The sequence below is a fragment of the Furipterus horrens genome, unplaced genomic scaffold (assembly GCF_987537825.1).
Source record: "Furipterus horrens unplaced genomic scaffold, mFurHor1.1.pri manual_scaffold_17, whole genome shotgun sequence".
NCBI classification, from domain to species: domain Eukaryota; kingdom Metazoa; phylum Chordata; class Mammalia; order Chiroptera; family Furipteridae; genus Furipterus; species Furipterus horrens.
Genome location: NW_028327187.1, coordinates 48,973,441 through 49,261,798, shown reverse-complemented (window position 1 = coordinate 49,261,798; position 288,358 = coordinate 48,973,441). Strand labels below are relative to the sequence as shown.

The following is a 288,358-nucleotide window of genomic DNA, read 5'->3' as shown; positions in this document are numbered from 1 at the left end:
ATGCAAAAAATGAGAACTCAATATCCAAAAAAAGCCCCTCCTAAAGGCATAGACTTTGGAACCATAAATGTGGACTTCTAATTGTCAATGAAAATTACCAAATATTTATAACTGATAGATAACAGTACTACATATAAGAAGTATGGCATGAGCTTATTAGTGGTAGGATAGAGCTGATTTATAACAGTTCCCAAAAACTGGTTTTAAATATTCTGGAATTCTTCCAGCCAGTTATTAAACAGCTTGAAATCAGCCATGGTAGAAATTTATATACTGTGAAAATCAGTAAGTGCTATAAGGCAGGGCTTCTTTTAAATATTTCTTTTTGTTCTTTTCCCAAGATTGTATCAGCACATCACTGGCTAAAGTGATAATTTGAAGGAAGTATAAAGGTATATAGGCATTTCTTACAAAACAATAAACACTGAAAATTAATAAGCAAATGGTTCAATTCAAGAAGACAGGAGAATAAGAGAATGAAGCAGCAGTGCACTGGTTAATATTTAAGAGCCAGATCTTTGAGTATATATAATTTCATAATAAACATTGGTTGATATTTTTGTGTCAATGAATAAGATGAAAGTGAAAAAAAACGAAGATTTATGTAGGAACTTCATTCATCAATGATATCAGTGACTTATTTGCTGACTCAGATAATAATTTTCCAATATTGGAAGAATGTTTCCTCAATCTTTTGTGCTATTAAAAAATTAAATACCTAGAGATACAGCAGAGTTTTACGTTCGATCCGCATTAATGTTTTTTCATCACTTTCTTGAGTCTACACAATCAAGAAAATAATAAATCAAGCCCTGATTTATAGCATGTACAGATATCTGTTGTTTAAATACTCTAACCAGGTCAATTTCAAGCTGCTAACATGACATCACAGGGAAAAGAGGCACAGTAGCACACCATGTTATAACATTTCCTCCACTGACATACAATAAAGGTTGATAACCTCAAGAGCATATATGGTAGTAAATTGCAGTTAACTAATTAAGGAGTGATATGTTTTGAATATTTATTAATTTTGTGTTTTAAATTATTTAATTGTAATTTTACATAATTTCATTTTTAATAATGGCTGTTTTAAACAACCAATGGAAATTTCCAGAAAATGTGATAATTGGCTCTCATTAGCAGATATTAGCTAACTTCAGCACACTACTGGTAAACCAAAAAATGTAGAAGTAAAGGAATAATAAAGGTGACAGCAAAAATTAATAAAATATAAAATAAATAAAATATAGAAATGATTAACAAAACCAAAAGCTGGTTTTTTAAAAATATTACCACAATAGTCAAATATATGGCAAGACCAATGAATTAAAAAAAAAAAAGCAATATTAGAAATATAAGGGGGGGAAGATGGCGGAGGAGTGAGGAGAGGCTGCGGTTTCAGGCTCCGGAGACCCGTCTGCAGCTTGGGATAATTGCAGACAGAACATCTCAGTGAGCAGCTGGACACTGACAGGAGTCGAGCCAAGGCACTGCTGGATTAGAGAAAATCCATCTGGGAACAACCTATTTAGTGAGGATAGCGGAGGAAAAGGAAATGAAATGGAATTCCTGACTGGGGCGGCTGCCCGAGCTGCGGCTGGAAGTACACAAAGGCTTTTTGGCGACCACAGGCTACCCGGGAGAGGAGTCGGGAGGAGAGCGGATCTCTGCCCTCTGGCAGAGATGGGACTCGACCAAGTGGCATTGGCGCTGAAGGACAGGAGACAGCGTGCTGCCGGGCAAGTGAGAACATAATTCTCCTTTATATTTTTCTCTAGTGGACGGTGGAGAGGGGAGGAAAATTTGGGGGTGGTAGGCCATTCTTGAGGAGCGCAGGCGCAGTGGTGCACTCATCCACTCCCCAACCCTACCCTTGGGTCGCCGGGGCGCACATAGGGAACTGCTCTCACTCACTGACGCAGGTGCGCAGGGCCCTGAGTCCAGGCGTCCCTCAGACACTCCCCAATGGACATAAGATCAGTGCCCCAACGGGCACAGGGAGGGCCCACTGAACATGCAGAGAACCGTGCGCAGATACCCCTAGCCAGCTCCCGTGGGCGCCGGTCCTCAGGCCGGAAAGCAGACCACTAGCGCAGGCTCTTTCGTGACCGCCAAGACGGATGAGGGAAGGCAGTTGGCTGCGGCGCCGGAACAGCGGGCCGCAGTGACTCACAGAGGCTCACTTCCACTGGGCACAAATGTCCGCGGCCCCGCCCTAAGAGGCCAGAGACCAACTCCTGGAGCTCAGCTCAGCGGGACTAAGGGCACAGACACGTGAACACGAAAACACCTCAGCCCGGGGACAATAGTCGCCAATCGCGGGGCAAGCTCTCGGGCCGCACCACCCCGTGCAGGGGCTCGCTCACAAGGACACCTCAACTGGCTCCTCCGGGCAGCAAGGGAGCGTGCCATGCCGGCAACGGCGGGCACGCACCATGGCGGCAACCGGGGGCGCACACCATTGCTGCAAGAAACAAGAACCTCTGAACCGCCACACTAGACCAGCTGTGGACGCAGAAAAAGAAGGCGACACACCAAGGCTAAAACGGACATCTCCACAAAAGAATTCGAGATAAAGTGGATAGAGTGACTCTCAACCAACAACCCAGAAGGAAGATCCTAACAAAAAAGAAATCTGAAATATAACCAGACAGCATAAACAAATGATATAAAAGATACCCCAAGAACATCAGGCTCAGAAGATCAAAGAGACTGCACCACTGACACCCCAAGATATACCATAAAAAATCTCATACCACAAAGGTGGGAAGGCAAAGCAGACAAATCCAAATAACAAAAACAAACAAGAAGAATCCAACATGGTAAGACGCAGAAACAACCTCTCAATGAAAAGAAAAGAGGAATCCCCAGAAAGAGAGGTAGATGGAATAGACATAGCCCAAATGTCAGACATGGAATTCAAAACTATGGTGGTGAAGAAGCTCAATATGATTGAAAGCCTCAAAAACAACTATGAAAACCTCCAAGGAAGTTACCAACAGCTCCAAGAAAATTACAGGGAACTTGCAGAGAACTACACCAGCATAAAAAAAGATATAGAAATTATCAACAAGAACCAGGAAGAAATGAAGAATGCAATCTCTGAACTGAAAAACACAGTAGAATCAGTCAAAAGCAGACTAAACGAAGCAGAGGATCGGATTAGTGAGTTAGAGGATAATGTAGGTAATAATTCTCAAATGATACAGCAAAATGAAAAAAGATTAAAAAATATGAACAAGATGTAAGGGAATTACAGGATAGCATTAAAAAAATAATATCAGGATCATAGGAATAAGAGAGTGAGAAGAAAAGGAGCATGGAATTGGAAAACTGATAGGAGAAATAGTGACAGAAAATTTTCCGAACCTGATGAGAGAAAAAGCTATGCAACTCCAAGAAGCACTGAGAGTTCCAATAAAGAGGAACCCCCAAAACCCACTCCAAGGCACATCATAGTTAAAATGGCAACATTCCAAGACAAAGAGAGCATCCTAAAAGCAGCAAGAGAAAAACAGCAAATAACTTACAAGGGAGCTCCAATAAGGCTATCGACCGATTTCTCAACAGAAACATTACAAGCCAGAAGGGAATGGTCAAAAATATTTCAAACAATGAAAAACAAAGGCCTACAACAAAGAATACACTACCCAGCAAGGCTCTCATTCAAAATAGAAGGTTAAATAAGGAGTTTCTCAGACAAAGGAAGACAAAAGAATACATCTCCACAAAACCAGCATTGCAAGAGATGCTAAAGGGAATATTCTAAGAAAGAGGAAGAGAAAAAACTAAAAAAGAGGAGAGTAACACAGATACAGAAGGAAAATGAATAAATACATGTCAATAATAGCATTAAATGTAAATGGATTAAATACTCCAATTAAAAGACATAAGGTAACGGAATGGATAAGAAAACAGGACCCACATATTTGCTGTCTACAAGAAACACACCTCAAAACAAAAGATTTACATAGACTGAAAGTAAAGGGATATAAAAAAATATTTCAAGCAAATGGACCTGAAAAAAAAGCTGGGGTAGCAGTCCTCATATCAGAGAAAACGGATTTCAAAGCAAGGGCAATAAAAAGAGACAAAGAAGGACATTTCATAATACTTAAAGGAACAATCCATCAAGAAGATATAGCCCTGATAAACATATATGCACCCAACATAGAAGCACCCAAATACATAAAGCAAATACTAGAAGACCACAAGAAGGATATTAACAACAACACACTCATAGTAGGGGACTTCAACACTCCATTATCAACAATAGACAGATCATCCAAGCAAAGAAACACCAAAGATATACAGGCATTGAACACACTAAACCAGATGGACTTAACTGATATATATAGACCTTTTCACCCCAAAGAAGCAAAATATACATTCTTTTCAAAGGCACATGGGACATTTTCAAAGAGAGACCACATAATAGGACACAAAACAAGCCTCAACAAATTCAAGAAAATTGAAATTATATCAAGCATCTTTTCAGACCACAATGCCTTGAAACTAAAAATCAACCACAGGGAAAAAAACCAAAGACACCCAAACTCATGGAGAATGAATAACACGCTCTTAAATAATGAAAGGGTTAACAATGACATCAAAGAGGAAATCAAGAAATTTCTAGAAACTAATGACAATGAACACACAACAGCCCAAAACCTATGGGACACAGCAAAAGCAGTCTTAAGATGGAAGTTCATAGCAATACAGGCATATCTTAAAAGACTAGAAGAATCTCAAATAAAAAACCTAACCATAAATCTACAACAACAACAACAAACAAACAAAGCCTAGGGCAAGAAGAAGGAAGGAAATCATCAAGATAAAAAGAGAATTAAACGACATAGAAATGAAACGAACAATCCAAAAAATCAACAAAACTAGGAGCTGGTTCTTTGAAAAAATGAACAAAATTGACAAGCCTCTAGCCAGGCTAATTAAGAAAAAAAGAGAGAAGACCCAAATAAATAAAATTAGAAACGAAAGAGGAGAAATCACAACTGATACAACAGAAATACAAAGGATTATAAGAAATTATTACGAACAACTGTATGGCAAGAAATTTGACAACCTAGAGGAAAAGGACAAATTCCTGGAAAACTATAGTCTTCCCAACCTGAATCAAGAAGAAGCAGAAAGTCTGAATAGACCAATAATAGCTAGTGAAATTGAAGCAGTAATCAAAAAACTCCCAGCACACAAAAGCCCTGGACCGGATGGCTTCACAAGTGAATTCTACAAAACATTTAGGAAAGAACTAACTCCTATCCTCCTCAGACTATTCCAAAAGATACAAGAAGAGGGAAGACTCCCAAACTCGTTCTATGAAGCCAGTATAACCCTAATTCCAAAACCAGGTCAAGACACAATAAAGAAAGAAAACTACAGGCCAATATCACTGATGAACATAGATGCTAAAATCCTCAACAAAATATTGGCAAACCGGATCCAGCAACACATTAGAAAGATCATACACCACGATCAAGTAGGATTCATCCCAGGGATGCAAGGATGGTTTAATATTCGCAAATCAATAAACATAATACACCACATAAACAAAATGAAAGACAAAAACCACATGATCATATCAATAGATATGCATTTGATAAAGTACAACACCCATTTATGATAACAACTCTCAGCAAAATGGGAATAGAGGGAGCATACCTCAACATAATAAAGGCCATATACGAGAAACCTGAAGCGAACATCATACTCAATGGGCAAAAACTGAGAGCATTCCCCCTGAGATCAGGAACAAGACAAGGATGTCCGCTCTCTCCACTCCTATTCAACATAGTCTTGGAAGTTCTAGCCACAGCAATCAGACAAGAAAGAGAAATAAAAGGCATCCGGAAAAGAGGAAGTAAAACTGTCATTATTTGCAGATGACATGATAGTGTACATAGAAAATCCTTTAGACTCCACAAAAAAGCTACTCAAACTAATAAATGAATTTGGCAAAATAGCAGGATACAAAGTCAATATTAAGAAATCGAAGGCATTTTTATACACCAACAATAAAAACTCAGAGATAGAAACTGAAAGAAAAATCCCATTTACCATAGCAACAAGAAAAATAAAATACCTAGGAATAAACTTAGCCAAGGAGGTAAAAGACCTTTACACAGAAAACTACATAACACTTAAGAAAGAATTTAAAAAAGATACAAATAAATGGAAGCACATACCATGCTCATGGATGGGAGGAATCAACATCATTAAAATGTCCATACTACCCAAAGCAATTTATAGATTCAATGCAATCCCTATTAAAATACCAGCAACATATTTCACAGACCTAGAAAAATACTTCAAAAATTTATATGGAACCAAAAAAGAGCCTGAATAGCCACAGCAATTTTGAGGAAGAACACAGTAGGAGGAATCACAATACCTAACATCAAACTATACTACAAGGCCACGGTAATCAAAACAGTGTGGTACTGGCATAAAAACAGGCATATAGATCAATGGAACAGAATAGAGAGCCCAGAAATAAACCTAGGTTCATATGGTCAACTAATATTTGACAAAGGGGGAAAGAACATCAAATGGAATGAAAAGAGCCTCTTCAAAAAATGGTGTTGGAAGAACTGGACAGGGACATGTAAAAAAATGAAACTAGACCACCAACTCACACCATACAACAGAATAAACTCAAAATGGATCAAAAACTTAAATGTAAGCCGTGATACCATAAAAATCCTAGAGGAAAAAACAGGCAGGAAAATTTCAGATATCCCACGTAGCAACATTTTCACTGATATATCTCCTAAGGCAAGGGAAATAAAGGAAAGAATAAACAAATGGGACTACATCAAACAAAAAAGTTTCTGCTCAGCTAAAGAAAACATCAGGAAGATGAAAAGGAAACCAACCATATGGGAAAATATATTCCACAATGACATCTCAGAAAAGGGATTGATCTCCAAAATACATAAAGAACTCATACGACTCAACACCAAGAAGACAGACAACCCAATTAAAAAATGGGCAAAGGACCTGAACAAACACTTCTCCAAAGAAGACATACAGAGGGCCCATAGACATATGAAAGTATGCTCAATATCACTAGCCATCAGAGAGATGCAAATAAAAACCACAATGAGATACCACCTCACACCAGTCAGAATGGCCATCATCAACAAATCAACAAACAACTTGTGCTGGAGAGGATGCTGAGAAACGGGAACCCTGGTGCATTGCTGGTTGGAATGCAGACTGGTGCAGCCACTGTGGAAAACAGTTTGGAATTTCCTAAAAAAACTAAAAATGAAACTGCCTTTTGAAACAGCAATTCCATTGCTAGGATTATATCCCAAAAATCCTGAAACACCTATTGAAAAGAACCTATGCTCTCCAATGTTCATAGCAGCACTATTTACAATAGCCAAGTGCTAGAAACAACCTAAATGCCATTCTGTAGATGAGTGGATCAAAAAACTGTGGTACATTTACACAATGGAGTTCTATGTAGCAGAAAGAAAGAAGGAACTTCTACCATTTGCAACAACATGGATGAAACTAGAGAAAATTATGCTTAGTGAAATAAGCCAGGCAACAAAAGAAAAATACCTTATGCTGTCACCTATTACAGGAAACTAATGAACAACACAAACAAATGAGCAAAATTGAACCAGACGTATGTAAACAAGAAGTAGACTAACAGTAACAAGGGGGGAGGGGGGAGGAAGAGAAGGGTGTAAGAAGGGGAAGGGTCAAGTAAAACAAACAAAAAAACAAAAAAAAACATGTATGAATGAGCCACGGACATGGGCAACTGAGTGGAGACTGAATGTGGGGGAAGGGAGGGGCAGGTGCAGGGAAGCAAGAGGGGTAAAAAAGTGAGACAACTGTAATGGAAAACCAAATAAAAAAGTTTTTTTTAGTGGGGGAAAAATGAAAATATGAAGAATGGAAATGCCAGTTCAGTGATTATTAGGACAAAGATTTTCCTTCACGTTGTATATTTTTCTCCCTATTTGATTCCTCCAGAGTTTGGCATTCTAAACAAGTAAGTAATGACATAAGTTCCTTTGCATAGAACTAATAAGACCAGTTGTTAATAGAGGTTCCTTTTTTTTTTTTTTTTTTTTTTGACTAAGTCTTTGACTGGAATGTCAACCTAAAGGAAACATACTTGGGCTCAGGTTGTTACCAAAAAGCCCTGAGGAACTGGGAATGACTTTCAAAGGTAATAAAAGCCCATGAGGTAAAAGGCCTGGTACCATGGTGGGTTGTGCCGTCCACAGCAATCTTTCCAGGAAAGGAACGAAGGTTGTTTTCCTGAAAGACGGCTAGAAGGGACCTTAAGGCACAAGGAAAAACCAGAAAGACCTGGAAGAAACAAGTGTGTACAGGCAAGGATGAATGCCGGATATGTGGCTCAGCTTCTGTGCCCTGAAGAACAGACTAAGGGTCACCCCAAATATTCCTTGGGTAAGTTCCAGCAAAGCAGAACTAAAGATCATAAGTGATCATTTGCTGCTCTTGTTATGTTTATGCAAATGAACAGGATAAATTAAAAATGGACTTAAAGTAGTCCCTTTCAAGAAAAGGAGGGTAACCTTAGGGAGAAAAATCATTATTCAAGGAAAATCACAATGATCAGTAGTAGAGTATAAAATAGGGCAACTAACCGTCTTAAAAGTTTCTTCTCATTTAAAATATGGTTTCACTTGAAAATTAAACCATGTCTATGATATCATCAAAGATATTCAAGTTGGAGGCAAATAGAATTTCAAGTGCCTTGCAACTGTATGTCTTCCCAATAAGACAGTCTTACAGATTTAGATACTTGTTTGTGGGTTATGTTACATAAATTAACACGTGTTTTCTGTTTTCAAAGGACATAAGCCTATGATCGCATTACCTGAGTGATTGTCTGTACGTATAAGCCTCACTTAATCCTCTCTGCAGCGCTGCCTCCTGAGACTCAATGGTTTGGCTGAACTAAATGGCTGAGTTGGTGAAGAATGGGGTGTTCTGTGGGCTTCACTTTAAAACTGGTTTCTCTTTTCTATCCTAATGGCTTGGACAGAAAAGGCCCAGAGGTCTGAGAGGGGGAAAACCTAAACTATTTCCCTCAGCCCAAACTAAGTATAATGGGCAAAAGAGTTTTGGACTGGTGAGATGTGCCTAGCACACCTTCCTCCAAAGAAGCCCCCCCTTCTTTTTTCTCTTTTCCTTTTTTTTTTTCCTTTTCCTTTTTTTTTCTTTCTCCTAATATGGAACATTGAAAAATTAATCCCTGCCTTTTGTCATCTAGTAGTTATGGATTGAATGATGTCTTTTAACCCTTTTGCCAAATCTGTTACCCCCAGAATACAACAAGGATGCCAGCCTGTTAAACCAAGCACGCCGTTGACCGGAGACAGCCAACTGACCTGGAGTGTGCACGATTCTTCCCCATGTGTGAAGGCCACCCTCCCCTCCACACCCCCACTCTTATTAGGGTTTTCTGGACCCAAGGGTAGGTAGGACGACGACCAAGTCCAGTTCGAAGCAGCTAGAGGAGCTTGAGACCTTCGCCCATTGTCCTTTACAAAATTACAAAGGGTCCTAATATTTGAGAGGGGGGGATAGTTATTTTTTACGAACCAGGGGTATGGATTTGGGGGCGGATTGCTGGGGGAGGGAGAGGCTGGATGGAGGGGAGCAAAGGGGAGAAAATTGGAACTGTTGTAACAATATAATCAATAAAAAACATTAAAAAAAAAAGAAAAAAGTGAGAAGATCCAAATAAACAAAATCAGAAATGAAAGAGGAGAAATCACGACTGATACCTCAGAAATAAAAACAATTATAAGAAATTGCTATAAACAACTACATGGCAAGAAATTTGACAACCTAGTAGAAATGGACAGATTTCTAGAAACATATAACCTTCCAAAACTGAATCAAGAAGAAGTAGAAAGTCTCAACAGACCAATAAAAAAAAGAAAAATGAAACAGTAATCAAAAATCTCCCTGCACACAAAAGCCCTGGACCGGATGTCTTCACAGGCGAATTTTACAAACATTTAGTGAAGAACTAACTCCTACCCTCCTCAAACTATTCCAAAAAATCCAAGAAGACGGAAAAATCCCAAACTCTTTCAATGAAGCCAGTATTTCCCTAATTGCAAAACCAGGTCAGGACACAACAAAGAAAGAAAACTACAGGCCAATATCACTGATGACCATAGATGCTAAAATCCTCAATAAAATATTGGCAAACAGGATCCAGCAATACATCAAAAAGATCATACACCGCGATCAAGTGGGATTCATCCAAGGGTTGCAAGGATGGTTTAATATTCGCAAATCAATAAATATAATACATCGCCTAAACAAAATGAAAGACAAAAATCACATGATCATATCAATAGATGTAGAAAAAGCATTTGATAAAGTACAACACCCATTTATGATGAAAACACTCAGCAAAATGGGAATAGGGGGAGCATACCTTAACATAATTAAGGCTATATATGAGAAACCTGAAGCCAACATCATACTCAATGGACAAAAACTGAAAGCATTTCCCCTGAAATCAGGAACTAGACAAGGCTGTCAACTCTCTCCACTCCTATTCAACATAGTGTTGGAAGTCCTAGTCACAGCAATCAGACAAGAAAAAGAAATAAAAGGCATCGAAATTGGCAAGAAGAAATAAAACTATCATTATATGCAGATGGCATAATAGTATACATAGGAAACCCTATAAACTCCACTAAAAGACTACTCAATATAATAAGAGAATTTGGCAAAATAGTAGGGTACAAAATAAATATACAGAAATCTAAGGCATTTCTGTACACCAACAATAAAATATCAGAGACAGAGACAAAAAAGAAAATAACATTTACTATAGCAACAAGAAAAATAAAGTACCTAAGAATAAACTTAACCAAAGAGATAAAAGACCTGTACTCTGAAAATTACGTAACACTGAAGAAAGAAATTAAGGAAGATACAAATAAATGGAAGCAAATACCATGTTCTTGGATGGGATAATCAACATCATTAAAATGGCCATACTACCCAAAGCAATTTACAGATTCAATGCAATTCGTATTAAAATACAAATGACATATATCACAGACCTAGAACAAATACTCAAAAAATTCATATGGAACCAAAAAGGCCCCGAATAGCCAAAGCAATCCTGAGACAGAAGAACACAGCAGGGGGAATCACAATACCAGACTTCAAATAATACCAGAAAGCCACGGTGATCAAAACAGTCTGTACTGGCACAAGAACACACATATAGATAAGTGGAACAGAATAGAGAACGTAGAAATAAATCCAGGTATCTTATAGTCAACTAATATTTGATAAAGGAGGGAGGAACATAAAATGGAGTGAGAAGAGCCTCTTTAACAAATGGTGCTGGGAGAATTGGACAGGGACGTGCAAAAAAAATGAAACTAGACCACCAACTTACACCACACACAAGAATAAACTCAAGATGGATCAAAGACTTAAACGACACCATAAAAGTCCTAGAGGGAAACATAGGCAGGAAAATTTCAGATATCTCACATAACAATATTTTCACAGATACATCTCTTAAGGCAAGAGAAATAAAGGAAAAAATAAACAATTGGGACTACATCAAAAAAAGAGCTTCTGCTCAGCAAAAGAAAACATCAGGAAGATGAAAAGGAAACCAACTATATGGGAAAACATATTTGCCAATGATATCACAGACAGAGGACTGATCTCCAAAATATATAAAGAGCTTATATGACTCAACATCAAGAATACAGACAACCCAATTAAAAAATGGGCAAAAGATCTGAACAAACACTTCTCCAAATAGGACATACAGACTATCCATAGACACATGAAAAAATGCTCAACATCACTAGCCATCAGAGAGATGCAAATAAAAACCACAGTGAGATACCACCTTACACCTGTCTAAATGGCGATCATCAACAAATCAACAAACAGCAAATGCTGGTGAGGATGTGGAGAAACGGGAACCCTACTGCACTGTTGGTGGGAATGTAGACTGGTGCAGCCACTATGGAAAACAGTATGGAATTACCTCAAAAAACTAAAAATGGAACTGCCATTTGAACCAGCGATTCCACTGCTCAGATTACACCCCAAAAGTCCTAAAACCCGAATTCAAAAGAACGTATGCACCCCTATGTTCATAGCAGTACTGTTTACAATAGCTAAGTGCTGGAAACAGCCTAAGTGCCCATCTGTAGATGAGTGGATGAAAAAACGGTGGTACATGTACACAATGTAATACTATGAAGCAGAGAGAAAGAAGGAACTCCTGCCATTTGCAACTACATGGTTGGAACTAGAGAGAATTATGCTTAGTGAAATAAGTCAGGCAAAGAAAGAAAAATACCATATGATATCACCTAATACAGGAAACTAAAGAACAACAGAAAACAAACAAACTAAATATAACAAATAGCAGAATAGCAGTCAATAGGGAGGAGCGGGGAGGGAGAGAAGAGGGATAAGTAAGGGAAGGATTTAGTCAAGGAACGTGTATGGAGGACTCATGGACATAGAAAATGGGGAGGGATATCATTGTGCGCGAAGGGGTGGCCTGGGTGGGGGGGAGCAATGGGGAAAATATGGGACAACTTTAATTGAAAAATCAAAGGATAAAATTAAAAAAAAACATTTTTTTTCATTATAGTTGTTCCATTATTTTTCCCTCTTGCTTCCCCGCACCCTGCCCAACCCTGCTGTCACAGTCAGTCCCCATCCACTTGTCCATGTCCATTAGTCATTTATACATGTTCTTTGACTAGACCCTTCCTCTTCTTACCCCATTCTTTTGCTCCCCCCTCCCGTCTTGTTACTTTTAGTTTATTCCTTGTTTATATACCTCTGGTTCAACTTTGCTCACCTGTTTGTGTTGTTTCATTAGTCTCCTATAATAGGTGATAGCATAAGGTACCCTTCTTTCATTGCCTGGATTATTTCACTAAGCTTAACTCTCTCCAGTTCCATCCACGTTGTTGCAAATGGCAGAAGTTCTCTTTCCTTCTGCTACATAGAACTCCATTGTGTCAATGTACCATAGTTTTTTGATCCACTCATCCACAGATGGGCATCTAGGTTTTCTCAAGCACTTGGCCATTGTAAATAGCACTGCTATGAACATAGAGGTGCACAGGTTCCTTTTGAATTGGTGTTTCAGGATTTATCAGATACAATCCTAGCAATGGAATTGCTGGTTCAAAAGGCAGCTCCATTTTTATTTTTCCAAGAAAATTCCAAACTGTTCTTCACAGTGGCTGCACCAGTTTGCACTCCCACTAGCAGTGCATCAGGGTTTCCCCCTCTCCACATCCCCTCCAGCACAAGTTGTCCATTGATTTTTTGATGACGGCCACTCCGACCGGTGCGAGGTGGCATATCATCGTGGTTCCTACTTACATCTCTCTGATGGCTAGTGATGTTGAGATGTTGAGCATTCTTTCATATGTCTATGGACCCTCTGTATGTCCTCTTTGGAGAAGTGTTTATTCAGGTCCTTTGCCCATTTTTTATTTGGGTTTTCTGTCTTCTTGGTGTTCAGTCATATAAGTTCTTTATATATTTTGGAGATCAATCCCCTGTCTGAGGGATCATTGGCAAGCATAGTTTCCCATATGATTGGTTCCCTTTCCATCTTGTTGATGCTTTCTTTTGCAGAGCAGAAACTCTTTAGTTTGATGTAGTCCCATGTGTTTATTCTTTCCTTTGTTTCCCTTGCCTTAGGAGATATATCAGTGAAAACGTTGCTACATGGGATATCTGAAATTTTCCTGCTTATCTTTTCCTCTAGGACTTTTATGGTGCCAGGGCTCACATTTGAGTCTTTGATCCATCTTGAGTTTATTCTGGTGTATCATGTAAGTTCCTGGTCTAGTTTCATTTTTTTGCACGTTCCTGTCCAGTTCTCCCAACACCATTTGTTGAAAAGGCTCTTCTCACTCCATTTTATATTGCTTCCTCCTTTGTCAAATATTAGTTGACCATATAGACCTAGTTTTATTTCTGGGCTCTTGATTCTGTTCCATTGATCTATATGTCTGTTTTTATGCCAGTACCAGGCTTTTTTGATTACCTTGGTCTTGTATTATAGTTTTATATCAACTACTGTGATTCCTCTTACTGTGTTCATCTTTCTCAAGATTGCTGTGGATGTTCGAGCTCTTTTTTGCTTCCATATAAACTTTTGAAGTATTTTTTCTAGATCTATGAAATATGTCATTGGTATTTTAATGGGGATTGCATTGAATTTATAAATTACTTTGAGTAGTATGGACATTTTAATGATGTTGATTGTTCGCATACATGAACATGGTATATGCTTCCATTTATTTGTATCTTCCTCAATTTCTTTTTTCAGTGTATATAGTTTTCTGAGTATAGGTATGTTACCTCGTTGGTTAAGTTTATTTCTAGGTACGTTATTTTTCTTGTTTCTATGGTAAATGGAATTTTTCTTTTAGATTCCATCACTGATATTTTATTGTTGGTGTACAGAAATGCCTTCAATTTCTGAATATTGACTTTGTACCCTGCTGTTTTGCTGAATTCACTTATTAGGTCGAGTAGTTTTTTTGAGGAATCTATAGAATTTTCTGTGTACCCTATCATATCGACTGCAAATAATGACAGTTTTACTTCCTGTTTTCAAATTTGGATGCCTTTTATTTCTTTCTGTTGTCTGATTGCTTTGGCTAGAACTTCCAAGTCTATGTTGAACAGGAGTGGATAGAATGGACATCCTTGTCTGGTTCCTGACCTAAGGCGGAATGCTCTCAGTTTTTGACCATTGAATATGATGTTGGCTTCAGGCTTCTTGTATATGGCCTTTATTATATTGAGGTATGATCTCTTTTTTCCCATTTTGCTGAGAGTTTTCATCATAAATGGGTGTTGTACTTTATCAAATGCTTTTTCTGCATCTATTGATATGATCATGTGGTTTTTGTCTTTCATTTTGTTTATGTGGTCTATGATGTTTATTTATTTGTGAATATTAAACCATCCTTGCATTTCTGGGATGAATCCCAGTTGATCGTGGTGTATAATCTTTCTAATGTGTTGATGGATCTGGTTGGCCAGTATTTTGTTGATTATTTTAGCACCTATGTTCATCAGCGATATTGGCCTGTAGTTTTCTTTCTTTGTTGTGTCTTGACCTGATTTTGGAATTAGGGTAATACTAGCTTCATACCACAAGTTTGGCCGTCTTCCTTCTTCTTGGATTTTTTGGAATAGTCTGAGGAAGATAGGAATTAATTCTTTCCTAAGTGTTTTGTAAAATTTACACCTGTGAAGCCATCTGGTCCAGGGCTTTTGTGTGCTGGGAGTTTTTTTATTAGTGCTTCAATTTCACTAGTTGTTATTGGTCTGTTCAGGCTTTCTGCTTCCTCTTGATTCAGTTTTGGAAGTTTATGTTTCCAGAAATTTGTTTATTTCAACTAGATTGTCAAATTTTTGTGATACAGTTGTTCGTAATAATTTCTTACAGTCCTTTGTATTTCTGTGGTATTGGTTGTGACTTCTCCTCTTTCATTTCTGATTTTGCTTATTTGGGTCCTTCTTTTTTTCTTGATGAGTCTGGTTAAAGGCTTGTCAATTTTGTTTATCTTTTCAAAGAACCAGGTCCTACTTTTGTTGATCTTTTGAATTGTTTGTTTAATTTCTGTGTCATTTAATTCTGCTGTGATCTTCATGATTTCCTTTTTTCTACTCACTTTGGGCTTTGATTTTTATTGTTCCTCTAGTTCTTGTAGCTGTAGGGTTATATTTTTTATAGATATTCTTCTATCATTTTTACGTAAGCCTTTATTGCTATGAACTTTCCTTTCAGGACTCCTTTTGCTATGTCCCATAGGTTTTGGTTGTTGCGTGTTCATTATCATTTGTTTCCAAAACCTTTTTGGTTTCTCCCTGATGTCATTGTTAACCCATTCATTATTTAATAGCATGCTATTCATTCTCCATGAGTTTGAATATTTTTGTGTTTTTCTTCTTGAGTTTGATTTCCAATTTTAAGCCATTGTGAAATGAGAAGATGCTTGATATAATATCAATTTTCTTGAATTTGTTGAGGGTTTTTTTGTGTCCTACCATGTGGTCTATCTTTGAAAATGTTCCATGTGCACTTGATAAGAATGTATATTTTTCTTCTTTGGGGTGAAAAGTTCTATATATATCAACTAAGTCCATTTCATCTAGAGTGTTGTTCAAACTCTCAATATTTTTGGTGTTTCTTTGCTTTGAAGATCTGTCCATTGTTGACAATGGGGTGTTAAAGTCCCCTACTATGAGTGTGTTGCTGTTTATATCTTTCCTGAAGTCTTCCAAAATTTTCCTTACATATTTGGATGCTCCTATGTTGGGTGCATATATGTTTACAGGGGTTATATCTTCTTAATGGGTTTTTCCCCTAAGTGTTATTAAGTGTGCTTCTTTTTCTCTTTTTATGGCTTTTGCTGTGAAATCTGTCCTGTCTGATGTAAATATTGCTACCCCAGTTTTTTTTTATGTCCATTTTCTTGAAATACTTTTAGACAGCATATATGTGGGTCATGCTTTCTAATCCATTCAGCCACCCTATGTCTTTTGATTTGTGCATTTAATTCACTTACATTTAAGGTTATTATTGACAGGAACTTATTTATTGTCATTTTCCCCCTTTATAACTATGTTTCTCTCTGTCTCTCTGTTTCTTCATCATCTTAAAGCAGACCCTTTAGTATCTCTTGCAATGCTGATTACGTGGAGATGTATTGTTTTAGCCTTTTTTTGTCTTTGAAACTTCTTATTCCAACTTCCGTTTTGAATGAGAACCTTGCTGGGTAGAGTATTCTTGGTTGTAGGCCTTTATTTTTCATTGCTTGGAATATTTTTTGCCATTCTGTTCTGTGTTGTAGTATTTCTGCTGAGAAATCTCATGATAGCCTTATTGGAGCTCTCTGTATGTTATAAGCTGCTTCTCTCTTGCTGCTTTTAGGATTCCCTCTTTGTCTTCTTTTTTTTAAATTTGTTTATTTATTTTATTTTTAGAGAGAAGGAAAAGGAGAAATAGAGGGAGAGAAACATCACTTTATGCTTGCCTCTCACTTGCTCCCCCCAATTGGGAACCTGACGTGCAACCTAGTAATGTGCCCTGACTGGGATTCAAACCAGCGACACTCTTTGTCTTTGAAAGTTGCCATTTTAATTACGATGTGTCTTGTAGTGGGCCTGTTGGCGTTCATCTTCATTGGGACTGTCTATACTTCCTGGATTTGTATGACTCTTACTCTCATCAAGTTAGGGAAGTTTTCTGTCATTAGTTTTTCAAACAGGTTTTCTATCCCTTGCGCCTCTTTTTCTTCTTCTGGAATTCCTATAATACAGATATTATTATGTTTTATGTTGTCCTGCAGCTGTCTTAGAACCTCTTCATTCTTGTTTGGTCTTTTTTCATTTTGTTGCACTGTCTGGGAATTTTTTTCTACATGTGCTTCAGCTCACGGATCTGATCTTCTGCTTCCTCTAGCCTGCTTTTAATTCCTTCTACTGTGTTCTTCATCTCAGAAATTGTATTCTTCATTTCCTCCTGGGTCTTATTGATAGCTTCTATGTCCTTTTTCATGCTGGTGGAATCCTCAGTAAGTTCTTTGTACTTTCCCTGGAGTTCCTTGTAGTTTCTCTGGAGTTCTTTGTAGTTTTCTTTGAGCTCGCTGATGTCATTGAACTTCCCTATAATCCATCTTTTGAATTCCATATCTGATAGTTTGCTTTCCTCTATTTCATTTATCACTCTTTCTGGGGATTCTGTTTTTCTGCCTCGCCATTTTTGTGACTCTTCTTGTTTGTTGCTGCTTTTTAGATTGATCTGCACTTCCTGGATCTGCCGCCGTTGGTGTCAGATCATGTACCAGTCTGGGTCTCGGCAGCCTGTTGGAGACTTCCATGGATCTACTGCCTTTGTCTGTCTTTTTTCGTTCTTAATCTATTCAACCTGTGATCAACTGTCAGGTTTAAGGACCGAGGGTGGGGCAGTTTAATTCCTGTAGGCGGGGCTTTTTCTTCCCCTCAGGCTGACGCCACTTGGAGGGGAATGGTCTGCCTGCAGTATGGGGAATGAGTCAGCACTGGTACCTGCTTGGCTGCTCCTCCAGTTCTCCCCTCAAAGCCACCACCCCAAATTCTCCCCAACTGTCTCTAGGCCTTCTGCCTTCCCTCTGCTTGAGCCCAGAGTAAGTGGGTGTCAAAATATTTTTGTACATGATCTGCTTAAGAGCTTTTTTTCTCCTGCTGTTTCTCTCAGGCTAGCAAGAAACCCTGTGACTTTCACTTTTCACAGCTAGATACTGTTTTACTTTCAACTCTGTTGCTGTAGTCTGTGAAGCCCAGCTGGGTGTTTAGACCCTGCTCTTCTCAGGGGGAACTCTTGGCTGATGAGTTGTTTCTCAGTCTCTTCAGCTGCCACCCATAGGAGCCCAGCCAGCCCTTTCATGTCCCTGCACTTTCTACAGGTCATGTGATGAAGCTGCCTTTTCTGTCTCTATGTGGTTATAAGACTTTCCAGCTAGCGTTCAATTGGTTATTCCAGATCATTCCTGCACAATGAAGTTGTAAGTCCAGACTGATCCTGTGAGGAGGTTCGTGTAGCTTCCACTTACTACTCCGCCATCTTTTATCTCTAGTTTTTTTGGTTTTTAAGGACAGTGGCATTAGTTATTTTTTAAATAAGTGTTGTAATGAATAGAGGTGAAAAAATAGAAAGTATCTCCATTATAACTTGATTTAAACAATAATATCCACTGATGCTTCAAAACTACCTTTTTTTTCTTTTTTGGGGGGAGCAGACCCTGACAACAGTCTCCAGAGGCAGCTCTATAAATAGGCAAATGTGAACACATGGAGGAACAGAAAATATTTAGGAAGTATTCTAAGGGAAAAAAAAGCAGTCTACATTAACGTCCAAACTGTTGACTTTCTCACTGACTTATAGCATGAGTCCTCCTTAGTTGAAACTCATAAACATCAGATGCTCTTTTGTCAAGCTCCGTGGCATAGCAACAGCAGGAGACTCATGGAGTTTGTCTGCTATTTTACTTTCTTTGCTCTGCTAGAGATATCCTAGATTTTACTCAACCATCTCAAAATTTCCTGTCACATATGATACTTGGTGGAGTGACATTCCAACCTGAATCTTATTGACTCTTTAAATCTTCCATCACCAATACATGTGAATTAATTGGGTCACGCAAAAAGAGCCTGTGGTTAGACAGAAATATTTTGTTTTGACTGTGAACATGTAGAACTGAGAATGAAGATTAAAGGTTATCTAGACCTTGTCATTTCAGCTTCTCCTGGCTTGATCATTTTAGTTTATGTCAAAACTATTTGCTCAACCACAATGAGAAAAAAAGAATTCTGAAGTCATTTGAGTATTTTGGTTACTAGGTCCATCAGAGAGTGGGATTCCATGAACATTGTTTGAGGAGTTCACCAAAATAGAAATATTTGATGTCTCACATATGGTGTCGGGAGACTAAACTAAAATGTTCATTGTAGCATTATTTGAAATTGTGTAAAATTGAAATCAGCCTAAGAAATCATTGATGGGTGAATGAATAAGTGTGGTATATTCTTACAATGGAAGAATATAAAATAGTGTAAATGAATGAATATGAAATACATCTATCAATTATGGCTTCTATATGCAAAGTAATACTATATATTGCTTAGGTATAATTCATATATATATATATTTATATGTAGTAAAAGTATAAAAATAGATACAATAATCTTCAATATAGAGGTTTCTTCTTGGAATAAAGGGAGGAAAATGAGATCAGGGTTGAGTACATAAAGGACTTCAACTGTATATATATTTTATTTATTAAGATGGTGCTGAGTATATAGGGTGGTATTTACATTTTTATCTCCGCCATTTTGGATCCTCCCTCTATATATTTTTAATATATATAATATTTTTTTAAGTAAAAAGCATTATTCAAATATGCTCATTGCAACAGCCCATCTGACAGTGGTCCACCAAGTTCCAATTATCACTCATGTGAGCTAAAATGTTCTACACACTTATAGCTGGATAATTGTAACAAAAAACTTGTGCTGATGCAGAAAAGACAGACCATTTAGTGCCAAATTCTCAAAAGTAGGCTCTGAATTGCAAAATGTCTGGGAAGGAAGAGCCATTAATAATTTATAACAGGATTAGGCAGTCATCTGGCAGCGTCCTGCAGAGGATAGGACTTGGGATGAGTTGGTTGGCTTGGAGAGAATAGAGACAGTTCTAGAGAAGTGGCCAGTAATTTTTAAAAACGAGGGCCATTTCAGAAAAAAAATGGTTATAAGTCACCTTTATTTCACCTTCTTTTAAATAGTTTTATTTAGTTCCAACTTCGATTATTCATTTTATAGAGTAAATGGATGCCAGTGAGACCACTGGTCCTACACTTAAATATTAATATGTAGCCATATTTGAGGAATGGTTACCCAGAGATGCCTTTCTAATACTATATCACCTTAAAATTAGGTTATACATATTTTACAAGGTTGGCCGGTCATGAAACCTGTGTTTCTGTAGGTAGCTCACCAGAGTTCTAGAGCAGAAGATGGAAAACAACACCCCATGAGCCAAATAAGATCATGGTCTATTTTGAAAATAGAGTTTTATTGGAAAACAGCCATGCTCATTTATTTATGTATTGTGTATGACTACTTTTTAAAATATTACAGTGGCAGAGTTAAGTAGCTGCAACAGAGACCAACTGGCACACAAAAACTAAGATATTTATTACCCAACACTTTACAGAATGTTTATCAACCCTTAGACTAGACATGAGGTACTGAGCAAGCAGGATAGAATGGAATGGGGCAGTGGGCACTGAGTCCAATGCAAAAGGGAGATGCAGAGGAAAGAAAGCTCAGGTCTAACTGGGTCCATTTCCTCAAATCACCATCAACCAGCTCTGTCTACAGCTATATTAAAGTTGTTCCAATTCATTTTTCTCCGTGACCCATCCAGTGCAGCCATCAGCTGCTACCTTTTTTTTTCTGAGTTCCTGAAGACCTGGGCAAATCCAAATCCCTTAATTGCCAAATTCTGATGTCCTCCCACCTCTCAAATTTACTTCTCTACTTCTCTTCCCCATCTTGGTTGCTGGAAATTTGATCCTTTAAATTGCTTAGGCCTAAAGCCTTGCAGTCATTCTTTTTTAGAAAATTTAAAATAGATATATTTATTTATGAGAGAGAAAGAGAGAGACAGAGAGAGACACAGAGAGAGAGACAGAGACAGAGAGATAGAGAGAGAAGAGAGAGAAGAGAGAGAGATTGGTTGCCTCCTGCATATGACCAGGAATTGGACCCATGACCTTTTGGTGCTTGGGGCGATGCTTCAACCAAGCGACACTGGTTGAACCTTGCAGTCATTTTTAACTTCTAACTTTCCTTCTTTACACACCCACATCCAATCCATCAGAAAACTCAGTCAGGTTGCTTTCCAAATATATCATAATTTGACCACCTCTCATCTTTCCACCACTACCTCTTTGGCCCAAATCATCATACTATCTTGCCTAGATTATTATAATTCCCTCCTAATGATTTTCCCATTTCCACCCTTTCTTTCCTATAGGCTACTCCAAGTAGCAGCCAGAAAGACTGTTTTAAAACCTAAATAAGATAATGTTACTCCTTTACTGAAAACTTTCCAAATGCTTCCCATCTCACTCATGATAAAATTCAAATTCTTAGTTAATAATGCACTTCCAACATTTGGCTCCTGTTACCTCTTCAACCTCAACTCCTACCACTCTACTCCTTTACATAATCTCAAATGCACTAGCTTATGTACTGTTCTTCAACTATACCAGACCTTAGCACAGGATCTTCTTCATGCATGAAAAAATCTTCTCACAGGTATTCACATGACACTTCCCCCCACTTTCTTGAAGTCTCTGCTCAGATATACCCTTCTCCATGAGATCTTCCCTGGCCAATCTGAAATCATGAACCCCCATTGCCAAGCCTGGTACGTCCCATACTTCCCAACTCTGCTTTTCTTTTCTTTATAGTGTTCATCATCATTTGGCATAGTATTTATTTAATAAAATATCTTGTTTATGATCTATCAGCTCCCCATTACAGTATAATCTCCATGAAGGTAGATATATTTGGCATGTTCACTAATATTCAACTGGTCTAAGACAATTTCTCACATATAGTAGGCATTGAAAAAATTGTTGAATGAATTATTGGAAACTAGTTTCTAGTGGGGACCCATGGCCTTAAAATCTCTGGAATTCAGTGACATAATTAAATTTTTTCCAAGGTCACTGCTTGTCCTACACACCTTTAAAAGGTAACATGCCAGGACAAAGGCCCAGGACTCTAGGTTTCTGGGTCTAAGGCAAGGTGGTCCTCTGATATTATATACCTCAGGTGAATGGTAAATCTTTGCTTTTCTTTGCTTCTGAGTGACCAATCAACCTCTTCAGGGATCCTGTCTTCCTTAATATTTAGTTACCTTCTGTCCAAGCAGGGAAGTTAGCATTCAGTAATCTTACTTGGTACCATTTTGCCCTATTCAGAGTAAGCAGGGAAATTGCTTTCTTTTTTATTTCATGTGAGCATGCCCCATGTAGTTAGTTGCGTGAGAACAGGAACAGGATATGAGCATCTGTGGTGGCAATGGCAGTGACAGCAGCACCACAGGAAGCTCATTAGGTCCAATAAACCCTTTCTCATGTAACTCCATATTTCAGCCTCAGGCCCTCCTCCCTCTAAAAGAGCAGTCTCTCCTTTATTCCACCCAAGACACAGTTTCCGGGGGATAAAAGAATCTGTGGCAGCTTGAAGTTGAGGCCAGTATTAAGCATGAAACAGGCTTAAAATAGCTGTATGAGGCCATAAACTCTTAATGATTCAACCTTTTAGCAACCCTGAGACACTGGAGTAAATACAGCACTAAGGCCTCACTTGTTGGTTGCCAACCGTACCAACAGTGGTCCCTTTGTTCCTCTTATCAACCTGAATAATTATGCTGTGGCAAATGCACCCTTTCACTATATCCTTCCTTTAAAATGCTCCACAGATGGGCACAAAGGGTCCACTGACTCTTTTCTACCTCACAGCTGGCCTTGCCCTTCATGAATGATTGATTTCAAATGTTACAGATTGTGATAAGAGGTGCTCCAGAGGCACTGAGTCCCTCTAGCTGAAGGTTTTTTTTTGTTTTGTTTTGTTTTTAGCCCCAAGCTTATCGCCACCACTTGTCTAAGGGGTCGGTTAAAGACACTAATATCTTTGAACCCTGGGGATCAGAGAAAACATCAAGATGGCATTCTGACCATTCTCCTGCTTCTAGATTAGGGTAAGATAGATGGGCAAGAATTTATTCCATTTAGTAAGGTAATTAAAAAAATCTTTTTGACATTGTGATATTTCAGCCTGCTCTTACCTTGTGTTGAGAATAAAAATGGTGCTTCCCTGCAGAACAAAAATTTCAATCCCCTTAAGGTTGGCAACTACACTTTCTGGAGACTTCCGGCCAAGTGGAGGCTTAAACAGACACACCACATCTCCCTCCACAACTAAGAAGGGCTACAACTACCTCAAAACTAGCGACAACCAGAAGTTCCAGAAATTTGAGCTGCATGGAAGACCAGCAAACAAAGATATAAAGAAGAAATACTCCTCCAGACAGGTAGGAGGAGTAGAGCCAGGGCAGAGAGGACCCGGTGTGGTGGTGGCAGCAGATGAGACAGTGGCAGGCTAGTGAAAAGACCAGTCACTCATTTTAAAAAGTCGGGAGGGACAACTGAGGAGTGCTCCCAGAACCAGACAGGACTGCAAAGCTCACAGTCCCAGCACCAGGGAAAATAAAGCCTCATTGCTTCTGACTGTGCAAACCAGTGAGGGTTGGGGCTTAGGAAGAAACTAATAGTCTCTCAGTAGAGTCCATTTGTTTAAAGGGCCCCTGCAGTCCTAGAACATCTGCAGACACACCCACTCTGGGAATGATGTCCAGGGCAACAGCTAGAGGTGCCAGTTCCATACAGAAGTGGGAAAAGTGCCTGGAAAAGGGGAAAGTGCTGAGCAAGCACTATTTTTCTCTCTCAGACCCCTCCCCCAAATATAGCACCACAAGATGGTGAAATGGCTTGCCCGTACTGATGAATGCCTAAGGCTTTGCCCCTTACAATGTAACAGATACTACAGCTCTACCTAAGTCACAGAGGCAAGTAAACAGAGGACCATGTCAAAATGAGGAGACAGAGAGGTATGATCCAAAAGAGGGAATGGATCAAGGTTCCAGAGGTAGAACTAAGTGATGAGGAGATAGCCAACTTAACAGATGAGGAGATAGCCAACCTAACAGATGCAGAGTTCAAAACACTGGTGATGAAGATACTCACAGGCTTGACAGATATGCTTAAGTATGGTAAACGCATACAGGAAGAAGTGAAGGCTATGCTAAATGAAGCAAAGGAAAATCTACACAAAACCAATGGTGAAGGGAAGGAAGCTGGGGTTCAAATCAATAATTTGGAACATAAGGAAGAAAAACACAGTCAACCAGTACAGAATGAGGAAACAAGAATTTAAAAAAATGAGGAGAGACTTAGGAACATGTGGGATAACTTTAAACATACTAACATCCAAATCATAGGGGTGCCAGAAAGAGAAGAGGAAGAAAAAGAAATTGAAAGCTTATGTAAAAAAGTACTGAAGGAAAACCCCCAAAATTTGGCAAAAAAAAAAAAAAATAGACATACAAGTACAGGAAGCATAGAGAGCCCCAAAGAAGCTAGACCCAAATAGGACCACAGCAAGACACATCATATTTAAAATGTTAAAAGTTAAAGATAAAGAGAGAATCTTAAAAGCAGCAATAAAAAAGCAGTTACCTACAAAGGGGAGCCTAAAAGACTGTCACCTGACTTCTCAAAAGAAACTTTGCAGATAAGAAGGGACTCGCAAGAAGTAATCAAAGTGATGAAAAGTAAGGACCTACAAACAAGACTACTCTATCCAGAAAATTTATCATTTAGAATGCAAGGGCAGATACAGTGCTTCCCAGACAAGGTAATGCTAAAGGAGTTCATCATCACCAAGCCATTATTATATGAAATGTCAAAAGGACTTACTTAAGAAAAAGATCAAAATTATGAACATTTAAATGACAACAAATACATCTATCAACAACTGAATCTAAAAAATAAAAACAAAATCCAACTAAGTAAACCAGAATAGGAAAAGGATCATAGGTATGGAGACCATTTGAAGAGTTATGAGCTGGGAGGGGGAAAGGGGAGAGATGGGGAAATGGTGCAGGGATTAAGAAGCATAATTGGTTGATATAAAATAGACAGGGCGGTGTTAAGAATAATATAGAAAAGGGTGAAGCCAAATAACTTATATGCATGACCCATGGACATGAACTAAGGGGGCTGGGTTAGCTCAAAGGAATTGGGGTACTGGCTGGAGGGGAGCAAAGGGAAAAAATAGGGACTACTGTAACAACTTAATCAATAAAATATACTTTAAAAAAACACAAAAGAACCCTTCACTTTCCACTCTTCTCTAACGAAGTCAGTTATGAAATCATTTCCAAGTAAGATTTTTTAAGTGAAATTGAGCATTTATATCTTATTTTACCCAGTTATATTGACATATAACATTACAGAAGTTTAAGATGCACATCTAATAATTTGATATGCAAGGTCTTTCCAGAAGGTATCCAGCCATACAATATGCAAAATAGAGACATTTATTGAAGATACAAAATACAAGAAACATTGTACATAGGGCAGTGACACCTCCGTCCCCATCAAAGTAGGCACCTTGGGACCTCACACAGTTCCCCCAATTGTCATCAGCTGTCCTGTTGTATTTTCCAGAATCTCACTGATGGTCTTAAATCTCTTCCCTTTCAAAGGTGATTTTAGTTTTGGAAAAAAACAGAAGTCGCAGAGCACCAAATTTGTGCTGTAGAGGGGATGAGTCACCTGGGTGATTTGATGTTTTGCTAAAAACTCTGCATGAGATGTGATGCATGAGCAGGCGCATTGTCATGATGAAGTTGACAATCACCAGTTGCCCATAGCTGTGGCCTTCTGAATCATCCAAATAATTTCCATAGAAGAATGTTGAAGCTTAACATAAAATTCGATGCAGATTCATTGCTCTACTTGCTCCATTATTTTGAATGCGATGGCCACAGTACACATACTCACTCAACAGCGTCTACTGCCTGCCACTGACCAGTACAGTGAACTCATCATTGTTCACGCATGCACATTCCAACCCACTCTCCTTGCTGCCAGGTCACATCAATGTCACGCAAACTGATCTCAGTATGTTAACAATGACTGGACTTTTTCTGGACAGAATTTGTATGTATACATTGCAAAATGATTACCATAATAAGTTTAATTAATGTCCATCACCTTATATAATTATAACATTTTTCTGATGATGACTTTAAAAATCTGTTCTTAGCAGCTTTCAAATATGCAATACAGTATTAATTATAGTCATCATGCTGTACATTACATTCTCACAACTTATTTATTTTATAACTGAAAGTTTGTATCCATCCCCTCCTTCACCTGATGCGTCTGGGAAACAGCAATCTGTTCTCTGCTACTAAGATTTTAGTTTCTTTAGATTTTGCATATAAAGGAGATCATACAGTACTTGTTTTCCTCTTTCAGACTTACTTCACTTAGCATAATGTCTTCAAGATTCATCCATGTTGTCACAAATGGAAACATTTCTTTTTATGGTTAAAAAATTCTGTATATATATATATATATATATATATATATATATATATATATATATATATAATGTTTTTAATCCATTCATCCATAAATGGACACTTAAGTTGTTTCCATGTCTTGCCTATTGTGAATAATGTTGCAATGAACATGAGGGTGAAGATATCACTTCAAGATAGTGATTTCATTTTCTTTGGCTAGAAACTCAGAAGTCAAATTGTTAGATAATATAGTAGTTTTATTTTTAATTTTTGAGAAAACTTCATACTGTTTTTCATAATGGCTATACTAATTTACATTCCCACCAACAGTGCACAAAGGTTCCCTTTTCTCCACATACCCACCAGCACTTGTTTTCTCTTATCTTTTTTTTTAAGTATATTTTATTGATTATATTGTTACAATAGTTCCAATTTTTTCCCCTTTGTTCCCCTCCGCCCAGCACACCCTTTCCCCGACAATCCCCTCCCTAAGTCTATGCCCATGGCTCACCCTTTCATATATTCTTCTTATTTTTTTTAAAATAATTAATTAATTAGTTAAATATTTTAACAATAAAAAATAACAATCCCTCCCTCTCAGACTTAAGACCCTTTACAATCTTATAAAGGACAATGGACGAAGGTCTCGAGCTCCTCTAGCTGCTTCAAGCTGGACATGGTCGTTGTCCTACCTACCCTTGGGTCAAGAAATCCCTAATAAGAGTGGGGATGTGGAGGGGAGGGTGGCCTTCCTACAAGGGGAAGGATCGTGCAGACTCCAGGTTAGTTGGCTGTCTCTGGACAACGGCATGCTTGGTTTAACAGGCTGGCATCCTTGTTGTATTCTGGGGGCAACAGGGTTAAAGGACATCATTCAGTCCGTAACCACTAGATGACAAAAGACAGGTATTAATTTTTCAATGTCCCACATTAGGGAAAAGAAGGGCTTCTTTGGAGGAACGTATGCCAGGTACATCTCACCTGTCCAAAACCCTTTTGCCCATTATACTTAGTTTGGACTGAGGGAAATATTTTAGGTTTCCCCCCTCTCAGGCCTCTGGGCTCTTTCTGTCCAATCCATTAGGATAGAAAAGAGAAACCAGTTTTAAAGTGAAGCCCACAGACCACCCCGTTCTTCACCAACCCAGCCACTTAGTTCAGCCAAACCAGTGAGTCTCAGGAGGCAGCAATGCAGACAGGATTAAGTGAAGTCTATACGTACAGACAATCACTCAGGTAATGAGATCGTAGCTTATGCCCTTTGAAAACAGAAAACACATGTTAATTTATGTAACATAACCCACACACAAGTTTATAGATCTGTAGGACTGGCTTATAGGAAAGACATCCAGTTGCAAGGCATTTGACATTCTTCTTGCCTGTAAATTAAACATCTTTGATAATGCCACAGACATAGTTTAACTTTCAAATGAAAACAAATTTTAAATGAAAAGAAACTTTAAAGACGGTTAGCTGCACTACTTTATAGTCTACCACTGGGCATTGTGATCTTCCTTTAATCTTGATTTTTCTCCCTAAGATTACCCTCCTTGTCATTAAAGGGACTGCATTAAGTTCATTTTTAATTTATCCTGTTCATTTGCATAAACACAACAAGAGCAGCAAATGATCACTTATGATCTTTAGTTCTGCTTTGCTGGAACTTACCCAAGGAACATTTAGGGTGACCTTCAGTCTGCCCTTCAGGGCACAGAAGCAGATCCACATACCTGGCATTCAGCCTTGCCTGTAAACACCTGTCTTTTCCAGGTCCTCCTGGTTTTCCATTGTGTCTTAAGGTTCCTTCTAGCCATCTTTCAGGAAAACAACCTTCGCTCCTTCCCTGGAAAGATTGCTATGGACCGCTCATCCATCCAAGGTACCAGGCCTTTTATCTCGTGGACTTTTATTACCTTTGAAAGTCAGTCCCAGTTGCTCAGGGCTTTTTGGTAACAACCAAAGCCCAAGCATGTCTCCTTTAGGCATGACATTCCAGTCAAAGTCTTAGTCAAAAAAATCGTTATTAACAACTGGTCTTATTAGTTTTATGCAAAGAAACTTAGGTCATTACTTACTTCTTTAGAATGCCAAATTCTGGAGGGATCAGATAGGGAGAAAATATATACAGTGTGAAGGAAAAACCTTGTCCTTCTAATATTCACTGAACTTGCATTTCTATTCTTTATATTTTTATTTTTTCCCCCCACTAAAAATTTTTCTGTTTGTTTGTTTTTCCATTACAGTTGTCTCACCTTTTTCCCCCTCTTGGTTCTCTGCACCTGTCCCTCCCTTCTCCCACATTCAGTCCCCACCCAGTTGTCCATGTCCATGGGTCATTTATACATGCTCTTTGACTAGACCCTTCCCCTTCTTACCACTTCTCTCCCTCCCATCTCCCCCTTTGTTACTGTTAGTTTATTCCTCGTTTACATACCTCTCGTTCAATTTTGCTCATTTGTTTGTGTTGTTCATTAGTTTCCTGTAACAGGTGATAGCATAAGGTAATTTTCTTTTGTTGCCTGGCTTATTTCACTAAGCATAATTCTCTCTAGTTCCAGTCATGTTGTTGCAAATGGTAGAAGTTCCTTCTTTCTTTCAGTACTTATTCATTGTCATTTTCCCCCTTTGTACTCGTGTTCCTCTCTGTCTCTCTCTATTTCTTCATCTTCTTAAAGCAGACCCTTTAGCATCTCTTGCAATACTGGTTTGGTGGAGATGTATTCTTTTAACCTTCTTTTGTCTTGGAAACTCCTTATTTCACCTTCCATTTTGAATGAGAGCCTTGCTGGGTAGAGTATTCTTGGTTGTAGGCCTTTGTTTTTCATTACTTGGAATATATTTTGCCATTCCCTTCTGGCTTGTAGTGTTTCTGCTGAGAAATCTGATGATAGCCTTATTGGAGCTCCCTTGTATGTTATTAGTTGTTTCTCTCTTGCTGCTTTTAGGATTCTCTCTTTGTCTTTGAATGTTGGCATTTTAATTATGATGTGTCTTGAAGTGGGCCTGTTGGGGTTCATCTTCATTGGGACTCTCTTGTCTTTTTAATAGTAGTCATTTTAACAAGTCTGAGGAGATATCTCATTGTGGTTTTTGATTGCATTTCCCTGATGGTTAGTGATGTTGCGCACCCTTTCATGTGCCTGTTGGTCCTTTGAATATCTTCTCTGGAAAAATGTCTGTACAAGTTCTTTCCCCATTTTTAAATTGGATTGTTTGTTTTTGTGCTATTGAGTTGTATGTGTTCCTTATACATTTTGGGTATTAACCCCTTATCAGATATGTGATTCACAAATATTTACTCCTATTCTGTAGGTTGCCTTTTCATTTTGTTGATTGGCTTCTTTGCTGTGGAGAAATCTTTAGTTTGATGTAGTCCTACTTGTTTCTTTTTACTTATCTTGTCTGTGCTTTAGTGTCATATCCAAAAAATTCATTACTAAGAAAAATGTCAAGGAGCTTTCCCCCATGTTTTCTTCTAGAAGTTTTATGGTTTTGGCTTACAATTACAGTAGTCCCTCTCTGTATCGTGATTCACTTATCACAGCCTCACTGTATCACGGGATTTTTAAAAATATTATATTTAATTATTTATTGTGGATTTTTCACTATATTGCAGAATTTTGCAGTACTGTATATGTATGTTGTTAAAGTTATGTAGGTTTAAGAACATAAGTAGTGTTTATAAAAGTGTGGAAAAGGTTAATAAGAGAGTGGGAAAGGTTAATAAGGGGCTGGGAATGGTTTATAAGTGTGTAGGAAGGGTTTATAAAGCCTTAAAAATATATAAATACTAAAATAAATGTAAGGTTCCTACTTCGTGGATTTTCACCTATCATGGGTGTGTGTCTAGAACGTAATACCCATGATAAGTGAGGGAATACTGTAAGTCTTTAATCAATTTCAAGTTGATTTTGTGAGTAATGTAAGATAGAGCTCCAGTTTCATTCTTTTGCATGTGAATGTCAATTTTCCCAATACCATTTATTAAGTAGAGATTTATTAAGAAAAGATTGTCTTTTTTCCATTGAGTATTCTCAGCTTCATCGGCAAGTATTAGCTGACTGTAAATGCAAGAGTTTATTTCTGGGCTCTTGGTTCTAGTTCATTGGTCTATGTGTAAACATCTTAACTAAAGGCCTGCTGGATGACAACTCTATAACAAAGTGAGTTTGAAAGCAGATTCTTCCCCAGTTGAGCCTTGAGGTGACAGCAATCCTTACTAGCACCTTGATTACAGTTTCAGTAGAGACACTGAACGAGGTCAGGTAGGCTCCTCCTAGATTCCTGACCCCCAGAAATTGTGAGGTAATTAACGTTTGCTGTTTGTAGCTACTTGACACAGCAGTTGTACAGGTAAGGACTTATAGGTAATAATAAGAAATTCTTTAGAGGTAAGGTTGTAGTAGTGCCTGATAGTGGGATGGGAGTATCAGCTGCCTTCTGGTTCCACTCAATTTTAGGATGGTGCTATAAATGTTCATAGGAAGTAATATGGTGACAAGAAGATAGCTTGTCCAGGCATGAGAAGTTTGGAATTGGTGAGTTCAGTTTTTGAGGCAGCATGTTGTTTCAAAGTTCTTCTCAATCTTCTAAACTATTTCTTCTGGATATTCCTCAAGACTTTATAGGTGGTTTCATTAGATAAGGCAGACATATCATTAGCTCAATAAACATATGGCCCCTTTATTTTCTTTGGTTTTAATTAAATAGAGTGATTCATTACCATGATTATGAGCCATAAGGTTTTCTATGAAGTCTCTTTGTATAGCCCTAAATATTTACATCTAATATCAAAATTCTTGATGGTGTTTAGGCCATTTTGAGGCAACTCAGAGGTCTTTTTATTTTTTCATTTTTCTTTGAATATTTTATTTTTAAAGTATATTTTATTGATTATATTGTTATGGTAGCCCCAATTTTTTTACCTTTGCTCCCCTCCACCAGTACCCCACTTTCCACCAGCAACCCCACCCCCCTTAGTTCATGTCCATGGGCCATGCATATAAGTTCTTTGGTTTCACCCTTTCCTATATTATTCTTAACTTCCCCCTGTCTATTTTGTACCAATCAATTATGCTTCTTAATCCCTGCACCATTTCTTCATTTCTCCCCCTTCTCCCTCACAGTGTATAACCCTCCAAATGATCCCCATACCTATGATTCTATTCCTATTCCTCTTCTATTCTAGTTCACTTAGTTGGATTTTGTTTTTATTTTTTAGATTCAGTTGTTGATAGTTGTGAGTTTGTTTTCATTTTAATGATCATAGTGTTGATCTTTTTTTTCTTAAATGAGTCCCTTTAACATTTCATATAATAATGGCTTGGTGATTATGAACTCCTTTAGCTTTACCTTGTCTGGGAAGCACTGTATCTGCCCTTCTATTCTAAATGATAGCTTTGCTGGATTGAGTAATCTTGGTTGTAGGTCCTTGCTTTTCATCACATTGAATACTTCTTGCCAGTCCCTTCTTGCCTGGAAAGTTTCTTTTGAGAAATCAGCTGACAGTCTTATGGGAACTCCTTTATAGATAACTCTCTGCTTTTCTCTTGCTGCTTCTAAGATTCTCTATTTATCTTTAGCCTTTGGCATTTTAATTATGATGTGTCTTGTTGTAGTCCTACTTGGGTCTAGCTTGTTTGGGACTCTTTGTGCTTCCTGGACTTGTATGTCTATTTCTTTACCAAATTTGGGAATTTTTCCTTCATTATTTTTTCACATAAGCTTCCAATTTCTTTTTCTTCCTCTTCTCTTTCTGGCACCCCTATGATTTCGATGTTGGCATGTTTAAAGTTATCACAGATGTTTCTAAGCCTCTACTCATTTTTTTTCAATTCTTGTTTCCTCATTCTGTACTGGCTGACTGTGTTTTTCTTCCTTATGTTCCAAATAATTGATCTGAACCCCGGTTTCCTACCCTTCACCATTAGTTTTGTGTGGATTTTCCTTCATTTCATTTAGCATAGCCTTCATTTCTTCCTGTATGTGTTTACCATACTTAAGCATATCTGTCAAGGCCTGTGAGCAAGTTTATCACCAGTGTTTTGAACCCTTCATCTGTTAAGTTGGCTATCTCCTTGTCACTTAGTTCTCCCACTGAAATCTTGATCAGTTCCCCCCTTTGGGCCATACTTTTCTGTCTCCTTATCTTGACAGGCTTCTGTGTTTGTTTGCCTCTGTGTCTTAGGTAGAGCTGTTGCACCTGTTATGTTGTAAGGGGTGAAACCTTAGGTGTTCATCAGTACAGGGTGACCTGTTTCACCATGTTGTGGCACTGTATGTGAGGGAGGGGTCTCAAAGGAAACAATGCTGCTTGCTCAGTACTGGCTTCTGTTCCAGGCACTTCTCCCACTTCATATGGGACTGGTGCCTCTCTAGCTGTTGCCCTAGCTGTCATTCCCAGAGTGGGTGGGTCTGTGGACGTTCTGGGACTGTTGGGTCCCTTTAAACAAGAAGATTCTGCTGAGAGAATGGCAATTTCTTCTTCTCCCTCAACCCCCACTGGTTTGCACAATCAAAAACAATGAAGCTTTATTTTCCCTGGTGCGGGAACCCTGAGCTGTGTGGTCTGGTCTGGTGCTGGGAGCACTCCCCAGGTGTCCCTCCCTATTTTTTAAAATGTGTGACTGCTCTTTCTGCTGGTCTGCCACTGCCACCTCTGTTGTCACTGCTGCCACCACGATACTGTGTCCTCTCCTTCCCAGCTGCGCCCCTCCTACCTGTCTGGATGAGTATTTCTTTATATATTTGTTTGCTGGACTTCCATGCAGCTCGATTTTCTGGAACTTCTGGTTGTCTCTAGGTTTGAGGTTTTATATTCCTTCTTAGTCGTGGAGGGAGATTCAGTGTGTCTGTCTAGGCCTCCATCTTGGCTGGAAGTCCCTGCATATTTTATTGATTATGCTGTTATAATCATCCCAAATTCTTTTCCCTTTACTCCCCTCTGCCCAGCACCCCACTCCCTCCAAGAATCCCACCCTCTTTAGTTCATGTTCATGGGTCATGCATATAAGTTCTTTTACTTCACCCTTTCCTGTACTATTCTTAACATCTCCCTGTCTATTCTGTACCCTCCTATTATGCTTCTTAATCCCTGCACCATTTTCCCCTATTCCCCCTTGTCCCTCCCAGCGGACACCCCTCCACATGCTTCCCATACCTATGATTCTGTTCCCATTCTGGTTGTCTGCTCAGTTTGTTTTTATTTTTATTTTTCTTTAGGTTCTGTTCTTGATAGTTGTGAGTTTGCTGTGATTTAAATGTTCATAGTTTTGGTCTTCTTTTTCTTCAATAAATCCCGTTAACATTTGATATAATAATGGCTTGGTGATGATGTACTCTTTTAGTTTTACCTTGTCTGGGAGGCACTGTGTCAGCCCTTCTATTCTAAATTATAACTTTGCTGGATAAAGTAGTCTTGGTTTTAGGTCCTTGCTTTTCATCACTCTGAATACTTTTGCTAGCCCCTTCTTGCCTGCAGTTTGTTTTGAGAAATCAGCTGACAGTCTTATAGGCATCTCTTTGTAAGTAACTCTCTGCTTTTCTCTTGCTGCTTTTAAGATTATCTCCTTATCTTCAGCTTTTGGCATTTTGATTATGATGTGTCTTGTTGTGGTCCTCTTTGGGTCTAGCTTGTTTGGGAACCTCTGTTCTTCCTGGACTTGTATGTGCATTTCTTTCACAAAATTAAGGATGTTTTTTATTTTTTCACATAATTTTTCTATTTCTTACTCTTCTTCTCCTTATGGTACTTTTATGATTTGGATGTTGGCATATTGAAAGTTATCCCAGAGGTTCCTAAGCCTCTCCTTCTTTTTTTTTCAATTCTTATTTCCTCCTTCTGTACTGGTTGACTGCTTATTTTTTTCTTATGTTTCAATTTGTTGATTTGAACCCTGGTTTTTTTTCCTTCACCACTTGTTTTGTTTGGATTTTCCTTTGTTTCACTTAGTATAACCTTCATTTCTTCTCTATAATACTTAATTTTGTCTGTCCAGTCTGTGAACATTTTTATCACCAGTGTTTTGAACTGTACATCTGTTAGGTTGGCTACCTCCTCATTGCTCAGTTCTTGTAGGGAACTACTCTGTCTCATTTTGAGAACTGTAGCCCAAGCCATGCGCTAGGCCCCTATGCCTGTAAGACTTGACTGGAAAACCTGGAAGGTCAGATGCAGACATGACTCAAGGGCCACTCAGAAGGTCTCCATGGAAATTTGATTTAAAGAATGCATATTATGCTTTGAAGCTTGCTCAGCTTTTCTTGTCTCTTAGTTAGCTATAAACAGTGTGTAGCAAAAAATGTGTAAAGCCTTGCACCTGATGTCATTATGGCACCCGGGTGTTTAACGGACCCTGACACAGAGTGAGCACTGTGTTCTTTACGTTGATATCTTTAATCCGTAACTGTCAACTGTAACCCAAGCATCTAAAGTTAATTAATGATTCATGAGTCTTGACCTTGTATCTCCTGAATCCTCTCCTCAATAAAAGGGACTAGGAGGGAGCATGCAACACTCTTCTCCACTAGAGATATTTGCCACCTCTCCTCCTCCCAGACAAAAGACAGTGTCTGGGTAATTTTGTTCTCTCTTATCCATGATCCTGAAACTTCTGCTGGACTTGGAATTTCCACCAAGCTGGGGCATTGGAGGCAGCTTGCCTCATCCCATGGTAAGGGAGAGTGGCACCAGGTTCTTTCTGGTCAGGCCGCAGGTGTGACTGAGTTCAAGGAGGGAAGCTCTTTCTTCTTTTCCCTGTGCTCTGCAGCAGGGGTTTCTGTTCGCTTTCATCTCCTCTTGCCTACTAAAAGACCATTTTGACTTCTCATTCAGCAATTGCCACAATCTGTGGACATGGGTCAAGCACTTAAAAGCCGATAGGGCGGTTGCTGCTGAAACTCTCCCGTGAAAGGTTAAGCTGGTTCATGGGCAAGATTAGAGCACTAGGCTCCCAGCAGTTGTAAGTCAAAGTTCGTATGATGACGGGAACATAGTTACAAAGACTAACTATCCAACCCTTGTAACATCTCCCCCCAAATAGAATATTGTGAGAACGAGAGAAGTTTTAAGCTAGAAGAGGATTTGTATGAGGGCTCCAACTGAGCACTGAAGATGAGGCACTTCCTCCCTCTTTCCCAAATTCTCAGATTCCCTATGTGTGTTGGAACCTAGCAGAGATGTCTGGGGTCAATCCCCGAGATGTGCAGGGGCCTCATAAGGAACTCCACTATATAAGAGTTACTGGTCTGCTTTCGAAAGGTAGAGGGGAAGGGCAAAATAGAAACCCCTGCTGCAGAGCACGGCGGAAAGAAGAAAGATCCTCCCTTCTTGAACTTAGACACATCGGTGGCCTAACGAGAAAGAGCCTGGTGCTCTCCCTTACTGTGGGATGAGGCGTGCCGAAATTCCCTTCCGTTTTGGTATTGCTGTCCATGAGCATGGCTTGTAGCTCCACAGCTGATGCAGGTGTCACTTTTCCTGAGTGTCCTTGTTCGGGTGCCAGATGAAGTGGGCTGCCTCCAGTGCCACAGCTTGGTGGAAATTCCCAGTCCAGCAGAGGTTTCAGGATCATGGATGAGAGGGAACAAAATTATCCAGACACTGTCTTTTGTCTGGGAGGAGGAAAGGTGGCAAATATCTCTAGTGGAGAAGAGTGTTGCATGCTCCCTCCTAGTCCCTTTTATTGAGGAGAGGATTCAGGAGATACAAGGTCAAGACTCATGAATCATTAATTAACTTTAGGTGCTTGGGTTACAGTTGACAGTTACTGATTATAGATATCAACGTAAAGAACACAGTGACCACTCTGTGTCAGGGTCTGTTAAACACCTGGGCACCATACTGACATCAGGTGTAAGGCTTTACATATTTTTTGCTACACACTCTTTATAGTTAACTAAGAGATAAGAAAAGCTGAACAAGCTTCAAAGCATAATATGCATTTTTTAAATCTAATTTCCATGGGAGCCCTCTGAGTGGCCTTTGAGTCATGTCTGCCTCTGACCTTCCTGGTTTTCTGGTCAATTCTTACAGGTCTAGCAGCGTGGCTTGTGACTTGGGCTACAGTTTTCAAAACCATACAGAGTGGTCCCCTACAAGTTCTCCCACTGGAACCTTGATCTGTCTCCTCTTTTGGGCCATACTTCTCTGTCTCCTCCTCTTTATAGTTTTCTGTGTTTGCCTCTGTGTCTTAGGTAGAGCTGTAGCACCTGTTACATTATAAGGGGCAGGACTTTAGGTATTCATCAGTGCTGGTGACCTGTTTTACCACATTGTGGCTGTGTATGTTGGTGAGGGGTCTGAGAGGCAACAACGCCACTTGCCGCACACTTGCCACATTCCTAGGCACTTCTCCCACTTTCAGTACTAAACTAGCTGGTTCTGTTGAAAGTCCAGCAGTTTCTTCCTCTGTCCCAACCCCCTCTTTTTTTTGCAGTCAGAAGTAATGTGGCTCTATTTTCCTTGGCACTGGAACTATGAGCTGTGTGATCTGATCTGGGGCTGGGATCACTTCCCAGGTTTAAAATGTATGATTGTGCTTTTTACCACAGCTATAGCCCCTGTGCCACCGCTGCTGCTTCCACCCCCACCTCCACCAGCCATGCCGCCACTTGCCACCGCCAACTGCTGCCATTGCCTGCGCAGCTGCCACACTGCACCATGCTATCTTCTCCATGGCTACACCCTTCCTACCTATCTGGCTGAATATTTCTTCTTTATTTCTTTGTTTGTTGAACTTCCATGTAGTTTGATTTTCTGGATCTTCTGTTTTATTTTTTTTAATTTTTGAATTGGTTGTAAATTCTTTCTTAGTTGTGTGAGAGATGCGGAATGTCTACCTATGCCTTAATCTTGACTGGAAGTCTCCTCAAAGGTCTTTTGAGTCATAGAGCAGATGCAAACCAAAGTTCAGCACAATACACATGACTTGCAAAAGGACACAGTCTGCATCTATAACCATATTGCAGAGCCCAAGACCTCTGACTTTCAATCCAGAATATTGTAATTCAGATTTTTATCATTATATCTTTGCCTATTTTAAATTCTTTACTCCAGAGTGTGTATGCTTCATACAAGCACATAAAACACAGGGGTTAAACAATATAGAATTACCTGTGAAAATGATTTTTAAAAAATACTTTCTCCTAAAGCAGTCTATAGATTCAACATAATTCCAGCAATATTGTTTTGCAGAAATATAAAACTCCATGCTAAAATTCATATGAAGTTTCATGAGATCCCAAATAGTCAAAATAATCTTGAAAAGAAAGAACAAATTTGGATGTCTCATTCTTCCTGATTTCAAAACTCACTACAAAGCTATAGTAATCAAAACATTGCTGCAACTAGCACAAAGACAGACCTATAGACCAATGGCATATAATAGAAAACCCAGAAATAAACCCTAATATACATGGTTAAATAATTTTTGATAAAGGTGCAAAGACCATTTAATGGAATAAGGACAGCCTCTTCAACTAATAGTGCTGGGAAAACTGGATACCCACATGCAAAGGAATGAAGATAGAGTCTTACTTAAATGGATTAAAGATCTAAACATAAGAGTTAGAACTATAAAACTCTTGGAAAAAAAACAGAAAAGAAAAGCTTCATGACATTGGATTTGGCAATTATTATTTTTTGGTATAACTACAAAAGCCCAGGTAACAACAACAACAAAAAGAACAAATAGATAAATTGGACTCCATCAAAATTTTAAATTTTGTGTTATGAAAAACACCAGCAAAAGACTGAAAATTCAAACCATGAAATAAAGAGAAAGTATTTGGTAATCATATGTTTTATAAGGGGCTAGCATCCAGAATATATATAAAAAAATATTCCACAACTTAATAACAAAAAGTGAATAATCTGATTCAAAAATAGGGAAAGAACTTCAATAGTTATTGCTCTGAAGAAGTTAAAACAATGGCCAATGAGCATATGGAAAAATGCTCATCACCAATCATTAGAGTAATGCAAACTAAATCAGAATGAGAGTCCACTTCACACCCATTAGGTTGGTTATTAAAAAAAAAAACAGAAAATGACAAATGTTGACAAATGATGTGTGGAAATTGAAACCATTGTCCATTGCTAGTGTAAAGTGGTGCAGCCATTTTGTAAATAGTATAATGGCTTCTCAAAAAAAAAAAATTAAACATAGAAATACCATCTGATTCAGCAATTCCACTTCTAAGTATATCTCAAAATAATTGAAAGGAGGAACTCAAACAAACATTTGTACATCAATATTCATAGCAGCATTATGCATAATAGCCAAAAAGTGGATGCCATCCAGTATTAATGGATGAATAGATAAATAAAATGTGAAATATTCATAAATGGAATATTATTCAGCCTTTTAAAAGAATGAAGGTTTGGCCATAGTTGGGTGGCTCAGTTGGTTGAAGTGTTGTCCCATACACTAAAAGGTTGCGGTTTGATTCCTGGTCAGGGCTCATAGATAGAAATACCTATGTTACAGGTTCAATACTTGTTTGTGGTGCACAGCCTATTGATGTTTCTCTTCATATTAATCTCTCTCTCTCTTTATCCCTCTTTCCTTCCATCATTCATTTATTCTCTCTCTTGAATGAATTTTAATAATATCCTAGAGTAAGAATAAAAAAAAGAGAAAGGTATGATAAGACTACAACATGTGATAACTTTGAAGACATTATGCTAAGTGAAATAAGCCAAACACAAAAAACAAATATTATATGATTCCACTTAAGTTAAATACATAGAATAGTCAAAGCTATAGAGACAAAAAGTAGAATAGTGGCTGCCAGCGGTTGGAGGGAGGGGCAGTGGGGTTATTGTTTAATTGATAATAATTTAGGATGATGAAAAGGTTCTGCAGATGGATATTGGTAATGAATATTAGAGATAGCTATTGGTTGCACAGCAATGGGAATGTACTTAGTGTCATTGACCTGTATACTTAAAATGCTTAAAATGGTATGTCGTATCACAATAAAAAGCAAATTAAAAGATGTTTTCTGTCTGCAGAAAAATGTTTCCCAGACTGTCACATTTACATTGGCCCCATTCCAATTTCCCACTACTCAGGATTAGGTAGAATTTCTCAAAAAAAACCCAACCATGGCCCAAATCAGTTAAATCTCTATGACACCAAGCCACTGGAAATGGTTTCTTTGTAGATACAATTTTCCCAGAGACTTTAATGTCCCTGGTGATGACACCATGAATCAGACAGAGCTCTGTGGTTTCTCTACAGACCAAACGATTCTTAAGTATCCTTTGGAAAATCTTTCTTCTCTACCTCCATTTTGTTCCCCATGAAAATATTCATAATTACCATTTAAATAGCACTTTAGAATTAACATAGCACCTTCTCACATGAAATCTTACATTTGATAAAAACCAAAAATGTGATGAAGCTGAATATTTTGTTATGTCAATTTACAGGTGAGGAAACTAAGGATCAGTGTGGTTGATGTGCCCAAGTTCCCGTAGGTACATAGTGGAAGAACTGGGACTTCTTGAATCCAGACCTCTCTTCTGAGATTCCTGCCTGCTTTTATTGTCTCACAGACAAATGGCTATTAAAATGTTTCTCCTCTTGTGTTCCTCATCTTAGTGAATGGCACTGACATTTTGGCCAAGGCAGAAACCTGGGAGCTATTATTGATACCTTCCTCTCCTTCACCACCCCCCCCCGACCAGCCAATCTGCCACCAATTTTGTAAATTGTATCTCCTAAATAATTTTTTTAAATAAATTCACTCTCTCTACACCCACCACAAATTTATCATCTTTTCTCACTTGGACCCCTACAGTAGCTCCCTAAGAGATATCTTTGCCTTCAGTCTTGCTTCTTTACAATCCATTCTCTAAAGAGTACCCAGAGCAAGCTTTCTAAAATTAAGTTTGATAATGGCTCATCTGGGGTTTTTGTTCATTTTTGTGTTGGCAGTGAAACCTGTGCTTTAAAAAAAATGACATTTAAATAAACCCTAATATGTACATATAATATGGATAAAAGCAGAAGTGTTTTATTGAAATCAGAATCAGAGACCTGCATATCTGAGTATTGTGTGTCTCCTACCTTCCCTGAGGCAGCACCAAGAGTTCTTCTTATCCTACAGGGTAAAGCTTCTTAGCATAGGCTAAGAAGAACTTCAACATTATTAGACTTTTGTTTACTTCTCTACCTCCACTCCTCATTCCTGCTACTCTTTCCTTCTGTATTATTTAGGATGGACTAGGTTACTCAGCAGTAACAAACAAACACACACACTCTAAATCTTATTGGTTTAAAAAATAAAAATTTATTTCTCAATCATGCTACTTGTCTGTTCCAAGTCAGCAGGGACACTGCTCCACTCCACTTCATTCTGGAACAAAGGCTCATGGAACCTGTGTCACTTGGAGCATTACCTGTTCACCATGAAAGAAGGAAGACAGCTTAGGGGCTCTTACTCTGGCAATTAAATGCTCAACATGAAAATTATGGGCTTTACTTCAACTCACAATTCATTGGCTTTCACTGGACACAAGGTGAAGCGGGGAAGGAAGTGTACTTACAGTGTACTCAGAAAAATAGGGTGAGGGAGAAATGGAAAATTTGGCAGAAAACATCTATTTAAACCAGACTGAGCTATCTATGTTTTTAGAATGTGCATATGCTATTCTTTTTTACCCTCTCCCCCAATCCTTTTGGTAAGTTTCTACTTGATCTTCTAGCCTCAGTACAAGCAATATGTCTCTGAGGAAACTTCTTATGTCTCGTCTACCCCCATTTCTCCATTATCAGACCAGGTCAAGTGCCACTCCATTGTACTCACCAACACTCCATGCCTCCTTCCAGCAAAAATCTCATCTCAGTCTCTGAAAGCAATTGCTTATACATTGTGCTTCCAGCACAATAATGGTGTTATGAATGAATTTTTAGAGCTTCATCTCCTTGGTCCTAAACCTTTGCCCATTTGACACACTAAGCTGCCTAGACCAGAGGAGATGAAGCTGAAACCTGCTTTCCCCTGTGAGTGAGAGGATCTGGAACAGGCCTAGCAAAGGAGGGTATGGCATTTGAAACTTGAGCTTCGCTTATGAGCTAAGTCCTAGTACACATACTTCCTTCAGTGTTTTAACTGGGGTTAATGAGGAAAAATGTCTATTCAGACAGTTTTTATAATCAAAGAGTGCCATGGACTTCAGAATCTTCCACAGGCTCTATTAAGTAGTTTTTAGCAGCCAAAAGATACATGACTTGGGAAGTAGAATCAAAACCAATATTGTGAACTCTTGTTGTTTCGGTTTTAGAGTTTTCTTTGCAAATTGGACATTAGATATCCTGCCTGTGCTTGCTCTTAGCTAGGGATATGAATGTGCACAGGACATTTGATTGCGAATATCTACTGAAACTTGGTTTGCCTCTTTAGTAACAAGAGCTTACCTCCAAGGGCAGCACTTAAATAAAATGAGATCTGTAAAGAAGCACCCAAACTCATTAGTAATTAGAAAAATATAACTTTAACTAAGCAGCTCCTAGACTGGCAAAAATTAAACACTGATCATGTGCTGATAAGGATATGTGGATATAAGAACCCTTATATTCTGCATAATATAGACTGGTTTAGCTAGTCTGGAGAACAATTTGGCACTATTCCAGTCACTCAAAGCATGTGTGTTGAACACTAACCATATCCTTTTTTGTATGTTTTATTGATTATGCTGTTATAGTTGTCCCAATTTCTTTTCCCTTTGCTCCCCTTCCCCCAGCACTCCCTCCCTCCAGTAGTCCCCCCCACCTTAGTCCATGTCCATGGGTCATGCATAAAACTCTTCTCAACATCCCCCATCCATTCTGCACCCTTCTACTATGCTTCTTAATCCCTGCATCATTTTCCTCCCTCTCCCTCTACCCCCTCCTAGGTTACCTCCCCCCACAAGCTTCCCATACCTATGATTCTGTTCCCACTCTGGTTGTCTGCTTAGTTTGCCTTTGTTTCCATTCCCTAACTTCTGTTTTTGATAGCTGTAATACTGCTTTCACTTTAATGTTCATATTTTGATCTTCTTTTTCTTAAATAAGTTCCTTTAACCTTTCATATAATAATGATTTGGTGATGATGAACTCCTTCAGCTTTACCTTGTCTGGGAAGCACTTTCTCTGCCCTTCCATTCTGAATGATAGCTTTGCTGGATAGAGTAATCTTGGTTGTAGGTCCTTGCTTTTCATCACTTTGAATATTTTCTGCCAGTCCCTTCTTGCCTGCCAAGTTTTTTTGAGAAATCAGCTAACAGTCTTATAAGTATCCTTTTGTAGGTAATTCTCTTCTCTTTTACTGCTTATAAGATTCTATCTTTTTTTTTAAGTATTGTCGGCGTCGGCAGCCGTCCGTCTCGAGAGACGATGGTGTAGCTTCTTAAGAGTCTATCTGCACCGCCGAGAATGGCTGTGCAGTCCGACTCGGGAGTGACACGGTATCTGTCTCCTCCCGTGTTGAATCGACATCTTGCGATGACGCTGGAGTGTCCTCTCCAGTGAAGCTGAAGCTACAGAGCCTGGGCAGGGTGATATGGAGGGTCTGCTGTTGCCCATGCAGCAGATCCCCCCTCTCTTCGCAGCTGAAGGGTCCAAGGGAAAGACGGAGTCAATACAGCTTGGCTTCAGGTGTGCCGCAGGAGTTGCCGGTGTTGACTACAACGTCAAACCGCCTTAGGGACTCCGGCTCCGGATTTTCTGTCGGGGTTTACTCCCTTAGCCTTTCCCCTGAAGAGGTATGCCGCAAGGCAGCGGAGGTTTTTTGGAGTCAGAGTTTTCCTTCTCTGATGTGCCCTGACTGGAAGATCGAACCAGCGACACTTAGCTCGCAGGCTGACGCTCAATCCACGGAGCCAAACCAGCCAGGGGCTAAAGTAAATAAATAAAATCTTTAAAAAAGAGAGAGGTTGGAATTTTAGATTGGTCATTCTGGTGGTCAATGGGGAGAATAAACTGGAAAGGGGAGAGACCAGAGGCAGGGCAGCCAGTTAGAAAATTATTCCAAGAGGCTAAGCTAGAGATGATTAGGTCCTGAATTGTCACAATACTAGTAGAGTTTAGAGCAAGAGCAGATATAAGAAATAAAGACCAACCGAAAGCAATCTATAGATTCAGTGCAACCTCTATCAAAATATCAATGGTATTAGCACAGAACTAGAACAAATAATCCGAAAACTTATATGGAATCATATAATAGTTCCAATTTTTTCCCCTTTGCTCCCCTCCGCCCAGCACCCCCCTTCCCCTACAATCCCCTCCCCAAGTCCATGCCCATGGCTCACCCTTTCATATATTCTTCTTCTTTTTTTAAAATAATTAATTAATTAGTTAAATATTTTAACAATAAAAAAAAAACAATCCCTCCCTCTCAGACTTAAGACCCTTTACAATCTTATAAAGGACAATGGACGAAGGTCTCGAGCTCCTCTAGCTGCTTCAAGCTGGACATGGTCGTCGTCCTACCTATCCTTGGGTCAAGAAATCCCTAATAAGAGTGGGGGTGTGAAGGGGAGGGTTGCCTTCCCACAAGGGGAAGGATCGTGCAGACTCCAGGTTGGTTGGCTGTCTCTGGACAACGGCATGCTTGGTTTAACAGGTTGGCATCCTTGTTGTATTCTGGGGGCAACAGGGTTAAAGGACATCATTCAATCCGTAACCACTAGATGACAAAAGACAGGTATTAATTTTTCAATGTCCCACATTAGGGAAAAGAAGGGTTTCTTTGGAGGAAGGTATGCCAGGTACATCTCACCTGTCCAAAACCCTTTTGCCCATTATACTTAGTTTGGACTGAGGGAAATATTTTAGGTTTCCCCCCTCTCAGGCCTCTGGGCTCTTTCTTTGCAAGCCATTAGGAAAGAAAAGAAAAACCAGTTTTAAAGTGAAGCCCACAGACCACCCCATTCTTCACCAACCCAGCCACTTAGTTCAGCCAAACCATTGAGTCTCAGGAGGCAGCAATGCAGACAGGATTAAGTGAGGCCTATACATACAGATAATCACTCAGGTAATGAGATCGTAGGCTTATGCCCTTTGAAAACAGAAAACACATGTTAATTTATGTAACATAACCCACACACAAGTTTATAGATCTGTAGGACTGGCTTATAGGAAAGACATCCAGTTGCAAGGCATTTGACATTCTTCTTGCCTGTAAATTAAACATCTTTGATAATGCCACAGACATAGTTTAACTTTCAAATGAAAACAAATTTTAAATGAAAAGAAACTTTAAAGACGGTTAGCTGCACTACTTTATAGTCTACCACTGGGCATTGTGATCTTCCTTTAATCTTGATTTTTCTCCCTAAGATTACCCTCCTTGTCATTAAAGGGACTGCATTAAGTCCATTTTTAATTTATCCTGTTCATTTGCATAAACACAACAAGAGCAGCAAATGATCACTTATGATCTTTAGTTCTGCTTTGCTGGAACTTACGCAAGGAACATTTAGGGTGACCTTCAGTCTGCCCTTCAGGGCACAGAAGCAGATCCACATACCTGGCATTCAGCCTTGCCTGTAAACACCTGTCTTTTCCAGGTCCTTCTGGTTTTCCATTGTGCCTTAAAGGTCCCTTCTAGCCATCTTTCAGGAAAACAACCTTTGTTCCTTCCCTGGAAAGATTGCCATGGACCGCTCATCCATCCAAGGTACCAGGCCTTTTATCTTATGGACTTTTATTACCTTTGAAAGTCAGTCCCAGTTGCTCAGGGCTTTTTGGTAACAACCAAAGCCCAAGCATGTCTCCTTTAGGCATGACATTCCAGTCAAAGTCTTAGTCAAAAAAAATCGTTATTAACAACTGGTCTTATTAGTTTTATGCAAAGAAACTTAGGTCATTACTTACTTCTTTAGAATGCCAAATTCTGGAGGGATCAGATAGGGAGAAAATATATACAGTGTGAAGGAAAATCCTTGTCCTTCTAATATTCACTGAACTTGCATTTCTATTCTTTTTATTTTTTCCCCCCACTAAAAATTTTTCTGTTTGTTTGTTTTTCCATTACAGTTGTCTCACTTTTTCCCCCTCTTGCTTCTCTGCACCCTGTCCCTCCCTTCTCCCACATTCAGTCCCCACCCAGTTGTCCATGTCCATGGGTCATTTATACATGTTCTTTGACTAGACCCTTCCTCTTCTTACCACTTCTCTCCCTCCCATTTCCCCCTTTGTTACTGTTAGTTTATTCCTCGTTTACATACCTCTGGTTCTATTTTGCTTATTTGTTTGTGTTGTTCATTAGTTTCCTTTAACAGGTGATATCATAAGGTAATTTTCTTTTGTTGCCTTGGCTTATTTCGCTAAGCATAATTCTCTCTAGTTCCAATCATGTTGTTGCAAATGGTAGAAGTTCCTTCTTTCTTTCAGTACTTATTCATTATCATTTTCCCCCTTTGTACTCATGTTCCTCTCTGTCTATCTCTGTTTCTTCATCTTCTTAAAGCAGACCCTTTAGCATCTCTTGCAATACTGGTTTGGTGGAGATGTATTCTTTTAACCTTCTTTTGTCTTGGAAACTCCTTATTTCACCTTCCATTTTGAATGAGAGTCTTGCTGGGTAGAGTATTTTTGGTTGTAGGCTTTTGTTTTTCATTACTTGGAATATATTTTGCCATTCCCTTCTGGCTTGTAGTGTTTCTGCTGAGAAATCTGATGATAGCCTTATTGGAGCTCCCCTGTATGTTGTTAGTTGTTTCTCTCGTGCTGCTTTTAGGATTCTCTCTTTGTCTTTGAATGTTGCCATTTTAATTATGATGTGTCTTGAAGTGGGCCTGTTGGGGTTCATCTTCATTGGGACCCTCTGTGCTTCCTGGACTTGCATGATTCTTTCTCTCTTCATGTTAGCGAAGTTTTCTGTCATTAGTTTTCCAAAGAGGTTTTCTATTCCTTGCTCTTCTTCTTCTCCTTCTGGAATTCCTATGATATGGATATTATTACGTTTCATGTTGTCCTGCAGCTGTCTTAGAGCCTCTTCAGTCTTGTTCAGCCTTTTTTCATTTTGTTGCACTGTCTGTGAGTTTTTGTCTACATTGTCCTCCAGCTCGCTGATCTGATTTTCTGCTTCCTCTAGCCTGTTTTTAATTCCTTCTACTGTGTTCTTCAATTCAGAGATCGTATTCTTCATTTCCTCCTGGCTGTTATTGATAGCTTCCATGTCCTTTTTGATGCTGGTATAATTCTCAGTAAGTTCCTTATAGTTCTTCTGGAGTTCACTGTAGTTTTTCTGGAGTTCTTTGTAGTTTCCGCTGAGCTCATTGAGCTTCTCCATAAAACATGCTTTCAATTCCATATCTGATAGTTGGCTCCTCTCTATTTCATTTAGCATTCTTTCTGGGGACTCTACCTTTCCTTTCGATGGGGGGTTGTTTCTCTGTCTCCCCATTTTTGTGACTCCTATTGTTTGTTGGTACTTCTTAGAATGATCTGCACTTCCTGGGTCTGCCCCTGGTGGCGTCAGATCCTGTACCAATCTGGGCCTAGGCAGCCTGTTGGAGACTTTCAGGGATCTATTGCCTTTGTCTGGCTTCTTGTTAATCTATTCAATCTGTGATTAGCTGTCAGGTTTAAGGACTGTGGGTGTGGCAGCTTAATTCCTGTAGGCAGGGCCTTTGCTTCCCCTCAGGCTGACGCCACTTGGCCGGGAATGGTCTGCCTGCAGTGTGGGGATGAGTCAGCACTGGGACCCAGCCGGCCGCTTCCCCAGCTCTCCCCTCAAAGCCACCACACCAAACTCTCCCCAAGCATCTCCAGTCCTCTCTGTCTTCCCTCTGCTTGTGCCCTGGGTAAGTGGGGGCCAAAATATTTTTGTATGTGATCCGCTTAAGAGCTCTTTTTCTCCAGCTGTTTCTCTCCGGCTAGCAAGAAACCCTGTGGCTTTTCGCTTTTCTCAGCTGGATACTATTTTACTTTCCACTTTGTTGCTGTAGGCTGGGGAGCCCAACTGGGGGTTTAGACCTTGCCCTTCTCAGGGGGAATCCCCAGCTGCTGAGCTGTTTCTCAGCCCCTTCAGCTGCCACCCGTGTGAGCCCAGCCAGCCCTTCCGCGTCTCCGCACTCCCTACCGGTCACGTTGTGATGTAGCGGCCTTTTCTGTCTCTCCGTGGTTATAAGACTTCTCTCCAGCTGGTGTTCGGTTAGTTATTCCAGATGATTTCTCCAAAATTACGTTGTAAATCCAGACTAGTTCTGGGAGGAAGTTAGTGTAGCTTCCACTTAGTCCTCCGCCATCTTGTTTCTCCAAGATTCTATCTTTATCCTTAACCTTTGGCATTTTGATTATGATGTGTCTTGGTGTGGTCTTCCCTGGGTCTAGTTTGCTTGGGAGTCTGTGCTTCCCGGACCCGTATGTCCATTTCCTTCTCCAAATTAGGGAAGTTTTCCTTCATTGTTTTTTCACATAATTTTTCAATTTCTTGCTCTCCCTCTTCACCTTCTAGCAACCCTATGATTCAGATGTTGGCACGTTTATAGCTGTCCCAGAGGTTTCTAAGCCTCTCCTCATTTAAAAAAAAATCTTGTTTCCTCCTTCTGTACTAGTTGACTGCTGATTTCTTCCTTATGTTCCAATTAATTGATTTGAACCTGGTTTCCTTTTCTTCACCACTTGTTTCATTTGGATTTTCCTTTATTTTAGCCAGGATAGCCTTCATTTTCCCCCTGTCTTGTTTAACCCTTTCTGTCAAGTCTGTGAACATTTTAATCACCAATGTCTTAAATTGTACATCTGTTAAGCTTGCTATCTCCTCATCCATTAGGTGTGCTATCTGTCCATTGCTTAATTGTTTCACTGGAACCTTGATCTGCACCACCTTCTGAGCTGTACTTCTCTGTCTCCTCATCATGACAGCTTTCTGTGTTTGCCTCTGTAATTTGGGTGGTGCTGTTGCACCTCTTACATTATAGGGGTGGAACCTTAGGTACTTGTTAGTGCTAGCAACCGTTTCACTGTGTTTTGGCACTGTATGTGGGGGAGGAGTTTGAGAGGGAAAAGTGCCAGTTGCTGCTGCTTTTCTAGGTACTTCTCCTCCTTCCTGTACTGAGCAAGCTGTCTCCTTTTTAAGACTAGTAGCTTCTTCCTCTGCCCAAGCCCCCACTGGTTTTCACTGTCAGAAGCAATGAGGCTCTATTTTACCTGGCACTGGAACCATGAGATAGATAGTCTGGTTTGGGGCTGGGATCCCTTCTTAGGTTTAAATTGTATGACTGTGTTTTTTGTCACTGCTACTGCTAGCCCCACCTGCCACACTCCCACCAGCCATGCCTGCCAGCTGCCAAGCACCGCCCCTACAGCCACTGCTCCATTCCTCTCTCTGTCCCGGCTCTGCCCCTCCTGTCTTTCTGGCTGATCATTTCTTCTTTATTTCTTTGCTGAATTTCCCTGTAGTTTCAGTTTTCTGGGTTTTATTTATTTTTATTTTTTATTTTTGAAGTGGTTGTAAATTCCTTCTTAGTTGTAAGGAGATGCAGCATGTGTATTTACACCTCCATCTTGGCCAGAAGTCCACTATCCATATCTTAAGTGCTGTTTTTGTTGCTTAGAATATGAGCAGCAAACAAAGCAAATAAAAATCTGTTAAATTCTTATTGTAATAATAAAGATAATATCAATATATCAATTATTCAATTTATTAGATAGTTATAAGTGCTAAGCAAACAAATTAAAGCAGGAAAGGGAGAAATGAAGCTTAACAGTGGGTTTAAATAAAAGAACTAGTGACCGAGGAAGGCCTGACTGGCCTAAGGGTCATATGGTTAACTTAGTCACATTAAATATACACATATCCTATGACTCAACACATCTTCTTCTAAGTAGATGTATCTAGGAAAATCCCCACACAAACCTTTTGGAGAGCAAGTATAAAGATGTTTGTTATAGTGTTATTTCTGGTGGTGGTAGATTAGCAGAATCTCTGTGAGAACCCTTGACTGAGAAAGTGGGTAGGTAAAATATGGTGGATGCATGCTGTGGAGTATTATGCAATAGTTGAAGTACCAGATTAAATATACACACAGAAACATGGAATGACCTAAAAACATAATGCTTAATGAAAAAAGTAAAAAACAGAATGAGTTATATAACATAGTACTGCTTATAGATTAAGTATACAAGACATGAAACACTACACAATTTGAAAGAACATATTCAAATACAAAAGCTACATGTGAAACATATTGGAATGGCTGTGAGAATGGGGAGAAAGAGAGGAATGGGAATGGGTTATTGGTTAAAAACATAAGATAAGATGAACACAATTCAATATATGGATTTGGTGTTTAGGTGATCCTGATTTCTTCAGACGGTAAGTCAAATGTAGCCTTAACCAATTCACTCGACTCATCTGAGCTTCAGTTTTCATCAGTTATATGGGAATATTTCCAGTCTTAGCTAACTTTCAGGGTTGTTATAAGGCTCTAATGTGCTAATGGACAGGAAAGGACTTAAACATGTTTAAAGTGAAAATACTTATCTAATATAAGCAACAATTATATTAGATATAATTGTTGCATAGAGTGGGCTTTGGTTGTTTGCCTTCCCACCAGGCATTTCCACTTTGTCCTTTCTCAACAATTCTGATTCCCATCTGAAGATACATGTGGTTCTGAGACAGTTGATTCTATTCCAGGTCAAACACATGGCTTAGGATAAGCCATTCATTCATTTCATCCCCTTGTCATACTGATTGGTTTGGGAGAGGCACATGATCTGAGCTGTTTAAATCAGATGTTAGCTGGGAATACTGGGGGAAGAGAGGCTTCTTTTTTTTTATTTTTTTACATGAATGGGGTAGGATGTAGCCCTGGAAGTAACAGCCAAGTCCATTTTTAGATGAAGAAGGAAGAATCTATCTGAAAATTGAACCCTCACCAAGGAAATGGAGATGAAAAATATAGAGAGAAAGAGGGCAAGAGACTTAGTGAGCAGAATAAACTTGCTGGAAGCTGGGTCTACCTTTGAGCGATACAGTTACATTGGCCAATAAGTTATTTTTCAAGGTGTCATGATTTAAATTGGGTTTTCAGCAGCTTGTAAAAAAAAAAAAGAATACTATCCTAACTAATGTATTGTTGCTTATGTTTTCTTGGTTTCTTACAAACAGACATAACCCTCTTAAAATACAGCAAAGTAGTAAGCAAAATGAGTGGATCCTGAGGTTGGATTGGTGCACATCTCTACACCAGATGGAAATGTTCTCAATAAAGTGCCCTGAAATGGATTGTTCAAGGTTTTCAGCAGTTCCATACTGCAAATGATGTCAGCTGCTCCTACTTTGAATGAAGAAAAAAGAGATATCCTTTTTCATACATTTGTTTCCTAATCTTTAGTTGACAAGAGAAAGAATCCTGGAAATAAAATTGTTGCAGGTGCCTGATGATTTCAATCCTTTAGCCACATGTGATGAAATGGAGACTTCAGTTTGTAAAGAATACCCCTCTAGAGAATCGTGGGCTTCAAAATTGAATGTCTCAAGGAAGCACTAGGAGACTCAGCTCGCAGTGTCCTCTGCTCAGCACAGCTTCTTAGCTTCCCAAGAGCAAATCTGTGGAGCAAATATTTTTGAAATGATATAGCAGTCAAAATGCTAACAAAGAGAGTTTCATTCATCATTCAATTGCTACTTCCCTTCAGTGGCCTTGCCTTCTAGACAGAATGTTTCAATATCGTCAAGCATTTTTTGTACAGTTAGTTTCCTTGGTTTGGAGTAACCAGAGAGGAGGGGAGAAGAATAAGCCTCCAGGATGGCAGCTCTTTCTTGTCACGAACATCATCAGACTTGTCGAGGACTCCTTGCATACTTACTGGACATGATGAAGAATAGAGAAGTTTAAGACTTGGGTCATGCCCTCATTCAACAGAGTGTTTAATTAGGAAGACAGGAAATACAGAGTCACTCATCATACTCCTTCCAAAGACATAGTTTTGCCTAATTTAATCCTACTTACCTTCAGTTCAAATACTACTTCCTCAGAGATACTGTCCTTGGTCAAATTCCCACAATACAAACTCTCATAGCTCCATGCAAATCTTCTTTGTAACTGTGACCACACTTGCATTTTATATTTATTTGTGTGCTTTTTAAATCAAAGTCAGTCTCTCCCACTAGACTCTTAAGTTTCTTATGGGCAGGGATGGCCCAACTTTTTTTGCTTTAACAAACACTCATATAACTTTTACTATATGTCAGACAATTTTCTCAGCAGTTTATGAATATTAACTCACTTAATTCTCATAGCAACTCTATTAGGCATTATTATTGCCATATCTATGGAGGAAACAGGCCTAGAAATACAGAGTAGCTTGCCCAAGCTCACAAAATTAATAAATGACAGAGCCTGGACTCAAACCCAGGAAGCTAGATCCAGATTTTGTGTTCTAAACCATTATGGTATGCTGTTTTGCTCACCATTATATCCCCAGTACCTAGTACAATCCCTGGCACTTACATGCTCAATAAACATTTGTTGGATAAATGAATGGATCTTATCTGAAACACACTAATGAACAGACAGATGATCAGATTGCATAAAAACACAAGACTCAATTGTGGTGGTTAGTTTTGTGTCACCATGACTGGTCATGGTGTACAAAGATCATACATTATTTCTAGGTATGTTTATGAGTTTAGAGTTTGAATGAGATTAGCATTTTAATTGGTGGACTCTGTGAATAAATTGTCCTCCCCAAAGTAGGTGGGAATTATCCAATGCAGTGAGGACAAAAGGTGGGAAAAGTTAAAATGTGCCCCCTTTTTCCTGCCTCACTGTGTGAGGTGAGGCATCTTACCTTCTCTGGCCCTCAGACTGGGACATACACCACTGGCTGCGATGGTTCTCAGGCCTTTGGACTCAGAATGAATTACGCTACCAGCTTTCCTGGGTCTGCAGCTTGGAAATGGCAAATTATGGGACTTTCAGTCTCCAGAATTGCATAAGTCCATTCCCCATAATAAATAAATAAATGACTTCTAGAAGAGATATATCTATAGCTATATATCTATATCTATATATCTATACCTATATCACACTTGTTCTGTTTTTCTGTATAACCCTGACTACTACAGAATTTAGCATTGAGAATGATTCTAGAGAAACAGAATCATAAAAATGAGTTTTTAAAATTTAATTTGATTTATTTTATTGAGGTATAATTGACATATAACATATGTTTCATCTATACAATATAATGATTAGATATTTTTATATATTGTGAAATGATCACCAAAATAAGTCTAGTTAATACTCATCATCATACATAACTACAAAATTTTTTTGTATGTGATGAGCACTTTTAAAATCTATTCTCTTAGGACTTCCAGTCAAAATGGAGTGGTAGGTAAGCACAGCTTGCCTCCTCACACAACCACAACAAAAATTACAACTAGAATGCAAAACAAATATCACTCAGAACTATCAGAAAATTGAGCTCTATGGAAGTCTGACAACCAAGGAATTAAAGAAGTCATATTCATTAAGGTGGGTAGAAGGGGTGGAGATGCAGAGACTTGTGGAGAGGCACAGAGAGACACAAGGATGTGGAACAGGTAGTCCCACACCCATGTGTGGTGGATAAAAATTGTAAAGAACACCTTGGGAGTGAGGGGTCCCAGCCCCAGACCAGATCACCCAGCCCAGGGTTCCAGCACCAGGAAGATAAGTCCCCATAATTTCTAGCTGTTAAAAACCAGTGTGGGTTGGGGCAGCAGAATAAACTGCAAGATTCTCAGGAGTCTCCTCTTAAAGGGCCCACAACAGACTTAGGACTTATGCAGACTCACTCCCTATGGGCTTCAGCACCAGGGCAACAGTTGGAAGGGCACCAGTGGCATGTGGGGAGAAATTCAAGTGACTGGCATCAGGGTGAGTGTTGGGAGACACCTTCCTCCTGGACAAAACTCCAGGATGGGTTACACAGCCCTGGTGATTACCTATGGCTCTGCCCCATCAAACTTACAGGTGTGCTTTTCTACAATAGACCACACTACTGAAATAGGAAGTCAAAGCAGCTCTACCTAATACAGAAACACAGGGAGGTGGCAAAAATTAAGAGGCAAAGAAATATAGCTCAAATAAAAGAACAGAACAAAACTCCAGAATAAGAACTAAAAAAATGGAGATAAGCAATCTATCAGGTGCAGAGTTTAAAACACTGGGTATTAGGATGCTTAAGGAACTCATCTGGTACTTCAGCATAAAAAAGACCCAGGCAGAAATGAAGCTTACACTAAATGAAATAAAGAAAACTTTACAGGCAACCAACTATGGGGTGGATGAATCTGAGGCTCTAATCAATGATTTGGAGCATAAGGAAGAAACAAACATTCAACCAGAATAGCAAGAAGGAAAAAGGATACAAAGATCTTGGGAGAACTTCAAATGTATCAGCATCTGAATCATAGGGATTCCAGAAAGAGAAGAGAAATTGAAAACTTATTTGAAAAAATAATGAGAGAAAACTTCCTTAATTTGGTAAAAGAAATGGACATACAAGTCCAGGAAGTAGAGTCCCAAACAAGATGGATGCAAAGAGGACCACAGCAAGACACATCGTAATTAAAATGCCAAAGGTTAAAGATAAAGAATCTTTTTTTTCTTCAGTATATTTTATCGATTATGTTGTTACAGTTGTTCCGATTTCTTTTCCCTTTGCTTCCCTCTACCCAGTAACCCCCTTCCCTCTAACAATCCCACCCCTCTATGTCTTGTTCATGGGTTTCACATAACGTGCTTTAGCTTCACCCTTCCCTACATTATTAACTTCCCCCTATTTTGTATCAACCAATCATGCTTCTTAATCCCTGAACCATTTCCCCATTTCTTCCACTTCCCCCTCCCAGCTGATAATCCTCCAAATGATCCCCATACCTATGATTCTGTTCCTATTCTTGTTTGCTTAGTTGGATTTTGTTTTTATTTTTTAGATCCAGTTGTTGATGGTCGTGTTTATTGTCATTTTAATGTTCATAATTTTGATCTCTTTCTCAAATAAGTCCTTTTAGCATTTCATATAATAATGGCTTGGTGATAATGAACTCCTTTAGCTTTACCTTGTCTGGGAAGCACTTCTTCTGCCCTTCCATTTTAAATGATAGCTTGGCTGGATAGAGTAATCTTGGTTGTAGGTCTTTGCTTTTCATTGCTTTGAATACTGCCTGCCAGTCCCTTCTTGCCTGCAGTCTTTTGAGAAATCAGCTGATAGTCTTAAAGGCACCCCTGTGTAGGTAACTCTCTGCTTTTTTCTTGCTGCTTTTAAGATTCTCTATTTATCTTTAGCCTTTGGCATTTTAATTATGATGTATCTTAGTATGGTCCTCTTTGGGTCTAGCTTCTTTGGTGCTCTCTGTGCTTACTGGACTTGTATGTCTATTTCCTTTGACAAATTTGGGGAGTTTTCCTTCATTATTTTTTCACGTAAGCTTTCAATTTCTTTTTCTTCCTCTTCTTCTTCTGACACCCCATATGATATGGATGTTGGTATGTTTAAAGTTGTCCCACAGGTTCCTAGGCCTTTCCTCATTTTTTTCAATTCGTGTTTCCTTATACTGTACTGGTTGACTTTTTTTCTTCCTTATGTTCCAAATCATTGATTTGAACCCCAGTTTTCTTCCATTCACCATTGGTTTTGTGTGGATTTTCCTTTGTTTCTTTTAGCATAGCCTTCACTTCTTCTCTTACATGTCTGCCATACTTAAGCATATCTGTCAAGTCTGTGGTCATCTTTAACACCAGTGTTTTGAACTGCACATCAGTTAGGTTGCCTATCTCCTCGTCACTTAGTTCTATCACTGAAACCTTGATCCATTCCCTCTTTTGTGCCATACTCCTCTGTCTCCTCATCTTGACAGGCTCCCTTGTTTGTTTGCCTATGTGTCTTAGGTAGAGCTGTCGCACCTCTTACATCGTAAGGGGTGGAGCCTTAGCTATTCATCAGTACTGGAAATCCATTTAACATGTGTGGCACTGTATGTGGGGAAGGGGTCTGAGAGGGAACAATGCCACTTGCTCAGCATTAACTCCTTTTCCAGGCACTTCTTCCACTTCTGTATGAGACTGGCACCCCTCTAGCTGTTGACTTGGCTGTCGTTCCCAGATTGGGTGGGTTTGCGAACATTCTAGGACAACGACAGCCCTTTAAATAAACAGAGTCTGCTGAAATACTGTCAGTTTCTTCCTCCACCCCAATCTGCACTGTTTTTCACAGTCAGAAGCAATGAGGCTTTATTTTCCCTGGTGATGGAACCATGAGCTGTGCAGTCTGGTCTTGTGCTGGGAGGGCTCCCCAGGTGTCCCTCCCTACTTTTTAAAATGTGTGACTGCACTTACCACTGACCTACCACTGCTACCACTGCTGCCACCATCACATCACTTCCTCTCCACCCTGGCTCCACCCCTCCTACCTCTTAGGCTGAGTAGTTCTTCTTTATATCTTTGTTTGTTGGACTTTCATGCAGCTTGATTTTCTGGAACTTCTGGTTGTCTCTAGTTTCCAGATAGTTGTATTCCTTCTAATTGTGGAGGGAGATGCTGCATGTCTATCTAGGCCTCCATCTTGGTGGGAAGTCTAAAGAGAGAATCTTAAAAGCAGCAAGAGAGAAGCAGAGTTATCTACAAAGAAGTCCCCATAAATTTATCAGCTTATTTCTCAAAAAAAAACTTTGCAGACAAGAAGGGACTGGCAAGAATTATTCAAAGTGATGAAAAGCAAGGACCTACAACCTAGATTACTCTATCCAGCATAGCTATCAGTTGGAATGGAAGGGCAGATACAGTGCTTCCCACAAAAGGAAAACCTTAAGGAGTTCATCATTACCAAGCCATTATTACATGAAATTTAAAGGAACTTATGTAAGAAAAAGAAGATCAAAACTATGAACATTAAAATGGCAATAAATTCACAACTGCCAATATTGAATCTAAAAAACAAAGCAAAAATAGAACAGAAACAAACTCATAGATATGGAGATCATTTGGGGGGTTATCAGTTGGGTGGATTAAGGGGGTGAATGGGGGAACAGGTACAGGGTTTAAGAAGTACAAATTTGTAGGTACAAAATAGAAGGGGGATGTTAAGGATGGTTATAAGAAATAGAGTAACCAAAGAACTTATATGCATGACCCATGGACATGAACTAAGGGGTATTGCTGGAGGTTATAGGGGGCACCAGATGGAGGTGGCAAAGGGGGGAAAACTGGAACAACTGTAATAGCATAATCAATAAAATATTTTAAAAATAAGTAAAATGTAGATGAGATGGACAATTTTCTAGGGAAAAACACCTAAACTAATACAAAGAAAAATGAAATCAAGGAATGTATATAACTGTGAAAAATAGTCTGTAAAAAATAATTCTACATTTAAAAACTTTTTTATAAGTAAAAAATATAAAATCTATTCTCAGCAACAGTCAAATATGTAATACAGTATTATTAACTATAGCCATCATGCTGTATATTACATCCTCATGATTAGTTATTTTTATAAGTGGAAGCTAATACACTTTAATCCAGTTCATTCATTTCACCCACCCACCTATCTCTGCCTCTGACAGCCAGCAATCTATTCTTTGTATCTATGAGCTTGGTTTTTGTTTTTATTTTTGTTTTCAAATTTCACATGTAAGTGAAATCATATGGTATTTTTCTTTTTCTGACTTGTTTTATGTAGCATAATGCCCCCAAATTTTACCCATGTTAACACAAGTGGCAAGATTTCATTCTTTTTTATTGCACAATACACAGGATGGGGCTAAAATAAGTTTACAGTTGTGAGTACACAAAACACAGTTTATTCTTTATTCACAGTATTATTATTAATTATTTAGCCCTGGCTGGTTTAGCTCAGTGGATTGAGCGTCGGCCTGCGAGCTAAGTGTCGCTGGTTCGATCTTCCAGTCAGGGTACATCAGAGAAAGAAAACTCTGACTCCAAAAAACCTCCGCTGCCTTGCGGCATACCTCTTCAGGGGAAAGGCTAAGGGAGTAAACCCCGACAGAAAATCCGGAGCCGGAGTCCCTAAGGCGGTTTGACGTTGTAGTCAACACCGGCAACTCCTGCGGCGCACCTGAAGCCAAGCTGTATTGACTCCGTCTTTCCCTTGGACCCTTCAGCTGCGAAGAGAGGGGGGGTCTGCTGCATGGGCAACAGCAGACCCTCCATATTACCCTGCCCAGGCTCTGTAGCTTCAGCGTCATCGCAAGATGTCGATTCAACACGGGAGGAGACAGATACCATGTCACTCCCGAGTCGGACTGCACAGCCATTCTCGGCGGTGCAGATAGACTCTTAAGAAGCTACACCATCGTCTCTCGAGACGGACGGCTGCCAACAACATTATTAATTATTGTATTATTTTCCATCCAAACTACTATAAACCTACTTTTGCTCCCTTGTTGTATATATATTTCTATGATCAAATTTCTGTATATCACATACTCCTTTTTCATCTATAGAATAACACTTAAGGTTGTTTCCATATCTTGACTATTGAAATAGTGCTGCAATGAACACAGGGGTGCATATATCTTTTCAAATTAGTGTTTTTGTTGGTAACTATCCCAAACTGGAATTGCTAGATCATATGGTAGTTCTATTTTTAGTTTTTTGAGGAACCTCCATATTTTGAGGAACCTCCATAATTTTTTCCATAGTAGTTAAATCAACTTACATTCCCAATAGTGCACAAGTCTTCCTTCTCTCCACATCCTCGCCACAACTTGTTATTTCTTGTATTTTTGATAATACCTGTTCTAAGAGGTGTGACGTGCTTTCTCATTGTGGTTTTGATTTACATTTCCCTAATTATGAGTAACTTGAACATCTTTTAATACACTCATTGACCATCTGTATGTCTTTGGAAAAATGTCTATTCTGAGCCTCCACCCATTTTTTAATTGGAGTGTTTGCTATTTTTTTTTTGTCATTGTGTTTTGTGAGTTCTTTATATATTTTAGATATTAATCCCTTATTAGATATTTGATTTCCAAGTATTTTATCTGATTCAGTAGGTTGATATTTTTATTTTGTTGATGATTTTCTTTGCTGTGCAGAAACAATTTAGTTTAATTTGCTTTTGTTGCCTTTTCTTTTAGAATCAGATCCAAAATCTCACCCCCAACACCAATGTCAAAAAGCTTACCACCTATGTTTTCTTCTAGGACTTTTATGGTTTCAGTGTTTTCACTCAAGTGTTTAATCCATTTTGAGTTTATTTTTGGTATGGTATAAGATAGCAGTATAGTTCATTTTTTGCACGTGTCTCTTGAGTTTCCCTGACACCATTTATTCAAGACACTCTCCTTTCTCCATTATATTTTTCTGACTTCTTCCTAAATTAATTGACCATATATGTGTGGGTTTATCTTTGGACTCTCTATTCTGTTCCATTGATCTGTCTGTTTTTATGTTGTACCATACTGTTTTGATTACTTTAGCTTTGTAATATAGTTTAAAATCAGGGGACATGATGCTGCTGCCAGCTTTGCTCTTCTTTCTCAAGGTTGCTTTGGCAATTTGGGGTCTTTTGTGGTTCCATACAAATTTTATGATTCTTTTTTCTATTTCTGTGAACAAGGCCATCAGAATTTTGATAAAAATTTAATTGAATCTGTAGATTGCTTTGGGTAGTACGGAAATTTAAAAATATTAATTCTTTCAATTCATAAGTATGAAATATCTTTCTATTTATTTTTGTCTTCCTTGATTTCCTTCATCAATATCTTATATTCTTCAGTGTACAGGTCTTTCACCTCTCTGATTAAATTTAAGTATAAATTTTCTGAATTAGCTCTAAGGTTCCCAAAATTCAACCTTTAATGATTACACAAGGGAATAATTTTTAACATATTTCCTGTTGAGTTCGATTTTTCAGCTCTTTTAGACTTAAAAGGAATGCTGATTTCAAAACTGCAGTTAATTTTCTTCTATCACGTCGTTTTTCTCTACAGCTTATCTTAATACAACCACTCTAGGCTGGATCAAACCTGGATAGAGGGAACACTAGTGCTCTCCTACTGGCTGAGAGCAAACTTCCCTCAAGTGGGGAAGGGTAGGGGATGATCTTGGAGACCAGCAACAGGTCCATACTTGTCTAGGCTATTTAGTTACACATGAGGCAGTGTGGTGAGAGGTTGTATGCCGCTCTATATAGTGAATAATATTTCAAAGTGTCATCCGAATTCTTGTCTGTATTCAAGGAATTAGCAGAATTTATTATTTTATTTCCATACGTACTTATTTCCTTTCCTTCAGATCATGTCTGCCTCTGCTGTTTCTCATCGTAAGTGCCTAAACAACTCTGTTTCATTTTGTTTTATCTGTGGCAGTTTCACCATTCTCAAAGGACAAACATCAATGCATTTGTCAGGCAAGACTATTTTTCATATTTTAAAGTAAAACTTGGTGATCAAGGTAAGTCTTGGGCCCCTCTCAAGATGTGTAAGCAGTGTATTGAGAGTTTATGGGTGTGGACAGAGGGAACACGTGATAAATTGCCATTTGGTATACCTATGGTTTGGTGAGAGCCCAGAGATCATTAAAGTGACTGTTAACTTTTGTATAGTAAAAACGTCAGGATATAACAAGAAAAACAAATGTGAAATATAATATCCTAGTCTAGCATCAGCTATATGCCCAGGGCCTCATTCAGCTGAAATCTCAGTGCCAGTTTTCACTGAACTACACTCTTTCGAAAAACAGGAATATGGTGAAGAACTAAGTGACAGCAACGATGAAAATTTTGAAATTGAAGATGACTCAGTTCATAAGAGATTTGATCAGCATGAGTTGAATGATTTGGCACAAGATTTGGGACTATTCAAAGAGGCTTCAGAACTCCTAGCATCAAGACTGCATGAGAAAAGCTTGCTTGTAAAAGGAGCGCAGATATCCTACTTTTGATCAAGAGAAAGTGCATTTCTGCAGTACTTTTGAAATGGTGGTGGCTTTGTGTATTGCCATAACATACATAGTTTAATGGAGGAATTGGGAATTCCAATCTAGAACACAACTGAATGTCTACTGTTCATCGATAGCTCAAAGTGGAGCTTTAAGTGTGTTCTCTTCCACAATGGCAATTTATTTGGTGTAGTCTCAATTGGCCATTCAGTTTGTTTTCATGCAGAATATGAAGACATAAAAAGTCATTGATCTGTTGCAATATCACAAGCACAATTGGATCATCTGTGTTGATCTTATAGTGGTCTGCTTCCTTCTTGGTCAGCAATGCGGATACACCAAGTATCCCTGTTTTCTGCATATGTGGGACAGCAGAGCTCATGAGAAGCATTGGGTAGAGTCAAATTGTCCTTCAAGATCTGACCTCAAACCTGTTCGATCCAAACATTCTACATGAGCCACTTGTTGACAGAAAGAACATTATATTCTCAGCTCTGCACATAAAACTGGGTCTCATAAATCAATTTGTTAAAGCTTTGCCAACTGAAGGAGACTGTTTCAAGCATCTCATTTTGGCATTTCCTAGCCTGTCATTTGAAAAGATAAAATATCTTAATATGTATGTTTTGTAGCAGAACTTTACTACTTGTACACAATTTTACTTACAGCAACAATATATAACCTTTATATGAATAAAATAACTCTAAATAAACAGTCTATTCAGGTAATTTTTATTTATTTTCCTTTGTATGTACATTTTGTATGATTTTTTGGACAAAGGATGGGTATCCTGTACCTTAGAAAGTTGACATGATAGAGAAAACCTGGGGTCATTTTTGGATTCATATACCAAAAGTTAGTCTCAAACAAGTGTCGGATCTAACTCAATGAAAATTGTGTTCCCTGGTGTTAGACTTAAAGATGCTAAAGGCCCTATCTCTACTAGTAAAGAGAGCACTAATAGTCCATGGTATGACCTGTTTATCAGATATACAAAATATATGCCTGGGTTATTGATCTTATGAATTAGAATGGGGACATGTGGAAAGACCCTGATGAAGAAGCTGGAGATCTTGAAATCCTAAATTCTAATTATTCTTCTTTACTTACGAAAAAGTCTTTCTACCCCAACTGAAAGTGACCACTCTTTCCATTTCTATCTGAGGAGATGAACCCTGCATTGCCTGAGGAAACTTTGCTGACCTCTCTTGAGCCAGTTGCCATGCAGGACAATGCTGATTCTACTCAGGACCTACCCCAACCACCCTTCTTTGCTTCTAGACCTATAACTGGACTCAAGTCCTAGCAGGCCCCTATATGTGAGATACAATTTGTGATGTCCCGTGAAGAGATGCATTACACTCCAAAAAAAAAAAAAAACTTATATTTTCTAATTTATATAAACAAATCTGAGTACCATGTGTAGGAATAAATACTATAAATGTGGAGTAATAGTGGAAAATACATAAGGTTGAATTAGGCTGAATTTATTGATATGGTATTACTAAGGAGAGAGAGATTCTGCATTTAATGTTGCAGGTCAGAAAGTTAGAAAGGGCTCTATCAAGTTGGCTCAAACATGCGCTAAAAGGTGGCCCACAGTAAGTGTGTTAGAAATGCTGGGTCTATCTTGGTTTAATGTGAACATGTCCTTAGGATTTTGAAGCAAAGCCCTACCATTCTGCAGATAACTATTTCTCTTGAGAAACAGTTCTTGGCCTGCTACTGGGCATTAGTAGAGACTGAACACTTAACCATGCATCACCAAGTTAACATGTGACCTGAGTTGCCCGTTATACACTGAGTGTTGTCGAACCCACAAGCCATAAAGCTGGGTGTGCAAAGCAGCACTTAAAATGTAACTTACTTGTGTTCTAAAGGCACAAGTAACTTACATGAAAAAGTGCCCCAAATGCTGCTACTCTGCCTTCTTTCTTCCAGTCTGCACCTATTATCTCATGGGAAGTTCTCTATGATCAGGAAATAGAGGAAGAAAGGTGGGCTTGGTTTACAGATGTTTCTGTATATTGTGTAGGTACAACCCAAAAGTAAATAGCTATACCACTACAGCTTTTCTCTGGGATATCCATGAAGGACAGTAGTTAAAGGAAATCCTCTCAGTGAGCAGAACTTCCAGCATAGCATCTGGTTGTTCACTTTTTTTTTTTTTGAAGGATAAATAGCCAGATGTGTGATTATATAGTAATTCATGGGCTGTAGCCAGTGGTTTGGTTGGGTGCTCAGGGACTTAGAAGGGCCATGATCAGAAAATTAAAGAGATAGAAATTTGGGGAAGAGGTATATGGATAGATCACTTTAAGTGGGTTAAAAATGTGAAGATGTGAGAGGACACCCCCCAAAACCAGAATTTATTTATAAAAAAGTGTGAATTTATTTTTACATGTTTAAACTTCAGTTAGCTTCAAAGTACTCTCCATTTGATACAATAAACTTATCAAAACATTTTTTCTACAACTCAAAACAGTTTTTGAATTTGTCAATTTTGATTCTTTTTAGTATTTCTCCTGTTTTTCTGTTTCACCTTTTCCACATTGGCAAAATGTTTCCCTTTGTGGACTTTTTTTTTCATTCAGGGAAACAAACAAACAAAAAAGTCACTTGTGGTAAGATTGAGTGAATAGGAAGGGTAGGATATGAAGGTCATGACATTTTGGGTGAAAAACTGCTGAACACTCAGTGTAGTGTGGGCAGGTGCACTTGTAAATGACCCATCATGAAATGGTCAAATGCTTTGAGTCTTCAAAAAATTTTCGCTGAGACCAAATGCAGCCTCTCACAACAACACCAGCTCGTACACTGATACTGATGGGTTCCTAGAACATTCACTTAGCAGGGGAAGCCTGTACTACAAGTGGCCTGCCCTCTGGAAGATAATTCCATTATTTGGGGTGCCCCCTGTATTTATGTCCCATGTGAATGCTCACCAATGGGATTTTAATAATCAAGTGAATTGGATGACCTGTTCTGTGGACACCAGTCAGCCCCTTTTCCCAGACACTTCTGTCATCTCCCATGGAGCTCATGTACAAAGTGGCCATGGTAGCTGGGCAGAAATTATGCATGGACTCAGCAGTATGAACTTTTGCTCAACAAGGCAAATCTGGCTATAACTACCACCAAGTCCTCAAACTGTCAACAGCAAAGATCAACACTGAGTGCTCAATATGGCACCATTCTCTGGAGTAATGGGCCAGTTACCTGGTGGCAGGTTGATTACATTGGATCACTTCTATTATGGAAGGAACCAAGTTTTGCTCTTACTGGAATAGACATTTACTTCAAATACAAATTTTCCTTCCCCACATGCAATGTTTCCACCAAAACTACCATCCATGGACTTATAGACTGCCTTATGTACCACCATGATATTCCACACAGCATTGCTTCTGATCAAGAAAATCACTTCACAGCAAAAGAAGTGCAGCAAGGGGCCTATGCTCATGAAAGTCACCGGTCTTACCATGTTCCACTCCATCCTGAAGCTGCTGGAATGATAGGACAGTGGAACAGTCTTATTTAGACTCAATTACAGCACCAGCTAAGTGGAAATATCTTGCAGGGCTGGGGCAAGATTCTTCATAAGCGCTTTATGCTCGGAATCAGTGTCCAACATATGGTGCTCTTTCTCCAATAGCCAGGACTCACAGGTCTAGGAATCAAGAGATAGAAATGGGAATGGCATTGCTTACTATTATCTCTAGTGATCCAATAGCGAAATGTTTGCTTCTTGTTCCCACAACTTTAGGTTCTGCTGGCCTAGAGGACTTAATTTCAGAGGGAGGAATGCTTTCACTAAATGACACAACAATGATTCCATTGAACTGAAAGTTAAGACTGCTGCCCTGACACTAGGCTTTGTGCCTCTGAATCAACAAGAAAAGAAGAGAGATATGGCATCGGTTGAGGTGACTGACCCTGACTACCAAGGGCAAGGAATATCAGAAATACTAAAGACATTTTATTATTATATAGGAGTCAATTCTCCCTGAACATATAACACTTTAACATATGTATGTATGTGACAACAGAGCTTCAATCTTTGAGGAAAAAAGTGATATGAATAAGGAGAAATAGATAAATCCACAGTCATTGTTGGAGACTTCAGCACTTCTCTCTCAGCAACTGATAGAACAAGCATATAGAAAATTAGTAAGAACACAGCAGACCAGAATAACTCTATCTACAACTTGAACAAATTTCTGTTTATAAAACACTTCACTCATCAACACTCCCTAAATTTGCATGCACAAAGTATAAGAATCCACTACGGCTTTTACCCAGTACTCCATAGGATAACAAGAGTGACATGATACTGAATGAGTCCTGTGCTCAGCCATTAGTTTAAGAGAATTACTGACTGCATGGTACTAACTAGAGTATTTGTGCTTTATCTTGCATAAAGATGTGCTCAGGGCACTTCAAAGGACAGAGATCTGGATCTTTATCAAGCTTATGGAACAGGTTTTATGATGTGTTGTCCCTACTTTGCTAATAAATAATCTCTATATGAGGCAGAATTTTGTCTAAACTCTTCTTTTCATTATAATCTGGTAATGAGAGCATAGAGTAGCTGGACCTCACCACTTCAAATCTGTTTGCCAGCTAACATTATTTACCAAGTAATAGTTGTGCATTCGGTCGGCAGCCGTCTGTCTCGAGAGACGATGGTGTAGCTTCTTAAGAGTCTATCTGCACCGCCGAGAATGGCTGTGCAGTCCGACTCGGGAGTGACACGGTATCTGTCTCCTCCCGTGTTGAATCGACATCTTGCGATGATGCTGGAGTGTCCTCTCCAGTGAAGCTGAAGCTACAGAGCCTGGACAAGGTGATATGGAGGGTCTGCTGTTGCCCATGCAGCAGACCCCCCCTCTCTTCGCAGCTGAAGGGTCCAAGGGAAAGACGGAGTCAATACAGCTTGGCTTCAGGTGTGCCGCAGGAGTTGCCGGTGTTGACTACAACGTCAAACCGCCTTAGGGACTCCGGCTCCAGATTTTCTGTCGGGGTTTACTCCCTTAGCCTTTCCCCTGAAGAGGTATGCCGCAAGGCAGCGGAGGTTTTTTGGAGTCAGAGTTTTCCTTCTCTGATGTGCCCTGACTGGAAGATCGAACCAGCGACACTTAGCTCGCAGGCCGACGCTCAATCCACTGAGCCAAACCAGCCAGGGTCATAGTTGTGCATTACTAAGTGGCTTAGATCAGTTTGCATCAGCTAGGCATTATGCTAAGCATGTTGTGTTCATCGACTCATTTATTTCTCAAAGCAATTTCAAGAGACAGGAGCAAGTAACAAAATAAAAAAGTAAGAACAGGCTCATAGAGGTGATATGATTTACCCAAGGTCAAACAGTAAAGCCAGGGGCCCAGTCAGTCTGATTCCATTATCAGTGTTTTAACCCTCCACTCCACTTCACTGCTTGATGTTTTTCCTCATGATCTCCTCAGAATATATAAAGTGAAATAGATGACATCAATGGGAGTCATTATTCTGTAGAGCTGAGGACAGCCTAAATTCATAGGCCCTGGAAGTATAAGGAGCTGATTGTAGGGATGTTAATATGACAACTGTGTTGACTTCAATACTCCTGATCAAAGTCATGGTTAAGTTTTTTTTTTTTTTTTTTTTTTAAGTTTAAAGTTTTTCTGTTTATTTTTTGTTAAATATCAAAATATAAAATATACTAAAAAAAAGGTCGTTTGGACTTTTGACTTTATTTTTTTATTGTTATTCTATTATAGTTGTCCCAAGTTTTCCCCTTGTCCTCTTCCACCCATCCCACCCCCTGTTCCCACAGTCAATTCTCACACTGTTGTCCATGTCCATGCATCATTTGTACATGTTCTTTATCTAGTTATTTCTCCTCCTTTCCACTTTTATCTCCTTCCCATCTTCCCTCCGGTCGCTGTCAATCTGTTCCATGTTTCCATGCCTCTGATTCTCTTTTGTTCGTTAGTTAATTTTGTTCATTAGTTTCCTCTTATAGATAGATCATATGGAATTTGTCTTGCAGTGCCTGGCTTATTTCACTAAGCTTAATACCCTCCAGTTCCATCCATGCTGTCGCAAAAGTAGGAGTCCCTTCTTTCTTTCTGCTGTGTAGTATTTTATTGTGTAAATGTACCACAGTTTTTTGTTTTGTTTTTTTGATCCACTCATCTACAGATGGGCACTTAGGTTGTTTCCAGCACTTGGCTATTGAAAATAGCACTGCTATGAACATAGGGGTGCATAGGTTCTTTTGAATTGGTGATTCAGGATTCTTAGGGTATAATCCTAGCAATGGAATCACTGGATCAAAAGGCAGTCCCATTTTTAGTTTTTTGAGGAAATTCTATACTTTTTCCCACAGTGCCTGTACCCATGTGCCCCCACCAACAGTGCACTAAGGTTCCCTTTTCTACACTTCTTCGCCAACACTTTTTGTTTGTTGATTTATTAATGATGGCTATTCTGACTAGTGTGAGGTGGTATCTCACTGTGGTTTTCATTTGCATCTCTCTGGTGGCTAGTGATGTTGAACATTCTTTCATATGTCTATGGAACTTCTGTATGTCCTTCTTGGAAAAGTGTCTATTCAGGTCCTTTGTCCATTTTTTAATTGGATCATTTATCTTCTTGGTGTTGAGTTGTATGAGTTCTTTATATATTTTGGAGATCAAACCCTTGTCCAACGTATCATTGGCAAATATATTCTCTCATACAGTCAGTTCCCTTTTCATTTTGATGATAGTTTCATTTGATGTAGTCCCAATTTTTTCCCTTTATTTCTCTTTCCATAGGAGCTATATTGGCAAAAATATTGCTGCATGGGATATCTGAGATTTTCCTATGTTTCCTCTAAGACCTCTATTGTGTCATGATTTATATTTAAGTCTTTTATCCATTTTGAGTTTATTCTGGTGTATGGTGTAAATTGGTGGTCTAGTTTCCTTTTTTTTTTTGGCATATACCAGTCCAGTTCTCCCAACACCATTTATTGTATAGGATATTTTTACCCCATTGTATGCTCATGCTTCCTTTGTCAAATATTAGTTGACCATAGAGACTTGTGTTTATTTCTGGGTTCTCTATTCTGTCCCATTGATTTTTGTGTCTGTTCTGATGCCAGTACTAGACTATTTTGATTACAGTGGCCTTGTAGTATAGCTTGATATAGGGTATTGTGATCTCTCCAACTTCGTTCAATATTTAAAAAATACCTTTATTGAGATATAATTCACATAACATAAAATTCACCCTTTTAGAGTGTACTGTTAAATGGTTTGTAGTATATTCAGAGTTGTGCAACTCTTCTGTATTAGCTTTGTTTGAGGAAATGTATTGTTTTGTATTTGTAACAGTAGTCAAAGTATGATCAATGGTCTATTGTCTGGCCATCTCTGTTCCCAAACATCTAACCCTGAATGTTCCTTCCACCAGCTTCCTCCAGTGATGGTTTTTGTAGAAGTCATTCAAATAGCATTTAGGATGGCTCTCTAAAACATGAGGTTTTTTTTCTTTTTTTTTTTTTTTTTTCATTTTTCTTTTGTCAGCTATTAACTAGCCCTGTCCAAACCTCCTATGGAAATTACATTTGTGAGGTACATGGGTGAGGTTCCACCTTATCCTGCTGGCACAAAAGTATGTTTAGTATGAAACTTTTAAAAAGATTAAACCTCCTGTTTCAATCATTTCAGTGGTTCTCAGTCTGAGGTCACAATCCTCAGGTTAACCAGGAGGTTGTTGTGAAGGACCTGTAAACCTGCCTGTGAGTGAGGTATTTTCTTCATTTTGAATTAATATATCCTACACATATTTACTACAATTTCTAAAACATTGATGGCTGCTGTTATAATTAATAAAACATAGAATCTTCTAAACATGTGCTGAATTCTTAAACACTGTTATCATTATATACTTTCTTAATCAGCAGATATGATTACAGCTACTATCATGGGTTAATCAGATAAACTTTTGATTAATGAAAGAAGCCACATAAACTCAAAAAGGCTGAGGAACCACTGATGGTTCCCAAAGTGTGCCTGACCACACTTTGGTGGATTACCATTTGGTTGGTACCACTCCAAAGAGCCAAACCCCAAATGTTCTTCAGTTTCTTCCCATGTTGGAAGACACTCAAGGGGAAATAAGAGGGTAACGAGTATGAGAGGTGGAGACTAAAATATAGAAAAGCTGCCAAACATGTGACCAAAATCAAATATGCCTACTTCTTTGTTGGGAGGGCAAGGATATAGTCATCTCCACCCCAAAACTTTAGCAGACTACTTTAATCTTCCTTTCTTTTTGAATGTTTTCCTTTGCTTTTTTCCCCTCCTAGAACCTTCTTCTCCTATATTTGCTTACAAATTTTCCCCATTCCATCAAACCCAGAGTCCCACTTCCTATCCAAAGCTATTAAATCAGTTCAAATTGTCTAGTGTTTTTCTGGAGAGGTTCCTTTTCTATACTTGCCAGAATGTGTCAGTATTCTTGGAGCTTGTCCTCAGTTTCCAAAACTTCAGGGCATCCCACAGGGCGCCCCACAGGTCACGGCTTTGACTTCAAATGCACAATGACCTTTTCCTTTCAACCAAACACACTCCTCCTTCCCCATTCATTGCATTGCACCAGAACCTCTCAATCCCATTCTTTTGCTCCAGGCATCCCCCTGACTAAGGCTTGGGGTTAATATCTGGTTCTTTCCAATTCCACCCCATATGATTGTGTCTTTGTTTCAGATCCAGGAGAGTAATTATACTCAGACTGGGTCTCCACTAACCAAAGCAAAATAGACATTTGAGGTAAAAACCTGCCCGTCCCTGCAGAAGGGGTTTTTGGGTTGCCTGACAACCAACTGATTGTCTCAGTTCTCTCTGCCTGACCTGACCTCAGGGCCCTAAGTGGCTACTTTCCTTGGCATTAACAAGGCAAATGTTCAATGACTTCATTTGTTTGAGAAAAGGCCATATCTCAAGAGGTATTCCAGAAAGCTGAACTTGGTTGAAAACTTTTGTGCCTTTCTCCAACGTCTGTCTGACTGACACCTAGTGGCATGCTATGTGTGTGTGGGGGGCGGCATTGGGTAGGTGAGAGTGGTGTACTGGGTGTAGTCAATAAATAGATGCATTGTCTGCAGATAATTTAAAAACTATAATAGAACCAACTAAAATTTGATGAGATATTTATTGTTTTTATGTTCTTGCATTTCTAAACAATGTCAGCATTAAAATACACTTTGGTGTGCCACTACCCCTACTCCAGCACCTAAGTGGTTCTATCATCCCCTTTAGAGAGTCATACTTGAGGCTAACTTTTCAGAAAATACTTCAGATTCATATCTCTTCCCTCCATCAAAACTTCCTTGTTATGCATTCCATAGCCTTAGGATTCTGCTCTCTACTTTCCTTAGTGGAATTTTGTTACATGGAAGGACTTTGAGTGGGTACCCTGCTTTCCCTACCAGAAGTGCCTACATTGTAATAGGAGTCACCTGAAGAATCAATGTTTCAGGCCAACAGTTGTTCAAACTCTTTTAAAGCATTGAAACAGTTTTTTTTTTAATTAATAAATTTATTGATCTTAGAGAGAGAGAAGAGAGAAAAAGAGAGAGAGAGAGTAACATTAATGTGAAAGAGAAACATTGACTGGTTGCCTCCCATACACGCCCTGACCAGGGACCAAACCTGCAACCTAGGTATGTGCCCTGACTGGGAATCAACCCACAACGTTTTAGTGTATGAGACAATACTCTAACCAACTGAGCCACACAAGCCAGGGCTGAAACTCTGTTTTCAAACAAAATATGTGTGGAACCCTAACTTCTAAGTCTTTTTTAAGTCTTATCTTCAATGTCATTTTCTCCTGTCATGAAGAGCACAAATTCTTATGGCCTACATTCTGATAACACTTTGGACTTGCTCTTTAATACCACCTATCACAGTTGAAATTACTTTGTTGAATGTCTATATTCCCTGGTAGACTATAACCTCTATGTAGGCTGATACCACATCTATCTTGTTTACCATTGGAACTCCAGGACCAAGTATACGTAGTACCTGGTCCTGTGTAGGTGTTCTATAAATGAATAAATGAATGAATGAATGAATGAATGAACAAAAGCCTTCCTGTTACTACAGCCTATAAGTAAATGAACATTGGAAATAGCCCTGACACATGTCACACTGTAGGCTTTTATTGAAATTATGCTACAACACTAATTGTTTTCCCGAACAAAAATGTGTTTGTTCAACAGGTTTTCCTATGTTTTAGCGATGTAATTACATTTTAAAACTAGATATAGCAGCCACAACTCCCATTTTATGCTGAGTAGATTTATTTCTATTTTCCTTGACATGAAAGTCTTGCTCTTGCTAAGTCCTGGCTGAAGTCCCGTGGGGATATCCTCTATTTTTTTCCTATACTGAGACCCTGAAAGCTGTCTCCTTTTTAGCTATCTCAAGTTGTCGCTTCCTTCAAAACCAGGCTTGAGTTCCGTTTTGTGCCTGAAATAACCCAAGCATCAACTACCTTCCTTTTACTTTGAATTGCTAAAGTTCGAGAACAATGGTTCACCTAATTTTGAAAATGAAATTTACTGTGTACTTGTTATGTACCAGTGACTATCATGGCCACTTTACATTATCTCATTTAAGTCTTACTGGACCCTGTGAGTTAGGGACTCTATTTATCCCCATTTTACAGGCAAGGAAACTGAGATTAAGAGATGTAGAAAACGGAGAAAGAGAAAGAAATGTGAATTGTTTATAACTATTAATTCCTTGTCTTCTCCTGGTTTCCTGATGGGAGTGGTCTTCTCACTAGCTTTCACTGCAAATTTATCAATTTTGGTGATAAGTTCGGCTAAAACCCTTCTCCAGTTTCTTTTCCCCACCATTACTTCCTGATGAAGCCATCTCTCTACACAGATACATTCCTGAGTTTCTGAATTTCTTTCTGAGTACCCCCTCTTAGGGCTGGCACATGGCTAAGGCCAAGTGAGTGCTGACCAACAGCATGGACAGCTCAGACAGCCACACAGACAACTCTCAACAATGCTAGTAAACAAGTAGCACCCCTTTGCACCATGGTCTCTGCTGCCATGGGAGCTGCTAGTTACCACTATAAACAAACCCAAACCTGGGCATTTTAGAGCAGTACCAGGTTCAGAAGTGAAAGAAGGAGAAAGCTGCAAAAGCAGGAGAGGATTAGCACTGGCTATTTACAAGTGGAGGTAGGGACTGCAGATACCCAGGGAGGAAAGGTAGGAGTGGCTTGCTTACTTGGTGCCACATACTTCCTTCATCACCACAAATATCAAGCTCCACTTGTACCCCCAACATACAGGCACAGTTCCATTCCCCAGAAGGTTTTCACTCACTCTAGCCCTCTGCCTGTAATTCTCTAACTAGGGAACTCATTTTGAGGGTAATAAAGAGTAATAAAATCTTTAAATGTGAAAAGACATCTGAGGGTTAAGCTCGTATCATTTACTTCACTAATCTTGCTTCTTTCTAAGCTCCAGACACATCCCCTGAAGGGATTCAGTTTCTGATTGTTGAGGTCATTAATGGCAGAGCCTGAGGTTCTTTGTGAAGCAAGGCAGGCCTGGGGTCTGCAATGGCTGGATGGAAAGGGTGGAATGATAGTGCTGAAATAGAGAGGAAACTGTCAAGTTCAAACTTGTTCTTTGACATTTTGCCTAGAGCTTGCTCCTTATCCTCTCCCACCCATTCCATCCAGAAAAGTGAAACTCCTTGTTCACTCCTCTCTCCTCACACCCTGCCCCCAGGTCTGAGCTTAAGCAGGTACTGATTAGCACTATATATAACTTGGCTCTGTTCAGGGTTCAAGAGGCTTGTGTGGCCTAATCTGGGAATCTGAGCATCAAACAGAATGATATTTCTATAAGAAAATACATGCTAGATTCTAACTATTTGGTCAATACTTCATTTTTAGATCAGGGACTGCTTATACCTGGAAGCAACTCATAACTTCCCTCATCTACATTACCTTGAATCCAGGCCTCGAGTCTCTTGAATTGTCCATTTTGTGAAGAGGTCATACACACCATGTGGGAGTCTAATTCTTTACACATACACATGGATAGTATTATAATATGTATTATAACTATTCAAATATCATATTACAATATAGATAGTATATGTAGAAATATAGATACTACTTATGCACAATATTGAGGTCTTAGCAGGAATTCTTCATAGTTATGAGGCCTATGCCACAAATGCAGGGACTTCTTGACTTAAGGACTAAAAAAAGGCCAATATTTATCAGTTATTTTAAAGATTTTATTTATTTATTTTTAGAGATAGGAAAGAAAGGGGAAAGAGAGGGAAAGAAACATCCACGTGTCATTGCCTCTCGCACATCCCCAACTGGGGACCTGGCCCACAACCCAAGTTGGGAATCAAACCGGTGACCCTCTGGTTCGCAGCCCAGGGCTCAATCCACTGAGCCATGCCAGCCAGGGCTATTAGTTATTTTAAATTATATTATTTTGCAATGAAAACACTTTTTCATTTGGATTTATTAATCCAGATTTTATTAGTTTTCCTTTGAGTGAGGCACAGAGAAAACATCCTGAAAGACTGCCTGGTCCTGGGTATTTAAGTAACCTCCAGATTGCTTTCTTCCACAACTGGGGAAATAATCTTATCAGATTGACTACTCACTTAGCAAATATTTGTTGAATGTCTGAAAGTGCAGACAATGAGTCCCTGCCCTCTTGGAGCTCTCCAATCTAATCAGAGAGCTAATACTTCATATTTTTACATATAATGACAAGTAAAGGTGAATACTCTCAAGGTCCTCATCTCTAAAATAGGTTCAATAATGGAATCCATCATACAGAGCTGTGGTGAGGATTAACTGAGAAAATATGTATGTCTAAGCATGCCTGAAAGAAGTGGATGAGATCTTAGATTTAAAAAATGAGGTGCTCATGAGGTAGAGATATCCCAGGCAAAGGGAGCTGTGTACAAAGGCACAGAAGTACTAAGGAAATGGCCAGTTCCAGGAGGTTGGAGTTGGCATGGTGAGAGGATACAGTACATAGGAAGAAAGGGAAAATGGTGGCAAACTAGGAGTGGAACAACAAGGCTCCACAGAGGAGACATTTTGACTGGGTTTTAAAGGATAAGCAGGAGTTTGTCAGGCAAAGAAGGAAGGACATTGTGTTGTACAACCCTTGGGCTGCTCCAATTGAAAACAAACCCACGGGCTCTTAAGTTAGGGGCCTGATTGCCCACCGCCAAAATTATAACTCTCAATACCAGAGTTTAGTGAAAAGAAAAAGAATTATTTATTTAACAGTTATATAGATTTCGTTATTTGCGGATTTCTGTTGTTAAGTCTTATATTCTTTAAAACACCCATAAACACATATTCTTGCCTCCCCCCTACCAAACCAGGCTAGCTTTAGAAAAGTTAGAGAAACCGTTTCCCTACTTTCCAAACACAGTTCAGCTTTACCAGCAGCTGCCAATCACTCTTCTGATTGGGGAGGTCCTTTCTGTGCTGTGGTGCCCTCCAGCTCTCAATGCAGAACCACCTGGATTCTCAGCCTTCTTGCAAACTGCCTTCTTCCTGGAAACCGCACGGCGAGAGCCTCTTAAAGCAGCCCGGAGACCCCTTCTCCAAGCCACATGGAGAACTTAGCTTCTTTATTCCGCATGGAGAAGGCCCCTTCACCAAGCCACATGGAGGGGGCGAGAAAGCGAGAGCTAAAATGTCCGCAGCTGCTTATATATCCCTGACTGCATCCTCTGACGCAGTGGGCGTTGCAAACAGTTCTGACCATTCACAGAACCTTATGTAAGCTCTGTGTGCTTTTTCCATACCGTCCCCTGGTTCAAGACTCCTCCCATCTACCTGAGGCTTTGGATGCATTAAAGCCATTTTGCATAAGAAAGACACTAGCCACCAGCCTCAGGCATGTGGAGGCATTCTAAAAGCTGCTTCCTTCTCCCCATCCCCCAGCCGCAAACTCTGGGGATTTTTGGACTCCCCTGTTTCTGTAACAGTTTTACTGGTGAGAAAAGCATATATAAAAACACACATTATAAATATGCATTAAATACAGGGGTGGGCAAAAGTAAGTTTACAATTGTGAGTACACAAAACTGAGTTTATTCTTGTATTATTATTGTATTAATTTCCATACGAGCAAGTAAACCTACCTTTGCCCACCTCTGTATTTCAGAAACTGTATGTTGTGGCTGGACCTCTGTTTTCAAGGACTCATTTTTCCCACTTGGATGTTTCAGAGGTGCTGAGCTTATTTGGAAGACTGGTGGAGTGGGACTCCTGAAGTCACTTTGCTTGAGGGATCTGGTGCGGAATGGAAGCAGTACATGTGCACCAAAGGGGAAAGGTATTAGGAAGACAGTCTTGTTTTTGTCTTGGAGGCTTACACTCAGCACAGTTTCTGCATACTGACAACTGAACTCTGAGAAGAAGGCTGAAAGTGGGACATGGACTTGTTTCCATGAAAGGCCCCAGGAAAGTCTGAGGTACAAGGAGACCCTGCTTTAGTCCACTTAATACACACTCAAGAACTATGTGTTAACTGGTTTAATGTACAGTGGCCAAGTGTAACATTACAGGAGAGGAGGGAGGAGAACATGCTCTCTACTTGTGCAAAAGGATACAGTGCCACTGGGAAACATTGAGGATTCCAGATTACTACGACTATGGTTACACCTCTAGGCCAGCAAAAGGGGCACTCACCATCAATATCATAGAGGGCAGTGGTGGTGAATGTCAGGAGATGTGTGATGATGGAGGCAGTGGGTGGTCATTTTTTCTAGCAGCACCTATCACAGAGGAGGGCCAAACCAAGAAAGGAGTAAAAGGGTGGGTAATGTTGTAGCAGCAGGAATTGCCCTCGAGCCCATATAAGATGATCTTTGGGGGTTCCTGGGAATCACTGGGGTGGGAAAGACTACAGAGAGAAAAAGATCCTGCAAGAGGAGATATGAGCAAAGACCAATAAACATGGGATACATTTTAAAAAGCAATTAAAATTTTTTATTTTTCAATTAGCTTATATTCAATATTATTTTATATTAGTTTCATATGCATAGCACAGTGGTAGATAATCATATACTTACTTTATATAGTGGTCCCTCAATATTTCAATTACGCACCTGGAACCATACATAGTTGTTAACAATATTATTGACTATATTTCCAATGTTGTACTTTACAACTCCTTTACTAGTTTGTGACTAAGGAGGGGTGAACCAGCCTAGATCAGAAATGGAGCAGATCAGACTCTGGTGCTGATCAGTAGGAGAGCAAATTTATAGGAGCTGTTACAATCTGGATGTGAGTGATCAGGGAAAGGGAAGACTACCAAAGGAGTCAAGGTGTCTGGTTTGAGTTGTGTGGCTCCTCCAATGGAGTTGGAGTAATATTGGAATTTATAGTCTTCCATTCCTATAGGCAGTATATTAGATGTTAAAGGAGACCAAGCTAACAGAGTTGAGGGGAACAAGGTTCACCTAATTCACAGTAAGAGGTTGGCAAAGGCCAAAATTCTGTTCAGGTTGTGGGTCAAGAACTGTGACTTTTGAGGGCTCAGCATGAGGGTATGGCTTCACATACACCTCACCAACAGGTTAACCCTCCTTTTCCTATTAATTTCTTTTTCTTTCTATAGAACCACTCCCTTTAGTATCAAACATAGCCAAATAGCTCCCATATTTAAGACAAAAGATTTTCTTTTGACCTTGTATCCTTCTCCAGTTACTTCTTCACCTTATTTCTCCACTTTTTGTAATTAAGATTCTCCAAAGTGTTGTCTCTAACTGCTGTCTCCAATTCCTCGTCTCCCCACTCACTTCTGGCCTCTGCTTCTATCACTCCCCGAGCATTTCACCACAAATGACTCTGTGTTGCTAATGCCGATGCATACGTTACTGTCCTTATGTTATCTGATATTTCAGCTCTATTATATCTTGGCGTCTGTGATAGCACAAATCCAGCTGGTATTAGGAGTTTGGATCAACATATATTACAAAACTGTTACCCTCCTCCCTATACAAATCTACCACTAAAGAGCAGTTCAAAACTGAGGCCCTCTTAAAATCCAAGTCACTAGCATTCTGTCCCCAATCTCTTAACTGTCTTGGCCTCAAGGGAAGCCAGATATCAATGGCCATTTTCAGTGTTACGCCATTCTTGAACATCCATGGTCATCAATGAATGCTCACTGTACAGCACGCACTATTCTAATTGTTACAAAGCGAAAGGGGGTTCTTTCATGTGGCACCTTGGTGTAAATCCCAACAACTAGTGTAGAGGAAAACAGGTCTTTATTTACAATATTCCAACCTGGGGAGGGAAGTGAGCACTTCAGCTCAGAGCCCTGTTCTCCCACAGGACCCAGCACTTCCCTTGTTCCCCAAAAGGCTAGAAGCCAAAAACATGCCCAGAAGTTCCCCATCCCTTATCTATCAGCTATCTCCTTCAGGATCTGGGGTACGATGTCATCAGCCTCCGTATAACAGTCCAGGAAAACATGTGCTTTAACCTTTCAAAGCCACATGGTATTCTCCCTTTCCTTTCCAAGCCACATGGAGTTTTCCTCTTTCCTCCTTGCAAACTGTGTGAATCTCCTCTCTTCTTCCCTCTAAAATGATTGCTACCTTATTTTTAAATGCCTGACTGCGTCCTGTGACACAGTGGGTGTGGTAACCAGTTCTGACCTTTCACAGAACCTTGTGAAGGCTCTGTATGCTCTTTCAGCACTATTCCATGGTCAAAACCCCTCCCATCTCCTTGGGGCCTTGGAAGAACCAAAGTCATTTGCATAACCAAGACACTAGCTACTAGCCATAGTCATGCAAAGGCATCTTAAAAGCTGTTCCTTTTCCCCCCATCCCCCAACCCACAGGCTCTGGGGATTTTTGGAGACCCCCACTCTGTAACATAATCACTTTACATACATTGACAAACACAGCTTGTAAGTGCAAAGCTGAAATTAAAACCCAGGTCTTCCCTACTACAAAGTTCTCTCTCTTAGCAATTATGCTATAGTATGTGTGTGTGGGGGGGTGTAGATATTAACCTGAGTGAGAAACAGCCAGGCCTACTCACCACCTGTTACCCAGTCCAAAATCAGTGTTGTCTAGAGAGTCAATCACTTACACAGCCATTACCACACATGGTTTTGCAAGATTAACTTTTTTATTAATTTAAAAATCCAGAAATACAGTGACTATATAAATAAGTACCATATTTAGATACATGTTCTGTGGGAAGAGTGAAAGGGTAATGCTGTTATGTTACTGTTACTTGCTTACATGAGTTAACTATAAAATGGCTACAACTGCTAAATGGTACTTATGGTTTTTGTTATTCCAAGTGTTTATGATATAAATAAATACACAAGAATAACCACATCCATTCCTCTCTACTAACTATAGATGCTTGGCCTCTTCTTCCTATCTTCTATTTCCTACACAACACCAAACACTGGAGGTTTCTATGTTGGCCCAGCACACTTCCCCCGCTCCTGCTTCACATAGCACTTTGCAAAGGTGTGTCTTATCACCGGGGGGCAGGAGTCTATCTAGGGAAGCTCTCTGGGTGTTCTGAAGATTGAGCTTTCAGAGAACACCTGGGTGGGAAGGCTTTGGGGTGAGTCATCAAGAAGGGGAAATCACCACTTTGCTTTAGAATTGGTTACTTCTTTCCACACTATGGAAATACTGTGGCCTTTCAACCCTGGATGCCTTACCTCCCTTTCCTGAGGAGAATGTGTGGGAGGGGCTGGTGAGAGGCCAATGAAGGCCTGGCACAAAACTCCCATGTCTCTTTCATGAAAATAGACTCCTTAATGCCAACTTGCCATAAAGACTGATTTTTTTTTTTTACATTTTTCCCTATTGGTGTCAAATACTCTAAGAAAAAAATGTTCCTCTCACCTCTGGTCATAGAATGAGAAATCTTGGATTTCTGGGTCCTTAATATTTTTAAGTACTCACTAGAGTTTGTTCATGTCATTCAGAGGAGACAAATCTAAAAGACAAGCTTGACATCCTTGTGGTGGAGAATTTATAGTTTTCCCACAAAAATAATTTCCAAATCCAGGCCTCAGAATGGATTATTTATGCTCTGGTACTGGGCTACAAATAGACATTTTTGGACTAACTTTCTCTAGGATCTATGATTCAAATCCATGCTTTATGTGTGAAATGAGAATGGCAGGAAGGTTTATGATAAAGATTTGTATCAGAAGTCCCATCTTCTCAAATAAGCAATAATCCTAAATGAAGAGCCAACACTCAGAAGCTCATGAAGATTGAACCTCTTTGTAAAATAAAAATCAACTCTTGTAATTGGAGAAGAGAAACTGCTTTTTTAAGGAGCTTCTAGAGTTTAAACATTTCACCTAAATTTTTGGACTAGAGAACCATGGTCTCAAGAAAATTAGTGAGAATTGCACTATTAATTGGTGACTTTTACTGACTTGAAAACAAAAATGGCTTTGTTGACATTTATCAACTCCTTTAGTCAATAATTATTTGTCTAATATGGATTCAGTTTCTAAAAATATTAGCCAATTCTAACATCTTTATGGAAGCCCAGTAGTTTCAGGGAGAAAAGTGGTATCATGAGGAAAAGTTATTTATCACTTCATAGTGAATGCGGCCATAACGTGGTATTCTTACAGTTCACCCTGACACCATAGTTGGTGACTTCAACAATGTCATCACAGGCCCAAAGACAGAGCCTTCTGCTCACAGTTCCTTATTTATGCTCCTGGGTACCAACAACTGCCAAGATCCTTGGGAGTCAGGCCAAGGAAAGAAGGGAAGAGTCTTATGCTGGCCTTGCCTTAGAATGAAGGCTCTAGTTTAGTGTGTGTGTGTGTGTTTGTGAATTTTTTTAAAAAAACACAAGACATTCTAAAATTCAAAGAGTATAATTTCATACAAATATTTTCTCTGTACTACAGGACTCCTACTAAGAAGCAATTCCTTTCTCTTTCTTTCATTGGAATAACTTTCTGGGTAAAAAAAAACAAACCCAGGATCTTGTTTACTCTTTAACCTGTAAAGAAAAGTGATTCTCCTGAAACTACAGCAAAGTTATGGTGTTCCATTACTCTTCTTGTTACAAATAATTCAAGATTCATCTAGTCTCTTTGGAGAAGATGTTTAAGGGATGACACACCACTCCACATAAAGGAGCAAGTTATGCTGTGCATGACGTGAATAATTAGTTACACTTGACTTTGGGTTTTAGAGCACTGTTGACTTAAGCAAAATAAGCCTGCAGTCCAGCTGCAGCTTGAGTTTTCCTACTTTATTCAATACTGTTTGTCTCATCTAACAGTGGCCCTTTTCAGACCTTTCCAGGTATAGAACCCTCACCAAATCTTCAAGCTCTGTTCTGCACACACGACTTGAACACATTTGGCTGATCTGAGCTTCTCCTTCCGTGAATATCTTCCACTGGCCTAAAAGACAAACACAAAATGGCCTGGATACATAGCAGGTGAGCAGAGCCAATTAGGATTATAACCCATATCCACCCATCCTTCCACACTCATGCATTGACACACTGGGGAAACTAGGATACAAATGTCAGATGGTTTCAGCAAAATGGAAAATGGGCCATGGAATTTTCATTTCAACATACAGCATTTGTAAGAATCCAAAGAATAATACATAACTGACTACTCAAGAGTAAATTTAAGTATTATTCTTGGACATTTTACAGTATATTTAACATTTGCAAAATGCTGTTATCAGATTGTTACTGTTCAGGTGGTTCACTTGGCACCAGGTCAAATGAGGCAGTCTGGAAAACACTATCTGTTACATTATTGGGGCTTTGCTTACTTTGGGGGGCCCAAACGTTGATTTGGGTTATTTTATTATTTACTGCTCTTTTCTCTATTTCTGCCACCCTTTGTTAAAAATTGCTCAACTCTGCTTCCTGCTATGTGCACAGGCTGTCCTTACCTCCTCTTTAACACCCCTGAATCCCCTCCAATGGCTTCTTATATAGAGTTCCATTCTATTCCAGGTAAACATGGCTGTATCCCTTCCATTTCCTATTTTCTCCTCTCCCTCTATGGAACTGCCCACACTTCCTAAGTGTCCTTACCATATTCTCTATCCCACATTCTGTCACACTAATTGAGCAAACATTTTTGAGTGCATACTCCATGCTGAGCACTGGAAACTTCTCCATATCTTTGAGCCATTCCTTTTCTTAACTTTCCTGGTCCTTGAGAGTGGCAAGATGTTTTTTCTCCTGCTGTCATCTTGCCCTGTCAAATAACCTACATAACAAACTGCCCATCTCTGATAGCCTCCTCCACCTTCTCTTTATTCCTGTGCTCATGGTGGCACACCTGGAGAGCTCCCAGTCTAAAGTGAGCAAGCTCCTTTTAATTCAGAAGCTATGTTGAACCTCTTTTTTTTTTTTTTTACTAGCCACATAAGAGCATGACCCCCTACTTTACAGACTCAGTTTCTTGGTTCCTATTTCTCTATTTTATCCCCCTCAATGGCAAGGTACAAGAAAAAAGGAGAGAAGGTTTGGGCAAGCAACCAGCTTTGACTGAACCCCTAATGTGTGCCAGGGTCTGAGAGACACATTATATAAACGGGTCAGGATTGTTCTTCTTTGTAACCAGGGTCCCCTCACTACCCACTTCCCTCAGCTGTATAGTTTGAGGCACACACCCATTTTACTTCCATTATTCATCCCAAATCCTGTTACTAACAGGAAGTTTGCTTAAATAATCTTTCAAGTCCCCCAGTGCCTAGCAAACTGCCTTGTTCACAATATGAACAGAAACATGTTCTTTGAAATTAATTGGTAATTTCCAGTCACATAATTGGTCTTAGGATCCTAGACTCCGCCTCCTTTATTTCTTACTCACATGTAAGGACTCCCAACCCCTCTTTTTGAATTCTCCTATATCCTCATTTATTGTCTATCAGTCTCTGCAGAAAAAACAACTAATCTCATCAATGTTATTTCCAGAGGCTTATTGGATACCTCTGCTCAGATGGTTCTTAAGCATATTAAGCTAAAGATGTTCCAAGTGAAACTAATTTTTTTCACCAATACCTGCTTATTCTTCAATTTCCCATTGGTGAATGGTATTACTAATTCACCTAGTCTATAAAGTCATTTCAAACTCATTTCTCTCTTCGATACTGTTCTTGATGATTTAAGCTTAGATATGATCCTCACAGTGATCTCTGCTCCCCTGCCTAACAGATTTAATATAGTATAATCATTTCCTATTTCAGATTATCACCAGCTCTTTCATTAACCATCCAACTTTCACTCCACCAGCAAGTGCTTCTTTCTATAAAACATATCTGAATGCATCCTTTTTTTGCTTAAAAACTTTCACTGAAGTTCTCTGATCTGGGGATCAAGCTCAGCTTCTTAGCATGGCATATTGGGCTCTACAGAATCTGGCCTTATCAAAGTAGGTGCTTAATAAATCCATCTGACAGCCAAGAGACAGCTTTCCAAAACACTATTTTGATATCATTACACTGTTTGTATGCTTAGAGCAACTAACAAATGGTACTTGCCTTCTCAGTGGCTTCTTTCAGGCCCTATGACTACTTCCTACCTCCAACTCTTCTCATCTTTCTGTGCACCCTATGTGGTCTTTGTAATTGTTCTTCACTCATACCCACCTAACCACCCAGCCACCCACACCTACACCCACACCCACACTTCTTGTTTGCTCCTGTCTGAGTCTTCTCTTCGGCTGCATTCTATTCCTGGACTGATTCCCTGACCTGTTGCCCAGTCACACCCTTTGCTTTCAAACCACACCTCCTCCTGAAGCCCTTCCCAACTAAGCCCACCTGGCTCTCATCTCATTGTTCTTTGCAGATTCCCTTGAGCACTTAGGCATTTAACTCCTCAGAAATATACTAATCCACAGTGAAGGCATTTTCATGTTCTGTCTCGCCCATTAGAATTCCCTGTGGCTAGAAATTCTTTTATTCTTTCCGAAGTGCTCCTCACCCCCTAGTGCCTAGCAGTATCTAGTCCCTAGGCTCCATCTAGTGTAGAAAGTGGGAGAGCTACAACTATGCTTGAGTGCCTGAATGCTTTTAAAGAAACATTACCACCCAGGGGCAGTTACAAAGAGCCAAGCAGAGCTTTGATACAATGCAGGAATTGATATACATTCATTTTCTCTGTCTCTCATTCCGGCCACCAGAGGACATATCCTTCCAGATGTGAAGCCTCCATAAATATAACAGATCTGGAATCTTGTGAGCTTTCTCTAACCATCTTGAGAGTCGAGGTTTAGCAATTTCATTAAAGATATTCAGGAAACCATGATCTGAGGTAGCTATTCTCAACCACATCTGGATTTGTAGTCACCAGGTCCAAGCTTTTCAGTTCACATCCAGACACCCCATTCCCTGCTAAGTCACCAGAGGAAACACAGAACATCCTCTAATGTTGATATTGAACATTGATAATGTTCACCGAGAAGACAGAGGGACTTTATTGGGTGCTATGCTCCATTGAAAACTGGATGTATTTTCTACAGAGGAGTAAGGAAAGAGAGGACTGCTTACTCAGGGTTGTCCTGGTCACAAGCTTGAAGTGATGGAGCTCTTCAAACACCCTCTTGGAGATCTTCTCAATATGGAAATGCTGGAGGATGCCTGGGCCGAGCAAAAAGTGGGGCAGGTAGTCAGGCACTCTCCATCTGGAACCACCAGCACCTTTCTCTGCTTGAGCTGAGCATATCATCTCATTACTGGGGATTAGGAGTATTGAGCTGGGCTATATAATGTGCTTAACTGGGAACTTGGATGGCTCAAGTGCTATAATTAACTCCACTTGTTTTCTTGGCTCACTGTCCTCTCCCTGGTTCTTCAGTGGATGGAGATAAAGGGAAATAGTGCTGCTGGCCTTGGGAACCCCTCCTAGGGAAAGTGCATGGAATCAAACATGGGTGCTGATTGGAGCTTCTGCAGCCAGAGGCAGTATTAGAAATTCTGTTCTTGCCCCAAGTCTGGGTAGATGATGTTTCTGCCAAACCACTGGGTTGTCCTCTTGGCTAAGAGTGAGAGCCAGCAGTGGGATTGCAAACAGGTTGTTTGTGTAAAAGGAGAAGCCATTCCTGTTCTTAAACTCATCAAAAAACATATTTCCCTTTGAGGAACATGCACATCTCCTTTAGATTTTCTTATAAAAATGGGGAGAATTAAAATAAGGGGCTCCATAGGCTCAACACTGCCTGAATAGCTTTTATTAAAATAACTTATAAACAACCAAAAATGGCCTTGAGGTTAAAGAGCAACAGGTCATCAGCCCACTTAACTAATTCTCAAGAGGTCTACAGGGAGCAAGGTAAATGAAGCCTGGGTTTTTCTCTGCCCACCATGCAAAGGCCTTGATTACCCAGCACAATGAACAAGGTTATTTAGATGTTACACTAGCAAGTTGAAAAACATCCACACAGCTCTGTGGGGTATGAGACATTGCATGACAAATAGTGGACCTACTGCTAGGGAAGCCCACAGAACAGTGCTTAGTCCTGGGTATCCAGATACAGAGGAGCCAGGGAGCTAGAGACTGAAAATCTACGTTCCTAGGTATAGATCAAAATTAAATGTAGACAAGAAACATGTATATCCTAGCATATTTTTAAGGGGTAGGAAGGAACTCTTTCAAGAATGAAAGGTGGTAAAAAAAAATTGAATGCAAGGTGGTTATACAAAGGGAGAGAAAAAGCCCCACAAATACTAGAGCAGTTATTTCTCCAAGTATTGTCCAAGCGCCATCTGTATTAGAATCAGCTGGCTGTTGGTTAAAATTCAAAAGTTTATAACCTACCCAAGTCTACTGAAGTTGCATTTCATGGATGGGGTCAAGGAGTTGCATTTTAAACCACCTCCTTGCATGATGCTGAAACATACTAAAGTTTGAGTACTCTCAAGCCTTATGCAGGTGCCAGTAGAAGAAAACATGTGCATGATTTTCCAATTGATTTCACCTCTACACTTGGATTCCTAGAAAACTTGACCAGACTGGATCAGCACTCATCTTTTATCTATGGGATGGTTTGAATAGCTGTAGGATTATCATGAGCACAATGTGGCTTGCTATGGTAATGTGAATAATCAAATAAGAAAAGGAATTGGACAGCATAACTGGGATTGCTCCTACAGTAAGACTATAATCTTGAGGGTAGGATTGATGTTTTAAGTTTGTCTTACCCCAGAGTACATAGTATGATTCAGGAGACTACTTCCTACCAAATGAATGGATTTTCATGTTTGTGGAGCTTTGTGTTGAAAAGAATGGTAAACCACAGTTTGATAGTTTGCAACCCTAGCCACACACTAGAATCACCCATGGAGCTTTAAAAAAACTTAAGCCCAGGCTCTACTCCTGACCAATTAGTCAGAATCTCTGGGGTAGTTCCAGGCATTTGGTTTTAAAATAAAACTTCTGCCAAATCATTCTGATATGCAGCCAGGATTGAGAACCACTCCTCTAGTCTTGGTTGTGTAAGAAAGACAACAAACCCCAAGGGTCAACACTTACTTTTTAGCTTAAGCTAAGGTTAAAGTTAAAGGCCATAACAACAACTGTATTAGTCATGTGTTAGTTTCTAAGCAATCAGGACATCTTCTGACCCAAACGGTTGAAGAGATTGAAGAAAAATTAAGGTGAGTTTTACCCTCCTTCCCTGTGTACCCTTTACAGAAAACAAAATATTGTTTTGCTCACCCTTTCGAATGGTCCAAACATGGACCTCGACCTGAGGTTGTCTCTCTATCTCCAGTGCTATTTTTCTGGTAGTCTCCCCATCCTCCATGAACACAGACTCATATATGGGCATTGTTTCTTCTCCACAAAAGTAGCCTTTGCTGTCAAAGCTTTGGCCTGGAAGTTCTTCTAGAATCAGGAAGCAGGTATAGTTTTGTCACTGTTTTCCAAATTTAGAAACACACTTCTGCATTTATGTATCTCATTGTTTGCAACACCACATACTCATTAAAAGTGGACAATCAATAAGTATATTCTTACAGAGATAGAAGTTACACCCATATTTCACTGTGTCAGATTAGGCTGTCCCTATAATAGCCACCAAATCTCAAAGGAGCACATGACCTTTAATTTAAGTCCACATGATGACAGAATCCATAGTTTTGCAAAACACTGGCCCAAAAAGTCAAGTGGACATTTATGAGGAGGAAGAATGTGGCTAGGTACAAATCTCTTAGGTAATTAAGGAAACATAGGATTTTCCATGCTCGGTCAGGATCATTGTCTGTCTAGTTCAGTGTTACCAACAAAGACCCAGGGAATGGTCTGAAAGAGGGCCTTGGTTAACTTCTCTGACATCACTTATACTTAGAAAACATCTATGACACTCATTTATGTGTCTATACTTGCCCAAATAATCTATCCAAATCGGCTTGACATTTCTGAATGCTCTTTGATTTTTTGTAAGGGGAATGATAATACCAAATCAGCACCAGTGCCAAAAACTAGATGTCAGATTAGTTATATGCATGCTATGCCAAATGAATGGTTGGAAGACACAAAAAAATTGGTCAACTCCCTCAACTATGGATATTTAAAGTATAAACTAAACTTGTATTTCAGCCTCCAGATGTAAAGGTACCATGTCCTGATATTCATCATTCCACTCCACCCTTCTCATTCCTCATCCCTCTACCAAGAAAACTTTCTCTTGGTTGATTACTTGTGAGTTAGTTATTTTGCTGGCCCCTCATCACTCTCTTCATCTGTGTATTTAAAATGTATACTCAGACCCAGAACAAAAAAGAGAAGTCATGGACACTCTGACAACTTTGAATAAATGTATAAACCATCTGTAAAAGTATCTAATAAAAGCATTGAATGTTGAGTGCTTTAGATGTGTGACTCTAATTAGGAAGATCACTGTTGGCCAATGAGACATATTTTGCCTAGAGGTCGTAATCAAATTGCTATTGTATGCTTCTTGTTGACCATTATCTTTCCTGCTCCCACCACCATATTGGCATGGTAAGGACAAGATCAAATCTCTTGATGATTCCAGGTTGTATTACTCAATTTGTAGATTATTCTACAATCAAGATTCCTTTCTTCTTTAGACCTTCTTTTTAGTTATTTAAATATTCAGTAGGCCATTCTTAAAAAGGTGATATATTAGGTATTTAAGGAGTGCTCTAGCATTTTCAAATGGTGAAGGGGGAGGAGATCACTAAGTGTACCGGGACTCCTTTGTGAATACTTATCACCATCAGAATGAGAATTAAGTTCATTTCTTAAATTTTTCTCACCAGTTTAGTACTGTCTATGGCTATAATTGCCATATAAAATCCATGATGGCACTGGAAGTATCTACAATATGCTAAAAATTGTCCCAATGTCCTGAAGAGTCATCTATACCAAAACCCCTGCCCCTCCATGAGCTTAATTCACTCACCGGAAGAGATCTACAAGCAACAAAATCCATTAGTGACTCAATGCTGCCTGACACTTGAAAATGTTAAGTGTAAACAGTGTGTCTCTCCAATTACATAGTTGGAAACATTCTCCTCATTACACCTCCACCTCAAGGTGCTTTCTGATCACTCCATGTTCACTTTTATTTCCTTTCAGGGAATCATGCCATGCTTGAAGTCATTTCTGCCATTCCAACTTCCCAGTGGGAATGCTCCTGTTCTGAGCCTTCCAGAACTAAGAAATTAAGAAACCATTTCCTTACGGAAGTGGTGATGACTGATGAAGATAGTTTAGCCCAGCCCAGGAAACTTCTAAGTCTTAACAGGGGCTCTTTATGCTGTAATCCCAAAGGAAGTATAATTATGGGAATTCCTTGTATCATAGTGGTATAGTGGGGTGAGAAGGGAATTGGGGAACCTTCAGGAAGGGGAAATCTGACACAACCCTGTAGGTGGCCACTTATATGCCAGGAAAGGCAGCCTCTACTGAAGCAAATGCAAGAGAGAAAGATGAAACTCACATCCTTTATTCTGGCCCTAGTTTGTATTGAAGGAGCCTGGAATCACTTGTTATAATGAAACTTTTGGCTGTACCATCAGCGAATTTTGTCTTGTTTCCCTTCTCAACATGAATAACTGAATTTACTGTTGTTTTTCCCCCATCAATCATATTCTCTCTTCCATCCTTTGTTCCTTTTCCTCTGTCATGTGTTATTTTCTAAGAAGCTGATGATGTTATGATCTCCCCATTTGTCACTCCTTCACATTATTCAAGACTTCACTCGATATCACTTCTTCAGAGAAGCCTTCCCTGACAACTCTTTTCAAAGTGCCACCACCTCCCCATTCAAAATCACCTGATTCTATTTAATTTTTCTTCACAGTACTCCTCACAACCTAAAATTACCTTATGGTTTGTGTTTATTGTCTTTTTTTTCTCCCACTAGAATGTAAGGAGCATGCTAGCAAGTAGCCTTTTTCTGTCTTGTTCATCTCTCTATTTTCAGTGTCTATAACAGTGTCTTACACACAGTAGGTCCATAATATGTATTTTCAGATTGAATGCATGAACAAGTGCATGCCCCTCGGTGCACTAAAGTTGATGAGTACCTGCAGCTGGTGCCCTGGCCTCTGGGTAATGATGATTGTTAGGCAATTTGACTATCAGGAGTCATTCAACATGCAGACACCAATGTCTGGTTCACTGAGAGACAGTTACACAGAAAGGGACAGACACTATCTTCTATGTTGCTCTATCTCCATATACCTGAGTATAGAGTAGGAAAGGAGCCTTTTCAGAGAAATAGGTTTAGTCAATCAGACTTTTCAATATATTGCCAATTGGGATTTTGGAGGGCAGTTATTAAAATAATATATTTTATTATTTTTCTAATTACAAAAGTAGGGAGATCCAGTCAAGATAGCGGTGTAGGCAGATGTGGCTTGCCTCTTTGAACAATCACATCAAAATTACTACTAAAATATAGAACAACCATCACTCAGAAATGTCAGAATATGATTTGAATGGAAGTTTGACAACTACAGAATTAAAGAAACCACATCCATCAAGATGGGTGCAGACACAAATGGGCTGCTCTCTCACCCACATGTGGTGGATAAAAATTTGAGGAAGATATCTTGGGAGTAATGAATCCCAGTCCCATATCAGATCCCCAGCCCAGGGTTCCAGTGCCATGAAGGTAAGTCCCCACAACTTCTCACTGCAAAAAGCAGCAGGGATTAAGTCAGTGGCAGAAACTACTGGAGCCCCAATCAGTTCCTCCTAAAGAACCCAAAAATTCATATGGAACTAAAAAAGACCCCGAATAGCAAAAGCAATCTTGAGACAGAAGAACACGGCAGGAGGAATCATGATACTAGACATCAAACAATACTACAAAGCCACTGTGATCAAAGCAGTCTGGTACTGGCATAAGAAGAAACATAGATCAGTGGAACAGAATAGAGAGCTCAGAAATAAACCCAGGCCTCTATGGTCAACTAATCTTTGATAAAGGAGGAAGGAACATAAAACGGAGTGAGAAGAGCCTCTTTAACAAATGGTGCTGGGAAAACAGAACAGGAACATGCAAAAAAAATGAAACTAGACCACCAATTTACACCACACACCGGAATAAATTCAAGATGGATCAAAGACTTAAATGTAAGCCATGACACCATAAAAGTTCTAGAGGAAAACATAGGTAGGAAAATTTCAGATATCCCATGAAAGAATATTTTCACAGATACATCTCCTAAGGCAAAAGAAATAAAGAAAAAAAAATAAACAAATGGGACTACATCAAACTAAGAGTTTCTGCTCAGCAAAAGAAAATATCGGCAAGATGAAAAGGAAACCAACCATATGGGAAAACATATTTGCCAATGATATCACAGACAGGGGACTGATCTCCAAAATATATAAAGAGCTTATACAACTCAACATCAAGAAAACAGACAACCCAATTAAAAAATGGGCAAAGGACCTGAATAAACACTTATCTCAAGAGGACATACAGTGGGTCCATAGACACATGAAAAAATGATCAACATCATTAGCCATCAGAGAGATGCAAATAAAAACAACAATGAGATACCACTTTACACCAGTCAGAATGGCCATCATCAACAAATCAACAAACAACAAGTGGTGGTGAGGATGTGGAGAAATGGGAACCCTACTGCACTGTTGGTGGGAATGTAGACTGGTGCAGCCACTATGGAAAACAGTATGGAATTATCTCAAAAAACTAAAAATGGAACTGCCTTTTGAACCAGCGATTCCACTGTTAGGATTATACTCAAAAATTCCTAAAACCCTAATTCAAAAGAACTTATGCACTCCTATGTTCATTGCAGCACTGTGTACAATAGCTAAGTGCTGGAAACAGCCTAAGTGCCCATCTGTAGATGAGTGGATCAAAAAACGGTGGTACATTTACACAATGGAATACTATGTAGCAGAGAGAAAGAAGGAACTTCTGCCATTTGTGACAACATGGATGGAATTAGAGAGAATTATGCTTAGTGAAATAAGCCAGGCAAAGAAAGCAAAATACCATATGATATCACCTAATACAGGAAATTAAAGAACAACATAAACAAATGAACTAAATAGGACAAGGAACAGAATAGCAGTCAATAGGGGGGAGGGAGAGAAAGGGGATAAGTAAGGGAAGGGTTTAATCAAGGAATGTGTATAAATGACTCATGGACATGGACAATGGGGAGGAATATGATTGTGGGAGAGGGGGTGGGTTGTGTGGGGGAGAGCAATGGGGGAAAATGGGACAACTGTAATTGAAAAACAAAAAAATAAAAATAAAATAAGATTAAATAAATAAATAAATAAATAAATAAATAAATAAATAAATAAAACCCAGCAGGGATATGTCAGTGGAAGAAACTACTGGAGCCCCAATCAGTTCCTCTTAAAGAACTCACACATGAACTCCTACTCAGACTCACTCTCCCTGAGATCCAGCACTGGGGTAGCAGCCTGGAAGGCACCAGTGGAATACAGGGAGGAACTGAAGTGTCTGGCATAAAGGCGAGCAGAGGCCATTGTCTCTTTTCTAAACCCTCCCCCTACAGAGCCAGCAAGCTGGTGCCATATGTGAGACTCCATCAACGTGGCTTACACTGTTTGACCCATCTTGGATATGCCCAGAGACTCCGCCCCACCAAGCTAATTTTCCATATGAGTGGCTGGTCTTGGCTCGTGCTTCACAACTTCCTAAATCCTATCAAGCAAGCAACAGCTGGCCTCAGTGAGCTCCAGGCCCAGCACTAGCAGCAGACAGCTTAGATTACCAGTTTGGCTTCACTTGGGAATCTCCAAGCCCATACAAGTCGCAGGCCATCTTAGATTGCTTTATAGCTCAGGCAGGGTGCCCCAGGCAAAACACAGGTGGGGGCTGACCTTGGCCTGCACCACCCAGGAACCCTAGGACCAGTGCACTGAATGGACAGCTACAGACCACGTCAGAGCACCATTACCCTGCCCCTGCATAGCTGATCCTCCACAGAGAGTGGAGGTTCGTGGTTAGTGGTCACAGCCAGTCCTTCCAGCTGACTGGCCTGGATAAATTCCTCCCATTGATATGCCAATAGCAACCAAATCTCAACTACAGGAGAAAGGTGTGCTCAGCCCAAACAAAGGGCACACCTTGAGTACTTAGCTTGGGTGATAGGAGTGGCTGTGCCACTGGACCCTATCGGATACCTACTACATTACGCCATGCTACGAAGATACGGAGTCAAAAAGCTCTACCTAATACACAGAAAAAAAAAAAAAACAAACACAGGGAGGCTGTCAAATTGAGGACTCAAAGAAATATGCTCCAAGTGAAAGAACAGAACAAAAATCCAGAAAAAGAGCTAAATGAAATGGAGATAGCCAACCTATCAGATGCAGAGTTCAAAAACACTGGTGATCAGGCCCTGGCTGATGTGGCTCAGTAGGTCGAGCGCCGGCCTGCAAACTGAAGTGTCATGGGTTTAATTCCCAGTCAGAGCAGAGACCTGGGTTGCGAGCCAGGTCCCCAGTTGGGGACGTGTGAGAGGCAACCACACATTGATGTTTCTCTCCCTCTCTCTAAAAATAAATAAATAAAATTACACATTAAAAAAAAACTAAATAAATTCTAATTTTTTAAAAAAAGGGAAAAAATACTCGTGATCAGGATGCTCAGAGAAATGATTGAGTACCGTCACAAAATAAAGGAAGAAGTAAAGGTTATAAAAGAGAAATAAACAAAAATATACAGGGAATCAACAGTAATGGGAAGGAAGCCAGATTCAAATCAATGATTTGGAACAAAAAGAATAAATAAACATTCACACAAAACAGAAAAAAAAGAAACAAGAATTGAAAAAAATGAGGAGAGGATTAGGAACCTCTGGGACAACTTTAAAGGTGCCAACATCTGAATCATAGGGGTGGCAGGAGAAGAAGAAGAGCAAGAAATTGAAAACTTATTTGAAAAGTTAATGAAAGAAACGTCCCTATTTGGTGAAGGAAATAGGCATAAAAGTCCAGGAAGCACAGAGAGTCCCAAATAAGTTGGACCCAAAGAGGACCACACCAAGACACATCATAATTAAAACGCCAAAGGTTACAGATAAAGAGAGAATCTTAAAAGAAGCAAGAAAAAAGAAGAAAGTTATCTACAAAAAAGTTCCCATAAGACTGTCAGCAGATTTCTCAAAACAAACTTTGCAGGCAAGAAGATACTGACAAGAACTATTCAAAGTGAATAAAAGCAAGGACCTACAAACAAGATTACTCTATCCAGCAAAGCTATCATTCAGAACGGAAGGGCAGATAAAGTGCTTCCCAGACAAAGTAAAGCTAAAGGAGTTCATCATCACCAAGCCATTATTATATGAAGTTTTGAAGGGACTCATTTAAGAAAAAAAAAGAAAATCTAAACTATGAACACTAAAATGACAGCAAACTCAAAACTATCAACAACTGAATCTAAAAAATAAAGACAAAAACAAACTAAGCAAAGAGCTATAACAGGAATAGAATCATAGGTATGGGGATCATTTGGAGGGTTATCAGCTGGGAGGGGGAATAGGGAGAAGAGGAAAATGGTGCAGGGATCAAGAAGCATAATTGGGAGGAACAAAATAGGGGGATGTTAAGAATGGTACCGTAAATGGAGAAGCCAAAGAACTTACATGCAGAACCCATGGACATGAACTAAGTGGGGTAGAAGGGATTGCTGGAAGGAAGGGGAATACTGGGTGGAGGGCTGCAAAGGGAAAAAATGGAACAACCGTAACAGTGTAATTAATAAAATATACTTAAAAATAGTTACAAAATATACATTGAACATTTTGAAAGTATAGATAAACAAAAATAAGGAAATATAATTACCCATGATTCAATCACCTCAATGTAATCACTGTCAACATTCTCCATATATTCTTCCAGTCTTTTTTTTTTTTTTTTGGTCTAAGTGAATTATAAACACTTTCTTTTTTAATACATAAAGTGGGATCATATTGCACATATTGTTTTGTGTTTGCTCACTGTACTTAAATATATTACAAACATCTTTCTGTGTCATTAAATCTGGATCTACAATGATTTTTAATGTCTGTGTACTACGCCATAGTACAGATATACCATAATTTATTTAACCATCCCCATATTGGTAGACGTTCAAATTGTTTATCATTTTTCACTATTGTAAACAGCACTGCACCAGAAATAATTTTTTAATGTGTTTTATTGATTATAATATTACATTTGTGCCAATTTCCCTTCCCTCTGCTCCCCTCCACCCAGTGGCCCCCCTCCCTCCAGTTGTCCCCCCCTTTTAGATCATGTCCATTAGTTGTGCATACAGTTCTTCTCAACCTCTCTCTGTCTATTCCATTCCCTCCTACCATGATCCTTAATTCCTATATCATCTCCCTCCCTCTCCCCATTCCCCCTCCCTGTTGACCTCCCCCCAAAATGTTCCCCGTACCTATAGTTCTTTTTCCACTCTCGTTGCCTGTTTAGTTTTGCCTTTGTTTCAATTCCCTAGCTTCTGTTGTTTCTTGTGATGCAGTTTTCATTTTAGATTTCATTGTCTTGATCCTCCTTTTTCTAAACCAGTCCCTTTAACATCTCATATAACAGTGGTTTGGATCTAATGAACTCTTTCAGTTTTATTTTGTCCTGGAAACACTTTCTCTGTCCTTCTATTCTGAATGACAATTTCGCTGGATAGAGTATTCGTGGTTGTAGGTTTTGGATTTTCATTACTTTGAATATTTCTTGCCAGTCCCTTCTTACCTGCAGGGTCTCCCTTGAGAAGTCAGCTGATAGTCTAATTGGGACCCCTTTGTACATAATTCTTTTCTTCTCTCTTGCTGCTTTTAAGATTCTCTCTTTATCTTTAATTTTTGACATTTTGATTATAATGTGTCTTGGAGTGGTTCTCCCTGGGTCCAGTTTTTTTGGAACTCTCTGTGCTTCCTGGACCTGTAAGTCTATTTCCTTCCCCAAGTCTGGGAAGTTCTCCTTTATTATATTTTCACTCAATTTTTCAAGTTCTAGTTCATCTTCCTCACTCTCTGGCAAACCAATGATTCTTATGTTGGGCCTTTTATAGCTGTCCCAGAGGTTTCTGATCCTCTCATCGTTGCTTCCCATTTCCTCTCTCTGCATTGGTTGACTGCTTGTTCCTTCTCCATATTCCAGTTTGTTGAAATGAACTCTGGATTTTTTTTCCTCACCATCTGTCTCGTATGTGGTTTTGTTCCTTTCGTTATGAGTGTTTTTCGCTTCTTTCTCATCTTTTTCCAGATCTTTTGTGAATTCTGTAAGCCACCTGATAACAATGGCCCAGAACTGAGCATCTGACAGGTTTCTTATCTGTTCATCTGTCAGGTTCTCCATCTGTTGCCTGGTGAGCTGTGCCACCGGGATTTCTATAGTTGTCTGCCTCATTTTGACAGATGTGTTTTGTTTTCTTGGGCCGGCTGTAGGGGGCAGTGCCTGTGTACTCGTAATGACCCAGCGACCGGCGCCGTTCGGCAACCTTTCTTGCTGTGCCGTGGTGCTTTGTCGTCACAATCCAGCGACTGGTGCCTGTCCGCGACCTATTTCGCAGCCCTGTGGCGCTTTCTTTGGGGGCGGGGGTCCAAGATGGATTCACACAGTTATTCCGCTAGGAGACCGGGATCCGTCCTCCCGCCCCCCTGGGCCTCACTGTTCAAGGCGATGTGGTGGCTGCTTTCCCCAGCGTTGGGGTCGCGAGCTGCCGGGGGTTCGACTGCAGCCGGGATTGTTCTCCCCGCCGCTGTCCCAGGTGCGACCGCAAACAGCGCCGCCCCCTTTCGCTCTTACCTGCCCAAAGGGCGCCGCTGGTTTATAACTTCATATGTTGGGCTTCCGTGTAGTTTTATTTTCTGGAATTTCTAGTTATCCTTTGTTTTGAAGTAGTTGTATTCCTCTCTAGTTGTAGAGGGAGACCTAGCGCGTCCGTCTAAGCCTCCATCTTGGCCGGAAGTCCCAGAAATAATTTTTTGTATATCTTTGTATGTCTCATTACTTAAGATTCTTAGGAGTGGCATTGCTTAGCCAAATAGTATGGAAAGTAAGTTTTTAATAAATATTACCGATCTGAGAGGCGAATTATTTAAAGGCAATGCCTATTCTATATCCTGTTCTCACACCTTTTTGATTTATTAACTTCTTATTTAAATCACGTGCATCAATAAAATCCTAAGCACAGAATGAAATGGGATTTGGTTTCAAGGTCTGTGATTCGAATTGGAATATTATACAGTAGGAGGATTTATCTTACTTGGGGCAGTTCAGGTAAGCTATTAGTTTAAACTGAAATTATCATATTGTATTACTTACATGACTGTAGGCATTAGACCCTTGACTGAAGAGAAAATTGTGTTCATGGAATTACTACTGACATTAAAATGTTTGAGGATCCAGTGAGACCACAGACTTGGAAGTCATAATAGGCCATCATGGCTGGATGGCCCTGTGACCATATTGATAACAGAATGTACTCTCTTCCTACCCCTAATGAGCACATTTCTTTACCAATTTCAAGGGCCTAATTCTCTACTCCAGATCAGATAGCTCCTGTCTTTCCTGTCCACACCCCATCACTGTTTACTCAGGAAGATAAAGGTCGTTATATTAAGAAAGATTTTGTTTGTGCCATTAATAAATGTTTTTCAAACTTTAATGTGCAGTGGAATCAACTGAGGAGTATTGTTACAGTACAGATTCTGATGCGGTAGGTCTGGGGTGGAACCTCAGAGTCTGCATTTCTAACTGCCTTCCAGGTGTTGCTGGCCCACAAATCACATTTTGAGTAGCAAGACCATAAATCATCCTGGACCTACCTATGTCAGGGGTTCCCAAACTTGCCTGAAAATTAATAACATCTGGGGATCTTTTAAAAATTTCATAGTGGAGGCCACATCTCATGCCAATTAAATCATGATCTCTAAAGATTGGACACAAATATTTTTAGAAACTCTCAGGGGAATTCCAAAGTGTAGACAAATTTGAAAACCATTGGCCTAAATGAAGATGCTTTTAAAAACATACATTGAGCCCTGACCAGTGTGGTTCTGTTGGTTAGGCATCATCCTGCAAGACTGAGGGTCACTGGTTCAATTCCTGGTCAGGGCACATGCCTGGGTTGCTGGTTTGGTCCTCAGGTGGGCGCATATGAGAGGCAACCAATCGAAGTTTCTCTCTCACATCGATATTTCTCTCCTTATTTTTCTCCTTCCCTTCCCCTCTCTCTATAAATAAATAAAGAAAGAAAATATTTTTTTAAAGAAAAAATATACATTGAAAAAGTCATGGTTGTCTGCTACTCATGAGGATTTGCCTAAATTGAAGGAATAAATAATTTATCTCTCTGTCTACATTTCAAAATGTTTGTTTTCTCAACCATGTTTACAAAAATGCTTTGCATGTAGGCATACGAAATGATAAATTCTTGTCCTTGGAAGTAATTAATTCATTCACTCTTAGAATGTTAGAATGTTGAAGCTAGAGGAACCCTAAGAAATAATTTATTCTAACTCTCTCATTTTGCAGAGAAGAAAACTGAGGCTCAGAGAGGTGGTGTCACACAGGAAACCAGTAGCTGAGTTAGGGCTAAAATACTTGATTACCAATCTCATATTCTGTCAATCCCAATACTACAAACTATATTTTCATCTAGCTCATGTGTTAAAACTGTTACTTAAAGAATCAATTTGCCATTTGTTATCAGTTTATGTTTTCTATTGGCCTGGAAAAGAGAGTGGGCTGTAAGTGACCTGGCTTCTAGGCCTTGGTTTTATTATCTATTTGTGTGACCCTGGGCAAGTCACTACTTATATACCCCAGTTTTCTTATCTTTAACAGAGAAAAAATAATATAATGATAGAATTTTAGTCTTGGAAGGAGGCTTGGAGATCAACTGTTCTAAACTTCTTATTGTACAGATGAGGCTGTTGAGGCCCAGAGCAGACTTGGCACATTTCCAAGGTTGCACAGCAACTTAGGTTAGGACCAGACCCACTCTCCTTCCGATATACCTCACCTGTCTCTCATTCTATCTCAAAAGGTATTGGATGTTATTGTGCTTTGATGAGTTAAATAGTAATATAAGTCAAAGCTGCTACTGTTCTTCCTAATCATCATCATAATCTAATTTCTGTACTAGATATTTTTTTATTTTTTAAATGTATTTAAAAATTAATTAATTACTTTTTTAACAAGGTTACTTTATTTTATTTTATTTTTATTTTTATTTGTCTGTTTTTAGAGAGAGGGGAAAAGAGAAAGAGAGGGAGGGAAACATCAATGTGCAGTTGCCTCTCACGCGCCCCCAACTGGGGACCGGGTGTACAACCTAGTCATGTGCCCTGACTGGGAATTGAACACTTGGTTCACAGGCCGATGCCCAATCCACTGAGCCACAGCAGCCGGGTATTTTTTAAATGTATTTTATCGTATTTTTCCATTACCATTAATCCCCTCTATACCCCTTTCCCCCCAGCAATCACCACACTGTTGTCCATGTCGATGAGTCCTTTTTACTTTTTGCTTAATCTCTCTACCCGCAACATTCCCCCTGGAGCCTTCAACTTGCTATCTATGAGTCTGTTTCTATTTTGCTTGCTACTTCAGTTTGTTCATTAGATTCCACATATGAGTGAAATCATATGGCATTTGTCTTTCTCCGACTGGCTGATTTCACTTAGCATAATATTTTTCAGGTCTATCTATGTGGTCGCATAGGGTAAATATTTCTTCTTTTTTTATGGCTGATTAGTATTTCATTGTGTAAATATCCCATCTGATAAGGCGTTAATATCTAAAATTTATAAAGAACTTAAAAAACTCAAAACCAAAACAAATAAATAAATAAACCAAACCAATTAAACAATGGGCAAAGGACCTGAGTAGACACTTTTCCAAATAGGACATACAGATTGCCAATAGACATATGAAAAGATGCTCAACATCACTAATCATCAGAGAAATGCAAATTAAAACCACAATGAGGTATCACTTCACACAGGTCAGAATGGCCATCATCAATAAATCAGCAAACAAGTGCTGACGAAGATGTGGAAAAAGGGGAATCCTTTTGCACTCTCTACTATTTATGAAACCAAGCCTTAAGTTTGGCATTTAGGGCTACATGGAGTCAAAGGCATAGTTGACAAAAACAAACTCCCAGTCTAATTCTTAGTAGTCCATTTCTTCTAAGCAACCATGTTACCAGTCCTTCAAGAGAGGAAAGTATAGTTCATTATTAGTAGAATTGTTATCATTACAATGATATCGCAGGTTGATTATGTTTCTGATGCTCATGGAACATTGAGAATGACTATGTGGGTATCTCAGTCAACCAAAGGCAGGGCTTCCAACCAACGCACCTTTTGCCTTTTTACCTGGACACACCTTGCAGCACTTCCCGTCTATTTTTTGAGGGTACTTGCAGGGGTATTGGTTGGGGCAGTGAATTTTCTTACACTCTTGTTTGGTGACGTTACAGGTACACAGCACGCACTCCACAATGCCAAATGCCCGGAGGTTAGGGTGCCAAGATTCGCCATGAGAATAGGTCTTTCCATTGGAAACACACACTGAAAGAGAACACAATATTGGAAATTAAATGCTGGGAAGCTAAAATGGGCCCCTGTGCTCAGAACCCAAGCCATGAACTTCGTAAAACATCAAGCATCCTTTGTTCTTTACATGGCCATGGAGATACATTTACAAGGCAGCCTCTTCTAACTAAAAATGCAGCTTGAGACTTTTCTACAACTGGCAACTATTCACTGAGGTTCTTCAGCAGTAGCCTCTGGATGCTCACAAGTGCCTGGCTGTCAATAAATAAATATTTTTTAAAGTGCAGGAATGAATGAAAGCATGAAAGCAAAGTTGTATCTGTCCTGGGTACCTGATAAGGAAGCTCTAGTACAATGTAGTTTTGATAGCTATAGTTCATAGAGAATATGGACCAAGTGGGTGTGCTTCTTGGCCTGAAAATTTCCCAGAGAGATTTACCATCCAGACAGGCTAGATGCAAAACCTACTGCTCTTCCCAAAAGAACATCTTTTTCCAGATCCTGAAGCAAATCCATTCAGAATATCAAATGCTTTGAAAGTCTGATCCACAAACACAGATGGGTATGGAGCCTAATAGTACTGGCCTGGGAAGAAAGGTGCGAAGACAAGATTGAGAAGAAAAGGAACTACATCACCCAGGTAAGTGGTTAAAGGTAGCCTTTTTTTTTTTTTTTTTGCCTCTAATCTTTAGGCAGCATCCTCTGTCCCCCACCATACAGTGGCTGTAGAGATTTGGCTGGAGCGAATCACTGCCTGTCCTAGAGATAACCTTTGGTGGTCTCACATTTTTTGAATGGGAAGTGAAGTCACTGGCTCCATGTTTTCTGAGGAGCCCCACAAGAGCAAGCATCTGGGCTGCAGGCTGAGAGGCCTATGAAGGTAAGGGGTCACAGGAACATCCTTTAATGCAATCCAACCAAAACATACCCAGCTCCTACTATAAGGCACGGAACTAGGAGCTAGGAGCTAGGAGCTCAGAGCTAGGAGCTGGGATCCAGGATGAGAACTGCATAGGGCTGTGAATGGAGGTCTGAGAATGAGTTGTCTCTCATTTTGAAAGTGTTGAGACATTTTAGAGACTTCAAACCATGACTGGGGCGGGGTGTGTTTCTCATTATTACCATCACCTCATCATACCCAGCGAGACCTGTTGGCATCCTAATCAACAACATCTCTAGAGTTGGTTGTATCACTTAAGGTGGGGCTAGGGTGGGAGAAATAGCCCACTTGGGGCGTTTCTGGGCATTAACTGATTTGGCTGCAAGACAGTGGCCTCAGAAGGATGAATCACTGGGCTATTTCTTTCTCATCAAGTCCACTGGGTGACATTAGGAAATATGAATGATGTTGGCTGCCTTTTTCTGTTCTTTGTAAGAACTGCTAGAGTACTAGGCACTCTAACAGGTCAATCCATGTAAAGATTTCCAAGTACCTAAGAATCAAAATCAGAGAAGTTCTGAACCTTACAGCACAATAGAATAGGGACTTGATATCTAAACTGTGAGGCTCAGGGCTGTGGATGGAATCACAAGACAGGAAGGATGTGTTTTTTCCTCTCCTGCCCTGACCTCTTCTCTCTCCTCCCCAGACAGTGAAACTCCCTTCTAGACAATGCAATTAAGTGGGTACATTGTCTGCTTCAAGATTTTTAGACTGGACTCAAGTTCAAAATGGTAGAGTGCTGGTTGCTTCTTCTCTTTGACTCTACCAAGGGATCAAGTATATTGTATCTGAGAGGAGGACACAGTTAACAGAACAGCCAAAAAAAAAAAAAAAAAAAGTGCTGGCAAGGCTCCCAGTGTTATATAGCTAGGATCCCTTTCCCCTAAATGTTTGGACTAAGGAAACAATCTAGACTGGATGAGAGCCTACATTCTGAAGTTCAACAGGGTGAGGTTAATTTTGTGTAGGGAAATGCAGCCTTCTCCCCACCAACAAATTCTCAAGATGATTTTGAATGCATCCATATGGGGCATTGGGAGATGGGGGTGGGGACAAGCGATTATCCAGTGAACTATGGTAGAAAGGTCAGGAAAGAACTGCTGCAACCAAATCAATGGGGGCAATGAATAAATGTGAACCAGCTGGGGCTTTTGTAGGACATGGAGAAAATCAAGGGATGAGCCTCTGCCCTGAAAATGAAGAGGCCTGTAGGAATTACGGGATTTAGAATTTTCAAAGTGCATTTCTCCACACATTTTTCAAGGCTTTGAAATACTTTCAGAGCAAATGGAATCTATTGGAGGCAATTTAGTATTAAAAATCAAACTGCATCTTTACCTAACTCCTCCTCCTCATCATTTTATAACTTCATATTAGAATGCCTTGAAATTTAAAACAAATAAATTTCCAATCAAACCCAGATCCATAGTAAATATTTACAATTCTTACATGTCACCATTTTAATTGAGAGTTTTATTTTGAAGGTTCTTCTTTTAAGCCTATTAGTTTCAGAAGCACTTTAATTTTTTATCTGTAACCTGAAATTTATATCTAACCAGTAACAGATGTGATCAACTAGTTTTGGCTTGACTAGTTTTGTTGATATTTATAGTAGGAGTTCTTTTAAACAGATTGTTTTTCACCCATGTTATTCAATCATTTGGTTTAATAATTTATTACATTTAACCCATTTAGAGAACTGCCTTTGATTTATTTTTCCTTTAAAGGAAACAAAACATGTTTATGGTTTCGTAAAAAGGAACCAGCTGAGGTCTTGCTCTGAAGAGCTGGGTGACACAATGCCTAAAAAAGTCAATTGTTTGATTGAATTTCTCCTCCTCTCTGGCGGTGTGGAGGCTGCAGAACTCTGTGCAGGAAGGAGTGGGCCTTGGTTGTGTGAGGGTGCCTGCTGCAGCCAGCTGGCTAAGTAGCTTGCATGTCGGTGTGAACCTGATCAGTTCTCCTGGTCCTGACCCAGGAGGTTTCTGGATTTTTCTCACTGGATTACTCATTCCTAAAGACAATCTCCTCATATGAAGTAGAATTTCTGAATGTGGGGCTTGGGAACTGTATCTTTTACAAGAGTCCCAGGAGACTCTGAGGTGCACTGAGGTGTGAGACTTGCTATTTCTAAGGTATGGATGGAGCTTCAAAAACATTTGGTACTGAGTGCCTTTTAATATTGGGTCCCTGACGGGAAAATGAACAACCTTTCATTCTGCTAAAGATCCAGTGAACTTTCCCAAATAAAATTTAACCATCAGAGGCAACTGAGATAATTCTGGAGGCTGCATTAGGTGCATTTCTTGCCTTTTGTTCTAAATAAGGGTAGGTACACTTGATATATTAGATATGCTCTTTGGCCTGTATTTAGGGAAATCCTAAGTGTCCATACTCAATTTGTGGACTTGATAGTGAGTGACCCACATGTGAATGTATTACATGCACATGAGAAAGGGTCCTTTCCCAGCTTGAGCCCTCCAAACACCAGGGCTGCTGAAGCCCTGATGTGGATGTGGTACAAAAGGAACACGCCCATTACCTTGTCCATGCTTATGCTTGTTATTGATGACAATCTGTACAATGGTGCCTGAGGCTTGCTGGGAATCCATAAGAGTGCCCCAGTGGCTTCTGGCCCCAGGAAAGCGGGGAAGACCTCCAGTTTGTCGGCTTGGTGGAGGATCATAGTGAGATTGGTGGTAGGAATGTCTCTGTAAAATGATAAGGACAAATTCAGTGCCCCAAACCCAGCAATAAAAAGGCAGAAATGGCCTTACATACATTGGAAGGCATTTAAGGATATTGTACTTATGAGGTCTAATCTAAACTGCACGTCTACCCACACCAGTAAAGAAATAGGGGTATAAAGTAAAGCAGCACTAGCAACATGCTGAGATTTTTCTTTCTTATGGAAGGTTGGACTAGATTCACCTACAAACTTCTGAGGGAGCAAACAACCAAAGAGGGCAAAGTGTCCTTCCTGCTCCCAAGATTCTCACATTTGAGTTTAAGAGTTAAGGATGTGACAGAAGCCACAGGAGAAATATAAAATACTGTGCAGATCAGGACAAGAAAGAGAGCTTCTTTTGGGGGAGCCTTTGTGAGCTGGGCCATGAAGGGTGAATAGACTCGGGGGACAGAGTTGGTGGAGTATTTCAGGCAGAGGTTTCCAAGTTGAGAAGGTGCAGCACAGAACATAGAGATCATAAAAGTTAACAGTTGAAGGGTATCATTCCAAAAGTTGGTTGGCACCATATCATAAAGGATTTTAAATAAAAGGCTAAGTGGTGAAGACTTTACTTGGTACGCAACAGAGGTGAGGATGTGGAAACCTTTGAGGGATATTTTAAAGCAGAGCGATAATCAAAACTTTGTTTCCAAGCATTGAACCCTGAGAATGCAGAGGGTGAACTGGTTAGGAGGAAGAGATGGGAGTAAAGTACATATAGTCCAAATAAATGTACTGAGACTCAACACAGGTAATGGCATGAGATCACAGATCAGTACACAGGGGCTGTAGACATTTAATAGATAAAAGAAGTGACAGTGCATGCCAGTACGAGAATTCAGCTCTGCAGAGGTGAGGTCTTTGTTGTGTTCACTGCTATGTCTCCTGTGCCTAAAATAGTGTCTAGCATCTAGAAGGTGCTTAGAAAGAAACTTATTGAATGAATGAAATCTGTGGTCCCTAATGAAAGCTTAGAGTCTTGAAGCACAAATAATCCAGTCATTGTTCTTTCAGCCAGGGGTAAAGGTACACGATTAGCCCACTATTCTGCTATTGACCCCTGTCCCTGGAGCTGAGGTAGAGTGAGGACAGAGGAGGATGGAATCAAGAATAAAACTTAAGATTTAAATTCAAGTAACATTGTGTTTTAGAGGCAATTATTAAGGGATATAAGAGGGGAGACCCACTTAAAAATTATTTGCAGGCAACTGAAAAAGAAGATCCTTATATTCAGTGATGGCAATGGCAGGAAGCATTGAGAAGACACTTATGGGGTCTGGTAACTCCAACATCCCATAAAATATTTAATATACTTATGTTCCATAGGCACATGTATTACAAATTTAGCTTTGGGGATTATTATTACTCTCTTGGGGTGGGCTCTGGTGGGAGGAGGGGGAGTGAACAGGAGCTAGAGTAAGAGAAAGAGAACATTATTCCCTTGTCTAAGAAGAGCCCACCCTGGTGCATTGCTATAAAAATGCACAAAAATAAAAATTTCCATCCATTTATCATCATGCACACAGACGGGATTCTCAGTGCAAATATTTTTCATATCCACAATAGCTCATATGTCTTTTTCTACCATAATCACTCACATTTCACAAAGACCATTACAGATTGTTCTGTCCTTTTTGGAGTTTGGCAGTTTTGCAAAAGGAACACAGAGAGGTCCATTTGGATTGTGTGTGTCCTACCAATGCTAAAAGGAGGGAGTTTGGCAGGACTAGGATTTGAGAGGGAAGGTTGCTGACCAAGATAAACTGCAAGCACAGGAAGTTCTCTGATTCGTGAGGGAGGACACAAGATGAAAAGTTGTTGTTTGGTACCAGGGACTTAGACCCTCGTCAGCAGCCGTCCGTCTCGAGAGACGATGGTGTAGCTTCTTAAGAGTCTATCTGCACCGCCGAGAATGGTTGTGCAGTCCGACTTGGGAGTGACATGGTATCTGTCTCCTCCCGTGTTGAATTGACATCTTGCGATGACGCTGAAGCTACAGAGCCTGGGCAGGGTAATATGGAGGGTTTGCTGTTGCCCATGCAGCAGAACCCCCCTCTCTTTGCAGCTGAAGGGTCCAAGGGAAAGACGGAGTCGATACAGCTTGGGTTCAGGTGCGCCGCAGGAGTTGCCGGTGTTGACCACAACATCAAACCGCCTTAGGGACTCCGGCTCCGGATTTTCTGTCGGGGGTTTACTCCCTTAGCCTTTCCCCTGAAGAGGTATGCCGCAAGGCAGCGGAGGTTTTTTGGAGTCAGAGTTTTCCTTCTCTGACCCTAGACATATGATAAGGGTAGAAAAATGATTTAAGACAAAAAAAAGGTGATAAAACTCAGAGATTTTGTTCAGAGACCAGTCAGCCCCCCAAAACCTCATCTTATGTAAGTCTTTTGTTTTACAGACAGAGAAACTGAGGAGAGGGATTTTATTCAGGGTGACAATGAAGGTTGAAGTTTCATAGCTGGCAGAAATGAATAAAAGTGAGTAGCTGGGAGTGAGAGAAAGGACAGAGGAAGAAGTACAGGAAGAGGAAGAGGAAGAGGAAGAAGAGGAGGAGAAGGTGCGAGAGATAATGTTTCATCAGGCTCAGTGGTTCACAAGTATTTGTCTAAAAGCTGTCTGAAGAAAAGTTCTTTTCCATACAGAAGTCTGCTACAGTGTTCACAAACACATGGCACTGGTTTCCACTTGGGCTGCACACAGAATCACCTGGGGAGCTGTAAAAATACTGATACCTGAGTCTCACTCCCAGGAAGTCTGATGGAATTGGTCTGGGGTAAGAGCTGGACATCAGGACTTTTATATAACTCCCAGGGGGCTCTGATTTGAGGCCAAGATTGACAATCACTGACATAAAGGATCTTCTGTTTCAGGCTGGGAGTGAGGGTGGTGATGTGTGATTTTGATTTAAGAGTAATGGCTCTTTTAGAGTTGTTGCCCTAAACAAATGAAAGAGACTTACCAGGAGCTATTCTGATCTTGTAACTTACAGCAAAAGAGATGGAAGCATTAATGCCTTGGAGTTGTAAGTGAAATTGGGGCTGCTTGAGAGAGCAGGTCAAAACAGACAAAAACCAAATGACTTCATTCATATGTGGAATATAAAACAAAACAGTAACAAAACAACCAACCAACCTCATACAGGAAACAGAATGGTGGTTACCAGAGGGGAAGTGGGTTGGGGGGAGGACAAAATGAGTAAAGGGGGTCTAATATATGGTAATGGACTAGACTTTTGGTGGTGAGCACACTATAATGCATACAGGTATCAAATTATAATGTTGTACACCTGAAATCTATATAATGTTATTTGCAATGTTACCTCAATAAAAATAAATTAAAGAAAACCATTCAGGTAGAAATGACCATATGCTTTTTAAAAACAATTTTTAATTATTTTTTTTCAATTACATTTTACTTTCAATATTATTTTGTATTGGTTTCAGGTTTGCTATGCTTTGTTTTGTTCTACTCCATTTTTAACTTACTGACTTGAAGGATTGATATATATTTCAAGCTTTTGAGGTGGAAAATCCCCACCAATGTAGCAGTTCCCCAGGAATTTCTTCCATATTGTTTTAAGGCCTAAGATATAGGGTTTTATTGGTGGAGATAGAAAAGTTCTGAGAGTTCAGAAAGGGAAAAATGCCTTTATAATTATGACTCTATACTGGAGTTTTACAAGATGTTACCATTGTGGGAAACTGGGTAAAGGGCACACATAACCTCTTTGCACCATCTCTTATTATTGCAAGTGAATCTAGAGTTATAGCAAAATAAGAAGTTTAATTTTAAAATGCTTTTAGAAAGTGTTCTAATCCACACAGTCATGATAACATTATATCTCTGTCACTAGTAACTAGGACTACCCCTGTCTGGGAGAAACATAGGCTACTTTCCTTCCCAAACCATTGTCTGACAATGTGAATGAGACATGAATTTTATGTGTTTCATATTTTTTCTATCCCAAAGTCTTTCACTTTCCTAAGGTAAACCTATGAATAATCTATTAGGGGCAAATCAGAGTTTGGCTGTTGTCCAAAATAAAATTACGCTTACTTTCATGTTTTCGCTTTTCACCCTGCACCTACCTTCCCCCACTTTCCTTCCCTCCTTCACATTCCCCACAATGGTACTATGACCAGTTCATGTGATATTAAGATCCAGAAATTGAATAGAAACCATTTATGGTTTTTACAAAGGAGTCATAATTGAACCATCTGTTCTTCCTGTATACTTTGTAAAACTTAGTAAGCAGATGGTTTTAAGCCAACTCCGCAAAATTAACCAATCAGCTGTATTTTTGTTGAACTGAAGTTTTGAGGGTTCCCTCTAAATGGGGAGAGTCTAACAAATTGGGAATGTATTGTTAAGGCTGCCCCTTTTTCTCCCATGCAGAAAGTTGGGTTGCAAGGATATTTAGAAAGGCATTCTCCTACCTTCTAATTTTTGACTGATAAAGAACAAACAACAAGTTTGAAGAAGTTCTCTGATTTGGGACAAATTCCTGTGCATTTATATCAATAAAAAGCTTCCCTCTGCCCCAACACACACACATTTCACTCTTTTTCACACCATTCACTTAACAGGTATTTCTTCGATGCCTACTCTGTGCCAGGTACATACTTTTTCCCTCATTACTACAGATGCTCTTTATTACTCAAATCATATCATAGATATGTATATCTTTTAACACAAAGGAAATATTTACTTACAATAAGGTGGAACTATATGGAAATTTTGGTCTATAAGGACCAAGTGTTTGTTTCTAGAGATAGGTCTTGAACTCCTTTGAAAATCAATAACATTTTCAAAGTCCTACATTCTGTACCTGACCTCTTTTGCCACAGGAAGTACTGGATTAAGTCCAAGCTTATCGTCAGCTGTTTAGGAAGAACAATGAGGCTGAAAGACAAGGGATGGTGTTGGGGGAGACACAAGACAAAGTCAAGAAGAAAGGCTAATTAATGGGCTATCAGCAAAATGGATGAGGTGGCCAAAGAACTTAGCACTGGGAGCTAAGGCACCTAGATTAAGGAACACAGCTCAAGGTGATTGAAACCTCAGTTTGGTTTAGAATGTCATCTGGTTGACAGCCACTAATTTATCCACTCTCAACTTCCTACTACAACCACGAATTGGGGCTGAAGAAAAGAGAAATTCACAACACAACACAGAAAATAGTGGCTGAGGTTGTTGGCAAGCTGGGGGAATGCAAATCAGAAGGGGCACATGTGATGACTTGGAAGCTTGGCCTCAGCAGCACTGTTATATTTGTATTGGCCATTTTATTATGTCTCCTACCAACACCTTCCTCACACCCTCACTATAGGTCTGCCCTATAATTCCCTAGACTCTTCCCTTGTATCCAATATGTGTTGAGAACTGATTCTGGGGTTTTAGAAAATCCTTTAAATGTCATTTTAAAAAAAATAAACTAATTTGTCCTGGTCAGTGGATTGAGTACTGGCCTGAGAACAAAAGGGTCGCCGGTTCAATTCCCAGTCAGGGCACATGCCTGGGTTGTGGGCCAGGTCCCCAGTTGGGGGTACATGAGAGGCAATGACATATTGATGTTTCTCTCCCTCTCTTTCTCCACTCCTTCCCCTCTTTCTAAAAACAAATAAATAAAATATTTTTTAAATGAGACTTAAGAAAAGGAAACTAATTTATGCTCATTGCAAAACATTAAATAATGCAAAAGATATAAAGTAAAAAAGTCAAAGTTGACCTGTTCTTGTGCCTAATTCTCCACCCTCTCTGAGATTACCATTCTAACATGTTGGTATATGACCTTCCAGATCTTTTCATATGCATATGCATACACATACACACATGATTTTTACATGAGGATATGATAGTATAAATTGTGTCCTACACCTTGTTTTGTTCCCATAACATATCTTTGACATTCTTCCAATTTACTGTATTTCTATCTACTGCACTTTGTTTAACAGCTGTATAGAGTCTCATAGATTAGGTGTTTCACCATGCCTCTATTGACAGACACTTAGGTTGTCTATTTGTTTTGCTCTTATGAAAGTAATGCTGCATTGAATGCCCCTCTACAGTTTTTTTGTACAAAGGTGTGATGAATACCCACTTATGTGCAATGAATGTCTGTACATATTGTTCACATTTGTAAGTCCTTTAATATCATAAATTCTTTGAACTGGAACAAATCCTTAAAGATTTTAAGAAGTTTGGAGTGTTGCTGTACTTAAACATATATATTTTTAGAGAGAGATTCTGTTTTGTTAATGACTTCAAAATATAAAGAAACAAGAGATACTATAGCTACCATAGAGAGATGCTTACTCGTAAAACTTATTCAGAGATTAACACCAAGAATAAAAATGAGAAGGTGCTGCAAGATGAGTAAGGAGAATCTAGCCTTCTACCTTTCCCCTCTTATAGGCATATGAGTGAGAGTCTAAGGCTAAGAGGAGTGTTTATGTGGACATGTCCAAAGTACCTCTGCCAAAAGGATGGGCAGGCCTACTTGAAAATCCACAGAACAGCTTTGCTGTTGAGGATAGGAGTAGTGACTGGCCTGCCTTACAGAAGACAAACATTTGGCAAGTCATCCGGAAAGGGATGATCTAGATGAAGGGTCCCAAAGGGCTGGGGCTACGGTTTCTTTGTTTTTATGTCCTGTCCTTGGTTACCAATTATACTGTGCATTTAAATGGTTACAGGTTGGTGATAATGCCATTTGAGTTTTTGAGGAAAGGCAAGAAAAATAGTGTTAGAAATAGGCCCTTTTATGTAGGTGCTGGGAGAGTAGCCATGGAGAGAGGAAAGTTTGGCCCAATGCTGTGGAGTGTTGAATTATTTGAGGTATTCACACTTACTGCTTCTCTGTTGGCAGGTTGCCGGAAGATATCACTATCAGAATGTTCCCATGACAATTCTCCATCCCCTGTTTCAAAAAATAAAATAAAATAAAAAAAGAATCATGCATGCATAGAAGGGAAAAATATCACACCTGTGACCCAGTAACATTTTGGTTCTAGGATCCTGAAGTTCTCTAAATGTTTTAGCTATTCTTCAAAAAGCAACACTAGTGTCACCCCAATAAATTCAATAAAAAGGAGAAAAATAAAAAATTAAAAAAACTTTTGTTAAAAAAAGCAACTAAAAGATTTCCCTCTGGATGTGCCTTGTTTGTCAAAACAACTCCAAAGAAAGTTACCCCTTTCTAAAACAGGCCATCAAGCAACATTACACATAATACAGAAAATGAAAGGGAAAATAATCACTTTCCATTTTAATATAATCATCATTATCACTTTTGCTTATCTTATTCCAGTGACAATTAAATATTTTACAGGTCATCTTTTACTTGTGTTTCAACTACCCTTAACAAATTAGAGCCTTGAGTATTTGGTCTGTCATGATTTGTTAAATACACCATTGTATCTCTGTGAAGTTATGAGGTAATCTGAAAATTAAGATAAAATATGCTAAAGTTGGAGTGTTTACATAACCAATTTCTAAGATAGCCTTCTCTTTTTACTTTGCCTGAGACACCTTTCTCTAAGGTTATATAACCACTCTTTGAACAGCGAACCCCTATTGTTACTGTCTTCCAGAGTAACTGCCTTTAGGAGGACCACAGCCTGGAGAGCTGCAAACTTACAGCAGATGGGGCTATTCCTCAGATGATTAAAGATCAAAAACTAAAAGATAATTCCCAAGAATACTACCTTTGTTACCCGTGATCAAGCAAGCAGATCCTTGGTCTTAGAGATGTTTTCGCCACTTTAAGTGAGTACTATTTGTGTGCATGTGTGTGTGTGTAGAAATACAGATAGTGATAAATAGATATAGATTTATCTATCTGTATATCTGAATGAGGATAAAGCCAATATCAATTCAACCATATATTTCATGGGATAACAAGAAATACAAAAGAATATATCATTAAGAATTTTCTATTTTTAGAGATGGGGAAGATGGCGGAGGAGTGAGGGGAGGCTGCACTTTCAGGCTCCTGAGACCCGTCTGTAGTTTGGACTAATTGTAGACAGAACATCTCAGTGAGCAGCTGGACACTGGCAGGAGTCAAGCCTTGGCACTGCTGGATTAGAGTAAAACCATTTGGGAACAAACTGTTTAGTGAGGATAGTGGAGGAAAAAGGGACGAAACGGGATTCCTGACTGGGGTGGCTGCCCTAGCTGCGGCTGGAAATACACAAAGGCTTTTTGGCGACCACAGGCTTCCCCAGAGGGGAGTCAGGAGGGGAGCGAATCTCTGCCCGTGGGCAGAGACAGGACTCGACCAGGCAGCGTTGGCGCTGGAAGATGGGAGACAGCGTGCTGCTGTGCAAGTGACAATGTAATTTTTCCTTTGTATTTTTCTCTTGTGAACTGTGGAGAGAGGGGGAAAGTTTGGGGGTGCTAGGACATTCTTGAGGAGCACACATGCAGAAGTGCATTCACCCACTCCCCAACCCTCCCCTTGGGTCGCGAGGGCGTGGATAGGGAAGTGCCCTCATTCACTGTCCCAGGTACATGGGGCGCACATCGAGGAGCCCCTCGGACACACCCCAACAGACATAAGATCAGCGCCCCAACAGGCGCAGGGAGGGCGCACTGGACATGCAGAAGACTATGCGCAGACACCCCTGACCAGCTCCAGTGGGCCCCAGGCCAGAGCGCAGACCACCTGCTCAGGCTCTGCTGGGGCCTGCCCAGGCAGGTGCGGGAACAACGGGCGGCTGTGGCGCGGGAACAGCTGGTGGCAGCGACTCACAGATGCACACTTCCACAGTGCACAAGTGTCCGGGGCCCTGCCCTAAGAGATGAGAGACCAACTCCCGGAGCGCAGCTCGACAGGACTGAGGATAGCTCTCAGGCCACCTTGCGCTCGCACTGACACGCGAGTGCAAGAGCACCTCGGCCCGGCTTCAATAATCGCCAATCGCTCACTTCCACTGTGCACGAGTGTTCGGGGCCCAGCGCCGGAAGGTGAGAGACCAACTCCCAGAGCGCACCTCGGCAGGCCTGAGGCAGGGTCATGGGCCCCCTTGCGAAGCGCACGAGCGCGCGCACGAGATCATCTCAGCTAACTCCAACAGGTGCCAAAGGAAAGGGCCGTGCTGGGCACCATGGGTGCACACTGCTGCTGCAAGGAATAGGAACCTCTGACCCGCCTCATTAGACCAGCTGTGGATGCAAAAAAAGAAGACTACAAACAAAGGCTGAACTGAGTAAAAAAATTCCTTTTTGCTTTTTTTCCCCCTTTTTCTTTTTCGTCCTTAAAGGGGAGGGGAGGGAAGGAAAAGGGGGGAAAAAAAACTATATCTCTAATTTGTTTCATACAATCTCTCGTTCTCATCCTTCCTCTTTAATTGTTTTTCATTTGGTTGTGGGTCTAGTTTAGCCTCCCTTTCACACTAAATAAATAGAATATAACTACTATATAAATCCAATACTGTACAATCCCACTTTCCTACTATACTCTGCATTCTTCCCTCTTTTTCTTCTATAGTTATTAATATAGAATGTAAATATCACCTACTGTTTTGCACAGTCTCAACTATTATTAATCTATCATCCCCTCTCTCAAAAATCATATTTTTCCTCCCTAAAAACAACTCTTACCTATTATTCCTATAGTATAAAAGCTCTAATCTCTCTACACTTATATTAATACTGGCTCATTGGCTGACGATAGCGGGATAGAGGGTGGAGGACATTTTTGAGGGTGCGGATCTCCTGCCTGGGCTGTGTGTTTATGTCTTTAACAGCATCTCCACAAAAGAACTCAAGACAAAGTGGATAGAGTGACCCTCAATCAACTGGCCAGAAGGAAGATCCTGCCAAAGAGCATCTGAAATATAACCAGACAGCATAAACAAATGACATAAAGGGTACCCCAAGAACATCAGGCTCAGGAGAGCAAGGAGACTGCACCACTGAAACCCCCAGAACTCCTATAAAGAATCTCATACCACAAAGGTGGAAAGTCAAAGCAGACAAACCCAAAAAAACAAATACAAACAAGAACAACCCAACATGGTAAGGTGCAGAAACAACCTCTCAATGAAAAGAAAAGAGGAGTCCCCAGAAAGAGAGGTAGATGGAATAGACATAGCCCAAATGTCAGACACGGAATTCAAAACAATGGTGGTGAAGAAGCTCAATATACTCAACAACCTTAAAAACAACTATGACAACCTCCAAGGAAGTTACCAAGAGCTCCAAGAAAATTACAGGGAACTTGTAGAGAACTACACCAGCATAAAAAAGGACATAGAAACTATTAACAAGAACCAGGAAGAAATTAAGAATTCAATCTCTGAACTGAAAAACACAACAGAATCTGTCAAAAGCAGCCTAAACGAAGCAGAGGATCAGATTAGTGAGCTAGAAGATTATGTAGAAAAAAGTTCCCAGACGATACAGCAAAATGAAAAAAGATTGAAAAAGTACAAAGAAGAGGTAAGGGAATTATAGGATAGCATAAGGAAAATCAATACCAGAGTCATTGGAATCAAAGAGGGGTCAGAAGAACAAGAAACAGATAAACTGATAGGAGAAACAGATAAACTGATAGGCTGTCCTCTCTCTCCACTCCTATTCAACATAGTGTTGGAAGTCCCAGCCACAGCAATAAGAAAAGAAAAAGAAATAAAAGGCATCCAAACTGGGAAAAAAGAAGTAAAGCTATCATGATATGCAGATGACATGATAGTATACCTAGAAAACCCTATAAACTCCACCAAAAGACTACTCGATATAATAAGTGAATTTGGCAAAATAGCAGGGTACAAAATAAATATACAGAAATCTAAGGCATTTCTGTACACCAACAATAAAATATCAGAGACAGAGACAAAAAAGAAAATACCATTTACTATAGCAACAAGAAAAATAAAGTACCTAGGAATAAACTTAACCAAAGAGATAAAAGACCTGTACACTGAAAATTATGCAACATTGAAGAAAGAAATTAAGGAAGATACAAATAAATGGAAGCAAATACCTGATGAGAGAAAAAGTTATGCAAGTCCAGGAAGCACAGAGAGTTCCAATGAAGAGGAACCCCAAAAAACCCACTCCAAGGCACATCATAATTAAAATGGCAACATTCCAAGACAAAGAGAGAATCCTGAAAGCAGCAAGAGAAAAACAGCAAATAACATACAAGGGAGCTCCAATAAGGCTATCGACCGATTTCTCAACAGAAACACTACATGCCAGAAGGGAATGGTAAAAAATATTTCAAGCCATGAAAAACAAAGGCCTACAACCAAGAATACTCTACCCAGCAAGGCACTCATTCAAACTGAAAGTTGAAATAAGGAGTTTTTCAGACAAAGGAAGACTAAAAGAATACATCTCCACAAAACCAGCATTGCAAGAGATGCTAAAGGGAATGTTATAAGAAAAAAGAAGAGAAAAAAAAAAAAAAAAAGAGGAGAGGAACAGAGGTACAAAGGGAAATGAATAAATATATGTCAATAATAACCTTAAATGTAAATGGATAAAATGCTCCAATTAAAAGACATAGGGTAACAGAATGGATGAGAAAACAAGACCCACATATTTGCTGTCTACAAGAAACACACCTCAAAACAAAAGATTTACATAGACTGAAAGTAAAGGGATATAAAAAAATATTCCAAGCAAACAGACCTGAAAAAAAAAGCTGGAGTAGCAGTCCTCATATCAGACAAGACGGATTTCAAAGCAAGGGCGATAAAAAGAGACAAAAAGGTACATTTCATAATACTTAAAGAAACAATCCATTAAGAAGATATAACACGAATAATTATATATGCACCCCACATAGGAGTGCCCAAATACATAAAGAAAATGCTAGAAGACCACAAGAAGGACATTAACAACAACACACTCATGGTAGGGGACTTCAACACTCCATTATCAACAATAGACAGATCATCCAAGCAAAGAAAGACCAAGGATATATAGGCATTGAACAACAGAGTAAACCACATGTACTTAACTGATATATATAGAACTTTTCACCCCAAAGAAGCAAAATATACATTCTTTTCAAAGGCACATGGGACATTTTCAAAGATAGACCACATGATAGGACACAAAATGAGCCTCAAGAAATTCAAGAAAATTGAAATCATATCAAGCATCTTTTAAGATCAGAATGCCTTGAAACTAAAAATCAACCTCAGAGAAAAAAATCAAAGACACCCAAACTCATGGAGAATGAATAATATGCTATTAAATAATGAATGGGTTAACAATGACATCAATGAAGAAATCAAGAAATTTCTAGAAACTAATGACAATGAACACACAACAGCCCAACACCTATGGGACACAGCAAAAGCAGTCTTAAGAGGGAAGTTCATAGCAATACAGGCATATCTGAAAATGACAGAAGAATCTCAAATAAAAAACTAACCCTAAAGCTACAAGAACTAGAACAACAACAACGACCAAAGCCTAGGGCAAGAAGAAGGAAGGAAATCATCAAGATCAGAGCAGAATTAAATGGCATAGAAACTAAACAAACAATCCAAAAAATCAATGAAACTAGGAGCTAGTTCTTTGAAAAAGTAAACAAAATCAACAAGCCTCCAGCCAGTCTAATCAAGAAAAAAAGAGAGAAGACGCAAATAAACAAAATCAGACATAAAAGAGGAGAAATCATGAGTGATACCACAGAAATACAAAGGATTGTAAGAAATCACTACAAACAACTGTATGGCAAGACACTTGACAACCTAGATGAAATGGACAAATTTCTAGAACCATATAACCTTCCAAAACTGAATCAAGAAGAAGTAGAAAGTCTCAACAGACCAATAACAAAGAAGGAAATTGAAACAGTAATCCAAAATCTCCCTGCACACAAAAGCCCTGGACCGGATGGCTTCACAGGCGAATTCTACAAAACATTTAGGGAAGAACTAACTCCTACCCTCCTCAAACTATTCCAGAAAATCCAAGAAGAGGAAAAAATCCCAAACTCTTTCTATGAAGCCAGTATTACCCTCATCCCACAACCAGGTCAACACACAGCAAAGAAAGAAAACTACAGGCCAATATCACTGATGAATATAGATATACCAAAATCCTCAATAAAATTTTGGCAAACAGGGGGGACGAAGATGGCCGCGGAGTAGGAACAGTGTTCTCAGCTCGCTCCTGTGAAGGAGACAATCCAGGAGGAACAAACTCGGGGAGGAATGACTGAGTGAGTGGGAATATCTGATAACGTGAACGGGGAAGAGATCGTGGGAGCAGCGTGGAGGGGGGTGGAGGGGTTTATCACAAACTGCAGGCTGAGTCATTCTGAGACTCTGTGCGTTTGCAGTATCAAGCCGGAGAGCTCACTAGCCGGGAGTGAATTCTTGTAGGGAGTTAGGGAGAGGATTTGGCCGAAAAAGCCAGAGGAGTGAGAAAACAGTGAACAACCAGGACTGGGAGAAACTGTGTGACCTGATACTAGAGAGAAACATCCTCAGCTGCAACCTCCGACGGAAAGCTCGGCATCCCGGGCGCGCCCAGCACTAGCGTTAGGGCCCTACAGAACAAAGGAGCAGTTTTGGGGCTAGGAGACGGGCCGCACAGAAAAGCTGGTTCGGAACTCCGGACCGGGGGAGAACTGTGTTCTTGAAATCAGTGTTTGCTCTTTAGTCGCGCTAGAATCCCACAGAACAAAAGGCAGGTTTGGGGCTAAGAGAGAAATAGGACGCGCAGGGTGTGTAAGTAGGGAAGAGGGCGGAGGTTCTGGAGGGGAGACGGTTTTAGGGCAAGGAGAAGGGCCCGCGGGGAGGGGCTGCTGTGAAGCTCCGGACCGGCAGAGAGCTCCGGGGAAGGAGAGTGCTGCGCGGACCGACCACACTAGAGTCCCACAGAACAAAGGGACGGTGCTGTGGCGGGAAGAAAGATAGAGCGCGCAGGCCGATAGACAGGGAAGCCAGAGGAAGCGGTAGCTCGGAATAGAGAAAGTTTTGGGGCAAGGAGAAGAGCACACGCGGGAAAGCCGCTGCAAAGCTCCAGACTAGGGGAGAGGCCCTGGGCAGGAAAGGGCCACTGGGCCCGGCACTTTGACCGACTGTGCCAGAGTCCTGCAGAATAAAGGGACGGTGTTGGGACAGGGAGAGAGGTAGGGTGCGCAGGCATATAGACAGGAAAGAGAGCAGAAGCTGTAGCCTGGGAATAGAGACAGGACCGGAGGCAGGGCGGGGATTGCTGGCAGGCACAGGCTGGACCAACAGAGGGAAGGAGTAGCTGGACAAGCCTGAGGAGGGCTGAGGGTGCCTAAGGAGGGGACAACTGAACGCAGCTCACAGCAGAGCGGTGGTAGGCCCACGAAAAAAAGACTAGCAACCCCAGAATCAAGCAGAACCCTCCCACAGCCAGCCAACCAACCAGAAAAGATTTGAAACTCATGGAATTTTGAATAGGAGCAGACTCAGGAAGGAAGCAAGGAAAAACCAAAAAGCAAACAAACCGAAAACACCCAGAGACTGTGCATAAAAGTTGAATTGAGTTAAAATCCTCATTCTTTTATCTCTCACTCTCTCTCTAATTACCCCTACCGTCAGTCCCTTCTTACTCTCGCTCCTTTTCTCCCCTGCATCCTATTCTCAGTTAATTTTATAATTTTAAGTTCTCTCCCTTTCTCACCCTCTCCTTTCTCTGCGCTACTCACCTTCAACTTTATTAAATTTCTTTCTTTATTTTGTCCCCCTTCAGTCTACATTCATTTTTCTTTCATCTCTTGTCCTTATTTTCCTTCTCTCCCTATACATAATCTCTCTCTCTCCCTATTACACTTTATATTCTAATCTCTTAATATTCAAATTATAATTCTAATCTATCCCCCTCTCCCTTTACTCTCCTATTCTTACCCCTTCTCTTTTTCTACCCCACCCCCCACTTCTTTCCCTACCTCTTGTATTTCTCTCCTTCATCCTATCTTTTGCCAACTCTTCAATTTCAATCCTCCCCTCCCTAATATCTCCTCTTCCTCCTGATTTCCTTCCCTCCTCTGAGCTCTTTTCCTCCCAAATCCTCTTGCTTTCCTATCTCCTATTCCTCTCTCTCTATATTCACCTTTTCTCTCTAGCTTGAAACTTTACACCATGTTTTAATCTCCTAATATTTTTTATAACATATAATTTAAAAAAGAATTTTAATCCAGTCCCCTCTCTTCTACCTCCCCTTCTTCTTTTGTTCTCTCTCCTACCCTTCTCTTCTCTACTTTCTCTCTCTCTCTTTCCTCTCTCCCTTCCTGTCTTGCTATTTTCTACTTTGTATTTTTATCCTTAAAAAATTCTCTCTCAATCTATTTCCTACATTCTAACCTCCCCAGCCCTCTCTCAATTTCTGGCTGTCTGTCTACCTGGATGTCTGTTGTGTCTACCCTACCTCCCACGCTAATCATATAGTATATACCGATTATATAATCCTAATACTATACACTTCCACTTTCTCTCCCCACACTGTAACCCTCCCCTCCTTTTCAAACAGACAGTGTAAGTGTTAATTGCTCTCTTACATAACCTTGATCCCAATTGCTAATATTAATACTCTATCAACTTCCAGCTCAAAAATTACCCTTCCTTCATTTAAAACAACTCCTTTCTGTTTCTCCTACGAAATAAGAGTCCCAGTATCTCCACAAGTATATTAACACGGGCTCATTTGCAGCCTATAGTGGGATTGTATTTGGGGGAGACATTGGAGGGTGTGGGTTTCTTGCCTGGGTTGTGTAATTATGTTTTAGCAGCACCTTCACAAAAGATCTCAAGACAAGGTGGGCAGAGTGACTCTCAATCAACTAACCAGAGAAAAAGATCCACCAAAAAGTAGCTGAAATACAACCAGACAGATTAAAGAAATATCATCAAGGACAACACAGACGGAGATCCAGGAGGGCGGAGGAGTAAGTGGAAGCTACACTAACCTCCTCCAGGGACCAGCCAGTGCTGACTCAGCCCCAGTACAGCAGACAGACCATCTCCCTCCAAGTGGTGCCATACTAAGGGGAAATAAAAGCCCTGCCTACAGGAATTAAGTTGCCACACCCACGGTCCTTAAGCCTGACGGCTGATCACAGATTGAGTATAGTAACAACTAAAGAAGAGAGACAAAGGCAGTAGATCCCTGGAAGTCTCCAACAGGCTGCCTAGGGCCAGTCTGGTACATGATCTGACGCTACCAGAGGCAGATCCAGGAAGAACTGATCATTCTAAGAAGCACCAACAAACAAAAGGAATCACAAAAATGGGGAGACAGAGAAACAACCCCCCATCAAAAGGAAAGGTAGAATCCCCAGAAAGAGTGCTAAATGAAATAGAGGGGAGCAACATATCAGATACAGAATTTAAAACATGGATTACGGAGAAGCTAAATGAGCTCAGCAGAAACTACAAAGAACTCCAGAAAAACTACAGTGAACTCCAGAAGAACTATAAGGAACTTACTGAGAATTATACCAGCATCAAAAAGGACATGGAAGCTATCAATAAGAGCCAGGAGGAAATGAAGAATACGATCTCTGAATTGAAGAACACAGTAGAAGGAATTAAAAGCAGGCTAGAGGAAGCAGAAGATCGGATCAGTGAGCTGGAGGACAACGTACACAAAAACTCCCAGACAATGCAACAAAATGAAAAAAGACTGAACAAGACTGAAGAGGTTCTAAGACAGCTGCAGGACAACATGAAACGTAACAATATCCGTATCATTGGAATTCCAGAAGGAGAAGAAGAAGAGCAAGGGACAGAAAACCTCTTTGAAAAACTAATGACAGAAAACTTCCCTCACATGAGGAGAGAAAGAGTCACGCAAATCCAGGAGGCACAGAGGGTCCCAATGAAGATGAACCCCAACAGGCCCACCTCAAGACACATCATAATTAAAATGGCAACATCCAAAGACAAAGAGAGAATCCTAAAAGCAGCAAGAGAGAAACAACTAATAACATACAAGGGAGCTCCAATAAGGCTATCCTCAGATTTCTCAGCAGAAACACTACAAGCAAGAAGGGAATGGCAAAAAATATTCCAAGCAATGAAAAACAAAGGCCTACAACCAAGAATACTCTACCCAGCAAGGCTCTCATTCAAAATGGAAGGCGAAATAAGGAGTTTCTCAGACAAAGGAAGACTAAAAGAATACATCTCCACCAAACCAGCAATGCAAGAGATGCTAAAGGGTCTGCTCTAAAAAGATAAAGAAACAGAGAGAAACAGAGAAGAACACGAGTACAAAGGGGGAAAATGACAATGAATAAGTACTTATCAGTAATAACCTTAAACGTAAATGGATTAAACGCTCCAATTAAAAGACATAGGGTAGCTGAATGGATTAGAAAGAATGACCCACATATATGCTGTCTACAAGGGACCCACCTTAGAACAAAAGATCTACACAGACTGAAAGTAAAGGGATGGAAAAATGTATTCCAAGCAAATGGACATGAAAAAAAAGCCGGGGTAGCAATACTTATATCAGACAAAACAGATTTCACAGCAAAGTCCATAAAAAGAGACAAAGAAGGGCATTTCATAATACTTAAGGGAAAAATCCATCAAGAAGATATAACCCTTATAAATATATATGCACCCAACTTAGGAGCACCCAAATATGTAAGGAAAATTTTGAAAGACTCCAAGAAAGATATAGGCAGCAACACACTCATCGTAGGGGACTTTAACACCCCATTGTCAACAATGGACAGATCTTCAAAGCAAAGAAACACCAAAGATATTGAGGCACTGAACAACACTTTAGATCAAATGGACTTAGTCGATATATATAGAAGTTTACACCCCAAAGAAGCAAAATATACATATTTCTCAAGTGCACATGGAACGTTTTCAAAGATAGACCACATGGTAGGACACAAAACAAGCCTCAATAAATTCAAGAAAATTCAAATTATATCAAGCATCTTCTCAGATCACAATGCCTTAAAATTGGAAATCAACCTCAAGGAAAAAACTCAAAAACATTCAAACTCATGGAGAATGAATAACATGCTATTAAATAATGAATGGGTTAACAATGACATCAAGGAAGAAATCAAAAAGTTCCTGGAAACCAATGATAATGAACACACAACAACCCAAAACCTATGGGATACAGCGAAAGCAGTCTTAAGAGGAAAGTTCATAGCAATACAAGCCTACCTAAAAAAGCTAGAAGAATCTCTAATAAAAAATTTAACCCTACAGCTACAAGAACTAGAGGAAGAACAACAAGCAAAACCCAGATCAAGTAGAAGGAAGGAAATCATCAAGATCAGAGCAGAATTAAATGACATAGAGTCTAAAGTAACAATTCAAAAGATCAACAAGAGTAGGAGCTGGTTCTTTGAAAAGATAAACAAAATTGACAAGCCTTTAGCCAGGCTCATCAAGAAAAAAAGAGAGAGAACCCAAATAAATAAAATCAGAAATGAAAGAGGAGAAATCACAACTGATACCACAGAAATACAAAGAATTATAAGAAATTATTACGAACAACTGTATGGCAAGAAATTTGACAACCTAGAGGAAATGGACAGATTCCTGGAAAACTATAGTCTGCCCAAACTGAATCAAGAAGAAGCAGAAAGTCTGAATAGACCAATAACAGCTAGCGAAATTGAAGCAGTAATCAAAAAACTCCCAGCACACAAAAGCCCAGGACCGGATGGCTTCACAAGTGAATTCTACAAAACATTTAGGAAAGAACTAACTCCTATCCTCCTCAGACTATTCCAAAAGATACAAGAAGAGGGAAGACTCCCAAACTCGTTCTATGAAGCCAGTATAACCCTAATTCCAAAACCAGGTCAAGATACAACAAAGAAAACTACAGACCAATATCGCTGATGAACATAGATGCTAAAATCCTCAACAAAATATTGGCAAACCGGATCCAGCAACACATTAGAAAGATCATACACCACGATCAAGTAGGATTCATCCCAGGGATGCAAGGATGGTTTAATATTCGCAAATCAATAAACGTGATACACCACATAAACAAAATGAAAGACAAAAACCACATGATCATATCAATAGATGCGGAAAAAGCATTTGATAAAGTACAACACCCATTTATGATAAAAACTCTCAGCAAAATGGGAATAGAGGGAGCATACCTCAACATAATAAAGGCCATATATGAGAAACCTGAAGCCAACATCATACTCAATGGGCAAAAACTGAGAGCATTCCCCCTGAAATCAGGAACAAGACAAGGATGTCCGCTCTCTCCACTCCTATTCAACATAGTCTTGGAAGTTCTAGCCACAGCAATCAGACAAGAAAGAGAAATAAAAGGCATCCAAATTGGAAAAGAGGAAGTAAAACTGTCATTATTTGCAGATGACATGATAGTGTACATAGAAAATCCTTTAGACTCCACAAAAAAACTACTCAATCTAATAAGTGAATTCGGCAAAATAGCAGGATACAAAGTCAATATTAAGAAATCGAAGGCATTTTTATACACCAACAATAAAACTCAGAGATAGAAACTGAAAGAAAAATCCCATTTACCATAGCAACAAGAAAAATAAAATACCTAGGAATAAACTTAACCAAAGAGGTAAAAGACCTGTACACAGAAAACTACATAACACTGAAGAAAGAAATTAAAGAAGATACAAATAAATGGAAGCGTATACCATGCTCATGGATGGGAAGAATCAACATCATTAAAATGTCCATACTACCCAAAGCAATTTATAGATTCAATGCAATCCCTATTAAAATACCAGCAACATATCTCGCAGACCTAGAACAAATACTTCAAAAATTTATATGGAACCAAAAAAGAGCCCGAATAGCCACAACAATTTTGAGGCAGAACACAGTAGGAGGAATCACAATACCTGATATCAAACTATACTACAAGGCCACGGTAATCAAAACAGTCTGGTACTGGCATAAAAACAGACATATAGATCAATGGAACAGAATAGAGAGCCCAGAAATAAGCCCAGGTTCATATGGTCAACTAATATTTGACAAAGGGGGAAAGAACATCAAATGGAATGAAAAGAGCCTCTTCAACAAATGGTGTTGGGAGAACTGGACAGGGACATGCAAAAAAATGAAACTAGACCACCAGCTCACACCATACACCAGAATAAACTCAAAATGGATCAAAGACTTAAATGTAAGCCGTGACACCATAAAAGTCCTAGAGGAAAAAATAGGCAGGAAAATTTCAGATATCCCACGTAGCAACATTTTCACTGATATATCTCCTAAGGCAAGGGAAATAAAGGAAAGAATAAACAAATGGGACTACATCAAACTAAAAAGTTTCTGCTCATCTAAAGAAAACATCAGAAAGATGCAAAGGAAACCAACCATATGGGAAAATATATTCGCCAATGACATCTCAGACAAAGGATTGATCTCCAAAATATATAAAGAACTCATACGACTCAACACCAAGAAGACAGACAACCCAATTAAAAAATGGGCAAAGGACCTGAACAAACACTTCTCCAAAGAAGACATACAGAGGGCCCATAGACATATGAAAGTATGCTCAACATCACTAGCCATCAGAGAGATGCAAATTAAAACCACAATGAGATACCACCGCACACCAGTCAAAATGGCAATCATCAACAAATCAACAAACAACTTGTGCTGGAGAGGATGCGGAGAAACGGGAACCCTGGTGCATTGCTGGTGGGAATGCAGATTGGTGCAGCCACTGTGGAAAACAGTTTGGAATTTCCTTAAAAAACTAAAAATGGAACCTCCTTTTGAACCAGCAATTCCATTGCTAGGATTATATCCAAAAAATCCCGAAACACCAATTCAAAAGAACCTATGCACTCCAATGTTCATAGCAGCACTATTTACAATAGCCAAGTGCTGGAAACAACCTAAGTGCCCATCTGTAGATGAGTGGATCAAAAAACTGTGGTACATTTACACAATGGAATTCTATGTAGCAGAAAGGAAGAAGGAACTTCTACCATTTGCAACAACATGGATGGAACTAGAGAAAATTATGCTTAGTGAAATAAGCCAGGCAACAAAAGAAAAATACCTTATGCTGTCACCTATTACAGGAAACTAATGAACAACACAAACAAATGAGCAAAATTGAACCAGAGGTATGTAAACAAGAAGTAGACTAACAGTAACAAGGGGGGCGGGGGGGGGGGGAAGAAAGGAGTAAGGGGATGGGTCAAGTCAAAAAATATATATATATATGAATGACCCACAGACAGGTGCAACTGAATGGGGACTAAATGTGGGGGAGGGGAGGGACAGGGTGCAGGGAAACAAGAGGCCTAAAAAAGTGAGACAACTGTAATGGAAAAACAAACCAAAATTTTTTAGTGGGGGAAAAATGAAAATATGAAGAATGGAAATGCCAGTTCAGTGAATATTAGGACAAAGATTTTCCTTCACGTTGTATATTTTTCTCCCTATTTGATCCCTCCAGAGTTTGGCATTCTAAACAAGTAAGTAATGACATAAGTTCCTTTGCATAGAACTAATAAGACCAGTTGTCAACAGAGGTTCTTTTTTTTTTTGACCATCTTTGACTGGAATGTCAAGCCTAAAGGAAACATACTTGGGCTCAGATTGTTACCAGAAAGCCCTGAGGAACTGGGAATGACTTTCAAAGGTAATAAAAGCCCGTGAGATAAAAGGCCTGGTACCATGGTTGGTTGTGCGGTCCACAGCAATCTTTCCAGGGAAGGAACGAAGGTTGTTTTCCTGAAAGATGGCTAGAAGGGACCTGAAGGCACAAGGAAAGACCAGAAAGACTTAGAAAAAACAGGTGTGTACAGGCAAGGATGAATGCCAGATATGTGGCACAGCTTCTGTGCCCTGAAGAACAGACTGAAGGTCACCCCAAATATTCCTTGGGTAAGTTCCAGCAAAGCAGAACTAAAGATCATAAGTGATCACTTGCTGCTCTTGTTATGTTTATGCAAACGAACAGGATAAATTAAAAATGGACTTAATGTAGTCCCTTTAAAGACAAGGAGGGTAACCTTAGGGAGAAAAATTATTATTCAAGGAAAATCACAATGATCAGTAGTAGAGTATAAAACAGGGCAACTAACCGTCTTAAAAGTTTCTTCTCCAGATTTAGAGACTTGTTTGCGGGTTATGTTACATAAATTAACACGTGTTTTTTGTTTTCAAAGGACATAAGCCTATGATCGCATTACCTGAGTGATTATCTGTACGCATAAGCCTCACTTAATCCTCTCTGCAGCGCTGCCTCCTGAGACTCAACGGTTTGGCTGAACTAAATGGCTGGGTTGGGGAAGAATGGGGCGGTCTGTGGGCTTCACTTTAAAACGGGTTTCTCTTTTCTATCCTAATGGCTTGGACAGAAAAGGCCCAGAGGTCTGAGAGGGGGAAAAACCTAAACTATTTACCTCAGCCCAAACTAAGTATAATGGGCAAAAGGGTTTTGGACAGGCGAGATGTGCCTAGCACACCTTCTTACAAAGAAACTTTTTTTTTCCCTAATATGGAACATTGAAAAATTAATCCCTGCCTTTTGTCATCTAGTAGTTATGGATTGAATGATGTCTTTTAACCCTTTTCGCCAAATCTGTTGCCCTCAGAACACAACAAGGACACCAGCCTGTTGAACCAAGCACGCCGTTGACCGGAGGCAGCCAACTGACCTGGAGTCTGCACGATCCATCCCCATGTGGGAAGGCCACCCTCCCCTCCACACCCCCACTCATATTAGGGTTTTCTGGACCCAAGGGTAGGTAGGACGACGACCATGTCCAGCTTGAAGCAGCTAGAGGAGCTTGAGACCTTCGCCCATTGTCCTTTACAAGATTACAAAGGGTCCTAATATTTGAGAGGGGGGGGATAGTTAATTTTTACGAACCAGGGGTATGGACTTGGGGGGGATCGCTGGGGGAGGGGGGTGCTGGGTGGAGGGGAACAAGGGGGAGAAAATTGGAACTGTTGTAACAATATAATCAATAAAAAACATTTAAAAAAAATGAAACAAAACAAATGAAAGTTTGGATAACTCAATAAATGATAGTTTTGCTGAAAAGAGTAAAAAAAAAAAAAAAAAAAAATTTGGCAAACAGAATCCAGTAATACAACAAAAAGATCATAAACCACGATCAAGGTGGGTTCATCCCAGGGATGCAAGGATGGTTTAATATTTGCAAATCAATAAATATAATACATCGCCTAAACAAAGTGAAAGACAAAAATCACATGATCATATCTATAGATGCAGAAAAAGCATTTGATAAAGTACAACACCCATTTATGATGAAAACACTCAGCAAAATGGGAATAGAGGGGGCATACCTTAACATAATTAAGGCTATATATGAGAAGCCTGAAGCCAACATCGTAATCAATGGACAAAAACTGAAAGCATTCCCCCTGAAATCAGGAACTAGACAAGGCTGTCCTCTCTCTCCACTCCTATTCAACATAGTGTTGGAAGACCCAGCCACAGCAATAAGACAAGAAAAAGAAATAAAAGGCATCCAAACTGGGAAAAAAGAAGTAAAGCTATCATGATATGCAGATGACATGATAGTATACCTAGAAAACCCTATAAACTCCACTAAAAGACTACTCGATATAATAAGTGAATTTGGCAAAATAGCAGGGTACAAAATAAATATACAGAAATCTAAGGCATTTCTGTACACCAACAATAAAATATCAGAGACAGAGACAAAAAAGAAAATACCATTTACTATAGCAACAAGAAAAAGAAAGTACCTAGAAATAAACTTAACCAAAGAGATAAAAGACCTGTACACTGAAAATTATGCAACATTGAAGAAAGAAATTAAGGAAGATACAAATAAATGGAAGCAAATACCATGTTCTTGGATGGGAAGAATCAACATCATCAAAATGGCCATACTACCCAAAGCAATTTACAGATTCAATGCAATCCCTATTAAAATACCAACAACATATTTCACGGACTTTGAACAAATCCTCCAAAAATTCATATGGAACCAAAAAAGACCCCGAATAGCAGAAGCAATCTTGAAACAGAAGAACACAGCAGGAGGAATCACGATACCAGACATCAAACCATACTACAAAGCCACTGTGATCAAAACAGTCTGGTACTGAAATAAGAGCAGACGTATAGACCAGTGGAACAGAATAGAGAGCCCAGAAATAAACCCAGGCCTCTATGGTCAACTAATCTTTGATAAAGGAGGAAGGAACATAAAATAGAGTGAGAAGAGCCTCTTTAACAAATCGTGCTGGGAGAACTGGACAGGGACATGGAAAAAAAATGAAACTAGACCACCAACTTACACCACACACGAGAATAAACTCAAGATGGATCAAAGACTTAAATGTAAGCCGTGACACCATAAAAGTCCTAGAGGAAAACATAGGCAGGAAAATTTCAGATGTCCCACGTAACAATATCTTCACGGATACATCTCCTAAGGCAAGAGAAATAAAGGAAAAAGTAAACAAATGGGACTACATCAAACTAAAGAGTTTCTGCTCAGCAAAAGAAAACATCAGCAAGATGAAAAGGAAACCAATCATATGGGAAAACATATTTGCCAATGATATCACAGACAGGGGACTGATCTCCAAAATATATAAAGAGCTTATATGACTCAACATGAAGAAAACAAACAACCCAATTAAAAAATGGGCAAAGGACCTGAATAAACACTTCTCCGAAGAGGACATACAGAAGGTCCATAGACACATGAAAAAACTGCTCAACATCATTGGCCATCAGAGAGATGCAAATAAAAACCACAATGAGATACCACTTTACACCTGTCAGAATGGCCATCATCAACAAATCAACAAACAACAAATGCTGGCGAGGATGTGGAGAAACAGGAACCCTACTGCACTGTTGGTGGGAATGCAGACTCGTGAAGCCACTATGAAAACAGTACGGAATTATCTCAAAAAACTAAAAATGGAACTGCCTTTTGAACCAGCGATTCCACTGCTAGGATTATACCTGAAAAATCTTAAAACCCTAATTCAAAAGAACTTATGCACCCCTATGTCCATAGAAGCCCTGTTTACAATAGCTAAATGCTAGAAACAGCCTAAGTGCCCATCTGTAGATGAGTGGATCAAAAAACTGTGGTACATTTACACAATGGAATACTATGTAGGAGAAAGAAAGAAGGAACTCCTGCCATTTGCGCCAACATGGATGGAACTAGAGAGAATTACGCTCAATGAAATAAGCCAGGCAAAGAAAGCAAAATACCATATGATATCACCTAATACAGGAAACTGAGGAACAACACAAACAAACAAACTAAATAGGACAAAGAGCAGAATAGCAGTCAATGGGGGGAGTGGGAGGGAGAGAAGGGGGATAAGTAATGGAAGGGTTTAATCAAGGAACGTGTATAAATAACTCATAGACATGGACAACAGGGAGGGATATGATTGTGGGAGAGGGGGTGGGCTGGGTGGGGGGGAGCAATGGGGGAAATTTGGACAACTGTAATTGAAAAACCAAAAAATTAAAGATTAAAAAAGAATTAAGAAAATTAAAAAATATAAAAAAAGAAAGAATTTTCTATTTTAATTCATCTCCCAAGCTTTCAAAACCTAAGTCTAAATAGTAATATGTCTCTAGTTCCAGCCTATTGTAAAACTCTTAGGGAAAATTATGTAGTATTATTGGCTTTTAAGCTTGAAAAACACCTCCAAATTATAATATTATAATCAGTCAGTGACATATAACAAATGGCTTTGCATGATTCAGAGATCACCTTATGGAAAAAATTAGGCATTTTGAAGATTTAACTCTGGTTGTTACGTTAACTTTCTTAAAATATCACTTTGACAGTATAATTATAACATTCTCTGATCAAAACCTTTAGTGGGCTCCCACCCAGGATGCTCTATAATTAGCTACAACCTCATCTTTATTGAGCACATACCTCCCACCCAACTACTTCAGCTATGTTACATTGGAAACCCTCTGACCTCCTTGCTCTTTGTTGAACATGTGGCTCCCATTCTTTTGCTCATGTTATTATTCTTCTGAAAATTTTTTTTTACCTCATAAGCTCTACTCTCCCCTATGCCTATGAAAACCATTAAATTTTTCTTCTTCTACAAAGTCTTCTTCAAGCATTCTTACATATTGCCAATTGCCTAAAGGACTTAGCATCATGTAGCCCGAGAGAAGTATAGGAGTTCAAGCATAATTTTGTCCAACTGCTCCCTTTAACAGATGAAAAAACAAAGGCTCAGAGAAGGGGGGTATCAGCCATTCACAGTCACATGAGTTCATGAAAGTAAAGACCAAACTCCCAGATTTCCTGGCTTTCAAACAAATGCATACCTTACATTAGGTCTGGGTTTATTATTTGTGTTATTTATGGCTGTATCACCATCATCTATAACAATGCTTGACACATAGTTTTCACTTAATAAATATTCATCAAATGATGGAATTGGAAGGCATTCTCTGACCACTTATTTAAAATTTCAAACCCCTCTGATATTTCTTATCCCTCTTCTTTGATTTTTCTTCTTAGCATATAAACTATCTTACATTCTATATACTTTATTATTTATAATTTTTAATTTATTTTTTATTGTTGTTCTATTACAATTGTCCTAATTTTTCCCCTGTTGCTCTCCACTACCCCCCCACAGTCAATCCCCCACCCTGTTGTCCATGTCCATGGGTCATTTATACATGTTCCTTGACTAGACCCTTCCCTTTCTTTTCCCCCTTCTCCCCCTTCCCTCTCCCCTTTGGTTACTGTCAGTCTGTTCCTTGTTTCCACGCTTCTGGGTCTATTTTGCTCACTTATTTGTTTTGTTCATTAGGTTCCTGTATTAGGTAAGATCGTATGGTATTTGTCTTTCACCACCTGGCTTATTTCACTTAGCATAATACTCTCCAGTTCCACCCATGCTGTCACAAAAGGAAGGAGTTCCATCTTTCTTTCTGCTGCATAGTATTCCATTGTGTAAATGTACCACAGGTTTTTGATCCACTTATCTACTGATGGAGACTTAGGCTGTTTCCAACAGTTGGCTATTGTAAAGAGTGCTGCTATGAACATATGGGGTGCATAGGTTCTTTTGAATTAGGGTTTCAGGATTCTTCAGGTATAATCCCAGCAGTGGAATCCCTGGATCAAAAGGCAGTCTCATTTTTATTTTTTTGAGGAAATTCCATACTGTTTTCCGCAGTGGCTGCACCAGTCTACATTACCACCAACAGTGTTATATTTTACTGTTTGTTTTCTCTCACTAGAATTACCCTATGAGATTAGGTTTGAAATGAGAAAAATAATTTTTGTCTTTCATGTTCACTGATATAACAGCAGTACTTAGAACAGTGCTGGGCATGTAGTTAGTACTTATTAAATATTTTTTGAATGAATAAATACTAAAACATTGTACAATACTTTCTGCTGTTAAGTGTTTTCTGAGCCTGGCTTGTCTCCCTGAACAGACTATAAATCCCTTGAAACCAGAGACCATGTCTTAGATCCTTCTCTGTACTGCCTAGATCACTAGTTCTCCTAGTGTGGTTTCTGGACAAACAGCACCAGCATTATCTGGGAACTTGTTAGAAATGCAAAATTTTGGACCCACGCCAGACCTACAAAGTAAGAAACTTTGGGATGGGAGTCAGTGATCTGGATTTTGACAAGCCCTCCTGAGGGTTGTGATGCATTCAAGAATTTGAGAATAACGTGGCTGGACACTCAGCATTTTCATAGGTACCCATCAGGTACTCACTACATGTATGGAACTGAACTGCAGTCACAATTACAGAATTAAGTGCTTGGCCAATAGTATGCTTGCCTCTTTCTGGTTATTCCACATCTGAGTAAAGATTGTAGACAAAGACTACATGCAAACTATGTGGAAACCCTGACTGAACCCAGTAACAGCGATGATGATTTCACCTCTGTTTATGTCTAGAAAATAATGCCCCAAAGTCAATACATTAAAAACTTCTTGGGTAGAGAGCCTCATAATAAGGAGGAGGATACAAATCAGACTGGGTTCTTGCCCTCAATATATTTATAACCTGTTTGGAAGTGACAGGAAATCAATATAGGAAACAGCCTAAGACATACACGCAGAATAGCAAGTGGATATACAAATGGAATGTACATGTTTAGGACACATTGAATTGATGAAGTGAGCATTCAGATGCAATCATGAAAAGCTTCCCTAAATATTTTTTAAGTCAGTGATGTGAGCAGAGGTATCTCAACCTAAAGAAAACCACAGCTTTGAAATAGCAAGTCACAGAGTGGGGACAGCAAGCAAGATGTGGCTGGAATAGAAACTTCCCATGTCAAACCAAAGAAATGGGGCTGATGGAAGGAGAAATAGGGAAAGAAAGGGTGAAAGCAAAGGGAGAGAAAGAAGGAGGGAGGAAGAGAGGAAAATGGTTTGTTGAGGTAAATATGAGTGGTCAATAATTGCTGCACGAACTTCAAAAAGAGGCTGAAGAATTCACATTTGATCCTGTTATCAATTTTATTATTTTTATTAAATTTATTGTGGTGACATTGGTTAATAAAGTTATATAGATTTTAGGGGTACATTCTATAATACATCCTTTGTATATTATATTGTGTGTTCACCCCTCCAAGTTGCTTTCTTATACAAAAAACAGACTGACAGCTGTCAGAGGGGAGGGAGGGAATAGGGTGCTTGGTGAAAAAGGTGAAGGGATTAAGAAAAAAAACCTACCTCATTGACAGACAACAGTATAGTGATTACCAGAATGAAAGAGGGTGGGGGAGGATGGAGAATGTAAAGGGGGGATAAGGGGTGATGGAAGGATCCTGTTATTAATTTTTATGTAGAGATTCCAATGGTAAAAATGGTATTTGTAGAAGCATATCCTGGCCATGGAGTCTTGACTAGTTAAGAAGCTATTGGAATCTGGGAGGCCAACCAAGAGGCTGTTGTAGTAATATGTGATAGGCCATGAGAATCTATAAAATAATGGAAAAGAAGGGGTAAATCAGATTAGTATAGTTAAAAAGGAAATAAAATATCCCAATGGAAGATTTGCTAATGGAGAAGGAGAAAACAGTGTAAAATGACTCCAGGGTTGCAAGTCTGGAGAGCTGGGAAATGACACTGCCCTTGCAATGACAGAGTGTGGGTGAACATGGATATACTTGTTCCACTTTAGGTGGCAGTGCTGTCTCTAAGCTATGTTCTGAACAAGATAAAAATATAGGTCCAGAGAGAAGGCTTGAAACCAGAAAATGTTCACAAGTAATTAGTAAAATAATATGTAAAACCTATAGGTTGTGGTTTCAAGCCTAAAGTAAGTATCCAAAGAAGAACGAATTACAAAAGAAAAATGATAAAATAGCTCTCCTCATCAAATGCCCTTATAAAATGTAGATTTAATGATTGATATTGACATGAATTGTTTACTTAACATGGCCTTCTGAGAAATTCAATTTATTCCATTTAGATCCTACAGTCTTAAAGGGGGTTTAAAATAGTCTTTAAATACTTACAGTCCAGTTAGAATCTGAAAGCATTATAGCAGCACATAAACCCTGTTAAATGGGCAGAGAGGTATTATGGCAAAGCAATGAGGCAAGTAGGTATCAAGCATAGGAACCAACTATTAATACCCTGTAACACAAGTTCAGGTGAAGTTCAGATGAAGGTGTCACGATAACCTAAGCATTTGCAGACAGGCATGTGTACCTAAATTTGAACTATTTCACATTTTTAAAAACTACTGATACCATTACTTCTGTACACATATTTTCAACTAGGAACTACTACTACTACTGTTTGTTGTCTTTGAGCTTTCAAAGTAATCAAAATGGCATTCTTTAAGCTAGAATATTCTATATGTAGCAGCTAAAAGTTTCAACAGTTTAGTTGTTCTATTCAATTTGAACCATAAACTGGAATTATCTTTTTAGATGGTCACATTTTGTACAGCTGTAAGCAGTTCTCCAGACCTGAAGCAGGGTCTGACAGACAACTGAAAATATATTTGTCCATTTACAATCTCAGATATTATTCCTTAGATGTTATAACATAGATATGTTTAAGAGACAAAATATATAAAATAGAAAAGTAGGCATTGATGCCCTAAAAAACCCTTTACTTTGTTTTTATTTTCCTGATTCACTGGAAAAATTACCTGGAGTGAAAGAGAACCTCTTTCTTAAGCCAAAGCTTAAAAAAAAAAAAAAAAACAAAACAAAACAATGATTCTAATGGAGACAGATGGATTTTAGTTAATTCCAAGAAGCAATAAGATGTAATTTTAACCAATTTTTAAACCAAAATGAAAAACAACTCCACTGTACTGTATGTCAAACAATATTAATTTAACCTTAAAAGCCACATGTGTTGTTTATTCAAACCTCAATTATACTCTGAGTGGTAGCCTATGGAGCTGGAATGGCTTGGCTTTCTGGTAACGGCAGAATAAGTACTCAAAAATGGTCAAGAGCTAGGCTAAAATTAAGACTGTTTATGACTTCCATTGCTTTCATTAATCTTTGGGTGGCTTAAGCAGGTCACAGAACAATGAGCCCTGGCTGGTGTGGCTCAGTGGATTGAGTGCCGGCCTGTGAACCAAAGGGTCATAGGTTCAATTCCCAGTCAGGGTACATGCCTGGGTTGTGGGCCAGGTCCCCAGTTGGGGGCATACGAGAGGCAACCACACATTGATGGTTCTCTCCCTCTCTTTCTCCTTCCCTTTCATCTCCATAAAAATAAATAAATAAAATATTTTAAAAACAGAACAACGGGATTATGAGATTTTCATGAAGATAATTCTCAGACAGCAAAATACACTGGCATGTGGCCACTCTGAACCACATGCAACATCATAAACAGGGTGCCACTGATCGCAATGTATTTGGGAGAACCCAGTTTTGTGTTTGTTTTTCTGGCAGTCTTAATTTTTAGGAATGACTTTCCCACTTGCAAAAGTGTGTTGGTTTAAATGAAAAATTATATGGTCACTCTAATAATAAATTAAATAGAAACTAAATGAATCCCTGAGACAAGGGGAATTGATCTCTGTGACAAGGGAAAATGGTCTCTGTATTCTTAGAGAAACAAGTTAAAATCAGCAGAATTGGTGCAAATCGTTAAAGGGCTTTTGAGGGAAATCAAGAGAGGGAACAGAGGAAGAAACTGATCACAAAATCTCCACCAGGTTCTGTGGTGGGCCATGTTATAGCCAGTATTCAGTACTCAAGCTGGAGATAAAATAGGAAGTAGAAAGCTCTCTGGGGTCCTCTACCAAACATCTAATTCTACCAATTCTGTTGAGAGGAACCAAGTGTGGTGAAATCTGAGGAAAACTCTAAAAACACTGGTATAAGGATTCTCCATTGGTAGATATTTGAGCTTCCAATATGAGGTATATAGTACTGCAAGAAATACTCCAGTGTCTTGTAAAGTGGACAGTCATTTTTTTGTCAGGCTGTCTTAGTATTTTTGACAAAATATCTGCTTGAGAAATACTAAGACACAAACAAGGGGCATGTTCCTGCCAACAATAGCAAGCCAAATCTAAAGAATACAAAAATATCCAGGAAAATCAGAACTACATACTTGAAAAATGCATTGTGAGTTTATATGTGTTTACAGCAAGAGGTCAGGGGAGAGGGAATAAAGAAACTATTAACTAGATTGTGCTCATGACCCATGCTCTGCTCTTTCAGTGGAGATGTGACTAAATAGATCCATGTTTATGGTTAGAAGTGCGGGATTTTCATCCCAGAATAATCCCAATGAAAAGAGCTGGAAGTGTGCCATATCTGAACCCTGAGAGCAGAGTAGTCACAAACTGTTTTTCCCAGTAGCCTCTAAGTTAACTGAATCCCCAAAGTTTCTTCACACCCCCAAGCTGGGAGGCAGTATAGTACAATGACTAAGAGAATAGCCCAGACCCAGACTGTCTAGGTCCAAATTGTTAATCTTTCCCCTTCTTTTCTGTCACAGTGGACAAGTGAATTAACCTCACTGTGACTCAGTTTCCTTATGCTAAAATGGAGACAATACCAACCCTATAGGGATATGAGTATGAAATTAATTAGCATATGCAAAAAGTTTAGGACAGTACCTGACACACAGTGTCATGTAAGTGTGAACCATTATTTCCTCTCCCTCTTCTTCCCATTCTTTCCCTCCACTTCTTCTTCTTCAAGAGCAGCTTACACATGGGGAAAACCTAATTTAAGGGACTCCCACAAGTGGGCCAGGTATTTAAGAAGGAAAGGATTTGGATTAAACAAACAAAGCCTAGTTGAAAGAGAAAATGTATGCCTGCACATAGGAAGGGAATCACCTCATTTCTAAATCTTCAGAAGCCAGGATCCTGAGGATACAAAACAAGTGTCTGCAGAGATTTCTTCAGCTCAAACTTCTGAACTGCCTTAAATTCTCTCATAATTATGCTAGTCCTCTTCTTATCTTCATCCTTTTAGAAAAGTAGTTTACATTTTAATTAAAATCCTTTTCTCCCTTGGCTTAAAGTGAGACTTAAGAGGACAGATATCTGCTTCATTGGGAGGCAGTACAGTTTACATAGTCATAAAATGAAGTGGTAAAAATCCAAGTACCCAAATAAAGTAAGAATCCTGTGCTACCACATCCATTAACAGTAAAGATCAAGCAGGACAGAGAAGGGAAACTCAATGATCTACTGATGTTTACTGCCTGGCCAACTTGGGAATGAAAAGCAGTCAGTTCAAGGTCCTTTCCAAAAATACCACTTTGGCTTCCTGGCCCTATACAAAGAGGACTGGACTACTTGGTAGGAGTAGCGGACATAGCCCTCATTTTAAGAGCCAAAGGAAAAGTGGATATAGTCATTCCAGCAATCTGACTGAATCAACTGAATAATTCTATCAATTGTCCACTTTTCCTGGGCTATGGAGACCTGGACTTGGAAAGCTCTTACAGTTGTAGTGTAGGTAATATTCAAATATGATTCCTCTACCTGACATCAGTCCACTTTCTCATGTTTCTTTTTCCTCTGTTCATACTATCAGTCAATAAATCAGATTAATTTCTATAACTGTTGGGGTCTACACTCATGAATACTATTCTAATGAGAGTAATGTGCATATCCAGTGGTGTGTTTCTGGGCAGTCACGGCACCCTTTTAAGTAGTTAGAAGGACAGAGCTGGAGGAAGAGTGGCTTTAGTCATCCTTGAAGAAATAATTGCCCTGAAATGCCCCACTGAGAATTTCTTATTTTTATTGTGGAACTAGACTCGTATACACATAAAAAAACCCTCCAACCCCACAATAGGATAGGGAATTATTGACCTTGACAGGATATCTCAGATGTTCAATTAGTAACCATCACTATTAATTTGTTAAGCTCAAATGAAAGTCAAGGCTGTCTCATCCACTGTCTGAAGGGCTCCAAGAAGGAACATGATGACTTTAGAGAGGTGGGAGTACTGGGGCAGTTAGCAAACATGTGAAGATGAATCCTGAGTGAAAGGGATGGAGAGAGAACAGAAACATACTGAACAGGAGAGGTGGGCAAGGATGGAAAACTTCTAAGATGCTCCCATCTTCATGAAAATGAATGATTTACTTTTGAAAACAGATTACCATTGATGGTCAGACTCTTCTGTAGCTATGAAAAGATCACACTGTTTCAATACATTTTGAAGTTTAGGTGAGAGCATACTAAGTCAAAAATTATTAGGGTAAATTTTTAAAGTAATGTTTCTTACTGTTTTCTTTCTATCATTATGACCAGGAGACGGTAGTGTTTCTACAGAAAATGTGGGCAATAATAAAAACAACTCTAGATTGATATGTGAGAACCTATATTTTAAGTTTCTGTTATTTTCCCCAGTTTTCTTTGATTTTGAAAACTTTTAAAAATTTGGTAGATTTTTATGATGTAAAAAAAAAAAAAAAAAAAAAAGAAAACATCTTACTAAGCAGACAACCAGAATGGGAACATAATGATAGGTATGGGGAGCAGGTAGAGGGTGTCAGTTGGGCGGGGAAGGGGGGAGAAGGAGGGAAATGGTGTGGGAATTAAGAAGCATAGTAGGAGGGTGCAGAATAGATGGAGATGTTAAGAATAGTAAAGGACAAGGAACTTATATGCATGACCCATGGACATGAACTAAGTGAGGGGTAGAAATGCTGGAGGAAGGTGGGTGCTGGGTGGAGGGAAGCAAAAGGAAAATAAATTGGGACAATGTAACAGCATAATCAATAAAACATACAAAAAAATGAAACATCTCATGGACCACTTCCCTCAAGATCTCTGGGTCCAATTCAAGATGGCATCTGAGGTGCAAATTTGCTGTTTTGAAAGATAAATCAGAAGTCTTAGGTAAAATGGTAGTCGTCTTAAACACTGTCAAGTTGATTTTGAACAGTTGCTTCTAGTTTTAGTTACCTTGAAGGAGTTATCAAATTATCTCAATTTCATAAAAGAGATTCAATTTTTTCTTTGGGCTCATTAGAAATGTGTTGTATAAATGAGCTTAGGTTGAGTAAGCTGTAAGTTCAGTCGCTTGTCCTGCCTTCTTAACCAGAACTGCACTTGGAGCATTGTCAAGAGCTTTTTCTAACTGTGGCTCTCCTTTTAAATAAGTCCATCACAAAAGATATGCTTAATGCTACAAGGGGAAACAGAAGAAGGTGAAGACAGTCCTTTCCTTATACAACTTCCCAATTGAGGAGCCAAAACCCATGAAACAATGAATAATACAAAAAATATTTTTAAATGCTACTAACCAGACTAAGCACTAAAAGCCGTCAAAGAAAGAGATCAGCAAGGACTGAATTGATCAGGCAAGACTATTTATAAGAAGTGTGATTTCAGTTATGTTCTCGAAAAATGGGTAGGATACTAATTGGTAAAAGAGAGGGGAGAGGCTAGTTCCAGCTTGTGAGGAGTTAAGACAGGCACATAATAGGAGTGAAGGTGAAAGGAACATACAATATTATAGGTCAAAAAGAACAGTCAGCCTAAAGGAGATGTGTATGTTGGTGTGAGAAACCTGGGGATGGGTAGTAGGTGAAGGAAGTATCAGATTGTTTTACAGAGGGCCTTTAGAAACAAGCTAAAAACTTACTTCACTTAGAATAATACCCTCGAGGTCCATCCATCTTATCAGTTTTGAAAACAGTCACAGGGATGTAAAGTGCAGCATAGGAAATATAGTAGTCCCTCTCTATATCATGGTTCACTTATTGTGGCCTCACTGTATCATGAGATTAAAAAAATATATATTTAATTATTCTTTAAAATAATTTGTTTGTTTGTTTGTTTATTTCTAGAGAGAGGGGAAAGGAGAAAGAGAGGGAGAGAAACATCACTGTGTGGTTCCCTCTCACTTGCGCCCCCAACTGGGGACCTGACATGCAACCTAGTCATGTGCCCTGACTAGGAATCGAACCAGCGACACTTGGCTCGCAGGCCAACGCTCAATCCACTGAGGCACAGCAGCCAGGGTTATATTTAATTATTTATCGTGGATTTTTTGCTATATCGTGGATTTTGTGGTACTGTATATGTATGTCGTTAAAGTTATATAGGTTAAAGAGTGTAGAATATGTTTAAGTATGTAAGTAGTGTTTATATTTTCCTGGCTGGTTTGGCTCAGTGGATTGAGCGTCGGCCTGCGAGCTAAGTGTCGCTGGTTCGATCTTCCAGTCAGGGCACATCAGAGAAGGAAAACTCTGACTCCAAAAAACCTCCGCTGCCTTGCGGCATACCTCTTCAGGGGAAAGGCTAAGGGAGTAAACCCCGACAGAAAATCCGGAGCCGGGGTCCCTAAGGCGGTTTGGCATTGTAGTCAACACCGGCAACTCCTGCGGCGCACCTGAAGCCAAGCTGTATTGACTCCGTCTTTCCCTTGGACCCTTCAGCTGCGAAGAGAGGGGGGGTCTGCTGCATGGGCAACAACAGACCCTCCATATCACCCTGCCCAGGCTCTGTAGCTTCAGCTTCACTGGAGAGGACACTCCAGCGTCATCACAAGATGTCGATTCAACATGGGAGGAGACAGATACCGTGTCACTCCCGAGTCGGACTGCACAGCCATTCTCGGCGGTGCAGATAGACTCTTAAGAAGCTACCCCATCGTCTCTCGAGGCTCTGTAGCTTCAGCTTCACTGGAGAGGACACTCCAGCGTCATCACAAGATGTCGATTCAACATGGGAGGAGACAGATACCGTGTCACTCCCGAGTCGGACTGCACAACCATTCTCGGCGGTGCAGATAGACTCTTAAGAAGCTACACCATCGTCTCTCGAGACGGACGGCTGCCGACGAATAAAATTTTTAAAAAGTTTATGGAGGAGGTGGTATTTAGGCTGGCCTTTTAAGGATAAGCAGGGTTTAGGGTGGAAAATTAGGGATAGAGATGGGAAGGCAGAGAAAATAGAAAGGCCTTCCAGCTAGTATTTAGCAATATGTGACCTGAGTACTACTTGTGTTAGAATCTGAGTAGGCTGCACTTGAACTAGGTCATGGAGAGCTGGAAGAATTTTCACAAGCAGGGTGGAGAGAAAGGGAAAAATTCTCCCTCCTCCCAATGCTTACTGTACATGTACAGTTGTTACTTCGGCAGGCCATTTTGTCTCCTTTCCCTCCCAGTTCCTCATCATGAAATAGCTTCCATTCATTTACACCAAATTTGGTTGCCATATGTTTGGAACTAGATGCTCTAAGTAGTCAGAGACTGCCATTGGTTATTTTTCTATTGGCTTACTCAGGTTTCAGACTTCTTTTTCTAAATTATATTTTATTGATTATGCTGTTACAGTTGCCCCAATCTTTCCCCCTTATCCACCCAGCACACCCCATCCACTCAGGCAATCCTTCCACCATTGTTCATGTCCACAGGTAATGCATATAAGTTCTTTGCCTGCTCCATTTCTTACACTGTAGTTTACATCCCCATGGCTGTTCTATAACTGCCTGTTTGTACTTCTTTATTTTTTAAAGTATATTTTATTGATTATATTGTTACAGTAGTTCCAATTTTTTCCCCTTTACTCCCCTCTACCCAATAACCCCCTTTGCTCCAGCAATCCCACTTCTCTTAGTTCATGTCCAAGGGTCATGCATGTAAGGCACCATTTCCCCATTTCTCTCCCTTCCCCCTCCCAGCTGATAACCCTTGAAATGATCCCCATACCTATGATTCTGTCCCTATTCTTATTTGCTTAGCTGGATTTTGTTTTCATTTTTTAGATTCAGTTGTTGATAGTTGTGAGTTTGTTGTCATTGTAGTGTTCATAGTTTTGATCTTCTTTTTCTTAAGTAAGTCCCTTTGACCTTTCATATAATAATGGCTTGGTGATGATGAGCTCCTTTAGCTTCACCTTGTCTGGTAAACACTTCATCTGCCCTTCCATTCCAAATGATAGCTTTGCTAGATAGAGTAATCCTGGTTGCAGGTTGCCTTTCATCACATTGAATACTGCTTGCCAGTTCCTTCCTGCTTGCAAAGTGTCCTCTGAGAAATCAGCTGATAGTTCTATAGGCACCCCCCTGTAGGTAACTCTCTGCCTTTCTCTTGCTGCCCCCAGGACTGTCTTTATCTTTCACCTTTGGCATCTCAGTCATGATCAGTCCTGGTGTGGTTCCCTCTGGGTCCAGCTCGCCCAGGACCCTCCATGCTTCCTGGACCTGTATGTCCATCTCCTTCACAAAATTTGGGAAGTTTTCCTCATTTTTTTCAATTCTTGCTTCTTCATTCTGCATTGGTTGACTGTTTTTTTTTTTCTTCCTTATGTTCCAAATCATTGATTAGAACCCTGGTTTCCTTCCCTTCACCATTGGTCTAGCGTGGATTTTCCTTCGTTTCACTTAGCATAGCCTTCACTTCTCTTATGCGTTTGCCATATTCAAGCATATCTATCAAGCCTGTGAGCATCTTTATCACCAGTGTTTTAAATTCTGCGTCTGTTAGGCTGTCTATCTCCTCATCTGTGAGGTTGGCTATCTCCTCATCACTTAGTTCTCCCAGTGGAACCTTGATCCATTTCACCTTTTGGGCCATACTTCTCTGTCTCCTCATTCTGACAGGTTCCTGTGTTTGTTTGCCTCTGTGTCCCAGGTAGAGCTGTCACTCATGTTATGGGGCGGAGCCTTAGGGACTCATCAGTACAGGGTGACCTGTTTCACCACGTTGTGGTGCTGTATATAGGGGAGGGGTCCAAGAGAGAATAATGGCACCGGCCCAGCACTTGACCCCCCAGGCACCTCCCCCACCTCTGCATCAGACCAACGCCCCTCCAGCCGCTGTCCTGGCTGTCGCTCCGGGAGTGGGTGGGCCTGCAGATGTTCTAGGACCATGGGATCCCTCCAAACAAGCAAACTCTGCTGAGACCGGCAGCCTATGCTTCCACCCCAACCCCCACTGGCCTGCAGTCAGAAGCAATGAGGCTTGATTTTCCCCAGTGCTGGGACCATGAGCTGCGAAGTCTAGTGAGGAACAGGGAATGCTCCCTAGGTGTCCCTCCTGACCCCTCAAAAAGCGGGACTGTGCTTTCTGCCGGCCCGCCACTGCAGCCACCAATGCTGCCACCACACCAAATCCTCTCTGCCCCTCCCACCTGTCTGGATGAGTATTTCGTCTCTACATCTTTGTTTGCTGGACTTCCATGTAGTCTGATCCTCTGGAACCTCTGGTTGTTTCCAGTTTTGGGGCAGCCGCATTCTTTCCTAGTTGTGGAGGGAGATGCAGTGCATCTGTCTACACCTCCATCTTGGTCAGAAGTCCTGTTTGTACTTCTTAAACCCCTCACCTCTTCACTCATTCCCCTACACCACCCTCCCATCTGGAAATGATCAAAATGTTCTCTGTATCCATGATTCTGTCTCTTTTCTTCCTATTTGCTTAGTTTGTCTTTTAGATTCAGTTGTTGATAGGTATGTAGTATTGTTAATTTATTGTTCATAGTTGGTCTTTTTCTAAAATAAGTCCCTTTGACATTTCATATAATAATGGTTTTGAGATAATGAACTCTTTTAGTTTTTTTTTTTTTTTTTTTTTTTTTGTCTGGGAAGCTCTTTATCTGCCCTTCAATTCTAAATGATAGCTTTTCTGGGTATAGCAATCTTGGCTATAGATCCCTGCTTTTCATGACTGAATATTTCTTGCAAATCCCTCTGGCCTGCAAAGTTTCTCTTGAGAAATCATCTGACAGTCTAATGGGAACTCCCCTGTGGGTAACTAACTTCTCTTCTCTCACTGCTTTTAAGATTCTCCCTTTATTTTTAACCTTTGGAATTTTAATTATGATGTATCCTTGTGTGATCCTCTTTGGGCTCATCTTGTTTTGGACTCTGCTTCCTGGACTTGTATGTCTATTTCCTTCACCAAATTAGGGAAGTTTTCTTCCATTATTTTTTCAAATACATTTCCAATTTCTTGCTCTTTCTCTTCTCCTTCTGGCACCTCTATGATGCAAATGTTGAACGTCTTGAAGTTGTCCCAGAAGCTGCTTATACTACCTTTGTAATTTTGGATTCTTTTTTCCTCTTGTTGTTCTGGTTGGTTTCTTTTTTTTTTTTCTTCCTTCCTTATGTTCCAAATCATTGCTCTGATTCTTGGCTTCATTCACTCTACTGCTGCTTCTTTGTAAGTTGTCCTTTATTTCAATTAGCATATCCTTCATTTCTCCCTGGGCCTTTTTTATGCTATTGAGGTCCTCACTAAGTTCCTTAAGCATCTTTATAACAAGCGTTTTGAATTCTGGTTTGGATAGATTGCTTATCTCCATTTTGTTTAGCTCTTTTTCTGGACTTTTGATCTGTTCTTTCATTTGGGCCATGTTTCTTCATCTCCTCATTTTTGCAGCCTCCCTGTGTTTGCTTCTATATATTAGGTAGAGCTGCTTTGACTCTGTGTCTTTGTAGTGCGGTCTAATGTAGTATGTGTCCTGTCGGGTCTAGTAGCACAGCCTCCCCTCTCACCCAAGCTGGATACTTGAGGTGTGCCCTTAGTGTGGGCTGAGTATACCCTCCTCTTGTAGTTGAGCCTTGTTTGCTGTTGGTAGGTCAATGGGAGGGATCTACCCAGGCCAGTCAGCTGCAAGGATTGGCTGTGACCACTGACTACCAACCTCTGCCCTCCGTGGATGATCAGCTGTGCAGAGGCATGGTGGTGGTGCTCTCATGTGGTCAGAAGCTGTCCACTGGGTGTGCAGGCCAAGGTCATCCTCCGCCTGTGTTTTGCCCAGGGCCACCCTGCCTGAGCTATACAGCAATCTGAGATGGCTGCTACTTGTACTGGACTTTGGAGATTCCCAGGTGAGGTCAATCTGTGAATCTAGGCTGGCTGCTGCCAGTGCTGGGCTTGGGGCTCACTGAGGACAGCTGTTGCTTGTTTGAGAGGATTTAGGAAGTTGTGAAACATGTGCCAAGACAAGCCATTCATATGGAAAAGCAGCTTGGGTGGGACCATAAGTTGGGTGGCGCAGAGTCTCTGAGGCTCTCCAAGGTGGGTCAGAGTTAGCCAGGTTGATGGAGTCTCACTTATGGCACCAGCTTGCTGGCTCTGAGGGGGGAGGGTATAGCACAGGGACAATGGCCTCTGCTCACCTTGATGCCAGACACTTCAGTTCCTCCCTGTATACCACTGGTGCTTTTCAAGCTGCTACCCTGGTGCTGGAGCTCAGAGGGAGTGAGTCTGAGTTCAGGAGTGAGCCTGAGTAGGTGAGTCCATGTCTGGGTTATTTAAGAGGAACTGCTTGTGGCTGCAGAAGTTTCTTCAACTGACTCAATCCCTGCTGGTTTTTGCAGCCAGAAGTTGTGGGGACTTATCTTCCTGCCCCTGGAACTCTGGGCTAAGTCCCTGGTGTGGGGCTGGGACTCGGGACTCCTCGTTCCTGAGGTATCCCTCCCAAAATTTTATCCACCACACATGGGTTAGGGACCAGCCTGCTCTGCATCTGTTCCCCTTCTACCAGTCTGGATGGATGTGGTTTCTTTAATTCTATAGTTGTCAGACTTCCATTCAACTTGATTTCTGACAGTTCTGACTGATGGTTGTTCTATATTTTAGTTGTAATTTTGATTTGGTTGAGTGAGGAGGTAAGCCATGTCTGCCTACACTGCCATCTTGACCAGAAGTTTCCCAGATTTCTAACAGTCTCAATTTAAGTGCACTAAACTAAGATGTCAACCATTGTTTCAGGCTACCCTCAGTCGTCTACATGGTTTCGGGAATGGTTTCTCAAATCAGTGGTCTATAGATCACATGCATCAGAATGAACAATGGGGCCTGTTAAAATGCACACCCTGGTGCCTCACTCCAAGGGCACTGAATCATAATCTTTGCAATCGTGGATCTGAATTTCAACAAGTTTTTCAGGTGATTCTGAAGCACACTAAAGTTTGAGTACTATTGAAAGATGGAGGAGAGAACCAAGGTACAAAGGTAAGAGAGCACAGAAAAAATGTGAGTGGAACTGAGGTGAATGAATGGAATAATGTGGGCTTATAAAAGTAAGCTGAGGCTAGAATTCAAAGGGCCTTCACTGTCAAGAGTCAGTGGGTTGACTTATATTCTAGTGGCAACAGGAAACTATTACTTTCAGTGGCAGAGTGGATTGTTTGAGAGACTGAAATCTGAAGCCAGACTGTGAGCATTCAAATTGTAGCTACTTAATTCTCTAGCTGCATGACCTTTGTGAGAAATGCTCACAATAAAACACTGGGACACAGGACTTGAGCAGCAAAGCGAGGCATTTATTCACAAGTCTGCAGAGTTGGGTGCACAGCCAACTAGGGGCATGTGCGCATGAAGTAGGAAAAGTAAATTGGTTTTATACTAACACGATTAGCTCCCCCTCCCATCACCCCTGTTTCTCCATTACTGGTTAATCCAGGTTCACAATTTAATGCAATTAACTACTTAACTCAGGGTGTGATTAAGGGTAATCTAGTTATAGGTCTATCTCCAACTTATTTGCAAAGTTATCTAGCTACATCACCCCATTTCTCTGTGTTTGGTATGACAACCTTTCTCCTTTTGATCCCAGAGATACTGTGAGGAGCTGGGGAATGTCATTTCCTCGCCCCTTTTCCATGATTTATCTGTTAAGTATCTCCTACTGGTTTGAGAGTCACTGGCTTCTTTATCTCTTACACCTTGGACAAGTTGTTTAAATTGTATTTTTCATTTATAGTTTACATTCAATTTATTTTGTATTAGTTTCAGGTGTAAAGCATAGTGGTTAGATAATAATCATACTTTACAAAGTGTTCTCCCCAATATTTCCAGTACCCAGCTGGTATCATACATAATAAAAAAGGTGAAGGGATTAACAAGTGCAGATTGGTAGTTATAAAATAGTCATGAGGATATAAAGTACAGCATAAGAAATATAGTCAATAATATTGTAATAACTATGTATGGGGCCTTGGACAAAGTTTTAACCCCTTTCTGCTTAAGTTTAATTATCTATAAAATGGAGATCACAGGATTAGATAAGTTTATATTTGTAAAGTGTGTAAAACTGTGATTGGCGTATAGTTAAGTATATGTGTCAACATAAAGACTTTTGAGCAGAGGTGTATCATGATTAAGGCTATCTCTTGGGAAAATTAAGCTGGCAATAATGTATATTCATTCCCTACTAGCAAATATTATAATTTTTTCCCTCTCAGTGGTTCTGAACCTTGGTTGCACCACACTGGAATCACCTCTGTCACACCCACCCCCTGTGTGGACATAAATTTACCAAGAAAATTCCAATATGCACACATGGTTGAGAATCAATGCTCTAAATATATTTAATACTTGTTCATTTTTGTGACTTAATCCTTATTATATGCATGACACTGTGCTTGGTCCTCTTCCTGCATTATCTCATGTAAACCTCACAACCACTTGGAGGTAGGTGTGAACATTATCCTCACTTTAAAGATTATTGGAAAGCTTGAGTAAATTGCTCATAATCAGACAACTAGAAAAGTAGCAGGCCTGGAAGGAGAACTGAGGCAGCTTGGCTCCAGAGGTTCCATTTGAACCACTGATTTACACTGTGTCATGAGAGCAGAAACCTACCCTCCTACACTAGAGAGACACCTTCCTGGTCTCTCCATTAGCTTTATTGCCTACCTCCAATCTAGTGTGGACACAACAGCTATTGAGATCTTTAAAGACATCAAGTGGATCATGTGCCCCTGTGCACATCCTTCTAATGGCTTCCCAATGCTCCTAAAAACTGAAATCCAAACTCCTTTTTCATGGCCTTAAATGTCTCACATGGTCTGATTCATGTTCACCTCTCAAGCCTCATCTTGTACCAATTTTGACACAAACACTATATTCCAGCTACGTTGATCCTTAAATTCCTTGAATATGCTAAGCTCCTCTCTGTCTGAGGCCTTTAAATTTGCTTTTCTTTCTGCCTCAAATTCTCTGCCTGCAGGATCTTTGCATGGATGGCTCCTTTTCATCTTTTGAGTCTGAGCTTAAATGTTAGCACAGAGAGCCCTTCCCAATCACTCAACCTAAATGCTCTCGCCTCTTATTTTCTATCTCAGTCCTTTATTTACTTCATAGTACAGTTGTCCCTTGGTATTCCCAGAGGACTGGCTCAGGATTCCCCTCACACAGATACCAAAATCTGAGAATGCTCAAGTCCCTCATATAAAATTGTGTAGTATTTGCATATAGCCCATACTTACATATAGCCTACAAATCACTTCATTCACGTGGGTTCAGCATAGTGCTCAGCACATTGTAAATTCAAGTTTTGCTTTGGGAAACTTTTGGGGTTTTCTTTTCCAAATATTTCAACCTGTAGTTGGTTGAATCCACAAACGTATAACCCATGAACACAGAGAAGCAACTGTACTTGCACTGTTCATATTTAGATATTACTTTACTTATTGGTTTATTACTTATCTTCTCTGGTAGAATGTGAGTTCCATAAGAGCAAAGAACTTATCTTTGCTGCTATATATGCCAAATATGGTTGTATGGGTTGTATACTCCATAAGGTGCCACAACTAAGGGGGTGTATTTACAAGGATTTTCTGGCAAATGACAGCAAAGTATCTTATGCAAGAGGATCCCTTTTGTAATTCACATAAAGATGCTGTAGAGTCTGGCAGGTGCCCTGTATGTCTACTACATTCACTAATATGTACCCAGCTTCTAGCACAGTGCTGAGCATACAGGAGATGCTCGACAAATATGTTACCTGGATGGAAGGAAAGAAGACAAAACTAGGATACTGCCATAGGGAAATCAGGAAAAGGGAGGAATATAAAAGACTGTTAATAGATTTGGTAATTTGAGAAGACTCAACAAAAGAGAAACTAATGGTGGTTATGTTTGATCTTAGGAACCTAGAAAAAAAGTGGTGCCATTCAACATCAAATAAATAAAACCCAAAGAAGAAAAAAACTGGCTGGATAAAATGACAATTCCATTTTAGATATAATTTGAGAAAATTATGCCTTACATTTTGCTCTTATTGAGTTTGTCACCATCCTACCATGGAATTTTAAATAATGTACACAAATTTGCCCTGCACAGTCTTCAAAATGGTCATGTCAATGCTTTGCAAGGCCCATTCTGTCTTTAAGGCTGTGCATGGAAATAGCCTGTGTTTTATGATACAATAAGATAGGGCCAAGCTAGAAGGGATTAAGGAGAAAGAGATAAAGATGCTGACTTTCACAGGAGATGACTTCCACCATGCCTCTCTTGCCACAATTCTGCATAGTTTCTTTCAAGCGGTGGCTCTTAAAATCAGTGATTAATTTTTTTTCTTTTCCGTATGAAAGCATCCCTAGAAACTAAGGCTACCACAGAAAAGTCACTTTCCCTAGGACACTGGGAAGATATTTTCCTTTCCTGTAAGTCTTGCTACTCAGAGTGACAGTATAATGGGTCTTGGGACATAGAATACCTACCTCTGCATACCCGGCAGCAGGAATCCGGAACAGACACAGGGAATGCACAACTTAACTTGGGGCAAGTCTTGAGACCACAGTACACATTGCCCTCCTGCCAAGAAGAAACAGAATAAGGTCAGAAGGAGGCTTAGCTGTGTACCTGGGATGAGAAAAGGCTCAAAACATAGCATGTCTATTCCTACTGCTCTCCCATTGTTGGTTGGTACTTTCTAAATTTTACTAGGCATTATTTTTTTTCCATTTACTATTTTGCCATGCCAGAGACTAAGTCACAGAAGAGTTGGCAACCCTTGTTGCACATCCTGGTCTAAGATGGCACAAAGTCATCAGTGTGAGGGCTACCGTTGGCCTCCAAACCACCAAATACAGTTTTGTTCCTCTCTCCTCTGTTCATTGTGTCCCATGGTTCTGATTATCCCTCAGCTGTATGTTGGGGATTTCAGAAAATGTGGATTTGCATGATAGCCACCTTTTGTAACTCTCACTATACAGAGTCTCCCTTCCAAACCCAGGAGGTGAGCTCTCTGGGGTAATACACAAAACTGTACAAATGATCTGAATCGACAGCTCAGTAGAGCAAGAAACAGAGGAGAGGATCAAGTTTACTTGCTGTTATGTCTGTCTTTGCATAATCTCCATTCTCTGTGATGTGTTCTATGTTTCAAACATTCCTTAAGCCTTGTTCGTAGTTCTTAAAAGCATATAATTCTGGGGCTAGAAGAGTTTCTGAAAGTTCAGGAAGGCAAGGCCACAACCAAATTATCCCAAACTACGGAGATACTATTATTTTACTAAAAATCCCTATGGGAAGAGTCTATAACTTCCTTTGGAAATCCAGAGTTTAATACTCCTTAGAGGAAACATGGTTGTTTCTACATTAACTTCATTCCCTCACACTTCAATTTAAATACCCATTTTACTCCATTTTCTGGTTCTGTGTATTTCATTCTCTGGACTGCACAATTAGATGAAGATATAATCAGTATACTTTGTTCCTAAAGTATACACATTCTTTTGACAATGTCACAGGATCAGTCATGTTTTGTCAAGAGTTCTCATTGCAGGGCACCAGGGATGAATTAGTTAACAGAATACTTCAGAGATGAAACCAAGAGATACCCATTTTCTTCTGAATTACATGGAGTAACCCTAAATGGTGCCAGTGGCTTTTTCATCCATAGCATCCCCAAAACTTCAAATAATTGAGTCCTTCAGATTAAGGCTTTAGTGGTATAACTATTGTTAAAAGAAGTGCATATCAAGACCACAAGCTCATCTCTGTCCATTTAAGCAGTCCTAAAGCTTTAAGACCTGGATATGACTGGGTCTAACCTCTTCAATAGAATTATTCAGGGTTGATGAAATCAGGGAGTCTGGAATGGCAGGCATGCTTATGATTTAAATGCTCTTCATCTTCCACTCAAACACCCTACAGTGTAGGCTCACATTAAAGGTATAAACACAGAGGAAGCTCTCTGGGTAGGGGCTAGCAGAGATTTAAGATGCAACATCTTACGGAACAGCTGCATTGGGTGCACTGATTGGGTTGCCGGTTTTGAAAGAGTCCTTCAGCCATGAACAGCTCACCATGTTGGTAAGTGGTCCCATTGTACTCACACGACTTGCTGGTCACTTTATTGTTCACTGAGGGTAAGGAGTCTTCTGGAACAAGGTGGAGAAGAACGATAACAAGTATTGGCATCATTGCAAAAAATTTCATAAATCCCAAGAGTAGATGGGGCTTTATCACATAGAGGGAGTTAAAAGAGAGGCCCTCATTCAGTGGCTGGGATGATGAACGAAAAAATAGACATGTCTCGCTTTATTGTGCTTCATAAATGTTGTGTTTTTTATTTTTTTACAAATTAAAAGCAAGACCGTCCACCCACAAAAATATTACAACTTGCTTTATTGTGATACTTGCTTTATTGAAATGGTCTAGAACCAGTCGCACAATATCTATGAGGTATGCCTATATTAAAGCAGCCAGACAAGAATAGCAACTGACATGATGATCATCCACTCTTTTATTTGTTAAGCATTTATTGAGCAACTACTCTCTGTGATAGACACTAGAGAGAGATCAGATGAGGACAGGGACCCTGCCTTGATGGAGCTAACAGAGCTAGAAGAATAAGGTATTAACTTGTATAGAAGGACAGAGTCCTTTCGGAGGAAGAGCCATGTATTATAATTATCCTGGTAACTTTACCCTCTCCGATGTATTATATCATTTGGTATGTGCTTGAATGCTTGTTCTAGCCTCTGGAATCTTTGGTTATTTTTAATCCCTCCACCAAGATTACATCCTGCTTCCCACTCTTTTCCACCTATTCAAGTTCTATTCTTGAAGGCTCAGTAAAAGTTCCTTTTCCTTCACAAAGCATTCCCTAATAGCTCCAGCCCACGATCTGGATCTTTCAAGGTGTCTGATGTCTGAATCACACAATCTGGCACTTAAATATCATTATAACTCGTATTTGTGAATTATAGTCACCTAGCCAATGACTTACAAAGAGATTTTACATACATTATTACAATGGAGTCTTATAACAACCTTGTCAATCAAGTAAGGCAGATTCTTATCTTCATTTTTTCATTTGAGGGCAACAAGTTTCTGAGGTTGAGAGACTTATCTGAAGTCACCAAGCTAGTGAGTGATAAAAAAAAAAAAAGGCATTGAAATCTGATCTGAATCTCTCTCTCTCTCTCTCAATCATATCTTTCTATCAACATATGTATACATGAGCATGTATTGCTTTTTGAGAACTGGGACTCTGCCTTACATGTCTCTTTTATCCATGGAGTCTAGTGCAGGATTGTCATGTAGCAAAAAGTCGATGCATTTGGTGAGTTGACTCTAAGTGAATGGTCTCAAGGAGTCTTTTCACTGGGCTTTCTTCAACTGTATGATGTATGAGCATACACACACACACCAAACAACAGCGAACAAGCCCCCAGATTAAACTAATAATTGAAGTACAAATTAATAATAGATACAAGCAAAACTCAGAAAATGCCTGCTTTGGAATATGGGAGAAGAGAAATCAGGGGAATTGTGTTTCATTAACACAGTGGTTCTTAACCTTCCTAATGTCGTGACACTTTAATACAGTTCCTCATGTTGTGGTGACCCCCAACAACCCCCAACCATAACTAAAACATAGTGATTAATCACAAAAGCAATATGTAATTATATATGTGTTTTCTGATGGTCTTAGGCGACCCCTGTGAAAGGGTCGTTTGACCCCCAAAGGGGTCGTGACCCACAGGTTGAGAACCGCTGCATTAACAGAAGGTTTTGAGAGTTAAACCATCCTTTCTTTTCCATTAGTCAAAATTATAATGGAAATGAGTCCATTTTATAGGCAAATTATTCCTCAATACAACTGTTAAAAATACAGAATGGAATTCTGTTCAGGATGTAGGTGAACATGATAAAGGCTAATGATAACAATAAAATAATAATTCAATAGCTAACACTTATTGAGCTTTAATTAATGTGCCAGACACAATGGTGAGTGGTTTTCTAGACATTATCTTATTGACTCTTACTAATAATGTTCTCATGTAGACATTATGGTTATGATTATTCCATTTTGCTGATGAGAAATCTAAGGCTTATGAAATTAAATGACTTGCCCCAGGCCACACAACTTGTAAGTGGTAGTGCCAGGATCTGAACTAATGTCTGACTGATTCTAGAATCTTCCCTCTTAGCCAATATCATAAAGAGTGCCAATCACATCAAACCTGTAATAAAGAAGGGAGCATTTAATTCAAAAACCAAAACCAATGGAACATGAAAACTGTCTTGTCCTTCTAAAATGTTTCAGCCTAAAGTATTCAGGAAACTGATATCACACTTTCTCTGGCTTCAATGGTTCTGCTGACTAGATCAATTCTGTACTTTGCTATATAAATTTATCTACCTTCATGTTCTGAGTAACTTGCTCCTTGGATGTTAACTACTTACTAATGACCCCTTACAGGATACAAAATAAGTTCCTTAATTTTGTCTTAAAAAAAAGCAGCCTTAGCCCTGGCTGGTGTAGCTCAATGGCTTGAGTGCCAGCCAGCCTGTGAATCAAAAGGTCACTGGTTCAATCCCCAGTCAGGACACATGCCTGAGGTGCAGGCAAAGGCCCCAGTTAGGGGCATCTGAGAGGCAACCGATGGTTGTATCCCTCACATGTTTCTCTCCCTCTTTCTCACTCCCTTCCCATCTCTCTAAAAGTAAATAAATAAAATCTTTTTTTTTTGAAGCAGACTTAGCTCCTAAAATGAGTTTAACTCATACCAATAGACTCTGTGGTCTAGGCTATGAACCCTGCTCCTGCCCACAAATGCACACAGGCAGAGAGCTGCAGCTAGTAGAGAGGAGTGAGTGAAACCCACTGGGAAAAGGACAGGAACAAGGCCATTTACCCCCTGAGTTCTAATTATACCAAACCTCAGTATTTTTTGATAAAGGAAAACTAGGATGACCTACAAGATAATATGTGCCATGATTCTTACAGGAGCTGGAGGATCTTTAGAATACCAAAATAAAAAAAATGTTTTAAATTATTTTGCCTCAAAAGAATGTGACTTGATTTTTGAACTGGACTCCCCTACCAAGGAATCAACCATAAGGCAACCACAGGATAAGGTTTTCCAGTGGAAGCACAACCTTGAGAGGCTTTTCTGCAATGGGCTTCAGCAGCCTGACATTGGAGTATATTAATCTATTCAATAGGAGGCAGAGAAAAAGCAAAAGAGAAGAACATAAAACAGAGTAAAAAGAAACTACTTACTGTTATGCTTAATTCTAGTTTTACATAATAGATTTAACACCTTCCCATTTATTTTTATTTCACTCTTTTACTATCCCTAATGGAGTGGTGTGAAAATTATGAAAATGAGGCTACTGATGCCTCAAAAGTTTTGGCCCATGCTATACAGCTATTTATTGAAAGAGTCAACTGACAAATACAGTTTTCCTACCTCAAACTTTATGCTCTTTATTTTTTATGGAAAGATAGCTCTGCTTCCATGTTTATTGAAGCATTATTCATAATAAGCAAGATATAGAAACAATCTAAGTGTCCGTTGATGGATGAATGGATAAACAAATTGTGATATATATTTGTGGATATATATATACATATACACACACAAGATGGAATATTATTCTGCCTTAAAAAATAAGTCCTGCAGGTGTGTACAGGCAAGGATGAATGCCAGGTATGTGGCTCAGCTTCTGTACCCTGAAGAGCAGACTGAGTGTCACCCTAAATATTCCTTGGGTAAATTACAGCAAAGTAGAACTAAAGATCATAAGTGATCATTTGCTGCTCCTGTTGTATTTATGCAAATGAACAGGGTGAATTAAAAATGGACTTAATGTAGTCCCTTTAATGACAAGGAGGGTAATCTTAGGGAGAAAAATCATTATTCAAGGAAAATCACAATGATCAGTGGTAGACTATAAAGTAGTGCAGCTAACCATCTTAAAAGTTTCTTTTCATTTAAAATATGGTTTCACTTGAAAATTAAACCATGTCTGTGATATCATCAAAGATATTCAAGTTGCAGGGAAGTAGAATGTCAAGTGCCTTGCAACTGGATGTCTTTCCAATAAGACAGTCTTACAGATTATAGACTTGTTTGTGGGTTATGTTGCATAAGTTAACATGTGTTTTCTCTTTTCAAAGGGCATAAGCCTATGACCGCATTACCTGAGTGATTGTCTGTACGCATAAGCCTCACTTAATCCTCTCTGCAGCGCTGCCTCCTGAGACTCAACGGTTTGGCTGAACTAAATGGCTGGGTTGTTGAAGAATGGGGTGGTCTGTGGGCTTCACTTTAAAACTGGTTTCTCTTTTCTATCCTAATGTCTTGGACAGAAAGGATGCAGAGGTCTGAGAGGGGGGAAACCTAAACTATTTCCCTCAGCCCAAACTAAGTATAATGGGCAAAAGGGTTTTGGATAGGTGAGATGTGCCTAGCATACCTTCCTCCAAAGAAGCCTTTTTTTTCTTTTTTTCCCCCCTAATGTGGAACATTGAAAAATTAATCCCTGCCTTTTGTCATGTAGTAGTTATGGATTGAACGATGTCTTTTAACCCTTTTTGCCAAATCTGTTGCCCCCAGAACACAACAAGGATGCCAGCCTGTTAAACCAAGCACGCCATTGTCCAGAGACAGCCAACTGACCTGGAGTCTGCACGATCCTTCCCCATGTGGGAAGGCCACCCTCCCCTCCACATCCCCACTATTAATAGGGATTTCTGGACCCAAGGGTAGGTAGGACGATGACCATGTCCAGCTTGAAGCAGCTAGAGGAGCTTGATACCTTCGCTCATTGTCCTTTACAAGATTACCAAGGGTCTTAATATCTGAGAGGGAGGGATAGTTATTTTTTATTGTTAAAATAATTAATTAATCACATATTTACTAAAAAAATAAAATAAAGAGAGAGAATAAGAAGAAGAATATATGAAAGGGTGAAGCGGGAAAGCTTGTATGTATGAACCATGGGTATGGACTTGGAGGGTGATTGCTCGGGGAGAGAGATGCTGGGTGAAGGGGAGTAAAGGGGAGAAAGTTGGAACTATTGTAACAATACAATCAATAAAATACATTTTAAAAAATAAGTCCTGTAATTTTCAACAATATGGATGAACCTGAAGGACATTTTGCTAATTGAAATAAGCCAAATACGGACAAAAAAGATTGTATAATCTCATTTATATGTAAATTTTTAAAAGTTGAATAAACAGAAGCAAAGATTATAGAACAGTGGTTACCAAGGAAGGGGAATAGGGGGAATTGGGAGATGGTGGTCAAAGGATACAAAGTTGCAGTTTTGCAAGATGAATAAGTTTAGAGACCTAATGTACAGCATGATGAGCTATAGTTAATAGCACTATATTGTTATACTGGAAATATGCTAAGAGAGTAGATTGCAGGTGCTCTCATGACAAAATAAATAGTAGCTATGTGAGATGATGCTAATTAGCTTGAGTATAGTAATCTTTTAAATATGGATATGCATACCAAATCAGCATGTTTTATACCTTAAATACATACAATTTGTACTAAAGAATTTTTTTTTTAAAGCTGGGGGCAGGATCACTGAGTCATAACCCAACCTTTGGTATCCACTCTTCATATCCTTGCACAAGCCACTTTCTCTACTTGGTTCTCAATATTTCTATCTAATAATAAGATGTGGGACTCAAATTTCCCCTTGCATTTTCAGAGGACCAACACAGCATGCAAAAAAGCACAAATTTTCCAAGGTGACTGGCCTTCTAACCAACTATCCTTGAAACACATTGTGTTCCTGGCTGAAAACTGGTATAAAATCAGTCAAAGGGAAGCTGGCTTCAGGGCCCCTAGGAAAATGCTACAGCACAAATGACCAGGCTGCATGGCATCTGGCTTCAGCCATCTCCTGTGTTTCCAGTCAAATCCCACACAGCACTGAGATGTGAAGGAGGACATCATAGGGCAAGCAGACAAGAAAAAGCACTAAGGCATCTGACTAGAGTTGTGCTGGGAAAAGAAATTGTTTCTTCTCCCTCAGGGAAGAATGGTCTTATACATGAAGGTGGGGAAGACAAAAGTAGGTTTTATTTTCCATATGAACAACTGCAAAGCTACTTTTGCCCACACCTCTATGTAAGTAGAACTATGCTTTCTGGGATGTTCAGAAAACGCTCTTATCCTAAATATCCTTTACCTCCTTTCTACCATAGGTGCCTAAAATACCATCACTAAAAGTCCATTTCTTTGGGGTATATGTTTGCTTTTTTCCAATCAGATTTTGTAATTCTAAAACTTCTGTGAGAGGCTACATATTGTCACTAATGTCTTAGTGTGAAAAAAACACAGGCTTTTTCTCTTTTTTTCCTTAGAGAAACTGGCAAATTTCACTAAGAAGTCTGTGGTTCTATCTTTTCCTTTGGTATACCATTCTCTCCACTCCTGGCACTATCCTTCTTCCCATCCTCTGGAACCCAAAATCCTCATGCTGGTTATTCCCTTCTCCACTCTCCTTACCCTCAAATGTCTATTCTCTTAGTGGAGCAGTTCTTGGCTAGTCAGAAAGGCTACTTGTTTATCTAGAGACAAATAAGCTCCCAGTGTAATACAATAAATACAAACCTGTCCAGAGCTCCCAGGGGTCAATTGTTAATCTCCTTGACTCCAAGCCCTCCCTTCTTTTGCCCTTGCTAATGTTAATTGGGTTCCTACTTTACTTTTGATGACTGAATCTTGTGGATGTAAAAAGGGTAAGTATCCTCACAAGGTGATCCCATCATAAATTCCTAACAGGGCAGCTCAGTTCCTTACTAAAAGGTTAATTTTTTCCTTAAGTGAGCCCTTTCCATTGTTTTTGTTTATTTTAGGTTGACACAAGCTTTGAAATGCCTCTTTTTCAGACCCTTGGGAGGCATAACCACCCTCAAGGAAGCACAGAATGTTAATAATCCTATAAACCAATATGGCATGGCTTTCTCCAATCTTCATATAATCTCCCTTACATTCTCTCCTTAATTGCAAATGTATAAAAGAAACTGCAAAACTGTCAGTCTCTGGAGCATTTGAGACCTTGCTTCCCAGCAATGTCATCAGTTTGTCTTAAATGAACTCTTATGTATATTCTCTATAGGTTTGGACATTTCTTGTGTTGAAAGCCTGATGCTTATATTTCTGGTCTGGTTCACAGTCATTCTACTGGTGTAGTCCCAGCACATCTACAGGTAATTTTGGAGATGGTGGTGAAGGGGGATGTGGAGATGAGGGTAACATGCTTGAAAGAAGAAGTTATGTTCCCTTTAATTACCATGAGACAAACACACAGACACACACATTTAATAAAACAGAATTGTATACCCTGGCTGGGTAGCTCAGTTGGTTAGAGCATAATCTGGATACACCAAGGTTGCTGGTTCAATCCCTGATCAGGACACATACAAGAAATAACCAATGAATGCATAAATAAGTGCAACAACAAATTTCTCCCTCTTTCTCTCAAAACAAACAAACAAACAACACAAGAACTGCATAGTTGAAAAGGCTTGACCCTAGATCTCAGAAACACAAGGAGACAATAGCAAAAGAGCTAGGAAACAAAGTCGTGGGGCATGGTACTGATCACATGCAATATTTTTCAGCTCTGTATTTCATAACAATGCAAGCAAAAATACTTGAACCTGGTCTCTGGGATCCACAAACATTAGGTACAAAACCTGGCTTTGGCATGTCTTGGCTCTGTGACCTTGGGAAGGCTACTTATTTCTTTGCACCTTGGTTTCCTCATCTTTAAAATGAGTGCGCCATCTACCTTATATGGCTGTGAGGCTTAAAGATAATTTATTTTAATAACTCAAAAGTATGTGATACATAGCCAAATTCACAGTAAATGGTAAAATGGTAAATGGTGCTGGTCTAAAAGAAGGCACATAGAAGGAAACTATAAACTTGAAAACCATGCAAGGATTTCCCTTGTTTCCATGGATGACTGGACAATTAGTTAAAAGGTACTTGCTTTGTATGGTAGGTAGGTGCTGTGGGGATAAAGACAGTTAAGATACTGTTTCCCTCTTTCTTCCTTCTTCATTTAACAAATATTTATGGAGGTGTATTACTTTACCTGGCACTAATAGCTCCCCAACTATTTCTGGACAATAGCTAGTACCAAGCTAGGTTAGAGCTACAAAGGTAAATAAGACATGTCCTTGACTTCAAGGGGAACCCTGCTTTCATTGGAGGGGCCAGCGTAAGAAGGTGTTAGATGACAACATATTTAAATAACATGTGAGGGTCAAGAATGGAAGAGAGGTAAAATTATTACAAATTTCCAAATGATGTCAAGTGGGAAGGAGTGTCAACTATATCACTAAGGATTCAGATTAGACATTAGAAAGCATTCCCAACTGTATTTCTCATTCAAAAATTAAATTTGAAGTGCTCACATAGGAAAAAAAAAATTCTACTTATAGGCCAGAGGCTATACTAGGTGATCATTTTGGGCCCCTTCCAACACTAGAAAATCATGCTACAAAACTGGTCATAGTAGCCCAGCTCTATCCTATGAATGAGACAGATTCTGTGGTCAGAATCAGACTGCAGTGAGATGGTTCTCTCCTGCTGGTGCTATTCAACACCTTTGGGGAGAGTTACATTGCTTTCTAAAACACATGGTTTCAAAATGTGTAACCACCTGCACTTCTCCAAGTACAGCCGTTGTAGTGGAGGGACAGCTAGGCACTGCATCTTGGTGAGGCTAGGTCAGAGTGTACAGCAAGGGTGTGACACATCCCAAGTAATGGGCATCTGCAGTCCCCTTCAAAAAGGAACAGTGCTCACTCTCTATGAGGCCATGTGGGTTCAGCTGAGTTTTTTTTTTTTTTTTCTGGGGGGGATGTTCACTAAAAGCAAAGGTACTGCTTTAAATGGGGACACCAGCTAAGTCAATGATATCTACTGTTTAGATTTCTTCCTTCTAGCACTCCAACCACTATCATTTCTTTTTTGCCCCGAACCTCTCACAGTCCTGACTTAAATAGACCCACTTTCCTTGGGCAGAGACCTATGATAACCAGATCTCCCCAAATTCTACTCTGCCATAAAAAAAGTTAACTCTCCTGTGGCCCATCACATTGATGTCCTGTTAGGGAAGCTTAGGATTTGTCTCTTAACTAATTCATACTAAGGTGCCAACAGAAGACAATTCTTGAAAACAAGTTAGTTTTCTAGATAATTAAATTATAACATGGGACTTTGCATCTTTATCCATAATAAGGCTGTAGAATAACAGTGCAAGGCGTCTGAAACTTTCCAGAACTTAGGGCTTACATGTGGGAGCTTAATGAAAATAACAGCCTCCAAGATATGTCCTAGTGGGAGCAAAGGTATGGCTATGAAGTGTCCCATTGGGGTTCAAATTCCAGCTTCACTATTAATTAGTTAACACTTACTAGCTAAGGAGATCACTCTACTTTTCTGAGCCTGTTTCCCCACCTATAGGGCTGATAATAGTACCTATCTATTAAATTGTTGTGAGGAGCAAAGAAGGTAAGATATAACATGTGTAGCACAGTACTGGGTGCAAATTAATGCTTAATAAATGCTGCCATTATTATATTACTGTTAGCTATAAATAATAATGTTTCTGGAAGACAGAAAAAAGGCTAAGGAAATAGATGTGGGGCTGTCTGTCCTTAGAGTGCCTGCAGTAGACCAAATGTTTGTGTCCTTCCCAAATTCATGTTGAAAATCTAATCTCCACTGTGAGGTACTTTGAGGTGGGGGTCTTTGAGATGTGATGAGGTCATTATGGCAGAGCCCTCATGAATGAGATTAGTGCCTTTATAAGATGAGGCAAGAGGGAGATGATCTCTGCTCTTGACATGTAAGAACACAGCACGAAGGTGGCTGTTGATAAACCAGGAAGTGGGCTCTCACCAGACACCAAATCTGCTGACACTCTGACCTTGGATTTTCCAGCTTCCAGAACTGTGAAAAATACATGTTTGTTGTTTAAGCCACTCGGTCTATGGTATTTTTCTTATGGAAGCCCAAGCAGACTGTTTTTTACTGCCCTGTAGAACTTTTCAAATATTGCCAGATTCTGAGTGGTGACTAGAGAGTAACTTCTGAGCCATCATGTTCACTAAGAAACTCTTTTATGCATCTTCTCTCAGCTGACTGCTCCTTCTACAGCGCAGTTTACAAGGCTGGAAAGTTCACTGTCTCTAAATTCTCTTCCTCTGCACTGCCAGAGTACGTGACATGGCCCCAGATTCAAGCATTAGTTCAAGCACAGTAATGAGTACTGAAGACTGGAACAGTCCCTCAGTAAAGAGCAAAGCCTTGGGAGTGGGAGACAAAATATTACCACTATACACCCATTATGTCCCTGGCTGGTTTGGCTCAGTGGATTGAGCGTCGGTCTGCGAGCTAAGTGTCGCTGGTTCGATCTTCCAGTCAGGGCACATCAGAGAAGGAAAACTCTGATTCCAAAAAACCTCCGCCGCCTTGCGGCATACCTCTTCAGGGGAAAGGCTAGGGGAGTAAACCCCGACAGAAAATCTGGAGCCGGAGTCCCTAAGGCGGTTTGACGTTGTAGTTAATACCGGCAACTCCCGCGGCGCACCTGAAGCCAAGCTGTATTGACTCCGTCTTTCCCTTGGATCCTTCAGCTGCGAAGAGAGGGGGGGTCTGCTGCATGGGCAACAGCAGACCCTCCATATCACCCTGCCCAGGCTCTGTAGCTTCAGCTTCACTGGAGAGGACATCATCGCAAGATGTCGATTCAACACGGGAGGAGACAGATACCGTGTCACTCCCGAGTCGGACTGCACAGCCATTCTCGGCGGTGCAGATAGACTCTTAAGAAGCTACCCCATCGTCTCTCGAGGCTCTGTAGCTTCAGCTTCACTGGAGAGGACACTCCAGCGTCATCGCAAGATGTCGATTCAACACGGGAGGAGACAGATACCGTGTCACTCCCGAGTCGGACTGCACAACCATTCTCGGCGGTGCAGATAGACTCTTAAGAAGCTACACCATCGTCTCTCGAGACAGACGGCTGCCGACGACGACACCCATTATGATAGCTATAATAAAAAAGACAATATTAACAAGTATTGGCAAGGATGTAGAGAAATTGGAACCTGCATACCCTGCCGATGGGAATGTAAAAATGTAAAATGGTACAGCTGCTTTAGAAAACAGTTTGGACAGACATTACTCCAAAAGTTAAACAAACAGTTTCCACATTAACTAGTAATTTCTCTGCTAGGTATATACCCAAGAGAATTGAAAGCAACAACTCACACAGATACTGTATATGAATATTCATAGCAGCATTGTTCACAATATTCAAAAGGTGGAAACAACCCAAGTGTTCATCAATGGATGAATGGATAAACAAAATATATATCCATGCAAAACAATAGTATTCAGTTATAATGGATAAACCTTGAAAACATGCAAAGAGGAAGAAGCCAGACAAAAAGGCCATGTATTATATGATTCCATTTATATGAAATAACCAAACTAGGCAAATCCAAATAGATAGAAAGTAGATCAATGGAAGCCAGGAGCTGCAGTGAAGGATGAATAGAGAATGACTGGTAGTGGGTATGGGGCTTCTTTTGGGGATGATGAATCTATTCTCAAATTAGATACTGGTGATGGTTACAATACCTTGTATATACACTAAAAAAAATAAACTATACACTTTAAAAGGGTAAACAGTATGTGAATTATATCCCAATGAAGCTCTTATCAAATAAAGGAAACTGCTAAACATCCTACAATGCAGACACAGAGGCTGCATATCAGAGTGGAGCAGGCCTGAACAAATGGAGGTGCTGTGTACCTAGTGACTGGGAGGCTGGTAAAGAAGAGAAAGGTTAATTGAAAGGAAAGGAGGAACCACAAAGGATTCAATGACATCAACCCCAAGTCATAATTTTGATTTTGTCTGTGCTTCCTGGTCATGGTACCCACCTGCCTTGGAAGATGGGGTGGGTTAGCCAGACAGCTGAGCTAAAGGAGAGGACCAATGAGGGTGAGAATTGTCTTGCCTGGAATCTTCATGGAGACTCTGTGTGAACCCACACCTTCAGCAAAATGAATGGCCTCCTTACTCCCACCCCTGGCCCAACCCCCAGTGGGATCTCAGGCCAGGAAATTCTTGCAGCAGATTTAGCCAATCACTCTGCAGTTCAACAGACAGACACAACACACTGTCCCAACCAAGAAGGTGCCAAGTGAGAGAAAAAAGTCATGTGCAGGTCCAGCTGGAGAGAAGAGAGTGGAAGAGGGCCCTGAAAGCTCACACCCTGATGTAATCCCAGCTCTTCCCCTCCTCATCCAGAACCCATCTGTGGGTTGTTTTTCATCCCACTTCTGTTAATGTTTCAACTGCTGTCAGTCAGTAGCTGGCCATGCCTGAATATGCCACCTTGTCAGACAGATGCTGGGAAGGATGGCTTGAAGAAAGTGTTTGTATAAGAGAAGATCACAGCTCTATGAAGCAAAGGTGCTGACAGACTGAGCACTTGAATTGGGGGAAAGGGGAACACATGTGTTCTTGGCTGGGTTGTGCCATTGACTTGCTGTGTGATGAGATTGCTGTCATTTTTCACCTCTGGGCCTCAGTTTCTGAAAAATTTGTGCATTTGTATGTGTATGTTTGTTGGGAGTAATCACATCACCTGCTTCTACTTCACAGAAACATAGTAAGAACAAACAATACTATACGTTTTGAAAATGCTCAAGGAGGAAAGAAGCTATATTAAACACAGCCAATTATTTATTATGGTTATTTCCAGCTTACCAAATGCATTCTATCTGATGGCAAAAAAAGATTTATAACTAGGTCCACTCCAGCAGTCCACTGTCCAGAGTTTACTACATCTCATAAAGGTCCTACCAACTCTGAAAATGGCACTCAGCTTGTGATTTGCTGCTTTACAGGCAGCAAATCTACAGCCTTGGAGTGTCAATTACCTGCCTGTGGGAAAGCATCCAAGGGCTGAAGCTCTAGGTATGGAGCAGCATCAAGACATGGCCCAGCATGGCCTGGTCACAGTAATGAAGCCCCTGGCTAAAGAATGCTCTACTTTAGACCAGCCATTCCCTCCCCCCACTGTGTTTCTTGCGAATTCTGCCCTGATTCATGCTAGACCCAGCCACCCCCACAGGGTACCCTTTGCTTACTTATATCCTACCCAGCCCTCACCATTCACCAAACACACTGATTGCTTGCAACAACTCTAATGGTCTTTCTGTACCCTGAGGTCCAGCATGTGATCACACGTGTACTGCTTGCTAAGGGATCAATATGTGCAAGGGAGGCATGGCTTATATATTGACTTCTCTATCTGGCTCTATCACTGGAAAGGAGGAACAAACATTCAAATAAGGATAGATGCTTCAATGTTGAAAGTCTATTATTAATTCTGTTAAGATATAAATGTGGCTGTACCAGTCTGCATTCCCACCAACAGTGCACTAGGGTTCCTTTTTCTCCACATCCTTGCCAGCACTTGTTATTTGTTGATGATGGCCATACTGACTGGTGTGAGGTGATACCTCATTGTAGTTTTAATCTGCATCTCTCTGATGGCTAGTGATGTTGAGCATTCTTTCATATGTCTATGGGCCCTCTGTATGTCCTCCTTGGAGAAGTGTTTGTTCAGATCCTTTGCCCACTTTTTAATTGGATTGTCTGTCTTCTTGGTGCAGCCACTATGGAAAACAGTATGGAATTTCCCCAAAAAACTAAAAATGGAACTGCCTTTTGATCTAGCGATTCCATTGCTAGGATTATATCCAAGGAATCCGGAAACACCAATTCCAAAGAACCTATGCACCCCTATGTTCACAGCAGCTCTATTTACAAATAGCTAAGTGCTGGAAACAGCCTAAGTGCCCATCTGTAGATGAGTGGATCAAAAAACTGTGGTACATTTACACAATGGAATACTATGCAGCAGAAAGAAAGAAGGAACTCCTACCATTTGCGACAATGTGGATGGAACTAGAGAGAATTATGCTTAGTGAAATAAGCCAGGCAGTGAAAAACTAATACCATATGATATCACCTAATACAGGAACCTAATGAACAACATAAACAAACGAGCAAAATAGAACCAGAGGCATGGAAACAAGGAATGGACTGACAGTGACTAGTGGGGAGGGGGAAGGGGGAGAAGGGGAGAAAGAATGGGAAGAGTCTAGTCAATAAACTAATATAAATGACCCATGGACATGGACAACAGGATGCAGATTGGCTGTGGGAGGGGGGTTTGGTGGGGTGGGGGGGACAACTGGGGAAAAAGTGGGACAGCTGTAATAGAAAAACAATGAATAGAGCTTTTTAAAAAAATATATAAATGTGTACAACCAGGGCCAAAGTATTTCATCATTAGTCTCAGAGATGTGGAAAGAAATAAGGATGACCCTCAGAAGGGATTATGAAGTGAGTTACAAAATTTTGACTGTATCAGTGCACATGCATTCTTCTGGGTAGAGGGCCTATGGATTTTATCATATTCTCAAAATGTTTCATGAACCAAAAAAAGTGCCCCCACTATGTCAATACAAAATGAGGGACCTGTGAATTTTACCTCAGCAGGACTGGAATTCTGTAGGCAACTCATTCTAGTTTCTAGGGCTCTAGGGTTATGCCTGTTCAGTTTTACCTTCCTGTGTGCTTAGAAGCACTTATCAGAGAACACGTCCCATAGTCCAGTTTTTGGAGGGAACCTCAAGGTTCTGTCCTGTCAAAATGTCTTCTTCCACTCTACTGAAGAGGTATATCAACAACTCCATTATTGAGCTCATAGACCATTCCAATATCATTACATAGGCCTTATAGGATTTCCATATATATCCCCCAGAAGAGACTGGAAATGTCTTCCTCTCTTGACAGATGGGAATAAAGGCCAGAGGTGTCAAAGCAAGGATTCACACTTAGGTCTTTCATTTTACTTAAGAGCCACAAAACATGAGGGCTAGAGAAGTCCACTAAAATCCAGTCCAACAACTGGGGAAAAAGATAAACACAAATACCTGTTTTCAGGGGCCAAGTCCCGAATCTGAGTCCTCATCTGAACTTGGATTTTATAGCCCAACAAAAGAACCCCCTCTGTAGTGAATTTGATAGGTTTGTCTTATTTCTTTGCTATTATATTATGTTTATTTTTAATTTCAAATTACTCAACAATGTAATAAATAGTCTTGTAGTTGAAATGAAAATGTTTAATCAACTATTCTGCATGACAGCCAATTCTTAATGATAGGTTTTGTGGTAACATGTGTCACTCATCCCTTCCTCTTCTCTTTAAATAAATTAAGAATGAGTTCTACTATTACTTGGTTAGTTCTAATCCTTTGAGAACCAGCCTTTTTGCTTTTGAAGGTCAATGATCCTTTGAAATGGACAAATTAGTCATTATCCTAAGGCAGCATTTACAGAAACAATGCAAGGCGTGTGGCTGAGACAGCGGAGAGTGCAGTCAAGTATTCTTTTGTATTGCCCACACCAGCATTTCCCGAGTACACTCTGTAGAGCACTCCTAGTCCATAAGATACTCTGTGAAAACAAAATTCTGTGCTTCAAATAAAGTTGGGAAATGATTCACATTTTATGCTCACAATGTCCCTTTCAGCATGTCAAAGAATCTCAGAAATCCCATAGTAAGGAAACCTGTTTAACAACAACCCAGCATTTTCTCTATCTGGCTATATTGAACCACCAGACTCTTTTTTCCCCCAACTAGGTAACAGCTATAAGCATCCAGTCAGATGTGACTGCAGTATTGGGAAGCGCTGCCCTGCTCTGCATCTAGTAATTAGATATGTTGAGGATCTGCATGTTTGCCATCTCATGGACACTATAAACTATTGAATTCAGGACCCCACTCCCATTCTCAGTCACTCACCCTTCACATGAGACCTAACGTGTTTCTCCTAGGTAGCTGTATAGCATCTTTTCTTTCTTCCTTTCATAAGGGAGCTCTATGAATCAAGAGAAAATGCCTTCTGTGAAATACCGTACAGTGCTATTAACTTCAACCATACAGTTTGGCACTTGCAGCAACAGCCCAATGACATCAGGCACTGGGGATACAAAGAAGTCAAGCCCAGGAGTTTGGATGTTTCCTGTCTATGATGAGAAGTCAATCAAGTGATTTCAGCAGTGAAGTTATTTGATGAGATTTACATTTCTGAGAGGCTGTTCTGGGATGACTGAAGGAGAGACCATGAAGTTGGAGGTAGGACCTGTCAGGAGGCTAGTGAAAGAGCCTACTGCTATCACATTACATACTAAAGGAAGAAAAGAAGCATTCAGTACTTGAGGATTAAATGAAAAAACTTATCCCCAAACACATGTTTTGTTGTGTTTGGAAAAGTGTTAGCAGCAGGCTTCAGAAAGTGGTCCTTGGGGGCCATTAGCAGAGGCTGCAGCAAAGGCGGTGGCAGACGAGGGCTCCGAGCTCCTGAAGCAATCAGAGCGCTGTTAAGAAAAGGCAGTCCAACTCTTTCTGGAGACCAAAGGAAGCAGCTCATCTGCCATGCCAAGGAACTACTAGAATAAAAGAGAAAGTATGTTTCTCCTCCTAGGAAATCTTTAAGAGCCAAAGTCAAAGTCCATGCTGGGTAAAGTATAACATAGGTAAGAGTATACAATACATAGAATGGAAAGGAAGTGTTAGGGAATCTAGATTCAAAAGAACTCTGCCACTGACTGCCACGGGATGGTGACTATTCCTCAGGAAATGAAGACATGGATAGTAAAGAAATATGAAAGGTTAATGCAAATTTCCGGTCATTATAAAATTATTAGGGGAAAAGGTGATTGTAAGGGTCAGATTAAGCAAGTAAATAAGGCTTTTGGATTTAACAAGACTGGAAAAGTAAGATGAGGTTCAATCATTACTTTGGACCAGTTTTCCTCAAAGGAGGACTTCTTAATCATCCCCCCTCAAATGACTTCTGGCCAAGATGGAGGTGTAGACAGACACACTGCATCTCCCTCCATAACTAAGAAGGAATACAACTACCTCAAAACTGGAAACAACCAGAAGTTCCAGAAAATCAAACTGCATGGCAGTCCAGCAAACAAAGATATAAAGAAGAAATACTCATCCAGATAGTTAGGAGGGCCGGAGCCAGGGTGGAGAGGACACGGTGTGGTGGTGGCAGCAGAAGTACAGTGGTGGCAGTGGCAGACTTCTGGCAAAAAGCGCAGTCACATGTTTTAAAAAGTCAGGGGGGACACCTGGGAAGCGTTCCCAGCTGCTCACTGGACATTGCAGCAAGGAAGAGGTGGAGAATTGCCTACAGGGGGGTGCCTATAGGACTATCAGCTGATTACTCAGAGTATACTTTGAAGGCAGGAAGGGACTGGCAAGTAGTATTCAATGTGATGAAAAGCAACCTACAACCAAGATTACTCTATCCAGCAGAGCTATCATTTGGAATGGAAGGGCAGATGAAGTGCTTCCCAGACAAGGTGAAGCTAATGGAGTTCATCATCACCAAGTAATTATTATATGAAATGTCAAAGGGACTTACATGAGAAAAAGATCAAAACTATGAACACTAAAATGACAACAAACTCACAACTATCAACAACTGAATCTAAAAAGTAAAAACAAAATCCAACTAAGCAAACCAGAATAGGAACAGAATCACAGGTATGGGGATCATTTGGAGGGTTATCCGCTGGGAGGGGGAGGGGGAGAAATGGGGAAATGGTGCAAGGACTAAGAAGCATAATCGGTTTGTACAAAATAGACAGGGGGATGTCAAGAATAATATAGGAAAGGGTGAAGCCAAAGAACTTATATGTACAACCCATGGACATGAACTAAGGGGGGGTGGTATTGCTGGAGGGAAGGGGGTTACTAGGCAGAGGGGAGAAAAGGGGAAAAATTGGAACTACTGTAACAACATAATCAATAAAATACTGTATACTTAAAAAAAAAAAAACACACCCATACCTTAATTTTTTCTTCACCTGCAAAAAGAGGCATATACCATGAAGTAATTAAAAATCAAAATATAAAAAAAAATCTGAACCAAGAAGTAGCTACAAGAAATGCCATCCAATAGAGTTAACATATTATTGTATGTGAGCATTAAAGAATTCTGGTCCTGACTGGTGTGACTCAGGGGATTGAGCACTGGCCTGCAAACCAAAGGGTCATGGTTTGACTCCCAGTCAGGGCATATGCCTGGTTGTGGGCCAAGTTCCAAGTTGGGGGCACATGAGAGGCAACCACACATTGAGGTTTTTCCCCTCTTTCTCCCTCCCTTCACCGCTCTTTAAAAATAAATAAATAGAATTAAAAAAAAAGAATTCCAAGTTCCCTGGTAGCCTGGGAAAAAAGGGAAAGAAGATTGGTTACATATCTTCCCTTTTTTTATTAAACGTGTTTTATTGATTATATTGTTACAATAGTTCCAGTTTTCTCCCCTTTACTCCCCTCCACCCAACATCTCCCTCCCCCAGCAATCCCCCCCAAGTCCATACCCAAGGTTCGTACATACAAGCGTTCCCACTTCACCCTTTCATATATTCTTCTTCTTTTTTTTAGTAAATATGTGATTAATTAATTTTAACAATAAAAAATAACAATCCCTCCCTCTCAGATATTAAGACCCTTGGTAATCTTATAAAGGAAAATGGGCGAAGGTCTCAAGCTCCTCTAGCTGCTTCAAGCTGGACATGGTCATCGTCCTACCTACCCTTGGGTCCAGAAATCCCTAATAAGAGTGGGGGTGTGGAGGGGAGGGTGGCCTTCCCATGTGGGGAAGGATCATGCAGACTCCAGGTCAGTTGGCTGTCTCTGGACAATGGCGTGCTTGGTTTAACAGGCTGGCATCCTTGTTGTGTTCTGGGGGCAACAGATTTGGCAAAAAGGGTTAAAAGACATCGTTCAATCCATAACTACTACATGACAAAAGGCAGGGATTAATTTTTCAATGTTCCACATTAGGGGAAAAAAAAGAAAAAAGAAAAAAAGGGCTTCTTTGGAGGAAGATGTGCTAGGCACATCTCACCTGTCCAAAACCCTTTTGCCCATTATACTTAGTTTGGGCTGAGGGAAATAGTTTAGGTTTCCCCCCTCTCAGACCTCTGAGTCCTTTCTGTCCAAGACATTAGGATAGAAAAGAGAAACCAGTTTTAAAGTGAAGCCCACAGACCACCCCATTCTTCAACAACCCAGCCATTTAGTTCAGCCAAACCGTTGAGTCTCAGGAGGCAGCGCTGCAGAGAGGATTAAGTGAGGCTTATATGTACAATCACTCAGGTAATGCAGTCATAGGCTTATGCCCTTTGAAAACAGAAAAAACATGTTAATTTATGTAACATAACCCACAAATAAGTCTCTAAATCTGTAAGACTGTCTTATTGGAAAGACATCCAGTTGCAAGGCACTTGACATTCTTCTTGCCTGCAACTTAAATATCTTTGATGATACCACAGACATGGTTTAACTTCCAAGTGAAAACATTTTAAATGAAAAGAAACTTTTAAGATGGTTAGCTGCACTATTTTATAGTCTACCACTGATCATTGTGGTTTTCCTTGAATAATGATTTTTCTCCCTAAGATTACCCTACTTGTCATTAAAGGAACTACAATAAGTCCATTTTTAATTTATCCTGTTCATTTGCATAAACAACAAGAGCAGCAAATTATCACTTATGATCTTTAGTTCTGCTTTGATGGAACTTACCCAAGGAACATTTCGGGTGACCTTCAGTGTGCTTTTCAGGGCATAGAAGCTGGGCCACATACCTGCATTGAGCCTTGCCTGTACACACCTGTGTTTTCTAAGTCTTTCTGGCTTTTCATTGTGCCTTAAGGTCCCTTCTAGACATCTTTCAGGAAAACAAGCTTCGTTCTTTCCCTGGAAAGATTGCTGTGGACCGCACAACCAACCATGGTACCAGGCCTTTTATCTCGCGGGCTTTTATTACCTTCCAAAGTCATTCCCAGTTCCTCAGGGCTTTTTGGTAACAACCTGAGCCCAAGCATGTCTCCTTTAGGTTTGACATTCCAGTCAAAGACTTGGTCAAAAAAAAAAAAAAAGAACCTCTATTAATAACTGGTCTTATTAGTTTTATGCAAATAAACTCATGTCATTACTTACTTATTTAGAATGCCAAACTCTGGAGGAATCAGATAGGGAGAAAAATATACAACGTGAAGGAAAAATCCTTCTAATATTCACTGAACTGGCATATCTTCCCTTTTAATGGCTGCCTTTTAGTTTCTAAGAGCAATTTGTGTTAACAGTTTAAGATTCAGAATGATTTGCCCAGGGTCACTGATCATCATTACACTGAATGTCAACTCTTCCACATTTCTGCCCCTAGGACATGCATTCCAAGCATCTGTATCAACAAAAGTGTAATTGCCCTTATTTAGGTCCAGAGGCCATGTGAAATACAAAGCGAAATGTGAAGTTCGAGGGACTTGCCTTTAGCTTTCTTTATAATTCAAGTTCTTTAAGGGCAGGACTAGACTTATACCACATAGGGTTACAATACTCTATGAGCAGCAAACATTTAAATATTGACAGGATGTTCATGAAGACCTCAGTTTAAGATCCTGTAGTTTGAGCCCTTCCTATAAAAAATAGTCACCCTTGCTTAAAACAAGTATACAATGGTGCCGTGTCCTCATCAAACCCATTTTATATCTCCCCTCCACTGTGCCCCCAGCTACAAGACATTTCACAGCACCTCACCTGCAGTTAGGTAGGGCTGTTTGAATCACTTCAGTCAATAGAATACAGTGATAGATGATGTACATGTCTTTGAAACCTGACTTATAAGACATGCTGTACACATCTCTTTTTCCAAACCCCCTATATCAGCAGTTCTCAACCTGTGGGTCACGACCCCTTTGGGGGTCAAACGACCCTTTCACAGGGGTCGCCTAAGACCATTGGAAAACACATATATAATTACATATTGTTTTTGTGATTAATCACTATGCTTTAATTATGTTCAAATTGTAACAATGAAAATACATCCTGCATATCAGATATTTACATTTCAATTCATAACAGTAGCAAAATTACAGTTATGAAGTAGCAACAAAAATAATTTTATGGTTGGGGGTCACCACAACATGAGGAACTGTATTTAAGGGTCATGGCATTAGGAAGGTTGAGAACCACTGCCCTAGATGGTGGGCCATATGCAGAGGAGCCAGTGGAAGACTCTGAAGCCCTAGAGGATGAAGAGCCCACTAAAGTGAAAGGGGCCTGGATTCCTGAATGACCTAATGGAGCAGAGCCCTCCCTCCCTCTAGCCCCACCCCCATTATGTTTAGCCATGGAGATGTTGGATTAAAGCAATTGGCTTATCCAGACTAATTATTTTGTCTTTACAAATATATTCCCTCCTCCAAAATCATGGGCTATAAAGTTTCACTTCAGCCCATAATATTGCACTAATATCACCTACACTTTCTACAATTCACTTTCTACCTCTCTCTTCCATCTTGACAATGGCTATCCATAGCACAAAGGACAGGAACTGCTTAGAGTCAACATATGATACTTAGAATTTCCACTCTGATTCAAATTCCCATTGAAAGCAAATCAAAGTGAAATTAAACCCAGAAGCATGTGAGGTCCAACTGTTCTCAGGCCTGCTGCCTAATGGCAATCAACCCTTGGATCCAATGGCATGTGGGACCTGGTTCAGAAGCTAGGATTTATGTTCATGGCTGGTCTACATAGCATTTTAGGGAATGATTACTGTCCCAATGCTTTAGTTCCTAAGCTTTTCCCCCATGTGTCAATGTCAATGACCACTAAAGTGGAAGAAAGCCAGGTAGGTCTGAGCAAAAACAACAATTAGGCTAGATAAACTAAAGGTTAGGCAAGGAAGGACATGAGGAGGAATCTTGGAAAGAAGTTCATGGAATGTGTGGTAGTCGTTAGGGGTATTTATCAGTATTTTGGTTTTCCTTCTGCTAGACACATGGTAGCACTGCACTCCCCTGTGAAGTCAAAGCATGGCCATATGACTTGCTCTGGTCAATTACATATGAGCAGAGGTAATCTATGTGTTATGTCAGGCAGAAGTCTTTAAAAAGCCAGGGCATAATTTTAAAGGTTTTATTTATTTATTTATTTTAGAGCAAGGGAAAGGGAAGAGAAGATAAGAAACATCGATGTGAGGGAGAAACATTGATCAGTTTACCTCTCATACACATCACAACTGGGGTCTGGCCTGCAACCCAGGCATGTGCCCTGGCTGGGAATTGAACTGGTGACCTTTCAATTTGTGGGACGATGCCTAACCCACCAAGCCACACAGTCAGGGTGAGCCAGGGCATAATTTGCTATGTTCCTGCCTCATGCCACTAGAACTAAATTCCAAATGGCAAGGATCTGTCAGCCAGCGTCCCCATGTGATAATGACATGTGCCAACCTGAGATAGACATACAGTGTAAGAAATGAACGTTTGTTGTTTTGAGCCACTGAGATCTTTAGATTGTGACTGCATCATAATGTAGACTATTTTGAGTGTTCTAGGGTATCCAACACTTGATGAAGAATGGAGTTTCATGTTCAAAATGGAAAAAAATAAAAAATTACCATAATTTTTATATCTCTTCCAAAAAGTTGAGGATAAGAAGGATTTCTTCTATAAAGTAATACTCATAGGCACTCTAGCAGGAGAAACCAGGTCTCACCCACTACTGTGACTGAGTCCACTGTGTCTAGAACAGGGGTCATGGGCTAAATTTGACCTGCAATTTGTTTTTGTAAATAGTTTCACTGTAACACAGCCATGACAATTCATTTCCATATTGTATATGAGTGCTTGTATACTATAATAGAAGCATTATTGCAACAGAGACTGTATGGCTTGCAAAGCCTAAAATATTTACTATCTGGCCCTTAGAATAAACTCCTACCCCTTGTCTAGAAGAAGCCAAATAAAAACAGATCCATGGACTATTTGGAAAAGAAATCCAACATGCACTGTTACTCAGAGTAAAGAGTACATACTCTTGGTAGCTATGTAGCCAAGAGCACACAGAGATCAAGAGTTTGTACTGGCAAGATTTTAATTTGTGCTCAGGCCTTTTTGGAGAAAGAGGGGTGAAGGCAGCCCTAATACAAATAATTTTCAATAAGCACATCTTTAAAATTATGTTGATTACCGTCCTCTCTTCCCCAGTATCAGGATGGGGACAGAATTATAACAAAGGATATACACAGTATATGTCAGGATTAGTGAACCTGACAGTCCTCAGGATCACTCAGTGGAAAGTGGCTTAAGTGCTTGCTCAAAATGCTTCACTGCCTGGAGATTCCACGGAAAGTGAGATTCTTAGGCTAAAATGGAAGGTACGCTTTATCCACCTCCCTGAACTGAGCACAGGGCAAGCAGGCAAGCCCTACATTAGGAAGCAGGCTTTTGGAGGGTCTGATGAGGTTCTCAGCCCACAGAACATTGCCTCTGCTGTGGCCACTGGCTGCCCTTTGGGGGTGGGGGTGTATATGGTATGGCTGGAATGCTAGGAATCCCGGGCTGGCTTAGCAGGCACTCCAATTGGCATGGTGTCCTACATGCTCCAAAGACTTTCTCCAGTGTCCTTGGCATCCAATGACTGTACTTGGGCTTAAGATTTTTAGGGCTGGGTGGGTCCCTGGAAGCATTCTATCTCAGTACTAGATCACCCCTTCATCAGGTGGTGCCAGCAAATGAGCCGGCCATTCCACTGTAAATAGGATGCGGTCCATTTGCTCTCTGGCCTTGGCCTGGCTCTTGGCAGGGCTGCCTGGAGAAGTCAGTTGCTTGGCTAAAACTCAGCCTTTGGTGGCTGTGAACAGGTTTTGCTTCAATTCAGCTGTTGCTGAGTTACCCTTGGTTGACTCTGGGTGAGGGGCCAAAGGTCTAGTATGGAAAACTGAGAGAGGAGAAAGGAGATAAAAGGACACTTTACTTGGACCTATGATTTGAATCGTTTTCCCTTTTATCAGTTGGTACTGAAGTTAGTCTGGACTTGGTGTTTTCTCACAATTTCTAAGGTGACCAGTAAGATATGCCCCCCAAGCCACATTTTTAGTTGTAGGTGATTGTGTTTTCCCAGGGAAAAAGTGGAGAAGAGAGGGATTTATGACTGATGTTTCTGGTTGCCATCGGGTCTAGAGAATTCAGAACGCAGATGGGGCCTGAAACCCAAAGTGCTAGAGTGTTTTTATCAGTCTTCCAGGCAGCTTCCAACAAGATTCTCTAGTCTATACCCGAACACCTGCACAGGCCATGGCCACATCTGCAGAGCAGAGGCCCCATCTCACTGAGACAGCATGAACACTGGCTGACTCAAATACTCTGAGCAAGACAGAAACAGATTTTCTTGAAACATATAACATAAAACATGACAGACAACAGTAGACAACAGGAAAGCCTTAGGGAGTTAATTCATTTCACAAACATTTGTCCAGGGCCTATATTGTGCCTTGGTATGTGGGGAGATAAAGATACTTGGGTTACAAATTATTTCCATATCAGGAGATTAATCTCAGTTATAAGCAGTGAGGAGAGAAGAAAGGAGGATATTTACTCTTTTGGAACTTATCTGCAAGGAAAATGTGACAGAAACATATTCCAGGAGGCAGGGAGACCTGGTTTCCAGGCTCAGCTAACTATAATGAGCACTGTGGCTTCAGGGAAGTTATAGAGTCTTTCTCAGTCTTCTCACTTTTCAAATGTGAAGGAAGAGGGCTGGACAAATACTTATTTCCAAATATAATTTTCTGTGCTTGCAGAATATATTATTCCTGCCCTCAAGCAGTTTATGATCTATTTAAAAGACACTAAACAGATGAACGGAAGGTACAAAATTGAATTCAACCCTGCAAAAAGTATCCAGGAAATGGTATAGAGCCCTGTCATCCACTACAGCAGCCACTAGTCACTTCTGTCTGTTTACATTTAAACTAATTAACATTAAATATAATTTATCAGGCAATTAGTTCCTAAGTCACAGTTCAAGCACCCAACAGCCACGTGTGCTAGTGGTTGTCATGTTGGACAGTACAGATACAGAATATTTCCATCATTGCAAAGATGTCCAGGGAATACAGAACTTCTCTTCCATGCCTTCTAGGCCTGGGCTCATTGTGGCTATTCAACTATATGCAATGCTGACCTTCGCAGATAGTGTGGTTCTATTCCAGCCACCGTCATTGCCTGCTCAGGTTGCTAAGCCACTCCACACTTCCTGCACTGATTCTGCTCCTTTGATCCTTTCTCAGGGCCTTTAGGAAAGCCACAGTCATCCAATCCTTTTATGAAAAATTCCCTTTTAAATAGACCTATGAATAATCTAGATAATTCAGCAAGTCATGCATCTTTTAGAACTCCCTGGGCTATTTGCCCAAGAGGTACAGTATACAAACTCTAAAAGACTAGTTTGATTGATCAGTGTAAGTTAGCATTCCATTTACGAGTTGGGAGAAGCAAGCATGGCCAGGACTAAGGAGAAAGTCATTACACGCTTTCTCCACAGCACTGTTAATAACATGAAAAAATTATCTGCTTTAATCCCAAAGACTAATTTCAAAACAAAACAAATGAAAGAAAGCAAAACAAAAGAACAGCAAGACAGGACCAAGGACTCCCCAGGAGTCCTCTAGCTCCTGAGATGGGTGTGGGAGTGAGTGTGGTGGAGACTGTGTCTGTGAGTGTCACGTGTATGTCAGTGGGGACTTAAGAGGGGGTGTGAGACTTGGAGGGTTTGGGGTGAGGGCTAGGCAAATGCGCTCTGACTCAGAGGAGGACTCCCCAGTTTCTCTTGCTTGGGAGTTGAACTTTTGTCAAACGACTGCATGCTTACTTAATTCCTTTGAAGGGGGGCAGGGAGGACAGCGTTATAACACAGATAGTGTTAATGGCTGCTATTTTAACAATCTAAACTCTTTGGCCCAGGGCGCCAGGAGAAACTAAACAGTCTTACTGCAAAGGGTGCAATTAAAAAAAATCAAATGAATAGCTGAAGGCACTGAACTCTGCCCAACTCAGTGTCAATCAACAAGTTTCCATTGCATGCTGGACAGGCCAATCCCTCTTCCAAAGAGAACACAGAAAACATTGTAAGTTTAGTTTGGGGGCAACTAGATGATCTTCTGTATCCTGTCCTTCCCAGTATATTGTTTCCCCATTTGGCTTCTTCCTTCTCTAGGCTAAGACTTTTATTCCCTCATCTAGCCCTTCCCAAGTTAATTTCTTCCTAATGCATTCCCCTTGCTCTGGCTCTAAGTGCTGTGGTACTTCTATTTTGTGTTTCCACACATGAGGATGGACCTGCTGATATAGGCCTCAAGGCAGGTTTGCATCATCTGTAAAACAACTTCCCACCTGCCATGTATTCCAAGTGGAGACGAGAGAGTCAACCCAAATGTATACAAACTAATGCTATGGCTCCACTTGAAAGAAAATGGACATTTTGCTAAGCCACATGCTGAAAAAATGTATTGCTTCAGTGTTAGGACGTGGCCTAGGCACATATTTGAAACCAGCCAGATATAGCCACCTAAGTCTTAGCATAAAATCTTCATCCCCCTCCTGGCCAGCTTGTTTCCACTTCCCCAGACTGAACTCTGGCCCTGCATACTAGAATAATAAAAAGACTTGCATTTCTCAAGGGCAGACTCTGGGCCAGGCCCAGTGCTAAATCCCTTACATGTATTAATTCATTTAATCCTCACAGCAATTCTCTTGAGGCAGGAATCATTATTATTTCTTCATACACTTGCTCACACACATAGGATCTCACCCCCTCAGAAACACACCTCACATACACTTGCACTCACACTGAGTGTGTGTAAAGTGAATAAAGGCCCTCTGCACTGTCTCCTCAGTACTTAGTTCTTCAAGGTCCCCTCCATGCAGTCTCTCCACTGAGAATTGTATTTGTCATGGATTCTTTTAGTTAAGCATGGCCCTTTTTGCTGCTAAAGAACAATTTCCCTGAAGGGACAACTCAGCCTCATTCTCATCAGACGTTAGTGACTAAGTGGGAATTGAGTAGCAGGGAGAGCTGAAGATGTGGGAGACTGAGAGAGCGGAGATGAGGGCAACAAGATGCACTTACTCTTGCTCTACAAAATAATGTCTAATCATAGGACATAGTAGGTCCTTTGTGAATGGGCCTCCATCAACCTGACCTTTCAAGCTTCATCCCTCCTGCACAGGCCACACCCACCCCAGGCTTGATCTCACACATGCCTTTGCACCTGCTCTCCACCCTTCCCCATTCTCTATCTGGTAAAGTTCCATTCATCTCTCTGAACCTAGTATGAATATCCACTCCTCTCTGAGGAGCCTGACTCCTGGATCTTATAGAATGTCTCTCTTCCCACCTTCTTGTCCACACCTCTACCAGAGTATTCATCTCGTGGTGTTTTAACGATCTTGTTATGCCTGTCTCCCTCATTAGACTGTGAGCTTATTCAGACAGGGACTTGAAACCTCCACACCATATATAGAACCTGGCTCAAAGCTTGTACTCAGTAAATTTTTGTGAAATGAATGAATTAATGAGCATGTGAGTGAATGAATGAGTACATGTATACCACCAACTTCTGCTTCTGGGCTTGTCTGGGTAAGGCTGTTGTCCAGGGTTTCTCAATAGAATCAGCACTGGAATATGGGATGGGACACTTCCTCACTGCATTGTGTTCCTACTCATTGTGAAACACTTAACATCCCCAGTTCCTACCCACTGAATGCCAAGGACATTCCTCAAATCACTGTGATGACCAAAACAGCTCCCCAACATTTTCAGAGCTCTGGGAAAAGAGGGAGGGCTGATCTTCCCTGGTTGGGAAGCAGCACTATAGCAATGGCTCCTTTCCTTCATCCAGTGGTCTCAGAGCCCCCCTGCACTGGGCCTCATGATGTGCTCCTGCTCAAGATGCTGGATAACAGGCTCCAACCAGAACGTGAATTAATAAGAAAGTAAGGATTAAAGCAGTCCTGGCCTGCTAATAAAAATTATGCAGCCTAATCAACACACAACAGTACAGAGCAAAGAATCTTGTTCAATGATTTTATGATTGTTGGGAGGGGGTCAGAACCAGCCCCCCCCCCCAAAAAAAAACCCATCAAGCTTTCCAGGCATCCCAGATTGTTACCTTGTCTGTGAGTATATTCTCAGCATTACCCCATGTTTCTGCTAAGGGCTAACTCTGCTTCAAGAGCATCAGCATTATTGGGGAGCATGCTCACACAGGGCACCTCTGAAAATCTAATCAGAGGAAATAGAAAGCAAAGGCAGAGGTGATGCCATTTGTTTTATGCTTTCTGTTTAACACCCATTAACCTGTCACCTGTTTCCTTCAGGTCCTCCACAAGTTTTCCCTGAGGCTGGAGACAATACTGGTCAGTGCCTAGTTTGGGGCTGTTGTCATTGGGATCTATGGGAACAAGCACCAAAATGCCAGTTTCATTCAAGCTTTGGCAACATTCTCTATTAATGATGCAATCTGGGGGCTCAGGATTTAAATCCTTTATTTCCATTTCTGCACACAGCCTTGCTTATATGAGTGTATACATCTTTACACTTTTCAAAGCAATTTCCCACATCAACTTAGTTTTCACTGTCAATGCAAATCTTAGGAGAAGGTAGGAATTATAACTCGCATTTTCCATGATTGAAAAAACAGGCCTAAAGAGGCTAGGCAGGTCCCACAGTGAACTGTGGGGGAGAGCTAGGTTAGAGCCCATCTCTTTACTGACCTCATGTCTTCCTCCCCCCATGACAGCACAATACAGCCTCACCTGCAGGGAGGAAATGTGTCCCCATAGGAACAAAGCTCTCTCACCATCCCAAATGTAGCCCTGATTCTGAAAGCCCTTTGATCAGTGATATAGTCCTGGAGCCAAAACAGCTTCATTCAGATGCCAAAGTGCTACCACACTCTGCACCTTGGAGGTCAAGACCCCAGGTGCTCCAAATGCCTCCTTAATAATTCCAAGGGCATACCTGGAGGACAGAGAACACACCCTTCTCCAGGCTTTGGGACTGCTCTGCTTTTAGGAGAAAAAAAATGCAAAAAACAAAACAGACCAAACTAAACCAACCCTAAAGAAGACCAAAATAATGTAAACAATAAAACAAAAATAACAGCACCTCCGGATAGCCATATGCACATATATAATCCTATGCTTGATTGTAACTTTTAAAGGTCTTATGCTTATTTTTGCCTCCAATCATAACCATCTAAAACAAATGAAAATATAATGTCATTTTAAAATATATTATTCTGGGAAATATAACTAAAACATAAATGTACAGTTGAACTGATGATTATAAAACAAACACCCCTGTAACTACCATGCAAGTGAAGAAAGAAAGCATTACCAACAGGCTAGAGGCCCCCTTCCTCCCTCCCTCCAACTAGAGAACACCACAATTCTGAATTTTGGGACAATCATTGCCTTGCTCTTTATTCTAGTTTTATCACATTTATGCACCTCCCTAGACAATATCATTTTGTTTTACCTGTTTTCAACTTCATATTAATCACATTACATGTGTTTGTGTATGTATGTGTCTTGCACTTACTCAACATTAAGCTTGAGCTGTAATATACTGACTTGCAAAAAACTTCTGCTCCCCGTACCCATGCCTGAAAGTACTTCCTTGTACTTAACCTTTTTTATGCTAAAGCTCATTTCTGCCCACCACTGCCACCCCACTTTGAAGATAGAAGGAGAAAGCTGATCAGCTTCCTCTAAGGCCCATTTATCTTTCTGAAGACTGCTGAAATTCCTTTAGTCCTTCTTTCACCAAGCTCAGTAATTATACTTTTCATTCAACATTGCCTTGTAGGTTTGATACTCTAATCCTTTAATAATATTTCTTATAAAAGAATACTCAATGGCACCAGACCCGATTTCCCTCAGAAAGCAACGTCAGAGGAGGCTCTTGGAAATGTACTTCTCCTGATAAAGGGAAACAGGGACACAGTTCTACCCTTATGCATTTCTCCAAATGGTGAAAATCCTGTGGTTAATCAGTTCGTAATAGATGATGCTTTCTGAATTCCCTGGGAAATGTTAATTAATAAGGTATGAGTCTGTCTTTCAAAACCCAGCATTTCACATTGTTACCACTTGTCATGGTTGTCATTGTTCAAGACAGTGGGGTCTCTGGGGTCCTCCTCATCCTATGAAATATATGCTCCCCAAACCAACATTTGCTAGATTCCTCCAAGACCCTATGGTTGTCTAATGACTTCCTCATCTCTACTGCTGGCCTTTTCTCAAATCTCTTTTCCACATTCTTCCCTGGGGGATAGAGAGAGAGAGAGAAAGAGAGAGAGAGACAGACAGGCAGGCAGACAGGCAGACAGACAGACAGGAGCTACAACATGAATAAAACTTGAAAACCTTGTGCTAAGTGAAATAAGCCAGTCACAGATAGAAATACAGAGTGGGACAAAAGTAGTTTTACAGTTGTGAGATGACAAACACAGAGTTTATTCTGGTATTACTATTTATTAATTACTGTGTTATTTTCCATATGAACAACTGTAAACCTACTTTTGCCTCACCCTGTATACTGTAGGATTCCACTTATATGAAGTACCTAGTGAAATTCATAGAAGACAGAAAGAACGAATGTTGCCAGGAGCTGGGAAAGGGAAAAAAGCAGAGTTGTTTAATGGGTACAGAGTTTCAGTTTGGGGAGATGAAAAAATTCTGGAGAAGATAGTGGTGATGGTTGCACAACAATGTAAATGCACTTAATGCCACAGAGCTGTATGCTTAAATGTGGTTATAATGATAAATTTTATGTTATGTATATTTTACTACAATAATTTTTAAAGAAAAAAAGATTTTATAAAGAAGAAGGAAAGGTGGAACAAAGTGAAGGTAAAGGGTAAGGCAAGAGAGAGGAAAAGAAACAGAGAAACAAACAAGGAAAACGGCCGAATTTTCCTGCCCCTCCCCAGCCCCCATTTCTTTATTAAAATAATAAAAATATACACTATATAAAAGGTATGATGGTGAGTATGGACTCTGATTTGGTCCTAGATCTCTAAAAGCATGATCCTGTAAAGGCAGAGAAATCAGTTGCATGAATTTGCTAAAGAAAAAAAAATACACCCAAGTTTGATGTCTTTCCCTTTCTCCTCAATTAAAAAAAATCCAACTTGGGTAGTAGAAAAAAAAAAACCATTTTCAACAGCCACCCATCTATTCTATTTCCAAACCAGTCCCTACTCTCTGGGTGTTAGCTGATATGTAGCAAAGACAAGAGATAACAAACACATCAAGACATTGATAAAACTGGCTACTTGGATAGCCAAAACTGGAGTCCTGTGAGGAGGTGCATTTTGGAACAGATTTCAGTACGACACACTAGATCTGCCAGTTTTTTAAATCACCTTTATGGAAGAGCTGATGATGTAAAAATATAAATATAAAATCAGAAGAAAATCACTCTAATAAAGACTGTTATTTATTTTAGTGGCTGTAAATAGTCTGGTAAACTTTTGGGTTTAGAGTTGTTTTGCATCTAAAACCCTGAAATGAAACTCTTTGGCTCTAGGCAACAGATAGGGAGGATATTTGGTTACTTCAAAAACATACTGAATTAAATTAACAACCACAAAGTTAAAAACTTGAGAACTGGCAACTCATCCTAGAAACCACTGTGTTCTCTGCTATGAACAAAGAACTTCTCCTTGATATTATTATGGAGAGGTTTGGTGCTCTGCGGGATTGTACGGAAGGTTTTAAAGCCTGATTCTCTAGACTCCTTCAATGTAACTCCCTCCCTCCAATCCAATAACTCTTCCAGGTATCCAGGCTGTGGTCTTGGGATCTCCCACCCTGATTCCTACTTCTACCATTATATTCCACTTTCTAGATCCTCTGTGCAGATTAAATTTAAATGATTAGGAGTTGAGTAACCACTTTCAAAGACATGAATTTATCAGACATCGAAGCCTCAATTCAAAAGATGAAGCTATAATAATGATAGCAATTCATGTATCCAGCAGCTTGGCAGGGATGTGGGGTGGGTAAAAGGGAGGCTGACAGAATGCTGGCTGGACAGATATTGCAATCACAGATCACAGGAAATCAAGGTAATACATGCACTGCTTCCTCTGAGAGCAGGCTGTGGTTTAAGTGTCAGCACTGCAACCAGGAAGAAAGCTCACTAAAGGACATTTCACTAATATTTCTTTAAAAAAATACCCTAGGATATGACTCTTGTTTCAAACTAAGTTGAAAACAGACTAAGCTGAAAACACTGATTTTATTTCAAACTATGTTGATTGCCTTTCCCTTTGAGAGTTTCATTTGTTTATCAGCAAAAATTCCTGGGCTAATTCTGAGAAATGCCATTCATTTCTCGCCAACAACAAGTCGTGGACAATGGGTGGGGTTGAGGGTGAAGCTGCCATAGAGGGTCCTTCTCTCTGGACATGACAGCCAGGGGCTCTGAATGTGAAAGACAGCAGAAGAGGAAGTCTTTGGATGGGAGCTCCTGGAAAGCAGGCAACTGGCCAGATGAAATGGTGTGCCCATGTTTCTGCAGGCTTGCTTCTGGGGCAGTATTACACAGTCAAAGTATGTTTGCAAGGTGCTTATGCTCCCCACTACCAGAGAAACAACCTTATCATGTTGGCCCCAGCCTTCTGCAGATGCATAGGGCCCTCTACTCCAAGATCTTGCCTTGGACTGTTCTCTGTAGGCAGTGCTCTTGACCCCATTTATTAAGATCTCCCCTGGGCCCAATTACTAGATTGCAGTCCCCAGCTCAACTGCATCAGAATTGAGGTACTTGTTTGAAGAGCAGAATACCCAGTGCAACCCAAGTGAATCTAAATTGTTAGTGTAGGACCTGGAAGTCGACACTTTTTTAACTCTTACAAGGTGATCCTTATGCACACTAAAATTCGAGTAACACTAGTTTGGGATCTTGTTATGAAGTGACCCAATACCCTAATGAATGTCTCCAAACTAGGATACTGTATATAGAAATAACTTGTGGAAATTGAATTGCATAATACAAGACTTCCTAAAACATATACGAAAGAACACTAATCCTGCAAAGTGCTCTATAAAAAAGTTGGTTTTATGGCTAAATAACTTTGGAAAATACTGCATCCCATACACATTTCTTGTAGATTCATAATGTGTATTGTGTGTATTAATATATTAAAGGGTATGAGAAGTCCTTTTTATCTTTCTCTAATCCAGAAACTCTCAAGTTTATTTGACCATATAAATGTTTTCTCTAGTAAAACCTATTATCATCCCATAAAATTGTGTTCCTTGCAACAAACTTAGTCACTGCATTTACCCAGAGTAGTGATGGTAATGGTGGAGGTTTCTTAAATATAGAAAGTCAATGGAAGATTTTTTTGGTATCTCCAAAGGAAGTACCCCCTTCCTCACCTTTCTGTGGGGTCAATTTCAGTTTATGTCCACGCCAGAAAACCACAGTTTTCTTAAGTCTTTTTCTTATATGACGTAAGGGCTTCTAGCATACTAACTGAAAATCACATTATTTTAAACAAGCAATAAAATCCCCAGCATTTACCAGAGACAAAGATCACTTCACCCAGCAGAAGGTAGGTTGGTGCCACTTTCTTGAAGGATTTAACCCTTCATACTCTGCACAGTGTTCAAATACCCAAGGACGACGAAAATAATGGAAGTAAAACATGGAAGATAGTTAAAGGGGTATAAAAGGTAAAAGAGCTGTCAGTGTGGATATGGATGATCTGGTAATCAATAGTGAACATGTTCGTTGTTACATTTCAGTAATCGGTATAAGAACACTAACAATGATAATAAAAATAACAAGAAAGTAAAACCTCTGCTACCCAGAGAACAACATTCCAGAATGTTCAGGATTTTGGATAGCCTTAATCAAGAAAGAGGTTTTCTTTTGTTTGTTTGTTTGTTTTTTATACACTAGTCTTTTGCAGGCAAAAGAATTGGCCCCCAATTGGTCATCTTGCATACTCTAGCCATTGTAGTCGCTTTACTGAAGGAAACAATATGCTGTTTGTCTGTTACTGTTTAAAAGAAACTGACCCTTTTCAATACAATTCAAGATGCAAGTGAATACACAATTCAGAGAAGAACTTAGGAGAGAGCAACGGAGATAAGACATGGATGATGGCAATAGCAGAAATCAGCAGTAACTGTGAGGATGCCAGGAAGTTGACACTCAAAGATACAAAATGGAAGAAGATCGGGTGGCTTTAAAATTGAGGAGTCCTCAACAAGTTAGACACAGAATTACCATATGACTCAAATTCCATTTCTAGGTAGTATACCCCAAATAACTTAAAACATATGCCACACAAAAACTTGTATATGAAAACGTGTACTTGTTCAGAGCAGCATTATTCACAAAAGCCAAAAGGTGGAAACAACACAAATGCCTATCTACTGCTGAATGGATCAACAAAATGTGGTGTGTCAATACAATGGAATATTATTCAGCTACAAAAAGGAATGAAGTACTGATAGATGCTATATTGTGAATAAGTCTTAAAAACATGATAAGTAAAAGAAGCCAGACACAAAAGGACATGTATTATATAGTTTAACTTACATGAAATTTGAAGAATATTAAAAACCATAAAACAGAAAGCAGATTAATGGTTGCCAAGGTCTGGAAGGTAATGGGGAGTGGCTATTTAATGGACTTAGGGTTTCCCTTTGCAATGGTGCCTCTCCTGCCAAAACCATACAATTACTACCCATATTAAAACCATATCATAGAGGTAAATGTTTTCACCCCTAGCCTAAAAGGAACACTATGGATTAGGCCTCTGGTAACAGAGCAAATAAAATATTTGGTAATTTTCTAATAGCTCTTTAATGATCTGAGAATGCTGGAATACCTCTAAGGGAACTCAAATGTATTAATTCTGAATAGCAAATTCTTAATGGAATGACCATTTAAAAACTCTTAGATAATATCATGATGTAGGCTCCTGGTAATCATAAAAGTATTCTTTTGGTGATAAAATTATATAAAGAACAAATGGAGAGAAGTCATAGTTTTTCTTTTTCCCTCTCACCTTTACCACTTCACTCCTCCAAAGAAGGAGATATGGAATTTCATTCCTACAAATCTCTTATTACTGGGGACTAGAGAGAGTCCTGCTTAGACGCTGGGATGGATTTCATGACCTTTCTAATAGGACTTACCAATCAAGTTCATCACTACCCAAGTGAATGCTCCCTGAAGTTGGTACTACTATGGGATAATGTGTAAAATCAAAGCTATGGGTACATGGTCTCTTTGTTTGTTTTCTCTTTTTTATACAGAACTTGTTCATTATCTTAGCTTTAAATATTCTATTTTTAAGTCAGGACATTTTCATCACAGTGCCTTGCATTGGGTTAAGACAGAAAACTAGATCCCTTTCCTTTGACCAGACATTCCTGTGGCCCTGAAAGACATGAACTTCTTCATGCCTAGTGATCACTTGGGTGAAAGGAATACAGAGGAGTCATCACACCCATTGCCCTGTCTCAAAGCAGCACTGTGCCAGCTCTATCTCAAAAGGGTGGATACCTTTTGATTTCCAGAAATATGCAGCAAAGATACTAGAATTCTTAGTAATTTATTCTGCAATTTAACAACCACTGTATCCTCTGCTATGGTTTAAATCCATTTACCCTTGTTTTATCTTCAACAGAAAGAAACAATAACTTGTTTGTATTCCAGTTCAATATGGCAGAGAGAACACATGAGAAAAATCCTTGCTCTTTTCCAAAGAAAAGTGAAAAATAAAATGTAAAGTTAAAAATAATAAATAAATAAACTTCAAAACTTCAAAATCATAGTCAGAAATGAATGAAGACACTTGTGGAATAAAATATAGAGAAAAAGAAAGTACAGCAATAATAGGAGCCAAAGCCATATGGTCCATTGACAGCTGGGACTGGATACAGAGAGTTGGGGCCAGATACTTGATCTCAGTGAACTATAAGGCCTGAAACAACAATCCCACTAGGAAAGAAGGCAAGAGGAGAGCCCTGTAGATGATGAGCTCTTAAACAAAACTTTTAGAAAACAAGGGGAAATTCAGAACTAAGAAAAGCTTTCAAGAAATCCAACAAAAGTGAGAATTCAAAACTGAAAAAATATAGAAATTTGAATAATCTGAAATGGAGTTTAAATATTTAAATGCCTTAAAGAAACAAAGAAAAGAATAAGACCACAAGAAACAATGCCAGGAGTTATAAAACAGCAACATGTAGATATTTAAAAATATAAATCAAAATATTTGGGGAAAATAGAGCTACTGAAAATTAAAATAACAAATAAAACTCAATAAATGGCCTAAATAATAGTCATGAAAATATTGGAGAAAGAATGTATGAATTGGAGGACAGAACTGAAGTAATATAATATTACAGGGAATATATAATATATACCAAGATATAAAAAACAAAGGAGATATTGAAACACACAGAGGATAAATTAAATGAATAGCAATAATATATATCAAAGATAACTTTAAGAATGAGAAAAAATATAGACGGGGAAGAAGTAATGTCTACAAAACTTCACTGAAAATGTCATGTGCTGATCAGGTGAAATAAAAGTAAATCACACACCTACAACGCCTCATTGTGTGCATCAAAAGAGAGAGAGAAAATCTCAAAAATTAGATGAAGGAGAAAACAGGTTACCTACAAAAGTACTACAATCAAACAGCAGACTTCTTATCCATAAGTCAACAAACCATTTATTAATATCTGCAAAATGCTGAGGGAAAATAAACATTCACCTGTAATTTTACACCTAAAGTATCATTCCAGAATGGGGACCAAATAGACATTTTTGCACATAAGGATTAGGGAACTTCAGTACCACTACCCACAGGAAGAACTGTTAAAGATTATAGTTAACAAGAAGAAAAATAAACTCAAAAGGAAGTGACCTGAAAGAAAAAGAGAGAGAAAAACAAGTGAACAGCTGGTTTCTATATTCAATAAAATAGGCTTTTTAACTATTGAAGACAATGTGTTTATTTCTTTCAATTTTCACTTTTCTGGGATTTATGATCTCAATTTTTTAATACTTTACTTTCCTCTCAAAATAATTGCTTAGCTTATACTTTCCCTTTCTCTCAATATTTCCTTCCTACCCTGCAGTTGGGATAAATGACATCCATACTTCACTCTGTTCTTCCATCTTATGTTTTGTGTTTGCCTCATGCCTCTATCTCTTTTCTAGGGAAGAAAAATCTCTACATTGCAGTTTAGATAAATTCCTGACTTTAAACCATTTTTGGAGTCTTCTGGTGGTGGTGGTGGTGGTGCAATAAAACAGATTTTATGAAGTTATATAACAATCAACCTGGAAGACTTTTTTTAAAAAGCTCTCCAGATTAACCTCTTTATCAGAAATTTTGTTCAAATTTAGCCAAACCCCACCCACACCACACCTCTGTAATACAGTTAAAGTTGAGTAGAAAAGACAAATAAACACATACAAAAATAGTGAGCCTCATTCATTTAGGAATTGATTCCTAAAAATAACTTTTAGGTTGTTCATATGTCAAATCAGTCTCTTACCTCTTGGAGCATATACTGTCATCACCAATACTCAGAAATGATAAACCTGTGACATGACATGATCTTTCACCATCCGATAAAGAATCCCTTGTGCTCATCAGAGTGCATTTACTGATGCAGGAAAGTTCACTCTACTCTATAAATGTGGTGACAAAAAGGGTTGGGGATTTCTTTTCCATTAAACAAAAATTCATTCCTGCAACATTTCAGTTAACTGGGTTTTCACGGAACCTCATTCCTAACCCCATTCCTATACTTTTTGCCCTAACACTTTTGGCTTCTCTTTTATAAGTTCACTCTTTACTACTTAGAAAAATATCACCTATGCCCTAAACTAGTGGTTCTTCACATTTTTATGGTTATGTCTGGCCCTCTTAGGAAGACCGAAAAACCGATGGATCCTTGCTAAAGAAATTTACATATATATGTAGTTACACCAAAAACAGCAAACAATTTAAAAGTGTCCCCTGACCCCAGAGGCTCATCCACAAGCCCCAACTGCAGAACTTCCTTCCTAGATGGAGACAGAAAAACAATTTAGAGGACTATAAGGCTTCTACTTCCTAGATCCCAAGATTGTCACTTAGCTTTTCCTAAGACTGCCATTTGCCTCACAAACATTCTAAGAATCATTGCACACACATGCTGCTGGTGTGGGAGCCAGGCCCCAGTCAGATGTGCACAACACGTCACTGAGGGAACCCCTGCTTCAGACAAACATCCTAGCCACAAACCGTGAAAGTAGCCATCCTAACAGCCTTGTGAAAAAGGCTTTGCCTTCCTCCCCCTTAGATTTACTCTTAACAATGTGTACATAATAACTGAAGTCTGGAAGAGGTGACTATTCAGCAGGCAGGCAGCTTTATAATGTCATAAACCTCACTGGTTCAGCTCCTTTGATTTATGAACAGCCCCTCATCATTTAGAAGCTATGCTCAGATACAATTCCAGCACTAATTGCATAGGACACGTACCGCCATGCTACAACTCCCCCAGTGCACACTGCCTATGGCAGGAAGACACTGTTTACGGTGAAAAATCTCTGGGCCACAGTTCCCTTCCCCCAACTGACATGCACCTTCAAATGATTAAAAGCCCAATGAAAATCTGTTACTGGGTACCCAATAACTTATTAGAGCCTAGAATGTGCCCCACTTGGGCTATAAACAGTATTAAAGGGCCAGTGTGGGCTGCCTAAAAGTGTCCTATTGTTATTTTTGTCTGGAAGTTTTGTTTCTGGGGAATTAGAGAGATGGAGTGGGTTGGGAGGAAAGGGAGGAAGGAGAACCACAGCTGGAAAAGAAAGAGGCGAACGGCTGTACCTGGGCAGCGAGGGCAGCACAGATGAGAAATATGCACGGGAGAGAGGCAATGGAGACTTGGACATCTCACTCGGCTGCAAAGCACATTCCCATTCTGAAAGAGAGGAGGCAACAAGAAAAAATCAGATGGCTTTCAAAGGTCACTGACATCCTGCCAGTTTGGGAAACAGTCATGCAGGGACTCCCTAAGACAGTCAGTAACACATTCCTGATAAGCTGAATGAAATCAGCATTTTTCTTTCCTTTTCTCATCATTAGCATCTCTGCTGGATTGATTGATAGCTTATTGGCACATTTTTCTAAGACAGGATCACTGTTACTCCAGTTTTCAAAACCTTCCACTAATTTTGGGAGGCTTCCTTTGGCTTGGCTCTGTGGTGTTTCTACCATTCCCCAGCTCTAACTGCACATCTTTTCCAAGAGCTTAGTCTGATTTCATAATTACCTGCTCAATGCCATGGAAAGGAAGGGATAATAAGCCATGAGTCCCCTGAGCTGCTACCCACCCCTGGGCAAGAAGACTTCCCTAGCACATGAATCTTAGAATTCATATAACCCTGCCTTGGTCCAGTATGTTGACTGCCTTCTCTCTTCATTTCTCTTTTCCATCTAAATTTTTTCTGAGAACAAGCTAGAGTTTGGAATTGAGCTGATCAGCTGGTATGTCTGGGTGGGGCAACTGAGTCCCTGCCTAATTTACAATTACAAGATCCCTAGCTCTGACAGTTCTCAACCACTGCCAGAACAAAGGAAGGCTTCAGAAATCAGTTTTGCATTAATATTTTTCATCTATAATTCAGCTGAAGCGAGGGTTGCTTGTGTCTGTCAGGCTATGGTGGGGGGCAAGGGTGATGAAGAGGATGGAGAAAGAAAAGATGCCTAGCGCTCGAGCTGTTGGCACTGGGATCATATTAACAATTTCACTGTCCTGCAGACAGCAAAGCCTCAGCACCCAAGGATTAACTGTTCATTTCTAATGTGTTGGTCAAGAATCTGATACAATCATGCCAAACCAGGCAGTTAGGCAGTCTCTAGATGCTCTATCCAATAGTTCCTATAGTCATTTAAAGAGGCAGACTTCATTTTTCCAAATGAGTCACCTTACCACAAACCTCCTTTTTTCAAGTACTTTCTAGAATAAAATTTTGAAGTGTTGCATTTGGAAATACCACAAAGCCCCCCCTTACGTGTCACACTCCTTAGAGGCAGGTGGTATCATCTTGAAGTGAGATAAAAGCACATCAGAAACCACTGCTCCTGGCTGAGGTCTTAACTGATTCCTCCTTAGTGCTTTATTCTGTTCTAGAGTTAATCAATTAATTTAAATAATAATCATAATCAGAGTGATGATGGAGATCATAAAAGTTAATGTTTCTTGAATGTTGACTGTGACCAAGAAGTTTTAACTGATTAAAATGAATTAGTGGATTTAATCCTTACCATAACCTTATGCAATACGTAATATCATTATGCCATTTTAAAGAAGATGGAAGAATCTCAGAGAGGTTAGGTAAATTGTCCAATGTAACATGGCTCATAGGTGGCATAAGCAGGGTTGGAAACTTGGTCTGTCTTGACTCTAGAGCTTTGCAATCTCTTAACACCACATGATATTGCCTGAAGGTTAGGTTTCCACATGCTCAAAATTCTGAAAGCCCAGTTTTCTGTTCAGATGGCAAAAGTGTCTGCTTCTATTTCATCTGGGCACTAAGGAAGACTTGTAGTTCTTCCATGAAGTCTCAGGTGAGAGGCTGGTCTTGAAAATTCTTTCTTACATGTCCAGCATTCTTACTTCTCAAGGCCTAGTATAAGGACTCCCTTCCCAATTGGCCTAGTGGTTCTCCACCAGGGGTCATTCTGCTCCCTGAGTAACTTTGGCCATGTCAGGAGACAATTTTGGTTGTCATTACTGGGGTTAGTGGTACTGTTGTCTAGTAGGTAAGGGTCAGGGATGCTGCTAAGACATCTGTAATGCGCAAGGCAGCCCCCACAAAAGGAATTATCTGTCACCAAATGTCAATAGTGCCAAGGTTAAGAAATTCTGGCCTAGAATATGATGGTTAAGGTCTGTTCAGAAAAATGGACCATAGCTGTGATTCTGGGTTAAGGCCATGGGAAGAATATAGGTCTACCTGTGCTATCTATTGCAAAGATAGCATTTAAGCTATCTAAATGCCTCTCTGAGTGACTTGATAGGAGCCAAGGCCAAGCCAAAGAACTCTAATCCTCACCAGGTATAGGCCAAGGTTTCACTACCTCAATCCTAATTATAATTATTGGCTGATACAACATAAAATACAGTTTCTCAATGAACCAGTGAATAAGATGCACTATTCTCTTCTCTAAAGGCCAGCCCTAAAAATAGTTACCAAAAAACAATTTTGTCTTATAATTGAGGCATTATATTGAGCTTTTTCCTTTTTCCTTGACTCCCACTATCAAACTATTCTACCTTCTCCTATCATGCCCTATATCATTTGGCTAAGAGATCATTAAGTACATGTCTACAGCAAATACTCAGAGATCCCATGAAAATCAAGACTAAAGGCAACAAAGGAAATAGACAGGAGATGTGTATTTTTCCTTATGATCTGTTTCTCATCTTTTAGAATTCTAACACCCATGGTCCTTGGATATCTGGGCACTGAAGCACCTCTGCATGCTGAGAAGCAAACTAGGAAATCACATGCTATGAAGGATTGTACCTCTGAGCAGATGCAGTTCACACAGTAAACCAAACCATATGGTTCCAGGTAAGGATGCCATCTCTCACCCACTCTGTATTTCTTGTCTTGAAACATACAATATGTCTCTGAATCTGTGAGGAAGTGGATAGAGAATTGCATGTTAGAAAACATGATCATGTCACACAATCCAAAGGCAATTACACGTTCCATCTGCTTTAGTGTATGTCAAGGGAAGAGGCAAAGGGATAACTTACAGAACATCACTATGGCTCAGTTTTATAGGCTTTGTTTATTTAATACTACAATGACCCAGTAAGATAGGCACTACTATTAGTCTCATTTTATAGATGAGGGAAACCAAGGGTCATATAACCAGCAAGTAACTGGCATGAGACTCAAACCCATGTTTACCTGACAGTGAAGCCAACATCTTGACTATTGCTGTATTATAATGATAAAATAAAGAAGCATGTCATGTGTTCTTTTGGAAAAGGTGTGCCCCCTTGCTTTGTAAAAACAAGCCAATGTCTGAAATGCTGATTTATCAGAACATTCTCAGAGTTGCCTGGTGATGACGTAGGGGTGATGGACTAAATACATTGTGTTAGATCCCTGTAAATGGCTTTGCCTAGAGATGCTCACATCATTCAATAAGTAAACAAGTATTTGAAACTTTACTCTTTGTCAGGCACTGTACTAAGTGCTGGAGATAAAAGGGTGAGCAAAAAGACACACAGTCTCTGTTCTCAACTTAACAGATTTCTTCTTGCATAAACAACCCCCATTTAACTCAAAAGTAATGTCTCTTTCTCCTTTACTGAAATAGAAATTTTCCTAGCCACAGCTTATCTTAGAACATAGTCACCTGGGCACATACTATGTTACTTCTCTTATTTTACATCTTACTTCTCTGTCAGGGTAAAAGATCCTCAAAAGTAGGCAACATTTTTTTTCTTTACTCTCTATGAATCACATGGCATAGCACTCTGTGGCCAATAAATGCAAGCAAACAACAAATAATGGGTAAATGATTTTGCAAACCATGTGATTTGACTTCTATCCTCTTCTATTTCCCGATTCGCATGATACAAAGCCAAAATAACCAAGACTCCTCTTGTAGTAAACATATTAATTTCCCTCATCCCCCCATACAAATTTCCCTAATGGTCAAAGTTGAAAGAGTAAAGAAAAGATAGATGGGGGGAAGATCCGACTTCTGGCGAAGGAGGAGGCGTAGACAGACATGCTGTGTCTCCCTACACAACTAAGAAGGAATAAAACTACCACAAATCTAGAAACAACCAGAAGTTCCATAAAAGCAAACTGCATGAAAGTCCAACAGACAAAGATATAAAGAAGAAATACTGATCCAGAGAGGTAGGAGGGGTAAAGCCAGGGTACAGAGGATGCAGTGTGGTGGTGGCAGCAGCGGAGGGAGAGGCAGGCGAGCAGAAAGCAGAATTACACATTTTAAGAAGTCAGGAGGGGGACTTCCGGCCAAGATGGAGGCATAGACAGACATGCTGCTTCTCCTTCCACAACTAAGAAGGAATACAACTACCTCAAAACTAGAAACAACCAGAAGTTCCAGAAAATCAAAGCACATGGAATTCCAGCAAGCAAAATATAAAGAAGAAATACTAATCTAGACAGGTAGGAGGGGCGGAGCCGGGGCAGAGACGCGGTGTGGTGGCAGTGGCAGCGGTGGCAGCAGCAGGCCGGCCGGCAGAAGGCACAGTTCCACGTCTTGGGAAGTCAGGAGGGACACCTGGGAAGTGTTCCCAGCTCCTCATCAGACTGTGCAGCTCGCTGTCCCAGCACCTGGGAAGGTCAAGCCTCATTGCTTTTGACTGTGCAAACCAGTGGGGGCTGGGATGGAGCAGAGGCTGCTGGTCTCTCAGCAGAGTCCGCTTTTTTGAAGGGCCGCCATGGACCTGGGGCATCCACAGACCCACCCACTCTGGGAATGATGGCCAGGGCAGCAGCTAGAGGGGCACCCGTTCTGTGTGAAAGTGGGAGAGGTTCATGGAAAGGGGGTGAGTGCTGGGCAGGCAGCATGGTTCCCTTTCAGAACCCTCCACTGCATACAGTGCCACAACATGGTGAAACAGGTCGCCCATTACTGACGAATACCTAAGGCTCTGCCCCTTACAATGTAGTAGGAGCGACAGCACTCCCTGGCACTCGGAAGTATACTAAGACAGGAGACTTCTGACCAAGATGGAGGCTTAGAATGACACATTCCATCTCCCTCCACAACTAAGAGGAATACAACTACTGCAAAACCAGAAATAACCAGAAGTACCAGAAAATAAATGGAAGTCCAACGTATGAAGTTATAAAGAACTGGTGCTCATCTGGACAGGTAGGAGGGGCAAAGCCAGAGAGGAGAGTTCAAGCTGTGTGGTCCGCGGGAGCAGCAGCAATGGAGGCAGGACAGCAGTAAGCACAGACACCCGTATTTAAGGGGAGGTGAGAAGCACGTGGGGAGCACCCCCAGCTACAGACCAGACCCGTCAGCTTGCGATTCCAAAGCCAGAGAAGGCAGAATTCCATTGCCTTGGATGGTGAGGCCCAGAGGGGGTGGAAACGTAGGAGGAGGCTCCCAGTCTCTCAGCGGAAAGTGAATGGCAGGAATCCATCTTGGACCTCCAAGCCCTACAGAAAATGCCACAGCATGGTGAGACAGGTTGCCCGGTTGTGACGAGTGCATGAGGCTCCACCCCCTATAGCATAGGAGCTGTGACAGCCCTGCCCAGAAAGCAAAGGTAAACACAAAGCTGTAAGGATGGCACATATCATGATAGAGATCTCGGTGACACAGCTGACCAGGCAGCAAATATCTAATCTAATGAAGCAGCAGACAGGAAATCTTTCTGAGGTACAGTTTAGAACTTTGGTTATAAAAATGCTTACAGACCTAAAAGCAGATCTTAAACAAGACGAAGAAGGAATGAAGGTTAGTCCGGCTGAAGTGAACAAAAACACATATGAAAATAGTGGTGAGGGAAAGAAAACCAGGGATCAAATCAACAAATCGGAACATAGAAAACGAACAGTCAACCAGTGCAGAAAGAGGAAACAAAAAGTGAGGAAAATGAGGAGAGGCTCAGAAACTTATTGGACAGCTATAAGCGTGCCAAGATTCGAATCATAGGGCTGCCAGAAGGCGAAGAAGAAGAACTAGAAATTGAAAAATTATGTGAAAAAATAATGAAGCAGAACTTCCATGACTTGGGGAAGGAAATAGACTTTCAGGTCCAGGAAGCACAGAGAGTTCCAAAAAAAACTGGACCAAGGGAGAACCACACCAAGACACATTATAATCAAAATGTCAAAAATGAGGGATAGAGAGATAATCTTAAAGGCAGCAAGACAGAAAAAGAGAATTATGTACAAAGGGGTTCCAATAAGACTATAAGCTGATTTATCAAGGGAAACTCTGCAGGCAAGAAGGGACTGACAAGAAATATTCAAAGTAATGAAAATCAAAAACCTACAACTATGATTACTCTATCCAGATAAGCAGTCACTCAGAATGGAAGGGCAGAGAAAGTGCTTCCAGGACAAAGTAAAACTGTAGGAGTTCATCAGATCCAAACCACTGTTATATGAAATGTTAAAGGGACTTGTTTAGGAGAAAAGGATCAAAACTATGAACATTAAAATGAAAACTGTATCACAACAACCAACAACAGAAGCTAGAGAATTGAAACAAAGGCCGACTAAGTAGGCAACGAGAGTGGGAAAAGAATTATAGGTATAGGGAACATTTTGGGGGGAGATCAGTAAGGAGGGGGAAAGGGACGAAGATGGTATAGGAATTAAGAAGGACAGTAGGAGGGAGTGGAGTAGGTAGGAAGATGTTGAGAAGAACTATATGCACAATCAATGGGCATGGACTAAGGGGGGGAGAACTGGAGGGACGGGGGTCACTGGGTGGAGGGGAACAAAGGGAAAAGAAATTGGGAAAACTAATAGCATAAACAATAAAGCATATTTTTTAAAAAAGTCAGCAGGGACACCTGGGGAGCATTCCCAGTTCTTCACCAGACCGCACAGCTTATGCTCCCAGCACTAGGGAAAATCAAGCCTCATTGCTTCTAACTATGCAAACCAGTGGGGGTTGGGGCAAGAAAGAAACCGCCAGTCTTTCAGCAGAGTACGCTTGTTTAAAGGGCCCCCATGTCCTACAATGTCCACAGACTCATCCACTCTGGGAATGACAGCCAGGGCAACAGCTAGAGAGGAACTAGTTCCATACAGAAGTGGGAGAAGTGCCTGGAAAAGAGGCGAGTACTGGGCAAGTGGCATTGTTCCCTCTTAGATTCCCCCCAACATACAGCACCACAATGTGGTGAAACAGCTCACCCTATACTGACAAATCCCTAAGGCTCCACCCCTTACAACATAACAGGAGCAACAGCTCTACCTAAGACACAGAGGCAAACAAATGCAGGAGCCTGTCAAGATGAAGAGACTGAGAAGCATGGCCCAAAAGAGGGAATGGATCAAAGTTCCAGTGGGAGAACTAAGTGATGAGGAGACAGTCAACCTAACAGATGCAGAATTCCAAACACTGGTGATAAAGATGCTGACAGGCTTGATAGATACGCTTGAGTACGGCAAACACATAAGAGAGGAAGTGAAGGTTAAGCTAAGAGAAGAAGTGAAGGTTATGTTAAGTGAAACGAAGGAAAATCTGCACAAAACCAATGGTGAAGGGAAGAAAATCAGGGTTCAAATCAATGATTTGGAACATAAGGAAGAAAAAAACACTCAACCAGTACATAATAAGAAAACAAGAATTGAAAAAAATGAGGAGAGGCTTAGGAACCTGTGGGACAACTTTAAACATGCCAACATATGAATCACAGGGGTGCCAGAAGAAGAGGAAGAGCAAGTAATGGAAAGCTTATGTGAAAAAATAATGAAGGAAAAATTCCCAAATTTGGCAAAGGAAAAAGACATACAAGTCCAGAAAGCACAGACAGTCTTGGGCAAGCTGGACCCAGGGGGGACCACACCAAGATACATCATGATTAAAATACCAAAAGTGAAAGATAAAGAGAGAATCCTAAAAGCGGCAAGAGAGAAGCGGAGAGTTGCCTACAAAGGGGAGCCTATAAGATTATTAGCTGATTTCTCAAAAGACACTTTGCAGGCAAGAAGGGATGGGACTGGCAAGCAGTATTCAATGTAATGAAAAGCAAGGACCTACAACCAAGATTACTCTATCCAGCAAAGCTATCATTTCAAACTGAAGAGCAGATGAAGTGCTACCCAGAGAAGGTATAGCTAAAAGAGCTCATCATCACCAAGCCATTATTATATGAAATGTCAAAGGGACTTACTTAAGAAAAAGAAGATCAAAACTATGAACACTAAAATGACAACAAACTCACAACTATCAACAACTGAATCTAAACATTAAAAACAAAATCCAACTATGCAAACCAGAATAGGAACAGAATCATAGGTATGGGGATCATTTGGGGGGTTATCAGCTGGGAGGGGAAGGGGGAAGAAAAGGCGAAATGGTACAGGGATTAAGAAGCATAATCTGTTGGTACAAAATAGACAGAGTAAGTTAAAAATAATATAGGAGAGGGTGAAGCCAAAGAACTTACATGCATGACCCATGGACATAAACTAAGGGGGGTGGTACTGCTGGCGGAAGAGGGGTACTGGGAAGAGGGGAGAAAGGGGGGGAAAATTGGAACTACTGTAACATAATCAATAAAATATACTTTAAAAAAGAAGAAAAAAGAAAGAAAAGATAGATGAACAAGAAACTGAGAGAAGACATTTCCAACAACTGAAGTATTATATCTGAAACACTTTTAATTATTCAAATCAATCAGTAAATATCAATAAGTCCAATAGAAATATGTTCTGAGGAGATGAACAGCAATTTAGAGAAGAAGAAATGAAAACAGGAAATAAACATAAAAAGATATTCACCTCACTAGTAATCAGAGATTCAAATTAAAACTACACAGAGATCATTGTTTCAAGCTGCTTACTGCTTCAAAGACCTTCTATGATTCTTTTCAATGATCCACAATATAAATTACAATTTACTTTTTAAATCTTTATTTCCAACTTCTTCAAGTATGATAAACCAGGATCAGAAAATCTGGGTTTGAATCCTCATTTGCTTTAGCTATATGGATGGTATTGAGGAAGTCATTTAAACTCAATTTCAGTTTTTAACATCTGTGAAATATGGATTATATGTTTCTCATGCAGATGTTGGAAGATTTAATGAGGGTCTTTGTAAATTATGAAGTGTTACAAAATGTAGAGGTTATTTTATATTAATAGATTACTTTCTGCTTCTTTTAAAAACTTTTTTAGTTATTTATTTTTTATTTGTTTATTTTTAGAGAGAGGGGAAAGGAGAAAGAGAGGGAGAGAAACATCACTGTGTGTTTCCCTCTCACTCGCGCCCCCAACTGGGGACCTGACATGCAACCTAGTCATGTGCCCTGACTGGGAATCGAACCAGCGACACTTGGCTCACAGGCTGACGCTCAATCCACTGAGCCACAGCAGCCAGGGGTTCAGTTATTTCCTCATTTAAAAATAATGTATGTTCAATGTGGAAAATTGGAAAACAGATACATATACACAAAAAGAGTAAAATAAAAACATACAAGTATACGGAGTAAAGAAAAATTACACACAAATACAGCATGAGAAGATAGCCACTTTTAATATGCTAGTAACTTATAAATAGCCGATAGATTGAAGGAAAAAGTGAAGAGGTAAATTAGAAAGTATTCTGTACTAAGTGAAAACACAACATATCAAAATTCAGCTGAAATAGTACTTAAAAGGAAATTTCTATCACTAAATACCTATATTAAAAAGAGAAATGTCTCAAGTCAACACCTTAAGAAACTAGAATAGTAGAACAAAATAAACCAAAAGGAAACAGAATAAACAAATAATTAAAAAAACAGAAATTAATAAAAATTAAAGACAGAAAAATCAATAGAATAAAATCAATGAGACCCAAACCTCGCTCTTTAAGAACAAGAAAATTGATTAAACTTATACAAGATTAACACAGATTTAAAAAAAGAGAGAAGATGTAAATTACCACTATTAGTGTAAAAAAGAGGACTGCATTATAAATCCTGCACATATTAAAAGGACAAAGGGAATATTATTAACTTTTACACCAAATAACTTAACAACTTAGATGAAATGAATTCTTGAAAGAAACAATTATCAAAGTTCACTCAAGAAGAGATAGGTAACTGAAAAGTCTTGTATGTTTTAAATAAATTAAATTTGTAGTTAAAAACTTTCTCACAAAGAAAGCTCCAGGGCCAGATAGCTTCATTGTTGAATTCTATCAAGCAGTATGGAGTTACCTAAAAAATTAAAAATGAAAATGCCTTATGAACCAAAAGACTCCACTTCTGGGAATATATCCAGAGAAACCCAAAACACAAACTCAAAAGAATATAAGTACTTCTATGTTCATTGCAGTATTATATAAAATAGCGAGGACTTGGAATCGGCCTAAATGTCTATAAGTAGGCGAATGGCTAACACAACTTGTGTACATTTACACAATGGAATACTACTCGGCTGAAAAAGGAAGAAAAGTTTACCTTTTGTGACAACATAAATGGACTTGGAGAACATTATGCTAAATGAAACAAGCCAGTCAGAGAAAGACAAATATCATGACTTCACTCATATGTTGAATCTAATGAACAAAATGAACTAAGAAGCAAAATAGAGACTGACACATAGATTAGAACAGGCTGACAACTTGGGGGTCAGGTGGGAAGTTAGGGGGTGGAAGGATCGAGCAAAAAGGTAAAAGGACTCATGGACATAGACAGCAGCGTGGTGATTGTGTGTTAGGGGTGAGGATGGTTTGAGGTGGAAGAGAGCATAAGAGGGATAAATGGTAATGAAAAAATACAGTTAAAAACTATGAAAACAAAAAATAAAACATGTAAATTTTTAAAATTCTACGAGATATTTCAAAGAAATGAGGAAGATGGAGTGTTTCCAACTGAATCTTTGATGTCAGCATTACATTGATACTTAAACCAGATAAAGATATTACAAGAAAAGCTGGACTTCTGGCCCAGATGGAGGCCTAGACAGACACGCTGGGTCTCCCTCCACAACTAAGAAAGGATAAAACTACCTCAAAACTAGAGACAACCAGAAGTTCCAGAAAATCAAGCTGCATGGAAGTCCAACAAACAAAGATATAAAGAAGAAATACTCATCCAGACACGTAGAGGGGGTGGAGCCTGGGCAGAAAGGATGCAGGTGGTGGTGGTGGTGGTGGTGGCAGAAGCAGTGGCAGGCCGGCAGAAAGCATAGTCACATGTTTTTAAAAGTGGGAGGGACACCTGGGGAGCATTCTCAGCTCCTGACCAGACCACACAGCTCAAGGTCCCAGCGCTACAGAAAATCAAGCCTCATTGCTTCTGACTGAGCAAACCAGTGGGGGTTGGGCTGAGGAAGAAACAGCTGGTCTCTCAGCAGAGTCCGCTTGTTTCAAGGGCTCCCCATGGTCCTAGAACGTCCACAGACCCTCCCACTCTGGGAACAACAGCCAGAACAACAGCTAGAGAGGCACCAGTCCCATACAAAAAGTGGGAGAAGTGCCTGGAAAAGGGGTGAGTGCGGAGCAAGCGGCACTGTTCCCTCTCTGACCCCTCCCCCACATACAGCGCCACAACATGGTGAAACCAGTCACCTTATACTGACGAATACCTAAAGCTCCACCCCTTACGAAGTAACAGTTTCAACAGCTCTACCTAAGACACAGAGGCAAACAAACATAGGAGCCCATCAAGAGGAGGAGACAGAGAAGTATGACCCAAAAGAGGGAACGGATCAAGGTTCCAGTGGGAGAACTAAGGGATGAGGAGAGAGCCAACCTAACAGATGTGGAGATAGACAACCAAAGAGATGCATAATTGAAAACACTGGTGATAAAGATGCTCACAGGCTTGACAGATATACTTGAGTATGGCAAATGCATAAGGGAAGAAGTGAAGGCTATGTTAAGTGAAACGAAGGAAAATCCACACAAAACCAATGGTGAAGGGAAGAAAATCAGAGTTCAAATCAATGATTTGGAACATAAGGAAGGAAAAAACAGTCAACCAGTAGAGAATGAGGAAACAAGAATTGAAAAAAATGAGGAGAGGCTTAGGAACCTCTGGGACAACTTTAAATGTGCCAATATATGAATCATAGGGGTGAAGACACATCATGATTAAAATGCCGAAAGTAAAAGGTAAAGAGAGAATCTTAAAAGCAGCAAGAGAAAAGAGGAGAGTTACCTACAAAGTCCCCACAGCTCACGGTTTTGGGAATGAGGAAAAGATATAATACAGCTTTGAAGGTACTTTGCATATCTATTGCAAGTTCATAACTAGATAATAGCTGTGCTGCACCCCAGGGCAAAAGGGAAGATGATAGGTTTAGGATACTTTCATAACAATGAAGAATGGTGCACTGGGTCAGCATTTAAAATAAGGGCAGGCATTAGAGAAACAAGATGGCAGAAGAGTAAGTGGAAGCTACACTAACCTCCTCCCAGAACTAATCTGGATTTACAACTTAATTTTGGAGAAATCATCTGGAATAACCAACCAAACACTAGCTGGAGAAAAGTCTTATAACCACTAAGAGACAGAAAAGGCCACTACATCACAACGTGACTGGTAGGGAGTGCAGCGACATGGAAGGGCTGGCTGGGCTCAAACGGGTGGCAGCTGAAGGGACTGAGAAACAGCTCAGCAGCCAGCGGTTCCCCCTGAGAAGGGCAGAGTCTAACCCCCCAGCTGAGCTTCCCAGCCTACAACAACAGAGTGGAAAGTAAAATAGTATCTAGCTATGAAAAGTGAAAAGCCACAGGGTTTCTTGCTAGCCAGAGAGAAACAGCTGGAGAAAAAGAGCTCTTAAGCAGATCACATACAAAAACATTTTGGCCCCCACTTACCCTGGGCTCGAGTGGAGGGAAGGTAGAGAGGATTAGAGATGCTTGGGGAGAGTTTGGTGTGGTGGCTTTGAGGGCAGAACTGGGGAAGCAGCCGACCAGGTCCCAGTGCTGACTCATCCCCAGTATTGCAGGCAGACCATGCCCCCCCCCCCGCTTCAAGTGGCATCACCCAGAGGGGAAGCAAAAGCCCAGCCTACAGGAATTAAGCTGCCACACCCATGGTCCTTAAGCCTGACAGCTAATCACGGATTGAATAGATTAACAACTAAAGAAGTCAGACAAAGGCAGTAGATCCCTGGAAGTCTCCAACAGGCTGCCTAGGGCCAGACTGGTACAGGATCTGACGCCACTAGGGGCAGATCCAGGAAGTGCAGATCATTCTAAGAAGCACCAACAAACAATAGGAGTCACAAAAATGGGGAGACAAAGAAACAACCCCCCATCGAAAGGAAAGGTAGAATCCCCAGAAAGAGTGCTAAATGAAATAGAGGGGAGCCAACTATCAGATATAAAATTCAAAACATGGATTATGGAGAAGCTCAAAGAGCTCAGCGGTAACTACAAAGCACTCCAGGGAAACTACAAGGAACTCCAGAAAAACTACAAGGAACTTACTGAGAATTACACCAGCATGAAAAGGGACATAGAAGCTGTCAATAAGAGCCAGGAGGAAATGAAGAATACGATCTCTGAATTGAAGAACACAGTAGAAGAAATTAAAAACAGGCTAGAGGAAGCAGAAGATCGGATCAGCGAGCTGGAGGACAATGTAGACAAAAACTGACAGTGCAACAAAATGAAAAAAGACTGAACAGGTTCTAAAACAGCTGCAGGACAACATGAAACATAATAATATCCGTATCATAGGAATTCCAGAAGGAGAAAAAGAAGAGCAAGGGATAGAAAGCCTCTTTGAAAAATTAATGACAGAAAACTTCCCTAACATGAGGAGAGAAAGAGTCATGCAAGGCCAGGAAGCACAGAGTCCCAATGAAGATGAACCCCAACAGGCCCACTTCAAGACACATCGTAATTAAAATGGCAACATTCAAAGACAAAGAGAGAATCCTAAAAGCAGCAAGAGAGAAACAACTAATAACATACAAGGGAACTCCAATAAGGCTATCATCAGATTTCTCAGCAGAAACACTACAATCAGAAGGGAATGGCAAAAAATATTCCAAGCATTGAAAAACAAAGGCCTACAACCAAGAATACTCTACCCAGCAAGGCTCTCATTCAAAATGGAAGGTGAAATAAGGAGTTTCCAAGACAAAAGAAGGCTAAAAGAATACATCTCCACCAAACCAGCATTGCAAGAGATGCTAAGGGTCTGCTTTAAGAAGATGAAGAAACAGAGAGAGACATAGAGGAACATGAGTACAAAGGGGGAAAATGACAATGAATAAGTACTGAAAGAAAGAAGGAACTTCTACCATTTGCAACAACATGGATGGAACTAGAGAGAATTATTCTTAGCGAAAAAATCCAGGCAACAAAAGAAAAATACTTTATGCTATCACCTATTATGGGAAACTAATGAACAACACAAACAAATGAACAAAACTGAACCAGAGGTATGTAAACAAGGAATAAAAGTAACAAAGGGGGAGATGGGTGGGTGAGAAGAGGGTAAGAAGAGGAAGGGTCTAGTCAAAGAACATGTATAATTGGCCCATGGACATGGACAACTGGGTGGGGACTGAATGTGGGAGAAGGGGGGCAGGGTGCAGGGAAGCAAGAGGGGGAAAAATGTGGGACAACTGTACTGGAAAAGCAAACAAAAAAATTTTTAGTGGGGTAAAAAATAAAAATATAAAGAATGGAAATGCCAGTTCAGTGAATATTAGAAGGACAAGGATTTTCCTTCACACTGTATATCTTTCTCCCTATCTGATCCCTCCAGAGTTTGGCATTCTAAAGAAGTAAGTAATGACATAAGTTTCTTTGCATAAAACTAATAAGACCAGTTGTTAATAGAGTTTGTTGTCGACTTAGACTTTGACTGGAATGTCATGCCTAAAGGAGACATGCTTGGGCTCTGGTTGTTACCAAAAAGCCCTGAGGAACTGGGATTGACTTTCAAAGGTAATAAAAGCCCACAAGTTAAAAGGCCTGGTACCTTGGTTGGATGTGCAGTCCATGGCAATCTTTCCAGGGAAGGAATGAAGGTTGTTTTCCTGAAAGATGGCTAGAAGGGACCTTAAGGCACAATGAAAAACCAGAAGGACTTGGAAAAGACAGGTGTTTGCAGGCAAGGCTGAATGTCAGGTATGTGGTTCTGCTTCTGTGCCCTGAAGGACAGACTGAAGGTCACCCTAAATGTTCCTTGTGTAAGTTCCAGCAAAGCAGAACTAAAGATCATAAGTGATCATTTTCTGCTCTTGTTGTGTTTATGCAAATGAACAGGATAAATTAAAAATGGACTTAATGCAGTCCCTTTAATGACAAGGAGGGTAATCTTAGGGAGAAAAATTGTGATTCAAGGAAAATCACAATGATCAGTGGTAGACTATAAAGTAGTGCAGCTAACCATCTTTAAAGTTTATCTTCATTTAAAGTTTGTTTTCATTTGAAAGTTAAACTATGTCTGTGATATTATCAAAGATGTTTAATTTAAAAATTAATCCCTGCCTTTTGTCATCTAGTGGTTATGGATTGAATGATGTCTTTTAACCCTGTGGCCAAATCTGTTGCCTCCAGAATACAACAAGGATGCCAGCCTGTTAAATCAAGCATGCCGTTGTCCGGGTACAGCCAACCAACCTGGAGTCTGCATGATCCTTCACCATGTGGGAAGGCCACCCCCGCCTCCACTCCCCCACTCTTATTAGGAATTTCTGGACCCAAGGGTAGGTAGGATGATGACCATGTCCAGCTTCATTGTCCTTTATAAGATTATAAAGGGTCTTAAGTCTGAGAGGGAGGGGTTGTTATTTTTTATTGTTAAAATAATTAATTAATTAATTATTAAAAAAAAAAGAAGAGGAATATATGAAAGGGTGAGGCAAGAGAGCTTGTATGTACGACCCATGGGCATGGACTTGGGGAGGGGGGATTGTTGGGGGTGGGGCGTGCTGGGCAGAGGGGAGCAAAGGGGAAAAATTGGAACTATTGTAACAATATAATCAATAAAATATACTTATAAAAAATTAAAAAATAAAACAATTAAAAAAAATAAAATTAGGGCAGGCAGCCATAAAGAGAAGAGAAGCCACACGGTCTAATAAAGGTGTGCAGACGGGAGTTGGCTAGAAGGTTTGGGGTGTAAGGGAGAAGCCACAAGGTTTGCAGAGAGAGTCTGCCATGAGGTCTGGAGTAAGAAAGAGGAGACCGCTGGGAAACCTGCCTGGAGAACTCAGTGACACGCCTGATGAGGCTGGAATTGCGGGGACCTGCCTAACCAAGTGCGGATTAGTCAGAGATGCCTGAAATGCTGAACTGTGACCAGGAACACTGAGCCGTGGACTTCTGCTTTTCTGAAAGATGGTACCTCTGACTGGCATATTCTGAAACGGACCTGGTTTGGCAGTGGGAGGCAGTACTATTTTGGGGTGTTTTAAAGGGTGTGCGACAAAACGGTAGAAACTCGCCATTATTCTGAGTCTGTAAAACTTAAATAGCCCCCCTTTCCTTTTCCACCAAACTTTTGTACTGAGGGTCAGGCTTCTTGGCAGTGGGCAATTAGCCCCCACAGCTGTTCCAGAACAGCATAGGCTGGGATTCTGTAACATTAGGTTGTTTCCTTTTCTTTAAGAAAAAAATCCATGTTAAATATCTTTGAAATAAACCTCTATGCAACACTGGTTCCTTTCTTAATATAAATTTTTAGAAGATTTATTGGGGCAAAGGTTTTGAATGCCTTCAAATTCTTGACTATATTGTCAAACTGCATCCCCAAAAAGCTACACTAATTTACCTTCCCATTAGCAGTAGGTGATGCTCAACATAGGATATTTTAATTATATTGATTTAAAAATGCGGTTCTATGGAAAGTAACCTCACAGAGATAGCTGATCATAAAATTCGTAACTGGGCAGGTCATGGTGGGCAGCTATCCCCCAGGCCTATAACTTAGTTAATGAAAGGTTTTAAGCTAGCCCTCTCCATTGTTCTCGTGCATCTAGGTTAACACACTTTTTTTCCCTTTATTATATTTCATTGTTCAATTACAGGTGTCCCAATTTTTCCTCCATTTCTCTCCCTTGCCCCACCCCTCAACCCCTCCCACAGTCAATCCCCACCCTGTTGTCCATGTCCAGGGGTCCTTTATACTTGTTCCTTTACTAGACCCTTCCCCTTCTTTCCCCCCTTATTCCCTTCCCCACTCCCCTCTGGTTGCTGTCAGTTTGTTCCTTATTTCCATGGCTCTGGTTCTATTTTGCTCATTTGTTTTGTTCATTAGGTTCCAATTATAAGTGAGATCATGTGGTATGTGTCTTCCCCAGCCTGGCTTATTTCTCTTAGAATAATACTCTCCAGTTCCATCCAGGGTGAAGGGTAAATAAGCCTTAACCACCCTCAAGAATGCACATAATCTTGTTAACTATCCTGTAATCCAGTTCCTACCTTGCTTTTTCCTACCTCCATGTAATCTTCTTACATTACCTCCTTAATCTAAAATGCATAAATGAAGCTGTGAAACGTTTATTCTCCAGAGCATTTGAGATGTTGCTTCCCAGCTTATGTCATCAGTTTGACTCAAATAAATTAATAAAAATTCTCTACAGGTTTGGATGTTTCTTATATCAACAAAAACTTTCCCAATATGGTGGGGGAAAATTGAACTGGTATTTCTTTATCAGAAAGGCTGAATACTATTCATTTTTATTTCTCTTGTTCTGGTATTACTATTAACATTGTTATATTAATCTACATTTCTGGGCTAACAACATATGCTCAAAATCATTTAGTAATTGAAAGAACTCAGAAAATCAAATTTACTTTTTAGGATGAATTTGTTTCTTTTCAACCAAATTTTAGCAGTACAATTTTCTTGGTATAAAAGCAAATTAGCCCTGACTGGTGTAGCTCAGTTGGTTGGGCATCATCCTGCAAACCTAAAGGGCAGTTCAATTTCCAGTCAGGGCACATGCCTGGGTTGTGGTCCAGGTCCTCAGGTCGGGGCATGTGAGAGGCAACTGGTGGATGTTTCTCTTGCACATCAGTGTTCCTCTCCCTCTCTCCTTCCCTTCCTCTCTCTCTAAAAATAAATAAAAACTGGTTTAAAAAAGCAAATTAGACATGCTCCACAATATTCTAGAATGAGGTAGGAAATATTTTAATAATCTCAGCATCTTTAACCAATAAGAGATGATCATGAATTTCTGAAAATGAGCACCTAAATGAGGCACCTTTTGCTGCCTTCCATGTGTTTGTGAGAGAAGAGTGTTTTCTACAATAAATTTATAATTATTTCTCAAACACCTGTGATTTGCATTCATATACAAAATTCACCTAGACATTTCACAAATAATCTGAGTATACATTTAGAAGCAAATCCATGAATGGGGCATTTTAAGTGACACTATGCTAGCATAAATAGTTCTACTTGCATGGTTCTGCTTGAATGGAGGTAAGCTAGAAGTTACTTTGTCAAGTTAAATCCACAGTGAAAAGTAAGGTAGAGCCTTGTGTATTAAGCATTTTATTCTGGATTCTTTTGCTTGTTTAGATAGCTCATTCAGAGTTGACATAAGATCTATCTACTTAAAATATGAAATTGGATGACCTTTCATTATCAGCTATGTGATCTTAATAGTTAGATGATTTACTCCCTTCTTCTTTGGTTAAAAAAAAAAACAGAATAATAAAAAATAAAACCTCTAAAACACTAAGCAAGCACTAAAATAAAACAGGCTATTGAAATGTGGGTTTCCAGTGCATTTACATATTTTTAAAAACTCACATCCCACAGAAACAGACTCATAGATACAGAGAACAGACTGATGATTGCCAGAGGGAAGGGAGTGGGAGAACTTGGTGAAAAAAGTGAAGAGATTGAGAAGTACAGATTGGTAGTTACAGAACAGTCATGGGGATGCAAATTGCAGCATAGGGGATATGGTCAGTAATATTGTAATAACTACACATGGTGCTAGCTGGGTACTTGAAATGTCAGGGAGAACACTTTGTAAAATATATGATTGTCTAACCATAATGCTGTACACCTGAAAATAATACAAAATAATATTGAATGTAAACTTTAATAAAAATACAAGTAAATAAAAATTTAAAAAATTGTTTAAGGTTCTAACTTGCAGGAAAGTCTTTCCAAAGGAACAGTATATACTAGTGCCACAAAGGAAGTACTCTTTATATATTTTTTAACATTTTTTGTCTCTTCTCTAAAATATCCTTAAGGCAGGTTATGTCACATGCAATATTAAATGGATTCTTTCAATTTATCTGAATTCACCATTATTCATGAAATAATGACTAATCTAAATAACTTGTTTCAGCCAATAGATTTCATTTCCCTTAAATGCAGCCTCTAAAGAATATTTTTATACAAAATGTGAAAACTGAGTGATCTGAATTTTCCTGACCCAAATTTGTCTCAAAGGCTACAAGGTAGATGGTAATTGTAAAGTGCAGCCAGAGAACCAGGTTCTGAACAACATAAAGCAGATGAGACTGGTGATAACAAAAATAACTAATATTTTCTGGACACTCCCTATAATACAGGCTCTGTTCTAAAGTTTTTATGTAAATGAATTCCCTAAATTCTTTTATTACAACCCTATAAGGTAGGTTTCATCATTAGTTCCATTTTACAGATGAGGAATCTGAGGCACAAGGAAGTTTGTTAACTTGCCCAAGTTGAAATGACTAGTCAAAAGTAACAGATACGGGATTCAAACTGAAGTAGTTCTGTTTCAGAACCAAGGACTATATCACCATTGCAGAAGTCTGCCTTTCCTGCTACATAGTTGTAAGGTGCAGGCCATCCACTGTTAGAACTTAGAAAATGAAGGGCTTCCAGACATTTTTGCCTAGTTTTTTCCCATTACCTTTCCATTCTACCTTTGAAACACAGCTTTGGTCACCTTTTAAAGAGTCAGATGTCATCTGTAGTGAAGTCAATTCATACAGTATAAAATGGTACAGCTGGCAGACTTTATTTTGCATCTTTTGACTCTAAGGCAGCGATAAAATATAAGATAATAACCACACTGTCAGAGGGTTTAAGATCCAGTTGGGAAAATAGATTACCCGAGATAAAAGCTCTTTTTCATTCTTTTTAAACCTAACAACACGTTCCTCATAATACTCACATGGCATTTATCTCTTATTATAGGATGACTGCCTTGCAAACCATGTTTCTTGATGATGAAAATATCTTACTTAAACACTAACTTCTGATAGAAACCTGACCCTAAACACAAAAAATAATAGTTTTTCATCAAGTATATTGGTCTTAATACTTTAGCAACATGGGATCTGCCCGATTATGCCCCGAACAGAAATCCACAAACTCCTGTAAGGAGCAAATTCAGGCAGACAAGGAGCTGAATAGTACATGATTGTTGCTATTAAACAATGTTTCTTCAATTACTAACACTGATATTTTAAGCAGATAACAAAAATATGCACTATAATCCTTAAGACATGTTTTACTATGTCCAAGTTTGAGTGTCTAGCACAATAGCTGATTTCTCCATGAGTATGCTGAACAATTATCAATTTCCAGAAACTATGATAAAGTCAATTTCAGCACATGCTTACATGTCTAAACTTTTAAAAAGTTTTTGGTATCACCCAGAGGAGAATTTAATGAGTTACACAGCATAATCAACCACATCGAAAGTCCCAATATATTTGCTTGCACAAGAAGCACAAGTGAGGTGATTTTATTGAAACAATGATGCTTCATTAACTTCTAGGAGATAAAGGCAACCAAAGTAAGATCATCATTTGCCAATAACTGAGGCATACCAGTTAGAAAATGCATACCTTACCAGTAACTAATGGTGTTTGTGAGTAGAATATAGTCCCAATGGAATTCCAACTAACATTTGAGATAGACCTTCAATCTGCATCATAGTAGTTTTTTCCAAATGGTACAACTGGCCTTAATTAGATGTGGCAATACCTGACTCTAGGGGCCCCTCTTAGCAGAAACAATGATGACAAAAAGTAAAAAAAAAAAAAAGAGATGTGTCACTACGCCATCAGTGTTTTGCCCAGTCATTACTGTCTTGCACGCAGGATTCTGTCAAAAGGTAAATAACTCCATTCATCAGCAGTCTAAAAGCAAGAAAACATTCCTATGAACTGTTTTTGATAAGAGTTATTACTGTAGACACACCATTCATTGTTGATTATTATAATAATATTTACTACAGCACATACAGTCAGTGGAAAAGAGAAATGAATCTTAGTTGTTCAATATATGAATATACAAATGAAATAAACAAATTCCCTTTTAATTATTTATTTTTAAGGCCTACTCTAGTAGTGAAGAAAAAATTAAAAGTACTTCTCTTTTCTTATCAAACTTGAAGTAGACTAGAAGAAGGACAAGATATATAATAGTTTTAAAAAGTCTCCTGTTTCTCTGACAATTGGGTTTCTAGAATTGAAGTCAAATTTCCTCAGGCCTTAAGACTTCATTTCTAGACTGAGGAAGCCACTGAAAAAAGGGAGCCAGGAAGAAGCCAATATCTCCATACAGATTATTCCTCTTTATCCAGGAGTTAATTATCTTACTCTTACTTATTGGATCATTTATCCAAAATTAATTCAATGTAATATAGATTGAATGGCCTGTGCACGGCATGGCGATCCCACTACCTGCCTTGTGGTTATTTTACTCTTCTACTAGCAAGTGGGCAAACTCAATGAGAAAAAGAAGTCCATATTTCAAAGATGTTGGATAGTTGAGCAAGGTGACCACATTGGCTAAGATGAGAATTGGAGATTTTCCATGAAATTTCAATTCATTGCACCCTTCTATCTCCCATTAGATTGGATAACTGGGAGTTGACGGTATTTTCACTAGAATTTATTATGAAAATACTATTGGAATGTCATGTTGACCAGATCCTTCTACAGAAAGTCTGTTTGGCTGCTAAAACCTGACCTGAATATGTCTCTGGCTAAAATCATCCCTGACATGTCATCTGGCATACGACTTTGGGGAAAATCAAAGCTTTTGTTCAAAAAAGCAATTATTCTTCCTATCAACACTTCAGTTGTGCAAATCTCTGCTAAAGAAGGTTTACTTTCTGTTTGGTGACAAATTCAATTTATAGACTTCCTTACAAGATGGCAGTATAGGTAAACATGAATTGCCTCCCCAAACAACCACATCAAAATTCCAACTAAACTATAGAACAACCATTATTCAGACCCACAAGAAATAGAAATGAATGGAAGTCTTACAACTATGCCATCAATGTTTTGCCCAATCATTACTGTCTAGCACCCAGGACTGATAGCACATCAAGACTGGTAGAAGGGGCAGAGACACAGAACAGGCTGGTCCCATACCCATGTGTAGTAGATAAAAATTGGGAGGGATATCTCAGGAGTGAGGGGTCCCATCCGTACACCAGGCTTCCCAGCCCAGGGTTTCAGTGCCAGGAAGATAAGGGATAACTTCTGGCTATAAAAACCAGTGGGGATTGAGGCTGTGGAAGACAGAAACTGCTGGTCCCCTAGGCAGTTCCTCTTAAAGGGCCCACAGGACTTACTTAGATTCACTCCCTTTGAGTTCCAGCACGAGACAGTAGAGTGAAAGATATCAGAGACATATGGGAGGGACTGAATTGTCCAGCATCAGGGTGAGAACTGGGAGCAGCTTTCTCCCAGACATAAGAGCTGGCAGAGGCCATTTTTCCTTTCTGAGCCCTCCCACCAGAGGGCCACAGAGCTGGAAGATGGGTGTCATATCTGAGACTCCATCAACTTGGCTCACACTGTTTGCCACACCCTGGTGATTCTCTGAGGCCCTGCCCCCATTCAACTTTCAGGCCCACCCAGGCTGTTTCCAGTGGCTTTTCCATATGAATGGCTTACCTTGGCCCATGTTTCACATTTTCCTAAATTCTTTCAAACAAGCAGCATCTGGCTTCAGCAAGCCCCATACCTCTTGCTAAAAGGCCACAAGCTCAACACCAGCAGCAGACAGCCTTGGTTCACAGCCTGGCTTCTCCTGGGCACCTCCAAGTCCAGCACAAGTAGCAGTCATCTTCAGATCACTTTGTTGCTAATTCTGTTTGACTCCAGACAGAATACAGGCAGTGGCTGACCTTAGATGTGCAAAGAGCAATTAAGGCTCAATTACAAGAGGAGAGTGTACACACCCCACAGAGCAGGTGCACCTTGAGTACCAAGCTTGGGTAATAAAGGCGGTTGTGCCACTGGACCCTAGAGGACACCTACTATATTAAGCCACTCTATCAAGCCTGGGAGACTTAGTAGCTCTAACTACTACATAGAAACAAACACAGGGAGGCTGCAAAAATGAGGAGACAAAGAAACATGACCCAAATAAAAGGACAGAACAAGAAAACTCTAAATGAGTTCATCATCACCAAACCAGTTTTATATGAAATGCTGAAGTGTCTTCTTCAAATAGAACAAGATTGAAAACTGTGAACAATAAAATGGCAATAAATACATATCTATCAACAATTGGTTCTAAAAAACAAAATAAACAAACAAGCAGAACAGAACAGAATTATAGATACAGAGAATGTTTTTAGGTTGCCAGATAGGAGGGGTGTCAGGGAGATGGTTGAAAAGGTGAAGGTATTAAGAGGTACAAATTGGTAGTTATAGAATAGTCATGGGGATATAAAGTACAGCATAGGGAACAGAGTTGCCAAAGAACATAAACACATGACCCATGGTTATGGATAATAGTTTGAGGATTGTCTGAGAGAGTGGGGGGCTGAGTGGAGGGAGACAAAGGGGAAATTTTGAGGACAGCTGTAATATCGTAAACAATAAAATATAATTTTAAAAAATGAACACCTTCTGCCTTGGCTGCTGTAGCTCAGTAGATTGAGTTCTGGCCTGAGAACCAAAAAGTCACTGGTTCGATTCCCAGTCTGGGCACATGCCTGGGATGTAGGCCAAGTTCCCAGTTGGGGGCATACTAGTGGCAACCTATTGATGTATCTATCACATATTGATGTTTCTCTCCCTCTCTTTTTCCTTCTCTTCTCTAAAAATAAATAAATAAAATCTTTTTTAAAATGAGCACCTTCAAGAAAAAGAGAATTCAAGTTGTGCTCTTGAACTTTTCACAACAGAATCAACACTATATCATTGCAACTGGTGTCTAAAACACCTAGCTTTAACTTCAGACAACATGGCATCTATCTCCACTACAAGTGCATTTTAGAGAATCAGTTGTGATTTGACATAATAAACCAAAATTCTTACAAGACTGCTTCACTTTTGTAAAATAATACATATGTATAGCTGAGCATAGAAAAAGAGACTAGAAGTATATTACCAGTTAACTATGGTTATCCTTGCATGTTGAGATTACCAGTAATTTTTGTTTTCCATATACTTTTATGTATTTTATGAATGTTTAATGATGAACACTTATTTTAAAATAAAAAAATTATGTTAATATAAAGCTTGCTTAGGGTATCTGATAATTGACAATCCATTCTACTAGACATATTAAACATCTATTTATTTAATATTTCCATATTCTAACCTTCTATTAGCTTAGGTCATGTAAAGGTAAAGTACCTGGACGATATTTCCTTAGCACTTGTATAGAGACCTTAATTGAGTTATAATTTAATACATGCCCTCTTCCTTTATAGGGGGTCAATATAAAAATGTCAAAGAATTCTCTTTTCTTCTATGAAAACAATGTTACAGATAGTGCCCTTACACCACCCAGAATGTGCTTTATTCAGACATCCTATAATCAATACTGTTTGAGTAGGTGGAAAGTGGGAAATATATTTCTGTATATGAAATTGTAATCTTCTCTTGTCCACAGGTCCGAAGTTTCTTTTTCTATCCTTCTGGGAAGCACAAGCCAAATTTAGACTGCTAATACTACATATACCAAACCCAGTGTTAAAAATACCTACTCTTTCTACTTTCTTCATATGGCCTCTATTTTGTTTCATTTTTAAAAACATTATCTTACGGGAGGGAGAAGATGGCGGAGGAGTGAGGGGACGTTGCGTTTTCAGGCTCCCAAGACCCGTCTGCAGTTTGGGCTAATTGCAGACAGAACATCTCAGTGAGCAGCTGGACACTGGCAGGACTCGAGCCATGGCACTGCTGGATTAGAGAAAATCCATCTGGGAACAACCTGTTTAGTGAGGATAGTGGACGAAAAGGGGACGAAATGGGACTCCTGACTGGGGCGGCTGCCCGAGCTGCAGCTGGAAGTACACAAAGGCTTTTTGGTGACCACAGGCTACCCCGGAGAGGAGTCGGGAGGAGAGCGGATCTCTGCCTGCTGGCAGAGATGGGACTCGACCAAGCGGCATTGGCGCTGAAGGACAGGAGACAGCGTGCTCCCGGGCAAGTGAGAGCATAACTCTCCTTTATATTTTTCTATAGTGGATGGTGGAGAGGGGAGGAAAGTTTGGGGGTGGTAGGCCATTCTTGAGGAGCGCAGGCGCAGAGGCGCGCTCATCCACTCCCCAACCCTACCCTTGGGTCCCGGGGGCGCGCATAGGGAAGTGCTCTCATTCACTGGCCCAGGTGTGTGGGGCCGTGAGTCCAGACGTCCCTCGGACACTCCCCAATGGACATAAGATCAGTGCCCCAACGGGCACAGGGAGGGTCCACTGAACACAAAGAGGACCATGCACAGACACCCCTAGCCAGCTCCCGTGGGCACTGAGCCCCAGGCGGGAAAGCAGACCGCAAGCGCAGGCTCTGTTCGTGCCCACCCAGACGGGTGAGGGAAGGTGGGCGGCTGCAGCACGGGAACAGCAGGTGGCAACGACTCACAGATGCTCACTTCCACTGAGCACAAGTGTCCGGGGCCCCGCCCTAAGAGGTGAGAGACCAACTCCCAGAGCTTGGCTCAGCGGGACTAAGGGCACCGGCGCATGAGTGCGAAAACACCTCAGCCCGGGGACAATAGGCACCAATTGCGGGGCAAGCTATCAGGCCGCCTGCGCGTGCAGGGACACGCGCGCGGGGACACCTCAGCGCGAACGCAGAAACACCTTGGCCCAGCAACAATAGGCGCCAATCGCGGGGCAGGGGCATGTGCGCAAGGACACCTCAGCTGGCTCCAGCGGGCAGCAAGGGAACTCGCCGTGCCGGCAACCCCGGGCGCACACCATTGCGGCAACCGCGGAAGCACACCAGTGTTGCAAGGAACAAGAACCTCTGAACCGGCACACTAGACCAGCTGCGGACGCAGAAAAAGAAGGCGACACACCAAGGCTAAAACGGAGTATAAACATCCTTTTTTTATTTCACTTTTTTTTTTTTTGCTCTTTCTTCTTTCTTTCTTCTTTATTCTTTCTTTTCTTTCTTTCTTTCTTTCTTCTTTTCTTTCTTCTTTTTTCTTGGGATTTTATTTTTTTAATTTTTTAAATTTTTTCTTCTTTTTTCCTTCTTTCTTTCTTTTTTCTTTTCTCTTTTTCTTTCTTTCTTCTTTTTTTGTTGGTTTTTTTTCCCTTCCAAAAGAAAAACAAACTTTATCGCAAACGTGTTGCATATAACCTCTCCTTCTCATCCTTTCCCTTCAATCGTTGTTTGTTTCTGTGTCTAGTTTAGCCCTCCTATCACTTTAAATAATAGAATATAATTACTATATAAACCCAATACAATACAATCCCACTTTCTTACTATATTATGCATTATTCCATCCTTTTCTTCTATTTTTATTAACATACAATGTAAATATTACCTACTGGCTTGCATAGTCTCAACTATTATTAATCTATCACCCCCTCTATCAAAAATTATATTTTTCCTCCCTAAAAACAAATCTTATCTATTCTTCTTATAGTATAAAAGCTCTAATCTCTTTACATTTATATTAATATGGGCTCGTTGGCAGACGATAACGGGATAGAGGGTGGGGGTATTTTTTGAGGGTGTGGGTCTCCTGCCTGGGCTGTGGGTTTATGTTTTTAACAGCATCTCCACAAAACAACTCAAGACAAAGTGGATAGAGTGACTCCCAACCAACTACCAGAAGGAAGATCCTACCAAAGAACATCTGAAATATAACCAGACAGCATAAACAAACGACATAAAGGGTAACTCAAGAACATCAGGCTCAGGATATCAAAGAGACTGCACCACTGAAACCCCCAGATCTCCCATAAAGAATCTCATACCACAAAGGAGGGAAGTCAAAGCAGGCCATCCCCCCCCCCAAAAAAAATAAATAAAAACAAAAAAAAAGAATCCAACATGGTAAGATGCAAAAATAACTCCTCAATGAAAAAAAAAAGAGGAATCCTCAGAAAGAGAGATAGATGAAATAGACATAGCCCAAATGTCAGACATGGAATTCAAAACAACGGTGGTAAAGAAGCTCAATATACTCAACATCCTTAAAAACAACTATGACAACCTCCAAGGAGGTTACCAGCAGCTCCAAGAAAATTACAGGGAACTTGCAGAGAACTACACCAGCATAAAAAAAGACATAGAAATTGTTAACAAGAACGAGGAAGAACTGAAGAATTCAATCTATGAACTGAAAAACACAATAGAATCATTCAAAAGCAGCCTAAACGAAGCAGAGGATCGGATTAGTGAGTTAGAAGATAATGTAGAGAAAAACTCCCAGACAATACAGCAAAATGAAAAAAATATTGAAAAAATATGAACAAGATGTAAGGGAATTACAGGATAGCATGATAAGAAATAATATCAGGATAATCAGAATTAGAGAGGGAGAAGAAAAGGAGCATGGAATTGAAAAACTGATAGGAGAAATAGTGACAGAAAATTTTCCGAACCTGACGAGAGAAAAAGTTATACAAGTTCAGGAAGTACAGAGAGTTCCAATGAAGAGGAACCTCCAAAAACCCACTCCAAGGCATATCATAATTAAAATGGCAACATTTCAAGACAAAGAGAGAATCCTAAAAGCAGCAAGAGAAAAGCAGCAAATAACATACAAGGGAGCTCCGATAAGGCTATCAACTGATTTCTCAACAGAAACATTACAAGCCAGAAGGGAATGGTCAAAAATATTTCAAGCAATGAAAAACAAAGGCCTACAACCAAGAATACTCTACCCAGCAAGGCTCTCATTCAAAATAGAAGGTGAAATAAGGACTTTCTCAGACAAAGGAAGACTGAAAGAATACATCTCCACCAAACCAGCATTGCGAGAGATGCTAAAGGGTGTGTTCTAAGAAAAAAGAAGGAAAGAACAAGAGAGGAGAGGAACAGAGGTCCAAAGGGAAATGAATAAATACATGTCAATAATAACGTTAAATGTAAATGGATTAAATGCTCCAATTAAAAGACATAGGGTAATGGAATGGATAAGAAAACAGGACCCACATATTTACTGTCTGCAAGAAACACACCTCAAAACAAAAGATTTACACAGACTGAAAGTAAAGGGATATAAGAAAATCTTCCAAGCAAACGGACCGGAAAAAAAAGTCGGGGTAGCAGTCCTCATATCAGAAAAAAACGGATTGCAAAGCAAGGGCAATAAAAAGAGACAAAGAAGGACATTTCATAATACTTAAAGGAACAATCCATCAAGAAGATATAACACTGATAAACATATATGCACCCAACATAGGAGCACCCAAACACATAAAGCAAATACTAGAAGACCACAAGAAGGATATCAACAACAACACACTCATAGTAGGGGACTTCAACACTCCATATCAACAATAGACAGATCATCCAAGCAAAGAAACACCAAGGATATACAGGCATTGAACAACACACTAAACCACATGGACCTAACTGATATATATAGAACTTTCCACCCCAAAGAAGCAAAATATACATTCTTTTCAAATGCACATGGGACATTTTCAAAGATAGACCACATGATAGGACACAAAACAAGCCTCAACAAATTCAAGAAAATTGAAATCATATCAAGCATCTTTTCAGATCACAATGCCTTGAAACTAGAAATCAACCTCAGAGAAAAAAAATCAAAGACACCCAAACTCATGGAGATTGAATAACATGCTATTAAACAATGAATGGATTAACAATGACATCAAAAAAGAAATTAAGAAATTTCTAGAAACTAATGATAATCAGCACACAACAGCCCAAAACCTGTGGGACACAGCAAAAGCAGTCCTGAGAGGGAAGTTCATAGCAATAAAGGCATATCTGAAAAGGGTAGAAGAATCTCAAATAAAAAACCTAACCATAAAGCTACAAGAACTAGAACAACAACAACAAAAAGCCTAGGGCAAGAAGAAGGAACGAAATCATCAAGATCAGGGCACGACTAAATGACATAGAGACTAAACAAACAATCCAAAAGATCAACAAAACTAGGAGCTGGTTCTTCGAAAAATAAACAAAATCGACAAGCCTCTAGCCAGTCTTATCAAGAAAAAAAGAGAGAAGACGCAAATAAACAAAATCAGAAATGAAAGAGGAGAAATCACGACTGATACCTCAGAAATACAAATGATACTTAGAAATTACTACAGACAACTGTATGGCAAGAAATTTGACAATCTAGAACAAATCGACAAATTTCTAGAAACATACAACCTTCCAAAACTGAATCAAGAAGTAGAAAGTCTCAACAGACCAATAACAAAGAAGGAAATTGAAACAGTAATCCAAAATCTCCCTGCACACAAAAGCCCTGGACCGGATGGCTTCACAGGCGAATTCTACAAAACATTCAGGGAAGAACTAATTCCTATCTTCCTCAAACTGTTCCGAAAAATCCAAGAAGAGGAAAAAATCCCAAACTCTTTCTATGAAGCCAGTATTACCCTAATCCCAAAACCAGCTCAAGACACAACAAAGAAAGAAAACTACAGGCCAATATCACTAATGAACATAGATGCTAAAATCCTCAATAAAATATTGGCAAACAGGATCCAGAAATACACCAAAAAGATCATACATCACGATCAAGTGGGCTTCATTCCAGGGATACAGGGATGGTTTAATATTCGCAAATCAATAAATATAATACATCACCTAAACAAAATGAAAGACAAAAATCACATGATCATATCAATAGATGCAGAAAAAGCATTTGATAAAGTACAACACCCATTTATGATGAAAACACTCAGCAAAATGGGAATAGAGGGAGCATACCTTAACATAATTAAGGCTATATATGAGAAGCCTGAGGCCAACATCATACTCAATGGACAAAAACTAAAAGTATTCCCCCTGAATTCAGGAACTAGACAAGGTTGTCCTTAGACAAGGTTGTCCACTCTCTCCACTCCTTTTCAACAGTGTTGGAAGTCCTAGCCACAGCAATCAGACAAGAAAAAGAAATAAAAGAAATAAAATAAAATTAAATTGGGAAAGAGGAAGTAAAACTTTCATTATATGCAGATAACATGATAGTATACCTAGAAGATCCTATAAACTCCACTAAAAGACTACTCGATATAATAAGTGAATTTGGCAAAATAGCAGGGTACAAAATAAATATACAGAAATCCAAGGCATTTCTGTACACCAACAATAAAATATCAGCGACAGAAACAAAAAGAAAATACCATTTACTATAGCAACAAGAAAAATAAAGTACCTAGGAGTAAACATATCCAAAGAGATAAAAGACCTGTATTCTGAAAATTACATAACATTGAAGAAAGAAATTAAGGAAGATACAAATAAATGGAAGCAAATACCATGTTCTTGGATGGGAAGAATCAACATCATCAAAATGGCCATACTACCCAAAGCAATTTACAGATTCAATGCAATCCCTATTAAAACACCAATGACATATTTCACAGACCTAGAACAAATACTCCATGAATTCATATGGAACCAAAAAAGACCCCGAATAGCAAAAGCAATCTTGAGATGGAAGAACACAGCAGGAGGAATCACAACACCAGATATTAAACAATACTACAAAGCCACTGTGATCAAAACAGTCTGGTACTGGCATAAGAACAGACATATAGATCAGTGGAACAGAATATAGAGTCCAGAAATAAACCCAGGCCTCTATAGTCAACTAATATTTGATAAAGGTGGTAGGAACATAAAATGGAGTGAGAAGAGCCTCTTTAACAAATGGTGCTGGGAGAACTGGATAGGGACCTGCAAAAAAATGAAACTAGACCACCAACTTACACCACACACAAGAATAAACTCAAGATGGATCAAAGACTTAAAATGTAAGCTGTGACACCATAAAAGTCCTAGAGGAAAACATAGGCAAGAAAATATCAGATATCTCACGTAACAATTTCTTCATGGATACATCTCCTAAAGCAAGAGAAATAAAGGAAAAAATAAATAAATGGGATTACTTCAAACTAAAGAGTTTCTGCTCATCAAAAGAAAACATCAGCAAGATGAAAAGGAAACCAACCATATGGGAAAACATATTTGCCAATGACATCACAGACAAGGGACTGATTTCCAAAATATATAAAGAGCTGATACGACTCAACATGAAGAAAACAAACAACCCAATTAAAAAATGGGTAAAGGACCTGAACAAACACTTCTCCGAAGAGGACATACAGAAGGTCCATAGACACATGAAAAAATGCTCAACATCATTAGCCATCAGGGAGATGAAAATAAAAACCACAATGAGATACCACTTTACACCAGTCAGAATGGCCATCATCAACAAATCAACAAACAACAAGTGCTGGTGAGGATGTGGAAAAACGGGAACCCTACTGCACTGTTGGTGGGAATGCAGACTGGTGCAGCCACTATGGAAAACAGTATGGAATTACCTCAAAAGATTAAAAATTGAACTGCCTTTTGAACCAGCGACTCCACTACTAGGTTTATACCCAAAGAATCTTAAAACACCAATTCAAAAGAACTTATGCAGCCCTATGTTCATTGCAGCACTGTTTACAATAGCTAAGTGCTGGAAACAACCTAAGTGCCCATCTGTAGATGAATGCATCAAAAAACTGTGGTACATTTACACAATGGAATACTATGTAGCAGAAAGAAAGAAGGAACTCCTGCCATTTGCAACAACATGGATGGAACTAGAAAGAATTTTGCTCAGTGAAATAAGCCAGGCAAAGAAAGAAAAATACCATATGATATCACCTAATACAAGAAACTGACGAACAACACAAACAAACGAACTAAATAGAACAAAGAGCAGAATAGCAGTCAATAGGGGGGAGTGAGGAGGGAGAAAAGGGGGATAAATAAGGGAAGGGTTTAGTCAAAGAACATATAAATGACTCATGGACATGGACAATGGGGAAGGATATGATCACGGGAGAGGGGGTGGTTTGGGTGGGGGAGAGAAATTGGGAGAAAAGGGGACAAATGTAATTGAAAAACCAAAAATAAAAATAAATAAAAATTAAAAAAAACATTACTTTACAACAATTCTTTGACATACAACCTGTATCTAATATTTGTATAAGCAAACAGGTTATAAATCTTAAATGAATAAAATACTCTTTACAATGATCTTGTGACAAAGTCCAGGTGTGCCCCAAGTACCTAAAGTAAGAGCCTTGGTTTCCCTTGTTTCACCTCTGCAGCCTCTATTCTGGCATCTTTTAGTTTGCTGTTTAGGAAGAAAGAATTCCTTTCAGTTTATAAATATAGAATATTCAATGCAGAGAGCACAAATGACTCAACCAATACCACACAGCAAGCAACAGAAGTGACCAGACCAGGTCTCCTAATTTAAAGCACAGTTTTCTTTCCATTAGACTGAGGACATTCTAATCCTACTTAGAAGTCAGGGAAGTATAAGGAACATGAACATAAAGGTACATATTTTTAACCTCCCTCACAAATTTCCCTTGGCTTAACTTATTTAAGTTCATGAAAAACTTTAGTAGTACTCTCTGGCTTTTAACTTCCACATGGCATATTGTCTCTCTTAGGAATTCTGCTTACAAAGTTCTTTATGCAATTGCTTGGATCATCTCTTACGGGTTAACTGGCTGCCATGTGTAAAGGAGTAGGCTTCTATTAAAAAGGATAAACTGGCTTCCTCAGAGAATTGCTAGAGGCAAATTGATGTAGTGAACAAAACACTAGAGACCCGGGTTTTAGGTCTGGTCCTGGCTGGGGCTTGCTGTATACCCTGTACAAAGCCATATGACCTCACTGGTTTTCTAGTTTCTCATCTAAAAACTAAGGGGTTAATATTACTTGGCTTTCAAGAGAGTTACTCTAATAACTACCACTTGCTGAAAACTAACTAGGTGTCATCCACTTTTTCAAAGTACTTGGTATACACAATCTCATTTATTCTTCAAATGCCCATGTTGATGGTCCTTATGTTTCTATTTACCCCACTGTACTGATAAGAAAATTAAAGCTGGAGATATTACATGAAATTCACAAAATAAGTAAGAAAGTCATGGAGCTGGGGTTTTGATCTAAGTGAACTCCAGAGCCTCCACACCCAACCCCACTCCCTCCCCTACATAAAAAATAATAATGTACTTTGAAAAGCATTAAGCTTTCTAATTTAAATATATTCTTTCTTCTATTTCAACCTACTTAAATTTCTAAGACATGAACAGGTCTACTCTTTTGCTTGCTTCTTTCTATTATCAAATAATCACCTCAAATGTCAAAGTGAGAATCTGGATGGCGAAAACTCAAGTCTGTCTGATTGGTTTTAACAATAGACAGAGAAGCTCTGGGTAGGCACCACAAGGCGATGCTTCATATGTCTGAAAGTTTTCTAAGTGTCTTCTTCCTCCCTTACACCTTCTGGCAGCTTATCCTTCCTGAAAAATCCAGAGGCCCATCTTCTGTCTAATGTGAATGTTGGAAATTTTTCTCATGAAGAGATAAATGGGTGAGTATCTAGTCCCTTGGAAGATCCAGCTAACTCACCTTGAAATCAGTAACGGACTCTGTAAAGTACATGTGCAATTCCTCTCCCTAGAACCTTTGCCAGACTTGACACAGGCTAGTCCATTCAAAATACATAACTGAATATTCCTAACAACTCATTCTTCCACCTCACTTTGATTAATAGTTCATTACCTAAGTTAGAGCTGCCAAGAGACAAACTCTTTAGCCCATTTGTCCCATATTTGCATGAATGTTATGCATTAAATGTTACACTCCTTTGAACTTCAAAAGAGCTTCCTGGCCTCTTTGACTAGAACTTTAACAACAGAGCATAATGGAGTTATAGAAAAATGTTTTCCCAGTTAAAGACTTCAAACCTTGCTGATTCTGGATAGTAAATTTTTATATAAGCCACAAATGGCTCATTCACCCACTGCAATGCATTATCAGTATTTCCTGGGTTCCTGAGCCTACCTTCCCTCCTAAAAGGGCAACTGTAGTTATGGCTAATTAGCTATTAGCAAGTGGCAGCACCCATCTCAACATTTCCTTGCGAAAACAACTATCCACAAATACAGCCTTTTTTTCCAAGACCTCTTCAAATTTTCATCAATTGAATGAATATCTTTGACCATAATAGCACCCCCCTTCATTTGACCCTGGTACCCCAAAAAGAAAACAGGCTGCAGTGCACCTTCCTTGATCTAAAAGCTTATATTATAACTATCTTGTGAAAGATAAAAGTACCCTGGCTTCCTTGGGTAAAATGATGTCTGGCAACAAGGAGAGATGTGAAGGTTTGTTCCCCTCACAGTTACATGTTTCCTGAAGTTTCTCTAGGTTTTTCTTAGTTGAAAAGATACCCTTTTTCCTTCTTCCACTCTCATACCTATCCTAATTTATTATAGAACAGGACAGTAATATATGGGAATGGAGATATTCTTTTACTTTAAAGGGCTTTTCTCCTGTTGTAAAAGTAATCCTTGCTAATTGTGAAAACTTTGGAATACACAGAAGCACAAAGATGAACAAAAATAACATTCATGAACCTACCACCCAGAGATAAAAAATTGGCTCCATATTACATACCATACATGAATATGAATTTCAGATGGAATAGAGAATTATGGGTAAAACCCAAAATTATGGAAGCAGTAGAAGAATGTACAAAGAGATGGAGTTGAAAAGACCTCCCCAGGAATAAGAAATTCAGAAGCCATAAAGGAAATGAATGACAGCTTTGACCATACACACACACACACACACACACACACGCACACACTATTCTTTATGAAAAAATTCAACTTAAAGTTTAAAGGCAATGGCAGGCAGTGAAAATGATATTTGAAATGTAAAAAGTAAATTTGAAGTAATAAAATGTTAATAAATAAGTTTTTGTCAATGAGATAAGCAACCCAACTTAAAAATAGGCAATTCACTGAAGAAATGCAACTGTATTAAAAAATAATTGAAAAGATTCTCCAGCCCTGGCCAAGTAGCTCAGTTAGTGTGTTGTCCTTATACACCAAAGTTGTGGGTTTGATTCCTAGTCAGAGCACATACAAGAGTCAACCAATGAATGCATCAATAAGTGGAACAACAAACCAATTTCTTTCTCTCCCTTCCTCTTCCAAAACCATTAAATAAAATGGTCCTGTTACAGAAAATATCACAGCAAACTAAAATGTAGTTTTCCCTAGTATATTTGTCCTAAAATACAAGATTAACAATACTTTGAAAATTCGAAGAATTGTAATAGGACAACAATAAAAAAGAGACTCTTCAGAAATAATACTTTCAGTGAAGGAATTAGAAATGAACACTTATTACAAAGATGGTAGGAGTATGAGTTGATAGAACTGTTTTGGAGGACAATTTGACAGGATTTACATGATTAAAATTGAACATAAGCTTTGACCTAATAATTCCTCACAAATACTTGCCTAAGTGCCTAAAGGTGTTCATTAATACTTTATTTGTAATAGAAAAAACTGAAAACATCCAAACTCCTACAAATAGGGACTGGCTAAATAAATCATGGTACGCTTACACAACTGGAAACTACGAAGGCATTAGAAAAAAATATGGTACTGTTGTATTGCAATGTTTTGGCATGGAAAGACGTCCTAGACACATTGCTGAATAAAAGCACAGAAAAAGACATTTGTCTCATTTTTGTACATGGAAAAAAAAACCTATAGACATATAAGTTTATTTTTATAACACAGAGAAAAGTTTGGAAGAACACATAGCAAACTGTTATTAATGGCTACCTCTGGGAAGTGGGATGGGGGTTGTGGGATATACATTCTTTATAAAGCTCAGATATTTTCATATAGTTTTGTAAAATAAGTGTTATTAATTTTATAATATAACAAATTTTAAAAGTTAATATAAGTATTTTTCAGGACTATCAAAATTTCAATAAGCAGGTTTTTAATGATTGCATGATAGTACATTACATAGATCATTTATGTAATCATTCCCCAGTGGATTGATATTTCCACTGCTTCTAATTTCTCATTGTTCGAGCTGCAGTATAAGCCCTGTACAGGTAGTGTGTGTGTGTGTGTGTGTGTGTGTGTGTGTGTGTGTGTGTGTGTGTGTGTGTAGGCAACATATATAGGGTATATACTTTGAGATTTTCCTTTTAGTAGAGATAAGTTTGCACATGTCTTTGAGATACTTAGCTTTGATGTGGCTACACGGAATGATGCTGGATGGTTCATCCAAGGAATAATCATGACCTTAGCTTCATCCTCTGATCATAAGTCTGAAACACCAAACCAAAACTGGTACCCTAGGTCATGTGTTACATAATCATTTTGACAGCAACTGAATATCAAAAGAGCTTGGGACAAATTCATAGGCAGTAGGGAATGTTAAGAAGTGTTTGGTTTGTAAATAGTTTTTAATTTGTAGTTTTCTTTGGTTTGTCAACTAAGCTCTACATCGCATGGACAATATTCCTTAATTCTTCATAAATATGGAAGGCTTCCCAAAAGAGAAGGTCTTCTAGGAGTTACACGCTTTCCCCGTGATGCCATCAGTAACAGGGCATAAGGAAAGTTTCTTCCTAAGAGAAAGGATTTTAAACCCATTTGATGGTGGGCTGAACTGAGCTAAGCTAAGAATAAATGGGCAACTTTTGTATCAGGCCCACTAAAATCAAGGAGGACTTCTAGAAAAGAAGAGATCCAAAAGACTACATTCAAGTGGAAGAAGAAGGTTGTTTAAGGAATATAAGGGGAGAGGCTGATCCAAGCTTCCCTACTGAAATCACAGCCTGCTAAACTTGCTGTTATGGCCCAATCATACTAGATATCACCATACATCACATCTATTTAAAAGCCTGATCAAAATTGCTATTTTCCCCAAGAAGACGACTAAATTTACTATGAAAATCATAGTAGTACAGAAGCACACACAAAACAATGGAATAGACTTGACATGACACTGTTCCGCCTGTCAACAAACCTCATGCCTAATATATGTAACTTATGCTGATAAAGGAGATCAATGTTTAAATGATGGGCTTCAGATGTTGCTTCAGCTCTTACCAAGAATATTTTCACAGTTTCTTCTCATGAATAGGTTCAGTGGAGCAAAGAATGCCCTTCTTGGACCAGTTCCACTTTGTGCTTCTTTTCATACAACAAAAAAGGGGAACTAAAGCTATGGCTTTTCTTTCAAATTTGGAGCAATTTTCCACGTAAGAGGTGGCTGCATGTGGCCCAAAGAAGGTGAGGCTCATACTGTGTGAAGGCAGTAGAAAGCTCCTAACAAGAGCAGGGATGTCAATGGTATTCATAAATCTCCCAATGTGGTGGCAAAGAGGGTTAATTATCCCCCCTTCCTACCATTCTGCTTTCTCCACCATGTTAACCCATCACACAGATCATTGACTTTCTAGAAATATTCCCTGGCTTTGCAGGGAATTATTCCTTTCAATAAATGGCATCCAATTTGCTCATAGTCCCTGGAATCTCAATTTCCTCAAAGAATTTTTCATCTGAATCCAGTTCATGTGAAAGTTTTTCCCTTCTCTCTCTCTTTTTTTTTTTTTTTTTTTTTTTTGGCATAAGGGAATAGGCACAGCCCAATCCACTTTTTCTTTTTTTGTGTTATTCCTTTTCATAAACTGAAAACCTTTGTTGAAGAGTCTGAAATTTGGGAAAAAATCCAGCTCATCTCTCAGATATTTCTAGAGCTACATAAAATGGAATGAGATTTGTACAGTTTAGAACAGGAAAAGGAAAATAGGCTAATATGTCATGTGTTCTATGAGATGAAAACTATATGATAATCAGAAAAACATCCCCAAATTTAGTAGACCTGATTCAAATTTTTTTCTTTTATCAACTCATGTATAAACCAGTAACATTCACTTTCTTCTCCTGGAATAATGGCATGGCCACATTTGGACTACATCACAATCAACACAGATTATAACCACATTTTCAGAGAAATTACAAGAGAGTATCTTGTTTTTTAAACTTGAGACACTTACGTTTTACTTGCTCTGTTTTGCTTCCTTCTAGGAAAAGAAAGACCAGCAACAAGGTAAGGATGTATTTTATTCCTCCCATTTTCCACTTTTTTCTCTTTCTGGCCACTGATAAAGGTAACTCAAAACTTTCAGGGCCTGAAGTAGTCAAACTGTTGGGAAGGAAGCAGAAAGAAGACTTAAGAGAGAGCCTCTGAAAGTGATGGAGATCACTGATGCTTCTAACTTGCTAGGGGAAAAAAAACTTTGAAGAATTTAAATAAGTGCAAGCATTGTTTTCCTGTGTAAGAAAGACAAGTCACCTCTTCTCTCCTGCCTTGCAAAGATTGTGAGGAAGAATTTAAGCTGATGAACATGCATTCCTGTTCAATGCTAAGGCTGAATCCTAACAGGCAAGTCATAGAGATATAAAAATAAAATTTTAAATCCTCCTTTCTAAAGGAATTAAAGTTGATTTCTCAAGAGATTTTCTTTGGGAGAAGGGAAATTGAGGTTTTTAAAACAGCTACTTTGGCAAACTAGATAAAAATAATAGGCATGAGACCCAAACAATTTTTGAAATGAAAGTTAACTAATCTTAGTTTCAAGACTACTGTTTTATTAATTCTTCAGGGATCAAGCACAAATTGACCAGTGTTTCTCCTGTATCTTCCATTGGATCTATAAGGCTCTTCAGTTTGGCTTACTTATGTTGCAGACATAGATGTAATTAGCAAATGGATGAAATTAAATACCTGAATGGTTCAGGCATATTGTGAAATGGAAACTTAAATGGGCCACTTTTCAGGGAATTTAGGCAAAATCAAATAGGTAATGTGTTCACATTTCACCAAAATGAGACTTACATTTCCAGTCTAAGGGGTAGAAGTCTTAAATATTTTGAGCTTTCAAACACATAAAGTTTGCTGCAGTTCACCTCCAGTCACAGGTCATTTTCATAGGCTTTAGAGTTTGCAAAACTCTTCCAGTTGGTAATTTGAAAATAAATATTTAAGTATTCAAGAAATACCACATTTCAATCTGGGGCTAACTCTGGATGGGAATTCAGCTCATTGATCTTTTCAGAGGGTTCACCTTAAGTATAGTATAAAGAGCTGGCAGGAATGCAAGATGATCATTCTGGAGAACTGAATTGTCTTTGGGCCGTGGTGTGTATACCACAGCTCCTACTTTAAGCACTCTGAAGTTGCTTGGATAACTGAAAATACATTGCTTCAAATTATGAATATGTAACCAAAGAATAACTAATCATAGAGAATAATTTGTGCCATCAATCAAGATTTGCAGTACCATTCTGCCTTCTCTACCTCCTCCGTGCTACTTAAACAAAAACTAAATTCTCCTAGGACATGTTCTTAGCCTGCCAAAGGTCTGGGTTCTGAGGTTTTGGTCCCCTCTGTGAGTTTGTGGTCCATCTTCAATTACTCAGAATATGTCTGTCTTCTGAGAGCTACCAGGTTCCCTTGAAGCAATCATGTGCATGAACAGTGGGGAGGTTCTTCCTAAGTATACCTTAATAAGTTTATCCCCCAAGCCTCCAAAGGAGAAAGATTTTTTAAACCACTGAAATCCAATTTATCACAATCACATATAGATCTCAAGCCTCCAAAGGAGAAAGATTTTTTAAACCACTGAAATCCAATTTATCACAATCACATATAGATCTCAGGAGGTATTTTTCTCAAACCACATTTTTCAGGCCTCCCATGCAAGAACCACAAGGCTATTTTCCTTGTACAATGGTTGGGCTATTCGGTGAACAGTAGCATTGCTTCATAACTCAAGCTGGCAAGAAAACGGCTTTTAGATTTTTTTTTTTTTTTTTTTGCTTTTATTGGGTCCTAATTAATGTTATGAGCAAATAGAAAAGTTGGTGACGATAGAGCAAGTTATCACTTTTGGTGTTCCAGTCATTTGTGTGGCCTCCCAGGCTGTGATGAACAACATCAGAAAACTAATTGTTTTATAAATCTTCACTTTTGAATTACAAGATTTTGAAGTCTTGCCTTTGTATTCTGTGAAGAAACATAAACTGAGAAGAGTTCCCTCTCCAAGTCTCCTCGCCATTCAATTTTCCTTTATCTCTTTTAGTTTTTCTTTTGGGAAACTGGGCGGTGCAAGACACTTATTGGGACTGTAGCAATAAACACAGGCAAGCATTTCTCAGCAAACATGCCAACTCTTACACTTGCAAAGAGCCAAACTATCCTTAATTTTTCAAGTTATACTTTGACCCAGTTAACTGGAGTTATTTCTGCATTAACTCTCTGTCTGCTTCACACAAGCTGTTGTGCCATTTAACTTGTACTAGTTCTTTTACTGGTTACTTAGAAATGAAGTCATTGACATGTTTTGGGGGGATCCAGACCAGAACAAAAAACAACAAAGAAAACAAAACCCTGCAACTGACACTGGGGTGGGGAGAGGAAGAGTGGGCTTTACCAGAGAAAAACATGCCAGAATCTAAAGAAATGTGTAGATTCAGGTGGGTCCACAAAACAAGCATTTGCTTTGTTCATTTGCATCAGCAAAGGGGCCAAGTTCTCCTTGCTCAGCTGTAACTTGCAACGCAATCTGGGCCATCAAGTTGTCAGGAGCCTGTCCATTTTCAGAAGAGGTCTCCTGGGTAGAACAGAACCAAAGAGACATTCTTAAAGGAAGGTTAAGGGCTGAGCACATGCCAGCCAGTTCTTCACGCCCCAATGTCTCTTTAATCCTCCCTGAGAGGTTTGATGGACCTTGTAATCTCACATTCGCTATCATCTGTGGGACAGCCTCCAGGGTAGCAATTCTTTTTCTGACAACAAGAAGACACTGCAGTCTCAGGCATTGTTGGCTAACATCTTCTCCCCACTCTACCTCCCAACAAGAAAAGCTCAGTTCATTGGTGGTGAATTGCCACTGAAAAATGGCAGTTCCAACCCTGGGTGTCTCTTAGAGTCAGGGCTTTCATTGCTACTTACTAATGACAAACAATGCCTTACAAAACACCTTGTTATAATTTCATTTTAACCCCCACAACAACCCCAGGCACCCTGGAGCCTAGAGAATTCAATTGCTTATTCTCATAAAGTTAGTGGCAGGGCCATGGGGACTGCAAGGCAGGCTTTCCATGCCCCGAACTCTGGCAATACTACATTGCTTCCAGAGCCTAGCGTCTCAAACTCTGATACCAGTGGTTTCAGTTGAAAAACGAGGCAACTGTCCAGAGTCTAGAGGAGCCTCTCCTCCATCCTTCCCTGTTTCATTAACTTTAGCATGTATTAATCCCCCACTGGTCCAGGGCATTTCAGCAAGTGAGAAAAAAAGGCTCAGGACACGCTCGATAACTAAGGAGATTGCAAAACCCGTTAGGTAACTTCCCGATCGGACTCCTAAAGCACCAGAGCATGGAAATACGCAAGCTGAGTAGGGAGTGGAGAGTGCGGAGTTCGAATCCACAGTCCCCAATCTGCCTCGGTGCGGCACCTGAGCCTCACTCTACCCCGGCCACTGGCAGCTGGACCCTAAAGCAAATTGGGATGGCAGGTCGAGAGTTTGGGGCACTCTCGGGGAAATTTCAAGAGCCGCTCATGCCAGCAGAAGATACCCCACCTGTGCAAAGGCTGGAAAGGACGGTCAGGGAAGTAGGCGCCGGGCACTGCTCACTGACCTGTTGACTGGACCCCTCGGTCTTCCACGGGTACACACGCTCTGAGCTCCCCAGGGCGCTCCTCCGAGGTCTGTGGCTCGCAGGTTGTGGCGAGAACTAGAGTGCGCGCGAGGGGGGCGGGGGGACCCAAAAGTGGGTGGGAGGAAAAACATCACCGCCCTCACACCACGAGGGAGCAGCGGATCGCTTGGCTCCCGGGGGCAGAGCCAAGGCTAGGGAGCTGGCGTCCTGGGGCTACCTGCCCGCCCGCTCCCCACTTGGCCAGCGAGGCCGGCCCCTAGGCACAGGCGGGAACTCCGCAAGCGCGCAGCCGCTGCCAGCCGGCACCCCTTCTCCAGTCCGGACCCCTTTTATGCCCTGGTACAACTGCTTTATTCCTGCTCCCCACACCCGAAAGTTAAGAAATCAGGAGAAAGTGATAGGCTCAGCCGGCGATTTGGCCATCACGCAGCGCCCCCACTGCACCCCCCCCTCCTCTGGCTAACCAAGCTTTGGGGTCTTAAAGGGACCGCACATCTCCTCTGGCCCTTCCTTCTCCTCTGAGAGGGATACGCTTAAGAGCTCACCACCTCGCGCGCCCACCGTGAGACCTTAGCTAACCTCCGCCTGGAACCCTGCACCCCTCTTCTCAGGCACAATGGCCTCTCTGGGTGCATACACCTGGTCTGGTCCTTAGCTGGTGCACAGGACACAGGACGAGCTAGCCTAGCAAATTATGGCCTACCATGCTGCTTATCATTTCGAGGCGTTTCCCAAATCCCCACTGCAGCCAATGAAGTGATAAGCATTGGTGTACTTAAAGGCAGGGTGGAGATGGGTGTGTGTGTCGAGAAAGAGGGGACGACTTAGAAATCTATTTTCTCACACAAAGAGGGCTTCTAGGCCCCACCGAAAGGACCTCTATGATCACTAAAGGTCTTGAAGCAAACTTGTAATGACCCACCATAGCCTCCACTGTTTTAGTAGCCCCTACGACTCTGAGTTGGGTCAAGAACCCAACTCGGCAATCACAATAGCACTGCTGATGCCTTGTGAGCTTGAGACAGACTATTCCAAATTTGTGTTTATTCAGTGAGCAATATTTACAAAGAATTATCATAGACTTCTAAGGCCTGACAGTGCTGTTTTAACAGGCAGTACCCATTTTACATTAAGTCCCTAAACTTGGAGGAGAGCTTCAGGGCTTTTCTTCCCAGGACATGAAACTGGATAATATTGATATCCCTAACATTGGTATACCATTTTATGATTTACATAATACACTCAAATAGGTCAAAATTACTTTTTAAACTCTCACAACAAACTATGAGCTATCTGTGGCCTCAAACGTTAGAGTTAGTGGACACCTTCTGGGCCATTCAGCTCAATCTTTTCATGCCACAGAAGAGGAAATTGATGGGGGTGGGGCAGGAAAGGTGATGTATCCAAGGTCACACAGCCAATAAATGATAGATTTGAGATTCAATTAATGTTTCCTGACTTTCAACCCACTACTCTCTGGTTTGTTATCTCCAATCTATAGATGAGGAATTCAATGCTCAGTGAAATTGTGGCTTGCCAAAAATATACATAATTGGGTAAAGAGAACAAAGGAAAATTAAAACAAGAATAATTGTCCCAGGAAGTTACCTCCTTTTTTCTTTCTACTAAAGTGTTTAATATCACCCAACTAGTCCCCGGAGATGTTTATTTCACTGTCAACAAAGAAAGAGGGGCCCTTTCTGAAATGTTGCCTTCAGGGCTGAAAATGTATAGCTTCATTCTGCTGCTTGGGTAGCCATACACTGCCACATGCATTCAATTTGTACTGTAGTATATTAGTTTGAATTGATGATTTGTTGCCTTATAACTGTTCTCATGTCATTTAATGCACTGATGTGTTGTCTCAATAGACTGTGAGTCTTCTAGGCCAGGGACTGGTTGTTCAATTTCCTTTCTGTTTGCATCCCCCAGCCCTTGTCATCACTCCCAACATGCTTAGAGAGTATTCAGGAAAATGGGTTTCAGGGACATGCCTGGGAAAAACATGGATCCTAGCATTTAAAGTCAGTAGAATTACTGAGTTTTCAAAACTCATTATTTGGCTACAACCACTCACTCTTCTTGCTGGATGTAGTATTCTGATTACATCATAGCAAACCATCTCAAACCTTAGTGGCTTAAAAGTTTAAAATGACTTATGATCAAATGGACCTTTTCACCTGGGCAGTTTTTGCTTGGACTCTCTTATACATTTGGCAACTATGTAAGGGGGCAGCTGAAATTGTCTGAAACATTCTCATTAGTGTAAATGCTGGTAGTCCTTGTTTTATTTGCAGTCTTGATTTCTGCATTGGGAACCCAATTTGAGTGAGTCCTAACCTAGACTTCCTACTAGGTCTTATTCAAACTAAATGATGATTATCTCCATGCCTTATTCTCTCTATTTATTAAATGGGCATTATGGCATAGATCTCATATTCATTAAAAAACTTATACTTCAAGATAGTTGTGGATTTATATGCAGTTAAGAAAAATTAAAAGGAATCTTGAATACCCTTCACCCCAATGGTAACATCATACATAACTGTAGTACATCACAAATGGGAAACTGACAAAGACACAATCCATCTACCTTGTTCTATTTTCACCACTTTTACATTCATCCATTTGCCTATGTGTATCACTCTATGAAATTTTATCATATGTGTAGGTTTATGTGACCACCATGACAGTCAAGATACTGAACAGTGCCAACACATTAAAGATTTCCAGTGTTAATCTTTTATAATCACACCTATGTACCCCCCTTCTTACTGCCTGAAAACCATTAAATGGTTCCCCATGTCTATAATTTTGTCATTTCAAAATAAAGTACACCATAGGAAAAATAGTCAATAATATTGTAATAACTGTGTATGGTGCCAGGTGGGTAGTAGACTTATCAGGGAGGATCACTTCATAAATTATATAAATGTCTAACAACTATGCTGTACGCCTGAAACTAATGTAAAGTAATATTGAATGTCAACCATAATTGAAAAAAATTAAATTGATTTTTTTTAAAAAAGAAGTTTTGGTCAAGATTGCAGAGTAAGTGGATGTTGTAGTCACCTCCTACCATGACCACATCAAAATTAAAACTAAATAATATAATAATCAATTGGAATACGTACCATCTGAAGACTAGGTGAACAGAGGTCCTATAACTAAGGATATAAAGAAGCCATGTCAAGACTGATAGGAAGGGTAGAGATGCTGAATGGCTGGCCCCACACTTAGGTATGGTAGTTGAAAATCTGACAGGATATCTCAGCTGCAGAGGTCCTGCCTGAGTGATAAGGAGTCTCAGCCCCACACAGGGCTTACCAGTTCAGAGGACCAGTGCTGGAGGAGGAGTTCACATAACATCTGGCTGAGAAAATCAGAGGGGATTCTGTTTGTCAGGGTAAGACAAAAGACATCTCCTTAAAGAGCCCACACAAAAACTCTTGCTCAAAGGCACTCACCCTGGGCCCTGGTGCAGGGACATTGGCTGGGGTGCAGGGGAGTGCCAGAGGCATAAAGGGAGAATCTGAGGTACATGGTCTCAGGGCAAAGACTGGAGAGAGCAGCCTTGTGTTGAATCCTCTTCCCACATGGCCCACAGGTGCCGTCTTTCCTGTGTTGAGCACTCCTCCAACCCCACCTCCCCCAGCACAGAAAAATCTAAATCTGCAATAGCCTGGTGAAATCCACTCACTTCAACCTGACCACTCCTTGAGACCTCACCTTACACAATTTATGTATAACCCTAAGCTCCTTTGGGGCAGACAGCCTGGGCCTGCGCTGCAGCCTTTCTAAAAGGAAAAAAAAAATCCTCTTCAGGAACTGTGGTCAACCTCAGAGGATAAGAGACATACATGTAGAAAGTGAGTTGTATGAGTTTAGGATGAGATTTGGAGGGGAAGCCGCCATTACCCTCCCCATACATAGCCAAATCTCAATCTGCATTAGCCTGGTGAATCCTACTAGCTCCACCCTGAAGTCACCCTAAGACCCTACCTCACTGCAAAGGTCTACAGGCCCCAGATGGTGGCAGCGGGTCTTGGTATACCTGAGTCTTCTGTTGAGTGGCCTCAGGCTCAGCACTGGTGCCAAATATGAATCTGAATTAAACTAGTAAACACCACACACCCCACCCTAGTGACTCCCTGAGACCTTGCCTCACTCAACTTCAAAAGAGACCTGAGGCCTTTTCAGCAGCTGAGCCTTATAGGCAGCTGGCAGGTGACAGCAGGTTGACAGCAGGTCTAGGGTGCCATGTGCCTAATGCTCACCTGCCCCAGGCCTGGTACTGGCAGTAGCTGGCCTCAGGTCACAGCATGACATCTGTCATATGCAGTCACTCCCAGCAGAGGCACCTACCAACTGCATCTTGCTTTATAGCTATAAGAGGTAGCCCTGGACTTGTCACAGACAATATCTTACATTGGCCTGCACTGGAGCCCATCTTAAGAAGCCCCAAAACCATCACACCCTGTGTCCAGTTTCAGAACATGCCAGAGCACCACCTGATTTGCTCCACAAGTGGCACACCCCAAAAGTATTCTTGGCAGGCACCAGACTCTGCTGGAGCAAATCCCTTTCCATGGAGTCACCCTCCACACAGCAGCTCATAGCTGTGGTTGTGACCAGTCCTCACAGCCAGTCATCTTGAGGGTCAATCTCACCCACTGAAGTGCTAACAGCAATCAAGGCTAAACTATAACAGGAGGCCAAACACAACCCACACAAGAGACACACCTAGAGCACATGGATCAGGTGACCAGGGAAACTGTGCCAATGGGCCCCACAGGACACCACAGGACATAAAACCTCTCTGCCATGATGAGAAGATGTAGAAAATCTAACTAATACATAGAAAAAAAAAAAAACACAGAGAGGATGCCAAAGAAGGAGACAAATAAACACCTCTTAAATAAAAGAACAGGAAAAGTCTCCAGAAAAAGAACTAAATGAAATGGATGCAAATAACTTACAAGGTACGGTTTTCTTTTAATGGTTATAAGGAAGTTCAAGGAACTTAAAACTTTAATAAAGAGATAGTAAGTATTAAAAAGGACATATAAACCATTAAAATAACAGTTGGAAGTGAAGAATACACTAGAAACAACCAACAATAGATTAGATGAAGCAGAGGATCAAATCACAACAGAAAAAAAAAAAAAAAAAAACACAACCAAGTAGAAAAAAGTAAGAATAGTCTAGAGGACCTCTGGGGAAAATATCAAACATAATACCATTTGCAACAAAGGGGGTGCCAGAAGGAAAGGAGAGAGAACAAGGGATTGAGAACCTATTTAAAGAAATAATGACTAAAAGCTTCTCTAACTTGGTGAAGGAAATAGACATAAAAGTACAGGAAGTACAGAGAGTCACAAATGAGATGAACTCAAAGAGGCCCACTCCAAGACATATCATAAATAAAATGGCAACTGTTAAATACAAAGAGAATTTTAAAAGCACCAAGAGAAAAGCAATTACCTATGAGGGAGCTCCCATTAAACTGACATCTGATTTCTCAACAGAACCTTGCAGGATGGAAAATATTGGCAAGAAATAATGAACGTGGTGAAAAGCAAAGACCTACAACCAGGGCTCTCATTTTAAAATGAAGGAGAAATAAAGAGCTTGTCAGATAAGAAAAAGCTTAAGGACTTCTTGACCATCAAACCAGTATTATAAGAAATGTTAAAGAGATGGCTTTAAGAAGGGGAAAAAGAACATAAATATGAATAATATAATGGCAATAGCTACATACTTACCAATAATAACTTTAAATGTAAATGGACTAAATGCTCCAATCAAAGGCATATGGTAGTTAAAAGGATAAGAAAAAGCCCATACATAAGCTGTCTACAAGAGATTCACTTCAGATTGAAATACATACAAAGACTGAAAATAGAGGGATAGAAAATAATTATTTCATGCAAAAGGAAATGAAACAAAAGCTGGGTAGCAGTACTTATATTAGACAAAGTAGACTTTAAAACAAAGGCTATGAGAAGAAAGAAAGAAGGACATACATGATGACAAAGGGATCAACCCAATAAGAGGATATAACCCTTATAAATATGTATGCTCCAAAAAGGGAGAAATCAGCAGTAACACATCGTAGAGGACTTTATTACCCCAATGCCTTCACTGGATAGATCTTCCATATGAAAAATCAGAAAGGAAACAGTAGCCTTAAATAACACATTAAACCAGAGTATTTAATTAATATTTTGAGCCTCTCACCCCAAAGGAACAAAACATATGTTCTTTTTAAGTGCACATGGAACATTTTCATGATAGACAACATGTCAGGTCACAACACAAGTCTAAATAAATTTAAGAAGATTGAGATGATATCAAGCATCTTCTCTAACCATAATGATATGAAACTAGAAATCAATTATAAGAAGAAAAACCCACAAAAATATGGAGGTTGAATAGCATGCTGTTAAATGATGAATGTGTTAACAATGAGATCAAGGAAGAAATCAGAAGATATCATGAGACAAATGAAAGTGAAAACACAATGACCCAATGAACAGTCCTAAGAGAGAAATTTATAGCAATACAGGCCTAGCTTGAGAGGAAAGAAAAAAAATCTCAAATAAACAATCTAAACTTAACCTACAGAAACTAGAAAAAGAACAATGAACAAAGCCCAAAGTAAGTAGAAGGAAAAAAGGAAATAATAAAGATCAAAGTGAAAATAAAAGAAATAGAGCATTTAAAAAACAGAAAAGAGCAGTGAAATTAAGATCTGGTTCTTTGAAAAGATAAACAAGGTTTATAAATGTTTAACCAGGGTCAAAAAAAAACTAGAGGATTCAAATACATATAATCAGTAATGAAAAATGAAAGGTGACACCAACACCACAGAAATACAACAGATATTAAGAAAATATTAGGAACAATCATATGTCAACTAGTGGACACTCTGAAAGAAATGGATAAATTGCTAGAAACTTACAATATTCCAAGACTGAGTCAAGAAGAAATGGAAAATGAACAGACCAATTTACTAACCATGAAATTGAATCAGTCATCAAAAAATTCCCAAAAAACAAATGCCCTGTACTGGACATTTTCACAGGTGAGCTTTATCAAACAATCAAAGAAGAACTAACACATATCCATTTCAAACTATTTCAAAAAATCTAAGAGGAGGCTAGACTCCCAAGTTCATTTTCTGAAGCCACTATTACCCTGATTTCCAAACCAGACAAAGACATTATATAAAATAAAATTATAGGCTAGTTTCTCCATGGATGCAAAAATCTTTAATGCAATACATTAAAAACATCATACACCATGATCAAGTGGGTATTTATTTCTGGGATGCAAGGTTGGTTCGATATCTGCAAATCAATCAATGTGATATACCACATAAAAAAATGAAGGGTAAAAATCATGATTATATCAACAGACACAGCAAAAACATTTAACAATATCCAACATTCATTTATGATAAAAATTATCTGGAGGTGATAATGGAGTAAACATACCTCAACATAATAAAGGTCATATATAATAAATATATACTCAATGGGGAAAGATCAAAGCATTTTCCTTAAGATCAGAAAGAAGACAAAGTTGTCTACTTTCACCACTTTTATTCAAAATGGTGTTGGAAGTCCTAGCCACAGCAATCAGAGAAGAAAAAGAAATAAAAGATATTCAAATAGGAAAGGAAGAAGAAAAACTGTCATTATTTGCAGATGACATGATATTGCACATAGAAAACCCTAAAAAGTACCTCCCTAAAATCTACTAGAATTAATAAATGAATTCAGTTAAGTAGCAAGATACAAAGTTAATATTCAGAAATTTGTTGTATTTTATACACCAATAATGAGCTATCAAAAAGAGAAATTAAGATTACATTGACAATTGCATCAAAAAGTAAAACACCTAAGATAGATAAATTTAACCAAGAAGTTAAAAGACCTGTCCTTGAAAATTTAGATATTTAAGAAATTACAGAAGATACAAATAAATGCAAATACATCATGCTCATTGATAGGTAGAATTAACATTATTAATACGTTCATACTACACAAAACAATTTATAGATTTGAACTCAAACCTTATCAAATTTTTAATGGCATTTTTTACGGAACTAGAATAAATAATTCTAAAATTTATATGGAACCACAGAAAACCCAGAATAGCCACAGCGATCTTGAGGAAGAAAAACAAAGTTAGGGCTATCATGCAACCTGATGTCAAACTATACTACAAGGTTATAGTAATCAAAACTACATGGTGCTGGCATAAAAACAGATACATAGATTGATGGAACAGGCTAGAGATCCCAGAAATAAATCCACACTGATATGTCCAATTAATCTATGACAAATGAGGCAAAAATATACAATGGAGTAAAAAAATTATTCGAGAGAAGGTAAGATGGCGGAGGAGTGAGGAGAGGTTGCGGTTTTAGGCTCCGGAGACCCATCTGCAGTTAGGGCTAATTGCGGACAGAACATCTCAGTGAGCAGCTGGACATTGGTGGGAGTCGAGCCAAGGCACTGCTGGATTAGAGAAAATCCATCTGGGAACAACCTGTTTAGTGAGGATAGCGGAGAAAAAGGGGACGAAACGGGATTCCTGACTGGCGCGGCTGCCCGAGCTGCGGCGGGAAGCACACAAAGGATTTTTGGCGACCACAGGCTGCCCGGAGAGGAGTCAGGCGGAAAGCAGATCTCTGCTCGCTGGCAGAGACGGGACTCGACCAAGTGGCATTGGCGCTGAAGGACAGGAGACAGCGTGCTCCCGGGCAAGTGAGAGCATAACTCTCCTTTATATTTTTCTATAGTGGATGGTGGTGAGGGGAGGAAAGTTTGGGGGTGGTAGGCCATTCTTGAGGAGCGCAGGCGCAGAGGCGAGCTCATCCGCTCCCCAACCCTACCCTTGGGTCGCGGGGGCGCACATAGGGAAGTGCTCTCACTCACTGGCCCAGCTGCGCGGTACCGTGAGTCCAGGCATCCCTCAGACACTCCCCAACGGACATAAGATCAGTGCCCCTACGGGCACAGGGAGGGCCCCCTGAACAGGCAGAGAACCGTGCACAGACACCCCTAGACAGCTCCCGTGGGCGCAGGGCCCCAGGCCGGAAAGCAGACCACTAGCGCAGGCTCTGTTTGTGCCCACCCAGAGGGGTGAGGGAAGGCGGGCGGCTGCAGCACGGGAACAGAGGGAGGAGGCGACCCAAGGACGCTCGCTTCCACTGAGCACAAGTGTCCCCGGCCCTGCCCTAAGAGGCCAGAGACCAACTCCCAGTGCTCGGCTCAGTGGGACTGAGGGCACGGGGTGGCGTGCGAGCACGAAAGCACCTCAGCCCGGGTCAGTGGGCGCCAATCCCGGGGAAAGCTCTCCGGACGCCCGCGAGTGCAGGAACGAGTGCAGGAACGCGCGCAGGGATTCTTCGACGCGAACGCGGAACTGCCGCAGCCCAGCGACAGCAGGAGCCAATCCCGGGGAAAGCGCACGGGCCGCCCGCGTGGGCAGGGTCGCGCGCAGGGACACCTCGGCGCGAACGGGGAACCACCGCGGCCCGACAGCAGTGGGCTCCAACCGCTGGGCAAACTCTTGGGCCGCCTGAGCGCGCAGGGGCTCACGCGCAAGGGCTCGAGCGCAAGGGCACCTCAACTGGCTCCAGCGGGCAGCAAGGGAGCGCGCCGTGCCGGCAACCGCGGGCGCGCACCATAGCGGCAACCGGGGGCGCACACCAGTCCTGCAAAAAACAAGAACCTCTGACCTGCCACACTAGACCAGCTGTGGACCCATAAAAAGAAGGCAACACACCAAGGCATATCCACAAAAGAACTCAAGACAAAGCGGATAGAGTGATTCTCAACCAACTAGCCAGAAGGAAGATCCTATCAAAGAACATCTGAAATATAACCGAACAGCATAAACAAATGACATAAAGGGTAACTCAAGAACATCAGGCTCAGGATATCAAAGAGACTGCACCACTGAAACTCCCAGACCTTCGATAAAGAATATTACACCACAAAGGAGGGAAGTCAAAGTAGACTACCCCCCCTAAAAAAAAACAAACGAATAAATAAATAAATATATAAAAACAAAAAGAATCCAACATGGTAAGACGCAAAAATAACCCCTCAATGAAAAGAAAAGAGGAATCCTCAGAAAGAGAGATAGATGAAATAGACATAGCCCAAATGTCAGACATGGAATTCAAAACAATGGTGGTAAAGAAGCTCAATATACTCGACATCCTTAAAATCAACTATGACAACCTTCAAGGAAGTTACCAACAGCTCCAAGAAAATTACAGGGAACTTGCAGAGAACTACACCAGCATAAAAAAAGACATAGAAATTGTTAACAAGAACCAGGAAGAACTTAAGAATACAATCTCTGAACTGAAAAACACAGTAGAATCAGTCAAAAGCAGACTTAACGAAGCAGAGGATCGGATTAGTGAGTTAGAAAATAATGTAGAGAAAAACTCCCAGACAATACAGCAAAATGAAAAACGATTGAAAAAATATGAACAAGATGTAAGGGAATTACAGGATAGAACTAGAAAAAATAATTTAAGGATCATCGGAATACGAGAGGAAGAAGAAAAGGAACATGGAATTGAAAATCTGATAGGAGAAATAGTGACAGAAAATTTTCCAAACCTGATGAGAGAAAAAGCTATGCAAGTCCAAGAAGCAATGAGAGTTCCAATGAAGAGGAACCCCCGAAAACCCACTCCAAGGCACATCATAGTTAAAATGGCAACATTCCAAGACAAAGAGAGAATCCTCAAAGCAGCAAGAGAAAAGCAGCAAATAACATACAAGGGAGCTCCGATAAGGCTATCAACTGATTTCTCAACAGAAACATTACAAGCCAGAAGGGAATGGTCAAAAATATTTCAAGCAATGAAAAACAAAGGCCTACAACCAAGAATACTCTACCCAGCAAGACTCTCATTCAAAATAGAAGGTGAAATAAGGAGTTTCTCAGACAAAGGAAGACTGAAAGAATACATCTCCACCAAACCAGTATTGCAAGAGATGCTAAAGGGAGTGTTCTAAGAAAAAAGAAGGAAAAATCAAGAGAGGAGAGGAACAGAGGTACAAAGGGAAATGAATAAATACACGTCAATAATAACCTTAAATGTAAATGGATTAAATGCTCCAATTAAAAGACATAGGGTAACGGAATGGATAAGAAAACAGGATCCACATATTTGCTGTCTACAAGAAACACACCTGAAAACAAAAGATTTACACAGACTGAAAGTAAAGGGATATAAAAAAATATTTCAAGCAAACAGACCGGAAAAAAAAGCCGGGGTAGCAGTTCTCATATCAGACAAAATGGATCTCAAAGCAAGGACAATAAAAAGAGACAAAGAAGGACATTTCATAATACTTAAAGGAACAATCCATCAAGAAGATATGACTTTGATAAACATATATGCACCCAACATAGGAGCACCCAAATACATAAAGCAAATACTAGAAGACCACAAAAAGGATATCAACAACAACACACTCATAGTAGGGGACTTCAACACTCCATTATCAACAATAGACAGATCATCCAAGCAAAGAAACACCAAGGATATACAGGCATTGAACAACACACTAAACTACATGGATCTAACTGATATATATAGAACTTTTCACCCCAAAGAAGCAAAATATACATTCTTTTCAAGTGCACATGGGACATTTTCAAAGATAGACCACATGATAGGTCACAAAACAAGCCTCAACAAATTCAAGAAAATTGAAATCATATCAAGCATCTTTTCAGATCACAATGCCTTGAAACTAGAAATCAACCTCAGAAAAAAAAATCAAAGACACCCAAACTCATGGAGATTGAATAACATGCTATTAAATAATGAATGGGTTAACAATGACATCAAAGAAGAAATCAAGAAATTTCTAGAAACTAATGATAATGAGCACACAACAACCCAAAACCTGTGGGACACAGCAAAAGCAGTCCTGAGAGGGAAGTTTATAGCAATACAGGCATATCTGAAAAGGCTAGAAGAATCTCAAATAAAAAACCTAACCACAATGCTACAAGAACTAGAACAACAACAACAAACAAAGCCTAGGGCAAGAAGAAGGAATGAAATCATCAAGATCAGAGCAGAACTAAATGACATAGAGACTAAACAAACAATCCAAAAGATCAACAAAACTAGGAGCTGGTTCTTCGAAAAAAATCAACAAAATCGACAAGCCTCTAGCCAGTCTAATCAAGAAAAAAAGAGAGAAGACACAAGTAAACAAAATCAGAAATGAAAGAGGAGGAATCACGACTGATACCTCAGAAATAAAAATGATAGTTAGAAATTACTTCAGACAACTGTATGACAAGAAATTTGACAATCTAGAAGAAATGGACAAATTTCTAGAAACATACAACCTTCCAAAACTGAATCAAGAAGAAGTGGAAAGTCTCAACAAACCAATAACAAAAAAGGAAATTGAAACAGTAATCCAAAATCTCCCAGCACACAAAAGCCCTGGACCGGATGGCTTCACAGGCGAATTCTACAAAACATTCAGGGAAGAACTAACTCCTATCCTCCTCAAACTGTTCCAAAAAATCCAAGAAGAGGGGAAAATCCCAAACTCTTTCTATGAAGCCAGTATTATCCTAATCCCCAAACCAGGTCAAGACACAACAAAGAAAGAAAACTACAGGCCAATATCACTGATGAACATCGATGCTAAAATCCTCAATAAAATATTGGCAAACAGGATCCAGCAATACATCAAAAAGATCATACATCATGATCAAGTGGCCTTCATTCCAGGGATGCAAGGATGGTTTAATATTCGCAAATCAATAAATATAATACATCACCTAAACAGAATGAAAGACAAAAATCACATGATCATTTCAATAGATGCAGAAAAAGCATTTGATAAAGTACAACACCCATTTATGATGAAAACACTCAACAAAATGGGAATAAAGGGAGCATATCTTAACATAATTAAGGCTATATATGAGAAGCCTGAGGCCAACATCATACTCAATGGACAAAAACTGAAAGCATTCCCCCTGAACTCAGGAACCAGACAAGGTTGTCCACTCTCTCCACTCCTTTTCAACATAGTGTTGGAAGTCCTAGCCACAGCAATCAGACAAGAAAAAGAAATAAAAGGCATCCAAATTGGGAAAGAGGAAGTAAAACTTTCATTATATGCAGATGACATGATAGTATACCGAGAAAATCCTATAAACTCCACTAAAAGACTACTCGATATAATAAGTGAATTTGGCAAAATAGCAGGGTACAAAATAAATATACAGAAATCTAAGGCATTTCTGTACACAAACAATAAAATAGCAGAGACAGAGACAAAAAAGAAAATACCATTTACTATAGCAACAAGAAAAATAAAGTACCTAGGAGTAAACTTAACCAAAGAGATAAAAGACCTGTATTCTGAAAATTACATAACATTGAAGAAAGAAATTAAGGAAGAAACAAATAAATGGAAGCAAATACCATGTTCTTGGATGGGAAGAATCAACATCATCAAAATGGCCATACTACCCAAAGCAATTTACAGATTCAATGCAATCCCTATTAAAATACCAATGACATATTTCACAGACCTAGAACAAATACTCCATAAATTCATATGGAACCAAAAAAGACCCCGAATAGCAAAAGCAATCTTGAGACAGAAGAACACAGCAGGAGGAATCACAACACCAGATATCAAACAATACTACAAAGCCACTGTAATCAAAACAGTCTGGTACTGGCATAAGAACAGACATATAGATCAGTGGAACAGAATAGAGAGTCCAGAAATAAACCCAGGCCTCTATGGTCAACTAATCTTTGATAAAGGAGGAAGGAACATAAAATGGAGTGAGAAGAGCCTCTTTAACAAATGGTGCTGGGAGAACTGGACAGGGACGTGCAAAAAAATGAAACTAGACCACCAACTTACACCACAGACGAGAATAAACTCAAGATGGATTAAAGACTTAAATGTAAGCTGTGATACCTTAAAAGTCCTAGAGGAAAATATAGGCAGGAAAATTTCAGATATCCCACATAACAATATCTTCACAAATACATTTCTTAAGGCAAGAGAAATAAAGGAAAAAATAAACAAATGGGACTACAGCAAACTAAAGAGTTTCTGCTCATCAAAAGAAAACATCAGCTAGATGAAAAGGAAACCAACCATATGGGAAAACATATTTGCCAATGATATCACAGACAGGGGACTGATCTCCAAAATATATAAAGAGCTTATACAACTCAACATCAAGAAAACAGACAACCCAATTAAAAAATGGGCAAAGGACCTGAACAAACACTTCTCTGAAGAGGACATACAGAAGGTCCATAGACACATGAAAAAACTGCTCAACATCATTGGCCATCAGAGAGATGCAAATAAAGACCACAATGAGATACTACTTTACACCAGTCAGAATGGCCATCATCAACAAATCAACAAACAACAAATGCTGACGAGGATGTGGAGAAATGGGAACCCTACTGCACTGTTGGTGGGAATGCAGACTGTGCAGCCACTATGGAAAACAGTTTGGAATTACCTCAAAAAACTAAAAATGGAACTGTCCTTTGAACCAGCAATTCCACTGCTAGGATTATACCTGAAAAATCTTAAAACCCTAATTCAAAAGATCTTATGCACCCCTATGTTCATAGCAGCACTGTGTACAATAGCTAAGTGCTGGAAACAGCCTAAGTGCCCATCTGTAGATCAGTGGATCACAAAACAGTGGTATATTTACACAATGGAATACTATGTAGCAAAAAGAAAGAAGGAACTCCTGCCATTTGCGACAACATGGATGGAAGTAAAGAGAATTATGCTTAGTGAAATAAGCCAGGCAAAGAAAGCAAAATACCATATGATATCACCTAATACAGGAAACTAAAGAACAACACAAACAAATGAACTAAATTGGACAAAGAGTAGAATAGTAGTCAATAGGGGGGAGGGGGGAGGGAGAGAAGGGGGATAGGTAAGGGAAGAGTCTAGTCAAGGAACGTGTATAAATGACTCATGGACATGGACAACGGGGAGGGATATTATTGCGGGAGAAGAGGTGGGCTGGGTGGGGGGGAGCAACGGGGAGTAAATGGGACAACTGTAATTGAAAAACCAAAAAATAAAAGAAAAATAAATAAAATAAATTTCAATTTCCAATGTGTATTGTTAGTATATATTAATTCAATTGATTGTTGGGTGCAGATCTTATATACTGGGTGTTGCAGAACTAATACTCATTACGTTTATTTTTTCCAGCTTCATTGAGATATAACTGATTGATAACATTGTGTGAGTTTAGGGTGTAGAACATGATGATTTGATATATGTATGTATTGCAAAATGATTACCACAATAAGGTTTATTAACACATCTATCACCTCACATAATTATAATGTTTTTGTGATAAGAACACTTAAGATCTACTCTTTTCAACTTTTAACTATAGTCACCATGCTGTGTATTAGATCCCAAAAATAAATTCATCTTATAACTGGTAGTTTATACACTTTGACCAATATCTTCCCATTTCCCTCGGCCTCTAGCCCCTGGCAACAGCCATCCTATTATGTTTTTATAAGTTTTCTTTTAGACTCCATGTATAAGTGAGATCATACAGTATGTATCTTTCTGTGTTTGACTTATTTCACTTAGCATAATAACCTCAAGACCCATCTATGTTATTACAAATGATTAATACTGAGAAATGTTCTGATACAGATTTTAGCCTTTTAAAGTCTTCTTGTCCCATTTGAACCCAAAAAACTTGGGTTATTTTATTAACTTTCAAAAAAAGGCAGGGTACATAAAAATTAATGAAAACTATATTATGATGTGTGTTTACTTCTTTATACAGAAAATCAGACCAACCTAGCATTTGCATTAAGCAGATACATGGTTTAATATTTAGAAGTTGACAATTCACTCTACAGACCTCTTAGGATCCTTAAGCTATATTTTAATATGAGTCCCTGTATTGCTTGTATGTATTCTCATTTGTTACTGAATGTTTTGTCTCTTTGTTGTATTTTCTTTCTGCTAGTCATCTCTAAAAATTGCCAGAAAACACAGTTGGTTGTCATTAGTGTGGTTCATCTAATATTTCCAGCTTTTGTCCTTTCAGGTTCAAGGTAGAAATTTACCTCCTTTTCTCTTTGGGTTTGAACATGGCCATGAGATTTGCTTTAGCTGGTGAAATCTTAGTAAAAGTGATCTGTCACTTCTGGAAAACTTAAGTGCCAGTCCATGATTTGGCCCATTCCTTTCCCCTACCAGAGGAATCATTAATACATGTATTTAAATGAAGTCTGGGTTTCTGAGTGACTAAGATGAGCAAAGCTTCCTGCAGACTCATCATTTTGGATATCTGAAGTGAGTGATACATTAAACTTTGAGCGTTAGGATTCTGAGACTTAGAGGTTGCTTATTGTAGTATAGCCTGGCTAATCCTGATATGAAGTGTGAGAACAATCCTGTTTTCTAGCAATTTATGAAAACCAGAGAAGTAAACAGAGCACTTTAAAAAAACCTTAGAAAAAGATAACAGAAGCAGTTATCTTTTGATTCAATGTGTTCTTTTTAGTTAAACTGTCATTTTTCATTTATCATTTCATCTACTGTATCAAATAAAAATAGCCTAAGCTATTTTCATTTGGGTTTTGTAGAATAACATTTTTATAGAAATTATTTTCCTTTTAAGTGACATTATAATATGTTGGGAACATTTTAAGTGATTCTATTCCTAAAAAAAGCACATCTCCAGGTTTTTCCTAAAGGTCTTTAAAAAAGCAAGATTTGTTTTATAGAAAATTTAAGAAACATATTTATTTTTAAAATCATAGTAAATTCATTGGAGTGTCCAGGATGGTAGTAGATATGTAAATGATGGAAGGGATGCATTCCTTGATCCAAAAGTAGTGTGCCCATTATTACTATGAATGAGTCAGATGGGCAGCACATAAAATACACCTTCTTCTGGCTGAAGGTTTATAGTTCAAGTACATTTTTGAGCAGCCTTACAAAGGTTGTATAAAACTTGCTAACTGGTGATGTCATAAAAACAAACTGGAGGTATGTCCAGTTGTTATATTATACTATACATAGAAAAATGCAATATGGCAGGGCAGAAACTACCTCCCTGGAATCTCTACTGGTACAGAAAATTTAATTATTTTAAATTGTATTTGTCTAAATAGCTTACTATAGGATCCTAAGCTATGCCTAGTTCCCTAGAAACACAGTGAACTTCCCAGGGCATTTGCCTTTATTCCAAAGCTAGGTAGCAGAGGTCTCTACTATTATTTTTCAGCAGAACCCAATAAAGTGACTATTTTATTGTCTTAACCATAACATCTAGCCCTCTTTAGGGGGGTAGCATGGTACATTCATTAGAGCCAAGGCTTTGGAATCAAGGAAAACAGAATTTGAATCCCAACACATTATTTAGCTTTTCTGAGACTTTTCCTTACATATAAAGGGGTATGACAATAATGTCACTGTGGGGATTCAATGGCCTGATTTACATGAAGTGCCTGGCGTAATGTCTGACATACAGGCGGTGCTCATTACTTGTTTCCATCCTCATTTTGCCCTCCCTGCCCCCATCCACTTAGTCCAAATGTGAGAGCTATTCCACATTCAGTAAAGTCCTTTATTAGCTACTCAAGCTTCAGTTTGCCTATCTTTAGAAGAAAGTGGGGATAAAAGCAGGAAGAGAAAACCAATAATTAGCCCAAATTTCCCACCCTATTCTTCTAGGAAGGGAGTGAGCTGGAGAGCATAGTGCCAACATGCCTTCAAGTGGAACAGTAAAGAGGCTGATGCCAAAGTGGAAGTCACTCACTCCTCACACCCAGGTGTACAAGCATCAGGTATTGTCCTGTTGCTAGAAGAACATAAAATCTGAGATGCATATTTGGACCTAGAATCCTCTTCTCCAGCTTCATGGCACATGGACAAGAAACAAGACACAGGCCAGAATCAAAAGCCACCTGGATATTCTCAGATCCGAATTCCCTGTTATTTCTATTCTCAAGGAAAGCAACTTTGTTTCTGATTAGGTAATGATGTTGGCAACTCAACGTCAGAGCAATACAACCCAGAGAATAAGAGCAGGAAACGGGATCCAGAAAGCAAGATGGCAAACTGCTGACCTAAAGGCTGAGGGGAGCCTGTCCACATGTTTTGCCTGGAGTGAACAGGGATTTTTTTTTTTTTTATTTTGAATCGATTCCAAGAAATCTTTATTTTTTATAATTAAGAGATTTCTCACAAAATTATTTTATTTTCAGTTTCTTTTAAGAAATTAGAATTGCTGGCAATACTAAGCTAACATCACTGTATGGTAACATAGGCTAGAACAAAGTAGTGCCTGATGATTTTACATAGCAGATGTTCTTGGTAATGGCCATAGTTCTCACCATTCCCCAATGTGTTCCTATTGTTACCTTCAAGCCTATTTTATTTGTTCAGATTACTTTGGTAGACTCTAAAGGTATTTGAGTTTGAATCATGGTGTACAGTGATAACTGCTTTACAACTGGCTCTCTAGGGAGAAAAATCATCCTTATTTGTAGAAATCTCCCATTTCTTTTAAGTAACTGTCCCCAACACGCTGATTTCAAATCACCAATGTGTTGTCACTTAATGTGTAGTTAAAAGATGTGCACAATTGCTTCTCACAACCTGGTGAGTGCTGGCTCCAGGACACCACTGGCTTGAATCCACTCAAAAAACTTCAGCAAGTAAATGGGATGGTCAGGAGCATGAGCCAAACAATATTATCCAGAGGTAAGAGTAAGAAATTAACCAGAAATAGTCAGATTCAACACCTGACATGGAACCCATTATTATTTCAACACTACTCCCTTGTTCCCTACCTCTTTTTTAATGTTTGTTGAATTTATTGGGATGAGATTGGTTAATAAAATTATATAGGTTTCAGGTGTACAATTCTATAACACTTCATCTGTATATTGTATTGTGTGTTCACCACCCCCAATTCAAGTCTTCGTCCATCACCATTACCCCCTCTTTACCCTCTTCTACCTCCCCACTCCCCTTTACCTGTGGTAATCACCATACTATTGTCTGTCTGTGAGAGTTTTATTCCCTTAATCCCTTCACTTTTTTCACCCACCCTCCCACCACCCCTCCTCTCTGACAGCTGTCAGTCTGTTTCCTGTGTCTATGCCTCTGTTTCTATTTTGTTAGTTTGTTTTCTTCACTAGATTCCATGAATAAGTGAGGTCATATGGTATTTATCTTTCTCTGACTGGATTATTTCACTTTACATAATAGTCTCCAGGTCAATCCATGCTGTGGCAAAACATAAGATTTATTTCTTTTTTTATGGTCAAGTAGTATTCCATGGTATGAATGTACCATGTTGTTTTTTATTCACTCATATACTGATGGACACTACCTCTTTTGGAAAACCCCACAGGCCAATTATTTAGCCTTTAGGCATGGGTAATCTGGAAAGAAGTGTGGACTGAAGAAGGGTTGGCACTAGCTTGATGAGGTTAGATGACAAACTATTGGCCCCTTGACAGTCCTGCCGACTTCTTCCTGAATACTGAACTCCTTTTCTCCTTATGAGTGGCAACTAGGGGAAAGGACCAGGGAGAGCAGTGAGCTACTTATTTACAAGCCAAGTTGGGAGTGAAATGAAAACAGGTCATGAATTACATCCAGCAACCATAGAAGGTCAAAATTTTAAGTCACCTTAGAGACAACTTAGTCCAAATACGATTAACTTACAGAGGGAGAAACTGAGGCCTAGGGGGAAGAGTGTTAGTGGCTCAACCTGGTCTGGAAGCCAGACTTTTTGACAGTCACTCGGGATTTTTCTTCTACCCTATGCTGCCTCTCAAGGAGTTAAAATGTGAAATATTCAGTCCACTAACTGGTTGTGTTGCCAAACCAGCAACATGAATAATATTTTTTGACTGAATCAACTGTCTGTTTAGGCATCATGTAGACACAGTCAAACACACATCTCCAGTTTTCTCTGTGTTTGGATGATTTTTAAATCTAGCAGAGAGAATCTGCATGTCCAGTGAGTTTTGCCAAGAAAATATGAAATTCTAAACAGCCACTCTCATATTGGCCCTCTAACCAAGTGTCCAAGACATTTTTCCCTTTTCATAATAAAGAAAATATGATGTTCTAGCCACAAGAGAAGCAACATCAGAACATGGGTGGATTCTTTAACTGAGAATTAGAACTCCTGGCTCTAGTCCTGTCTCTGCCTGAATGGGTCATATTCCCAACTCCTGGTCACTGTAGGCCTGTTTTTCCATATGTAAAATGCAAGAGTTGAACACTATATCTCTCAAGTTACTACAAGCTTTAAGGATCTTTGATTGTAAAGTCATATTGTAAGTGCCCAGTCACTTAGCCCATTGGCCAATTCCAACCTGTTTTTCTGGCCACAGAATATTTTAGAACCCAAGTGCCAGAGACATTGCTGAGCCTCCAAAAGCTTGCAAAACTCAGTAGTTGAGGTTATTCTCCACAGCAGCTAATTTACACAGGCAGCCCAAAATATCTATTCTCGTTAGGGATCCCTCTTCTCACTGACTTTCAATTTTCCTGGTAACCCCTCAGTCATAAAAGCTGTTTGTAATAGAAAAAATCTCCAAGAATCATACTTTTAAAAGTAAAAAGCCTAAACTCAAATGAACCTTTTACTAGATTATGGGCTCTGGTGCTTATTCCTCAAAGGACTCTTGTGAAATCAGAGACAAAAGCTTGAGCACAATCAGACACAGAGAAATGTCAAACTAAAGTTTGAGTTTATTTAATTTTATTGTTTTCAAATCCTGCAAAAGTTGGGGGAAAGGTATAAAGAACACAGAGAAACCCACTCCCAGCTAAACAGTCCATGTGATCAACCCTGTTTCTCTGTCACTTAGAGTTCAGCTTTCCCCATTATTAATGGAAATTAAGCCAAACAAAAGTTTCTTTTATGCTTTCTTCCCCAGCTCCCTGCTTGCTAAGTCCTGTGCAAACTTGTAGCAGTTTCCAAGCACAGGGCTATGAAATTATCAGAGCTGGACTAATGCCAGTACAAACCAATTTATTGGGGTCCTGAAATTGACTAAAACCTAGAAAGCTTGATTAATTGTGGTACAGCACAGCAAGGAACATTCAAGGGGAGGCCATCAGGCCAGAATACATGTGAGGACTCTATCCCCTAAATTTACACTACACATAAAGAAGGTTCCTTCTGTGGACAGAGCTAGGCTGCTCTTACTACTTCTTCATAGATAACAAAAATATCATGTTTTAGTCCAGCAGGGAAAATGGTAGTTAGTGGGTTTTAGCTGCCTATGTAATCAGCTAATCCCATAATAGTAGTTCTTGGGATTAATTTCATTTAATTTAATTATCATCTTTAGGCAGCCCATTTGACGAGCTTGGCTGTTTTCAAAAAAAGGGGGGGTGGCTAGATATGCCTTTGGAGAGTCATTGTTGAGACTCAGTGCTTCTGTGGTTTCTTGAAACACCTTACTACATAAGACAAAGAGAAGGCGGGTGACTATATGGCAAATCATTAGGGTTAGAAAAGATATTGGTGTGCCCCACAGACTGATGCTTTTCCTTTCAGTTCCTATTCAAAACAATACCACATCAATCCATTTCAAAAATACTCCTCATATAAAAGTACAAAGTCTAATGTCTAAAGGCTCCTGAGGTGCTTGTCGGTAGATGCCTAGGCAGTGGCAGCAGGAAGACTTCCCAACCTTGGGAAAAATGCATTGCTGCAGAGTGCTCACTTGTGAGCAAGTAAGGGTTCCATCTGTCTTAGAACCCTCGCATGGGCACAGTGGTCTAACATGTGAGCTTCTAGAATGCCAGGTCCTGCTTTGGCTGGTTCCCTTCATCTAAACCAGGCCTAAAGCCCTACCTGAGTATACCCAGGCTGACATCTAGCAGGATGCTGCAGAGGAGTTGTACCAGTCAAAGCATTGAAATACTTCTTAGCCATTGGGTAAATTGCTACTGACCCAAGCTTCCCCAAGTGTCCCCTGCAGCCTCTACTGCTTTTTCTCCTTCCCTGGGACCCTTGGGCTCTCCCTATGACCCACAGCTAAAAGGTTACTGGCCAGCAGAGAAGAAAACCTTCATTACCTTCTGCCAGTGGACATTCTGGCATGTTTTCTAGTTAGTTACTGCCTGTGCTGGACCAGAAATGAACTATTTTGGATATCATCCTAAGTACATCACAAAATGATATCTTTATTGCTGCTGGTGGTGAAGAGAAACTTATTTTTTTAAAAAGCACCAGGAGAGCTTCATGAGAAAAACAACAAGCTGTTTCACTCCTAAGCACAGTCTCAAAGTCATGAGCACTGGCACTGCTGCAGGCTCGCTGGGAATAGAGCAGGGCATCTAGTACAAGTGCTGCCCCAAAGTAGTTGTGTGGGAAGTATGCTTAGAGGAAGGTAGCTCTCTGGTTGCTGACAAAGCTGCTTCTACAATTCTGTCTGCCATGATCTTCCCTAATGGTAGGCCAGTTCTGAGGGATTGTAATCTACCCCAAATGGAAATTACCTAAGCCGTTTTCCTTTGGTCACAATGGCCGAAGGAGGGGTGGAAGGCCACAAAGGATCACAGTGACCCTCATCACTATTATGCCAAAGTATATGCATATGTACCATGTGGTGAAAAATCTTAGGAACCCACTTGTGTAGACCAGCCCCTAAATTTGGTATTGTCATTAACTACCTGTGTACCCTCAAAAAAGTCTCTTCACCTCTCTGGGTGTCAACATCTTCATTTATACAATCAAGGAACTTAATTAAGTGATCTCAGGATTTCCTTCTAGCTTTGGGATTGTGATTATTAATAATCAGAATACTGCCTACCATTTATTATGTACCATTGTGAATCAGGCATGATGCTAAGTACTTTTACATGTATTCTTTTATTTAGGCTTCAGAACAGCTCTGTGAGGTGGATGCTATTATTGTCATCCCATTTACTACAAATCAGGATGGTCACACATCTAGTAAGAAATATAGCCAGTATTCAAACCCATCTCTGTCTGAATCTAAGACTTGTGCTTTTTACCCCATTCTGTGACTCTGCATGTTCAAGACTACAGGTCATGTATCTACACATGTATGCACCTGTGCCTCTATTTTCCTTTCCTCACACTCCCCAATAAGGAAGTCCCTCTGGCTCCCTTATCTCCAGATTCCTTGCTCACAAACTCTGTGTGCCCATTGTGTTTCATTCTCCCCACCTCTCCATCTTCATGGTGTTTCACAACCAAATAAATAGAATAGGCAGGGAGCCAGAAATTATGCACACACTCCTAAAAAACTAAACAGACCTACTTTGTTTCTTTAGAGGGTAGATTAGAAGAGGACTGTCTGATTATATTTATAACCCTAGAAACTGTTCTCAAGCAGAGACAGTCATGCCAATAATATGTAGAAAAATAACAAAAATTGACTGTATTTAACTCTGCAGAGGAATTCTGTTGGATACTCGTGGTTAAATATTAACAACTCAGCTGTTTTTGAACATTTGAGTGACAGACTATCGATCTGGATAAATTACCCTCTACAATCCCAAACTGGCTGTCATTTTTTTAGAAGAAAATAAGAGTTACCTTTATATAAATAGTTAATGAAACCAGATGACATTAGCTGCATCTAGTCCATTTGAAGTCCAAAAAATGTCATGTTATAGATTGTTGGCCATAAAAGGCATGTGTAAATTACATTTCATTCTCTTGTATTATAGATGAGGAATCAGAGATCCAACCCAGAGAAGGAAAGATATATGTCCAAGGTCACACAGTGATTTACTGACAAGATTAGAGCTTGACTTGGGTTCTAGCCACTTCCTTTATTTTATACAAATGAGACTGAGGCCCAGAGATTTGCTGAAGGTCACATGGCCAGTTATCACACAAAGATCAGTCTAATAAGTATGCTCTGCCTTTGTATTGCATATCCACCAATATCCATAAGGATCAACTAGATAGCTTATATATGCAGGAGTTTTATATCTCAGGCCACAAGCTCAATTGTGTAAAAAAAAAAATGTAGTTTCCTTAAATCTTCTATAACTAAATATGATCACTATAGGTAGTCTTCCATCAGGCCAATAGTGCAGTATTAATCTTAGCCACTTCTGATCTTAGTAATTTTGCATCCCTCCCCTTTCTCCTGAGTTGTATCTAGGTTCTGAGGAGCTTCCAGAGTTTGACCATAATGGGAATGAGGAAATACTGGGGGAGTTCAGATGCTGGCATTTGCTTGCATGTGCAGCAGCTTCTCTGGTCCTTGACTGTGACTTCAAGCAGCTAACTATTTTATTGTCTTGTCTTCTTCATCATGGGGCTTTTCCAGGTTCAGTTGCCACTCAACCACTTCCATGCCCCTCAGGCTCATAGGATACAGAATTTTCTTTTTTCTTAAAAAAAATTTTATTTATTTTTATTGTTTTTCTATTACAGTTGTCCCACTTCTTCCTCCATTGCTCCCCCCCACCCAGCACACCCTTTCTCCCACAGTCAATCCTTATCCCATTGTCCATGTCCATGGGTTATTTATACTAATTACTTGACTAAATCCGTCCCCTACTTTTACCCCTACTCTCCCTTCAACCCTCCCCCCTGGTTACTGTTACTCTGTTCCTTGTTTACATGTCTCTGGTTCAATTTTGCTCATTTGTTTGTGTTCTTCATTAGTCTCCTGTATTACGTAATAGCATATGGTAATTTTCATTCATTACCTGGCTTATTTCGCTAAGCATAGTCTCTCTAGTTCCATCCATGTTACTGCAAATTGCAGGAGTTCCTTCTTTCTTTTCTGCACAGATTTCCATTGTGTAAATCTACCATAGTTTTTTGATCCACGAATATACAGGTGAGCACTTAGGCTATTTCCAGTGCTTGGCTATTGTAAATAGGGCTGCTATGAATATAAGTGTGCGTAAGTTCTTTTGAATTGGGGTTTCATAAATCTTTCGGTATAATCCTAGCAGTGAAACTGCTGGTTCAAAAGACAGTACCATTTTTAGTTTTTGGAGGAAATTCCAAACTGTTTTTCAGAGTGACTGAACCAGTCTGCATTTCCACCAACAGTGCACTACGGTTCCTGTCTCTCCACATGCTCGCCAGCACTTGTTTGTTGAATTGTGGATGATGGCCATTCTGATTGGTGTAAGGTGGTATCTCATTGTGGTTTTTATTTGCATCTCTCTGATGGCTAGTGATGTTAAGCATTCTTTCATATGCCTATGGAATCTCTGTATATCCTCCTTTGAGAAGTGTTTGTTCAGGTCCTTTGCCGGTTTTTCAATTGGGCTGTCTGTCTCCTTTGTGTTGAGACATGGAAGTTCCTTATATACTTTGGAGATCAATCCCTTGTCTGAGATATCATTGGCAAATACGTTTTCCCATATGGTTGGTTCCCTTTTCATTTTGCTGATGTTTTCTTTTGTTGAGCAGAAACTCTTTAGTTTGATGTAGTCCCAGTAGTTTATTTTTTCCTTTATTTCCCTGGCCTTAGGAGATGTATTGGTGAAAATATTGTTATGTGGGATATCTGAAATTTTCCTGCCTATGTTTTCCTCCAGGACTTTTATGGTACCACTGCTTACATTTAAGTCTTTGATCCATCTTGAGTTTATTCTGGTGTGTGGTGTAAGTTGGTGGTCTAGTTTCATTTTTTTGCACATCCCTATCCAGTTCTCCCAGCACCATTTGTTGAAGAGGCTCTTCTCACTCCATTTTATGTTCCTTCTCTCTTTGTCAAATATCTGTTGACCATAGATACCGGGGTTTATTTCTGGGCTCTCTATTCTGTTCCATTGATCTATATATCTGTTCTTATGCCAGTACTAGCTGTTTTGATTACAGTGGCTTTGTAGTATAGTTTGATATTAGGTATTGTGATTACTCCTACTGTGTTCTTCTGTCTCAATATTGATGTGGCTATTCTGGCTCCTTTTTGTTCCATATAAATTTTTGAAGTACTTGTTCTAGGTCTGTGAAATATGTCCCTGGTATTTCCATAGCGATTGCATTGAATCTGTAAATTGCTTTGGGTAGTATGGCCATTTTAATGATGTCGATTCTTTCCATCTATGAACATGGTATATGCTTCCATTTATTTGTACCTTCCTTAATTTCTTCAGTGTTATGTAGTTTTCCAAGTACAGGTCTTTTCTCTCTTTGGTTAAGTTTATTCCTAGGTACTTCATTTTTCTTGTTGCTCTAATAAATGGGATTTCCTTTTTTGTCTCTGTCTCTGATATTTTATTGTTAGTCTACAGAAATGCCTCAGATTTTTGTATATTTATTTTGTACCCTGCTATTTTGCCAAACTTACTTATGATATTGAGTAGCTTTTTAGTGGAGTCTATCAGGTTTTCTATGTATACTATCATGTCATCTGCAAATAATGACATTTTACTTCCTCTTTTCAGTTTGGGTGACTTTTATTTCTTTTCTTTCTTTTTTCTTTTTTTTTTTTCTTTCTTTTTTTTTTTTTTTTTTGTCTGATTGCCGTGGTTAGAGTTTCCAACACTATGTTGAATAGGAGTGGAGAGAGTGGATATCTTTGTCTTGTTCCTGATCTCAGGGGGAATGCTTTCAGTTTTTGTCCATTGAGTATAATGTCGGCTTCAGGTTTCTCATATATGGCTTTTATTATGTTGAGGTATGCTCCTTCTATTCCCATTTTGCAGAGTGTTTTCATCATAAATGTATGCTGTACTGTATCAAATGTTTTTTCAGCATCTGTTGATATGATCATGTGATTTTTATCTTTGATTTTACGTGGCGTATTACGTTGATTGATTTGCAAATATTAAACCATTCTTGCATCCCTGGGATGAATCTCACTTCTTAGTGGTGTATGATCATTTTAATGTTTGCTGGATCTGGATTACCAATATTTTGTTGAGGGTTTTAGCATCTATGTTCATCAGCGATATTTTGGCCTGTAGTTTTCTTTCTTTGTTGTGTTTTGACCTGGTTTTGGAATTAGGGTAATATTGGCTTCATAGAATGAGTTTGTGAGTCTTCCCTCTTCTAAGATTTTTTGGAATGGTCTGAGGAGGATAGGAGTTAGTTCTCTCCTAAATGTTTTGTAGAATTCACCTGTGAAGCCATCCGGTCCAGGGCTTGGGTATGCCGGGTGTTTTTTGATTACTGCTTCAATTTCACTAGTTGTTGGTCTATGCAGGCTTTCTGCTTCTTCTTGATTCAGTTTGGGAAGACTATATATTTCCAGGAATTTGTCCATTTCCTCTAGGTTGTCAAATTTCTTGCCATACGGTTGTTCGTAATAATTTCTTACAATTCTTTGTATTTCTGTTGTTTCGGTTGTGATTTCTCCTCTTTCATTTCTGATTTTATTTATTTGGGTCCTCTCTCTTTATTTTTTTTTCTTGCTGAGCCTGGTTAAAGGCTTGTCAACTTTTTTTATCTTTTCAAAGAACAAACTCCTACTTTTGTTAATCTTTTGAATTGTTAGTGTAGTCTCTATGTCATTTAATTCTGCTCTAATCTTGATGATTTCCTTCCTTCTACTTGCTATGGGTTTTGCTTGTTGTTCTTCCTCTAGTTCTTGTAACTATAGGGTTAAATTTTTTATTAGAGATTCTTCTAGCTTTTTTAGGTAGGCCTGTATTGCCATAAACTTTCCTCTCAGGACTGCTTTCGCTGTATCCCATAGATTTTGGGTTGTTGTGTGTTCATTATCATTAGTTTCCAGAAACTTTTTGATTTCTTCCTTGATGTCATTGTTAACCCATTCGTTATTTAATAGCATGTTATTCATTCTCCATGAGTTTGAATGTTTTTGAGTTTTTTCCTTGAGGTTGATTTCCAATTTTAAGTCATTGTGATCTGAGAAGATGCTTGATATAATTTCAATTTTCTTAAATTTGTTGAGGCTTGTTTTGTGTCCTACCATGTGGTCTATCTTTGAAAATGTTCCATGTGCACTTGAAAAGAATGTATATTTTTCTTCTTTGGAGTGAAAATTTCTATATATATCGACTAAGTCCATTTGATCTAGAGTGTTGTTCAATGCCTCAATATTTTTGGTGTTTCTTTGCTTTGAAGATCTGTCCATTGTTGACAATGGGGTGTTAAAATCCCCTACTATGAGTATGTTGCTTTCTATATCTTTCCTGGAATCTTTCAAAATTTTCCATACATATTTGGATGCTCATAAGTTGGGTGCATATACGTTTATAAGGTTTGTATCTTCTTGATGAATTTTTCCCTTAAGTATTATGAAATATCCTTCTTTGTCTCTTTTTATGGCCTTTGTTGTGAAATCTGTTTTGTCTAATATAAGTATTGCTATGCCAGCTTTCTCTCATGTCCATTTGCTTCAAGTACTTTTTTCCATCCCTTTACTTTTCAGTCTGCAAGGTGGGTCTCTTGTAGACAGCATATATGTGGGTCATGCTTTCTAATCCATTCAGCTACCTTATGTCTTTTGGTTGGAGCATTTAACCCATTTTCATTTAAGGTTATTACCGATAGGTACTTATTCATTGTCATTTTCCCCCTTTGTACTTGTGTTCCTCTCTGTCTCTCTCTGTTTCTTCTTCTTCTTAAAGCAGACCCTTTAGCATCTCTTGCAATGCTGATTTGGTGGAGATGTATTATTTTAGCCTTCTTTTGTCTTGGAAACTCCTTATTTCACCTTCCATTTTGAATGAGAGCCTTGCTGGGTTGAGTATTCTTGGTTGTAGGCCTTTGTTTTTCATTGCTTGGAATATTTTTTCGCCATTCCCTTCTGGCTTATAGTGTTTCTGCTAAGAAATCTGATGATAGCCTCATTGGAGTTCCCTCGTATGTTATTAGTTGTTTCTCTCTTGCTGCTTTTAGTACTCTCTTTTTGTCTTTGAATGTTGCCATTTTAATTATGATGTGTCTTGAAGTGGGCCTATTGGGGTTCCTCTTCATTGAGACCTTCTGTGCTTCCTGTACTTATGTGACTCTTTCGTTCCTCATGTTAGGGAATTTTTCTGTCATTAGATTTTGAAAGAGTTTCTATCCCTTGCTCTTCTTCTTCTCCTTCTGGAATTTCTATGATACAGATATTATTACGTTACATGTTGTCCTGCAGCTGTCTTAGAGCCTCTGCAGTCTTGTTCAGTCTTTTTTCGCTTCGTTGCACTGTCTGTGAGTTTTTGTCTATATTGCCCTCCAGCTCGCTGATCCGATCTTCTGCTTCCTCTAGCCTGCTTTTAATTCATTCTACTGTGTTCTTCAATTCGGAGATTGTATTCTTCATTTCCTTCTGGCTCTTACTGATAGCTTCTATGTCCTTTTTCATGCTGGTATAATTCTCAATAAGTTCCTTGTAGTTTTTCTGGAGTTTCTTGTAGTTTCCCTGGAGTTCTTTGTAAGTTTCCGCTGAGCTCATTGAGCTTCTCCATAATCCATGTTTTGAATTCCATATCTAATAGTTTGCTCCCTTCTATTTCATTTAGCACTCTTTCTGGGAATTCTACCTTTCCTTTCGACTGGTGGTTGTTTCTCGGTCTCCCCATTTTTGTGACTTTTATTATTTGTTGCTGCTTCTTAGAATGATCTGCACTTTCTGAGTCTGCCCCTGGTGGCATCAGATCCTGTACCAGTCTAGGCCTAGGCAGCCTGTTGGAGACTTCCAGGGATCTACTGCCTTTGTCTGTCTCTTTTAGTTGTTAATCTACTCAATCTGTGATTAGTCATCAGGCTTAAGGACCGTGGGTGTGGCAGCTTAATTCCTGCAGGCAGGGCCCCTGCTTCCCCGCAGGTTTACACCACTAGGAGGGGAATGTTCTGCCTGCAGTACTGGGGATGAGTCAGCCCTGGGACCCGGTCGTCTGTTCCCCAAGTTCTCCCCTCAAAGCCACAGCGCCAAACTCTCTCCAAGCGTCTCTAGTCCTCTCTGCCTTCCCTCTGCTTGAGCCCAGGGTAAGTGGGGGCCAAAATGTTATCGTATATGATCCGCTTAAGAGCTCTTTTTCTCCAGCTGTTTCTGTCCAGTTAGCAAGATATCCTGTGGCCTTTTGCTTTTCACAGCTGCATACTATTTTACTTTCCACTCTGTTGCTGTAGGCTGGGAAGCACAGCTGGGGGTTTAGACCCTGGCTTTCTCACGGGGAACCCCTGGCTGCTGAGCTGTTTCTCAGTTTCTTCAGCTGCCACCCGTGGGAGCCCAGCCAGCCCTTCCGTGTCTCCGCACTCCCTACCAGTCACATTGTGATGTAGCGGCCTTTACTGTCTCTCTGTGGTTATAAGACTTCTTTCCAGCTAGTGTTCGGTTGGTTATTCCAGATGATTTCTCCACAATTAAATTGTAAATCCAGACTGGTCCTCGAAGGAGGTTAGTGTAGCTTCCACTTACTCCTCCGCCATCTTGGATCTCCCTCATCTAATTCTTATATTCTGGAGAGCTCCGCAATCTGAGTGGGGCTTCCCACACCCACCTCTGAGTCGGCTTCCGAGCTGCTGTCAGAGTCCATGGCCCTCCAAGCCCCACCGGAGTGGAGCTCTTCGAGCAGCGGAGGTGGCGCCCGGGGTGATGGGGGAGATATGGAGTGGAGTCACATACAGTGGCCGACCTTCTTGTTTACAGTTATTGAGCTGCTGCCTCCAGCTGATGCCACTTGGAGGGGAGTAGTCTGCTTAACTGATTTCTCCTGTAGCACTGGGGATGCTTCTATACTGTGATCTAGTATGCTAAAGTGCCTTTAGTTCACTTCACCCTTCTTTGTCTTCAGCTATGGGTAAATGCACTTTCTTGAGCAGGCCCGGGGCATGTTGACCAGTTGTGCACCAGGGCAGGCAGGTCCACCGGCAGGGGGTCAGCAGTGAGTGGACTGGTTGCATGACTGTTCCAGAAGACAGGGAAGCCTCTGTGCACTGGCAGGCAAGTTTGTTGCATGTTTGTTCAGGCAGACCAGGGGTTCCTGGGCGCACCTGTAGGAGGCTTTGTTGCGCGCCTGTTGGGGCAGGTTGGGGGTGTCTGGGCATGCCGACAGGCGGGTTGGTTGTGCACCTGGGCAGGCGGACCAGAGCACTTCCATGTGCACACTTATGCGACCCAGGGGGAGGGTTGAAGAGTGGGCAAGTGCATTTCAGCATTCCTTAAGAATCTCTCTCTACCCCTAGCCTGTCCTTCCCTATTCGCAAAAAACAATCAAAAGAGAAGAGGAAAAAAATCACATTCACACACACACACACACAAAAGTACGCTGTTCCTTGCCTCTCAGAGCCAGATGCCACCCGGCTCACTCCCAGCTCTGCCAGCAGGCAGGGCCTCGCTCTCCTCTTGACACCTTTCAGGGGAAGCCTAAGGTCACTAAAAAAATATTTGCACACTGCCAGCCACAGCTCGGGTAGCCAAGCCAGCCAGAAATCCCATCTTGTCCCTTTCTCCTCCACTCTCCTCACCAGACAGGTCGCTCCCAGATGGTCTTCTCCGATCCAGCATTGCCAAGGCTCAACTCCTGCCAGTATCCAGATGTGAACTGAGATGTTCTGTCCACAATTAGCCTAAAATACAGACAGGTCTCAGGAGTAAGCAAGCACAGCCTCCCCTCACTCCTCCACCATCTTCTTCCATTCCCAGGATTTCCCCCTTGTCTCTTTGAAACTGAAAGAAATTCAGTGGCTTTGCTTCAGGCCCATCTGTAGATATTTCTCCCAATCTCATATAATCTGGGAAGTGGGTAGTTACTCATTTGTCCTTCTCAGGCCCACAGAATTAGTCTCCTTTTTGGTTCTTTAAACCAGCTGGGGATTTCACGATTCTTCCTGCCCCCAGGACTCCTCCCAGTGAAGTATCAGAAACTGGTCCCTCTATTCAGGGCTCACTATGCTGACTCACTACCAGCTTTCCCACTGCCTCTCTGACCTCCCCATTTGGAAAATCTTTATATCATTGTGGGAATGCATAGGACTCTTTCCCCCACATCCACTATTTAGGCCCAGGGTTTCAGGCTAAGGAAGATCAAAACTTGTCGATCTCAAATGATTATCTCTGCTATGAGTTTATTTGTTGCTATTTAATATTTTTAAATAGGTTCTTACACAGAAGTAGAGTCATCGTAATTCTTGTTTTAAGAGACACCTTTATCATTGCTCCACATATGGTTCCACATATGATTTAACTGGTTATTTATTTTTAATAATTGTAATATACATGCAAAACACCCCCACTCAAATCAAAGCTTAGAACATAAATAATATCTTACATCTCTGGTCAAGATAGAGGTGTACATAAACATGCCTCATGTCCTAGCACAACCACAGCAAGAATTACAACTAGACTACAAAACAAATATCACCCTAAATCATGAGAAAATCAAGCTGCACGGAAGTCTGACAACCAAAGATTTAAAGAAGCCACATTCATCCAGATGGGTAGGAAGGGTAGAGATGTGGAACAGGCAGTCCCCTATCCACCCATGCATAGTGGATAAAAATCTGGAAGGATAACTCAGGAGTGAGGTCATCCCAGCCCCAGACCAGACCACCCAGCCCAGGGTTCCAGCACCAAGAAGATATGTCCCTTTGACTTCTGGCTGTAAAAACCAGTGTGGGTTGGGGTGGCAGAAGAAACTCTAGGATTCTCAGGTAGCTCCTCTTAAAGGGCCTGCAACTGACTTAATCCTTACGCAGACTAACCCCTTCTGGGATTCAGCACCAAGGCAGCAGGAGGAAGGACACCAGTGACATATGAGGAGAAATTGAAGTGACTGGCAATGCCAGCTTCCTCCAGGCAAAACCCGGAAGTCCAGGCAGCAGCATTGTCCCCCCTCTGAGATCTCTCCCTGCCAGAGCTCCAGAGCAGTGACATGGGTTGCCCCGCCCTCGTGATTACCTAAAGCTCCACCCCACACAACTTACAGGTACACTTTTCTACAATAGGCCATGCTACTAAGACTGGGAGTCAAAGAAGCTCTACCTAATACACAGAAATAAACACAGGGAAGTGGCCATAAAGAGGAGACAAAGATATAGGGCGCAAATGAAAGAACAGAACAAAACTACAAAAAAAAAAAAACAGAGATAAGCACCTTATCAGATGCAGAATTCAAAATACTGGTTATCAAGATGCTGAAGGAACTCATTTGGCACTTCAACAGCATAAAAAAGATGCAGGCAAAATGAAGGTTACATTAAGTGAAATAAAGAAAAATCTACAGGGAACTAACAGTTGAGAGGATGAAGCTGAGTATCAAATCAATGATTTGGAACGTAAGGAGGAAAAATACATTCAATTTGAACAGCAAGAAAAAAAAGAATTTAAAAACATTGAGGCTAGGATAATAAGCCTCTGGGACATCTTCAAACATACCAACATCCAAATCATAGGGGTACCAGGAGGTACCAGGAGGATAATAAAAATCAAAAACTTATTTTAAAAAGTAATGAAAAAAACTACCCTAATTTGGTGAAGGAAATAGACATACAAATCCAGGAAGAACAGAAAGTCCCAAACAAGATGGATACAAAGAGGACCACACAAAGATACATCATAATTAAAATGCCAAAGGCTAAAGATAAAAAGATAATCTTTTTAAAATTGTTTTATTTACTTTTAGAGAGAGGAAGAGAAGGAGAAAGAGAGGGAGAGAAACATCAATGTGTGACACACACATCAATTGGTTGCCTCTCGTATGCCCCCAACCAGGCTCCTGGCCTGCATCCTAGGCATGTGCCCTGACTGGGAATCAAACTAATTACATTTTGGTTTGCAAGCCAGCACTCAATGCACTGAGCCACACCAACCAGAACTAAAGAGAGAACCTTAAAAGCAGCAAGAGAAAGAAGAAGAGAGTTACCTACAAAGGAGTTCCCATAAGACTGTCAGCTGGTTTCTCAAAAGAAACTTTGCCGGGTAGAAGGGATTGGCAAGAAGTATTCAAGGTAATGAAAAGCAAGGACCTACAACCTAGATTATTCCATCCAGGAAAGCTATCACTTAGAATGGAAGGGAAGATGAAGTGCTTCCCAAGCAAGGTAAAGCTAAAGGAATTCATAACCACCAAGCCATCGTTACAGGAAATGTTACAGGGACTTACTTAAGAAAAAAAATATCAAAACTATGAACATTAAAATGGCAACAAAATTACAACTATCAACAACTGAATCTAAAAAAAACAAACAAACTAAACCAACAACCAGAACAGGAACAGAATCATAGCTATGGGGATTTTTTGGAGGGTTATCAGATGGAAGGGGAAAAGAGGAAAAATGCGGAAAAGGTGCAGGGATTAAGAAGCATAATTGGTTGGTACAAAATAGACAGGGGGATGTTAAGAACAGTATAGGAAAGGCAGACACCAAAGAAATTATATGAAGGACCCATGGAAATGAACTAAGGTGAGGGGATTGCTGGATGGAATAGGCGTACCAGGTGGAGGGTGGGGTAAAGGAGGAAAACTTGAAACAACTGTAATAGCATAATAAATAAAATACATTTAAAAAAATAAAACTTTTAGGAAGGTAAAAACATTATATATCTTACATCTAACCATATATTCCACTCTATCACACTTCTGTCTCCCTTGCCAACCCTCCCTGATGTAAACATTATCCTGAATCATCATTCCCTTGCTTTGCTTTTTTTAAGCAACTTACCACTTTAAAAAAAAAATAATTAATTAATTAATTTGTTTGTTCGTTGTTTATTATTTACTTTATTTTTAGAGACAGGGGAAAGGAGAAAGAGAGGGAGAGAAACATCATTGTGTGGTTGCCTCTCACTCGTGCCCCCCAACTGGGGACCTGACGTGCAACCTAGTCATGTGCCCTGAGTGGGAATCAAACCAGCGACACTTGGCTCGCAGGCCAACGCTCAATCCACTGAGCCACAGCAGCCAGGGCTCCTTGCTTTGCTTTTGATATAATTTTATTAGATCTATTTTATACAGAGACTATATGTTTTAGTTTTTAAAATCATTGTTGTTTTTAATTCTATTAAAGGGGTATCATGTCTTATGAAAATCATTTGGATTTCATGTTTTCCACTTAATATCATATTGCTAACTTCATCAACATTGTTGTGTATAACTCTAAATCATTTATTTATATAGCTGTACAATATTCCATCATGTGACCACATCACAACTTATTCATCCAGGATCACAATCTTGGGCATTTGGTTTGTTTCTCTACGACCTTTAAAAGCCAACAAATTGACTCTTTTCTTTCTACCATTATTCATGCTGTGATGTCTATACTCTGAGTCAATGGATACTGATTTGAATCAATCAACCTGAATGGGAGAAAGGTAAAATAATTAGCCTAGGAAACTCTTAGGAAACACCTATAAGAAAAACATACATTGGTTAATATATCAAAATTATGTAGACAGAAACTCAAAGGTTTTTTAAAAAATTATCGATCCCTAAGTATGGCATTCATTGGTCATATGGAGTGGTATGAGGGAGACAAGAATGGGGATGGTTCACTACAGCTAGGCCCAGATACTAAAAGCATCTTAAAGGACTCCTTTTCTAAGAGCAGAGTTTTTATAGTAAAAATACAGTACAGTTGATCCTTGTACAATGGGAGAAATAAGGATACAGATCTCTGCATAGTTGAAAATTTGCATGTAACTTTTGACTCCCCATAAACTTAAGTTTCCCCTTAGTATCCGCAGGGTATTTGTCTCAGGATTCCCCACCCACACATTGTGGATACCAGATTCTCAAGTTATCTATATAAAATGATGTAGAACAGTGTATACAGTTGGCCCTCTGTATCTGCTGATTCTCAAATGCAGATTGAAAACATTACAGGTATGTATTTATTGAGAAATATCCACATAAGTGGTTAAGTTCAAAACCATGTTGTTCAAGGATCAACTCTATATCACTTGGCCTATTTCTCTTCTTTCTCCTGATACTTTGCTCGTAAGACAGATAGGTGGGATGGAGAAAGTTCAAGAAAGAATATGTATGGTTCTTTGCTCAGCATTACCATTAGTGTCCTCTAGTCAAGTTTTAGATTATCTCTTTACTCCATCATTAGTGTCCACACACATCCAATTCATATATTTTTAAAGTATCTCTCTTTCTCAGTCATAGTTTAGTACCTCATGATATTGACAAGTTCCACTTAGAGGTAAAATGCTAGAAAGAGAATTTTCACTTGAGATTCTGGGTGTAAAGTGGTTTTCTTTTTTAAGAATAAAGAAGGTGGTTTATATAGTTTACAAAATTATTTAAAGATGGAATTTGCTTTGAGGACATTCTTTCTTTTTAATTCCAAAGTATGGCTTTTAGACTTTGATTTAGAAAAAAAATCAGGTTACTTTTTTGTTGGGCGGGGGGCAGGATGGCAATGGGATAGTCATTGTTTATTTTCTTCAGCTACTGAGCAGCCATCTGCTGCTTTCTACTCCTTTAATTTAAATGACTCAAGGACATGGACAACGGGGAGGGATATGATTGTGAGAGAAGGGGTGGTCTGGTTGGGGGAGAGAAATGGGGAAAAATGGGACAACTGTAATTGAAAAACCAAAAAATAAATAAAATAAAATAAAATAAAATAAAATAAAAAGTAAACTTCAACATAATTTCAAAGCTTATTCTTCAGACGGATGCTGTGTGCTTACAGCTCTAAGAAGTATTTGCTGCCAGTTGTGATAGGTGTTTCAAAGGAGAAAGAGAGGTTAAAAATTATTTTGGGACATTAGTTTTTCTTGACTGACTTCCTTCACCACCACTGACCAGCATGGGAGTTACACAAAAATGAAAGGGGAAAAATAGAGGGAAAAGTAAAAATATGTTACTGATAACAATTTAAAAAAATACTTATGGTTCCTGGTGAGACATACTACAGGTTAATTTCAAAGTTACCATACCTTGCAATTATAATTTAATATACTTTTTGTTTTGGAATAATTTTATATTTACAGAAAAGTTGCAAAAACATTACAGAGAGTTCCCATGTACCCTTCACTCAATTTTTCCTAACGATAACATCATACTTGACTATGACATGTTTTAAAGTTAAGAGATTAACATTGGTACATTGCCATTAACTAAACTCCAGCCTTCATTCAGATTTCACTAGATTTTCCACTAATGCTCTTTTTCTGTTCCAGGCATTCATCCAGGATGCAACACTGCATTTAGGAAATTATATTGTAAATGTGAAGACCCATCAAATTAGAGAGACATTTGAGACAAGGTCCTTAATGCCTAAAACCAATAACTTACTAGATTTTTTATTTTTATTTTTTTAAGTATATTTTATTGATTATATTTACAATAGTTCCAATTTTTTCCCCTTTGCTCCCCTCCACCCAGCACCCCCCTTCCCTGACAATCCCCTCCCCAAGTCCATGCCCATGGCTCACCCTTTCATATATTCTTCTTCTTTTTTAAAATAATTAATTAATTAGTTAAATATTTTAACAATAAAAAATAACAATCCCTTCCTCTCAGACTTAAGACCCTTTACAATCTTATAAAGGACAATGGACGAAGGTCTCGAGCTCCTCTAGCTGCTTCAAGCTGGACATGGTCGTCGTCCTACCTACCCTTGGGTCAAGAAATCCCTAATAAGAGTGGGGGTGTGGAGGGGAGGGTGGCCTTCCCACAAGGGGAAGGATCGTGCAGACTCCAGGTTGGTTGGCTGTCTCTGGACAGCGGCATGCTTGGTTTAACCGGCTGGCATCCGTGTTGTATTCTGGAGGCAACAGGGTTAAAGAACATCATTCAATCTGTAACCACTAGATGACAAAAGACAGGTATTAATTTTTCAATGTCCCACATTAGGGAAAAGAAGGGCTTCTTTGGAGGAAGGTGTGCCAGGTACATCTCACCTGTCCAAAACCCTTTTGCCCATTATACTTAGTTTGGACTGAGGGAAATATTTTAGGTTTCCCCCCTCTCAGGCCTCTGGGCTCTTTCTGTCCAAGCCATTAGGATAGAAAAAAGAAACCAGTTTTAAAGTGAAGCCCACAGACCACCCCGTTCTTCACCAACCCAGCCACTTAGTTCAGCCAAACCATTGAGTCTCAGGAGGCAGCAATGCAGACAGGATTAAGTGAGGTCTATATGTACAGACAATCACTCAGGTAATGAGATCGTAGGCTTATGCCCTTTGAAAACAGAAAACACATGTTAATTTATGTAACATAACCCACATACAAGTCTCTAAAACTGTAGGACTGTCTTATCGGAAAGACATCCAGTTGCAAGGCATTTGACATTCTTCTTGCCTGTAAATTAAACATCTTTGATAATGCCACAGACATAGTTTAACTTTCAAATGAAAACAAATTTTAAATGAAAAGAAACTTTAAAGACGGTTAGCTGCACTACTTTATAGTCTACCACTGGGCATTGTGATCTTCCTTTAATCTTGATTTTTCTCCCTAAGATTACCCTCCTTGTCATTAAAGGGACTGCATTAAGTTCATTTTTAATTTATCCTGTTCATTTGCATAAACACAACAAGAGCAGCAAATGACCACTTATGATCTTTAGTTCTGCTTTGCTGGAACTTACGCAAGGAACATTTAGGGTGACCTTCAGTCTGCCCTTCAGGGCACAGAAGCTGGGCCACATACCTGGCATTCAGCCTTGCCTGTAAACACCTGTCTTTTCCAGGTCCTCCTGGTTTTCCATTGTGCCTTAAGGTCCCTTCTAGCCATCTTTCAGGAAAACAACCTTCGTTCCTTCCCTGGAAAGATTGCTATGAACCGCTCATCCATCCAACGTACCAGGCCTTTTATCTCGTAGACTTTTATTACCTTTGAAAGTCAGTCCCAGTTGCTCAGGGCTTTTTGGTAACAACCAAAGCCCAAGCATGTCTCCTTTAGGCATGACATTCCAGTCAAAGTCTTAGTCAAAAAAATCGTTATTAACAACTGGTCTTATTAGTTTTATGCAAAGAAACTTATGTCATTACTTGCTTCTTTAGAATGCCAAATTCTGGAGGGATCAGATAGGGAGAAAATATATACAGTGTGAAGGAAAATCCTTGTCCTTCTAATATTCACTGAACTTGCATTTCTGTTCTTTATATTTTTATTTTTACCCCCACTAAAAATTTTTCTGTTTCTTTGTTTTTCCATTACAGTTGTCTCACTTTTTTACCCCTCTTGGTTCTCTGAACCCTGTTCCTCCCTTCTCCCACATTCAGTCCCCACCCAGTTGTCCATGTCCATGGGTCATTTATACATGTTCTTTGACTAGACCCTTCCCCTTCTTACCACTTCTCTCCCTCCCATCTCCCCCTTTGTTACTGTTAGTTTATTCCTCGTTTACATACCTCTGGTTCAATTTTGCTCATTTGTTTGTGTTGTTCATTAGTTTCCTTTAACAGGTGATAGCATAAGGTAATTTTCTTTTGTTGCCTGGCTTATTTCGCTAAGCATAATTCTCTCTAGTTCCAATCATGTTGTTGCAAATGGTAGAAGTTCCTTCTTTCTTTCAGTACTTATTCATTGTCATTTTCCCCCTTTGTACTCGTGTTCCTCTCTGTCTCTCTCTGTTTCTTCATCTTCTTAAAGCAGACCCTTTAGCATCTCTTGCAATACTGGTTTGGTGGAGATGTATTCTTTTAACCTTCTTTTGTCTTGGAAACTCCTTATTTCACCTTCCATTTTGAATGAGAGCCTTGCTGGGTAGAGTATTCTTGGTTGTAGGCCTTTGTTTTTCATTACTTGGAATATATTTTGCCATTACCTTCTGGCTTGTAGTGTTTCTGCTGAGAAATCTGATGATAGCCTTATTGGAGCTCCCTTGTATGTTATTAGTTGTTTGTCTCTTGCTGCTTTTAGGATTCTCTCTTTGTCTTTGAATGTTGCCATTTTAATTATGATGTGTCTTGAAGTGGGCCTGTTAGGGTTCATCTTCATTGGGACCCTCTGTGCTTCCTGGACTTGCATGATTCTTTCTCTCTTCATGTTAGGGAAGTTTTCTGTCATTAGTTTTTCAAAGAGGTTTTCTATTCCTTGCTCTTCTTCTTCTCCTTCTGGAATTCCTATGATACGGATATTACGTTTCATGTTGTCCTGCAGCTGTCTTAGAGCCTCTTCAGTCTTGTTCAGCCTTTTTTCATTTTGTTGCACTGTCTGTGAGTTTTTGTCTACATTGTTCTCCAGCTCGCTGATCCGATTTTCTGCTTCCTCTAGCCTGTTTTTAATTCCTTCTACTGTGTTCTTCAATTCAGAGATCGTATTCTTCATTTCCTCCTGGCTCTTATTGATAGCTTCCATGTCCTTTTTGATGCTGGTATAATTCTCAGTAAGTTCCTTATAGTTCTTCTGGAGTTCACTGTAGTTTTTCTGGAGTTCTTTGTAGTTTCCGCTGAACTCATTGAGCTTCTCCATAATACATGCTTTCAATTCCATATCTGATAGTTGGCTCCCCTCTATTTCATTTAGCACTCTTTCTGGGGACTCTACCTTTCCTTTCGATTGCGGGTTGTTTCTCTGTCTCCCCATTTTTGTGGCTCCTATTGTTTGCTGGTGCTTCTTAGAATGATCTGCACTTCCTGGGTCTGCCCCTGGTGGCATCAGATCCTGTACCAGTCTGGGCCTAGGCAGCCTGTTGGAGACTTCCAGGGATCTACTGCCTTTGTCTGTCTCCTTTAGTTGATAATCTATTCAATCTGTGATTAGTTGTCAGGCTTAAGGACCGTGGCTGTGGCCGCTTAATTCCTGTAGGCAGGGCCTTTGCTTCCCCTCAGGCTGACACCACTTGGCCGGGAATGGTCTGCCTGCAGCACTGGGGATGAGTCAGCACTGGGACCCGGCCGGCCGCTTCCCCAGCTCTCCCCTCAAAGCCACCACACCAAACTCTCCCCAAGCATTTCCTGTCCTCTCTGCGTTCCCTCTGCTTGTGCCCAGGGTAAGTGGGGGCAGAATATTTTCATATGTGATCTGCTTAAGAGCTCTTTTTCTCCAGCTGTTTCTCTCCGGCTAGCAAGAAACCCTGTGGCTTTTCGCTTTTCTCAGCTGGATACTATTTTACTTTCCACTCTGTTGCTGTAGGCTGGGGAGCCCGGCTGGGGGTTTGGACCCTGCCCTTCTCAGGGGGAATCCCTGGCTGCTGAGCTGTTTCTCAGCCCCTTCAGCTGCCACCCGTGTGAGCCCAGCCAGCCCTTCCGCATCTCCGCACTCCCTACCGGTCTCGTTGTGATGTAGTGGCCTTTTTTGTCACTCCGTGGTTATAAGACTTCTCTCCAGCTGGTGTTCGGTTGGTTATTCCAGATGATTTCTCCAAAATTACGTTGTTATTCCAGACTAGTTCTGGGAGGAAGTTAGTGTAGCTTCCACTTACTCCTCCGCCATCTTGTTTCCTCTAGATTTTTTATTTTTGCATCATATGTTTCTGAGTGAATGATGGTAGGAGAAGGAAGGTGGTAAAAGGATGGAGAGACAAGTTTTAATTTAAGGAGTTTTTTAAAAGATTTAAATAATTTTATGTGGTTTTATCATGAGGACTTTTTCTTTTCATGAGGTCATCATAACAGACAGGTTCAGGAAAATGTGTAAAGCAGTCAAGGCATAAGGAACTGCTGTGGTTTAGTGGAAGTTTTGAATGAACAGTGAGAAAATTTCAGTGCTAGTCTGAAGATTATCACTAGACACCTGTGTGATCTTCTGGAATTCATCAACCAGTTCTCTGTCTCAGTTTCCTCATTTCTAAAATGGGAGCAGAGTTTTACTTACTTTATTCATCTCAAGGAGTTGTTGTGAGGAACAAGTGAGATAATGGAGAGATTCCTTTAGGGAAGAGAGGACAAAAAGCTCTTCATATGCAAGGTATGCTTATTCACAAAAATTAATTTGTGATTATTTGCAAATCAGAGTGAGCTGATTCTCCATCAAGAACTATTCTCAAAGCTGAAGGTTGGCATTCTTGGTTTCATTCAAAATGTCTTTAGCTTGCTGTGCTCTTTGTGCTTCAGTGACAAATTGATTGTGATTCAAGCCTAGATGTTTCCATTTCCAAAAGCAAAACATTAGATTAAAAAAATAAAAGAAAAGAAAAGACAAAGAAAAATAAATTTAGGCCTTGTCTTCCTGTCACCCAAGGAACTGGCTGAGAAGTGAAAAATTAAATCAACTAGAAGCTTTGACTATGTGTACCCAAGCAGAGAGTTCTAAGTGACTTTTGTATTGTATTGGTTAGAACTTCTGATTATTTAGGCATTATAAGGGCAGTCTCAGAAGCAATTTTATATCAGTTTTTATATTTGTATACCAGTTGGATATTAACACATCAAAGAGACTGGGTCACTAAGAATTCCCATTGTAAATGAACTTCACTTCCCCCTCTTCCATTCCCAACATATGAGTATACTTTCAGATAGATTACAGTTTAACTGAAAATACGCTGCAGAAAAGCATATGATCCTTCCTCTGTACTTTCTTGCTCTTAGCCCCTATTCTTGAAATGTTGAAGATTTAATCCATTTTTCAGTTGCCTCAGAAAAATTTCAATCATATTATTCTCACTAATTGCCTGCCCTCAGATGCTCCTAACAGGTGCATTTGGTGTCCGTGTTACAGTTGTAAGAGCAAAGGAAAACAAAATTCTGCTGATGGGCTCTAGGTACATGTTAATAAGCACATCAATTTGGCTCAATCTAAATTTCTTCATATATTTATGTTGGATATAATATTTATTAGGCATTGGAGTTCATTAAAACCAAAATAAATGCATATGTGCTTCAATGATGGTTTTTAAAGTAATCATAATTATAATGGTAATATGTGCCAAGCACCAAGCTAAGTACATTTCTCATTTACTTCTCATAGCTACCTTATGAGCAGGATACTATTTTTATCCTCATTTTATGGATGAAGAAGTTAAGTCTCAAGGAGGATAAGTAATAACTCCATCAAGGTCATATAATGATGAAGATAATATTTGAATTCAGATCATGGCTAAAGTTCCTGTATTGTTTATTACTTCACATATGAATTTGGAGAACTTGGCTTTTGGTAACTACATACAGTTCATTTAATCTGGAGATCTAAGTTAGGGGCCATGGTTCTAATGGTTTTGAGCCACCTTGACTAATCTGTTTCTTCACACTTGCAAAGAACAAATTTTCTTCTTTGTGGAATGTTTTAATTAAAGAATCAATCTATTTTACAGATATAGGACTATTCAGTTTGGTTTCATTAGTTGGGTCTTTCTTTTATTTTAATTTCAATTTAATAGAGGTAAGAACACTTAAATGAGATCTTCCATAACAGATATTAAAATGTACAATATTGTTAATTATAAGCACACTGTTGTATGGTAGATCTCTAGAATATATTCATCTTGCTTTAGTAAAACTTTATACCCATTGATTAGGAAACACTGATTTCTCCCTCTCCTGTGCCCCTGCCAACCATGTTCTGTTCTCAGCTTTTATGGGTTTTACTCTTTTAGATATTCATATAAGTGGATTCATGCAAAGCATGCTTTGAGCCATTTTGCAGATGAGATGATCACTTCAGTAAATTGTCTCACTTGAGGCTCATGTGTCCCATTAGAAAATAGGCTCTGGAAAGTTAAATAGCTTGTCTAAAGCCACTAACCTTGTAAATGGACACTGCCATATGCTAGTACTCATGTCTTTATCTGCTTTGGTAACTGTCTTGGTTCTAAAATAGAATGAGATCTTAGATTTGAGCTATTTTATTCAGTAAAGATCAAACATCATCAATAAATAACTAATCTTTTATGTTCATTTATTTATCCTTTCAACAAGTATTTATTTGGTACCAGCTGTGTGTCAAGCATTGTTTCAGGTTCTGAGGAATATCAATTAACAAAATAGAAAAGAAAAGACAAAAAACCCTGCCTTCGTGGAGCACACCTTTTAGTGGGGATGGATGAGAATAATAATAGACAATATAAATAAAATATGTACTATGTGAGCTTGTAATATAAACCATCTTAGACCAAACAGAGGGAGATAAGTAGTGCTTATGATTATGAAGATGACGGTGGATTCTTCAATTCTGAGAAGGAGTTACTTCAGCAAGAAGGTGATTTTGAAAGGAACAAGGAAGTAAGCTCATGGATATCTGAAAGAAAAATGTTCTAAGCAGAGGAAACAAGAAGTTCAAAGGCCCTAAGGTAGGGAAGAGCATGGTGTTGTCAATGAACCACAAGTAGACCAGTGTCATTGGAGAAGATAGAGGGGGAGAGCAGTAAGGAGATGAGACCAGAGAAGGAATAGGGCCAGATCATGTAGGGATTTAAAGGTCATGGTTAGGATATTGGTTTTAACTCTAAAGGAGATGGTAAACTTTTGGAGGATTTTGAGCAGAAGAGTATAATCTATATCACATTTCTTAAAAGATCACTGGTTGCTATTTTGAGCATAGACTTAAGGAAGGCCAGAGAAGAAGCAAGGACATCAGCTAGAAGCTTATTGTGATAAGTCATGCAAGACATGATGGTGAATTGGGCCAGTGTTGCAGAGTTGTAAAAAGTGGTCAGATTCTCAAACAGCTTTAAAGGTAGTGTTGAAATAATTGCCTGACAGCTCAGATAAGGTATAAATTCAATGTTTTGGGTCTTAGCAGAAGGAATAAAGAATTGCAATTTACTGAAATGTGAGAGACTACAGTAGGAATAGATTTGGGAAAATATCAGAAACTGAGCTTTAGACATGTAAGTTTAAGATACGTAACTGACTTCTAAGCATGGATGATAAATAGGTAGCTAGAATCATCACTGTATTGATGGTATATAAAATTAAGTCCCTGAATGAGATGCTCCAAAGAATAAGTGTAGATAGAGAAGATGAGGTACTAAGGTTGAGTCCTGGGCATCCCAACATTTAGAAGGCAGGAAGAGGAGAAGAAATCAGTAAAGAAGACTGAGAAGAAGTGGCCACAGAGGAAAGAGGATAAAAAAGTGAGTGCAGTACCCTAGAAGCCAAATGAAGAAAGTATGTCAGGAGAAAAGAGTAATCAGCTGTACAAAAGTATGCTGATGGGTCAAGCAAGATGAGAACTTAGGCTTGATCCTTGGATTTAATACTATGTATGTCACTGGTGACCTTGAGAAGAACAGTTTTGGAGAAGTGGTAGAAGCCAACACCTTATTAGAGTGGATTAAAGAAAACGTAGAAGGAAAAAAATGGGGTACTTGAGAGTATAAACAATTCATTCTAGGAGTTTTTATATAAGAAGAGAAACTAGAGACATAACATGAGAGGTAACTGGAGTCAGTAAGAGATTTTTGATTTAAATATGGGAGAAATAACATGTTTTTATGCTGTTAAGAAGGACCCAGTAGAGATAAATTTCTTAGCATCTCCATCTATCAGGTGTTTACTAGTTTGTGAAAATTTTTGACTGTGTGGGGGGTCAGCACCCCCAACCCCCATACTGTTTAGTGTCAAATGTATTCACAAAGTCCAGGTAATAATACAAAACTATGTGGCATATGTAGTGGCAGGAAAATATGACCCATTCTGTAGAGAAAAAGCATTCACTGATGACCAATTTTGAAATGACTCATGTTGGAATTAGCAGACAAAGGCTTTTAAAAAGCCATTGTAATTATACTCAGTGAATCAAAATATGCCTAAAACCAATGTAAAGATTGGAAATGTCAGCAGAGAAATAGAAACTATAAAATTTTTTAAAGATGAAAATTTTCAAATGGATAAATACAATATGTAAAATTTTTAAATTACTAAATTGGCTTAACAGCAGAATGTAGATAACAAAGGAAGGAGTCAGTGAACTTGAAGACAGAAGCATAGAAATTTTCCAATATGAAGAAAAAATAGGAAAAGAGGAAAAGAATAAACCTAATACATAATCACAGGGATAAGTATGGCAATAACAAAATGTCTAACTTATATGTAATTGGAGTTTCAGAAGGATGGGAGAGAGAAACTTGAAGAAATAATGGCTGAAAATACCCCAAATTTGGCAAAAGATACACATTTTCAGATTCAGGAATCTCAGTGAACTTCATGCAAGAACTTCATGCAAGATAAATTCAAATAAAGCCAGCTTAGACAAATCATAGTCAAACTGATGAAAACCAAAGATGAAAAAAATGTATAAAACAGCCAGAGAAAATTATACATTATACAAAGGAACAATAATTCAAATAATCTAGAAATGATCTAGATGTTGCAATTTAAAAAATGGATTATAAAAGATGAAGTGATATCTTTAAAATGCTAAACAAAAAACAGAAATTCATAACTTAGAATTTTATATCCAGAGAAATTATCCATCAAGAATTAAAGTAACTTGAAAATAGTTTACATAGAAGAAAACTAAGATTCTTTATATCTAGCAAATCTTTATTACAAGGAATGATAAAGGGAAGTATTCTGGGTGAAGGAAAATAATGCTAGATCACAACTGGAAACTTCAAGAAGGAATTAAGAGTATAAAAGTTGGAAATATCTAGTAAATACAAAAACTGTATTTCTCTTTTTTTAAAAGATTTTATTCATTTATTTTTAGAGAGAAGGGAGGGAGAAAGAGAAGGATAGAAACATCAATGTGTGGTTGCCCCTCACACACCCCCAACTGGGGACCTGGCCCACAACCCAGGCATATGCCCTGATTGGGAATTGAGCCGGCAAACCTTTGCTTCACAGGCCAGTGCTAAATTCACTGAGCCACACCAGCCAGGGATATTTTCCTTTTTATTTCTTTAAAATACATATAACTGTTTAAAGCAAAGACTATAACATTATCATGTGTAATTTAATATGTATGTAGAGATGATGTGTCTCACAACTATAGCATATAGATAGGAAGGGAGGTGAATTGACTTAAACAAATGAAAGAGTTTATACTTTATGTGAAAAGGTAAAAGATTAATTGGTTAAGGATGTATATTGTAATCCTTAGGGCAACCACTAAAAATATAATGCAACAAAATATAACTGAAATACCAATAAATAGATTTTAAGGTAAAATGTAATTCTAAAAAATACTCAATGACATACCAGATATAATCTCATCTGGTATTTTGTGGAAATGTACAAGCTAATTTTAAAATTTATTTTTAAATGCAAAAGACCTAGATATCCAAAGCAATCTTTAAAAGAACAGAGTAAAAAAACGTACTCACTTGAGTCCAATGTTTAATATAAAACTACTCTAATTAAGACCATATGGTTTTGACATATGGAGTGACAGAGCAATGGAACAAAATATAGAGCACAGAAATATACTCACACACCCACAAAAAATTATTTAACTTTTGACAAGTGATAAAACATTCAATAGGGAAGTAAAGTCTTTTCAACAAATGGTGCCAGAAATCCAGATATCCAAATAGAAAAAAAAAAGTGGAACTTCATTCTTACCTCGAGCCATACAAAAATTAATTTGAGCCCTGACTAGGTAGCTCAGTTGGTTAGAGTCTCATCCCAATATGCTAACATTGTGGGTTCAATCTTTGATCAGGGCACATACAAGAATCAACCAATGAGTGTATAAATAAATAGAACCATAAATCAATGTTTCTCTCTCTCTCTCTCTCTCTCTCTCTCTCTCTCTCTCTCTCTCTCTCTCTCTCTCTCTTCATGTGTGCGTACTTTTTCTGTATCCCTTTTTCTCTCTAAAGTAAAAAAATAAAACTAAAAAGAATTAATTTGAATACGATCACATATCTAATATAAAGCTTAAGCAATAAATATTTCAGAAGAAAACACAGGGAAAGGTATATCTCTATGACCTGGGAATAGGCAAAAGTTTCTTAGATAGGACACAGGCAGCACTAACCATATAATAAAAATGCTAAATAGAACTTCATCAAATTTTAAAACATCTCTTTATCAAAAGATGCCATTAAGAAAATAAATATATAAGTTACCTACTAGGAGAAAATATTCACAAAACATGTATGTGATAAAAAGCTAGTATTCAAGATATATAAAGACAAATAACCTAATAAAATGGGTAACATCTTTTGATAGAATGTTCACAAAATAAAATGTGAATGAATGGTCAATGAGCACATGAATATGTACTCAATATCATTCATCATTAAGGAATTGCAAGTTAAAATCACAATAAGATATAATTATACATACACACAATAGCTAAAATTAGATCTATTACACTAAATACTGACAAAAACTTTGAGCAACTGGAACTTGCACACACTTTTGGTTGGAGTGTAAAATGGAATAACCACTTTGGAAAAATGTCTTGCAGTTACTTATAAAACTAAATATATAGCAACTCTAATACCTAAAAATTTTATTTCTCTGCATTTTACCAAGAAAAATGAAATTATTTGTCCACACACAAAGTTTTATATGGGCTTCGGCCAGGTATCCCAGTCGGTTAAATCATCATCACTATTTTCCAAAGTTGTGGCTTCCACCCCCCAGTCAGGGCACATACAAGAATCAACCAATGAATACATAAATAAGTGAAACAACAAATCTCTCTCTCTCTCTCTCTCTCTCTCTCTCTCTCTCTCTCTGTCTGTCTCCCTCTCTCATTCTCTCTCCTTTCATCTCCCTCTCTAAAATCAATACATAATATTGTTTTTTAAATGTTGTATATGAATGGTCATAGCATTTTTATTCATAATACCTCCAAACTGAAAATAGCTCATGTCCATTAATAGATGGGTGGACAAAAATCTGTGGTATAGTCATAAAGTGGCATACTATACAACAATAAAAAGGAATGGCTTACTGATACAGACAACAGCACTGATGAATTGTAAAAATATTATGTTGAATGAAACAATTGTTATGCAAACAAATATAAACTGTATGAGTCCATTTATCTGAAATTCTAGAAATGGCAAAATTAATATATAAAAAAATAAAGCTTTGGTTGCCTGAATCAAGGATAAGGATGGGGATTGACTGGAAAAGGGCATGAGGAACTTTCTGAAGTAATGGTCATGTTCCATATGTTGAAAAGGCTTTGGGTTATACATATGTATTAATTTTAATAACTCACTGGTGGTTCAATTAAGATTTATGCATCTCATTTTATGTAACTTCAAACTCAAAAGAAAATAAATACCATAGGCAAAATCTGGACTCTAGTTCATGATAGATATGCTGAAGTATTTAGGGAGAAGCTTATTGTTGTCTGAAATTTTTTGGCATATATCTAAATAATAAGATGGATGATGAATATGAATAGAGGGATAAAAAGATGAAGTGTGAGATGAGGCAAAGTACTGGGTTGGCCAAAAAAGTCCATTTAGTTCTTTCCATAAAATAAAAGACATTTTTCATTTTCACCAATAACTTTATTGATTTGGATATTTTGAGTATGTCAACTATCTCCTGTGTGGTAGAATGTTGATTACTTTCAATTAATATCTTGATTTAATCACTATTAACTTCAACTGGCCTGTCTGACCATGGAGCATTGTCCAGTGATAAATCTCCAGCACAAAACTTCACAAACCACTTTTGACATGTTTGATTAGTCACAGCACCTTCTCCATACACTGCACAGATCTTTTTTTCTTTTTGCATTTCAGTTGCATTTTTACCTTTCTTGAAATAATAAATCATTATATGCCAAAAATGTTGCATATTTTCCTCTGTCTTCAATATTAAAATGGCTACACAAAAATAAACCAATTTTGATTTTTTTAAAAATGCAAGTTGATATGACAGCTGTCACAATACAATCTAACAAAATTATTTTGGAAAAATAAACAAACTTTATGGCCAACCCAAAACAACTTAATGTAAATTGTAGAATCCAGGTGTTTTGTTTACACATATTCATTGTGAAATTTTTTCAAATTTTCTGTATATTTTGAAATATTGATAGTAAAATGTTGAAGAAAAAAAAACAATGGTGGTTGTAATTCATCAAGAAGTATCCCTTTTCTCTCCACATCTCTTCTTGTGTCTGACTTTTCATGCTCACTCATATTCAGTATTTGAATTGTCCCTTCCTATTTTGTTCCCTAGGTTACAGCTTGTCCCCTCATACTTATTCCTCCCCCTCCAGTTTCAGACTGTCCTCTGATTCCACTTGTCCACTGAATCTCCTATCCTAGGCTTCAAAACCCTTCTTAGCTTCCACTGAAAAATATTAGCATTCAGGCCCAACATTTGCAGAGATATTGTATAAGCTCACAGAACAGAGGGAAATGCAATGGAAATACAAAGGTATCCATCCTCACTTGTATAGTGAAAAATGACCTTGCATGGGGTTTTTGTTTTACCTTATATACAGACTAAATATAATAAATTAAGTTTATTGCAGAGATAGTTTGTACAGAAAGTGGGGCCTATGCAATGTCATCAGAGGCTTCCCAGATAAGCCATGAAATGTTTATTGAGGAACCAAGATTAAGTCATCAGGTCTTAGAAGAAATCCAACAGTCTTGATCAATGGTTCTCCTCCTAGTTGTTTCTGAGTGATGGTTGTGAGCTAAACTTAATGGAAATAGTTCTCCAAAACCTCCAGAACAAGATGCCAAGAACGTCTAGTCCAGTGGTCTCTCTCTTGGCTGTACAGTAAAATTACTCAGGCATTGGTATTTTTTAGACTTTATTTATTTATTTATTTATTTTTAGAGAGAGGGGAAGGGAGAAAGAGAGGGACAAAAACATCAATGAGTGGCTACCTCTTGCGTGCCCCCAACTGGGGAACTGGCCTGCAACCCAGGCATGTGCCCTGCCTGGGAATTGAACCAGTGGCCCTTTGGTTCGCAGGCTGGCACTCATCCACTGAACCACACCAGCTAGGGCTGCATAGATATTTTTAAAGGTTCCCCAAATTATTCTAATATGCAGGTCAAGCAAAGTAGATAAGTCAATTAAGATTCACTGGTACAGACATACTAGTTGTGAAGCTATTGAGAGATACTTTCAGTGAAGTTGGTCAATGCACTGGGATGCAAGTGCCCTGGACATCTCATCTCTTTCAACCCAGTATCCCCCAGACTTCCCCACAATCAGTAACTAAAAGGTTAATGCTTGGCCCAGAAGGGGTCCTCCAGAACCCTGGTTCAACATTTAGCTAGATTCCCTTCTAATTATTCAGTGCCCAGTGCTGCACCATTATTAAATATTTTAAATATTACCTCTGCAGCCAGTATTGAGAATCACTGATCTAATCAATTCTGACAAGTATTTGAGTATTTTATCTGTACCAAATACCTAGTTTGACTATATTTCTACCTTTGTCCATGCATATAACTAGACTTGTGACCTTATGTCAGTAATTTTCTAGCTCCGAATTCCATTTGAAAAATGACAGTGTTGAACTAGAACTCTTAAGCATGCTTGCAACTCTGAATTGTGTGGTACTGAGATTCTATGAATCATGAATTCTGCAAAGCTGAAAAAGGCTCCAGGTGAAAGCCAAATACATTCAGTCTCCTGTACACTGACCCAAACCAGTCAAAGAAAACTCACAGTATGTACTAATTGTATACTGTACTTCAGAGACATGAATCTTTCTTGAGGATCTCCCCACCACCACCACCACCACACACACACACTAAGTTATGGGCTTGGAACTTGAGCATGAGGATGAATTCTCCCTAACTTGGGCCAAAGAAGCAGATGTTGTTAGAACTGATAATGAAGTTAGCCCATCCACTTTAAAGTATGGTCTCAACACTTCCATTTACAGCTTCTTGTAAGAGTGACTTCCACAGATGGGTCACGTACTATAAAAATATATAATTAATTTTACTTGTTCCATGTTTATTTGCCATTGGTTTCATTGAGTAACCCCTTGTTTGGGGATTATAGGGAAAAGGAGGAGTCATCTGGTTTTTATTGGTCCCACCAGAAATTTAAATATCTTCAAGCTGTCCTCCCCAAGTCTATGCTTCTTTTGGCCTAGCATTCCTTTGATTTTACAATCTCAAAGCAATTCTCAGTTCTATGGCTCTTCAAACACAGATCATATAATCTGTATCTTTTCACTTTTCACCTGATCTTTCCCAAGGCAAGGTTCCCAAGTGGTAACTGGAACCATGTTTACAATAGTCCAAAGGGAGATTGTGAATTGGCAATTACGCAGCTTATGCAGTTATTGTGGACCTGAATTATCCAGATCACTTGCCCATAGTGACAAATAAACATCATAATTGTCAAATCATTTTGGGTGGTGGTGGTATAACATCATTCATGCTAATATCTCTGAAATGTACATCTATAGGCCTGATCTTTCACCCCATGACCTAGACCAATATCTCTCAAAGTAGCAAGTTTTGAAACTTTCGTACTGTTAAACCTCAATGCAAAACTCAGAGCCCTCATCTCCATACCAATTGCCCTATTTCAATGCACCAAACACTCCCCTGTGCCCCAGTATTGATTACTCCCCATATCCCCTAAGCCAGATACCAACAACAAAAGGTGAGTGATAATATAACTGTACAAGGATATATATGATCTGTTACCCAGTCAGGCCAGATAAGACTGAATTGGAATGGAAGGAAAAGACTGGATTCAATTATCAACCAAAGGCAAACATTTGTGAGGATCTTGCCAGATTGTTCTTTGATCTCCTATCCTTTGCATCATTCTGGAACCCTAACCTCTTCCCTATATGAAACTTTATCACAGCTCTGTGCAAAGACCACCCAAAACAGCCACCTGAAATAGTATTTAAAATGCAGATTCTGGAGCTCTATCAAGACCAATCGATACAACCTAAAATTGAAGAATCATTGCTATTCTTATTTTGAGAAGATTATTTTATTTGCCTGAACTTTTATTTGCTCAGTTAGCAAATGGAGCTATTGTTTTCCTACTTTATAGGGTTGCTTAGAGAGCATTTCCATTCACACAGTCCATCATCATGTTCAGCTCAAAGTACCTAAACTCAGTGTCTTTTACTCTAAATTCCTTGCCATTATCAACTTTTCCATGGATATCAGTAGCACCACCATATTCCCAGGATCCCAGAATCACACCTCAAAGTCCACAACAATAAATTAGGATGAACCCAGTTTGTTTCTATTTGTGTTGTTCTTCGTGGTTTGTCTTTTTTTTTTTTTTTTCCCCCAGGGAGGGAGAGGTGGCATATCAAAGCTTGCTTTGTTATTATTGCATAGACATTATCACAACATCATCTCTTTGTAGTACAATCTCCAAGCTCTTATCAGGAATAAACTCTTAGAAGGGAATCTGAAGGGGTCTGCAGAAACTCTTTTGCAGAAATCAAACACTTTGTGAGGTACCAATTAGAGTGAAGAAGGCCTCAAACCACTATCACTCTGGAACAATTTCACCTATGCAATTTATCCTCCCATTTGGAGTCCCAGAGACCATTCAATATCTAGCTCTCTTTGTTAATGTTAAAGTGAGAAGACATTCCTTTCTTTCTCTATAAAGTGTCCTTTACTATTACTAATCAAAACCTTACACTATCAAGCACCTACTATGTGTCAGGTACTATTCTAAAGACTTTACAAGGTCATATAGGCAGGACGTACAGCACTGGGATTCAGACACAGTCAGTATGGCTCCCGCATCCATTCTATTAACCACCAGACTCTGCTAACTGTTGGCAGCCTATAGCCTACAGCACACATAGACTGTGTGTGAAGCTTAAAGTTGTTTTCCCCAAAGAATCACCAAAACGTTCACTTTCTGTCACCTCTGCCAAGAAGGTAAAAACTTGCTACTAGGGACCTGAAAAATCCCTTAAAAGAGCTTCTGATGCTATATATATACATGGTAAAAGAATAAATAAATTGAAATAGTGATAGTCATGCAATTTAGGATGGAGATAACTTCTGGACAAAAAGGAAGGAGTGTGGTCAGAGAGGGGCACACAGGGGACTCCAATTGCATTGGTAATATTTGATTTCTTAACCTGGGTGGTGGTTAAACGAGAAGGTACACATACTTTTTGTATGTCTTAACTATTTCATAATAAAAATTTTAAAAGGACTCCTAGGGATTGCACTATCTTGGACATAGGGAAAAGCTCAGACTACAGTATTGAGCTTGCTGAACAAGGACCTAAAGAATCTAGAATAGGGGATACCTCATTCTTGTTCTTGTCTTGCTTCACAAGGGAGGATCTTGAGATTTACAGCTTTTATTACCTTTTACACATCCAGGTGTTTTTCAAGGTCTGGCAATGAGAAGTACCTTAATACTATATATATACCGATATTTGATAATACTAGAACTTTATATTTCTAAACTTATGAGGGATTGGTGCATGCCTTTATGGTGACGGGGAGCAAGGTGGGGATTCATGTAAGGAAGGAAGACTGGAGGAAGAGTAATCTTGAATAAGTTCCAAAGATTGAGAGGAAAAAAAACAGGAAGAAAGAAAATAAGAGCAAAACATAAGGCAAATAATAGGGTCTAGACACACACACATGCATGTACACATGCATGCATGCACACATACATGCATACATGAAAATGCACAAGTGTACAGAGAGGAAAAGGATAAAAAAAGAAGGAATGGTATAAGAAAATGGAAATAAAGAAGGCTGAAAAACAGTGGAGCAGTTGTAAATAAGCACAAGTATAGTAAGTTCATTAATTGAGGGCCTATTATGTATCACGTACTATGTTAAATCCTTTACAAGCATTATTTCATTTGATTTTCCCATGAGATAAACATTAATGTATTAATAAGCCCATATATTACAGATGAAGAAAGTGAGGTTCTGAGAAGTTTAGAGCTTTGCCTGAGGTCATAAACCTTGATAAACTGAAATTTGACCCTAGATCTGAGTGACCTCAAAGGTTGAGAGTTTAACCAGTAGGTTTACTGCCTCCCAACAGAAGCCATGGAAAGAAAGAAGATAGGATAAGGGAACTGAAATCTTTGTACCTACAGGAGTCAACCAGGCAGCACATGTCAGAGGGAGAGACTTGCTGGGCCTGTGGCACACTAATGAGCACCTGTCTTGTCAAAGGCAGCCCAACTCAGCTCTGGTTATTGTTTCTTTGTAGGAATGTGGACCAGGTTTAGCAGATACTCTGTTTTTCAAGTAAAGTTTAAAATCCAGTTTTTTTTTTTAAGTCTCATAGTTGTTTAATGTTAGCAAAAAATATATATATCAGGGAAAAACCACCTTGTGAGCCAAATAAAATCCAGTTGTGGGCTGAGTTTAGCACACAAGCCACTAGTGTGCAACCTCTGGGTTAAAAAAAATGGCAGATAAACCTGAGCTCAGAGATCAGAAAGGAAGACGAGAGAAATAAGTAATCAGAGCGCAAGAAAGAGAGGAAAAGAGAATGCAGGAGAAAAATTAAAAATAAGTCAGAAAAGAGTAAAGAATGAAATAAAGGGCAATAAAAGAATAAAATGAAGAGGGGTTTGTGGGAAGCCCAAGAGGTGGAGGAGAAGCAGAAAGCTGGAGAAGGGAGAAAAAAGATCAAAAGAAAGAAGATGTGAGGGGAAAAGATGCAGGGAAAAGAAGAGAGAAGTGAGAGGAAGAACACAGATGAGAGGGAAAGAAGGGCACAGAAAGATGTTAACCCCTACCAAGCAGTCCTTGGAGATGGCGGGCCAGGAAGACGTGGGGCTGGAGACCAGCAAGGCATCCCACTTCTTGGGATAGCTCTGCCACCAAAAGAAAGGTGGAAGAGCTGGTAGTTCACCCAGGAAACAATTGCACCTCCTCCCAGGACACAAGGTGGCAGTATCAGCAAAAGCAGCAGCAAGTTGGGGTCCAGACAGCAAGCGATGTAGAGCCCTCTGCTGGCCTGCACTGCCTAGACAATTAGGGAGCTTCTGAGGCTAGGTTAAAGTTGCAGGCAATGGGGTGGCCACAGTCTGACACACACCCTTTCCCAGCATCGGATGGAAGCTTGTGCAATAGAGAAGTAGCCATGGTAACCCTGTGTGCTGCTACCCCCTTTAGATTCACAGAAGGGAGTTAAATTTTGCATCAGGACATCCACATTTAGTAAAGGGTGATACAGTCTGTCCCAACCCCTGAGTCCCCGTCTAGAAGCACCAGGAAAAATTTAGAGAGAGGAGTATTTCACAAAAGAATTTCTCAATTTCTAATCCTTCCCTTTCCTGGACCTCACATTTCTTCCTCGGGGCAGGGTGGAGGAGACCTTATTGGGTCAAATTCTCAGTAGACCTCAACGTTACAAAGAAGCTCAAAGATAATTCTTTCATAAAACTCCATCATTAAATTTTATCCCTACACCTTCCCGAACTATAGCTTTTAGAATCATCTGGGGCTTCTCAGAGAGCCAGGCACATAGGGTCCATTTCTCATTACTAAGACTCCCCATACATATATATTTTAAATACCAAAGTTGTTACTCAAATTTTGCTACATTTTCAATGCTTACATGGCACACAATTAGACTTTGAACTAAAACATACTAATTTGATTCTCTCTGCTCACAGTTAATGATTAATGTATTTTTGAGTGATAAAAAGTTTGGAATTTTTGCAGCTAAATAATGTCACAGGGTTTTTTATGTAAGAGAATATTATGTCAATTGTGGATTGGTTGATGACCATGAGTCACTCATAATCTATAGCCTAATTCTAATTTAAGTGTTTCACCACAGATGGCAATGTTCTACAATATATAGTATTAGTCACAAAGTAATTGCCAGACTTACAAGTATAAAAAAAGCTAATTCACAGTGCAGTGCAGGTAGTGGTTCCAGTGATAAGACAGAAGTTTAAAGTTAAATGATTAATATTTTCTGTCACATAACTGTACACTGTATATGTAGAAACTCATTTGGTGATAACTTCAAAAGTCTAAAGTTGAAGTGTTTTGTGAATACCATGCCCAGGTCAAATGCCTTTCTCTCTTGACCCCCACCTCCATGACTCTTGGAAGATTATTTACTTTTTAATAGTGGATTTGATGGGGGACTCAAATGCTGAAAAAATTTAGTTTCAGGTAACAGCTAATAAGTTTAGTAATCGTCGTCGGCAGCCGTCCGTCTCGAGAGACCATGGTGTAGCTTCTTAAGAGTCTATCTGCACCGCCGAGAATGGCTGTGCAGTCCGACTCGGGAGTGACACGGTATCGGTATCTGTCTCCTCCCATGTTGAATCGACATCTTGCGATGACGCTGGAGTGTCCTCTCCAGTGAAGCTGAAGCTACAGAGCCTGGGCAGGGTGATATGGAGGGTCTGCTGTTGCCCATGCAGCAGACCCCCCCTCTCTTCGCAGCTGAAGGGTCCAAGGGAAAGACGGAGTCAATACAGCTTGGCTTCAGGTGCGCCGCAGGAGTTGCCGGTGTTGACTACAACGTCAAACCGCCTTAGGGACTCCGGCTCCGGATTTTCTGTCGGGGTTTACTCCCTTAGCCTTTCCCTTGAAGAGGTATGCCGCAAGGCAGCGGAGGTTTTTTTGAGTCAGAGTTTTCCTTGTCTGATGTGCCCTGACTGGAAGATCGAACCAGCGACACTCAGCTCGCAGGCCGACGCTCAATCCACTGAGCCAAACCAGCCAGGGGAAAGCTATTGTTTCAGGAGCTGCAGGTATGACCCACCTTGATTCCAAGAAACCATAAGCAGTTGCACCTTTGTGCCTCAGGAGGACTGCAAGCAATCAAGATGGTATCTGAGCCATTGTGCTCCAGGGTGACCATGGCTCAGGACACAAAGACCACAGCCCAGGGCACTAGGACCACCGCAAAGAACAAAGATGAAAGAATGCTGCAGCTTTTATCCAATTATCCCATTAACCTTTTCCCTGAATTCCAAACCCCTTACCTACTCTTCTCCTTATAAAAAGGGCCCATTTATACTGGAATTTAAGGCAGTATATTATGGTACAAACCTGCTGTCTTCTCAGATCGCTGATCATCTGAATAAAGCGCCTGTAAAGATTCAATTCCTGTCTCTGCTTATTGGGTTTGGTAGATGACAGGCAGCACAAACACTGGCTTTTCTGGTTTCAGATTATTTGAGGTAAAAGTCTTCAAACAAATCTTGAGAATGGGGAAATTTTAGACATTAGAATGAAGTGATGAGTGGACAAGACTTGAGTAGACAGAGTAGACATAGCTGCCTCCACTTGAGGCATGTCTTAGCTCTTGCCCAAATCTAAATTGGCAGTGGCAATATGAAAGGAAAACTGGTCCTTCTAGTGGTCCTCTTTTAAATTATGAAATAATAAAACAAAATGAGCTCATAAATACAGAGAGGAGATTGGCGATTGTCAGAAGCAAGGGGGTAGGAGACTTGTGAAATGGGTTAAAGGCATCAAAAGGTAAAAAATTTCCTGTTATAAAATATGTAAGTTGTGTGGATGTAATGTAATGTATAGCATGGTAATGATAGTTAATAATACTATATTGTATATTTACAAGTTACTAAGAGAGTATTTCTTAAAAGTCTTCATCACAATAAAAAATTTTAACTATGTATAATAACAGAAGTTACCTAGACTTATTGTGGTGTTTATATACAAATATTGAATTATTATGCTGTACATCTGAAACTAATATAATGTTATATGTCAATTATATATCAAATTAAAAATAAATACATATTGAAAAAATATGAAATATTTCAAACACACTATTACAAATGACTGCCCAATTTAATAGCTTAAAACAACCATGATTTTATGCTCATAAAATAAGCAGGTCAGGAATTTAGAAAGGGCACAATGGGGAAGGCTTTCTCTGCTATATGATGTCTGGCACCTTGACTAGGAAAACTTGAATGCTGGGCTAATTTAATGGCCAGGGGTTGGAATTATTTAAAGTATTGTTCACTCAGATGCCTGGTGCCTGGGACAGAAAAACTCAGACTAGAAGTGCCAACCAAAGTGCCTACACGTGGCTTATACACACAACTGGCTTCCTCTTGGTACA

At 39.7% G+C, this 288,358-nt stretch overlaps 1 protein-coding gene across 1 annotated transcript; it reads right to left on the bottom strand.

The window, feature by feature from the left end:
• Positions 1-80,011: 80,011 nt before the first annotated feature.
• CHRDL1 (chordin like 1) lies at positions 80,012-229,978 on the bottom strand. Its single transcript, XM_090263977.1, has 12 exons — positions 229,559-229,978; positions 225,910-226,058; positions 190,496-190,608; positions 187,791-187,884; positions 148,846-148,991; positions 147,327-147,420; positions 109,314-109,381; positions 102,277-102,445; positions 98,597-98,806; positions 85,449-85,616; positions 83,282-83,371; positions 80,012-80,163 (listed from the first exon to the last, which is right to left on the bottom strand). The coding sequence occupies exons 1-12, from the start codon at positions 229,708-229,710 to the stop codon at positions 80,033-80,035; spliced, it is 1,584 nt and encodes a 527-aa protein (XP_090120103.1). The 5' UTR covers positions 229,711-229,978; the 3' UTR covers positions 80,012-80,032.
• Between the last annotated feature and the right edge of the window lie 58,380 nt (positions 229,979-288,358).

Coding starts and splice junctions, on each gene's coding strand:
- CHRDL1 (XM_090263977.1), bottom strand. CDS start 229,710: ATGTTTTTCCTCCCACCCACTTTTGGGTCCCCCCGCCCCCCTCGCGCG. Junction 190,609..225,909: donor CAAAACAGAGCAAGTAAAAC/GTAAGTGTCTCA, acceptor ACTTCCTCACAG/ATTCAGAGACATATTGTATG. Junction 109,382..147,326: donor CTGCTGCCGGGTATGCAGAG/GTAGGTATTCTA, acceptor TTTTTGAAACAG/GGGATGGAGAATTGTCATGG.